At 45.3% G+C, this 288,358-nt stretch overlaps 7 protein-coding genes across 14 annotated transcripts; 2 read left to right on the plus strand and 5 right to left on the minus strand.

Moving 5' to 3' along the window:
• Window positions 1-2,474: 2,474 nt before the first annotated feature.
• On the plus strand, window positions 2,475-167,410 carry LOC147419073 (ABC transporter C family member 2-like). 8 transcript variants are annotated; one of them, XM_086506163.1, is made up of 29 exons: window positions 2,475-2,621; window positions 3,226-3,381; window positions 3,586-3,764; window positions 3,857-3,896; window positions 22,323-22,482; window positions 83,718-83,832; window positions 83,922-84,002; window positions 84,149-84,173; window positions 84,961-85,017; window positions 85,277-85,342; window positions 108,438-108,512; window positions 108,606-108,713; window positions 110,083-110,217; window positions 110,303-110,409; window positions 110,601-110,694; window positions 110,806-110,973; window positions 111,059-111,199; window positions 111,288-111,488; window positions 111,568-111,666; window positions 111,764-111,916; window positions 112,032-112,426; window positions 112,707-112,887; window positions 112,974-113,297; window positions 113,443-114,196; window positions 114,290-114,411; window positions 114,483-114,728; window positions 114,826-114,927; window positions 114,999-115,083; window positions 115,196-115,308. In XM_086506163.1, the coding sequence occupies exons 1-29, from the start codon at window positions 2,490-2,492 to the stop codon at window positions 115,294-115,296; spliced, it is 4,602 nt and encodes a 1,533-aa protein (XP_086362289.1). In that variant the 5' UTR covers window positions 2,475-2,489; the 3' UTR covers window positions 115,297-115,308. The 8 variants fall into 8 exon arrangements, 1 of the variants encoding a protein (XP_086362289.1); XR_015187176.1 differs by lacking the exon at window positions 2,475-2,621 and adding exons at window positions 166,772-167,001; window positions 167,068-167,410 and having other exon boundaries at window positions 2,672-3,381; window positions 114,999-115,308; XR_015187177.1 differs by lacking the exons at window positions 2,475-2,621; window positions 84,961-85,017 and adding exons at window positions 166,772-167,001; window positions 167,068-167,410 and having other exon boundaries at window positions 2,672-3,381; window positions 114,999-115,308.
• On the plus strand, window positions 73,338-78,369 carry LOC147419074 (uncharacterized). Its single transcript, XM_086505253.1, has 3 exons — window positions 73,338-75,621; window positions 77,578-77,648; window positions 77,698-78,369. The coding sequence occupies exons 1-3, from the start codon at window positions 74,475-74,477 to the stop codon at window positions 78,367-78,369; spliced, it is 1,890 nt and encodes a 629-aa protein (XP_086361379.1). The 5' UTR covers window positions 73,338-74,474.
• Window positions 95,491-96,084, minus strand: LOC147419075 (uncharacterized). Its single transcript, XM_086505660.1, has one exon. It carries the CDS (start codon window positions 96,082-96,084, stop codon window positions 95,491-95,493), a length of 594 nt encoding a protein of 197 aa, XP_086361786.1.
• Window positions 97,214-98,305, minus strand: LOC147419076 (uncharacterized). Its single transcript, XM_086505254.1, has 2 exons — window positions 97,709-98,305; window positions 97,214-97,474 (listed from the first exon to the last, which is right to left on the minus strand). The coding sequence occupies exons 1-2, from the start codon at window positions 98,303-98,305 to the stop codon at window positions 97,214-97,216; spliced, it is 858 nt and encodes a 285-aa protein (XP_086361380.1).
• A 29,698-nt stretch (window positions 167,411-197,108) lies between the features above and the next one.
• LOC147419077 (uncharacterized) lies at window positions 197,109-198,930 on the minus strand. The gene is made up of 2 exons (XM_086506217.1): window positions 198,537-198,930; window positions 197,109-197,839 (listed from the first exon to the last, which is right to left on the minus strand). Exons 1-2 carry the CDS (start codon window positions 198,583-198,585, stop codon window positions 197,421-197,423), a joined length of 468 nt encoding a protein of 155 aa, XP_086362343.1. The 5' UTR covers window positions 198,586-198,930; the 3' UTR covers window positions 197,109-197,420.
• A 24,206-nt stretch (window positions 198,931-223,136) lies between these two features.
• On the minus strand, window positions 223,137-226,292 carry LOC147419078 (uncharacterized). The gene is made up of 4 exons (XM_086505697.1): window positions 226,218-226,292; window positions 224,139-224,159; window positions 223,914-223,960; window positions 223,137-223,836 (listed from the first exon to the last, which is right to left on the minus strand). The coding sequence occupies exons 1-4, from the start codon at window positions 226,290-226,292 to the stop codon at window positions 223,758-223,760; spliced, it is 222 nt and encodes a 73-aa protein (XP_086361823.1). The 3' UTR covers window positions 223,137-223,757.
• A 6,593-nt stretch (window positions 226,293-232,885) lies between these two features.
• LOC147419079 (uncharacterized) lies at window positions 232,886-286,154 on the minus strand. The gene is made up of 4 exons (XM_086506382.1): window positions 284,697-286,154; window positions 246,332-246,463; window positions 233,699-233,809; window positions 232,886-233,622 (listed from the first exon to the last, which is right to left on the minus strand). The coding sequence occupies exons 1-4, from the start codon at window positions 286,110-286,112 to the stop codon at window positions 232,981-232,983; spliced, it is 2,301 nt and encodes a 766-aa protein (XP_086362508.1). The 5' UTR covers window positions 286,113-286,154; the 3' UTR covers window positions 232,886-232,980.
• Window positions 286,155-288,358: the final 2,204 nt, after the last annotated feature.

Raw genomic sequence — 288,358 nt, forward strand, 5'->3', positions numbered from 1 at the left:
TGACCCACAATCTTTGGTTGTGGCTCATAATTACGAGAAGAAGCCACAGTTCTAAGCTTCACATGTTTCTTAGGGACCATCCATGCATCTGTCTTTGTATTTTTCCCTTTATCTTTCTCTTTTGATGTAGTGGCGATCGCCGTAGATTGCTTCCCCTTCCCTTTATCTGCCGATGAAGGTGGTGTAGAAGTCACCGTTTCAAGAGATTTATGCTCTGGCGAGACAACTTTGTAAGCGGGATGGATTGCAGGGTTGGAACAATTGAAGGAGGAGATTGTAAATTTGGCCCTAGGTATTTGGAATGCATATGCCCAAACTTACCACAACAAAAGCATGAATTGACAAATTTACCCCACTTCAGTTTGAAAGGTCGTTTGCCCACCAAAGGATCCCCTGAATTTACATAAACACGAGTATGCATCGGAATATCTGTATCCCACAAGATGCAAAAAAGATTTTTTTTTGCATCTAATTTCAAGGGACAAATGACCTTTCCTAGTTGTGAGGCTAATAACGGGAGAAAATGGCTCCACGTTTGATGAAAATCCTCCACCTCAACCCACACAGGACATTTATGACGAATCAAACTCTGATAATCTCTGGTGAGGGCCCAAGGCAAAACATGAGTCATCTGGGTATTGAAAAACAAAAGGGGACATTTCAAGAAGTGTATCCCTGGCTTCAGAGTTGATCAACAAAACTTCATAGAATCCACACACTCCAAAGTAAACATCTCTGACTACTTCACGTTTCAGAAAAAATCCACCCACTATCCCACATCTTGAGCAATAGGCATCTTGTCGGGAAAGAAGAGGATCACTGCATTAAGAGCATACTGAGCGATAGGATCCATGAGATCCTATACCAGAATAATTAGTTCTCTATCAAGAGTTCGACCATCCTAGGCTTTGCGAGCATAGTCAAAATCCTCACTCAAACATTCTTCGATGATAGACATTGCATCCTCTGTTGACGTTTCCATCTCTTTTCGACGCTTGTAAGTGTAGTTGTCTACTGTCATGAGGAGGATCTAATCAAGAGGATCTGATGTCTGCACCTTGAAAACCCTAACAGGATGTTGTCCATTTGCTAAACCACTCACGTGCAAGAAATCTTCGTTGGCTATGCGAAAACCCTAACATTGAGATGACAAAACAGTAGGCAGACAGACCACTGTAGAGATGCAATAGGTCACGAGGCAATCCGCAACTGTGATGTTTTGGCATTTACTTGTGATTTTTTTTTTTGCAATTTGGAAAGATTGCAAAATTTTCCATAGTTTAATTATAATTTTAAAAAAACTTGCAAAGTCTTGAAAAAAATCCTGCAATTTTTTATAGCCCCATTTTTTCTATTTGTTTAGAAAAATGTTCTTTGGGAACATTGATACACTCTAGGAATAGATAGAGAGAAATAAATATCAAACACATTGCAAGAGGGATTGTGATGGGAGTGTTTCCTTGTGAAAAAAGCAAGGCCTATCAAGATTCCACGTAGACTTTGTGCATTACAATTACAATCTTGAAAGTGCTTGGAATCTCTTTGCAACAAATCAGAGTTGGCTCTTTGGCTAGATCTCATGCCTTCATACTCGTTAAAATCTTGTGATTAACACTCTAACCATGAATAGCACCAAAAGAGTATATGGAGTTGGTCTAATTTTGGGGGATAGAGGTCATCCTTGTTTTGGTGGGTCCAGACGTTGCCATTTCCCTTTTAAAACTAGCACGGACACTCCCCCCCCGCTTGCATTGTGCGGGTTGAACTTGCTCTAACTAAGGCCCGTGTCACATATAGACGGGTGCACAATTTCCATTCTGCTCTTGACTAGCAGTGAAGGTGTGCCATAGGGTCTTACTTGAAAACCTAGGAGTTTCCTACGTATGATTTTTGTCCAAATGGTAATCCATCCGTTTTTTAAGCTGCCCTATGAGGGTTCAAAGCCCCTTAGAGGCCTTTCGCACGTCTATTGGCAACATCGAGTTGACGACAACAACAATGACTTCGTAGGTGCATTCGCTTGGAAGAGTGGTGGGAGTAGAGAGAGCAGTTTGTAACTCTGCCAAAATCGGCATAGTTACAACTCTCCATAAGCAAGGTTTGCTAAGCTCACGAAGCAAGGGTTAACCCTCGCTCGTGCAAAAAGCCTCTTACATTTTTTCCCTCAAAAACTTTTGGAGTGTGCCACGCTTCTTGGAAAGCTGGACACTGGAGTACAACATTCCCTGTTTGCTCATTGGCCCACCACCTCAGCATGGTGCCCGAAGCGGCCTTATGCCCGCACAAGTGTGACACCCACCTATTTGTGTCCCTTTCTTCCTTGGTTATAGGAAAATGTTTTTTTTTTGGGGTGAGCGACTGCATTGTTCAATCGTTGAGCTTTGGAAAGTGGAATCTTTCAGAGGGATATTTAAGCAAGCGGTCCCAACACATGTTTTGTAATTTTGTTCGAAGCGTCTTTTCAAGACAGCGTTGAACACATTTTCTCCATGTACGTACTTCTGCGTCCACCTCTTCTGCTTTCTCGTGGGGCTCATTCCAGCTGCTTCATCCTCTTCTTTCTTCAGCAGCTTCTCCCGCTTCCTGTGGAAGACAGCAGAGAGCTGCGGAAGGAAAGGAAGGTCTCTCAAATCGTAGTTCCACATCCATCAAACATTGGTCCGTTTTGGGAGTGAGCTACTTCTTTGCAAGTAAGCAGAGCTCCAAGTTGCGCTGTCCAACGCAGTTGCAAGATAGGGGCACCAGCTCTCGTTAGCATCAACCCCGCCACTCAAGATAAACGCAATTCAGGTGTACAATCTTGGGTTTGCAATGGTCAAGGCTGTTATCAGAGGACCGGAGACTATTGTAGTGAAGGCACCACAGTTCGTGATGGTGTAAATGAGTAAAGACAGGGTTGCTCCCCCTTATGAGAAACCCCTCATCAGAAGTGCCCGGCTTTCTTGTTGATGACCACGGGGAAGCAGACTAATTTTTTTCTACATTTGTATTCTGAAGAAGCCTTTTATTGGTTGCTTCTTCTCGCCTTACATAACAATTTCTAGCCATTTTCAAGAACAATTCATGGAGTCCTTTTGCCGTCCTGTACATGGTGGTGTATGGGACACAAAATTGGAAGGTGGATTTGGGGCGTATACTCCTTGCTTTGTTGAGAGTATTATTACCGGAATATCACATTCCGCGCTTCTCTGCTTAGTTTCGTATAGATCATGGCTTTTGCTCAAGGGCCATAATACAAGGAGGTTTCAATTGAAGCAGAGGCACATGCATTATTTTATGATTGTTTTGTCAGCTGCATTAGCTATCTGGCCATTTTTCCAAATTTTCTTTGGTATCTCAACGTTGAATCTGGATGGCGAAAAAAGCTTAGCACGGTTCGAGGTAGGCAGTTTTGCTACAGTTATTGGATGCAAACACATATGCAAAACTTATCTGCAAATTCAAAGAACACAAAAGTATGTTTCAAAGTACTCATGAGAGGCTACCCTTTTGCAGTCCTCCATGCATGTTCCGCTCGACGCACAAATTATGTATTTAAAGGCAACCTTGAATAAAATCATCAACTCAATCCTTCCTTTTTTACAGGTCCTATCGCTTCTGCTTGGGAGCATCACATGGTTCTCCTTGCTTCATATGCTTCTAGTTGAAACTAGGGTGTACATATCAGACTTTAGTTGGTATACACGATTTGGGTTAATTTATGTCTTGGTTGCACAAACAACTGTGTACAGATTTATCTTTTCCTTGAGGCCTTTTTACAACAGGTAATGGTGTTTATGTTTACATTCAAGATTTGATGCCGTTGCTTCACTAAGAAATCTAAGAGATTTTGGTGCCTTTCATGCTGCCGTTGAAGGCTTGTATTTGAGATCTGCACATCTCAATTCGCATGTCAGGTATAATTCATTGTCAAATCGTCTGTCTTTCCTACAAGCATCATATTTTTTGTTTGTCGTCAGAAGTTTGCTTTGTCAATTGCATTTTATTGGAGTGGGTTAGGGTGGAAAGTGCCGTAAAGCAATTGAGCATATAGAAAGTTATGCTCTTGAAAAGAAAAGGTGTGCTTGCTAGAAGGGTTTCTGTCTGTGGGAAGGTTTTAAGAGATATCTTTGGTTTTACGATAGGTATTTGAACTGCAGCCAGTAATATGTGCCAGGCTAAATTGATATTGCGAAAGGTTTTTACAGGAGATTCTGTTAGTTAATTTTCATGACATGAAAGTCTGAAGGATCGTCATATCAAAGACCAGTCAAGCTGCTCTTGGACACTGTGTGCGCTTATGCAAGAAGCGAGCTTACCTAGCTCAGATGGAGCGAGACTTATATCAGATGTTCTTGAGTAGGGACTCAGGCGAGGCATGGCGACTCTTCCATGAGCACTCCCCTCCCCCAGTGATTACTTCACCTGATGTGGGGCCAATATGCGACATCATTATATATGGTTCCTGGACAGGAACCCCTTCCAGACCCTACCAAGCCTTGCCCAGCTACGAGCACTTTCTTTACATCTGAGATGCTTGCTAGAAGGGTTTCTGTCTATGGGAAGGTTTTAAGAGATATCTTTGGTTTTACGATAGGTATTTGAACTGCAGCCAGTAATATGTGCCAGGCTAAATTGATATTGCGAAAGGTTTTTACAGGAGATTCTGTTAGTTAATTTTCATGACATGAAAGTCTGAAGGATCGTCATATCAAAGACCAGTCAAGCTGCTCTTGGACACTGTGTGCGCTTATGCAAGAAGCTAGCTTACCTAGCTCAGATGGAGCGAGACTTATATCAGATGTTCTTGAGTAGGGACTCAGGCGAGGCATGGCGACTCTTCCATGAGCACTCCCCTCCCCCAGTGATTACTTCACCTGATGTGTGGGGCCATCATTAACTTGACACTAGAAGAGGAGCAAAGGAGACGTGTGCGGACCTTACACGTAAGGATATGTGGCCTCAGAGACCAAGATAATGTGGATGAAGAGGTGAAAGAACTCATGACTCTGGTGGGGGCTAATGAGCAGACGTATATGAGAGCTTAAAGAGTGGACAATAAGAAAAGTGGGAGCAAGGAGGAAACCTCGAAGGAAAGGGCACTCATCCTCCGTTTCCCCTCCATGGAAGCGAAGGAGGACTTCCTTGAAGAAGAGACCGACTCTAAAGAAGACATGCATCTTTCTTGGAGATGACCTCACCCTCTCGCAGATTGAGCGGTAAGGGAAAAAGGGAAGATTGCTTTTTACCGGGATGGAAGGGTGGTGATATTGGAGCGACGCTCTGCATGACGGAGCGAGACCTATGGGACCACACTAAAGATGGCAGCCTGGAATTGTATGGGTCACTCCTTGATGTAGGTGCCTTTGAGGATAGTTTCACTAGGAGAGACATCATTTTCTATTCTGAGACTCATCAAGCCCTTGGGCACAGGTGAGCGGATATAGATGGGGAGAGCTTGTAGACAAGAGACCAGATTGAAGCATCGAGGTCGGGGCTCAGGGAGAGTGGCAGCTTTATTCAGGGATGAGTTGCAACCATTGATATATATAGCGCGCAGGGATGAGCAGGCTAGGTACATGCGGGTGAGGCTAAGGGCAGAGACAGATAGATATCTCTACATGGCTATCTGTTACTTTCCTCCTAATACGTCAGTATATGCATCACCTAGAGGACAGTCCCCCTTCACTATTTTGGATAATGACATATGGGAGTTTTCCAGGGATGGTGACATTATCATACTAGGGGGCTTCAATGCTAGGTCTGCCTATCACCAGACAGTAATCTATGATACTTTCGAGGAGATGCTTAAGGAGCTGGACGTTACAGAGATGGGCCTATCCAGACTATCACAGGATGAGTAGTACACTGAGTATTGCAGATACTTGATAGATATGGGAACTGCACATAGATTGGCCATTATGAATGGCCTACAAAGATTTTCTACAGCTGGAGGTTTTACATGCTTTCCACATCGACATGGTGCTAGTACAGCGGATTATGTTATGGCCCAGCTAGGTCTCATTCCATTCTTTCAGGATTTCATGGTGGATACTAGGCCAATTGGAGTAGCAGTTGATCATGCTATCTTGTCTTTCACTCTTACGTTTCAGCTCAGCAAAGATCCATTAGGAGAGGTCCCCACACACACTCGGTACACCTTCGTGAGGGAGACGGATTCTGTGTATGTGGATGAGATATACAGGCAGCTATGCACTCAAGAGCCGGGACGGCCACTAGATGAACTCACTCAGATATTGACAGACGCTCCATGATGCAGCATCAAAGGCATACCCCCACAGCCAGCCTACACGGAGACGATCTGGGAGCATGCCCCATAAAAGTTAGTATGATGAGGAGTGTAGGGAGACGAGGATCAAATTACAGAGGGAAATGCTCATGGGTATTACCACACATAGACAATCACGGATTATCTTTCGCCGCCTAGTGCTACGAAAGAAAATGGCTTATCTATCTCAGCTAGAGCGGGATCTGTATCAGCTATTTATGAGTCAAGACTCGGGCGAAGCATGGAGGCTATTCCATGAGCATTCACCACCACCAGCCGTCACCTGCACAGAGACATGGGGGAATATGCCACATCTCTCTACACAACATCAGGGCAGCCACCTTTGCTGGACCCACTAGAGACATGCCTTGAGACATGCCTTGAGACATGTACTTTCTTTACTCCCGGGAGCGTAAGGAAAGCCATTGACAGGATGAAGACAGGGAGAGCACATGATCACGATGGTCTGGTAGTAGAGCACTTCATCCATGCTAGAGGTATGCTTGCAAGGTGCAGAGCTTCTTGCTATGATGTTTAATCGAGCCATGTATGAAGGCTTTCCTGAGACTTGGAGTATGTCTACGATTGTGTCCATTTTCAAGTCAAGAGATCCCATGATTCTCGGGAAATATCGCACCATCATGGTTGGTCTTGGCTAGGCTGTATGCATCCGTTCTTGAGTAGGAGCTGAGTAGATGGGCATAGCGAGAGGGCATACGGCAGGCAGGATTCGGGAGAGGTTTCTCCACTCTTGACCAGATTCTGACACTCAGAGCTATTATTGAGGAGGGTAGACACCATGGCAAGAGGATCTATTGTAGTTTCCTGGATTTCCGCAAAGCTTTTGACACAATGCCGAGAGCCATACTTATACGCAGACTACAGGACATGGGCGTGCCTATAGAGCTGATATGGGGTATTTTGGCTTTATACAGAACAGTGATGGGGCGGGTACGCACTATTGAGGGAACGTCTGACATGGTCCACTCCACTATTGGAGTGAAGCAGGGATGCCCCCTATCTCCGACTCTTTTTGGGATGTATGTGGATGAGTTTTCAAACTATGTAGAGCATCAGGGAGACAGAGGGGCTCAGCTAGCAGGGACATGGATTCCGTTGTTACTATCTGCTGATGATATTGTGTTGATTTCTGACTCTCCAGAGGGGATGCAACGTCATTTAGATGCTTGGCACACATTTGCTCGCAACAGTGGATTGTCTGTCAACCTTGGGAAAACCAAGGTTATGGTGTTCAACACCACATCACAGTGGGTCAGGAGGTAAGCACCCACATTTACCTATGGCCAGGAGACTGGAGTACACAGATGCATATACCTATCTTGGGGTAGTCTTCAGTGGGGGGAGAGAGGAATCAAGGCTCAAGGCTGTCGTCGTATGGCTGCCCTCTAGAGGGAGAAGGAATCCTCTGCTCTCCTATGCCTGCATTAGTGATGCACTCAGTGGCCTTTACAAGAGATTGTCCACCATAGGGATGCCCTGAGGAGAAAACGCTAGGAAGTAAGGCTTGCTGTCCATGATGTGCTGCCCAAGGAAAACGCTGGGGCTGAACTGATGTGCGGGAAAGTGTCGGTCTGATCCAAGCCAAAAACGCTGGCTGATCTGCAGCAAAACGCTGGGCTGCTCTGTAGAAGAAACGCCAGTGCTGCAGACAGAAAACGCTGGGCAGATCTGCCCCTCCTGCCCATCACCTGTGAAAGGGCTGCCCTCTAGGGGCGGCCTCCTACCCCCAGGGCAGTGCACACTGTAAAAGTGACTCCCCCCTGCTCCCTATATAGGGCCAGCCCTCAGCCCTCAGCCCTCAGCCCTCACGACCTTGCTAAATGGGGGAAAATAGGGAATAGGTGTGAAGAGGGCACTGGATGCACATAGGCTCAGGGGGAAAAAATATGCCAGGGCTAGGGAATGCTATTCCCAGCCTTCAGGATAACTAGAGACCATGGAACCAAGCCAAAACCCGAGCTAAACATGGCTAGACATGACCTGACATGAGAGAACAACCTCACACTGGCCGAGCACAGCCACAAAACAGCCCCCATTCCCTAATCTGCTCCTGGGAGATACCTGAGCTACCACCGGACAGGATTATGAACTCTAACAGGGAGAGCCAGAGGAGTAGTCATCACAACAGATCTCAGAGCCCACCCACGCTAGAGGTACGTTAATTGATCGAGCCATTGAGCTAGGCAGATCCAGACGCCCACGACCTCGAGGGGTCTCCCACCATCGATGAAGGCTTTTGCAGAAGATTCAGATCACTCTAGCTCGACACGCAAGACGCCCAATTAGAGTACTGATCATGGAGGATGTTGATGAGATTCGACAGCCAACGATGAGAGATTTCATTTGAACCCCCCCCCCCCTTCCCTCTATCTCGTTTCAGTTCTGGATCAGCTTCAGATTCATTTCCTTAGTGTTTTAGTCTTAGTTCTTTGTACTTTCTGTACTCAGACATGGTATCAAATTCACCAATTGTAACTTTTTGGTCTCATAGGTCATTTTGGCCTTTTGAAGACGTTAATATAACATTACATTTCATTTTATTTGTGTGTGTGTGTGTGTGTGTGTGTGTGTGTGCGCGTGCGCTCGAAAAAAGATGCTGAGACCCCATCATATTAATTGAAGCTCAAAACCAGGAAGATGAGATTACAAGATATATTGTATGTGAAAAAGACACTGAATCATAGTTACCCGGAACGGGAACGGGGAACGGGAACGGTAGGGTACGGAACGGGACGGGAACGGGAGGGAGGAGAGGGGCCGGAATGGGAACGGGGCCGGAACGGTAGACCAAAGAAACTATATATATTATATGTATTATAGGCTCATATGTTAGTGAAAAACTAAAAGCCATAGCTCCATGTCCAAGCTTAAAGCTTTAGCAAGGAGAGTAGCTCAGTAGAGATGTTGAGAGCTTGAGGAGGAGGTGAGACGAGCCTCCAGAGTCCAAACAGCCCCAAATCAGCCCTCTAAATAGCCCCCAAACAGCCCCAAATCAGCCCTCCAAATAGCCCCAAATCTGACCCCAAATAGCCCCAAACATGCCCCCAAGTAGCTAGTGAAAAAAGTTGACTTTTTGGTTTGACCGTTCCGGATTCCCGTTCCACCGTTCCGCCCCGCTCCCCCCCGTTCCGGGTCGCCGTTCCGGTTACACCCCGTTCCGGAACGGTGTTCCGTTCCCGACTCCGTTTCGAGAGCTAGACCCGTTCGGAACGCCGTTTCGGAACATTTAGGGTCCGTTCCGCCCGTTCCCTGTTACTATGCACTGAATGCTGCTATGAGATGCTAGAATTCAGGCAGCAAATGTTGAAATATGAAAGCATAGGAAGCATGATTACCTGAGCTACATCCCCATGAAAAAAATCCCTCTGATTTTTAACAGACAAACTTATCCACGATCTTGTGAGAGGTCCAAGACAACAACTGATCCCTACCTTGGCACAACTTCTAGCTCAGAGGTCAACACATGTCTATGACCTGATGTGGATGATCAACTGACTCCAATGGAGGAACAAAAGGATTGTGCAGAAGGAGGCCAAAGCAGCAAATTTGACATTTGCCTCGAGATTGGAAGAAGGTGCTTGCTTTCATCCAGCAGCTTGATACTGCTTCTCTGGGGGGCTACTTCAATGCAACCTCCAAAATAAGAAAAGTAGCCTCTTTACTTCAATAAAGCCTCCAAAATAAAAAAATCAGCCTCCCTTCAATGCAACCTCCAAAATAAGAAAAGTAGCCTCTTTACTTCAATAAAGCCTCCAAAATAAAAAAATCAGCCTCTTTTCTCAAGGGGAATTCACAACAATGGCAGTGGTCAGCTTTATTGCTACGTGGATAGGCACTAGAGAATTTTGTGGCATCCAAACAATTGTTTGATTCCTTGTGGTTGACACCGGCATATGAGGCATATATTTTGACTGCTTGGAACCACTTACGGATGAAGAAGAATTACACTCTACAGTCTTACAACCAAAGGTTTTAGGATACATTTTTATTAGTACCTTCCTTCAAGATGGGTCACCCTTGAAGAGCAGATCTGTTGAGGGTTAGTTTGAGAGTTTACATGCAAATCTAACCCCTATGTGCATGTGGACAAGCTGTACTACTTCTAGGGTTTAGGACAGCCTAGAAAGTGTTCTGGCACCTTTGTGAGCCTGTTTGCTAGGTGTAGGCATTGGGAAGTGATCGCATTTAGTACTTTAGTACGTGGCCAGGTAGTCATCTACATATGAAGCACCTCTTATTAGTTATAAGTGAACATTACTACTAAGTGACATTAATAATAGAAGTCGTGGGGCATACTGATTGCTCATGCTCGACCTACCCCATTTGTAACTGGCTTGGACACTCCAAGCGAGAAATTGATAGCAACACGAACAGAAACTTCAAAATCACTAAACTTTAATAGAAAGAGAGCGAGAGAGTTGACACGGCCCGACGGAGTTCCGTGCCTAGAGATATTGGCCCCAAAGACTGGCTCCCCTTTCGGTATTTCTCCATCGTAGCATGGCAATATCCGGTGTAGAGTAGTTTGCAATCATCCTTATCAATGGCAAGCAATCTGTCTCTACCACGACTGAAGCTCCAATAAAATATTTTTTATCAGACCTTAGAGAAGTAGCAACGCCCCAAAGTTCTCTCTTAACCTGTGGGTAACCTCGTTGACGAGCATTGAGCACCTTTGCTCCAAATCGAACTGCATACCTGTGTCCTTCTGCATCATCTTGACCTATAGCCCACCCAATACCTGTCGGGCTAGTGTCAACTGTTAAGATTACTGGCCTTCCGCATTTGTAATCAACCTTCCTCAAGGTAGGAGCCTCGAGAAGCATCTGCTTTAGCTTCCTGATAGCCTTCGTGTAAACTTCTTCCCAAACAAACCTCTTTCCTTTCCTTAGTAATTGATAAAGCACCTCTGCAACATGAGCAAAATGTGGCAATCAAATAAGGTAGAATACACATGCACCAAGATACCGACGAACTTCAGTAACTGAAGAGCATGTTTCCTCATCTTTTGGATAGCTTCAACTTTAGCTTGACTTGGCCTTCTGCCCCTCTGGACTGCACATATGCCCCACAATTAAAACCTCTTTAGCACCAAAATTTGATTTTTGCTCTGAAAGCGTTAAGTGAACTTCTTCAAGCCCGGATAAAATAGCATCACAGTCAGTAATATGTTGAGCAACAAACCGCCGGCACCCCCTCTGATCTTTTACCTCATCTTTGGACCCTTCTTCACATCCTTTAATAGGTAGATCATCAATGAAGGCATAGTCACGTGAGGGATAAAGTCCCTTAATACCTTATTCATGCCGTTCATCATATGAGCTATTGAATTAGTTGCAGAGAGTGCACATCCTTATCAAACCGAGAGGAGTGCGCATCGTAGTAAGATCCCTACTCTCCAAAGCTAACTGAAATTGATCGTATCGAGAGTAAAGATCACCCATGGAGTAAATAGATCTACCTGCAAAGGCCTCAACAAATTCATCCACAATTGGGCCAGTATCCACATTGCGGATTGTTACCTTGTTAACCTGCTGTATGTCCTGTATGAACCTTAAAGTACCATTTTTCTTCGGAACAGTGAACCATCGATTAGAGTATGGCGCACATGATGGCTCCAAAATTCCCATTTGTATCTTCTCATTAAGCAAATCGATAAGCTTTGGCAAGTGAGCTTTAGGAACTGGAATGGGACGTAAGCTCCATGGCATGTGAGGAACAATGAATATAACCATAGGTGAAACAACAATTGGATCCACACACCCAGATCAAAAGCAAAAGCTTTACCGTGTTTTTCGAGCATACCTTGAAAGCTTTTGATCTCCTCTTCATTAAGGAAACTATCTTCTCCAATCTTCAGCTGCTGCTACGGCTCCTTAGTGAATATATGCCCAATGTTTTTTGGATTCTTGAGCATAGGCTGTTGAGAAGCTTCTATAATCACCCCATCACTTCCTTCTGGTAGAGGTGTAGCCACTGGTCTCACTTTCTTTGCAACAGTCTTGTACTTCGTCTCTACTTGTGCTTCGACTGCTTTACCCCAAGTCATCCTCAATATGCATAAGTGCCAGCTCTTCATACATGTCCATTGAGTGCACTTTAACAACTTCAGTTCCACTTTGTAACCTGTATTGCATGATATCCTCAAGCTCTGACATAGTGTCAACATAAGAAATCTCTTTGAAGATCCCTGAAATCACATCATGTGGCTCAAGCACATCACATCCCTGCAATTCACTTTGAATACTTGAAACATGTTGTTTCTTCCTCTTAGGTAAATCATTAAATTTTCTGTAAGATACTGAATCCTCCGATGTCAATCCCAAAAATCCCGAAGAGAAGGTTTCTCTTTGCGAGAACTTCTCCTTACTTGTACCACCACAATCCCGCTTTATAGTGGCACCTCGAGAAAATCCTTTGCAAACCTATGTTCTTTGAACTCTTTGCATATCTTTGGCATTGAACGAACACGTAAACTATCCTTGTTCTTGGCATGATCAATACATACAGTCAAAAATTGAACCGCTTTCTTACCATCTCGGCTTCGAACCTTGGCATAGGCCGAGCCATCATTTAGCACCTTGGTTTTCATTCGCACTGCCGTAATGTAGGGCTGTCCCAAAATCAATGGGTAAGAGGATGCTCCTGTATAAAGAAGTTTTGCTCATCACCTACATCCCCAATAGTTACCTCGACATTTGCACATGCACCATAAAGTTCGTGTGGAAGCATGTCGGCAGCTCGTATCCGCCAAACGTTGTCCACATCAATAGGCCACTTCCCCTTATGGTGCAAGCTTTTTGCCATAAGATTGATTTCTGAACCATGGTCTATAAGTGCTAAGACCGGCTCCTCACTGTCGCCAAGCTTTACCACAATTTCAGTCGTAGCTCTTGCTCGATGAGTCCTTGTGTCACAAACTGCTGACGTGTTGACCCAGTGAAGAATGGAGCTACCGGTCGAGGAGCCTAAACCCTAGAAGAAGCAGAAGCAACAGATTTTCGCAGTTCACGCTGGCCTGCTAATGTGGCAGACTATACGGATTTCCGTGATTTATGCTAGCAGCTTTTGGGCATGGCTTTTCGACTAGATGCTTTTGAGTTTGAAGGCTTTTCATGTAAAGCTTTTGGGCCTAGGGCCTTTAAATATGAGGCCATGGGCTCGTTCTTTGGCATGCTTCCTAGAGAAGGTGCAGAGGATGGAGTACCGGCTTGTACTTCGATGATGCAATATAGAAAGGGGCGCAAAGGTTTGGGGCCAATACTCTCTGGGGTGGAATTCCGCCACTCTGTGTCGCATGTCATCTCTCTCTTTCAGTTCAATTGTTATTGAAGTGCTAAAAGTCTGTTCAGTCTGTTCTTTTCTATCGGCACGTGGTGCCCATCTTGTGACACCTTGAAAAATGACTCCTAGGTATAATTTCACTATCTCCCTCTTCATTGAAATGCACATTTCTTACCTCTAGTACAATCGGGTTTGAAACCACCACAGACCTCGACTCTTCATCTTCAAGCTCTTCAAATTCTTCTTCACAATCATTCAGAATTGCTTCAATATGTCCAATCATCTGGCTCTTAATTGATTTTGGCTCCCGCTCACTTGGTATCTGCTACTTCCTCTTGATAATGTCGATGATCTCCTCATGAAACTCGCGCTTGGTAATTCCCAGGATATCACCCAATGCGAGCTCCACTTTACTATTCAGGATGCCCTCTTCAAAAACTTTCTTTAGATTTGTAGCCAATTCGTTATCAGATTTAAGCTTATACGAGGGTCAGCATCCGAGAATGTAGGCGTGCACCCGTTAGACCGAGCGTCCCATCCCACCCGACCTCACCTCCTCGAGGTGACCTCACACACTCCTAGCCTCATGGGATAACCATTGGCACTCTGCCAGTGGGGTTCGATAACTACAAATGAGGCCTTGGCCTCCCTTTTATAAAAGTGGCCGGCCACACTGGTTGGTTCACACTACATCCGCCCGGACAATAGAGGCTCATCTCGACGGTGTCGTAGACCAGATCCCCTCTCCTGTAAGCGGGACATAACATACTTCCCCCCTTAAGAACCATTGATGTTGTAACAAACTTGGACACCTCAAGTCAAGATTCTGCCGCGACACAGTAGAGATTTACTTCAAGACAGTTCACAATTTCACAATTAGGTCGCCACGGCCCGGCGTAGCTCCGTGCCAAGAGGTATTGGCCCCAAAGACTGTCACCCCTTTCGGTATTTTGTTTTGTATTAATCCGTGCTCAAAGTCCAAGAGAGCGGGCATGTGGTCACTCTCAGACTCTGCGTCCAGATGCTCTGAGAAGTGAGGCCTTGCCCACTTATTTAAAGGTACAAGGGATGCCCAAAAGCAGAGCCCCTAAAAGCACTTAAACTCAAAAGCTTGTAGTCTTAAAAGCAATAGGCCCAAAAGCTGCTATAATCAGCCAGCGTAATTTCAGGAAAAAGCCGTACACTGCCAGGTTATCAGCTCTGCAAATCCCGCCGCAAATCCCGGAATTCCGTACGGTTGGCCAGGTCAACCTATGAGCGCATTCTGCGGGGTCCGTACTATTGCCACGTGGCATCCCTACCCTGGCCATTGTGTAAGTGTTTGGAAGCTTGCCACGTCACCAGTTTGTGACATACCCCCCTCTTGAAAGCATTGTAATCGCCCTCCATTACGCCTGCAAAACAGACAGAGGCCATAAACTGTCTTAGCAGACACTGATTGTTAGTACCGATGCACTAGGCACAACACATCTAGCACATGTACCAATCGATAGTCACATCACAAGACATCACTTGACATAACAGGACATCACATGACATAACAGGACATCACATGACAAATCACATTTAAAATCATTACAAATCTCAGACCATGATTAATCGGCAACGTATTTGGTAATCCCATCTAGATCCAGTCGGGACCTCATGGATGCCCGATTAACTAATCCTTATTGCAATCATGTCTATAGAGATTTATGAGACCGAAATGCTACAGTCATTTCGTCTTTCAGTTCCTGCACTCAAACAAGTCAAGTACAAATCAATCAATATCATATTCATTTTTGGGAATTCCAGTTCATAAAGTCATACAACAAAATAGTGTCAGCCCAACAGTATCCTTGAAATCCAAAGGGACATCAGTGACTCTATATCAAAAATCGGGGTAATTTGTTGACAAAGGAGCGGAGTGACTCCCCTCTTGTGCATGCCCGTTGCACTAGATTTAAAAGGCTTCAAGAGACTCACATGAAAAGCATTGTGAATTCGGGTAGCTTCAGTCTGAAGGAGACATCATTTATCTTTTCTTGTATTTGGAAAGGTCCATAGTACCTCATGCTAAGCTTTGGAAAAAGATGCTCCTTTTCCTTTTTCTTTCTTAGGCGTGCCTTCTCAAATCGTAAGAGCGCCCAAATCGTCTTCCTTTAATTTCAAATCGCGACGGTGTGGATCTGTTACCTTTTTGTGTCTTTCCTAAGATTTCGCTAAAGCCTGCCTGACCTTGGCAAAAGCAGTGTCCAAGTCCCTCGTGTACTGGTTAGCTTCAAAAATCTTATCTTTCGTGCTAAGGAAGGGTGAAACCTTCGTAGCACCATCAATGATCTCAAATGGCGCCTTCCCCGTCGAAGAGTGGATTGTGTATTGTAGGCAAATTCCACCAAGGGCAAAAACTTTTCCCATTGAGTCTTCTGATAAAAAATGTAAGACTTCAATAAATCTAGTACGACTAAATTTGCAATCTCAGATTGCCCATTTGTCTGCGAGTGGAAAGATGACGAGAACTGCAACCGTGTGCCAATATTCTCACAAATAGCCTTCCAAAACAAACTCGTGAATCGGGGATCTCTGTCAGAGACTATTGTCTCAGGCATGCCATGTAATTTGAATATCTGGGCAATGAACAGTCTCGTTAAATTATCTGGCTTGACACTTTTCTTCACTGGAATGAAATGAGCTTGCTTGCTAAATCTGTCAATAACAGTTTAGATAACATTGTGCCCACTTTGTGTCTTCGGGAGATAAAAAATGAAATCCATTGCAATACTTTCCCAGGGGTGGGTGGGAATGGGTAAAGGTAGTAACAATCCTAGTGCTTTATGCCTGTCAAACTTGACCTTCTGGCATACCAAGCAACTGCATACAAAATCGTCCACATCCTTCTTGAGTCTCGGCCAAAAGAAGTAACGCTCCACACCTTTCAAGGTGGTGTCAATGCCCCAGTGACCAGTAAATGGTGGACAATGGCATTCGGTTAGAACTTTTTCCCTCAACGGCTGTGTAACGCACATCGTTTTCTTCATCAAGTAGCAATCCCGAATGGAATATCGCGCTACTACCTCCCCATTTTGTATTCAACTGAATACATCTGAAAAATCTGGATCTGTGGCGTACTGATCGACCATGTCCTCGAAGCTTCTATGATGACTCGCGGAAATAGCCAAGACTAATGGCTTTCGGGACAAAGCATCTGCCACCAAGTTCTTTTGTCCCGGTACATGGACAATCTGGAAGTGAAACTGTGACAAGATGTTAGCCCACCGCATCTGCTTTTCCAAAAGCTGCTTCTGTGACAAGAAGTAGCGTAAACTCTGATGATCAGTGAAGACTGTAAAATTGGCTCCGAGTAGGTAATGTCGCCACTGAGTAAGAGCATGGATAAGCGTCAAAAGCTCTTTCTCATAAATCTGTGCTGTCAATTCCGGCTTGAAAACAATCGGCTCTCATAGGCAATGACATGGCCTTCTTGCATTAAGACCGCACCCAGACTACGACCACAAGAATCACAATATACTTCGAACGACTTTTGCAAACCCGGCAAAGTCAAAACTAGTCCCATAGTCAATTTCTCTTTCAAAGTCTGAAAGGCAGTCATTTCTGAGTCCCCACGAGAAAGGGACTCCTTTCTGTGTCAAGGTATGCAAAGGGGAAGCAACGTCTGCAACCAGTAGTAAGAACATAAGCCCAAAAAGCTTCTTACTTCATGAACATTCTTCAAATCGGGCCAATCACGTATAGTCTCAATCTTGACCGGGTCCATCTGTACTTTTGCTGTTGAGACGATGTGTCCCAAAAAGTGTATCTCCAGTAAGAAAAATTCACTCTTCTTGGCATTGATCACCAACTTGTGATCTCACAATGCCTGAAAGACCTGTAGCATATGTTGTCTATGTTCTGCCTCATCCTTGGAGAAGACTATAATGTCGTCAAAGAAAGTGCCAACAAAAGATCTGTACTTTCTGAAAATCCTGTTCCATCATTCGGTTAAAAGTCGCTGGAGCATTGGTAAGGCCAAAAGGCATAACCAAAAATTCATATAAACTGAAGCTCGTCCGAGAAACTGTCTTGTAGACATCTCGCGGCGCGATTCGGATCTGATGATATCCGCTTTTCAAATCAATCCTGCTGAAACAAGAGGATCCCTGTAGTCTATCAAAATATTATCGATCCTCGGAATCGAAAATTTGTTCTTGATGGTGATTTTATTGAGAGCTCTATAATCAATGCACATTCTCCAAGATCCGTCTTTCTTTAAAACCAACAACACCGGAGAGCAGTAGGGTGAAGTACTCGGCTGGATAAGACCCTTTTCGAAGAGGTCTTTCACTTGGTTCATAATCTCTTCATTCTGGGCTCGGCTCACTCGGTAAGGTGGCCGGTTTGGGGGTGTGCTTCCAGGTATCAGATCAATAGTATGATCCTCAGGACGAGATGGTGGCAACTTGCTTGGCAGGCCCTTAGAAAAGCAATCGGCATGAGAGTGGAGAAAATCGTGGCGTTCTTTATCAAGGTCAAAACATATTCGACCTTCAATCATCATTTAGTTCTCTCCAGAAAATCGAGTAAAGAAACTGAATTTCATAAGTACAATCTCTTTGCCCTTCATTTGTCAAAGTCGCTTTCTTAGCCCGGTAGTCAACCACGGCGTTGTTCTTGTGGTACCAAGGGATTTCAAGGAGGACGTCACAACCTTCCTAAGGGCATTACGTAGAACCCCTCGTGCCCTAAATACCCCTTACATTGCAAACGAAGTTTGCCAATGATCGGTGTAATGGAAACATCCCATCCGGGTGCCCCTAGAACTGCCTCCGCCTGTCGGGCGTAATTCCAAATCGAGTTGCCAAGAAAGAAGTTGGCCTTGGCTCCTCCATCAAAGAAAATGAGGGCTTTCTGATCTTTCATTTTGCCCTAAGTGCGGAAAAGTTTTGTACTTTCGTTCATCTGATTCGGTTCGGGCCCCACGCAATGTGGTAACAGTTCTATTTTCATCTGCCTTTTCTGCCACTTTCCTCAACTGCTCTTGAACTCTCTGGCTTCTCTTCATTCTGTTCTTGTTATGCCTTTTTAGGGCACTTCGCGGGGACGTGCCCATGTTCCCCGCATCCAAAACACTTCCCCTCTTTGATGTAGTTGGCCCTCTCTCGAAGAGTGAGCCGGGGTCGTGAATCCTTCTCTTTCTTTTCTTGGGAACTCTCTCTTTCTACTTTCATTATTAGAAGTCTGTTGGGTTCTCTCAGTCAAGATCTCATCAGTGGAGTAAGTCAGATTGCCCGAATGTATGGCAAAACCCCGTTTCGCATGACCCATCAATTCTTGAATAGAATTTGACTTTTGTTCCAAGCAGTAGTCTCAGATCTCTGTAGGAAGTTCGCAGCAAAACCGCTCAATCTGTTCTTTAAAGGAGACCTTCTTAAATGAAGAAGCTGGTAGAAAAGAGCTCCAAAATCTCTCGCAATAAGCGTCCAGAGAATCTCCCTTGGTCATCCGAAGATGATTCTAAGCAGTTTGTATATCTCGTTTGTACTCCCGAGTCAGCCAAGAAGAAATAAAAAGCCTTTTGAATTTTAACCGTTTAACAGGAGCTTCCTATCTCAGTAGAAGGGTGGACCACCATGTTCGAGCATTTCCCTTGAAGAAAGATGTAGCCCTCCGAATCTTGGAGTGCTTTGAGTAATACCAGAGAAAGCTATGTCAAACTGCTGTATGAAGGCCAAAGCCCTCGAAGCATCTTGAAATCCAAAAAAAGAGTCAAACTTAATTTGACTGTCCACCTTCTTTGAATTCTCTTATTTTCTTGCTTTTATCCTCGAGGAAGTCATATTGGTTTGGCATTATAAAAATGCTTCTTCTTTGCATAAAACATGTGATCGTCAGAGTCCGAATTGTCTGAGGATGAGTCCTCGGTAGAACTGTCAGAAACTGGGAAAAATTTAGGCTTCTTTGGCTTTTATCTTGCCCTTTCCGAAGCTTTGCTTTTTGCTTCGCTTTTTGCCTTTTCTGTCTTCTTCGCTCGAGTCAGAAGAGCTAGAAGAATTGTCAGCAGAAGAAGAAGGAGAACTTGGTAGTCCTTCAAATCGTACACGCTTCTTGTGCTTTCTCACCGATGCAAAGGAAGATTGACGACCCAAATAACCTGGGAAGTCAGTTCCTTTCTTGTGCTTTTTCTCATGCTTTTTGGATTTGTTGTTTGCGTCCAAAAGCCGGCTAATCTGTGTCTGAACCACCTCTTGTAATTCTTGCTCTGTAAACATCCTGGAGAAGGAGGTTTCTTGATGGCCGGTGTGATGGGTGGTTCTGTGGCCTTTTGCCACTGGGCGTGTACTTCAGCGAGGGATTGCTGAGTCAAAAATTTTGCAAATTTTGGATCCTTCTCAATTTTAATCATTTGCTTTGTTGCCTCGTCAACCAATTGTCGACGTTCCATCTCTTCAATCTCGAATTGAGTAGGCCGAGGTGGGCCGTACTCTTCCTTTGATTGCTCATGAGAATCTTCTCTGTGGTCTCCTCCCGCATTCGCAGATGTGAAAGAAGTCGATTGATTTTTGTTGGAATCCATAAGTGTCACGAGAAAAGGATCGGATTTCCCGGTAGAAGAGAAATTGGCCGCGCTCTGATATCGTTGTAACAAACTTGGACACCCCAAGTCAAGATTCTACCGCGACATAGCAGAGATTCACTTCAAGACAATTCACAATTTCACAATTAGGTCGACACGGCACAATGTAGTTCCGTGCCAAGAGGTATTGGCCCCAAAGACTGGCGTCCCTTTCCGTATTTCTTTTTGTATTAATCCATGTTCAAAGTACAAGAGAGCCGGCAGGTGCTCACTCTTAGACTCTGCGTCTAGATGCTCTGAGAAGTGAGGCCTTGCCCACTTATTTAAAGGTACAAGGGATGCCCAAAAGCAGAGCCCCAAAAGCACTTAAACGCAAAAGCTTGTAGTCTTAAAAGCAATAGGCCCAAAAGCTGCTATAATCAGCCAATGTAATTTCTGGAAAAAGCCGTACGCTGCCACATCGTTAGCTCTGCAAATCCCGTTGCAAAGCTCGGAATTCCGTACGGTTGGCCAAAGTCAACTTGTCAGCGCATTCTGCAAGGGTCCGTACTGTTGCCATGTGGCATCCATGCCCCAGCCACTGTGTATGTGTCTGGAAGCCTGCCGCGTCACCAGTTTGTGACAGATGTCCTCATCAATGAAGTGGGGATATTGAGGTTTAAAAGCTCTACCTGATTCCCAAGTAGCAAACCTTTCAGATTGACCCTTCCATTTAATTAAGTACTCATCATAAGCTTTTTGGCGCGAATGACGTGTACGATGATCCAGAACAACCTCTGGTTCTCGAGGAATATGCTCAGTTTGCATATGTTGCCATACATTTTCCTCAATAGGTACAACAATGTCGGGTTCGCCTAACTTTTCTTTAAGGTAGCTAACATGAAACAAACAAATGTATACTAACATCCGAAGGAAGAGCCGGTTTATAGGCAACTTGGCCAATTTTCTTTGTGATTAAAATGGACCACAAAATCTAGCTGAAAGCTTATAATGCTTTCCAGTTCGCATAGTCGTGGAATCTTTGGGTATCTTCAGATAGACCCATTGTCCCACCTCTATAGTCCTTGGAGATCTCTTTTGATTAGCATTAGGAACTCGGTCACGAGCCGTCCTTATACTATGCTTAGCCAATTCAAGCATTTCTTGCAAGAAATCTCGAGCTTGACGATCCTTGACTTTGTCTAAGACAATAGGAATAGGGGATTGAGGGAATCATCCCACCCCATGGTGTAACACTCAGCCAAGATCGCATCATATGCTAGGGCAACATCCACCTCTTTTGAATGATAATAGAGTGGTAGTCAACTACACTTGAGCGGGTGAGTATGTGCCACAACCAATGAGAAATCATTATTCAATGGACAAGAACACGCTAATATGGAAAAGGATATCATATTTGGCCAAAATTGGCAAGAAATATTCGAGCTCATGAGGTTGATGTGTTAATGATTGAAATTCATACTAATTTTGAGGCCAAAATAAGATGTAAAAAGTTGTATATTTCTATGGCGTTATGAGTGCTTACCATGTAATTATCATTTGTGTTTTTTCAAATAGAATTAGGATCACATATGTTCAAGTTCAATGGGCAAAACATACTTCAATCATACTTACACACCGGTATGCCTTTGCTACGGAAATGTAGGGAAAAAAGTATGGTCCACAATACCAATTGACCAAGCTGACTCCCAAGCCAATCAGACAGACATAGACAACCTACAAGAAGTGAAGAATAGAGTGTAACAAGCTACAAACCCCTTTGCATGAAGATGGATTTCTATAAGTACAATTTTACCAATTTAGCGATGAATATTTCATCTTTTTGGTTCATTGGATGTGCATCAATTGGATACACGTCTCCTTTGTGTGTGAGATTAGTGAGCCCAATTTGCTCACCTATTTTCAAATCAGTTGTACCTTATACTTCTAGATCAATAGATGCATGTTATGGATGTAAGTGTATCTCTTGCTTCAATAATCTAACGTTTTGTACAAAGTTATGCTATGGATGTATAATCTTGGTCTCATAGGGTACTCTGTCCTTCTCTTAACGTTGAAATTATCCTTACTCTTTCTTTCTTTTCTGAAATGTCTCTGTAAGTTTGTTGTTCAATTTTGTAGTGTTTTGTACATTCTTCTAGTTCTATAATGTTCTAACATTTATCGTGAGTTACATAAGGACTTTAATGGTTTGCATAGGTAGTGTTTGGTGTAGTTTTTGTGCTTCACCTTCCATCTGTGGTTCCTCATCCAACATATCATTTGCTGAATGACGACGATATTGAATTATCAACGGACTATGAAGCTCTTTCGGGGAAGGATCAGATCTGCCCAGAATGCCGCGCTGGTCTATTTTCAAGTGAGTGTTCATGATTTACATTTGTGCTTCTAGTTTTATTAGGTTATTTTGAAGCGATTCATGATAACTTTTTGTCTCATTTTCCCTTTCCATTTTTGCATGGCCATACATTGTGAATATGGTTTCCCTTTTTCTATGCTGCTAGAGGGTGTTGTTCTTAATGGAGCACTTTTCTTTTGTAGAATTACACCATTATTGCTTATAAGCCAAATTTTGAGATGTTCTACTCTTTGATGTTGGACCTTGGTTGTTTTAGTCTCTCTCTCTCTCTCTATGGCCCTAAACAATGGCGTCCCTTTCACTATTTCTTTATATTGCTTCAACAACGTACAATTTTTGTGGCTCTGCTTTGCATCTCCCACGGGAAGAATACCAGAGAGACCCTTGGCTACATATTTAAAGACCCTTGGCCCAAACTCAAAAGCAGTAGATGAAAAGCTGCTCTTCTAAAAACTCTGGAGCCCAAAAGCTAGGGTCCCAGCGGCTGTCTGTACAGTAGTGCCACGTGGTTGCAGTTCTGCAAATTGTGGGCCAATCAATTTAAGCTAGATAAAAAATATCCGAGGGTCAATCCGGAGGTCATTGAGTTTTCCCATTCCATATCGGAGCTCTTGATATTCTGGCGTAGAAAAATTAGCCATAACACCCAGGCCACATTGATCTTAAAAAAAGGGGTGTTGCGATGCACTAAAGTTACATACCCAGCAATCTCACCCAATTAGTGTCACGTGCACATCTAACCCTATGTGTACGTGGACAAGCTACTTCATGACATGGGTTCAGTTCAGTTAGATTAACAAGTGTTCTGGCACTTTTGTGAGTCTGTTTACAGACCGTGCATGTCCAGACACTTTGAGTAGATGCATATCCTCTGGTTGCACACAACATGACCATCAGATTACAGTCATAACCCATCAGGAGCATTTTTACAGTGCATAGACCTAATTTCCCTATTTTAGTCATTTTTCACTTATTATTTTTAAGTGACTTTTGTTGGGAAACTGGGTAGGGTAATTTTGACAAGCAAGTATATAAGAAACGTAGCGCTAGCACTTTCTGGCAGAAGAGGCAGTAGGGACGAGACATCCAGCAGTGCACCTTCTCAGCAATACCCCCCCCCCACAACAAACCTAGCGTTTTTCAGCCAAGAAGCCCAACGTTTTCAGCATTGCAGATAAGCGAGCGTTTTGCATTTGCAGATCATCTGGCGATAGCAGGACCAAGCAGAAGCATAGCGTTTTTGCAGCAGACCCCAGATCAGCCCTAGCGTTTTTGAATCAGCAAGCAACCTAGCGTTTTGCAGATTCACCGCGACAGAGTCAGCCTTTGCATCAGCGTTTTGCATTTTCAGCAGATAGACTCTGCAGTAGAACCTGCAAACCTCGCAGATCTCACCTTCCCGCAGCAGATTCTCGCCACACGGTCAGATCCACCACCGTTTGCAGATTCAGCCCGGAAAACACAAATTTCAGCATCTGCATTTTCAGCACGTCGTCGTTGCATCGTCGTCATCGCCGTCGTCATTGACATAGAGTCAGAGTTCAGCAGATAAAGATTTGCAGACTTCAGCCATTAGCGTTTTCAGTTTTCAGCCCGTCTCGTCGTCGTCCTCATCGTCGTCGACATCGTCGGCAAGTCCATTGCATTGTAGAGATTTGTGCAATCAATAGTAGACCGCTCTCGCCATAGAGAGTGGGGCCTTCGGAGGAGGGTTTGACAACATTTTGGTGTCGTATTCTTCTCTCTCTATCTCTCAGTCTCAGCACCTCATTCACAGTGTTTATCCACTTTGTTTTAAATTTTACAGGGGCACTCTGAAAGCTCAAAGCATTATGTACACCTAAGTACTCGAGGCTAGTGAGCAAGCTTTTTAGCTTAGATCAGTGACTTTATCTTCACCCAAAAAATGCCTGACAATGGTAATTTAACTCTCCATATAGCTTGAGATTGCTTGGAGTGATGGAAATGCTGGAAGAATTGTTTAGAAGCACATCCTTTATCTGCAAAAGCCTGTTGACGAGCTCGAGTTTGCCATTTGGCCAATTTCCTCTCATCATTGTGCCGTAGCATAACTCGGGCTGAAAGCAACTCAGACATTTGAGTGGTAGTAAGAGAAGAATGATTAGCCAAGTGCATTAATCTGCTACAAGCATCCTTTGCCTGATTAACTTGTTCTCTTAATCGTGACAGATAATCCCTGCCATAATCTTGGATAACACATTGAACGTGCATAACAAAGCGGAACCAAGCTATGTCCATATCAACATACCTCTGGGAGATCAAAGGTGGAATGACATCCACAATCATAGTGCGAAAAGGTTCATGCTTGAGGTAAGCATTATTGATATGCAAAAGTCTCTTTTTGGGTAGGCGGTCATTGATATCAAAAGAGCCAAAACTAAGTTTCAAGCATACGGGAAAATGATCCGAGAGACACATAGCATAATCAATCCTCATCTCGCATACAAAGTCATCATATTGTTGCATGTGAAAAAGATTCCAGCGATCCAGTCAAGCGCGATACATAGATTGAGCATTATGGTGAAAAGTGAATCCTGGATCAGTCGCATGCAAAAAGGACCACAAATCAAGCCCATTACATGTCGACATAAATTGGTCCCATTATTGCCGTTCCATATGAAGCATGTGAGAATGGCATGTAGTATTATCTGCAAGGTTTGGAGCATTATTAAAATCCCCACAGAGAAAGGCATTGGAACGCCAACAATAAGAGAAGATAGCACTCCACAACCGTGCCCTATCTGCAGATGCTGTGTATGCATATAATCCTCCAAATTCGAAAACTTCCCCATTAACAATACATTGGATGACCATCCATCTCCCAGTCGGGTCATTGAAAACCAAGGTCGGGAAGAGTTCATGTCGAACAAATATAAGCACTCCAGAATAGCCAGCTGATCTTGCATAAGCTATCCAGTAGCCCGCAAAGTAAGAAGTCTGTCCTACAAATTGATGCTGGTTATGCTCTTGAAGAACCACAATATCCGCTTTACATGTATGTACATAGTGCGAGGTAAGCCGCCACTTGTCGTGATTGCATAACCCACGCACATTATAGGAGATGCAATTCAAAGAACTATGCATTCTATATTGTATATACAATGGGCGAGGAAACAAGGAAAAGGGGAGAAATCTCTAGTACTAGTGCCCATTGACACATCCTCCCCAGCTGTAGGTACCTGAGGAGATGGGTCCAGACCTGGATCCAGATGATGAAAAATTAAGGTGCCTTACGATGAAGAGGCTTCTCCTGTAACAACTCCTTGTAAGAGCGAACCACCTTGTCGCAAGCTTCAGCCAAAGACGTGTTGTCATTACAAGGGAGTTTTTTCTGAACAACATTCTTCAAAGGGGGCACATAATTACGAGAAGATGCCGGAATACGGACCGTAGCAGCTTTAGCGGGTTTCTTGGGCCAACCAAGTTTGAGAGGTCGAAACCTGTCCTTTTTCCTTGTCTTTAGTATTTGGAGAAGCAAAAAGTGCAGACAATTGTAATTGTTTCCCTTTGCCTTTATTCGCCCCAGCTGTCAGGAAGGAGGTTGAAGCACCTTTGGTTTGAACCTCAGAAAATTTCGGAGGTGAGCGAGGTTGAGGAGCAGGGACATCCGAAGGAGGTGGTTGCAGATTTGGTTCTGGACATTCGGATTGCATATGACCAAATTTGCCACAGCAGAAGCAAGAATTTGCAAACTTGTCCCATTTAAGCTTGAATGGACGCTTTCCAACCACTGCATCCCCAGAATCGACCGAAATACCTGCTGGCGTGGGAATATCTGTGTCCCACAGAATACAAAAACGGTTAGCGTTTGCGTCCAGCTTAGGAGGGCAAATGACTTTGCCCAGCTAAGTAGCCAACAAAGGAAGAAAGTGACGCCAAGTGCGAGGAAAGTCGACCACCTCAACCCAGACGGGACACTTGTGACAAATGAGACTCTGATAGTCCTTGGTGAGAGCCCAAGGCAGCACATGAGTCATCTGGGTATTGAAAAAAAGAGGAGACATTTCAAGCAAAGCATCCCAAGCATCCATGTCAGCCAGCAAGACTTCATAGAACCCTCGTGTGCCAAAGTAAACCCCTCGAACTGCTTGCCGTTTGAGTAGGAAATCAACCCATTGGCCTACATCTTGAGCCGTAGGCATTTTACTCGGGAAAAAAAGAATCACCGCGTTAAGAGCATATTGAACAACAAGATCCATAAGCTCCTGTATAGGGATACGCACTTCCATGACTGGAGCGGATCCTTCCCAGGCTTGACGTGCATCCTGGAAGTCCTCATGCAAACATTCTTTGATAAGGCTTAAAGCATCCATATCCGAAGATTCCATGGCTTTCCGACGCTTGTATATACACTGATCAGTCGAATCCATGTGAAGATCACACACACACACACACACACACACACTCTCTTTTATTTGGGGTTTTAGATATTTGACTGCTATAGACACAGACAAACACACACGAGGTTGACTGTACAGAAACACTCACACCTCTCTCACACACAAAACGATAGGAGGATTGCGTGCAGGCGAAATCTAACTTCAACCACCGGCGCGCTGTGAAGGAACCTGCATAGAGTAGATGATGTGCAAAACAAAGTTGCGCGACAGATGAGTGGCTGAAGGATTTACCACACACCCAAATCCCCCCAGGTGCGTACACACAGACACACACATTCATACACACACAAACTTACCACACACACATACACACACCACTCACGCGCAGAACAGCTAGAGGTTGCAAGCTGCCCGAGGGCGAAGACACAGAGGCAGACAACTGCAGGGGACGCGAGGAAATCTGCCAGTGCATGCAACTCCCAACCGCTGGCACACGGGCAGACTAGTGCGCAAGTGTAGAGCTCGCGCAGGAGTACAACTTGAGCAGGTGCAGAGCTCACGCTCTCTCTCGCTGCAACCACACCACCTCCAACTCAAAACGCCCCCCCCCCCCCCCCCCCCCCCCCCCCCCCCCCCACACACACACACACACACACACACTCACACACAAAGTTCCAGCTAGTATCACCATTTTTGTATCTCTTTTTTTGTACCCAGACATGGTATCAAATTCACTAGTTCGTAACGGATTGGTCATATGGCGACGTTAGATTTTTTAATTTACTTTTGCAAGAAAAAGATCCTTCCATTAGTTAATAAAACTGCCCAACGGGCTACAAACAACCTCTGCGAAAGAGGGCTACATCAGAAACATGGGGGGACTCTCCCAGTGAGAAGACAATGTGTACAATGAGGGCTAGATCATGAGATAGGAGGAAACAACCACACTGGTGGCTGGTAGTGCCATCTAGGCACACCCTGAACCATGGTGAAGAAAGGCCTGGAGCGCCAAACACAAGTGGCAAGGGCGATGCAAGAAAACTATCTATAGGTGCAGCACATGCGGTTGGAGCTGCCATGAAGTCTCTTAAACTGACCCTTGAGTGTATGAATCAGCTCCAGCCAAATGTCACGAGCAGTCTCTGCCGAAGGGAGATTGCGAGCCTCGAAGGTGCGAAAGTAGATGAACCAAAGTGTCAGGCTGTAGATGAGCTCACAACACCACTCTCTATCACTGCACCATTCTTGGGGGATGAGCTCTGTGGCAAGTTGAAGTGTAGGTCGACCCCCCTCAATCACTATCATCCTGCTAGGAGAAGCATCTCAAAACGGAGCACTGAGTCCGTGAGTGTGGACCAAGCTGCAACCACTGTAACAGGGAACGGGGGGAACACGGCCCAAATGTTCCGAAACGGCGTTCTGGACGAGTCCCGTTCCTGAAACGGAGATGGGAACGGAACGCCGTTCTGGAACGGGGTGTAACCAGAACGGTGTCCCGGAATGGGCGGAACATGAGGCGGAACGGCGAAACGCGGGGCAGAACAGGCAAAAGTAGGCATTTGGGGAAAAAAAGTGGGCTTTTGGGGGCAGATTTAGGGCTGTTCGGGGAACATATTTTGGTGTAGTTTGAGGGCCGGCTAGGGGCAGTTTTGGGGTTGTTTAGGAGTTTATTTGAGACTAAGCTGAATGGAGGTAATTCAATCCTTATTTTAGGTGGACCGTTCCAGCCCCGTTCCCGTTCCGCCCCCCCCCCCCTCCTCCTCCCTGTTCCCCTCCCGTTCCGGACCCTCCCGTTCCCGTTCCGGGTAACTATGGCTGCAACACCCCCAGTGTACTGTCGGGCTGTGGAAAGTGCTACCATCAGCTGGAAAATCCAAAGCCAAACCTGCTGTGCTATGGGGCAGCCCCACAAACAGTGATCCTGACTCTCCAAAGGGTGGCCATAGGCTACACATGCTGCCGAGAAGCCGCTGTGTACCAACCAACTCCCAACTGCAGTAGCTTTATGCGCAACTAGCCATTGAAACATGGTAACTCTCCTCGATTGGCTGTTGTCCCATAACCGCTCCCAAAATCTTGGTAGCAACTGCTAACTACGACATCGCAAGCAAATCTCCTCGATTCACTAAGCAAACGAAGTCCAAACGAGACAAACGAGACAAAACTTAAAGGATGCATGTCTTAAATCCCCCTTTTGACCACTTGCCAAAATCGCGCTTATTATCTACGGGGCTGATATGACCTAACTGTTTCACGCCCGAAGGCACCCAAGCCTAGAGCTTAGCAAAAATGATGCCCCAACACAAGAACTCGGCTGTGAGACTCCTTGTCACAAATTGGTACGTGGCATGTCTAGGACTTTATAAAGTTGTTCCAACCTATGGCTCTTAGCCGAGGCAGAGCATAGGGGACATAAAGAAATAAAAACCAGCGAATGGGCTAGTTGTATGGACACCGCGAATCGCGTTGGCTGCTGACGTGGCAGTGCGTACGGATCTCCACGTTTCACGCTGACTGTATGGATTTTCGGAAATTGCGCAGGCAACTTTTGGGGCCTAATTGCTTTTGATTTACTGCTTTTGGGGCTCTGCTTTTAGCATCCCTTGTAACCTTTATATTGGACGCAAGGGGCTCACTCTGCAGAGCATCTGGACGCAGAGTCTGAGAGTGAGCATCCGCGGGCAGTTGTCACAAGACGGGCACCACGTGCCAATAGAAAAGAACAGACTGAACAGACTTTTACCACTTGAATAACAACTGAATTGAAAGAGAGACGACATGCGACACGGAGTGGCGGAATTCCACCCCATAGAGTATTGGCTCCAAACCTTGGCGTCCCTTTCGGTATTTCTTTATATTGCATCACAGTACAAGCACCTTCTCCAGGAAGCATGCCACAGAATGAGCCCAAACCTCATATTTAAAGGCCCTTGGCTTGAAAAGCAGTTACAATGAAAAGCCTTCAAAACTCAAAAGCTTATGGTCAAGAAGCAATGCCAAAAAACTGCCAGCGTAATTTACGAAATCCGTACAGCTGCTACATCAGCAGTCCGCGCAAAACGCGGAAATCCGTACAGCCTGCCACGTCATCAGTCAGCGTAGTTTTCGGAAATTTGCCACGTCATCAACAGCTACGCAATTTCTTGTGTGTGGGTCCTGCTTTATTTCCTTTCTCACTTGGGGCCCCATCGGACGGGGTCTCCATAAGTTGGTAGGACTTCTTCTGTTGCTTGTTCTTCTTAGGGTTTAGGCCCCTCGGCCAGCATCTGCAAGTTGGCTCCATTCTTTAGGCTTTGACACATTAGCAGTTTGTGACAGGTTGTACTTTGCTCAAAGATTAATATAAAAGAAATACCGAAAAGGGCGCTAATCTTTGGGCCTCTCTCTCTTGGCACGGAACTACGCCGGGCCGTGTCGACTCTCTTTCGTAAATTTGTGAAGTGCTTTGAAGTGAATCCCTGCTGTGTCGCAACAGAATCTTGACTTGGGGTGTCCAAGGTTGTTACAATGGTATCAGAGCGCGGCCGAGTTCTCTTCTACTGGGACATCCGATCCCTTTTTCTCGCAACACTTATGGATTCTGAAAAGAATCAATCGACCTCTTCTGCAACCGCTGAGGCGGGAGGAGGCAACGCAGAAGATTCAAATGACTTAACAAAAGATGAGTACGGGCCACCTCTGTCTACACAGTATAAACTTTTGGAGATGCAACATCGACAACAGGTTGACGAGTGTACAAAGCAGATGCTTCAGTTTGCTAAAGATCCCTAGGTTGCAAAATTTTTGACTCAGCAGTCCATGGCTGAAGTGCATACTCAGTGGCGGCAGAAAGCCACCGAACCACCAATCAAATCGGCAATCAAGAAACCTCCTACTTCGAGGATGTTTACTGAAGAAGAACTTAAAGAGGTGGTTCAGACCCATATCAATCAGCTTTTGGACACGAAGAATCAATCGAAGAAGCGCAAGAAGGGGACTGACTACCCTGGTTACCTGGGCCGTCAATCTTCTTTTGCATCTACAAGAAAGCAGAAGAAGGGTGTGCGTTTTGAAGGACTACCCAGCTCTTCCTCCTCTTCTTCTGACAGTCCTTCTAGCTCTTGCGACTCAAGTAAGGAGGACAGAAAGGGCAAGAAGCGAAGAAACTCAGATTTCGACGAGTTTCTGATAGCTCTAAAGAGGAGTCATCCTCTGACAGTTCGGACTCCGACGACCACATATTTACGCGAAGAAGCACTTTTATAGAGCCAACCAATACGACTTTCTTGAAGATAAGAGCAAAAAGACAAAGGAATTCACAGAGGGTGGACGATCAATTAAATTTAATCCTTTTCTGGATTCCGAGATGCTTCGAGGGCTTTGCCCTTCATCTAGCAATTTGACATAGCCTTCTTTGGAGGGCATTACTCAGAGCACTCCAAGATCAGGAGGGCTGCATCTTTTCTAGAAGCAAATGCTTGAACATGGTTGTCCACTCTTCTTTGGAGGAAAGAAGCCCCAGTCAAGTGGTTCAAATTCAAACAGCTCTTTATTTCTTCTTGGTTGACCTCGGAGTACAAACGAGATGTAAGAATCGCTTGGAACCATCTTTGGATGACCAAGGAAGATTCTTTGGATGCAGATTGCGAGAGGTTTTGGGTGAACAGATTAAGATAAGGAATAGATTGAGCGGTTTTCCTGCGGCAGAGATCCGAGATTATTGCCTTGAACAAAAGTCGGACTCTATTCAAGAATTAATAGGTCATGCGAAACGGGATTTCTCAATACATTCAAGGAATTTGACCTGCCCCACTGGTGAAATCTTGACTCAAAGCACCATACAGACTTCAAACAATGTACGTAGAAAGAAAAAGAGTCCCTAGGAAAAGAAAGATACACGACCCCCATTGACTCTTAGAGAAAGGGCTATCTATCTCAAAGAGGGGAAGTGTTTTGGTTACGGGGAACAAGGGCACATCTCTGCAAAGTGCCCCAAAAAGGCACAACAAGGACAGACTGAAGACAAGCCAGAGAGTTCTAGAGCAACAGAGAAACGTGGTAGAAAAGGCAAGATGAAAGCAGGACTGGTACCGGATTGCATGGGAACCGACCCAAGCCAGATAGATGCAAGTACAAAACTTTGCCTAGCTGGGGGCAAAGTGAAAGATCAGGAAGCCCTTATCTTTTTCGATGGAGGAGCCAAGGCCAACTTCATTTCACCTGAATTGGCGGCGCGGCTCGAGATTACGCCCAATAGGATGGGGCCACGAGCAGAGGCAATTGTAGCCGGACGGGATGTGGCCATTACGCGTGTCATTGGCAAACTTCGTTTGCATTGTCAGGGGTATTTAGTGCACGAGGACTTTTACATCATGCCTTTGGAAGGGTGTGACGTCCTCCTAGGAGTCCCTTGGTACCATAAGAACAATGCCATGGTCGACTATCGGACCAAGAAAGCGACTTTGACAAATGAAAAGGGTAGAAAAATTGTACTGGATGTAAAATTGAAGGGCGATTCGTCCCTATTGTATCAGCTTCGGCCATTTCAAAATTAATGAGATCCAGTCTTTGTTTACTCGATCTATTTGAAAGAGTTGAATGATGAACATCGAACGGACATGTCTCAACTAGACAAAGAACGCCAAGATTTTTTCCACACACATGCCAATTGTTTCTTCGAAGGCCTGCCAGGCGAGTTGCCCCCATCTCGTCATGAGGATCATACTATTGATTTGATTCCTGGAAGCACACCACCGAACCGGCCACCTTACCGTGTTAGCCGAGCCTAGAATGAAGAAATCATGAACCAAGTGAAGAACCTTCTTGAAAAGGGTCTTATCTAGTCGAGTACTTCACCCTACTACTCTTTGGTTTTGTTGGTATTAAAGAAAGACGGATTTTGGAGAATGTGCATCGATTATAGAGCTCTCAATAAAATCACTATCAAGAACAGATTTCCGATTCCAAGGATCGATGTTATTCTTGACCGACTTTAGGGATCCTCTTGTTTCAGCAGGATTGATTTGAAAAGCCGATATCATCAGATCATAATTGCTCCGTAAGACAACCTTTCGGACAAGCTTTAAATTTTTGGTGATGCCTTTTGGACTTACCAATGCTCCAGCGACTTTCAATCGAATGATAGATATTATTTTTAGAGAGCATCGATCTTTTGTTGGTACTTTCTTTGATGATATTATCGTTTTCTCCAAGGATGAAGCAGACATCGACACCATTTGCTACAGGTCTTTTAGGCATTGTGTGATCACAGATTAGTTATCAATGCCAAAAAGAGTGAATTTTTCTTGCCGGAGATACACTTTCTGGGACTCATCGTCTCAGCAGCAGGAGTACAGATGGACCTAGCCAAGATTGAGACTATTTGCGATTGGCTAGACTTGAAGAACGTTCATGAAGTTAGAAGCTTCTTGGGCTTGTGTTCTTACTACAGGCGGTTCATTCGGAAGTTTGCAGAGGTAGCTTCCCCTTTACACATTTTGACTCAAAAAGGTGCCCCTTTCTTGTGGGGACCGACAGAGGTGACTGCCTTTCAGACACTTAAAGAAAAACTGACTACTGGGCCAATGTTGGCTTTGCCAGACTTGCGAAAGCCATTCGAAGTATATTGTGATGCTTGTGGTCGTAGTCTCGGAGCGGTCTTAATGCAAGAAAGCCATGTGATTGCTTATGAAAGCAGATTGTTTTCAAGGCCAAAATTGACAGCACAGATTTATGAGAAATAGCTATTGGCAGTGATCCATGCTCTTACTAAGTGGCGACATTACCTACTCAGAGCCAATTTCACGGTCTTTATTGATCATCAGAGTTTACGCTACTTCTTGTCACAGAAACAACGTATGGAAAAGCAGATGCGGTGGGCTAACATCTTGTCACAGTTTCACTTCCAGATTGTCCATGTTCAGGGACAGAAAAACTTGGTGGCAGATGCATTATCTCGGAAGCCCCTAGTCTTGGCTAATATTTTCGCGATTCATCATAGAAGCTTCGAGGATATGCTCCAGATTTTTGCGATGTTTTCACTTGGATACAGAATGGGGAGATGGTGTTAGTAGATTCCATACGGGGTGGCTACTTGATGAAGAAAACGATGTTGTGTGTTACATAGCCGTTGAGGGAAAAGGTTTTGGCTGAGTGCCATTGTCCACCTTTTACGGGTCACCGTCGCATCGACACCATGTGGAGGGTTATTTCTTTTGGCTGAGACTCAAGAATGATGTGGACGACTTTGTTCGCAACTGTTTTTAGTATCCCAGAAGGTCAAGTTTGGCAGAGGGATTACTACAGCCTTTACCCATTCGCACCCGCCCCTGGGAAAGTATTGCAATGGATTTCATCTTTGATCTCCCGAAGACACAGAGTGGGCACGATGGCATTTGGACTGTCATTGAGAGATTTAGCAAGCAAGCTTACTTCGTTCCAGTGAAGAAAAGAGTCAAGCCGGACCATTTAGCGAGAGTGTTCATTACACGGATATTTCGATTACATGGCATGCCTGAGACAATAGTCTCCGACAGAGACCCCCTATTCACGAGTTTGTTTTGGAGGGCTATTTGGGAGAACATTGGCACGCGGTTGCAGCCAAGACATAGAGTGGGCACGATGGCATTTGAACTATCATTGAGAGATTTAGCAAGCAAGCCACTTCATTCCAGTGAAGAAAACAGTCAAGCCGGACCATTTAGCGAGACTGTTCATTGCACGGATATTTCGATTACATGGCATGCCTGAAACAATAGTCTCCGACAGAGATCCCCGATTCACGAGTTTGTTTTGGAGGGCTATTTGGGAGAACATTGGCACACGATTGCAGTTCTTGTCATCATTCCACCCGCAGACAGATGGGCAATTTGAGATCGCAAATTCAATTGTTATGGATTTATTGAAGTCTTACATCTCCGATTAGAAGACTCAATGGGAAAAAAAATTCCAGATTAAAATAGATAAATGATGTCTCCTTTCGACTCAAGCTGCCTGATACTTGGAAGATTCACAATGCATTCCATGTGAGTCTCTTGAACCCTTTTAAAGCTGATGTGCCAGTTGATGGGGAGCTTGATGAGCAACCGGAAGTGGAAGTAAGCGAGGAGATACTCGTTCCTGAACAGATTTTGGCACACGAGGAAAGAAAGATGGAAGGTAAAGTGATTCAACAGTTCTTGGTTAAATTCAAGAACTATCCGGCATTGGATGCGAAGTGGATGGAGGAGGAGGACCTAGCAAATACTCCTCAGATTTTGGACCCTTACCTTGAAGCATTCGGTTTAGCATAGTCTACTCCGATAGAACCCCGAACTTAGCAAGGGTGAATCTGGTGCAGCGGGTTTGCACAAGAGATGAACAAATTACCTCGATTTTGAATAAGGTCACTGATGTCCCCTTTGGGTTTCAGGGATACTAATGGGCTGACCAGTATTCTGCTGTATGACTTTATGAAACGGAATTGTTGAAATTGAAGATGATTGATTCGTACTCTCTCACTTGACTTGTTTGAGTGTAGGATTTGAAGGACGAAATGACTGCAGTATTTCAGTCTCATAAATCTCTATAGACATGATCGCAACAAGGATTAGTTAATTGGGTATCAGTGAGGTCCGGACTGGATCTGGATGCGATTACCGAATACGTTGCTGGCAGTCATGGTCTGAGATTTGGATGAATTTTTCTGGATTTGTCATGTGATGTCCTGTGATGTGATTGTCGTCTTTGTACAAGTGCTAGATGTGTCGGGTCTAGTGCGTCGGTATTGACAGTCAGTGTCTGCTAAGATAGTTTATGGCCTTTGTTTGTTTCGCAGGTGTAATCGAGGGTGATGACAATTCTTTCAAGAGGGGGGTATGTCACAAACTGATGACGTGGCATGTCCAGGACTTTATAAAGTTGTTCCAACTTATGGCTCTTAGTTGAGGTGGGGCCTAGGGGACATAAAGAAATAAAACCCAGTGAATGGGCCAGTTGTATGGACACTGCGAATCGCGCTGGGTGCTGACATGGCAGTGCGTACGGATCTCCGCGCTTCACGCTGACTATACGGATTTTTGAAAATTGCGCAGATAGATTTTGGGGCCTAATTCCTTTTGATTTACTGCTTTTGGGGCTCTGCTTTTAGCATCCCTTGTAACCTTTATATTGGACCCAAGGGGCTCACTCTGCAGAGCATCTAGACGCAGAGTCTGAGAGTTAGCACCCGCAGGTAGTTGTCCTTTGCTCAAAGATTAATATAAAAGACATACCAAAAGAGGTGCCAGTCTTTGGGGCCTATCTCTCTTGGCACGAAACTACGCCGGGCCGTGTCGACTCTCTTTCTTTAAATTTGTGAAATGTTTTGAAGTGAATCCGTGCTATGTCGCGACAGAATCTTGACTTGGGGTGTGCAAGTTTGTTACACTCCTCTTGCCAATGAGAAGTGCTACAGCTGGGCGAGCCTCGCTCCGTGCTGTTAGTACGTGTCGCCCCAATTGAGCTGTGTACTAGAAGAAAGGAGTTCATGGGTGAATCGTGATCGATTGCACTCGTATGAAAGGGCAGCTCTCCCAAGCCTAAAGCCGCTAGTATCCTGACTTAAGATTTGTCGAGTCGGGATCTATGACACAAGTCCTCCCACAAATGCCCACAACTTGGATCTTTTGAAAATAGCACTCTGCAACTTGTGGTGCCTCTTTTGAGACTCTCTTGAGACGACCCTCGCCCTGAACATGCAGGGTGTCGACTCGGAACAAGCCCTAACTGCCATGAGGACCTCCAAACGTGTGAAGGCCCCCGTCCATCTGGGAGCTGTTGCCTCGAGAGGTGTATGCCACTCAACAGGTATAGCCTCTATGATATCGTGGCACATGCTCTACACCCCCCTCATGCCTTGTAGTTGGATGCTTCGAATCTCCTCGAGAAGGCCTGAAAATTGTAGCCAGTCACCGAGAGTGCGGGTTGGACCTCTACTATGGGACCCCAAGAAACGTGAGGCCTGCTACCAACCAAGTGGCCTCGGTGTGTGCTAACCATGGGGTTCTAAACAAGAGATTGTCTCAAGCTCTCCTCCATGCATGTTGGTTGGTGCTGCTCCAGGCCACTCCGCAACTGCTCCCAAGATCTAAGAGCAGGTTTGCAGCAAAACGGTCCTCCCAACTTCTGCTCAGGCCAACACGGTGCATCTCTGTAAAAATCCACCTAAGGGACGGTCCGCTCAAATGAGGGACTCAGGCACGAACCCGATGTAGCGACAACTCCTTCCAGGGCTCCTCCCCTGGAAGAAGTCCTTTGACCACAAGCTTCCCAAGGAGGGCTCTGCTCTACTGTCTTAGGCTGCCCTGAGAACATGGTAAGGTGATGATCTACCAGGACACTTTGGCCTAGGGTGACTGGGTGTCGCGCCCCGACCACAAAAAGCTCCTGATCAACCTCTCCAGGTGGCTAATGCAAGAGCTCGAGAAGATCCAGCAAGACGTGATGTACCACATAGTAGCCAACAGCTCTATGTTGGCCACTACAACTTTGCCAGCCAAAGAAAGCCGTGCCCAGCTCCAACGAAGCTGTTTCCTCCTAATGGAGGAGGAGAGGAGCAATTTGCTGCTCTAGAGACAGATCAAAGCCAACTTGACAGCCCAAATAGCGTATGGAAGTCCTTGGGGGGATCCACCTGAAGCCCTCTCCCGGCGACCAATCATGCGTAGGAGCACTGCCAACCCAAAAAGCTACTGTCTTCCTTGAATTGATCAGTGCTCTTAATGCACAACAAAACACCTCAAGAACCTGCTTACACTTTTGTGGATTGGCCATCTGGCCCTCCAAGTACATGCTTGAGTCGTCAACAAACTCAGCGTCAAGCAACTCGTCTCCCCTAATAGGAATCTCTAAACCACGTAGACCAACCTCCTGTGAAGTCAAAAACTTGCTCATCGCCTCAGCATAAAAGAGAAAATGGAAGGGGGAAAGAGGGCAACCTTGTCTTACGGAACCCGTGAGAAAGAAGCGTTCCCCTCTTCCCCCTGCCAAGAGTACCTGATTGTGCGCACATCTGTAGAGAGCTCACACTCCTCTGATCCAAGCATATGAAAACCCCATCTTGCGTAGAGTGCCCTCCAGGTGATCCAGTCAACTCTGTCGTATGCCTTCTCAAAATCGAGGAGTATCACAAAATCCTCTCCTTGGAGACGTGCGAGGGCAGATGCCTCCCAAAAGGTAAAGATGTTGTCAAAGATACTGCGCTCCTTGACAAAGCTTGTCTGGGTCTCATGTATAATGCTCTCAAGTAATGGTTGAATTCTCAAACTTGGAGCCTTTGCTAAGATTTTCTAGACTGAGTCGAGAATGTTGATGAGCCGCCATTGCTAAATCTCATCCAAGGAGCCTCCCTCCTTGGGGATAAGGTATATCAGACCCTCACTCATGCTGGCAGGCATCTCACCAGTGTATAGAATGTGCTGATAAGTGCTACAAAGATCTGGACCAAGCAGCTTCTAGTACTCCAAGAAAAGCTGGGAGTTAGACCATCCTTCCCTGGGGAGCTACCTCGGAGGAGTGCCCTGAGGGCCTCGTGGAGCTTCGTTACGTCCCCAGACATTAGGATGGGAGCTTGCAATATGTCTGGCTAGTGTGAACCTGGCCCTTTGGTTATGAAGTCCTATAAATAGGACTTGAGTCTCATTTGTGAGACATCGTCACAAATTGGTGAAGTGGCTGCCCAGTACACACACACACAACTGCCTTGCTGGTACCGGAAATGCGGACTGAATGCTGACATGGGATTGCCGTATGGCCCTCCGGATTTTGTGGCAGAAAACGCGACGCGTTTTGCGGGCAGGCAGCCACGTGGCAGCAACGTACGGACGACAGCTTTTGGGCCTGCTTTTCTCCACGTAGGGGCTGGAAAATCCTACGCAATTTGGAGTTGCTTTATTTTACGCAAAAGCATGAGAAAGAGAGAGAGAGCTTTTGAAGCATTGCCTTATTTTTAAAAGGCTTTTGATTTTCAGCTTTTGAGGCTCTGCTTTTGGCATCCCTAACTCTTTATAAGTGCAGTTGGGCTCCCAGTTCTCAGAGCATCTGGACGCAGAGTCTGAGAGTGAGACCCAACCACTTAGTGTACTTTGTGCAATAGATTAATACAAAAAGAAATACCAAAAGGGGTGCCAGTCTTTGGGGCCGATATCTCTAGTCACGGAACTCCACCGGGCCATGTCGAATCAATTGTGAATTGTGAACTGTTTTGAAGTGAATTCTTGTCGTGTCGCGGTAGAACCTTGGCTTGGAGTATCCAAGTTTGTTACAATGGTATCAGAGCATGGCGGATTTCTCTTCTACCGGGAAATCCGATCCTTTTTATGCGGCACTTCTGGATTCAGTCAGAGATCAGTCGACTTCCTTTGCATCCGGAGATGCGAGAAGAAATCACGAAGAAGATTCACGCGAGGAGTACTGCCCGCCTCGGCCTACCCAGGCGGAGCTTGAAGAGATGGAACGTCGACGATTGATCGACAATGCAACAAAAATGATGCTAAATTTTGCGAAGGACCCGAAATTTGCAAAATTTTTGACCTAGACCTCCTTCGAGGAGGTGCATTCACAGTGGCAGCAAACCACAGAACCACCCCTCAAACCGGCACTCAAAAAACCTCCTACTCCAAGGATGTTTACCGAACAAGAATTAGAAGAGGTGGTTGATTCACGGATTTCTCAGCTTTTTGACGCGCAGAACAAAGCCAAAAAGCACGACAAAAAGTGAAAGAAAGGCGCTGACTTCTCGGGTTGTTTGGGTCGTCAGTCTACTTTTGCCTCGGCAAGAAAGCAGAGAAGCATGTGCGATTTGAAGGAGTACCCAATTCTTCTTCTTCTTCTTCTTCTTACAGTTCTTCTAGCTCCTCTGACTCGAGCGAAGAAGACAGAAAAGGGAAAAAGCGAAGCAAAAAGCAAAGCTTCGGAAAGGGCAAGAAAATGGCAAGATTTCACCCAGTTTCTGACAGTTCTACAAAGAACTCCTCTTCAGACAGTTCGGACTGAGATGATAACAGATTCTATGCAAAGAAGAAGAATTTCTATAAAGCCAACCAGTATGACTTTCTGGAGGATAAAAGCAAGAAAGTTCGAGAGTTTAAAGAAGGTGGACAGTCAATTAAATTTGACTCGTTTTCTGGATATCGAGATGCTTTGAAGGCTTTGGCCTTCATACAACAGTTTGACATAGCTCTCTCTGGAGGGCGTTACTCAGAGCACTCGAGGGCTACGTTTTACTTCAAGGGAAATGCTCGAACTTGGTGGTCCACGCTTATATTGAACCAAACAGCGCCAGTGAAATGCCTGAAATTTAAAAGGCTTTTTATTTCTTTTTGGTTGACTCGGGAGTACGAATGCGACATACGAACTGCTTGGAACCATCTTCCGGACCAAGAAGGATACATTGGACGCATATTGTGAGAGATTCTGGAGCTCTTTTCTACCAGCCTCTTCATTCAAGAAGATTTCGTTCAAAGAACAGATTGAGCGGTTTACCTTGGGACTTCCTACAGAGATCCGAGATCACTGCTGAGAGCAACAGTCAGATTCCATTTAGGAATGATGAGTCGTGCGAAACGGGGTTTTGCCATTCATTCAGGCAGTTTGACCTATCCCACAGATGAAATCATGACGCAAAGGACCGAACAGACTTTGAACAATGAAAGTAGAAAGAGGAAGAGCAACCCCGAGGATGCACGACCCAAGCTCACTCTTCGAGAGAGAGCTCTGTACATCGAAGAAGGGAAGTGCTTTGGATGCGGGGGAAACCGGGCACATCTCCACGAAGTGCCCTAAAAAGGCACTGAATGAACAGGATGAAGAAAGGCCTGAGGGTTCGAAAGCAGCTGAGGAACGTGGTAGAAAAGGCAGATGAAAGCAGAACTGGTACCATATTGCGTGGGGCCCGAACCGAATCAAATGAATGAAAGTGCAAAACTTTGCCGCTTTTAGGGTAGAGTGAAAGATCAGGAAGCCCTCTTTTTCTTGGATGAAGGAGCCAAGGCCAACTTTTTTTCACTTGAATTGGCGGCTCGATTTGGAATTATGCCTGACAGGCCTCGGCCACAGTGGCCTCGGCCACAGGCTGAGGTAGTTCTAGTGGCACTCGGACGGGATGCTGCCAATACACCGATCATTGGCAAACTTCGTTTGCAATGTCAAGGGTGTTTTGGGCATGAAGATTTTTACGTAACTCCTTGGGGAGGTTGTGACGTCCTGCTCGAAATCCCTTGGTACCACAAGAACAACGCCGTGGTTGACTATCGGGCCGAGAAAGCGACTTTGATAAATGAAGGGCACAGACATTGTACTTGACGAAATTTCAGTTTCTTTACTTTCTGGAAAGGACTAAATGATGATTGAAGGTCGAATATGTTTTGACCTCGAAAAAGAATGCCAAGATTTTCTCCACGATTGCTTTTCAGAGGGCCTGCCAGACGAGTTGCCACCAGCTCGTCCTGAGGATCATACCATTGATATGATACCTGGAAATACACCACCAAACCGGCCACCTTACCGCGTGAGCTGAGCTCAGAGATACACTTTTTGGGACACCTTGTCTTAGCAGCAGGAGTGCAGATGGACCCGGCCAAGATAGAGACTATCTGTGATTGGCCCAATTTGAAGAATGTCCATGAAGTTCGAAGCTTCTTGGGCTTATGTTCTTACTACCGGTGGTTCATCAGAAAGTTTGCAGGGGTTGCTTATCCCTTTGCCTGTGTTGACACAGAAAGGAGTCCTTTTCTCGTGGGGACCCATAGAGGTGACTGCCTTTGAGAAATTGAAACAGAATTTGACTACTGGACCAGTTTTGACTTTGCCGGATTTGCAGACGTCGTTTGAAGTATATTGTGATACTTGTGGTCGTAGTCCGGATGCGGTCTTAATGCATGAAGGCCATGCCATTGCCTATGAGAGCCGATTGTTTTCAAGGCCGAAATTGACAGTACAGATATGTGAGAAAGAGCTTTTGGCGGTTATCCATGCTCTTACTCAGTGGCGACATTACCTACTAGGAGCCAATTTTACGGTTTTCATAGAAGGTTGGAGTTTACCCTACTTCTTGACATAGAAGCAGCTATCGGAAAAGCAGATGCGGTGGGCAAACATCTTGTCACAATTTTTCTTCCGAATTGTCCATATGCAGGGACATAAGAAATTGGTAGCAGATACTTTGTCCCGGAAGCTGTTGGTTCTGGCTATTTTCGCGATACATCATAGAAGCTTCGACGATATGGTCGGTCAGTACGCCACAGATACAGATTTTTGCAGATGTATTCACTTGAATACGGAATGGGGAGATAGTAGCGATATATTCCATTCAAGATTGCTACCTGATGAGGAAAACCATGTTGTGTGTTACACAACCGGTGAGGGAAAAGGTTATGACATCCCACTGTCCACCTTTTACGGGTCACGGCGGCATAGTTACCACCTTGAAAGGTGTAGAGAGATACTTTTGTTTGGCCGAGGACGATTTTGTATGCAGTTGCTTGGTATGCCAAAAGGTCAGGTTTTGATAGGCATAAAGCATAGGGATTGTTACAGCCTTTACCCATACCCACCCGCCCTTGGAAAAGTATTGCAATGGATTTCATTTTTGATCCCCCGAAAACACAGCGTGGGCACGATTGTTTATGGCCCAGATCTTTAGATTACATGGCATGTCTGAAACGATTGTCTCTAACAAAGACCCCAGATTCACGAGTTTGTTTTGGAAGGCTATTTGGGAGAACATTGGCACGCGGTTGCAGTTCTTGTCATCGTTCCACTCGTAGACTGACGGGCAATCAAAGATTGCTAATTCAGTGGTATTGGATTTGTTGAAGTCTTCTTCGTTGCATCAGAAGACTACATGGAAAAGGTTTTCACCTTTGGTGGAATATGCCTACAGAAACACGATCAACTCTTTGATGGGGAAGGTGCCATTTGAGATTATTGAATTTGCTACGAAGGTTCCACCCTTCCTTAGCACGAAAGATAAGATTTTTCTTTGAAGCCGACCAGTTCACGAGGGACTTGGACTTGGTCCGGAAGGCTTTGGAGAAATCTTGGAAAAAGGCAGCAGATCGACATCGTCGCGATTTGCATCGAAGGAGAACGATTGGGTGCTTTTACCTTTTGAGAAGGCACGCGTGAGAAAGAAAAAAGGAAAAGGAGAGGCTTTTTCCAAAGTCTAGTATGGGATACTACGGACCTTTCCAGATGTCCGAAAAGATAAATGATGTCTCCTTTAGACTGAAGCTGCCCGATTCTTGGAGAATTCACAATGTTTTTCATGTGAGTCTCTTGAAGCCTTTTGAAGGCGATGTGCCCGAAGATGGGGAGCCTGATGAGCAACCCAAAGTGGAAGAAAAGGAGGAAATCCTTGTTCCCGAACAGATATTGGCACATAAAGACAGAAAGATTAAGGGTAAAGTGATAAGGCGGGTCTTGGTTAAATTCAAGAACTATCCTGCATTGGATGCGAAGTGGATGGAGGAGGAGGACCTAGCAGATACCCTCAGATTGTGAATCTTTACCTTGAAGCTTTTGGTTTAGCATCGTCTATTCCAAATGGAACCCCGAACTCAGCTTGCGCGGAATCTGGTGTTGCGGGTATGCACAAGAGGGGAGTTGCTCCGCTCCTTTGTCAACAGATTGCCTCGATTTTTGATATTAAAGTCCCTAATGTCTCTTTGAGTTTCAGGGATACTGTGAGCTGACAGTATTTTGGTGTATGACTTTATGAACTGGAATTCCGAATAATATGATACTGATTTGTTCTTGACTTGTTTAAGTGCTGGAATTGATAGACGGAATGACTGCAGCATTTTCATCTGAATGATCTGAATAGACATGGTTGCAATAGGGATTAGTCAATCGGGCATCTATGAGGTCCTGAGTGGATCTAGATGCGATTGCTAATTGCGTTGCCGATAAATCATGGTCTGAGATCCGAATGAATTGTGTGATTTGTCAAGTGATGTCCTGCGATGTCGTGTGATGTGACTGTCGATTGGTACATGTGCTAGATGTGTGTTCCTAGTGTGTTGGTACTAACAGTCAGTGTTTGCTAAGACAGTTTATGGCTTCTGTCTGTTTTGCAGGCATAATCGAGGGCGATTACAATGCTTTCAAGAGGGTGGTATGTCACAAACTGGTGACATGGCTGCCCAGTACACACACACAACTACCTTGTTGGTACCGGAAATGTGGATTGAATGTTGATGTGGCACTGCCGTACGGCCCTTCGGATTTTGCGGCGGAAAACGTGGCTTCTTTTGTGGGCAGGCAGCCACATAGCAACAGCGCACGGACTGCAGCTTTTGGGCCTGCTTTTCTCCACGCAAGGGCTGGAAAGTCCTACGCAATTTGGAGTTGCTTTATTTTACGCAAAAGCATGAGAAAGAGAGAGAGAGAGAGAGAGAGAGAGAGAGAGAGAGAGAGAGAGAGAGAGAGAGAGAGAGAGAGAGAGAGAGAGAGAGAGAGAGAGAGAGAGAGCTTTTGAAGCATTGCCTTATTTTTAAAAGGCCTTTGATTTTCAGCTTTTGGGGCTCTGCTTTTGCATCCCTTGTAACTCTTTATCAGTGCAGTTGGGCTCCCACTTCTCAAAGCATCTGAACAGAGTCTGAGAGTGAGACCCAACCACTCAGTGTACTTTGTGCAACAGATTAATACAAAAAGAAATACCAAAAGGGGCGCCAGTCTTTGGGGCCAATATCTCTAGGCACGGAACTCCGCTGGACCGGTCGAATCAATTGTGAACTGTGAATTGGTTTGAAGTGAATTCTTGTCGTGTCGCGGTAGAACCTTGACTTGGAGTGTCCAAGTCTGTTACAGACATCTTGTGTGATCACCATAGTTGGACTCTAGGCCCTTGGCAGCTCTGCCTGCACATCCGTATTGGTGTGGGCTTGGTGATACGGGACACCGGCCCTTGTGGCAGAGGCTAGCCCGCTTGGTTGCAGCCTCCCAGGCTCGGGGGTGAGCCCGTATCGGCCTATGGCTCGGAGGCGAGCGTGATGTCCGCTCACTACATGTGTCTAGGTGTGAGTTTGGTTTGTGCCATGTCATGTGTGTAGGATGGATCTGGCTAGGGACTATCAGAGCCCCTTCTTGCTCATATGCACAACGTGGCGATGTGTGCACAAAACCACTAGAGCTTATGGGGCTGTGATGGCCCAGCCTGACGGAGTCTCCCAACTCTCGTATAGGGTGGTATAGGATGCTACTAGCGAGAGAGGAGGGCAAGTGGGGCACATGCCAGCCGGTGGTGGGAATCTCGTGATTTCATTTCACGGATTCTTGTGTGCTGAATGTTGATTTTCTAGTGGCAGTCACATGGATGCTGGGTATGTCGTTGTCTTGCCTCAGCGTTGCCAATTATTGCATGAGGGTGTCCTTGAGAGCTCCCCCTTTGAGGACATGGCAGCCCTTCTATATGCATTTGGTGAGAGGAATTTATTGATTTAGGAATATGCTTTGCAGGGAAACAGAAAGGGATTATTCTTTTTATTATTCTTATGCTTCAGAGGCCACGTTGGACACACCGAACGAGTCGTTTGCGCGCAATGGACGTCGTGTGCCTAGTGGTTATTTTGTGCAAGCAATGGAATTATGGAATGGTGAGGGACCCACCCCCTTGTTGGTAGCGAATAGTCTTTAGCAGGCCACTTAATAGCAAGGCTGTTGCAGACACGTTTGGGACACGCTGTGAGCGGGATGAAAACACACAGAACGCCTCTATAATGACCCGACACACACTCTTGGAATGATACACACACACACTATGGGGCACCACTCGGCTTACACAATCCACCTGGCCGAGATAGGGAACACACCTATGGAGTGAGAGGAGAGAGACTATCCGTTTGCCCACTCCACACACAGAGAGAGAGAGAGAGAGAGACACACACACACACACACACACAAAAAAAAAACTCAGCTCAAAAGAGGAGAATTTCTGATGTTTAGATACAAATAAGCTTGGGCCAACACCAATGGGGCAAATAGCTCACACAATATGGGTAAAATAAGCCATATATAATCACAAACTGGAGCAGAAGCTTCGCTCATAGGAGAAACTTACCCAGCCAAAACAGCAGAAAAAGAGGGAGGAATTTGGAAAAATGGACAGCGCCATCGCGTCCGGAACGGCCCAAAACCCCACTCTACAATGTCAAAGTGCTCAAATCCGACCTCGGATGAGCAGTTTACGGCCAAAACAGGCTCCAAAAACCCCAAAAACACACCTGCGGCTGTTCCTCCTCTCTTCTCCACGTTTTTTCTGGTCTTCTCTCTTGTTTTTCAGTTCACACACTTAGCTTTATTAGTTGGGCACCCTTGGCCTTTTAGATGACATCAAACGGACCCCGAACAGGCCAAAAACTTGCCTCACAGTGCGTAGTTGTCACCTTTTTGCATCATCCGCGCACCTGGCACTCAGCTTTTTCCAATAATGCATCCGCCACCACGTGAAGTGGTCCCAAAAAGTGGTCCTCATGATGACCTTTCTGCATAATTATCACAAGAAAACACCCACGTTGCGTCCGTACTTATCCACGTGCAAATATTGACCCCATTCGGCCTCTTGACGCCACTAGATGCCATTTGACGCACCTGCTTACCTCATGTCGTCGGCCTGCGGGTAGCTTCCTCGAGAAGTTTTACGCGCTACCAACTCCTCATTATTATAGAAAAAACACACTGGTACTGGTGATAGTGAAAATCGATGCACTATGTACATGCTGCCCTACCTGTACACATGTGGGCCCACGTAACCACCTGGCTATGGAAAATGGGCAATCCTTTATTCGATGCACCATGCATGTGTATGTACATATGCGCAATCCCTTGCTCCAAAAAACGCCTGACATAATTTGCCCATCCCCTAGCCTGCTAGATCATTCATGATCAGCAGCAGCAAAAAGCGATATGAGACTCGCAACGTCACAGGTCTCCTCATCCTTCACCAACACTGCTTGATCCACAGACAACTCATCTTGCTCGACCATCATTAACCTGGCATGATACAATTTAAGACGCAATCCATTTACCCTTGACTTATGTAGAATCCCATCCAGGTTAGCCAACTGATATGTACCATTCGGGAAACACTCCACTACCTTGAAAGGGCCTTCCCACTTAATTTGAAACTTCTTTTGGAAGGTGTTGTCCAGCTTACTGTTGTAGCGCAAAACCAAGTCATGGTTCTTGATACCCTTACTTTTGACCTTTTCATTTATCTTTGCCAAAGCCCTATCCTGCATCTGCCCATAATGTTCCAATGCACTCATCTTATCCAGCTGAACCTCTTGTAACTGTAAGAGCCTCTCTTTGAATGCATCACTAGGCGGCCCAAGCAACTTTTCTAACATCTCTACTGCAGGCAACTCCTCTTCCACAGGCAACTCCTCTTCCACAGGCAATAATGCTTCCTTTCCATATACCAAATGAAATGGAGTAAACCCTGTACCCGTCTTCACTGAAGTACGGTAAGCCCATAATGCACTAGGCAATTCCAAATCCCAATTCTTTCCTTGGTGCTCTGTCACTTTCGAAAGAATTTGTACCAACTCACCATTGAATCTTTCATTTAAGCCATTACACTACGGATAATAGGGAGTGGTACGCTGGTGCCTAATCTTCATCTTCGCGCATAAAAAGTCTAGCAGTTTAGCTCTAAATCCTGGCCCCTTATCCGAAAATAGCTCCAATGGCACCCCAAACTTGCAACATATTTCATCGTACACAAATTTTGCCACATCCTTTGTAGTGATCTGTTTTACTGCTATAGCCTTTGCCTATCTAGAGAGATAGTCCACTGCAGTCAAAATATAGCTTTTGCCCCTGCTTGTGATAGGTAACGAGCCTATTGCATCAATTCCCCACTTTTCAAACACATCAAATGCCATAATGGTTTTTCGTAGCTCTGGCTTCAACACTCTCTTCCCAAATGCTTGACACCTATTGCAAGACCTACACCAATGGTGAACATCCTTGTGCAAACTAGGCCAGACATACCCCTCTTGCAAGATCTTATGCAAAGTGATCTTTAGAGCAAAATGGCCGCCACATGCGCCTTCATGATTCTCTTCCAACACTCTATAAAGCTCCTCCCGCCAAGGTACACGTCTCAACACAAGATCAGCCCCTTTCATGTACAAGACATCACCAATCAATTTGTACCTGTATGCTCTACGCACAAAGCCATACTTCTTAGACTTCTGAATCTCCTTTGGAATGATTCCTGTTAGCAAAAACTCCTCTTCTTGAGCCAAACTTTCCCGGCCATGATAAAGAGGTAAAGTGGTCCTCAACACAAATAGCTCCCCAATCATGCTTTGAGCTGCTTCATGTGCCTCTCCATTTAGAGAACGTTCAATGTGTCTGATGCTCCATGCTTCAAACTTTTTTAATAGGCCTTTAATTCTGAAGCACATTTCCTTCAATGAGGTGTTCTTGCTCTTCCACACACCCAGCACTTGCTTCACAACTAACAAGGCATCACCTTTTATGCTCAACCTTCTAACCCCATGCTTCAAACAAATGTGTAATCCAGCTTCCAATGTAGCATATTCAGCCTCATTGTTACTATGCGCATCCAACTTGAACCCTCTCTTGCATACTAGCTTCCCCTCTGGATCATAAAGTGCTATAGCCCCTGAAGCTGCATCATGGCTCTTTCTGTATGAACCATCAAAGAACAACACATGTGCATTGCTGATCTGTGGCACTTCTTCAACTACCTTTCTCACCACCTCTTCCTTAACAATAAGGGGATTCTCCTTGTAGGTCAACAAATCAGCTAGGGTAGCCCTTGTACTGTCTTCCACTAGAAAAGAGAACTCAAACTCTTGCAGCTCAATTACCCATTTCTTCACCACATTTGACATGTTAGTACCATTAATTAACTGTGGCAAAAAGGCATAACTCGTCAAGAAAACAAAAGGTCGTGGTAGCAAGTAATGACGAAATCGTCGACAAGCAAATATTACACTGGCCATCACTATCTCTACTTCCGAGAACTTTCTCTCCGCTACCAACTTCACTCGGCTTGCACAATACACTGGCCTCATATAATGGCTGCCCTTTCCCTTTTGCAATAGCATGGCTCTAATGGCATCATCCCCTACTGATGGATTTACATAAAACACTTTCTCCCAATCAGGAGCCTGCATGGCTGACAACCCCCCTAACACCTCTTTCACCTCTTGAAACACTTCTTCACACTTGTCATCCCATTGCAATGGATCATGCTTTGCCACTTGTTGTAATGGGTAAAGAAGCTGTGAAGACAATGGAATAAACTGTGCCATGTTCTTCACTTTGTGTATAAAGGTTGCCAATTGCTTCGTACTCGTAGGTGATGGAAGAAGAATAATAGACTGAACCTTATCTGGATCAGCCTCAATGCCATTTTTTGACACCATGTGGCCCAATAACTTCACCCTTGGCTGTGCTAGATGACATTTCTTTGGATTAAGTTGTCCTCCACATTCATCATATCGAGCCAATACCATCCGCAACTTCTCATGGTGTTCAGCCCTGCTGCTGTAGACACAGAAGTCATCCATAAAAGCTTTAACACAACTGCCAATGAATGGTTCCAATACCCAATTTGCTCTCTCTCTCTCTTGATAGAAAGATGGTCCATTTGACAACCCAAATGGCAATACCGTGTAGCAATAGCAACCCCATGGCGTAATGAAAGTTGTCTTTGTTCGGTCTGTAAGAGCAATTTTCAATTGAAAATAGCCTGAGAAACCATCACACACACTGTACCTCTCATAACCTGCCACTGAATCCAAGATCTGATCAATGAATGGAAGAGGATATGGGTTCTTCTTAGTGGCTGCATTTAAGGGTTTAAAATCTACCCAAATCCTCCACTTTCCATCCTTCTTTGGGCTGACTACTACTGGACTCACCCATTCTGTGGTTTCCACAAGGACTATGAACCCTGCCTTCAATAACTTGTCCACCTCTTCTTGCAAGGCTTCCATTTGCTCTTGACCCATCCTTCTTAGCCTTTGCCTCACTGGCTTAGCACCTTCTTTGAGCTCTATATGCATCTCTTCGCCCTTGAATCCTCTGATCTCTTCATATGAAGTAATGAACAAATCAGGAAAACTAGCCAACATGTGCAAATATATTTCCTTTTCCATAGCTGAGAGGTCTGCACTGATCATTTGTGTCATCAATTCCTGCTTCTTTGACAATTCAACCTTGGTTTGCATCAGCCCTTCAATCACTTCATAAGGCCCTTCACTTTCATCTTCAACCTCATTCACAAATGCAACTAAGCCAGACTCCTGGATTTCTTTGTCCATCAAAAGGAATGCAACATCAACATCCTTATCACTGCTGGTAGTACTATCACTGTCCTCATTTGTGACTGTGGAATAGTCTTCATCACTAGATTTATCCTCATCTTCATAAAGCTCATCCAATCGTTTCCTTGTGTCCATATTAAATAGCTTCTTGGCACCTGTCTTTCCATAGAGGCTAATCGTACCACGTCTCCAATCTTGAATAGCTCCCACTGCACGTAACCATGGTCTGCCGAGTATGAGAGGATATGCTCCCAGCCCCGCTGGCATCACATGAAAATCAACCACTGCCTTTGCATCATATGCTTCCACTTCTAAGCTCGTTACAACACCCATACATTTTACTTTTTGATGGTTTGTCAATCTAATCCGGAAGCCTGACACCCCAGTCACTGTAAGACCCATCTTCTCAACGCATGAGTGTGTTATGACACATATTTGGGCTCCACCATCCACATAACCTTGTCCTAGATTTTTTCTTTTGCGCCACACATCTACTATTGGGCAAATATCTGGTAGCTCATCCATCGCCAACACCTTTACTGAACCTCTCTCTGGCTCTTTCTCCATTGGGTTAACCATCCTCTTCCACTGTCGCTTTAGTTTAGGCACCATCTCTATAAGCTGCCCAAAAGTAACATCGGCTTTCTTGCTTGTCAGATCCTCCTTCAAGTCATAGCTTAATTGCCCATCCCCTAGTGGAAAATCTGACACATGAAACTTGCGACGAGCCCTTCTTTTCCTCTTGGCCTTGACATCCTCGCCTTCATGACTCTTTCCCTTCTTCTTACTAGGACCTGGGGCACATCTTCCTTCCTTTTCCTCTGTGGTCCTCTTCCCAATAGGCATCACTAATGTATCCTCTAGCTTTGATGCCTTCTCCAAGATGACTACACTTAGCACTTTTGTCTTTCCCTTTTCCTCCTGGGTTAATCCACTAGTTCCTTCATCTCCCTTAATTTCGATGCCATAATCATTGGACCTAGTTAGCACACCTGTCTTGGCAATGGATACATGTCTCCCCCCATCCTTGGTGGCTTATCACATTGCGGGCTGATGTGGCCCAACTCTCCACAATTATAACATGTGGGCGTCTGCATCCAGAACCTACCATTGCTTTGTCCAACACCATTCCTAGGTCTTTCTTCACCTCCTGGCTGATTTACAAACCTCCCTCGACCTCGATTATTTCCCACTTGCCCTAGCATGTTTAGGCTAAGATTCTTCATTAAATCTACCACTTGCCTCATGTCTTGCCTTAGTCCATCATCTTGCACTGCTGTAGTGACCACTGCTGGCATAACCTGAGGAGTAACAGAAACCACTGGCTCATGATGAACCGCTGGCATGCGACCTTGTAAAGAGTCCATAGGCTGAAATTCAGACCTCATGGGCAAAGACTCCACCCCTAACTGGCTCATTTTCCTCAGCTTCCACTCTTTGTTCCTTGTCACCTCTAGTGCATCTTCATATGTCCTAGGCTTCTTTAACTCCACTCTCCAACGTATATTCTCCCAAAGACCAGCCAAGAACCTGTCCTTCTTCATCATGTCAGGTGGGGGTACCTGTGGTGCTAAAGCCTTGCACATCCGCTCCCATGCCAATGAGAACTTACGTATGTATGCATCTACTGGCTCATCTTCCTTTTGCACCAAACCTTGTACTTCTTGCCACACTTTGTCAAGATCTTCTATCTTCACAAACTCCACTTCCAATCCATGCCTTAGATTGTCCCAACTCAATCTTACAGGTGGATCAGTCCCACGCAACTCCTCTTCAAATGCTTTGGACCAAACTCGTGCATCACTCTTCAAACAGATTTGGAGAAGACGTAACATCTGTGTCGGGTCATGAATCTGGTTGCTAATGCAGGCAACCTCTATCTTTTCCAAAAAGTCTTCCACATCTTCATCACTTCTTCCATGGAACTCCGGATAAGAGAAAGCCATGGCTACCCAAATTACGATGCTTTGAGAACCCCTTCGAACACACGTGCAAGAACCCAAAACTTTTGACTGACTCAACTCCCAGAAACTTCAATGGAGCTTAACTTTAGATAAGGACAAACACATGTACATCAAAGGAGTTTTCATAGTTGATCATTGGAATTACAACAGGTAAAGGACATTCCAGTATCTCCCTTAATCTTCTTGGCCCGAACATAAAGACTATGCGCTGCTGGAAAAAGATCTTCCTGGACACATGAACATTTATCTGGATTCTCTGAGTCAAATGAAAAGGAGTGAATTGAGGGCCATTTTGATCATCCATTAAAGCCAACCATGAAGCTCCCAAGAAAGCACACCTGTCTTATTCTCTGATTTTGCCAAAATTTCAGCAGCATAACAACATAAATGGCTCACAAGACCAAAAAACCAGCCATCATAACTTGGAAAAATTTTGACAGAGTTTCCCAAGAAGTAGAGCAGTAAGAACCCAAAATATAGACTGTATATGTATGCATAAACTGCCAACAATAGAACCCGAGCATCAAATAGGACTCACTAGTACATAGCCTATGGCGAGGTCACGAAAAGGGTGCTCCAGCTATCTGTATCACCGAAAGGATCTCCACATTTGAGAATCCCCAAGCTCAATAAAACCTCACGCTATCGACCCTCACACGAAGGCTAATGCAAATCGCGTATAGTCAAGTCTCAGAAACGACCATCTTCCAGACCAAGTCTCAGAAATGGTTGGGACTGCCAAATAAAACCAAGTATGGCTCCACAAATGCGTACAATGGCAGTTTCCACAAGTAACGTACAATCCAACAGACAATGCGCTCAAACAGGTGCCAAATGATGCATACCCACAACAACTGCAAATGACACCACTGCTAGTATATCACTGTACTCCAGCTACCTGTACCTGTGTGAATCACCTGTACCTGTAGCTGTCCCTGTAACCTGTAGTCTGCAACCTGAAATCCTGAATCTCGAAGCTTGAAGCCCGAAGCAGAAGGTACTCGAAGAAGATCCTCCGTGGGGGCACCAAAAGAATGTGAGCGGGATGAAAACACACAGAATGCCTCTATAATGACCCGACACACACTCTTGGAATGATACACAAACACACTATGGGGCACCACTCGGCTTACACAATCCACCTGGCCGAGATAGGGAACACACCTATGGAGTGAGAGGAGAGAGACTATCCGTTTGCCCACTCCACAGAGAGAGAGAGAGAGAGAGAGAGAGAGAGAGAGAGAGAGAGAGAGAGAGAGAGAGAGAGAGAGAGAGAGAGAGAGAGACATACACACAAAAAAACTCAGCTCAAAAGAGGAGAATTTTTGATGTTTAGATACAAATAAGCTTGGGCCAACACCAATGGGGCAAATAGCTCACACAATATGGGTAAAATAAGCCATATATAATCACAAACTGGAGCAGAAGCTTCGCTCATAGGAGAAACTTACACAGCCAAAACAGCAGAAAAAGAGGGAGGAATTTGGAAAAATGGACAGCGCCATCGCGTCCGGAACGGCCCAAAACCCCAGTCTACAATGTCAAAGTGCTCAAATCCGACCTCGGATTAGCAGTTTACGGCCAAAACAGGCTCCAAAAACCCCAAAAACACACCTGCGGCTGTTCCTCCTCTCTTCTCCACGTTTTTTCTGGTCTTCTCTCTTGGTTTTCAGTTCACACACTTAGCTTTATTAGTTGGGCACCCTTGGCCTTTTAGATGACCTCAAATGGACCCCGAACAGGCCAAAAACTTGCCTCACAGTGCATAGTTGTCACCTTTTTGCATCATCCGCACACCTGGCACTCAGCTTTTTCCAATAATGCATCCCGCCACCACGTGAAGTGGCCCCAAAAAGTGGTCCTCATGATGACCTTTCTGCATAATTATCACAAGAAAACACCCACGTTGCGTCCGTACTTATCTACGTGCAAATATTGACCCCATTCGGCCTCTTGACACCACTAGATGCCATTTGACGCAGCTGCTTACCTCATGTCGTCGGCCCGTGGGTAGCTTCCTCGAGAAGTTTTACGCGCTACCAACTCCTGATTATTATAGAAAAAACACACTGGTACTGGTGATAGTGAAAATCGATGTACTATGTACATGCTGCCCTACCTGTACATATGTGGGCCCCACGTAACCACCTGGCTATGGAAAATGGGCAATCCTTTATTCGATGCACCATGCATGTGTATGTACATATGCGCAATCCCTTGCTCCAAAAAACTCCTGACAACGCGTAGATGGCAAGGCCAAGGGTGCACGAGAACGCGCTGGACAGGGCGGCGTACAATTGCAACGCTCTGTAGGGCGGCTTTGCACAGGGCTGAGGATGGCTAGGCGGCAACTTGAAAGCGTTGAGGCGGTTCCGTGAAGCGCGTAAGTCGGTGAACGAAGGGCGGCGTGTGCAGTCGGTTAACAGGTGGCACTTATTCTGCATGCTAGTCCAAATCGCTTGAACTAAGGGTTTATTTTTTACCCTTTTACACTCAAGTGGCCATCCTTCTTAAGTGAGTGGCCGCCCAAGCTTTTAATAGAGTCTCAATCGCCCTTTTATTAAATTAAACACAACGCGTGGCCACTTTAGTTGTAACCCCTAACGAACCGCACACTTTCCCTAGGGCGGGTATGCCTCTCCCCTGTTCTTCTATATAAACCACCCCGGCGTGCGTGAGCATGCCATTTGTGTCACCGCAAGCTCTCTCTCGCGCGTGTACCTCTCTTCCTCTCGCCCTCCCTCTTACGCTCTGTCTATTCCCTGCTACTTACTACTACTTTCTTAATATTTAACGTGTTGGGTGCTTTTCCCAAGAGAGCTCTTGCTACATACTCCCATATTTACTTGCACATCCAAGCGTCATGGCGTCACACGACGCTTCTCTGCACGAGAATAGTGCCGCTAGCACGCATCAACCCATGGAGGAGGTGCCTCTTTCTCCTCTCGATTCCACACACACGCATAGGCTTCATCCCAAGAGTTTCTCTTTCCTGCCGATTACCTCCGACACATCTCTTGTTACTATGCTGCAACAACAGCTAGTAGAGATGCAGATGCAACTCGTGGAGCTACGCTTTGCATAGCTTCCGTTTTCGCTCGCCACCATGGGCACCTTGCCTCTGCACCTCTATCCCGACCCCTTCAAAGGGGAGATGAAAGAGTGCGAAGAGACCGCTATAGAGTCCTGGTTGGTGAAATGGACCGCCTTTTTCGATATGCATTGTTTTACGGACGCCCAACATCTTGAGCACCTTCCGTTCATGCTAAAGTGGAAGGCCTACTGTTGGTGGGTTGCGTTATGACCGCAACCCACAACTAGGGTAGAGCTCTAGCCGATCTTTCAAACTCGCTTTGTGCAGGTCGATAGGATCAAATGCTTTAAGAAGCTTTTTCGTTGCGACATGAGAAAGCGAACTTTAGACGCTTACTCACAGGCCTGTTGATGATCCTAAGGTCATCGTGCAGATGTTGTACTGTTTCGGATTGCCGCGAGCATATCAAAATGAAGTATCACACAATCCAATAACATCTATAAGCTCGCCAAGAATTATGATAATACCTTGGCGGATGGGGAGACTCCTCGTCGTGGTTCCTCCACGTCAAAATTCAAGCGCTCGAACGCTTCGGCAACCACAAGTCAGTCATCGGACCCTCCGCACAAGAAATTCAAGAATGGCGGCAAATGAAAGGCAGCTAGAAAAACTGTTGTTTCGACTGCCAGCAGACTTGCCACTTCCGCGGTGACAAGGCGTGTCCTAAGCAAAAGAGGAAGCCGTCTACCTCTGCACCGACGACTACTTCGATAAACGTTGTCGATAATCCAGGTACTTTGCCTTTTTTTGATTCAAAGATTTTTCATGTTGACGTGTTAATAAGGTTGTTTAGCCTGCACGATCTTCTCTGCGTTAAAGGAGAGATCAATGGCCACGCTGCGACAGTCTTATTCGACAACGGCTCTACTCATAATTTCATTTCTTCTCATGTGGTACATGTACTTAAGCTCAACACGTCACGCGCAGACCATCCGTATGTGGTCCATTATGCAGAACGTTGAAGCGATCAATGGACTGAAGTTATGCCACGACTCGAACGTCGAATCTAGCGTTACCACAAATTCTTGGACTTCCACATCATGGGCCTTGGGCATGTAGATGTTATTTTAGGCATGCCATGGTTTTACGATACGACAACTTCTCTGTCTATTATGCATCTCGTACAATTTTCTTTGAACTTTGGCCAAGGTTGAGGAATCTCCTTCCTCCCTGACCAAAACTAGAGTGTATATGTCATGTGGGCTCTCCATCAACCTCCTTGGCAAAACCAAGGTGATGGTAGGGTCAAGAGTTCAGCACCTATTTTTACATATGGACAAGAGATAATGGAGTACGTAAACTCTTATACATATTTTTGTGCTGTATTTAGACGACTTACTCTCTCTATTAGTGGTGCTGCAAAGGCGAGATTGACGAGGGGATATGCAGCATTAGAAGGACTAGAGAGGATATGTTCACAAGGGCAGTTTCAGGAGCCACGCACTATATGTAGAGTGCACATACACGGGCCTAGCATGGATCATCATAGTAGATCAGCGCGCACATATGATGGATGCAGATCCATGGAGAGTGCACTTGTATCCCTGATCTCTAGGCTTATCCGGGTGAAAGCCTCAGTGCCACATGAGATTATCAGAGCCAAGATGAGCGCATCACCAATTGTAGTGGAGGCTCTTGCTAGATCCATTTCTTTCGTTCATAGCACATGGGAGCTACCACGCAACAAATATGCATGACTAGCGCTTGAGTGATTGTGACAATTTTTTTCCCGAGAAAAAGATCCTTCTATTAGGTACTGAAATTGCCCATAGGGCTACAACCACCTCAACAGAGGGCTACAACAACCATGGTGGGAGACTCTCCCAATGAAAAAACTAGCATATGTACAATGGGGCTAAATCAAGAAATGGGGGGAGGGAAAAGCCACACAGGTGGTCGGTAATGCCATCAGAGTACACCCTGGACCATGGTGAAGAAAGGCCCAGGACGCCAGAGTCGAAGGAAAGCCTCTTTGTGCTCCCGCATGCGGTCGGAGCTGCCCTATAGTCCCTCGAACTGTCCTCTGAGAGTGTGGATCAGCTCTAGCCAGAAGTCACGAACAGTCTCTGCTGGTGGCACTGGGCGAGCCTCAAAGATGCGGAAGCAGCGGGCCCGCCAGATGAACCAGAGTGCCAGGCCACCGATGAACTCCCAACACTCCTCTCTCTCGTTGCACCACTCTTGTGGAGTAAGCTCTGTTAGCAGGCTGGAGTGTAGGTCGCCCCTCCTGCATCACTTTCATCCTGCTGGTGGAAGATAGCTCAAACTGAAGTGCCGGGCCTGAGAGGGTGGACCAAGCCGTTGCTCCCCAAGTGTACCCTCGAGCCGTCGAGAGAGCAGGCATGAGCCGAAGAACTCGTAGCCACACCTGCTGGGCTGAGGGATAGTCCCAAAGACAGTGACGCTGACTCTCCACAAGGTGGTCACTAGCTGCACATGCGGTCGAGAGACCACTATGCACTAGCGAGCTCCCGACTGCTGTAGCTCTGTGTGCGACCAGCCACTGAAACAAGGTGACTCGCCTCGGCTCTCTGGAGTCCCACAGCCTCTCCCAAAAAACTGCCAAGAACTCGGCTGTGAGCCCCTCCTCCTGCCAATGAGGTGCTGCAGCGGGGCGGGCCTCTCTTTGTGCTGCTAGTATATGACGTCCCAGTCGAACAGTGTACTGAAAGAATGGGACTCCTGGGTGGTCTGCAGAAGAGAGGGGATCCCTCCATAGCCACTCACCAGGATCCCACTGTACTCGTGCCAGTGGACAACACTCCCAAGCACACAGCCTCCAGTGTCCAGTCTCAAGAGCTACTGGGTCAGGGTCTATGACAACGGTCGTCCCACAGATGCCCACTACTCGGATCCTCTGAAAACAGCACTCTGCTACCTGCGGAGCCTCTACTCCAACTCGCTGAAGGCGTCCCCCACCCTGAAGCTCGAAGAAAAGAGCTGGGACAGTCTCTGAGCAGGCCAGGCCCTGACTGAGATGAGAACCTCCAGTCGTGTGAAGGCTCCCATCCACCGGGGTGCTACTGGCTCGATGAATGTGAGCCACTCAGCTGGAACTGACTCTGAGATGTCCTGGCACATGCTCTGCACCCCTCTCATGCCCTACAACTGAAGGCCCTGGACCTCCTCTGACAAACCTGTGAACTCTAGCCAGTCACCTAAAGAGCGTGCTGGACCTACTGCCATGGGGACCCAGGAAACATGAGGTTGACTACCAACCAAGTGGCCTCTCTGAGTGCTAACCATAGGGTTCCAGACGAGGGGCTGCCATAGGCGCTCCTCCGTGCACATAGGCTGTCTCTGCTCCAGGCCACGCCGCAAGTGCTCCCAAGATCGAAGCAGACTCACAGCGAAGCGGTCCTCTAGTCTTCTGCTCAGACCAACTCTGCGCATCTCTGTAAAGATCCATCTGGTCGAAGGCTGCCAAGGGGCCTCCTGCCTGAGGCACCCTAGCACGTAGCCGTTGTAGCAAGAACTCCTTCTAGGGCTCCTCACCTGGAAGAAGTCCTCTGACGATGAACTTCCCAAGAAGGGCTCTGCTCTGCTGTGGTGGATCAATGATCCCAAGCCCTCCCTATGAACAAGGAAGAGTGATGACCTGCCAAGCCACCTTGGCTCGGGCTATCTGAGTGTCACGTCCTGACCAAAGGAAGTTCCTGATCAGCCTCTCTACCTGGCTGATACAAGAACTCGAGAAGATCCAGCAAGAAGTGATGTACCACATAGTCGCCAACAACACCTGGTTGGCAACTACAACTCTGCCAGCCAAAGAAAGTCGTGCTGAGCTCCAGTGTAACAACTTTCTCCTGATAGACAGGAGAAGGGGAGGAATCTGCTGCTCGGGAGACAAGTCCAGACCAACCTGACAGCCCAAGTACCGAACTGCAGTCCTGGGGGGATCCACCTAAAACCCTCTCCTGGCATCCAATCTGGCACAAGAGCACTACCAACCGAGAAAGCCACTGTCTTTCTCCAGGTGATCAGTGCGCCCGATGCACAACAGAAGGTCTCCAGAGCCTGCTCACACCTGTGGAGGTTGGCCTCCTGGCCATCTAAGTACAAGGCTGAGTCGTCGGCAAACTCAGCGTCCAGTAGCTCATCTCCCCGAATAGGGAGTGCTAAGCCCCGTAGACCAACTTGCTGCGACACCAAAAACTTGCTCATCGCCTCCGCATAGAACAGAAAGAGGAAAGGGGCAAGAGGACAACCCTGTCTGACCGAGCATGTAAGCATGAAGCGATTACCTCTCCCTCCTGCCAAGAGTACCTGACTATGAGCCTGTCTGTACAAAGCTGACACCCCTCTGATCCAAGCATCTGAGAAGTCCATCCTGCGTAGAGTGCCCTCTAGAAAGTCCCAGTCAACTCTGTCGTATGCCTTCTCAAAATCGAGAAGGACCACGAGGTCCTCACCACGGAGCCGTGCCAGGGTAGAGGCCTCCCAAAAGGTAAAGATGTTGTGAAGGATACTGCGTTCCTTGACAAAACTTGTTTGAGTCCCATGTATCAGACTCTCCAGAAGTGGCCGAATCCTCAAACTCAGAGCCTTGGCAAGAATTTTGTAGGCTTAGTTGAGGATGGTGATGGGGCGTCACTGTCGAATCTCATCCAAGGAGCCACCCTCCTTGGAAATGAGGTAGATCAGGCCCTCACTCATGCTGTCAGGCATCACTTCTGTGTGCAAAATGTACTGAAAAGCACTACAGAGATCTGGGCCAAGCAGGTCCCAGTACTCCAAGAAAAAACTGGGAGTCAGCCCATCCTCACCTGGACAACTACCACGGGGGAGGGCCCTAAGAGCCGTGTGCAGCTCGTCAAGCCGAAGTGGCAGCTCAAGCCTCTGACGCATCTCCTCAGTCACAAGACAAGGCATCTGTGCCCAAACCTGCTCTCTGCATGTAGCCTGACGCGCTGACTGGGACTCTGCAGACAGTAACTCACGATAAAAGTCAGTAGCAATTGCACGGATATCCTCAGGCTCAGAAGCGATTGACCCATCGGGCCTCCTCAACTGACTGACCTTGGCATGCGAGTGTCGAGGTCCCATTGCCTCAAAGAAAGCACCAGTCACTCTGTCGCCCACCTGGGTCCACTGAGACGCCTGTCGGTGGAAAGCAAACTCATGTCGCCTCTTCTCTGTGCTAGCAAGCTCCTGTCGAGCCTGCATTAACTGCTCCTCCAACCAGGGGCTGTTTGGATGCTGCTCCTGCATCCTCTGTAACGAAGCAATGCCCCGTCTGAGACGCTGCTCCTCCTCTCTCGCTGCAGCCCGGCGAGCCAAAGACTCCTGGAGAAAAAAACGACTAATCTGTGCTAGGCTTGCAGCCACTCTGTCAGCAGGAGAGTCCTGCCTGTCCAAGCCCTCTGTCCAGAGAGCCTCTACCCTCTCTCTGAGTGTTGAGTCCGACAAGACCCTCTCTGGGATGCGAAGCATAGTGCTCCCACTCCTCTGCATGTCTGCCACTGTGACGATCACTGGTGCATGGTCCGAAAAGGAGGTCCCTGCTAGGATGCCCACTGTCCCTCCCAAGTCACTGAAGTGGTCACTAGTGTAGAAGCGATCTATCCGCGATAGATTCACTCCTCCCACTCTGCGGTCCGATTGAGAGAAGGCAAGGCTGTCTGGGGGCCTCACAAAACCAGAGTGCTGCCATGCATCCGAGACCCACAAAGTCATACAAAGCCTCTCCCAAGCTGCCAACTCAACTCCATGCACAGTAGCATGGCTACCACCAACCCTGTCAGAACGGTCCTCCAGCATGTTGAAGTCCTCCCCTATGCACCAATGCTCTGCCTGCGGCAGAGACTCAACTATCTGTGACCAAAACGTTGCACGAGCACTCGCCACATTGTGCGCATAGATGTTCAGGAAACCCACTAGGCCACCCTAAACCTGCATAGTAATCCACTGAGCCCTGCCTGGCACAATGATTCCTCTGCCCACTACGGCCTGCTGCAAAGAGTCCGCAATAGTCATACATACCCCACCTTGGATGCCTCGAGGTCCAAAAGCAGCTGACCAAAAAGTATCATATCGTCCACGCAAGAACTGACCACAATGTCTGATGCGGCTCTCACACATATGGTGCTCCTGAAGCATAAGGAGATCAATCTCTCCTCCCACAAGACAACGCTGAAGCTGGACGCAGTCGGCCTCGCTGGCGCTGAAACTGGGGCCCACCTAGTCCCTGCACTTTCCAAGCGACGATCCTCATGGAGAACGAGAGAGAATAGATGCTTCCGCAGCAGCTAGACGGGCTATCTTCGAGGTTGGCTTGGATGGGGAGTAATCCGCATCCGAGCGTCCTCTAGATAGGCGTGACTGCAACGAGTGCCTGGCCCAAGCCCAAGCAGAGCGAGCTGTACGTAAAGCAACCTCCTCTGTCCAGGAGTCCTCATGAATGTATACATAGCATGTCAAGCACTGTGTATCGGCAAAGAAGTAAACCACAATGTGTCTACATCCTGCTGAGTCTGGAGGTGTCATCGCAAACTTGGCCAATGGCCACAAAGTCTGGAGCAAATCTGTACCTCCTAGTTCTCCCATGTGGTGAGAGAACTCTAGTACCTGTGTGTGCAACCATCCCAACACTGAGTCGAGAGTCCACTCTGCCTGGTCTCTGCCGCAGAGGGGGAAGGAGAAGCCAACTGCTGAGTCCAAGGCCTCTGTCCCCCTAGCGGCAAGGAACAAAACATGGATCCTGAAGCAGGCTGCCTCATGGTCTGCTAAGGGGTCGCCGAGAAATCGAGTAAAGCCGTAGTCGAAGAAGTCCCATCGGCGCCGGATGTCAATGCTCGTCAGATCACGAGGGATAGCTGCAAGGGAAGATGTCTGTACCTGCAGAGGGGGCCGCAGGAAAGGCTGTCCCTCTCTCGCTAAGCGACTCGTGGCAAAGGCGTTGCCAAGAGATCTCCTAGCCGCAGGAGAAGGCCCTGCCCCCTGGGTCGAATGTGGAACTGTAGTAGGAGGGGGGGGGAGAATGAGATGGGGGGAGCGGTGGAGAAGAGGGGCGGGAGGGGGTGACAGAGGTAGAAGGGCGGGGTGAAGAGGCGGCGGGAGCAGGAGGTGGGGGGGAGGGTGAGGAGATGGAGGGAACTCTTGGGGGGGGGGAGGGGTTGTCGAGGGTGAAGCTGGGGAAGGGGCTGGGGCAGGGACCTCGTCCTGCTCAAGAGGACCAAAACGGTTCCCCGTGGGAACCCACTGCTACTGAGTAGGTGCCTGAGGACCACTCTCAGTGCCAGTCTGACGTTGTGGCCCTTGTCAACGTCTACCACGGACCTGCTCTGCCATCCCTCCTCCACTGGAGCCCCAGGCTCAGAGAGTGGCTCTGCCTGTGTGCGCTGTCTCAGGCTGTGTCTGCTGGCCAGCCCTTGCAGGCTGGGGCTGAGGCTGTGGTGTAGGTCGAGGCCTCCTCCGTGGACAGGCCTTAGCTAGATGGCCCATTTGTTGACAAATGAAGCACTGGTTCGGGAGGCCCGAATACTCCACACTCTGTCTGTACCAACCCCCACTCACCTGAGGCAGAAGGATAACCTTCGGGAGTGTGTGAGTGTCTCTGACCAAAACGCAGCCTGAGGGGATGCCAGCCGCCTTGGCAGCTACTGAGGCTGCCGTGCGAGGTGTCTCCAGGACAGTCCCAATAGTTGAGTCTATCCTGGACAGAAGTGGTAAGTACTCCCTCTACAAACCCGGAAAGCAGACAGAGAAGAGGATGTCCGCCTCCTCTACTAGAACATCCGAAGCAGGGTCGAAACCATGTCTCAACTATTGAAAGTGGGCATGTGCTGCTTTGATGATCAGTGGACTCATGGCGATGACCCTGGATGCCATCTCGGAGGTCTCAAACTCAATCTGGTAGTAACCGCGTCCGAGTATCTGTACGTCCAAGATCCTGCCCACCTCTGCAAGAAGGCAGCCCTGGAGAAGGTCACGCAGCTCTCCTCTGCTAGGTCGGGTGTCGAGGATCTTGCAGATGACAGAAGTCGCCTGCAAAGCGCTCTACCTTTGCGGCAAGGCTCGCTTGATCTGTCGGCGAAAGAGCAAGGCGAATGGTGGGCTCAGCGGGGTCGGGCGAGCGGGCTTCGGGTGAGTCCTTCTGTGGCGGAGCTCAAGCCTCCATCTGTGTCTACTGCTGAGGCGAAGAAGCGGACGGTGAAGAAAATCTGCAACCGAGTATGCCGAGCACTTGTCCGAAGAAGAAGTGCTGCAGAGCCAGGTGCAGAAGACCTTCAGGAATGACGAGGACGGGGGGGGGGGGACGGATAAAGCGGCGAGCGAGAGTTCAAGAGGCTGCGGGGGGGGGGGGGGGGGGGGGGGGGGGGGGGGGGGGGGGGGGGGAGAAGCGGCTAGGGAAGCGCGGGGCAACGGACGGGCTGGGGGGCGGCGCGGGGCGAGGGCGGGTAGCAGCGCGCAAGGGGGGCGGGCTGGGCTGGGCAGCGAGAGGGGGAGGGGGGGGAGCGTGCAGCACTAGCGAGCGTGTCCAAAAGAAACATATGCTCTCGAGTGATTGTGACAATTGGCCAGTGAGAGTAACACTTCATGTTGATTTGCACATATATCATCTTGGTTTGAGCTACATGGATTTAGTATGGACTGGCTGCCCCCTTTTCAGTGTTCAGTGGATGCACCATCCCTCACCCTCACACGTTCAAAGATTAGCATGATTATTAGATACGAACTCATTCAGTTGGATACTAGAAGGACTTGGCTGTCTCCATCACATGAGTTGGGGACGAAGATGACTTTTTATCGAGACCGTCCTTTGTGGACGATAAATGATGGGTTTATCTCACGCCCCAAGTATATGGACACCCACCTATCTCATGGCATTAGATGTGTTATTGGTCAGCTACGCACCTCATCTCACGAGTTGGAGATAGAGACTGTCCGATATAGAGGTACACCACCATAGGAGAGATTATGCTAGGTTTGCCAAAGAGAGCAAGAGACAGAGGAGCACTATATCTGCCGATGTACAACACATTACTATTATCAGAGGTGCCTAGGTCTCTTCTTGCTGGAGAACTGTAGACTGAGAGAGACTACCCTTGAGGACCTACACATAGAGGATCCATATAGAGCAAGATCACTCCCAGTCACACCCTCGTTGGGGCATTCTTCTGGATCGAGCCATCCAACTTGGTCACTCACGACTCCGGAGGATGCGAGGATCTTCACACCGTAGACAAGGTGTAACAAACTGCTGACGTGTCGACCTCGTGAAGAACGGAGCTACCAGCCGAGGGGCCTAAACCCTAAGAAGAACAAGTAACAGAAGAAGTGTCACAAAGTGATGACGTGGTTGCTCGAGAGTAGAAACCCTAACCCTAATGTCTGTCAAAAACCCTAAGTGCTGAAACCCTAATTCTGAAAACCCTAAATCTAAAACCTACAAACCCTAATTCTCCGAACCCTAACCCTATGGGCAGATTTCCGCGTTTTGCGCTGGCTGATGACGTGGTAGGCTGTACGGATTTCCGTGATTTACGCTGGCAGCTTTTGGCTTTGCTTTTGGACCAGATGCTTTTGAGTTTGAAGGCTTTTCACTGTAATTGCTTTTTGGGCCAAGGGCCTTTAATTATGAGGCTAGGGCTCATTCTCTGGCATGCTTCCTGGCGAAGGTGCAGAGTCTGGAGTACCGGCTTGTACTGTGTTGATGCAATATAAAGAAATACCGAAAGGGGCGCCAAGGTTTGGGGCCAATACTCTCTGGGGTGGAATTCCGCCACTCCATGTCGCGTGTCATCTCTCTGTTTCAGTTCAATTGTTATTCAAGTGCTAAAAGTCTATTCAATCTGTTCTTTTCTATTGGCACGTGGTGCCCGTCTTGTGACAGTGGTATCAGAGCATCAGGCGTGTGCTTTTCTGAAAGCATACCTGTCCTACAAAAGAGCAGATAGACTTTTGGAATTTATTCGAGGTATCTTCGCCCTCCAACCCGGACTTATTAGCCACTCCTACCCTTCATCGCACATCGGGCGCGCTCCCGTCTTCACGGCTCATGTCTTACATGTTATAAGCCAATTACGATTACTTGCAAGAGAAGGATCCAGATTTGTTTCAAGTCACTGTTTTTCTCAGAAGCAGTGCCATGCAGATGTTGATGTCTACAGCTACCAAGCAGCATACTCTAAGTACTTGGCAAGCTTTCAAGAAAATTTTTTGCCTGAAGTTATATGGTTTCTGACATCTTTCTTCGGAGTGCAACTTCTGGCATAGTGGGGTATCTTGAAATGCTTGCCATGGAAACCCTAGCAAATTATAACTTGAAGTTTCTCGACATCTCCCAATAGATGTCTCTTCACGAGCAGATGACCTTGGAGATCGAGTGCGATTGCTATCTTGGGACTACCATCGCCGCCAAAGAAACACTCTTTGTCCAAGAGCTAATGGACCATGCTGTGCTCGGCTACGACCTTATGGAAGAAACCTAACCCTAATGTTTGGTGCAGGTTTCAAGATGGAAAGTCAGTCGACTTGTCGAGCTCGGCTGATGTTGAGATTGCTTTTTAAGTTTGAGTTTGTTTGATCTTGTTTGGTGATCGTGTTTGGAATTTGTTTGAAATGGATGGTATCTGTTTTGAACCTGTTTTGGTGCCGATTTGAATTGTTTGACTCTGGTTTGATACTGGTTTCAATGATTGGTGATTTTACTCCCGGGTGGAGAAGTGAGAAATACTGTTTTGGTATTGTTTGAACCTTGGAACGACGCAGGCCGATGCCTGGGGAGCGTTTTGTTGTATGTTTGAAAACCTCGGAATGACGGAAGCCGATGCCTGGGGAGCGTTTTGCTGTATGCTAGAAAACCTCCGAATGACGCAGGCCGATGCCTGGGGAGCGTTTGGTTGTACAGTCCTCTGAGCTCATGGCCCGGACCTTTTTAGGTTATTTGTGGGGGGAGTGACGAGGTAGTCGTTGAGTAGCTTCATACCGCAGACCGTTTGTCTCGGGGGAGTGCTCAGCGGTGCTATTTGTTGTGTCTTGTAACATGCATATGTAAGCATTTGTGTTGCATTGTGATGTGCCAATTACTGAATATTCCTAATTGGATGAGATTGCTTGGGTATGTAATTTTAGTGCATCAAGACACCCGTGGAAGATCAGTACGGTCTCGGTGTGATGGCTAATTTTACTACGCCGGAATATCAAGAGTTCCGATCTGGAAGAAAGGAGAAGCTAACTCCTTGATCAAAAGAGCAAAAAAGAGGAGCTAACTCCTTGATCAAAACAGCTGAAAGGAGAAGCTAACTCCTTGATCAAAAGAGGAGAAAGGAGAAGCTAACTCCTTAATAAAAAGAGCAAACTGATTGTCCCTCGGAATGTCCCTCGGAAATTTTTGAGCTAACTTGAGTTGTTTTGCAGATATGCTATAATCGAGGACGATTACTCTCTTTCAAGAAGGGGAGATGTAACAAACTGTTGACGTGTCGACCTACTGAAGAACGGAGCTACCGGCCGAGGGGCCTAAACCCTAAGAAGAACAAGTAACAGAAGAAGTGTCACAAAGTGATGACGTGGTTGCCCGAGAGTAGAAACCCTAAACCTAATTTCTGCCAAAAACCCTAACTGTTGAAACCCTAATTCTGAAAACCCTAACCCTAAAACCTGCGAACCCTAATTCTGGAAACCCTATCCCTAAAACCTGCAAACCCTAATTTTGCTGCCAAAAACCCTAAAACTGTAGAAACCCTAACCCTAACCCTAACCCTAAGGGCAGATTTCCACGTTTTGCACTGGCTGATGACGTGGCAGGCTGTACGGATTTCCGTGATTTACGTTGGCAGCTTTTGGCTTTGCTTTTGGACCAGATGCTTTTGAGTTTGAAGGCTTTTCATTGTAATTTCTTTTTAGGCCAAGGGCCTTTAATTATGAGGCTAGGGTTCATTCTTTGGCATGCTTCCTGGCGAAGGTGCAGAGTCTGGAGTACGGGCTTGTACTGTGTTGATGCAATATAAAGAAGTACCGAAAGGGGCGCCAAGGTTTGGGGCCAGTACTCTCTGGAGTGGAATTCCGCCACTCTGTGTCGCGTGTCGTCTCTCTTTCAGTTCAGTTGTTATTGAAGTGCTAAAAGTCTATTCAGTCTGTTGATTTCTATTGGCACGTGGTGCTCGTCTTGTGACACGAGGTCTACATCGAAGGCTACGAAGCATCATTGAGCGACATCGAGGAGCCCCCCTCGACAGCTGACCATGGAGGGCATTGAGGCCATAGTGCAGAGACCCATGAGAGAGCTAATGGGATGATCACCATTGTCCACTTTCCCCATTGTGCAGCTCATTAGTCCTCATGTGATTGTACCCCTCCCCATGTGTTGTGAGCTGATGTATTATGTGATGAGGATGTTGATGATGATGAGGATGAGGTTAGGCTTACATACCTATCCACTCTAGGTACCCTCATTTTATTTTTATCTTTATGTTCCCCTGACACTGTACTAAAGTGACACATGGATGTAACCTTTTGGTCTTATAGGTCATTTTGGCGTTTTGAAGACATTAATATAACATTTCATTTCATTTTTGTAGCACGGATAGTGTGTCTTGCTCTCTATAGTGGGTGCTCCTCATTGCAATGTGCGTGACATCTCACTGAAAACAGAATGAAAACAAAGGAAACAATATATAACAGCTGATCAACACAGAGACACAGCAGCAGACCAAAACATATGGACTCGGCTATCTCAAAGGACTGATACAGACCCTGGCGTGGTAGCACACTCAGCTCCAGCCGAAGCTCCAGCCCAGGACTCATGGGTACAATGGGGGTGTCAAGGCTTAGATGTCCAGGGATGGTGCAGACGTGCTGCGTGTATAGACTCGCTACTCTAGACCACGACGTTGGACCATATATGAAGAGATGATGATCCTGACCCAACAGCTACTACTCACATGTACAATCATAAAGAGCCACCAACGGCTCATAAATGTCATCCATCTAAGTCTATTCCCAAACTGAGTGGTGGTGGTGACCTGGCCATGATGTCCAGTAGATCGTCCGTATCCCTGCCACGTGTCACTGCCCAGCCCAGAGAGTCCGTCGAGTGTGAACCAAACCAAACCAATTGTACTAATTGTGTCCTGTAAAAGTGACACTGTAGCCTGGTACAAATTGCCCGCCTGAAAAACTCTGAAAGAAAACCACTAGGTACCGCATCCGTACATCTTTCGTGAAGCAGGTGCTAGGCCCAACCATGACCTTACATGCCTCAAAAGTGGAGTTTAAAAATACTGCACTGCTTGCAAACGCCTTAAGTCTTTGAATAGGTAGGAACCCAGTATGATTGCATAGTCCAAGAATCCCAATTGGCAAAATAGAATGAGGCTCCACAACAAAGAGATATGCTCGGTTTGGATCCATCGCATCTTTTTCCTCCATAACCATAGTGAGAGGAAAATGACCTGGTCCATGCTTGCAGATGAATCTTGCAACACTTTCTGCAACAACATTCTTCTCAAAAAGAGCGATGACCATAAGCTCGAGTAACACCGCAAATAAGTTTTTTTTTTTTTTCCGAGAAAAAGATCCTTCTATTAGTTAATGAAATTGCCCATAGGGCTACAACCACCTCTACGAGAGAGGGCTAAAACAAACATGATGGGGAGACTCTCCCAATGAAAAAACATCAAATGTACAAAGAGGCTAAATCAAGAGATGGGAGGAGGGAAAAGCCACACAGGTGGTCGGTAGTGCCATCTGAGTACACCCTGGACCATGGTGTAAAAAGGCCCAGGACGCCAGAGTCGAAGGAAAGCCTCTCTGCGCTCCCGCATGTGGTTGGAGCTGCCTTGTAGTCTCTCGAGCTCTCCTCTGAGAGTGTGGATCAGCTCTAGCCAAAGATCGCTCTGCTGGTGGCACAGGGCGAGCCTTAAAGACGCGGAAGCAACGGGCTTGCCAGATGAACCAGAGTGTCAGGCCACTCATGAGCTCCCAACACTCCTCTCTCTCACTGCACCACTATTGTGGAGTAAGCTCTGTGGCAGGCTGGAGTGTAGGTCGCCCTCCCTGCATCACTATCATCCTGTTGGTGGAAGATAGCTCAAACTGAAGTGTCGGGCCCGTGAGGGTGGACCAAGCAGCTGCTCCCCAAGTGTACTGTCGAGCCGTGGAAAGAGCAAGCATCAGCCGAAGAACACAAAGCCACACCTGCTGTACCAAAGGACAGTTCCAAAGACGGTGACGCTGACTCTCCACAAGATGGTCACAAGCTGCACATGCGGCCGAAAGACCACTATGCACTAGCCAGCTCCCAACTGTTTAGCTCTGTATGTGACCAACCATTGAAACAAGGTGACTCGCCTCGGCTGTCTGGAGTCCCACAACCTCTCCCAAAAGGTTGCCAAGAACTCAGCTGTGAGACCCTCCTCATGCCAATGAGGTGCTGCAGCAGGGCGAGCCTCTCTCTGTGCTGCCAGTATGTGACGTCCCAGTTGAACAATGTACTGAAAGAAAGGGACGCTTGGGTGGTCTACAGAAGAGAAGGGGTCCCTCCAGAGCCACTCTCCAGGATCCCACTCTACTCGTGCCAATGGACAACACTCCCAAGCCCACAATCTCCAGTGTCCAGTTGCCAGAGCAGCTGGGTTAGGATCGATGACACAAGTGCTCCCATAGATGCCCACCACTTGGATCCTCTGAAAACAACACTCTGCCATTGCGGGGCCTCTACTGCAACTCGTTGTAAATGTCTCTCACCCTGTAGCTCGAAAAACAGGGAGGGAACAGTCTCTGAGCAAGCCCAAACAGAGATGAGAACCTCCAGTCGCGTGAAGGCTCCCATGCATCTGGGCACTGCTGACTCGAGAGGCGTGAGCCACTGAGATGGTACTGGCTCTGAGATGTCCTAGCAAATGCTCTGCACCCCTCTCATGCCCTGTAGCTGAAAGCCCTGTAGCTCCTCTGACAAGCCTGAAAACTGTAACCAGTCACCTAAAGAGCGTGCTAGACCCGCTGCCATGGAAACCCAGGAAACATGAGGCTGACTACCAACCAAGTGACCTCTCTGAGTCTAACCATCGGGTTCCAGACAAGGGGCTGTCGCTCACAGGCGCTCCTTCGTGCAAGTAGGCTGCACTGCTCCAGGCCTCGCCGCAAGTGCTCCCAAGATCGTAGCAACCCCACAGCGAAGCGATCCTCCAGTCTCCTGCTTAAACCAACTCTATGCATCTCTGTGAAGAACCATCTGGTCGAAGGCTACAAGGGGCCTTCTGCCTGAGGCACCCTAGCACGAAGCCGCTGTAACAAGAACTCCTTCCTGGGCTCCTCACCTAGAAGAAGAGCTCGGACGATGAACTTCCCAAGAAGGGCTCTGCTCTGCTGTGCTGGGTCTATGATCCCAAGCCCTCCCTGGGAACAAGGAAGAGTGATGACCTGCCAAGCCACTTTGGCCCAGGCCGTCAGAGTGTCTCGCCCTGACCAAAGGAAATTCCTGATCAACCGCTCAACCAGGTTGATACAAGAACTCGAGAAGATCCAGCAAGAAGTGATGTACCACATAGTAGCCAACAACACCTGGTTGGCCACTACAACTCTGCCAGCCAAAGAAAGTCGTGCGGAGCTCCAATGTAACAACTTCCTCTTGATAAATAGGAAACCAACCTGACAGCCCAAGTACCGAACTGCAGTCCCTGGGGGAATCCACCTGAAACCCTCGCCTGGCATCCAGTCGGGCACAGGAGCACTACCAACCGAGAAAGCCACTGTCTTCTCCAGTTGATCAGTGCGCCAGATGCACAACAGAAGGTCTCAAGAGCCTGCTCACACCTGTGAAGGTTGGCCTCCTGGCCATCCAAGTACCAGGCTGAGTCATCAGCAATTCAGCGTCCAGTAGCTCATCCCCCCGAATAGGGAGTGCTAAGCCCCGTAAACCAACCGGTTGCGACACCAAAAACCTGCTCATCGCCTCAACATAGAACAGAAAGAGGAAGGGGGCAAGAGGGCAGCCCTGTTTGACCGAACGTGTGAGCATGAAACGATCACCTCTACCTCTTGACAAAAGTACCTGACTGTGTGCACGTCTGTACAAAGCTGACACCCCTCTGATCCAAGCATCTAAGAAGCCCATCCTGCGTAGAGCGCCCTCTAGGAAGTCCCAATCAACTCTGTTGTAGGCCTTCTCAAAATCTAGAAGAAGAATCACCAGATCCTCACCACGGAGCCGCGCAAGGACAGAAGCCTCCCAAAAAGTAAAGATGTTGTCAAGGATACTGCGCTCCTTGACAAAACCTGTCTGAGTCCCATGTATAAGGCTCTCTAGAAGTGGCTGGATCCTCAAAACTCAGAGCCTTGGCAAGAATTTTGTAGGCTGGGTTGAGGATAGTGATGGGGCGCCACTGTCGAATCTCATCCAAGGAGCCACCCTCCTTGGGAATGAGGTAGATCAGACCCTCACTCATGCTGTCAGGCATCTCTCCTGTGTGCAAGATGTACTGAAAAGCACTACAGAGGTCTGGGCCAAGCAAGTCCTAGTACTCCATGAAAAAACTGGGAGTCAAGCCATCCTCACATGGACAGCTACCACGGGGGAGTGCACTAAGAGCCGTGTGCAACTCCTCAAGCTGAAGTGGTAGCTCAAGCCTCTGACGCATCTCCTCAGTCACAAGGCAAGGCATCTGTGCCCACACCTGCTCCTTGCATGCATCCTGATGCTCCGACTGAGGCTCTGCAGACAGTAACTCACGGTAAAAGCCAGTAGCAACTGCACGCATATCCTCAGGCTCAGAAGCAACTGACTTGTCGGGTCTTTTCAACTGACTAACCTTGGCATGCGTATGCCGAGGTCCCACTGCCTCGAAGAAAGCACCAGTCACTTTGTCACCCACCCGTGTCCACTGAGATGCCTGTCGATGGAAAGCAAAGTCATGGCGCCGCTCCTCTATGCTTACAAGCTCCTGGCGAGCCTGCTGAAGCTGCTCCTCCAACCAAGGACTGTCTGGGTGCTGCTCCTGCATCCTCTACAAAGAAGCAACGCTCCGTCTGAGACGTTGCTCCTCCTCTCTCGCTGCAGCCAGGCGAGCCAAAGACTCCTGGAGAAAGAAACGACTAATCTGAGCTAGTCCTAAGGCCACTCTGTCAGAAGGAGAATCCTGCATGTCCAAGCTCTCTGGATCACTGGTGCATGGTCCGAGAAGGAAGTCCCTGCCAGAATGCCAATTGTCCCACCCAAGTCACTGAAATGGTCACTAGTGTAGAAGCGATCTATCCACGATAGATTCACCCCTCCCACCCTGCGGTCCGAACGAGAGAAGGCCAGGCTGTTTGGGGGCCTCACAAAACTAGAGTGCTGCCACACATCCGAGACCCTCAGAGTCATATATAACCTCTCCCAAGCTGCCAGCTCAACTGTGCATGGCTACCACCGATCCTGTCAGAAGGGTCCTCCAAGATGTTGAAGTCACCTCCTATGCACCACTGTTCTGCCTGCGGTAGAGACTCAACAATCTATGAACAAAACTCTGCTCGTGCACTCGCCACATTGGGCACATATATGTTCAGGAAGCCCACAAGGCAACCCTGAACTTGCATAGTTATCCATGAGCCCTGCCTGGCACAATAATCCCTCTGCCTACAATGGCCTGTTGCAAAGAATCTTCAATAGTCATACATACCCCACCCTGGATGCCTCCAGGTCCAAAAGCAGCTGACCAAAAAGTATCATATCGTCCACGCAAGAGCTGACCACAACGTTGATAAATCACTTTTGGCATGTACAAAGTAGCATTTATATGCATGGTCATATGTTCAAAAAGATGTAGATACATGCATTTGGGAGCTTTGCAAAGTGGTTTCAAGTTTGAAAAAAGATGTAACGTGTACACATTGTGAATAGTCAAGTTCGCGCGCTAGCGGTCGGACACATGTACATGTCCGTATAGGGTATCGGGGCCTTGGATATGGTTTTAACTTTTAGGTGGCTTATTTTGGTTCTATAGAATGTGTTTGAGCTTTTTAGAATGTAAATAATTCAAGTGACAAGTATGGGTACTCTCATCCCGCTCGAGAAGTTTGGGACATGCAGTAACTGTCTATTTACGGTGCTTGATCTGCGGCGATGCGTGCACCGCCCTAGAAGTGGTCAAAAATGGAATGTGGGGATGTGGAAATGTGCTTTGGGTATCGAGGATGAAGCGTGCGAAATTTGGTGAATTTTGGAGTCCGTTTGGGGTTTTTCCTGCGAAAAATGCCCGCCAAGGGTCAAAACTGGCCAAAACCGGGCCAAAAAAGGTCAAAAAAGGTGTGAAATGGCTTCAAATTGCCACATCACTCACGGTGTCGTGATGGTCCAGGCTGAGGGAGGACTTTTAAAGAGAAATATCAACACTTTCACCCCTTTGTGTGTGGGAGGGAGCAGGGTTCCTACAGGTGGTCTAGTGCAGTCCCGTTGCGTTCGCGTCCTGTTTTCGAGTGTGTGGAGGAGTGAATGAGAGCTTTCTCTCTTCAATTTTGCACTTGGGAGAGTCTATGGAAGTTCTGAGGTTTCCATGGATATGTGTGTGCAAGGAGTTGAGGGAAGAAGGTGCGGCTTTCTGCAAGACTATGTGACCCTGTATCGGTGCCATTAGGGTTGGCGCTACTCCAAAGAGTCCAACAGAGTGGAGTTTGGTGAAGCTTTTGCAATGGTTTGAGAGTTGCCTTTTGTGGCTGGAGTTTTTGGTTTTTTGATGGTTTTTCTTGTATATTTTGGTCACCATCAAGCGTGATTTCAAGTGTTGATCACCTCGACTCACCTTGTAGTGTCTGCGGGCAGGCAAGGGCTTGTAGGTCGAGGCGTTTGGAGTTTGAATTGAGCTTGTGGGTAGAGTTTTCAGGGAGATTTTGAGTGGTGGTGTGTGTGGGTTGGAATTCAAGTAAATTCCTTGTGTTGTGTTGAGTTGTCTGGGTGTGTGAGTGCCCGCACGACATCTTTTGCTCCATCATCCTTTGGCGATCCCGCTGGGGAGCGAAAATTGCCGGTTGTGCACCCAGAATTTGGATTTTCAGCTGTGATGTACACAAATTTTGGATGTTGAAGGCAGTTTCATGATGGTGGTGCCATTCCATCCATCAATTTTCACAGGTTCTGAGGATGCAGACGATTGGCTTGCATCATATGAGTTCGACTTGACATGTTTATGCTGTGCAGTTCCAAGTGAGGTGCAAAAGCTTGCAGGTATCAATCTGGTGGTCAGAGGTAATGCAAGAGAATGGTTTGAGAGATTGTCACAGAATGACAAAGTGAATTGGGACAGCTTTAAGATATGCTTTTTGAAGCGGTTTAAAAAGGTGATTCCTCACCAAGATGCATGGAAACAGGTCACTAGTTTGTTTATGCAAGAGCACGAGTCTGTTGCAGATTTTTGGTCAAGATTTGATGATGCTTGGAGAGTGGAAAGATGCTCTATTGCATGTGGAAGCCATGTCTACAGAGGAATTTTATTTCGCATTTACAAATAGCCAAAGAATACAGGTATTCACGAGTTTGTTACGACCAATCCTTAAAGTGAAAGTGCAAGAGAAAGAGCTGAATTCCATGCGTGAAGCATTGAAGATAGCACTGCAAAAAGAAAGAAAGCTATGCGTTGCCACAGGCATGAAGTTCCCTTTTTCAATACGTGGTATGGATAGCGTAGATGACCTTTATGTGCATAAAGTCACAGTTGTAGGTGCTCATGCTAGCAAGGATAATAGCTTGGATACAGGTGTGGATTCCCATATGCGCAAAGTTGATGCAAATGAAATATGTGAAGCAATTTTGGAGAGCATACACATGCCAATGGTGCAAAATGGCAACGACGCAGTAGACAAATGTGAAAGTTTGAGCACTAGCACGGAAAGTGAAGATGATGAAACTAAAATTGACAAGGATGAGGCAACCTATGATGGTTACACATCTGATGTTTGTGAGAGTTGGTGCGATGATGTATGTGATGATGACATAGAGTCACTAGATCCATTGAAGGATATGGTAGCCTTGCACAAAGAGCAACGTATCTTTTGGGAAGCAGCTTTGCAGCAACATGGCATGGATGCTTGCATTGATGATGAGATGATGGGCTATGTTCAAGGAGTTTCCACATCAAGCAAAGATGACGTAGGAGATAATGATGCTATGATGGTTGATGTGACCTTGGGTCCATGTGCTTTACCAGAGCTAGGGGTTGGGCAACCCTATAGTGGTTGTGATGCAAAGACATTGGGTCATGAAGGTTATATGGATGAGTTCTATGTGTGCAAGGATTTGATGCTAGTGCCATCTCCAAGGGATGTCCATGAGAATATGCGACCTACGGTTGTTAAGTATAAACTTCTTGAGGATGGGGTAGACAAGGAGGTTAAAGTGACCTTTTGTTTGCATGATGATTTGATCGATGCATTTCACAAACTTCAAAGAGATCTCCTAGCTGCCAAGAGATCTCCTAGGAGCTGGAGATGGCCCTGCCCCCTGGGTCGACTGTGGAACTGGAGCGGGAGGGGGGGGGGGTAGGAGCAGGGGGAAGAGGGGGAGAAGAGGGGTGGGGGGGAGCGGTAGAGGTAGAGGGGAGGGGAAGAGGCGGCGTGAGCAGGAGGCCGGGGGGGGGGGGGGGGGGGGTGGGGGGGGGGGGGATGATGAGGAGGAGGGGAACTCTGAGGGAAATGGGGCTGTCGAGGGGTGAAGCTGAGGTGGGGGACTGGAGCAGGGACCTCATCCTGCTCAAGAGGGCCGAAACGGTTTCCCGTGGGAACCCACTGCTGCTGGGCAGGCGCCTGAGGACCACTCTGAGTGCCAGGCTGTCGCTGTGGCCCCTGCTGTCATCGACTACGAACCTGCTGCCATCCCTCCTCCGCTGGAGCCCGAGGCTCGGAGGGTGGCTCTGTATGTGTGCTCTGTCTCTGCCTGTGGGGCTGTTGGCTAGCCCTTGCAGGCTGGGGCTGAGTCTGTGGTGTAGGTCAAGGCCTCCTCCGTGGACAGGCCTTCGCAAGATGGCCCGTCTGTCGACTAATGAAGCACTGGTTCGGGAGGCCCGAATACTCCACGCTCTGTCTAAACCAACCCCCACTCACCCGAGGCAGAAGAATGACCTTCGAGAGAGTGTGAGTGTCCCTAACGAGAACGCGAACTGAGGAATGCCGGCCGCCTTGGTAGCTACTGAGGCTGACGTGCGAGGTGTCTCCGGGATAGTCCCAATCGCTGAGCCTATCTTGGACAAAAGTGGTAGGTACTCCCTCCGTAAACCAAGAAAGCAGACGGAGATGGGGATGTCTGCCTCCTCTACTAGAACATCTGAAGCAGGGTCAAAACCATGTCTCCACTCTCGAAAGTGGGCTCGAGCTGCTCGGATGGTCAATGGACTCATGGCGATGACCTTGGACGCCATCTCGGGGGTCTCGAACTGGATCTGGTAGTAGCCTCGTTCGAGGATTTTAACGTCCAAGATCTTGCTCACCTCTGCGAGAAGGTGGGCCTAGAGAAGATCACGCAGCTCTCCTCTGCTGGGTCTGGTACCGAGGATCTTGCAGATGACAGAAGTCGCCTGCAGCAGGCGCTCTACCTCTGCGGCTAGGCTCGCTTGCTCTCTCGGTGATAGAGCAAGTCGAATGGTAGGCTCAGCGGGGTCGGGCGAAGGGGCTTCAATGGAGTCCTTCTGGGCGGAGCTTGAGCCTCTATCTATGTCTACTGTTGTGGCGGAGAAAGAGTGGGTAAAACACCGCAAATAAGGTTAAGCTCCATCGTGATGGCAGAACGAAAAGCATTAACAGCAACGGGATGGCAACCAGGTGAATGCTTGAAAGCCACAAGGAAACAACCAAAAGGCTCTTCAGCTTGCTCGTCTGCTGTGATCGGATTACAAAAAACTTGCTCTCCCCCTTTGTGTCTTTGGCCATCTCCCGTGAACAAGGAAACAAAGCCAGAGGGCCGCTTGATTGTTAAATTACAAGAGGTCTCCGTTTCCTCACCGGAGAGAGAGAAGAGGATTTACAAAAAAAAAAATGTGTGTGTGTGTGTGTGTGTGTGAGCTTGCCCAAAAATAATAGTTCCTGCGGAAAAAGTTGGGGGCGAGGGTGAGTAGGGGCGGGGGGCGAATTGGCACTAGGTAGGGGCGAGAGCCTGGGCAGGGGGGGGGCAGGGGTGGCGAGGGGTGAGTAGGCAGGAAGGGGGCGAGGGAGCAAGTTGCGAGTTCTCAATGCAGCAGGGTTTTGCGCACAGGTCACAGACCACGCCCCTGTGGGGATGCAGCTCGCCCATCAAGGGGATGTTTTTCAGGTGCACCTAGGGGTGGGCTTGCTAAAGCCGCAAGCGGACCAGTAAGGTGGCTGGGCTCAGAGGCGTAGGGCAATAGTCTCTTGCTCTCCTTAACAATGAGCCCGCAGTAAGCTGCTATGTTAGAGCTCTTCCTTTGGTGAGGCTTGAGCTGGTTCTGCAGGGTGTGAGTTGATATGCAGCAGAGTTCTTGTTTTGGAGCATTACACAGCAGTTTTCGAGTATGGTCGCCCTGTGAGCGGGCTGTTTGGGGGGCACCCTCATTGGCTGATTCGAATAGCAGAAATTTGTCATGCCGGCTTTCCTTAAGACAGTAAACCTCAAGTACGTGAAGCTTGGCTATCATTACTTGATCCAGCATGCCATGTACTTGTTTCTGCTTCCCTTGTGTATGGCCGTGGCAGCAGAGATGGGTCGCCTTTGGCATGTCGGTATGAGAGCCATTTGGGATATGCTTCAATACAATCTGGTCAATGTCATGCTCTTCTCCACCACACTTGTCTTTGTCATTACTATCTACTTCATGGCACGGCCATACCCAGTGTATATGGTGGACTTCTCCTACTATAAGGCATCCAAAACGGACATGTGCAGTAACGAGGATTTCATGAAATACTCTACTGCCATGGGTGCCTGCAATGATAAGAGTTTGGAATTTCAGCGTAGGATTTGTGAGCGATCCGGGCTTGGTGAAGAGACATACTTGCTGCCTGCTGTGATTAGGGAGCCGCCTAATCCATGTATGGCAGAGGCACGTCTTGAAGCAGAGCGTGTGATGTTTGGCACTTTGGATGATCTCTTTGCCAAAACTGGTGTGAAACCTAAGGATGTGGGCATTCTTATTGTGTGTAGGGGCGAGGGGATAGTGGTAGATAGGGGCGAGGGAGCAGACAGCTATCATGAGCAAGACAACTATCATGAGCTTGGAATTCATCAAGCAGGACGGGCTCTGTGAAGGGAGTTCGCTAAACACAAAGGAGAGCTTTTTTCTGGTCGGAGAAGCAGACACCAATGGGGTTGATGTTGAGAGGGGATGAACTCATGTAGAGGGGATTTCTTCCTTCGTCTATGCTTCTTCATAGGCTCACCAAATTCAAAGGCTTCCACCAAGGGTGCATCGAGAGTAGCTTCTGTGACCTTCAACCTTTGAGCTGGCTCAGGTGGCTCATTAGGTTTAGTTACTGTGGAAACATTGGAAGAGGGTGTACCTTTAGGCAAAGAGTGAATAGGGACTCCATAAGAGGGCATAGATTTGGTAGCTTCCAACCACTCCAACAGATCCTCGTGATCTGTTAGGTGGAGTAGGCTGTTCCAATTCAAGGCTGGTTGCTAGGGACAAAGAACTATGTTGCACGACGGGATCCATACCTCCTTCTAGGCGAATGGGTTGCATCGGGGAGCCAGGAGTATGTATCCACATGGCGTCGTTTCCCCAATCATGAAGTGCTTTAGTGTGTCGCAGCCATGGTCTACCAATGAGCAAGGGAAATTCGCCCTCAACTTGGGGAAGACGAACCACAACAAAATCCAAGCTAAAAGTAAAGTCTTGTACCTGCAGAGGCACATTGTCCACTATGCCCATTGGGTAGACTGTCCACTGGTCGGCCAATGTAACTGTGAAGGGAGCAGGGTGAGTAGGCTGTAGACCTAGAGCTAACATAGTGAACTCGGGCATCAGGTTGATGCCAGATCCACCATCCACTATCACTCCTGAGAATTGCCGACCCAAAATGGACACTGTCCGGCGAGGGCTTCTATAATCAGTGATGGGAGCAGCGGGATTGGATATCATATAGGACTCTGATGGTCGCACTGGGAGGTGCTCGCCACTAGGACGGGCTCCGGGGTAAAGAGATTGAATAACTGCAAGGGTGTCACTTCTGAAACTCGCATCCAGCCGCAATGTCATAGAGGGACACTTGTTGGAAGGTGTTCTTCAAGATTGTCTCTGCTGTAAGCTTTTCTTTTTCTACCAATGGTTTCTCTGGTACCTTGATCTTCTCTAGATGTGAAAGTGCTTCGTTGAGGGACGGTGCTGACTGCTATCAGATTGACCTTGGGAAAGGTAAACTCATTCTGGCTTTGACTTTAGTTCGAAGCCTGGGATGCACGAAGTCTAGGGAAATCCTTACTGTAGTGATCCTTCGTTTTAGGTCAATGACGGCACGGAGGGGACCCTTTGGGCAGAGGGCATTTGCTTTGGTAATGACCATATTCCCCGCATTTGTAGCACAAAATGGGCCGATTCAAGGACGATCGAAGGGCGAGGTTGTCCTTGCTCCTGGTGCATGGAGTTGGAGGTGGAAGCATAGAAGCTTTGAGGTGATGAGGGAGCATGGGCATGATAAAAGCTCTGAGAGGGAAAAGTACTTTGCATACCTTGCATAGGAGGGGATGTCAATAAATGTGGCATGTGGTGTGGATGGCCACGGAGAAACCATGTTGGATGCAGGTGCTGGCCCTTGTTGAAGAGTAGGACCAAGACTTTGCTGTATTTGTCACAATCCCTTGAGGTAGTAGTAGTCCTTGTCCTCATGTCCAGACTTTTCACAGAAGTTGCAGTAAACCCGAAGGGGGGCATTTGTGTGGAGGGTGCCCTGGAGAGCGGCATGAGCTACACCAAACCATAGCCTTAGTCTCTTGCTGAGACTTGAGCTCTTTTAGCTCGCGCTTGATCTGTTCCAATGCCTCGTGATGTGGAGGCTTCTCCTGTCTAAGAGAGAAGGACCTCTCCTCTTGGAGAGCTCACTGTAACTTTAGGGCTTCCAGTTCCCTGCGTAAAGAAGTTAAAGGATCAGAAGGACTTTCCAAAAACATTGAGGGGGTCTCTACTTGAGGAGAGTTGGTGGACAGCTTCCTAGCTCCCTCTATCCTAGTAGTAGCCGCGACAAACTCCTCCAGAGTGGCGTCATGTCGGAGACTCTCTCGGAGCTTTTGCTGGGAAGTTTTGGGAAGAGCCTTCTCCACCCACTTCTTAACCATAAATTCCCCTGGTTGCTGAGGAAGCTTGGCGACCAGAGACTTGGTTTTAGTCATGAGTTCTGCAAAAGTTTCCTCTGGCTGGAGCTCCATGTTGGCCAACTCATCCAAAACCTTTTCCTAGAAGTCACCAGGCCTGAATGTTGCACAAAACTGTTGTCGTAAAGTGGCCCAAGTTGCAAAGTGGTTCTCTGCAAACTGATTGTACCACTTGTCTGCTAAGCCATCCAAGGAAAGAGTACCAAATAATCATCTTCCTTGTGAAGACCACGACCTCTACAGAGAGGTACAAACCTCCTTGCATGGTCGTCTGCATCTTCTGAGGAGAGTCCCTTGAAAGTAGGAAACTTGATGTTTACCTTGGCCAAAACATTGGTCAACACCTCCATGGCCTCTTGCTCAATAGCTTGCTGTAACAAAATGGGAGAGAGCTTTACTGGGGAAGGTGACCTGGAAGATGTAGAACCGGATGGACAAATGGGTGATGGACTTCTACTAGGTACCAAGGGTTCACGTCTTTTGTTGTAGTACTTCAGAGGACTCAGTAGTGCACTTTGATGCTCTAATGACCGCCTTGTATGTGTCATGCAGTGACCACAACCCCAACCAAGCTTTGGGCAAGAAGACCCTTAACTGGCTGAACACAGGTCTAGACTCTACTAGACCAGGCAAGTGGCTAGACCACCTGGTTGGACTAGGGACGAACGAGAGCTTAGTTTGGTTGGACCAGGGCGAGAGAGACCAGACCAACAACGACTAGGTCAGCTAGAGTAAGCTGTCTAGGGTGAAACTGGACCAGACCAGCAAGCTGAAAAGGCAAAGCAGGCGAGGCTAGGTAAAACCCAGCTAGCTCCTTGATTTGCACCTCAACAGAGAGTGAGACTTCAGTTGAGGTCCCACCGGGCGTGCGAAAAATGAGAGCACCTGTAGCTCGGATAGTGTGTCGTGCTCTCTACAGTGGGTGCTCCTCAGTGCAATGTGCGTGACATCTCACTCAAAACAGAATGAAAACAAAGGAAACAATATATAACAGCTGATCAACACAGAGACACAGCAGCAGACCAGAACATATGGACTTGACTATCTCAAAGGACCGATACAGGCCCTGGCGTGGCGGCACACTCAGCTCCAGCCCAGGACTCACGGGTACAATGGGGGTGTTGAGGCTCTGATGTGCAGGGATGGTGTAGACGTGCTGTGTGTATAGACTCGCTACTCTAGACCACGACATTGGACCATATATGAAGAAGATGATAATCCTGACCCAACAGCTACTACTCACATGTACAATCATAAAGAGCCACCAACGGCTCATAAATGTCATCCATCTAAGTCTATCCCCAAACTGAGTGGTGGTGGTGACCTGGCCACGATGTTCACTAGACCGTCCGTATCCCTGCCACATGTCACTGCCCAGCTCAGAGAGTCTGTCCAATGTCAACTAGGCCAGACCAACTGTACTAACTGTGTGTCCTGTGAAAGTGACATTGTAGCCTGGTACAATTTCATCTCTCTCTCTCTCTCTCTCTCTCTCTCTCTCTCTCTCTCTAGTATTCTCCTGATGCACCATCTTTGGCTCTTACACGGATGGAGATTACTAGACTCATTCGGCAGGATCTTGTCCAGCTTGATACCAGGAGGACATGGATAGAGCTATCACGGGAGTGGGTACTAAGGGGGCTTTCTATAGAGAGCATCTTCTCCAACTCACGACAGACGGATTTGTCACACGGCCCAGCTACATGGACACACATCTATCTCATGGGTTACGATGTGCCATAGGCCAGATTCGCACATCTTCACACCAGCTTGGGATTGAAACAGGTAGATTCAGAGGCATACCATTAGACAATAGGATATGTCGGTTATGCCATGCAAAGCGAGAGATTGAGTTTCACTACATATGTCACTGCACAGTCTACTATGAGATACGTGGACGCTTTCACTGTTTATTCAGAGATGGTTTTGACTCGTTAGATAGAGTCATGAGATATCAGGATCAGAGATGTCTCGGATTATTTCTACTTGAGATACAGAGACATAGAGACTCTATTGAGAGGGCATAGACAGAGACAGTCCCAGAGACGCATCTCAGATTTCTTCAGTCCGAGTACCATAGAGGCAGAGGGGACACCACCACCACAGAGCTCGGTTCCCACCCATACACACACCAGCGGTACTCTCATTGACCGAGCTATAGAGTTAGGGAGATCGAGACGACCACGACTGAGGAGGGGAGCCACGTAGCACCGATGAAGATTGCGGCAGAGGATCCACAGGATTCTAGCACGACACCCAGAGTGTCGATCAGGATAGGCTTCATGCTACTGCTATATTGTATCATGGTGACATTTATCCCCACTTTGTACCTTTGTGGCATTATACCATTGCTCAGCTTACCAGCCACCCATAGGAGTGGGTAGCACTCCTATCTCAGTTTCTAGTTTGTAGTTTTCTTTGTTTGTACCCAGACTTGGTACAAAACTCACCATTGTAATCAGTTTGGTCTCATAGGTCATTTTGGCTTTTTGTAGACGTTAATATATCATTTCATTTCATTTCATCTCTCTCTCTCTCTCTCTCTCTCTCTCTCTCTCTCTCTCTCTCTCTCTCTCTCTCTCTCTCTCTCGCGTGTTAGATTCACCACTTTGTATCTGATGGTCTCATAGGTCATTTTGGCCTTTTGAAGACGTTAAAATATCATTTCATTTTCTCTCTCTCGCGTGTTCCCTTGTCACCACACCTTCCGCTGCACTTTGACATGGTTTCAGAGCCTAGGCTTGATGACGCATAGTGGATTTGAAGCACGAAGAGTGGCTGTTCAAGGTTGCAGGTCAACTTGTGGCTTTGTTTTTGTCAGGGGAACATCATCGGGATCAGCGTTTTTGCATCAAGAGGGTGCTGATCAGTGTTTGTTGCGTTTTTGTCGGTAGACGACTGAGGAGTGTTGTTGTTTTTTGGCATGGAGTTGGACAAGATCTGGGTTACATTTTGAAGATCAGAAGGTGATTCGAGTGCTTTAGCTAATGCACTCTAAGGTGCTCAACACCCACTTTGTAGCCATGATTATGATAATGCAATAATACTCATTTTTCTTCTTTGCTTACTCTTCATTTCTCCACATTATGTCCACCATGTTTCTCTCATTTAGGGCGAATTCCTCATGATTAAGGTTGTCATTATGTTCCTACGCTTTCACATCATTTCCTTGACAAATGGGAGTGTGTTCCAGCATGTGCATCCTTCTGCTTGTATTTGCAAGTTTGTAGGCTGGTAAGTAAGAAGGACTTTGAGAGTCATGATGCCTGTTCCCTTGTGATGCAGGATTGTTCTTCACTTGGATGACTCCACTCATGAAGCATGGGTTTGAAAAACCTGTTGTGGAAGCAGACATTTGGCAACTTGATAAATGGGATCAGACAGAGGAACTTTACGAAACGTTTGTACACTTCAAGTGTTACTTGAGTTTTCTTGTGCTCTTTATACTAAAGATGAAAGTTTGGGCTGAATTTTTTTTGTGGTGCATAGTTTTGAGAAGTGTTGGGAGAGAGAATGTGCTACAAAAAAACCATCGTTATTGCGAGCTTTACACCAAAGCCTCGGAGCAAGGTTTGAAAGCTGAATTTGACCGTGTGATGATTATTTTCCATTTCATATGTTCTGGATTGGCTTTATTGCTTTCTTTCTCTGATTGGAATTCCCCTACGTTACAGCAACTGATATTTTGTACTTGTGTTTTTAATGGTGTGCAACAGATTTTGGTTTGGTGGCATTTTTAAGGTACATCTACATATCAAAGTCTTAAATTGCTTGATAAGACATCATGTGTAGAATGTGGGGTTCTAAGAACGCTTCTTAGAGTAGCTTGGCTCAAAATTGGTCAAGGGCTGGGCCTATTACATCATGAGATGGCAGGATATTGAGTTACATAACAAACTACAAGGAGCGTGCTGTTTAGTATATAAAGTTTTAGAATGCAACAACTCAAAAGCAATGATTGACTTGCAAGATTAAGGAAAGTCCTTGCTGAAATCAAGGAAAATAACATAGTAGCAAATGCCAACAAAGGTGTCGAATTTCCTGGTCAGCTTTAACAATCTGAAAAGAGCCTTTCACTTGCAATCAATGTATGTTTGTCTTGACTCAGGGAATGAAATGTCTCCCAAATGGAAACAATCATGAAGAGTCTGAAGGAGCTGAGTATGAACGTATGGGAGGGTAAAGCTGAATAACTACTGCCATGATGAAAGCTTGTGAAGATGATTGTGTGTATGATAAACAGCTGAAAGGGCCCAGAATCTCACCCAAGCAAGAAAGTAGTCGTATTCTGGTAAAAGTGCATTTAGTTGGCCAAATATCCGGAAGAGTCTTTCAAAACAGCAGAGAGGGATTTGATATTGCATCCTTTGTGTACATACATGCATGCACACACACTGTTCATGACCATAGTTGCAAAGTCTTTGTTTGAAGTTTGACTTATTGAACTTTCCTTGTAAGGAAACTTTTTCACTAGCTGTTTGTAAGCTTTTGATTATATATTTTTTTGTCTTGGGGGGTGTTTTTACAGATAGGTAATGATGCCTCACAGTTCGTCGGACCAGTTATGTTGAATTTACTTCTTCAGGTTCTAATTTCTAGTCCTTGAAGATTAAATAATTACATTAAGTCAAGGCAGTCATTGGTGGTGAGTTGGATTGAACTGACCTAGGCACAAGGATCCTCCATACTTAGGTGGTTTCTGTCGAATGGTGTAAAGGACTTATTTTCCTAAGTGTTTTGTATAGCAACACGAGGAGCATTGATAACATCAACTAACATGGTTTCAAATGCCTTGTAATTACAGCTTACAATTTTGCTTTAACTCTGATATTTTCTTTTTCCAGTCAATGCAAAGAGGGGAACCTGGACATATTGGCTATTTCTACGCTGCATTTATCTTTTTCGGCCTTGTAAGATGAATCATTCTTTTCTTTTTTCTTAAATACTGTAATGCCCAGGCTTTTTGGGTGACAAGAGCTAACATTTTCTTCTAGAAAGAGGTCTTTACTATTAAAATTCTGGGTATTTCACCAGAGATCAAGTTTGATTCCTTGTACAAGCAAGCAATCAATTGTGTGGAAGAAGTCCTAGTTTACAATGTGATAGCCAAGGAAAAGAGCCATATAAAGCTTTTTGCGTGATGTTACGAGATTTGAGAATGATGTGTCTGTTCTTGCTAGAACAGGGGCATACTGCACAGGAAATAAAACAGTATCTGCATAACGCTTAACCAAAACAAAGGGGTCTTCCATCACTCGATCAAATAAACTATCTTGACTGGTCACTGTATTTGCCAATGCTTCCATTTGATTTGGGAGAACTCGGAAAACAAGGTCATTGGTCTGATGATGGTACTGTCGTGCCTGCGGAGCTTATGAAGAAGTGAAGGTTGCAAGGTATTGCACCCCGCCAGACATGTATTAACCTGTTGTTTACAATTTCTCTCAGCTAGAAGAGGATTACACTCAAATTGAAAGTTTTAAGGTCCACATACTTTCCTGTGAAATAAATGTGCTGATTTGTTTAGAATCAAGGGTGTGAGCAGATGAGGGGGTAAGAATTTGGATGCCTCTTCAGGCCTTTGAAGCTAAGGGGTAAAGTATGACCGTTGTAAGCTGATTCAACGGGTAGCAGTCAAGATGGCCATATAATTTTCAAGTTACTACAAAACAGGGGAGCAAGCAGGGTATTTTTTACAGAAGTGGATGTTGAAGAGAATATGAGGTCTGTCCTACAGTTACATGAGCGGGTCAGATGGAAGGTATCTATTGACTAGCCTGGTGTTGTGTGATTTGCTAAAGCACTTTCTGTGTCTAAACAGTTACCTTGGGTCATCATCGTACATATGTTGTAGGGCACAGTCACAATGGGTATAGCTGGTGGGGTGTGAACAGAGCTATCCGTAGCAGCCGAGTGGCAAGCTGTGTAATCAGTGTGAAGATACGATTTGTAGCAGGATACAGTGTCACTGGCACAGGACAGGCAGTTAGTTGCAGTTGGGCTGGAGTTCACACTGGACGGACTCTTGCCTGGGCAGTGACATGTGGCAAGTGATACGGATGGTGGTCCTAGTGGACACCGTGGCTAGATCACCACCACCGCAGTTTGATAGGCTTAGCTCGATTGGGATATTTGCTAGCCGTTGGTGACTCTTTAGGAGATACATATGTGTGGTTGGTTCTAGTCGTCGAACAGTCTATCATCATCATCTACTTTGTATGGTCGAGTTTTGCGTCTTGAGTCTGGAGCTCATGCACAGCATGTCTGCACCACCCCTGCACACATTTGAGCCTCGACACCCCCATTGTACCCGTGAGTTCTGGGCTTGCTGAGTGTCCTGCCATGCTAGAGTCTGTACTGGTTCATTTGAGTTAGTCGAGTCCCATGCTGTTCAGGTTCTACTGTTAAGTCTCTGTGTTTGCTCTGTTATTCGTTGTCTACAATGTTTTTTTAATGCTGTTGAAGTGAGATTTCACGCACATTGCACTGAGGAGCACCCACTGTAGAGCGCACGACACATTATCTCTGCTGCAGGTGCTCCCATTTTTTGGCACGCCCGATGGGACCTCAACTGAAGTCTCAGTCCGTTGAGCCTATAGGTCGAGGAGCTAGCTGGTTTAAGCTTTCGCCTGTGTTGGACTGCTAGTCTCGAATGCTCTGGTCCAGCTTCCCCTAAGCTTTCGCCTGTGTTGGTCTGCTAGTCTCGACTGCACTGGTCCAACTTTCCCTCGACCAGCTTGGTCTAATCCAGCTTAGTCCTCGACCAGCTGGTCTAGTCTCTCGCCCTGATCTAGTTCTCTCTCGTCCAGCTCTAGCCAAGTGTTCTAGTCACTCGCCTTGGTCTAGTGAAGTCTGGACCAGTGTTCAGTAAGTTAAAGGTCTTTGTGCCCAAGCTTAGGTGGGCTTCTGATTACTGCATGACACATACCAGGCAATCCAAAGATTGACAAAGTCTACTACTGAGCCCTCTGAAGTGCTAACATCGGAAGCGCCAACCCTTTGTATCTACTAGAAGTCGACTAGCCCCGTCACCCCTCCCTCCTACGCAGCTACCTCCACTTCCTCAACCAGTTCTTCACCTTCGAGGTCACCTTCCCATCACGCACTGCATTACAACAACCTCTTGAGCAACAGGCTTAGAAGCAGATAGCCAAGGAGGAGATGACGAGCGTTCTGGCTAAGGTGAACATCAAATTCCCGACTTTGAAAGGTCTCTCCTGAGAGGATGTAAACGACCATGCTAGGAGATTTGTATCCCTCTGCAAGGGTCGTGGCCTCAACAGAGAGAACACCTACTTAGTACTCTTCCCATCAACCTTGGATGGCTTAGCAGATAAATGGTACAATCAGTTTTTAGAAAACCACTTTACGACATTGGTCACCTTGCGAAAGCAGTTTTGTGAAGCTTTCAAACCAGGGGACTTCCCAGAGAAGGTTCTGGATGAGTTGGCGAACCTGATGCTCCAGCCAAATGAGACTTTTGTAGAACTCATGACCAGAACAAAGCCTCTGGTCGCCAAGCTTCCCCAGCAACCAGGCGAATTTATGGTTAAGAAGTGGGTAGAGAAAGCTATACCTAAGTCTTCTCAACAAAAACTCCGAGAGAGTCTCAGATCGGTAGCCACTCTGGAGGAGTTTGTTGCGGTTGCTACTAGGATAGATGGGGCAACGAAGCTGTTCAATGACTCTCCTCAGCTAGAGACTGCCTTTGTACTCTTGGAAAGTCCATTTGACCCCTTTAATTCGAAGCTCGAAAATTACAACGAGCTCTTTAGGAGGAGATATACTTCTCTCTTAGACGGGAGAAGCTTCCACATCACGAGGCTTTGGACCAGATCAAGCGTGAGCTAGAAGAGCTCAGGTCTCAGTAGAAGACTAAGGCTATGGTCTGGTGTAGGTCATGCCGCTCTCTAAGGCACCCCCGCACCCTCCACATGAATGCCCCTTTCGGGTTTATTGCCACTTCTGTGAGAAGTCTGGACATGATTGCTACTACTTAAAGGGATTGCAACAAATAAAGCAAAGTCTTGGTCCTGCTCTTTAACAAGGTTTAGCACCTGCATCCAACACGGTTTCCCCATATGGCCATCCAAACCACATGCCTGCTTTGCTGACAAACCCTCCTATGCAAGGTATGCATAACACTTTTCCATTTGAGAGCTTTTATCATGCGAATGCTCCCTTAGCCCCTCAAAGCTTCTACACCTCCACCTCCACCTCCACTTCCATGCACCAGGAGCAAGGACCACCTCGCCCTTGGACTCACCCATCCAATCACCCCATTTTGTGCTATGAATTCGGGGAATATGGACATTACCAAAGCAAATGCCCCTTGCCAGAAGGGTCCCCTCCCTGTCGTCATTGACCTGAAGCTATGGATCACTACAGTAAGGATTGTTCCAAACTTCGCGCATCAACGTCTTCGAACCCAAGTAAAAGCCAAAATCAATTTACCTTTCCCAAGATCAATCTGATAGCAGTTAGCAACATCCCTCAATGGCCACCTTCTGCCCATGGGGTTGCCCTAGCTCCCGGTCTCAGCATTCCAACTAGTTCCACTATTACACCCACTATCCCACCAATGGATACCTCACTTCCAGCTGTCGACAAGCCATCCCTAGTGCAAAGCAAAGCTCCTCATCTATGCTCTTCGATATTGATGAAGCTTTCTTGGAAGCAGTAGCCAATCTACAACAAGTCAAGGTACCAGAGAAACAACTAGTAGCAAAAGAAAAGCTTACAGTAGAGACAATCTTGAAGAACACCTGCCAGCAAGTGTCGCTCTATGACGTTGCGGCTAGATGCGAGTTTTCGAAGTGACACCCTTGCAGTTATTCATTCACTTTACCCCGGAGCAGGTCCTAGTGGCGGGCACCTCTCAGTGCAACCATCAGAGTCCTATATGATATCCCATCCCGCTGCTCCATTCACTGATTATAGAAGCCCTCGTCTTACCTTGTCGGTCTTGGGTTGGCAATTCTTAAGAGTGATAGTGGATGGTGATCTGGCATCAATCTGATGCTTGAGTTCAATATGTTGGCTTAACGTCTACAGCCTACACGACGTGCTCCCTTCACAATGATGTTGGCCGACTAGAGGACAGTCTGCCTGTTGGGCATAGTGGACAAGGTGCCTCTGTAGGTACAAGACTTCTTTAGCTTGGATTTTGTTGTGGTTCGTCTTCCCCGGGTTGAGGGAGGATTTCCTTTGCTCATCCTTAGACCAGGCCTACGACACACAAAAGCACTACATTATTGGGGAAATGACGTAATGTGGATACATACTCCTGGCTCCCCAATGCAACCCATTCACCTTGAAGGAGGCATGGATCACGTAGTGCATCATAGTTCTTTGTCAATGGAAACCAACCTTGAATTAGAACAACCTACTCCACCTCAGAGGTCAAATGAAGATCTGTTGGAGTGGTTGGAAACTACAAGTCTATACCTTGTTATGGGGTCTTTATTCAATCTCTGCTTGATGATACATTCTCTTCCGACGTTTCTAATGTAACTCAATCTAGGAAGCCACGATATCCAGTAGAAGTGTGCCACCTCAGCTAGTAGCTTCCTCCCCCTCTCCTCGCCCCTACTCACCCCTCCTCGCCCCTACCCACCCCCTCTCTCCCTCCTCGCCTCTATCCACTCCCCCTCGCCCCTACCCACACCCTACTCGCCCCTACCCACCCCGTCCCTCTCTCCTCGCCCCTACCCACACCCCCTCGCCCCTACCCACCTTCCCTCCTTCCTCGCCCCTACTCACTCCCCCTCGCCCTACCTACCCCCTCCCTTCCCCCTCATCCCTACCCACCCTCTATTCCTACCCCGCAATGTTCACCCTCCCTCCCCCCCGCCCCTACTCACCCCCCCCTCGCCCTACCTACCCCCTCCCTTCCCCCTCATCCCTACCTACCCTCTATTCAACCCCTCACCCTTACCACTTACTCTCATCCCTACCCCGCAATGTTCAATGAAAATTGGCTTTAGTGTATTTTCTAAGGACAAAAAATTAAAAATTTCAGGACAGTTGGAGCGTCGCTTGGAAGAAATTGGCTAAATTCTAGGGGCCTTCTTCGGTTTTTGCTCTCTGTCAGCCTATGTCACTGTGGTAGGTTTCCTACTTTTTCCTCATATTCAGCAAATACATACATTTTATCATTTCTTCTCCACAGAGCTCCAGTTGGGTTAATTGCATTTTTCCTGCTAGTTTCAATATTCTCTGCTAGTTTCAGTGGTCTCTACTAGTTTCAATGTTTTCTCTAGTTTCAGTGTTTTCTCTCACTAGGACGGTGAGTGGACTTGTGGAGGACAACCTATATCAGGGCTTCAATGTCATTGGCACAGGATAGGCAGTTGGTTGTAGTTGGGTTGGAGTTCACAATGAACCGACTCTCGCCTGGGTAGTGACATGTGGCAAGTGATACGGATAGTGGCCCTAGTGGACACCGTGGCTTGATCACCACCACCGCAGTTTGGAGATAGGCTTAGCTGGATTGGGATATTTGCTAGCTGCTGGTGACTCTTTAGGAGATACATATGTGTGGTTGGTTCTAGTCGTCGAACAGTCTATCATCATCTTCATCATCTACTTTGTATGGTAGAGTTTAGTGTCTCGAGTCTGGAGTTCATGCACAACACTTCTGCACCACCCCTACGCACATTTGAGCCTCGACACCCCCATTGTACTCGTGAGTTCTGGGCTTGGAGCTAAGGGTGCTACCATGCTAGAGTCTGTATTGGGTCATTTGAGTTAGTCGAGTCCCATGCTGTTCAGGTTCTATTGTTGAGCCGTTGTGTTTGCTCTGTTATGTCAACAGTGTTTTCATGCTATTGAAGTGAGATTTCACGCACATTGCACTGAGGAGCACCCAGTGTAGAGAGCACTACACATTATCTCCATTGCAGGCGCTCTTATTTTTGGCACGCCCCGTGGGCCTGAAGTCTCACTCCGTTGAGCCTATAGGCCGAGGATCTAGCTGGTTTAAGCTTTTGCTTGTGTTGATTTGCTAGTCTCGATTCCTTTGGTCTAGCTTCCCCTAAGCTTTTGCCTATGTGGGTCTGCTAGTCTCGAATGCTCTGGTCCAGCTTCCCCTCGACCAGCTTGGTCTAGTCCAGCTTAGTCCTCGACCAGCTGGTCTAGTCCAGCTTAGTTCTCAACCAGTTGGTCTAGTCTCTCGTCGTGGTCTAGTCACTCTTCCTGGTCTAATTGTCTCTCATCCAGGTCTAGCCAAGTGTTCTAGTCTCTCGCCTTGGTCTAGTGAAGTTTGGACCAATGTTCAGTAAGTTAACGGTCTTCGTGCCCAAAGCTTAGGTGGGCTTCTGATTACTGCATGACACATACCAGGCAATCCAAAGATCGACAAAGTCTAGTAGTGAGCCCTCTAAAGTACTACCATTGGAAGCGCCAACCCTTTGTACCTAGTAGAAGTCCACCAGCCCCGTTACCCCTACCCTCCTACGCAGCTACCTCACTCCCTCAATTAGTTCTTCACCCTCAAGGTCACCTTCCCGAGTACAGTCCTCACGCACTGCATTACAACAACTTCTTGAGCAACAGACTCAGGAGCAGATAGCCAAGGAGGAGATGACAAGCGTTCTGGCTAAGGTGAACATCAAATTCCCGACTTTGAAAGGTCTCTCCTGAGAGGATGCAGATGACCATGGTAGGAGATTTGTATCCCTCTGCAAGGGTCGTGGCCTCAACAGAGAGAACGCCTACGTAGTACTTTTCCCATCAACCTTGGATGGCTTGGCACATAAATGGTACAGTAATTTGTAGAAAACCACTTTATGACTTTGGCCACCTTATGAAAGTAGATTTGTGAAGCTTTCAGACCAGGGGACTTCCAAGAGAAGGTTCTGGATGAGTTGGCCAACCTGATGCTCCAGCCAAATGAGACTTTTGCAGAACTCATGACCAGAACAAAGCCTCTAGTCGCCAAGCTTCCCCACCAGCCAGGCGAATTTATGGTTAAGAAGTGGGTAGAGAAAGCTCTACCTAAGTCTCCTCAACGAAAACTCCGAGAGAGTCTCAGACTGGAAGCCACTTTCCTCAACGACTCTCCTCAGGTAGAGACTGCCTCTTTACCTTGGAAATTCCATTTGACCCCTTGACCTCTTTACGTAGGGTATTCGAAGCTCTAAAGCTACAACGAGCTCTCTAGGAGGAGATATCCTTCTCTCTTAGACAGGAGAGCCTCCACATCACGAGGCTTTGGACCAGATCAAGCGCGAGCTAGAATAGCTCAAGTCTCAGCAGGAGACTAAGGCTATGGTCTGGTGTAGCTCATGTCGCTCTCCATGGCACCCTCCACATGAATGCCCCCTTCGGGTTTATTGCCACTTCTGTGAGAAGTCTGGACATGAGGACAAGGATTGCTACTACCGAAAGGGATTGCGGCAAATAAATCAAAGTCTTGGTTCTGCTCTTGAACAAGGATTAGCACCTGCATCCAACATGGTTTCCCCATATGGCCATCCAAACCACATGCCTCCTTTGCTGACAAACCCTCCTATGCAAGGTATGCAGAGCACTTTTCCATTTGAGAGCTTTTATCATGTGAATGCTCCCTTAGCCCCTTAAAGGTTCTATACCTACACCTCCGCTTCCATGCACCAGGAGCAAGGACCACGTCGCCCTTGGACTCGCCCATCCAATCGCCCCATTTTGTGCTACGGATGCGTGGAATACACCTACACCTCCGCTTCCATGCACTAGCAGCAAGGACCACCTCGCCCTTGGACTCACCCATCCAATTGCCCCATTTTGTGCTACGGATGCATGGAATATGGACATAACCAAAGCAAATCCCCCTTGCCAAAAGGGTCCCCTCCATGCTGTCATTGCCCTAAGGCTAAGGATCACTAGAGTAAGGATAGTCCCAAACTTCGCGCATCAACGTCCTATAACCCAAGTCAAAGCCAAAATCAATTTACCTTTCCCAAGATCAATGTGATAGCAATTAGCACCATCCCTCAGCGGGCACCTTGTGCCCATGTGGTTGCCCCTTACGATAAGCTGCGGTTGGTTGAGGAGCCCACAAGTGTCCTCACTCGGGCCTAGAGACCATGGCTGACACACTAAAGCATTGCATGATTGAGGAAATGACGCAATGTGGATACATACTCGTGGCTCCCCAATGCAATCCATTCACCTTAAGGAGGCATGGATCCCGTAGTGTAGCATAGTTCTTTGTTAATGGAAACCAACCCTGAATTAGAACAATCTACTCCACCTGACAGGTCATACGAAGATGTGTGTAGCGCAGATAATGTGTCGTGCTCTCTACAGTGTGGGTGCCCCTCAGTGCAATGTGCGTGACAATCTCACTCAACCAATGGAAACTCACTCAAACTGAATGAAACACAGGAACAATGGATAACAACAGAACAACAGAGACACAACATTGGACCAGAACATGTGGACTCGACTATCTCAAAGAACCATGTACAGACTCTGGCGTGGCAGCACACTCAGCTCCAGCCCAGGACTCACAGGTACAAATGGGGGTGTCGAGGCTCAGATGTGCAGGGATGGTGAAGTAGTGCTCTGTGCATAGACTCACTGCTCTCCCGCACGATGCTGGACCAAAGGTGAAGAAGATGATACCAATGACCAACCACTACCACTCATATGTAACACCATAAAGGGCCACTAACGGCTCATAAATGTCAACCATGTGGTGACCTGGCCACGATGTCCACTAGACCACCGTCGGTACCCTGCCACTGCCACGTGTCACTCCCAGCCCAGAGGGTCCGTCCAGTGTGAACCAGACCAAGTGTAACCAACTGTCCGACTGTCTGTCCTGTGAAGTGACAACTGTAGCCCTGCTACAGGTTGCCCGCCACAAGACCGCTCACCGTCTCGGTGAGAGGAATACTGAAAAAACTGTGAAAGAAAACCACTAGGTACTGCCTCCGTACAGTTCTTGAAGTAGGTGCTAGGCCCAACCATGACCTTACATGCCTCAAAAGTGGAGTAAAACACTGCCCTGTTTGCAACGCCTTAAGCAAACTCAAAATTACTTCTTCATGCCCTCGATCCTTCTGCTTCAGATATTCTGAGCTCACCTCAATCAAGTCACCATAAAGGTCCAATCCTGCTTCAATGCATTGACATGTCTCTCCATCCAGAGAACCTTTGAACCTTTGAACTCTGAAGTACCCTCCCCCAGACTGGCAGAGCTGTTATGTCTGCTCTGCCTTTTATAGGCTGAAGACATACTGAGGCTCCTCGCCTGGTTAGCAAGACCTGCCTTTCTTGGAAATGTAAGCTCACTTACATCTCTGCTGCTTTGAATTTCTTGTGGAAGGGCTGTTCCGGGAGGCAGACCTCTAGAGAACCGAGTGGGGGTCCGAGATGCACTTGGTGTTGCTGAGCTTTGGTCACTGTCTCTTTCGTGGCAAGGAGAGAAAGGAGGGAAATGCTCAGAACAAAAGGCACTGTGTTGCCTGTGCCTACTACACGAGAACGCTCGACCAACAGGTAGAAACTTTGCAACCTCGAGAGCAAGAAGTGCACGTAGCATTTGAAACAAAAAGAAAAGAGCCAGCACAAACTCGTAGCATGCAGAGATTAGGCCAGAAATCCTCCATGGATTTCTGCCATTCATGGGGTGTGGATATATCAATAAAATGTCACAATACAAGAAAAACCCCAACGTGGGAAATATCAGCTCAGCTCAGCGAGGGGAAAGGGGGAGGGTAGGGGCGAGGGGAGTGGGCTGAGGCGGGACAGGGTGGATAGGGGCGAGCCTTGAGGTAGGGGCGAGAGGGTTGGGCTGGGGCGAATCCTAACTGGGCTGGGGCGAGACAATTGGATAGGGGCGAATCCAGTTAGGTAGGGGCGAATCCAGGTAGATTGGATAGGGGCGAGCCAAATTGGGCTGGGGCGAGACCAGTGGATAGGGGCGAGAGGGGGTGGGCTGGGGCGAGAGGGTGATCTAGACTAGTGGCTAATTAGCATGAAAGGAAAACCAGGTTCAAACACTTGAACAGGCATTCCATCACACAACTAAAAGGACCTTGGTTTGAAGCTTCTACTTGCTAAAACATGATCAAATACTGACCAAACGATATTTGAATGTAGCTATCTGGTGTAGTGTGTATGAAGGCATGTCTTCAATTCGATTTACCGACTCCATTGCCAGCTCATGTTCAAGCTGCCCACGTGTAGCCTTCATCACTACATTGAACTCCGTGTATGAAGCACGCATGGCAAGCCACAAAGTATCCATAACTTTGAATGCCACACAATACAGCAACTCGAAGGCCATCTCGTCTTCAGCAAGAATTCTCAAGAAACAAACTGCAGCCCAAGACCTCGGCTTTCCTGACCAAAGGTCAAGCATTTGAATCAGCATAAAGGTGATGTTCACACCAGCAACTGCGAACGGATACTCCCACGTTGCTCTTCTACCTCCTTTCTTGTACAACAGCTGTTGAAATGTTTTCGGGTATCGTTTTGAGAAGAACAACAAATTCTCGAGAGAGATAAATCCTCCACCCCTGAAATCTGTGGATGGGTCGGTCCCTTGCCGCCCCATATCTTTCCATTGACTGGAAACAAAGCCATTCAAGTGTGAGTTGGGAAAAGCAGCAGACCATAAATCCTTCAATACCTCACACAAGATGAAGAGGAAAGACTTCATAGACTTCAATTGCGTGTAGAGACTGTTTTTGATAGCTGTCGTTCTGATCGCTTCCACAAAGGGAGCATCTGAGTGATCAATCTCTGTGACCTTTACACTTGCCATTGGCTGAGGTGGCTCATTGGGCTCAGCTACTGTAAGAACTTTGGAAGATGGAGGTGGGGTATTCTCAGGCAAAGAGTGAACAGATACCCCATAACAAGGCATAGATTGGGTAGCTTCCAACCACTCTAGCAGGTCTTCATCTGACCCATCCGGCGGAGTAGGCTTTTCCAGTTCGGGATTGGACTCCATGGACAGGGAACTATGATGCACCACCGGATCCATTCCACCTTCAAGGCGAATTGGTTGCATTGGGGAGCCATGGGTTCGTATCCACATTGCATCGTTTCCCCAATCATGTAGTGCTTTCGTGTGTCGTAGCCATGGTCTGCCAATGAGCAATGGGAAGCCGCCTTCTACCTGGGGAAGGCGAACCACCGCAAAATCCAAGCTGAATGTGTAATCTTGAACCTGCAGAGGCACCTTTTCTACAATGCCCAAGGGGTAGACAGTCCTCTGGTCGGCCAAAGTCATTGTGAATGGGGCAGGCCTAGTGGGCTGGAGACCCAATGCCAACATAGTGAATTCAGGCATCAGGTTGATACCCGACCCACCATCTACTATGACCCATGAGAATTCGCGGCTCATAATAGAAACGGCTAGACGCGGACTCCTGTAATTAGTAAGTGAAGCTTCGGGATAGGATATCATGTAGGATTTGGAGGGCTGCACTGGGAGGTGCCCGCCACTAGACCTTGCACCAGGGTACAGAGATTGAACGATGGGCAAGGGTGTCACTTCGAAAATTTGCATCCAGTCGAAGCATGTCATACAATGACACTTGCTGAAAGGTATTCTTCAATATAGTCTCTGCTGTAGGTTTTTCTCTTGGGATTAGTGTCTTCTCAGTTTCCTTGATCTTTTGTAAGTCAGCAACTGCTTCTAAGAAAGCCCCATCAATATCGGAGAGCATAGTAAAAGATCCTTTCTTAGCACTAGGGGATGGCATGTCAGCTGCTGGAGGAGGTGTAGGCATTGGGGAGGAAAGGGCTGTACCTACTGGAAGATTGAGGCCGAGGGCTGCCCTCTAAGCTCGTGTGAGGACACCAGCTGGCTCCTCTACCAGCTGCAACTTGTCTTGAGAGGCAATCATATGGGCAGAAAGTGGTGGCTTGGGGTTGGTACTAACTGCTATCAAATTGATCTTGGGAAAGGTGAATTCAGGTTGGCTCTGACTTTGGCTCGCAGAGATAGAGGCGCGTTGTTTTGGACAATCCTTAGTGTAGTGATCCTGAGCCTCAGGGCAAAGTTGGCACGGAGGAGAGCCTTCTGGCAGAGGGCATTTACTCTGATAATGCCCATACTCTCCACATCTGTAGCATAAAATGGGCCGATTGGAGGGACGGAACGGTGGACGAGGTGGTTGTTGCATGGAGTTTGAGGGTGACGTGTAGAAGCTCTGAGGGGTTGAGGGAGCATTAGCATGATAAAAACTGGGAGATGCGAAGTTGTTGTGCATACCTTGCATAGGAGGTGTTGTCAGCAGAGGTGGCATAGGGTGTTGATGACCATAGGGTGAAACCATGTTGGATGTAGGTGTCAACCCTTGTTGAAGGTTGCGGGCGAGGCTCTGTTGTAGTTGCCGCATTCCCTTCAGATAATAGCACTCTTTGTCATCATGGCTAGGCTTCTCGCAGAAATGGCAGTAAGCTCGAAGTGGGCAGTCCTGAGAAGGATGCCCTGGAGATCGACATGAGCTACACCATACCATAGCCTTAGTCTCCTGTTGAGACCGAAGCTCTTCTAGCTCTCTTTTAAGTTGATCATAAGCCTCTTGATGTGGGGGCTTCTCCTGTCTAAGAGAGAAGGATCTCTCTTCCTGAAGGGCCCGCTGTAACTTTAGGGCTTCCAATTCCCTGCGTAAAGAAGTCAAGGGGTCTGATGGACTGTCCACGAGTACAGGGGCAGTCTCTACCTGAGGAGAGTCAGTGAACAGCTTCCTAGCTCCCTCTATTCTAGTAGCAGCAGCAACAAAGTCCTCCAGACTGGCTTCAGGACGGAGACTTTCTCTGAGCTTTTGTTGAGAAGTCTTAGGCAGAGCCTTCTCTACCCACTTCTTCACCATAAATTCTCTTGGTTGCTGAGGCAGCTTGGCGACCAGGGACTTTGTTCTAGTCATGAGCTCGGCAAATGTCTCCTTGGGCTGGAGCAACAGGTTGGCCAACTCATCTATAATCTTTTCTTGATAATCCCCTTGTCGGAAAGCTTCACAGAACTGCTGTCTTAACATAGTCCAAGTAGCAAAGTGGTTTTTAGCAAACTGACTGTACCATTTATCTGCAAGACCATCCAAGGTGGACGGAAAGAGCACAAGGTAGGCGTCTTCTCTATTGAGGCCACGACCTCTGCAAAGAGAAACAAACCTCCGAGCATGGTCATCAGCATCCTCTGTGGAGAGACCCTTGAAATTAGGGAACTTGATGTTCACCTTGGCCAGAACACTTGTGAGCTCCTCCATGGCCTCTTGCTCACTAGCTTGCTGTAACAAAATGGGGGAGAGCCTTACCGGAGAAGGTGACCTGGAGGATGTAGAACCGGTTGAAGGAATGGAGGGAGCTGTATGTGTAGGTATGGGTGATGGTGTTAATATACTTCTACTGGGTACCAAAGGTTGGCGTCGTCTGTGGTAGTACTTCTGGGGGCTCAGTAGTGCGCTTTGACGCTCTAATGTGTCATGCAGTAACCACCACCCCAACCAAGCTTTGGGCAAGAAGACCTTCATCTGGTTGAATAGTGGACTAGACTCTACTAGACCAGGCGAGTGACTAGACCAACTGGCCTGGACCAGGACGAGAAGGACCAAACCAGGGACGAGGAGGACTAGACAAGGACGAGGACTGGGTGGACCAGGGCGAGAGAGGACTAGACGAGCAAGGTGAGAGACTAGACCAGCTAGATTAAGCTGGCTAGGGTGAAACTGGACCAGACCAGCACAGGCGAGACGAAGAAAAACCAGCTAGCTGCTTTACTTGTACTCAACAGAGAGTAAGACTTCAGTTGAGGTCCCACCGTGATCGCCAAAATGAGAGCACCTGTAGCGCGGATAATGTGTCGTGCTCTCTACAGTGTGGGTGCCCCTCAGTGCAATGTGCGTGACAATCTCACTCAACCAATGGAAACTCACTCAAACAGAATGAAACACAGAAACAATCGATAACAACAGAACAACAGAGACACAACAGTGGACTAGAACATGTGGACTCGACTATCTCAAAGAACCATGTACAGACTCTGGCGTGGCAGCACACTCAGCTCCAGCCCAGGACTCACAGGTACAAATGGGGGTGTCGAGGCTCAGATGTGCAGGGATGGTGAAGCAGTGCTCTGTGCATAGACTCGCTGCTCTCCCGCACGATGCTGGACCAAAGGTGAAGAAGATGATACCAATGGGCATATCTACGCTTCCGCATTGTACTATTCTGGTGGGGACATTTATTGGAAGGAAGAACCAATGACTTGCATAGCAGTTACAAGGTAATATTGTTTAATATCATTTCCCTGGAGGAAGCGGATTCGAGCTCGCTGCTGCTGTTGCGCTACCCACTCGCCATCGCAACCTCCCCTTGCCCCTCCCCCCCTTGCCCTCGCGCGCCACCGCTGCCCATTCCCCCCTTGCCCTTGCCGCCCGCACCTGCTGCGCGTACGCCAGCGCGCTGCCCAGCCTACCCGCAGCCCTTTGCCCGCCCTACCCACCTGCTCGCCAGCTTTCCCCCACTCCCGCCTGCCGCCCCGTTTTCTGCCTCAGCCCCCCAGCCCCACCTCCCAATCCTTCCTCACGACGGCCATCCTGCTCGTCGGGCCTCGCCAGTACCAGTGACGGGTTCGGTCCTGCATAAGCTTCGTTTTTCGACTACGTTTCTCCGCCCCTCCCCCACAGCAGCAGACACAAATGGAGGCTCCAGCTTCGCCACAGAGGGACTCTGATGAAGCCCCCTCGCCCGACCCCGCTGAGCCCACCATTCGACTTGCTCTCTCGCCTACAGAGCAAGCGAGCCTTGCCGCAGAGGTAGAGAGATTGTAGGCGACTTCGGTCATCTGCAAGGTTCTCGGCACTCGACCTAGCAGAGGAGGGCTGCGAGACCTTCTCCAGGCCCGCCTTCTCTCAGAGGTGGGCAAGATCTTGGATGTCCAGATTCTCGGACGGGGGTACTACCAGATTGAGTTCGAGACTTCGGAGATGGCTTCCAAGATCATTGCTATGAGTCCACTGGCCATCCGAGCATCACGTGCCCACTTTCGACAGTGGCGACATGGTTTTGACCCGACTTCGGATGTGCTAGTAGAGGAGGCAGACATCCCCATCTCAGTCTGCTTTCCGGGTTTACGGAGGGAGTACCTTCCACTTCTCTCCAGGATTGGCTCCGCCATCGGGACAGTCCTGGAGACACCTCGTACGGCAGCATCAGTAGCTGCCAAGGCGGCTGGCATCCCTTCAGTTCGAGTTTTGGTCAGAGATACCCACACGCTCCCGAAGGTCATCCTTTTGCCTCGGGTGAGTGGGGGTTGGTTTCGACAGAGTGTGGAGTACTCGGGTCTCCCGAACCAGTGCTTCATTTGCAGACAGATGGGCCACCTAGCGAAGGCTTGTCCACGGAGGAGACCACGACCTGCACCCCAGCCTCAGCCCCAACCTGCCAAGGCTGGGCCGCAGCCACAGCCAGCGACACAGAGTACAGATTCAGCGCCACCCTCCGAGCCTGGGGCTCCAACGGAGGAGGGGTGGCAGCAGGCCCGTGGCCGTCGACGCCAGGGGCCACAGCGTCAGCCTGGCACTCAGAGTGGCCCCCAGGTGCCTACTCAGCAGCAGTGGGTTCCCACGGGGAACCGCTTTGGGCCTCTTGAGCAGGAGGAGCCTCCTTCGCCAGCCTCCACCTCCGCTTCACCCTCGCCAGCCGCTCCGCCTTCCGATCTCCCCTCCTCCTCCTCATGCCCTCCCCCGCCCTCTGCTACCGCTCACCCCCCACCTCGCCCCCCCCATGTCTCTGCCGCCCCACCCCGCTTCTCCTCTCCCCCGCCCCCCCCCCCCAGCCCCTTCTCCCCCCCCTCCTGCTTCAGTACCTCAGTCGGCTCAGGAGACTGGACCCTCACCGGCGGCTAGGAGATCTCTTGGCAGCGCCTTTGCCACGAGCCGCCTAGCGAGAGAGGGTTAGCCCTTCATGCGGCCCCCTCTGCAGATTCAGACATCTTCTCTTGCAGCTATCCCGCGTGGTTTGACGAGCATTGACCTCCGACGCCGCTGGGATTTCTTCGATTACGGGTTTACTCGTTTTCTTGGCGACTCCGCAGCAGACCACGAGGCAGCCTGCTTCAGAGTCCACGCTTTGTTCCTCGCCGCTAGGGGGACAGAGGCCTTGGACTCAGCAGTTGGTTTCTCCTTCCCCCTCTGTGGCAGGACTGAGACAGAGTGGTCCCTCGACTCAGTGGTGGGATGGTTGCATACACAGGTTCTCGAGTTCTCTCACCACATGGGAGAACTTGGCATTACAGATTTGTTGCAGACGTTGTGGCCACTGGCCAAGTTTGCGGTGACACCCCCAGACTCAGCAGGATGTAGACACATTGTGGTGTACTTTTTTGTTGATACGCAGTGTTTGCCTTGCTATGTATTCATTCATGAGGACTCCTGGACAGAGGAGGTTGCTTTACGCACGGCTCGCTCTGCTTGGGCTTGGACCAGGCACTCACTGCAGTCTCGCCTATCTAGAGGACGCTCGGATGCAGATTACTCCCCATCCAAGCCTGCTTCGAAGATAGCTCGTCTTGCTGCTGCGGCAGCATCTGTTCTCTCTCGCTCCCCATGAGGATCGTCTCGTGGAACGTGCAGGGACTAGGTGGGCCCCAGTTTCAGCGACAGCGGGGCCGATTGCGTCAGGAGCTTCAGCGTTGCCTTGTGGGAGGAGAGATTGATCTCCTTATGCTTCAGGAGCACCATTTGTCTGAGAGCCGCATTCGGCGATGTGGTCAGATTTTGCGTGGACGCTATGATACCTTTTGGTCAGCTGCTTTTGGACCTGGAGGCATCCAGGGTGGGGTATGTATGACTATTGCGGACTCACTACAGCAGGCCATTGTGGGCAAAGGGATTATTGTACCAGGCAGGGCTCAGTGGATTACTATGCAGGTTCAGGGTAGCCTTGTGGGTTTCCTGAACATCTATGCGCCCAATGTGGCGAGTGCTCGTGCAGAGTTTTGGTCACAGATTGTTGAGTCTTTGCCACAGGTTGACCAGTGGTGTGTAGGAGGGGACTTCAACATGTTGGAGGACCCTTCCGACAGGATCGGAGGCAGCCATGCTACTGTGCATGGAGTCGAGTTAGCAGCTTGGGAGAGGTTTTGTATGACGCTGAGGGTCTCGGATACATGGCAGCATTCTGGCTTTGTGAGGCCTCCAGAGTCCTGCCTTCTCTAGATCGGACCGCAGAGTGGGAGGAGTGAATCTATCGCGCATAGATCGCTTCTACACTAGTGACCACTTCAGTGACTTGGGGGGATCAGTGGGCATCCTGGCAGGGACATCCTTCTCGGACCATGCACCAGTGATTCTCACAGTGGCAGATAGGCAGAGGAGTGGGAGCACGATGCTTCGCATCCCAGAGCGGGTCTTGTTGGACTCAGCACTCAGAGAGAGGGTCGAGGCTCTATGGACAGAGGGCATGGACAGCCAGGCTCCACCTGCAGACAGAGTGGCCTCAGGCCTAGCTCAGCTTAGCCACTTCTTTCTCCAGGAGTCTCTGGCTCGACGGGCTGCAGCGAAAGAGGAGGAGCAATGTCTTAGACGAGGCATTGCTTCACTACAGAGGATGCAGGAGCAGCATCCAGACAGTCCATGGTTGGAGGAGCAGTTACAGCAGGCTCGACAGGAGCTTGCTTGCACAGAGGAGAGGCTCCATGAGTTTGCCTTTCATCGACAGGCATCTCAGTGGACTCAGGTGGGTGACAGGGTGACAGGTGGTTTTTTTGAGACAGTGGGACCTCGGCACTCGCATGCCAAGGTCAATCAGTTGAGGAGACCCGATGGGTCAGTTGTTTGTGAGCCTGAGGATATGCGTGCAGTCGCTACTGACTTTTACCGTGAGCTACTGTCGGCTGAGCCCGAGTCAGAGAGACAGGATGTATGTAGGGAGCAGGTTTGGGCACAGATGCCCTGTCTTGTGACTCAGGAGATGCGGCAGAGGCTTGAGTTACCTCTTCAGCTTGAGGAGTTGCACACGGCTCTTAGGGCCCTCCCTCGTGGTAGCTGTCCAGGTGAGGATGGGCTGACTCCCAGCTTCTTCTTGGAGTACTGGGACCTGCTTGGCCCAGATCTTTGTAGTGCCTTTCAGTACATTCTGCCCACAGGAGTGATGCCGGATAGCATGAGTGAGGGCCTGATTTACCTCATTCCAAAGGAGGGTGGCTCCTTGGATGAGATTCGACAGTGGCGCCCCATCACCATTCTCAACTCAGCCTACAAAATTCTTGCCAAGGCTCTGAGTTTGAGGATTCAGCCACTTTTGGAGAGCCTTATACATGGGACTCAGACAGGTTTTGTCAAGGAACGCAGTATCCTTGACAACATCATCACTTTTTGGGAGGCTTCTGCCCTTGCACGGCTCCGTGGGGAGGACCTTGTAATTCTTCTTCTCGATTTTGAGAAGGCATACGACAGAGTCGACTGGGACTTTCTAGAGGGCACGCTACGCAGGATGGGCTTCTCAGAGGCTTGGATCAGAGGGGTGTCAGCTTTGTACAGACAGGCTCACAGTCAGGTGCTTTTGGCAGGAGGTAGAGGTGAGCGCTTCATGCTCACACGATCGGTCAGACAGGGTTGTCCTCTTGCCCCCTTTCTCTTTCTGCTCTATGCGGAGGCGATGAGCAGATTTTTGGTGTCACAGCAGGTTGGTTTGAGGGGCTTAGCACTCCCTCTACGGGGAGATGAGCTTCTGGACGCTGAGTTTGCCGACGACTCAGCCTTGTACTTAGAGGGCCAGGAGGCCAATTTACACAGATGTGGGCAGGCTTTGGAGACCTTCTGCTGTGCATCGGGCGCACTGATCAACTGGAGAAAGACAGTGGCTTTCTCGGTTGGTAGTGCTCCTGTGCCAGATTGGATGCCAGGAGAGGGTTTTAGGTGGATTCCTCCAGGGACTGCAGTTCGGTACTTGGGTTGTCAGGTTGGTTTGGATTTGTCCCCCGAGCAGCAGATTGCTCCTCTTCTCCTGTCCATCAGGAGAAAGCTGTTACATTGGAGCTCAGCCCGACTTTCGCTGGCTGGTAGAGTAGTAGTTGCCAACCAGGTGTTGTTGGCGACTATGTGGTACATCACTTCTTGCTGGATCTTCTCGAGTTCTTGCATCAGCCAGGTACAGAGGTTGATCAGGAACTTCCTTTGGTCAGGTCGCGACACTCAGATTGCCCGAGCCAAGGTGGCTTGGTCGGTCATCACACTTCCTTGTTCTCAAGGAGGGCTTGGGATCATTGATCCGGCACAGCAGAGCAGAGCCCTTCTTGGGAAGTTCGTCGTCAGAGGACTTCTTCCAGGCGAGGAGCCCTGGAAGGAGTTCTTGTTGCAGAGGCTTCGTGCCAGGGTGCCTCATACAGGATGCCCTTGGCAACCTTCGACCAGATGGATCTTTACAGAGTTGCGTCGAGTTGGTTTGAGCAGGAGACTGGAGGACCGATTCGCTGTGAGTCTGCTTCGTTCTTGGGAGCTATTACGGCGTGGCCTAGAGCAGAGACAGCCGACGTGCACGGAGGAGCGCCTACGGCAGCCCCTCGTCTGGAACCCCATGGTTAGCACTCAGTGAGGCCACTTGGTTGGGAGTAGGCCTCATGTTTCTTGGGGTCCCATGGCAGCAGGTCCAGCGCGCTCTCTAGGTGACTGGCTAGAGTTCACAGGTTTGTCAGAGGAGGTGCAGGTTGTCCAGCTACAGGGCATGAGAGGGGTTCAGAGCATGTGTCAGGACATCTCAGAGTTAGTTCCAGCTGACTGGCTCACGCCTCTCGAGCCAGTGGCACCCCGGTGGATGGGAGCCTTCACACGACTGGAGGTTCTCATTTCAGTCAGGGCTTGCTCAGAGACTGTCCCAGCCCTGTTCTTCGAGCTTCAGGGTGGGGGAGGACTACAGAGAGTTGCAGTAGAGGCCCCGCAGGTAGCAGAGTGTTGTTTCCAGAGGATCCGAGTTGTGGGCATCTGTGGGAGGACTTGTGTCATAGACCCTGACCCAGCAGCTCTTGAGACAAGACACTGGAGGCTATGGGCTTGGGAGTGCTGTCCACTGGCACGTGTACAGTGGGATCCTGGTGAGTGGCTATGGAGGGACCCATTCTCTTCTGCAGACTGCCTAGGAGTCCCTTTCTTTCAGTACACTGTTCGGCTTGGACGTCATATACTTGCAGCACAGAGTGAGGCCCGCCCCGCTGCAGCACGGCATTGGCAGGAGGAGGGTCTCACAGTTGAGTTCTTGGCAGCTTTTTGGCAGAGGCTGTGGGACTCCAGATAGCCGAGGCGCGTCACCTTGTTCCAGTGGTTGGTTGCACACAGAGCCACAGCAGTAGGGAGCTGGCTTGTACATAGTGGTCTCTCGGCCGCATGTACAGCCTGTGACCAGTTGGTGGAGAGTCAGCGTCACTGTCTTTGGGACTGTCCCTCGGCCGAGCAGGTGTGGCTACGAGTTCTTCGGCTGATGCCTGCCCTCTCCACGGCTCGACAGTACACTTGGGGGGCAGCGGCTTGGTCCACCCTCACGGGCCCGGCACTTCAGTTTGAGCTATCTTCCACCAGCAGGATGATAGTGATACAGGGGGGTCGACCTACACTCCAGCCTGCTACAGACCTTACTCCACAGGAGTGGAGCAGTGAGAGAGCGGAGTGTTGGGAGCTCATCAGCGGCCTAGCTCTCTGGTTCATCTGGCGGGCCCGTTGTTTCCGCATCTTTGAGGCTCGCCTTGTACCACCAGCAGAGACTGTTCGTGACTTTTGGCTAGAGCTGATCCATACTCTCAGAGGACAGCTTGAGGGACTACAGGGCAGCTCCGACCGCATGCGGGAGCGCCGCGAGGCTTTCCTTCGACTCTGGCGCCCTGGGCCGTTCTACTCCATGGTCCAGGGGGTGCTCAGATGGCACTACTGTCCACCTGTGTGGCTTTTCCTTCCTCCCATCTCTTGATTTAACCCCATTGTACATATGCTGTTTTTTCATTGGGAGAGTCTCCCCACCATGCTTGTTGTAGCCCTCTCTTGCAGAGGTGGATGTAGCCCTATGGGCAGTTTTCATTAACTAATAGAAGGATCTTTTTCTAAAAAAAAAAGATGATACCAATGACCAACCGCTACCACTCATATGTAACACCATAAAGGGCCACTAACGGCTCATAAATGTCAACCATGTGGTGACCTGGCCACGATGTCCACTAGACCACCGTCGGTACCCTGCCACTGCCACGTGTCACTCCCAGCCCAGAGTGTCCGTCCAGTGTGAACCAGACCAAGTGTAACCAACTGTCCAACTGTCTGTCTTGTGAAGTGACAACCGTAGCCCTGCTACAATGTGCTGGAGTGGTTGGAAACTACCAAGTCTATGACTTGTTATGGGGTCTTTATTGAATCTCTGTCTGAGGATACTGACGTTTCTACTGTAACTGAATCTAGGAGGCCACCTGATCCAGCAGAAAGTGTGCCACTTCAGCCAATAGCGAGTGTGAAGGTCACAAAGGTTGTGGAAGCCTTTGGACTTGGTGATAAGCCACCAGAGCCAGCACCCAGTGTGGAGGTCGCAGAGGCTTCGGAAGCCTTCGGACTTGGTGAGCCGATCCCTTATCCGTCACCACCCCTCCTCTCCCCTCGCCCCTACCCACCCTCCCTCCCCCTCTGCTTGCCCCTACTCACCCCCCTCGTCTTTACCCACCCCCTCCCTCCCCCCTCGCCTCTACCCACCCTCTAATCAACCCCTCGCCCTTACCACCTCCTCTCATCCCTTGCCCCGCAATGTTCACTGAAAACCGGCTTTAGTGTATTTTCTAAGGACAAAATTTAAAATTCAAGGCCAGTTGGAGGGTCGCCTCGAAGAAAACTGGCTAAATTTGGAGGGCCTTCTTCGGTTTTTGCTCTCTATCAGCCCATCTCAATGTGGCAAGTTGCCTACTTCCTCCTCATATTCTGCAAATACATACATTTCATGATTTCTTCTCCACAGAGCTCCAGTCGGGTTGATTGCATTTTTTCTTCTTGTTTCAATATTCTCTGCTAGTTTCAATGGTCTCTACTAGTTTCAGTGTTCTCTCTCACTGGGACGGTGAGTGGTCTTGTGGCGGGCAACCTATAGCAGGGCTACAGTGTCACTGGCACAGGATAGGCAGTTGGTTGCAGTTGGGCTGGAGTTTATAGTGGACATACTCTCGCCTGGGCAGTGACACGTGGCAAGTGATACGGATGGTGGCCCTAGTGGACACCATTGCCAGATCACCACCACCGCAGTTTGGAGATGGGCTTATCTGGATTTGGATATTTGCTAGCAGTTGCTGACTATAGGAGATACATATGTGTGGTTGGTTCTAGTCGTCGAACAGTCTATCATCATCATCATCATCATCTATATGGTCGAGTTTTGCGTCTCAAGTCTGGAGTTCATGCACAACACATCTGCACCACCCCTGTGCACACATGAGCCTCGACACCCCCATTGCACCTGTGAGTTCTGGGCTTGGAGCTTACTGTGCTGCCATGCTGGAGTCTGTACTGGCTCATTTGAGTTAGTCGAGTCCCATGATGTTCAAGTTCTACTGTTGAGTCGCTGTGCTTGCTATATTATTCATTGTCTACAGTGTTTTCATGCTGTTGGAGTGATATTTCACGCACATTGCACTGAGGAGCACCCACTGTAGATAGCATGATACATTATCTCCGCTACTGGATTTGAGGTGCACATCGAAATTAATGCCTCATGGATGCTAGATCAGTATATATCTGCTAGGTAGGTCATGGGTAAAGTAAATGATGTGCTGCTGTTTAATTGATGGGAGGAGGTGGTCTAACCTGGGTGGATGTACATGGGATCCGCTCCAGCAAGGCATGGGGGGATATTGAAGGATCTACCACTGACTGTGCTAACTAGTTCTGCACATTAGAAGCTTCAGAGTTTACATTGTTGTCATGTTCTTCTTTGATAAGATACATACACCGCCTTGCAAATTCCTGCATTTTTTTGTACCTTGCTATGACAGTGATACTCTCTTAATTCACACATGGAGCTGAGTTGAGAATGTAATTTCAGATGTTTGGCGTTCTTTGTGAAGGACAGTTTTACCAAAATGTTCTACGAGTTGGTTTTAGGACCCGTGCAACACTGGTATGGAGTTTTATTGTTTACAATTCACACATTGGCTAGATTAAATGTCTACTATTTCTCAAACTTTGGCCACCTGCTGGAGTTTTTTTCAAGGTTGCAGCCATCTTTCGTAAATCATTACGGATAACTCAGGAAGGTCGGAAAGGTTTTACATCCGGAAAAATTATGAACCTCATGACTTCAGATGCAGAGGCACTGCAAGTAATGTGACATTCCTTATATGGCTACGGCTGTTGTTTATCAAGAATTTTGGATCACATCACAGTGTTTCTTGTTTTTCTTTGGCTATCTTGGATGCGCACACACTTTATTTAAATCGATCAAGGTGATGTTATCATCTTGGTTATTTGTGTTGATGGTCTCTTGACACTATAGGGATCTGGAACTCTATGTCACAAGTTTGATTAGTCTAGTGTTTTCTGAAGGACTTCAATGTATTAAAGCATAGATTTCTGTGGTTTGTTGGTAATCAACGCATTCATTTGTAGTCATCATTACCTTCATGCGTTTGCTAAGATCAACTGAACTTGCTTTTTTTAAACTTTTACTTACATTTCCCCAAATACGTAACAGAGAAGCTTCTGAAGAAGCTCAAAAAGAACCTGGCTGCCTTCTTGCTTGAATAGTCTCTGGCCATTCATGCCAGATTGTCTGGTACCCCCAGCCTTCATTGAGTGGCACTATGCCCTCCACCGATTAATGTAGCCTATTGGTCTTGTTTTGCAATTAGTGCATCTGTTGAAGTCTTCCTTTTGGCAGCCAGCCATTCTTTAAGTAAAGAGGTTGAAGGTGCTCTATCCTCCACTGCTTAAAGGACTGGTATAGAGAGGATTCTGATTTAAGTGGTCACCTCCACTTTTAGGCTCAGCAAATGCTGAAATCAAATATTTTATCACATCTGATCTCTTATAGCCCAGGCAGGCCTGTTTTTGGGCCCATGCTTAAGCCATCTGTTTCATCTGGTAGTCAACCTGTTTAGTTGTAGGATTGTTTGAGTGGGCCGTTTGTAAAGCCTCTCGAGCAAATGCTTTGAGAAGTTGCAAACCTCTGTTATTTGAGGGCAGTCAGATCAAAGCTCAAAATAATGGAAGAACTGACAGGCTTGAATCCTCCACTGCTTAAAGGACTGGTATAGAGAGGATTCTGATTTAAGTGGTCACCTCCACTTTTAGGCTCAGCAAATGCTGAAATCAAATATTTTATCACATCTGATCTCTTATAGCCCAGGCAGGCCTGTTTTTGGGCCCATGCTTAAGCCATCTGTTTCATCTGGTAGTCAACCTGTTTAGTTGTAGGATTGTTTGAGTGGGCCGTTTGTAAAGCCTCTCGAGCAAGTGCTTTGAGAAGTTGCGAACCTCTGTAATTTGAGGGCAGTCAGATCAAAGCTCAAAATAATGGAAGAACTGACTGGCAAGACTCTTTTTCAAGCTACAATAGCTTTGTTCGCAGAATTTGGTTAACTGCAACTTGTCTGAACTCAGTAAAGACTGAACATTTTAATGTCTTTGTACATCTGCACATCAAATATTGAATGGTTGAGTATAATGTCGTTATGTGTTTATATCTTCAGCAAATTTGCGGGCAACTACATGGCTTGTGGTCTGCCCCCATACGCATTGTGGTTTGTATATATTTGTTGCACAAGCAAATTGGAAAGTCTTCTTTAGCAGGTGCTTCAGTGCTGTTGTTGTTGTTCCCCTTACAGGTATTATTTATTGTGCAAATAAATATTTTCACTACTATATTTTAGAGACTACGCTTTATTTACTGATTGTTCAATTTGGCACCAGACATTCATGATAAATAGAATGCGTAGATGCACCAGAGAAGGTCTGCAGCATGCTGACAAGCGAATCAGTCTCATGGCCGAAATACTTGCAGCTATGGATATTGTTAAGTAAGAGTTAAATTTTCCAACAATTTCACAAGCTTCATCTCTTCCCTCATGGAACTGATTCTAAGGAAGACTCAAATTTTGTTGTGCAAATGATATTAATAACATTCTGCAGCTTGATAGTTCCTCTTTATGCTATAGCTACAATAGACATGATGAGAACTAAAGACTTACCTTCTCTTGGCTGCTTACAGATGTTATGCTTGGGAGAACAGCTTCAATGGGAAAGTTTTAGACATCCGTAATGATGAGCTAGGCCGGTTTAGGAGCGCAATGACTTTTACCTCTGTATGTTCAAAGCTGATTTTCTTAATTTCATGTATGCTTGCTTGTGTTAGTTGAAACTTGAAAGGCAAGTGGCTCTTCTGCAGATAAAAAATATCCTTCTTTCTTTTACAGATCAACACTTTCCTTTTGAATAGTATTCCTGTCTTAGTGACAGTAATTGCATTTGGGATGTATAGCTTAAGTGGTGGTGATTTGACACCAGCAAAAGCTTTTACTTCCCTTTCACTTTTTGCAGTGCTTAGAGCTCCACTCAATATGCTTCCAAATTTAATCACCCAGGTAGTGCTTTGTCAAGTATGGAAATTGCAGACTGATTTTTGCTTTTTTGAGTGTCTGCAACTTTTGCCCTTTTGAATATGATCAGATTACAAATGCCAAGGTCTCGATACAACGATTACAAAGTTTTTTACTTGCTGATGACCGTATTTTGCAACCGAATCCCCCTGCTAGTAACTTCCACCCTGCCATTCTTATTCGAAATGGAAACTTTGTGTGGGACAAGAAGGTGCTCTCTTCTTACTCTAACCGTCTGCCAGACTGACGGAAAGTTAACATTCCTTCCTTATGAGGAATTACCCTGTATCTATCTTCAGGCAGAGCACAACACTCTCAGGAATGTCAATATAAAGATAGCTGCTGGAAGCTTGGTTGCAATTGTTGGAGGGACAGGGGAAGGAAAGTCTTCTCTAGTTTCAGCTATTTTGGGGGAAATGTCTTCTGTTGGCAACAGTGAGGTGGGTCTAAGAGGAAAAGTTGCTTACGTGTCTCAAGTCTCTTGGATTTTCAACGGAACTGTGAGTATTGCATGCAACATAGAAGTTTTTCAAACCTGGAGTGAAGCACATCTATGCTAAGATCTCTTTTGTTTGGTAGGTTCGCAACAATATCTTGTTTGGTTTGGCCTATGATCCTGTGCGTTATAGAAGAGCCATCCATGTTAGTTCCTTGGAGCACGATCTTGAGCTGTGGCCAGTGAGTTTTATAATTTATGCTACTTTTTAGGTTTATCATAATTATTATATTTTGAGTCAAAGGGCTTATGGTTTCGACCTGACCATTTATCTATGAGGGAGGAGACCTTGCTGAAATAGGTGAGCGAGGTGTCAATATTAGTGGTGGTCAAAAGCAACGAATTTCAATTGCACGGGCAGTTTATGCAGATGCGGATGTGTTTATTTTTGATGATCCACTCAGTGCACTGGATGCACATGTTGCAAGCCAGGTATATTTACATGATTGCAGGCTATCTTATAATGTGGTTTTTAGCTGGTCAAGAACAAGCGTATGTTGTTTATTGGATCAATAAATGTGGTAATTGGCTGTGCAACTGCGTGTAGGTTTTTGACTTGTGCATTCAGGAGGAATTGTCAAAGAAAACAAGAGTACTGGTTACTAATCAACTCCATTTTCTCTCACACGTTGACAACATATTTTTGGTCCATGGAGGTGAGATTAAAGAGCAGGGAACTTACAAAGAGCTGATTGAAACAGGCCCTGTTTTCAAACAGCTAATGGAAAATTCTGGGAAGATGGAAGAAGGTCCGAAAATAAACAGCCATCTTCAGCATTTTGAAACTTCTGCTCCTCCAAATGTAAAGCCGTACAATGAGTCTGAGGAAAGAAATAGAGTGGCCTATCCAATAGATATACTGAAGAAGAGAGAAGGAAAGTCTACATTAGTCAGATCAGAGGAGCGTGAGACGGGCATTATAAGCTGGAGTGTGTTAAACAGGTATTTCTGATAAGACTGGGTGTCTAGAATGCATCACTCCACCATTTGCAGTAGCCAAGGTGCCTTTTGTAAAGAAATAAGCACCACTTTTTGGAAAACTCGCATTGTTTCATTGTTTTTGGTTTGGAAAAACAGGTCTCTATGTAAACTAGAAGTTTAATTTGTACCAGTCTAGGCTTGTGTTGTGGTTGACAGATTCAACTCAGATGTGGCTGTCACAAGCCCATTTCAGTTCTTTCCTTCTGGAGCGTAGAGGCTTATGGTCTTTATTTAACTTCAGGTATCAAGAGGCGCTGGGCGGTTGCTGGGTGGTCTGTGTCTTTTACGTTTGCTATGTGTTGGTCGAAGCATCACGAGCTTCAAGCAGTGCATGGCTTTCTGTGTGGACCGGTCCTGCTTCTAGCAAAGTTTATGGAGCATTCTTCTATACGGGGGTTTATGCACTTTTTTCCTTACTTCAGGTGTGACTCTTTTTCCAACCAATGAGTGACGTCAGGGTATCAGAGCTTTTTGACCCGTCTTTTGAGACCTGCCTATTTTGTTGCAGATTTTTACTACGTTATCTAATTCACTCTTGATTATATCAAGAAGTTTCTTGGCTGCTCAGTGCTTGCATAACAATATGCTGTCAGCCATTCTTCGAGCTCCAATGACTTTTTTCAATTCAAACCCAATTGGGCGAATTATTAACCGTTTTGCAAAGGACACTGCAGATATTGATCGTAGCCTTGCCAGCTCGGCAAATATGTTTCTTGGCTCTATGTTTCAGTTATGCTCAACATTTGTGATGATTGGAGTAGTCAGTACAGCCTCTTTATGGGCAATCTTACCTCTGCTTATTGTGTTCTATACTATCTACTTGTACTACCAGGTGATGTGAAGTAGCAGGAGCATAATTTTTACTGGTTAATTTAATCGACAGAGCCCTTCAATAATCTGTTGGGTTTTTTCTTTGCAAAATCTATTGACATTATGAAAAGTGTTCAAGCTGCTCTAAGACTTGTCTGTTGCACCAGAGCACTGCTCGTGAGGTGAAGCGCCTTGATTCAATCTCGCGATCTCCGGTGTATGCACAGTTTGGAGAAGCTCTAAATGGTCTGGTAACTATCCGAGCATACAAAGCTCATGATAGAATGGCAAAAACCAATGGAAACACGATGAATAATAGCCTTAGATTTACTCTTGTGAATGTGAGCTCAAATAGGTGGCTTTCTATTCGTCTTGAATGTTTGGGAGGCCTGATGATTTGGATGACTGCAACTTTTGCCGTCCTGGCCAATCAGAGTGCAAATCAAGCTACTTTTGCAGCTCAAATGGGTCTTCTTTTATCGTATGCCTTGAATATAACTAGTCTCATGACAACAACATTGCGTCAAGCAAGTGTAGGAGAGAATAGTTTCAATGCTGTGGAAAGAGTTGGGAAATATATTGACATAACACCGGAAGCGCCGCTCATCATGGAGAGCAACAGGCCTCCTCCAGGCTGGCCTTCAGCAGGATATATTGAATTCAAGAATGTGGTGATGCGCTATCGTTATGATCTTCCTCCAGTTCTTAGTGGCCTTTCTGCAAGAATTCAACCAAATGAAAAAGTTGGTATAGTGGGGCGTACTGGAGCTGGAAAGTCCAGCATGTTCAACACACTTTTCCGCATTGTGGAACCAGAAAGTGGCCAGATTCTCATAGATGCTTATAATATATCAAAGCTTGGTCTTAATGATCTTCGAAGGTCTCTCAGTATTATCCCACAAATGCCTGTGCTCTTTTCAGGTAATGGGGTACTCTGCATCAGAAAGACATTACTTTGAATTTCCTAACACATCTTTTATGGACAAATTTTGACCCAGATAATCATGTCAACAGGGACAGTTCGATTTAACCTGGATCCTTTTGAAGAGCATTGTGATGTTGACCTTTGGGAGGCATTAGACAGAGCGCATTTGAAAGATGTGATTAAAAAATATGCATTAGGACTTGACACCGAGGTTACATAGCAGTATTTGTTTTATTGATTCTAGCTCTGATCTGATGTATTGATGTAGATTGATGCGTGTAGGTCACTGAGAATGGGGAGAACTTCAGTGTTGGGCAGAGACAATTAATTAGCCTTGCGAGGGCCCTAGTAAGGAGATCCAAAGTCTTGGTGTTAGATGAGGCAACTGCTTCTGTTGACGTGCAAACAGATGCTCTTATACAGAAAACAATCAGAGAGGAATTTCAATCATGCACAATGCTGATTATTGCTCATCGGCTAAACACAATAATCGATTGTGACCGGATTATGGTTTTGGATGCTGGTCAGGTAGATTGTCTCTCTGCCAAAAACGAGAATGGTGTCCTGTTATCTTTCCGTCTTCCTAAAATCATTCAGCCATTTAACTCCAAGACTTTTTGCCCAGGTCAAAGAGATAGATACACCAAAAAAGCTTCTTTTAAATAACTGCAGCTTGTTTTCCAAAATGGTGGAGAGCACAGGACCTGCTAATGCACAATATTTGAGAGTAAGAATCCCCATTCTAGACAGCATTTCTCTACTCTGTTAGTAATACTAAAGAGTTCATTGTTTGCATAGGACATTACAATGGGCGAGACAAATCTCAAGTTGGACATTGACAAACAAGCAGAAGAAAAGAGGACCTCAGAAACCTCCAAAAATCGTAGGCATAGGACTATAACTATGGCATTAATGACGTCACAACAAGATCTCCAAGCATTTGCTGCAAGGGGTATGGCTGGTGGTATTTTAACAAGGACCAGTGATGCTGCCAGGGTGTTGCAAGAGGTATTGCGAGGTCAGCATGACGATGAGATTGAAGATGAACTATTACAACAAGAACTGCCCACAGGAGGCTGGTGGTCTGCTTTGCTGAGAGCTCTGCAAGGTCTCTCTCTCTCTCTCTCTCTCTCTCTCTCTCTCTCTCTCTCTCTCTCTCACTCTCTCTCATGTCATCCCCAACCTCACCTATGGCAACAAGCAAACTCAAATATATGCTTCACTCCAAACGAATTTCCATCATTGAATTGGAAATGAAAGCATGGAGAAAAGAGATGGAAGATTGGAGGAACGCGAAGACCGTTTTCCTCCGAGAAAATGAAGAAAAGGAGAAGAGGTGGAAGGACGAGAAGGATCATCTTCTCAACAAGATCGCCACGTTGGAGAATAGCATTTTGGACCTCCACAAAGAAGTGTTGGAAACACGATCAAAAAATGGGCTTGAAGAGGGGGAATTTCAGCCCTCTTTGAGGGAAGAAATTGACAACATCAATGAGGAGAAGAAGTCATGGGCCGCGGTCATATCCGAAACGCAAAAGAAAGTAGAGGAGGCCGAAAAATGGATTGAGGTTGCCAAGAAAGGGAAAGGTAAGGAAGCTCCTTGTACACCCACTCTTATCAACATGACCCTCGAAGAGGAACAAAGAAGGAGGGTGCGGGCTCTACATGTGAGGGTAACCGGCCTCAAGGACATAAACAATGTGGAAAAAGAGGTCACAAGCCTCACATCAATGATGGGGGTGGAGAAGCCTTCACACACAAAGGCATGGAGAGTGGGCAAGAAGAGTGAGGGCCCCGGAGAATCTTCAAAGGAAAGAGCTCTCATACTACGCTTCCCTTCATTGGAAGAGAAGAAGGAATTCTTGAGGAAGAGACCTACTCTCAAGAAGACAGGTATTTTCTTAGGCGATGACCTCACTCTCTCACAACTTGCGCATATGAGAGAAGTAATGCCCGAGATTCAAGCGGCAAGGGAGAAGGGGAAGATGGCCTTTTACAGAGATGGTCGGGTGGTGATTGTAGAGCGGCGCTCTACATGACGGTGCGAGACCTATGGGACCACATTGAGGATGGCGACTTGGAATTGTAATGGGTCTATGAGGTTGGATGTTGGTGCCTTTGAGGACAGTTTCAGAGACAAGGACATTGTTTTCTTTTCAGAGACTCACCAGGCCCCTGGCCAATTGTTGCCACATGTGGTGGGATACAAATGGGAGACAGCCCACAAAACAGTCACGAGATCTGAGCATGGGAGTAGAGGTTCAGGAGGAGTAGCGGTGTTGTTTAGGGAGGAGCTACAGCTACTACTACATATTGTACGGAGAGATGATCAGGCTAGATACATGTGGGTGAGGCTGAGAGCTGACACAGGTCGATTTCTATATATTGCTATATGTTACTTCCCCCCCAGTACGTCAGTATATGTTGTATCCAGAGGGCAGTCGCCTTTCTCAATTCTAGATGATGATATATGGGAGTTTTCTAGGGATGGTGATATCATCCTCCTAGGAGACTTCAATGCTCGAACGGGCAACTGTCAGACAGTCTTCTACGACACCTCAGATGAGATGCTTAGAGAGTTGGATGTGGGTGAGCTGGGGTTTGACAGATGCTCACATGACAGAGAGCAGACTGAGTATGGGAGATACCTCACGGAGATGACGACTACACATGGGCTAGCCATACTTAATGGCTTACAGCGGTTTCCTGGAGCAGCAGGCTTCACATGCTTTCCACACAGACATGGGGCCAGTACAGTGGACTATGTTATGACACAGCCGAGCTTTATTCCTTGTATTCAGGATTTCACAGTGGGAGCCAGACCAGTGGGCGTAGCAGTGGATCATGCTCTCTTGACACTGTCCGTATCTTTTCAGTTTAGTACAGCCCAGAAATCAGGAGGCAGGTCACACACCTGTTATACATTTACACCAGAGACTGACTCGGTTTATACAGAGGCGATCTGGGATCGTCTATGCACAGTTGCTCCAGGCCTCTCAGTAGAGGAGTGCACTACTTTATTGACTGAGACACTACATGATGCAGCATCAGAGGCATACCCACACACTCACCCGGATCGGAGGCGACATTCTGGGAGCATGCCCCAGAATAGTTGGTATGATGAGGAGTGCAGAGAGATGAGAGCCCAGCTTCAGAGGGATCTTCATTTAGGAGTCATCACCTATAGACAGTCGCGGATTGCTTTCCGGCGCCTTGTGCGAAAGAAGAAACGAGCTTACCTGGCCCAGATGGAGCGAGACTTGTATCAGTTGTTCTTGAGTAGAGACTCAGGCGAGGCATGGCGACTCTTCCATGAGCACTCCCCTCCCCCAGTGATTACTTCTCCTGATGTGTGGGGCCAGTATGCGACATCGTTATATATGGTTCCTGGGCAGGATCCCCTTCCAGATCCTACAGAGCCATGTCCACCTACGAGCACCTTCTTTACCACTGAGATGGTAAAGAGAGCCATTGACAGGATGAGGACCAGGAGGGCTTACGATCATGACGGTCTAGTGGCGGAGCACTTTATACATGCTAGGGATATGCTGATGGAGGTTCTTGCAGTGTTGTTCAATCGTGCCATGTGTGAGGGATTACCTGAGACTTGGAGGTTGTCTACTATTGTGCCTATATTCAAGGCAGGTGATCCTACAGAGCCTGGAAATTACCGCACTATTATGGTTGGACACACACTGGCACGATTGTATGCATCCATTATTGAGCAGCAGTTGAGTAACTGGGCAGAGGGTGAGGGTGTACGGGCAAAGGGACAGGCAGGTTTCAGGAGGGGTTTCTCCACTCTTGACCATATTCTGACACTCAGAGCTATCATTGAGGAGGGCAGGTCACATGGGAGACGGATTTATTGTAGCTTTGTGGATTTCCGCAAAGCATTTGACATGGTACCGAGAGCTCGACTGATGCGCAGACTGCAGGAGATGGGGGTGCCCACAGTGTGGATTTGGGGGATTATGGCTTTATACAGATCAGTGATGGGACATGTACGCACCCCAGAGGGGATATCTGACTTAGTTCACTCCACTATCGGGGTGAAACAGGGTTGCCCATTGTCTCCTACTCTATTTGGTATGTATGTTGATGAGGTGTCTGATTACATTGACAGAGAGGGTGATAGAGGTGCCCAGCTGGCAGGGACGTGGATCCCATTGTTGTTATATGCTGATGATATTGTCTTGATCTCTGACTCACCAGAGGGTATGCAGCGACAGTTGGATGCATTACACAGTTTTGCAGAGGATAGTGGATTGTCTGTAAACCTTGGTAAAACCAAGGTCATGGTGTTTAACACCACACCGCAGTGGATCAGGAGATCGGCACCGACCTTCACGTATGGTCAAGAGATTGTGGAGTATACAGATGCATACACTTACCTTGGGATAGTCTTCAGTGGGCCGAGGTTTTCTTTGGGGAGAGCAGCAAAGACTAGACTGACCAGAGCTTATGCGGCCTTGGGAGGCTTGGAGAGGATGTGTTCGCAGGTTCAGTTCCAAGAACCTCGGACAAAGTTATGGCTCTTTGATACTTTAGTAGCCTCAGCTATGATGTATGGGGTACAGGTATGGGGACCTTCTGTAGGCCAGGATTGTTGGAGACGTATGGAGAGGCCCTTGGTATCTATGATCTCCCGATTGATTAGAGCCAAGGCCTCCGTACCTCACGCGATCATTCGAGCAGAGCTAGCTGCCCCCCCCATGGAGATTGAGGCGCTTACCAGATCAGTGTCCTTTGTGCACAGCCTATGGGATACTACTAGAGACAGATATGCTAGATTGGCCCTTGAGTCTTCCAGACAGTTAGCTCTACAGGGGGACACTTCATGCTGGTGGTATGCACAGATGACTTCATGGTTTCAGACGCATGGCTTCACCATGGACAGGTTGCCCCCTTTCCAGTATTCTCTTCAGGCACCCTCGCTGTCTCTTACACGGGTGGAGATCACTAGACTCATTCGTCAGGACCTGATCCAGCTCGACACCAGGAGGACATGGATAGAGCCGCCTCAGGAGTTGAGCACGAAGATGGCTTTCTATAGAGAGCATCTTCTCCACCTCACAAGAGATGGGTTTGTGATTCGACCCAGCTACATGGACACACATATGTCTCATGGTTTGCGTTGTGCCATTGGTCAGATACGCACATCCTCACATCAGCTCGAGATTGAGACTGGTAGATTCAGAGGGATACCAGCAGACAGCAGGATATGCCGATTATGCCAGAGAGAGCCAGAGACAGAGTTGCACTACATATGTCATTGCACAGTGTTCTATGAGATACGGGGGCGTTTCCACTGCTTATTCAGAGAGGGTTTTGGTCCTCTATCTAGGGTCATGAGTTATGAGGATCAGAGATGTCTTGGACTATATCTACTTGAGTTACACAGGTATAGAGACACTTTACTGGGGAGAGCTAGAGAGAGGCAGTCCCAGAGACACATTACAGATTTCTTTTCACTAGATATGGGACAGCCAGAGGAGCAGCCACCACTGCAGAGCTCGTCCCACACTCATTCGACCACTACTGGCACTCTCATCGACCGAGCATTGGAGCTACAGAGATACAGACGACCGCGACTGAGGAGAGGAGCTACACAGCATCGACGGAGACTACAACAGAAGATTCGAGCCATACTCTCTCGAAATCCAGAGTGCAGATGAGGATGGATCCTCACCATTTCTTCCATCTTTGTTTCACACACTGTTACATCCAGTTTACTGGGTACCTATTGTATCAGCTGCTACACCCACGTAGTTTTAGATTGTAGTAGTAGTAGTAGTATTTTGTTCCACTTCTAGTTCTTTTCTAGTTCTTTTGTACCCAGACATGGTATTAGATTCACTATTTTGTAACTGATTGGTCTCATAGGTCATTTTGGCCTTTTGAAGACGTTAATATAACATTTCATTTCATTTCATTTCTCTCTCGCGATGTGTCTGAGCACGGGGCTGAGCGGTGGCGAGACAGGGGACCAGGGGCGACGACGCGCAGGGTTGAGCAGGTCAGCCAGTGGCGAGGTCGCGCTGTCACAAACAGGGCAGCGCTGGGTACGACTGGGGGTCAGCAGGCGAACAACGTGAACCAGGGGGTCAGCAGGCGCTGCGTGGGTGCTGATTAGGCGCTGCGTAGGGCTGCAGTGCTCGCGGTGGCTAGGGTTCCACAGGCGTGGCTGCTGGATTCTCACGATAAGGCAGGAGAAGTCCCACGCGTAGCATGTCCCAGCAACACTACGCGTAGCAAGTCCCAACATACATTCACCTATGCGTAGGAAGTCCCAGCCTTATGTTCAAATTTAGAGAAAATTTTTAAGCCTTAAGGTAAAAAGCCTTAAGATAAAATCTTTTAAGTTTGCCCTATTCTCCCTAGTACCCTACCCCACATTTGGGGCTTGTGTGCGATGGATCCGCCTACCGAAGGGGAAGGGCCGGGTGTAGATAGCTACACCACCCCAAAAAAAACAACAGCTACGAGAAACAGAGATACTGTACTATCACCAGGATCATTACGAGTGGGGAAAACGTCCAAGATACATGATGAACTAATGATGGAGAAGGTCCAGATGATGCTCAAATCAGAGCTAAACTACATGAGAGATGACATCAGGAAGGAAATGCACGCGAGCGCTGAGAGCTACAGGAACTCCATGTATGGAGACATGATGAGAGAACTAAGGAGAGAGATCCGCGTGATACAGAATGAGGAGATTCAGAACTTGAAAACGGAATTACGAAACCTAATCAAGGCCGAAGTAAATGTAACAGAATACGTTATGCAAAAGAAACTCGATGAGGTAGTAGCAAGTTTTGAAGCATGGAGAACAAATATGGAAAAACACATGGGGGAAAAGGATGCAATAATCGCGGAGCTAAAAGGAGAACTTGTGGCTTGCAAATCTGCAACTAAGGAGAAGGGAGACGACCAACCTTCGGTGCTGAAGGAGCTGGAGGACATGAAGGATCAGATGAACGCTCTACGGGAAGGAGATGAACAAAAATCGAAAACGGCATCTTCATGGGCGGAACTTCTTGTGAAGACACAAGAAAAGGTTGATGAAGCAGAGAAATGGATTGAGGATGCGAAGAAAGGGAAGGCCCAGATGCTCGAGACCACACCTACTTCTACCATCATTAATATGACCATTGAGGAAGAGCAGAAAAGGAAGACTTGGGCTCTGCATGTGCGGGTCACAGGAGTCAAAGACAAAGAGAATGTAGATGAAGAAGTGAAGGAACTGCTACAACGCATGGGCATCACAGAGCCTACTCACACAAGTGCATGGAGAGTGGGCAAGAAAGGAATCGATGAGAAGGGAAACATAAAGGATAGGGCACTTATTCTCCGATTCCCGAATATAGAAATAAGGAAAGAATTTCTAAAAAAGAGGCCAACTCTTAAGAAAACCCGTATTTTCCTGGGAGATGACCTTACATTGGCACAAGTGGCACACATGCAAGAGTTGATGCCAGAGATCAGGGCAGCAAGAGAAAAGGGGAAAATCGCCTTTTATAGAGGAGGGAAAGTAGTGGTTCTGGAAAAGCGCTCAGCATGACGGTGCGAGACCTATGGGACGATGCTCTGGATAGCGACATGGAATTGTAATGGATCATATAGGCTAGATGTAGGTGCCTTTGAAGATAGCTTTAGGGACAGAGACAGTTTTCTACTCACAGACACACCAGATACCGGGATAGCGTATGCCACATGTGAAGGGTTATTTATGGGAAATAGCTGGTCGACCAGACAAGAGATCTCTACAGGGTAGCCAGGGTTCAGGAGGAGTAGCAGTCTTATTTAAAGAGGAGCTGAAACCACTACTACAGATTATTAGGAAAGATGAGCAAGCAAGGTATATGTGGGTGAGAATGAGAGCCGAGATAGGTAGATTTCTATATATCGCTATATGCTACTTCTCTCCAAGTACCTCAGTCTACTCCTCACCTAAAGGACAATCCCCTTTCTCCATATTGAATAATGATATATGGGAGTTCTCTAGAGATGGAGACATCGTTCTCTTAGGAGACTTTAATGCCAGAACGGCCAACTCTCAAGCAGTATTCTATGATACTTCAGAGGAAATGCTCAAAGAAGTGGATTTATCACCGAGGGGGCTTACTAGAAACTCATAGCATAAAGAACACAGTGAATATGGGAGACATCTCATGGAGATGGCAACTATACATGGTTTGGCCATATTTAATGGTCTAGAGAATTTCCCGTTATCTGGGGGATTCACATGCTTCCCGCACAGGCATGGGGCCAGTACAGTGGATTATGTCATGACTTCACCAAGCTTTATTTCTAGTATCAAGGACTTTAAGGTGGGACCCAAACCGGTTGGGATTGCAGTGGATCATGCTCTCTTGACCTTATCAATCTCCTTCCAATACAATGCCTCTCAAGTACAAAGGAAGAAGACACACACAAGATATACTTTCACGCCAGAAACTGATTCAGTCTATGTGGAAAAGATCTATAATAGGATGTGGGCAGCCGAGCCAGTATATACCGTAGAGGAGATTACTTCTCAGTTAACAGAGATACTACATGGAGCAGCACAAGAGGCATACCCACATACTCAACCTGATCAGAAGAGAGGAGTTGGGAACATGCCTCAAAACAGTTGGTATGACGAGGAATGCAGAGAGACGAGAACCTAGGTCCAGAAAGAGCTTACACTTGGGATCATCACATATAAGCAGTCTCGGATTGCTCTTTGGCGTATAGTACGTCGCAAGAAAAGGGCATTTTTAGCCAAACTGGAGAAGGATTTATATCAGCTCTTCTTGAGTCAGGACTCACATGAGGCATGGCGCTTATTTCAAGAGCACTCACCGCCTCCGTCGATTACTTCTCCTGAGATCTGGGGTCAATATGTAACATCATTATATATGGTATCTGGACAGCCTCCATTACCAGATCCGCTAGAGCCATGCCCTGCTACTAGTACTTTCTTTACTACGGAAATAGTGGAAAAAGCCATTGATAAGATGAAGACAAGAAGAGCATGTGATCATGATGGTTTAGTAGAAGAACATCTGATCCATGCCAGGGACCTACTTTCAGAAGTCCTTGCTCGTCTGTTTAATCGGGTCATGTGTGAAGGATTACCTGAATCTTGGAAATTATCTACTATCGTACCTATTTTCAAGTCAGGGGATCCTATGATACCCGGGAACTACCGTACCATTATGGTAGGTCACACTTTGACTCGACTGTACGCATCCATTCTTGAACAAAAATTGAGTAGATGGGCAGAGAATGAGGGCATAAGAGCAACAGGACAAGCTGGATTCAGAAGGGGTTATTCCACTTTAGATCATATTCTTACGCTCAGAGCCATTATTGAGGAAGGAAGAGCAAATGGGAGAAGGATGTATTGTTGCTTTGTGGATTTTCGGAAAGCTTTTGATACAGTACCAAGGGCCAGATTGATGCGCAGGATGCAAGAGTTAGGGGTCCCCAAAGAGATTATTTGGGGGATCATGGACTTATACGGGTCAGTAATTGGTTATGTACGTACTCCAGAAGGGGATTCCGACATTGTTCATTCCACCGTTGGAGTAAAGCAGGGATGCCCACTGTCCCCTACTTTATTTGGTATGTACATAGATGAGGTATCAGATTACATTGATAGAGAGGGTGACAGAGGGGCTCAACTTGTAGGGTCATGGATCCCTTTATTGTTGTATGCAGATGATATTTTATTGATAGCAAAATCACCAGATGGAATGCAGAGGTAGCTAGATGCATTACATAAATTCGCGGAGGACTGTGGACTGTCGGTAAACTTGGGTAAAACCAAAGTTATGGTGTTTAACACCACACCGCAGTGGGTTAGGAGATCGGCACCTACATTTGCATATGGCCAGGATACAGTAGAGTACACAGATGCATACACATACCTTGGGGTGGTATTTGCAGGACCGAAGTTTACTCTTAAGAAAGCAGCGGATGCTAGATTATCCAGAGCCTCTGCGGCCCTGGGAGGGTTGGAGAGGATGTGTTCACAAGTGCAGTTTCAGGAACCACGAACAAAACTTTTTCTCTTTAATACTGTGGTGGCTTCGGCTATGCTTTATGGGGTCCAGATTTGGGGACCATCTGTGGATTAGGATAATTGGAAGTCAATGGAGAGACCTTTGGTATCTATGATTTCCCGAATGATTAGAGCCAAGGCCTCCGTACCAGACGCGATTACCCGAGCGGAACTAGTTGCCCCTCTGATAGAAATTGAAGCTCTTACCAGATCAGTGTCCTTTATACATGGTTTATGGGATACAAATAATGGCCGATATACTAGACTGGCACTCGAATCCTCTCGACAATTGGCAATGAAAGGGGATACATCATGCTGGTATGCGCAACTGTCCTCGTGGTTTCAGAGACACGGGTTCATTATGGAAAGATTACCCCCCTTCCAATACTCTCTTGAGGCTCCATCACTGGCAATTACACGAACGGAGATTAATAAAATCATCCGACAGGATCTTATACAGTTGGATACTAAGAGGACATGGGTAGACCCTACACAAGAATTGGGCACGAAGATGGCCGACTACAAAGAAAACTTCCTACAACTATCTGAAGATGGATTTGTGATTCGCCCGAGTTACATGGACACCCACCTGTCTCATGGTTTGAGATGTGCTATTGGTCAGATTCGTACATCCTCACACCAGTTGGAAAGTGAATTTGGCAGATTTAGGGGAATCCCACCTGAGAGCAGAATTTGCAAGTTATGCGGAATGGAGCCGGAGACAGAATTACACTATATATGCCACTGCACAGTATACTATGAGATACGTGGGCGTTTTCATTGCCTCTTTAAAGAAGGCTTTGGACCTCTAGATAGAATCATGCAATACCAAGATCAAAGATGCTTAGGCTTGTACCTACTGGAACTACATCGGCACAGCGATAATCTAATGAGAAGACAAAGAGCACTACAGCCTCAAAGGCAGATCACAGATTTCTTCGGATCGAGAGAAGCAGGAGTGGAAGGGGAAGCAAGAGGCCAGCAGCCAACACAAAGGAGTACCCACATTCATACCAAAGGCACCCTAATTGACAGAGCGATTGAGCTTAGGAAATCGAGACGACCACGACCCAGATGCAGAAGCACACTTCAGCGGAGGAGACTACAACAAAGGATTAGAAGCATTCTAGCCAGACACCCAGAATGCTCCTAAGAAGTTTATTTATTACTTTGTATTTAGTTTTTCACATTTACTTTCACACTTTTCACTTTTCACACTTAGTACTTTAGTACTACGTGTGAAAAGTGTACCTTAGTACTAAAGTACTAAGTGTACCTTAGTACTTTAGTACTAAGGTACCCAGACATTGTAACAGATTCACCACTTTTGTATCAGTTTGGTCTCATAGGTCATTCTGGCCTTTTGAAGACGTTAATATAACATTTCATTTCTCTCTCTCTCTCTCTCTCTCTCTCTCTCTCTCTCTCTCTCTCTCTCTCTCTCTCTCTCTCTCTCTCTCTCTCTCTTTACTGACTGAGACACTACATGATGCAGCATCAGAGGCATACCCACACACTCAACCGGATCGGAGGTGACATTCTGGGAGCATGCCCCAGAATAGTTGGTATGATGAGGAGTGCAGAGAGATGAGAGCCCAGCTTCAGAGGGATCTTCATTTAGGAGTCATCACCTACAGACAGTCGCGGATTGCTTTCCGGCGCCTTGTGCGAAAGAAGAAACGAGCTTACCTGGCCCAGATGGAGCGAGACTTGTATCAGTTGTTCTTGAGTAGAGACTCAGGCGAGGCATGGCGACTCTTCCATGAGCACTCCCCTCCCCCAGTGATTACTTCTCCTGATGTGTGGGGCCAGTATGCGACATCGTTATATACGGTTCCTGGGCAGGATCCCCTTCCAGATCCTACAGAGCCATGTCCACCTACGAGCACCTTCTTTACCACTGAGATGGTAAAGAGAGCCATTGACAAGATGAGGACCAGGAGGGCTTACGATCATGACGGTCTAGTAGCGGAGCACTTTATACATGCTAGGGATATGCTGATGGAGGTTCTTGCAGTGTTGTTCAATCGTGCCATTTGTGAGGGATTACCTGAGACTTGGAGGTTGTCTACTATTGTGCCTATATTCAAGGCAGGTGATCCTACAGAGCCTGGAAATTACCGCACTATTATGGTTGGACACACACTGGCACGATTGTATGCATCCATTATTGAGCAGCAGTTGAGTAACTGGGCAGAGGGTGAGGGTGTACGGGCAAAGGGACAGGCAGGTTTCAGGAGGGGTTTCTCCACTCTTGACCATATTCTGACACTCAGAGCTATCATTGAGGAGGGCAGGTCACATGGGAGACGGATTTATTGTAGCTTTGTGGATTTCCGCAAAGCATTTGACATGGTACCGAGAGCTCGACTGATGCGCAGACTGCAGGAGATGGGGGTGCCCACAGTGTGGATTTGGGGGATTATGGCTTTATACAGATCAGTGATGGGACATGTACGCACCCCAGAGGGGATATCTGACTTAGTTCACTCCACTATCGGGGTGAAACAGGGTTGCCCATTGTCTCCTACTCTATTTGGTATGTATGTTGATGAGGTGTCTGATTACATTGACAGAGAGGGTGATAGAGGTGCCCAGCTGGCAGGGACGTGGATCCCATTGTTGTTATATGCTGATGATATTGTCTTGATCTCTGACTCACCAGAGGGTATGCAGCGACAGTTGGATGCATTACACAGTTTTGCAGAGGATAGTGGATTGTCTGTAAACCTTGGTAAAACCAAGGTCATGGTGTTTAACACCACACCGCAGTGGATCAGGAGATCGGCACCGACCTTCACGTATGGTCAAGAGATTGTGGAGTATACAGATGCATACACTTACCTTGGATAGTCTTCACTGGGCCGAGGTTTTCTTTGGGGAGAGCAGCAAAGACTAGACTGACCAGAGCTTATGCGGCCTTGGGAGGCTTGGAGAGGATGTGTTCGCAGGTTCAGTTCCAGGAACCTCGGACAAAGTTATGGCTCTTTGATACTTTAGTAGCCTCAGCTATGATGTATGGGGTACAGGTATGGGGACCTTCTGTAGGCCAGGATTGTTGGAGACGTATGGAGAGGCCCTTGGTATCTATGATCTCCCGATTGATTAGAGCCAAGGCCTCCGTACCTCACGCGATCATTCGAGCAGAGCTAGCTGCCCCCCCCATGGAGATTGAGGCGCTTACCAGATCAGTGTCCTTTGTGCACAGCCTATGGGATACTACTAGAGACAGATATGCTAGACTGGCCCTTGAGTCTTCCAGACAGTTAGCTCTACAGGGGCACACTTCATGCTGGTATGCACAGATGACTTCATGGTTTCAGACGCATGGCTTCACCATGGACAGGTTGCCCCCTTTCCAGTATTCTCTTCAGGCACCCTCGCTGTCTCTTACACGGGTGGAGATCACTAGACTCATTCGTCAGGACCTGACCCAGCTCGACACCAGGAGGACATGGATAGAGCTGCCTCAGGAGTTGAGCACGAAGATGGCTTTCTATAGAGAGCATCTTCTCCACCTCACAGGAGATGGGTTTGTGATTCGACCCAGCTACATGGACACACATATGTCTCATGGTTTGCGTTGTGCCATTGGTCAGATACGCACATCCTCACATCAGCTCGAGATTGAGACTGGTAGATTCAGAGGGATACCAGCAGACAGCAGGATATGCCGATTATGCCAGAGAGAGCCAGAGACAGAGTTGCACTACATATGTCATTGCACAGTGTTCTATGAGATACGGGGGCGTTTCCACTGCTTATTCAGAGAGGGTTTTGGTCCTCTATCTAGGGTCATGAGTTATGAGGATCAGAGATGTCTTGGACTATATCTACTTGAGTTACACAGGTATAGAGACACTTTACTGGGGAGAGCTAGAGAGAGGCAGTCCCAGAGACACATTACAGATTTCTTTTCACTAGATATGGGACAGCCAGAGGAGCAGCCACCACTGCAGAGCTCGTCCCACACTCATTCGACCACTACTGGCACTCTCATCGACCGAGCATTGGAGCTACAGAGATACAGACGACCGCGACTGAGGAGAGGAGCTACACAGCATCGACGGAGACTACAACAGAAGATTCGAGCCATACTCTCTCGACATCCAGAGTGCAGATGAGGATGGATCCTCACCATTTCTTCCATCTTTGTTTCACACACTGTTACATCCAGTTTACCGGGTACCTATTGTATCAGCTGCTACACCCACGTAGTTTTAGATTGTAGTAGTAGTAGTAGTATTTTGTTCCACTTCTAGTTCTTTTCTAGTTCTTTTGTACCCAGACATGGTATTAGATTCACTATTTTGTAACTGATTGGTCTCATAGGTCATTTTGGCCTTTTGAAGACGTTAATATAACATTTCATTTCATTTCATTTCATTTCTCTCTCTCTCTCTCTCTCTCTCTCTCTCTCTCTCTCTCTCTCTCTCTCTCTCTCGCACATGGCGGGCTGCTGAGCGCGAGGGTGAAGCGACATCTCTCTCCTGCAGCAGCGTGAGGTCTCTCTCTGGCGGGCTGCTGAGCGCGAGGGTCAGGTACGTTTCTCTCTCTCTCTCTCGCGAGGCTGAAGCAAGGCAGTGGCAGCGCGCAAGGTGCAGCTCCACCCCCTCGCAAACCCCCCCGTCCTGCTGCTGTAGTAAGCTCGCGCGCAGGTACAGCAAGGCAGTGGCGGGTCTATCTCAGCGCGAACAGGACTGCAGCGACCAGTAACACTGCCGCCCAGCACCACCAGCCCATGGGGAGGGCACACGGACTGCAGCGACCAGGCAGCGCACGTGAAGGGAAGGCAGCAGCGAGTGCGTGAAGGGCAGCGTGAGGGAAGCTCTCTCCGTGAGCAGGTCTCAGGGCAGCAGGGCAACGAGCAGGCCCTCTCTATCTCTCTGCAGCAGCGCGTGCAGGGTGAGCAGTAACGCGCAGGATCCAGAGTCATTGGACACAGCAGTTCTATTATCCAAGGTTACACAGGCAGCATAGAAGGGAATTGACAACAGCGAGCAGCAGCGCAGACCTGCAGGGATTTATTTGCAAGGAATTTGGAAACTGCAGTGCTCACAGAAATTGCAAATTGACACATACAGAAAGCAAACACATGCCATGTAGGCTGAGTGGGGAAACATATGTATGCATAATGCGGTGCGTATAGGTTGCTCTCTCCTCTCTCTCAGAAAGTGAAACAAATAAGGCAAGACAAATGGCGGCGCACTACATGGTCACAAGCAAGAGGATGACAGCCATTGAAAAGGAGTTGAAAGAATGCAAAGCCCACATGGATGAGTGGAAGAAAGAGAAGAATTTAATTCTCGAGTGGAAAAAGAGGGAGGAACAGGCGAGGGAACTAGAACGCAAGGAGTTCCGGGATGAAATTCAAGCTTTAAAAAGTAGCATCTCAGCCCTTCGGGAGGAACTCGACGAAACCAAAGAGGGAAGACGCCTTGAAGATGGGGAAATTCAGCCATCAATGATTGACGAGCTGAATAGTATACGAGCACAAGTCAAAGAAATAAAGGAGGAAGGAGAAATGAGGACCTCATGGGTGGAGGTTCTCTCCAAAACGCAAAAGAAAATGGACGAGGCTGAAAAATGGATTGAAGTTGTCAAGAAGGTAAAGGGCAAAGAAATTCCGACTACACCCGACATCATCAACAAAACACTAGAAGAGGAACAACGAAGAAGGGTACGCGCTCTACACGTGAGAGTGACCGGCCTAAAAGATTCAGATAAGGTGGACCAAGAGGTGAAGAGCCTCATGTCCATGATGGGGGTGGAGAAGCCCTCGCACACACAAGCTTGGAGAGTGGGCAAGAAGAGTGAAGGTAATGGGGAGAGTTCAAAAGGACAGGCTCTCATTTTGCGCTTTCCCTCCATGGAAGAAAAGAAAGACTTTTTAAAGAAGAGGCCAACCCTCAAGAAAACAGGTATCTTTTTAGGAGATGATCTTATGCTCTCACAGCTTGCGCATATGAGAGAGGTCATGCCAGAGATTATAGCAGCAAGGGAGAAGGGGAAGTTAGCTTTCTACAGAAATGGACGAGTAGTGATTACAGAGCACCGCTCTACATGACGGTGCGAGACCTATGGGACCGCTCTCAGGATGGCAGTTTGGAACTGTAATGGTTCGTATAGACTTGATGTGGGGGCCTTTGAGGATAGCTTCAGAGACAGAGACATTGTTTTCTACTCAGAGACCCATCAGGCTCCAGGACAGTTGATGCCGCACATATCAGGATACAGATGGGAGACAGCTTGTAGGACACGCACCAGAACTGCGCATGGGACTAGAGGATCAGGAGGTGTAGCAGTTCTTTTCAGAGAGGAGCTCCAACCACTATTGCACATAGTTCGTAGAGATGATCAGGCCAGATACTTGTGGGTGAGGCTGAGGGCAGAGACTGGACGTTTCTTGTACATCGCCATATGCTATTTTCCTCCCAGCACTTCAGTATATGCTTCACCCAGAGGACAGTCTCCTTACTCTGTACTTGATGATGATATCTGGGAGTTCTCCAGAGATGGAGACATCATACTCCTGGGGGATTTCAATGCCCGTACAGGCAGCTCACAGACAGTCTTCTATGACACATCAGAGGAGATGCTTAGAGAGCTAGAGCCAGAGGAGTTGGGACTTGAGAGATGCTCACACGACAGAGAGCATACAGAGTATGGGAGATACCTGAGAGAGATGACGACTACTCACAGTTTAGCCATACTGAATGGCTTAACGACTTTCCCATTGTCTACAGGTTTTACTTGTTTTCCACATAGACATGGGTCTAGCACTGTAGACTATGTTTTGACACATCCGAGCTTTATCTCTCACATTCAGGATTTCACAGTGGGGCCCAGGCCAGTTGGGATAGCAGTAGATCATGCACTTTTAACATTATCAGTCTCCTTTGAGTACAATACATCTCAGGCCTCACGGGGTGGTGGACATACACGCTATACTTTTACACCAGAGACTGACTCAGTCTATGTAGAGGAGATACGTAGGCTTTTATGCACATCAGAGCCAGTATACACAGTGGAGGAGATCACATCTATGCTGACAGTGACATTACATGGGGCAGCGACAGAGGCATATCCACACACTCAGCCTGGGCAGAGACGTCGCTCTGGGCACATGCCTCAGAACAACTGGTATGATGAGGAATGTCGACAGAGGAGAGCTCAGATACAGCGGGACCTTACATTGGGAGTGATCACCTATAGACAGTCTCGCATTGCTACACGACGACTAGTGCGGCGGAAGAAGCGAGCTTTCTTGGTCCAGATGGAGCAAGATTTATATCAGCTCTTCCTTAGTAGAGATTCAGGAGAGGCTTGGCGTCTATTCCATGAGAAGTCTCCCCCACCAGTGATTACTTCTACAGAGCTATGGGGCAGTATGCAACATCTTTATACACTGTACCTGGACAACCACCATTACCAGACCCACCACAGCCATGTCCGGATACGAGCACCTTCTTTACCACTGAGATGGTACAGGAGGCCATTGACAGGATGAAGACCAGACGGGCACAGGATCATGAGGGTTTGGTAGCAGAGCACATTATACATGCTGGGGATTTGTTGGCAGAGATGCTTGCACGGCTATTCAACCGTGTCATGTGTGAGGGTCTCCCTGAGTCTTGGAGATTATCTACTATTGTACCTATCTTCAAGACAGGTGACCCCACAATGCCGGGGAATTACCGTACTATCATGGTAGGACACACATTGGCACGGTTATATGCATCCATCCTCGAGCATAGGCTGAGCAGTTGGGCAGAGACTATGGGCATACGAGCACCTGGGCAGGCTGGTTTCAGAAGGGGTTTCTCCACACTAGATCATGTCTTTACACTCAGAGCTATCATTGAGGAGGGTCGAGCACATGGTAGACGGATATACTGCAGCTTTGTGGATTTTCGCAAAGCCTTTGACACAGTACCGAGGGCCAGACTGATGCACTGGCTTATGGAATTGGGGGTACCCACAGAGCTGATGTGGGGGATCATGGCATTGTACAGTTCAGTGATGGGTCATGTACGCACATCAGAGGGGATATCCGACATAGTTCACTCCACCATCGGAGTGAAACAGGGATGCCCACTGTCCTCTACTTTATTTGGTATGTATGTTGATGGGGTCTCTGATTATATTGACAGAGGAGGAGATAGAGGTGCTCAGCTTGCAGGGACATGGATCCCTCTTTTATTGTATGCTGACGATATCGTGTTGATATCAGAATCGCCAGAGGGTTTGCAGAGACATTTGGACGCATTGCATAGTTTTGCAGAGGATAGTGGATTGTTTGTCAACCTTGGTAAAACCAAGGTCATGGTATTTAATACCACGCCATAGTGGGTTAGGAGATCAGCACCTACTTTCACATATGGACAAGAGAGTATGGAGTACGGACCAAGGTTCACATTGAAAGTGGCAGCAGACACTAGATTGACTCGTGCCTATGCAGCCCTAGGTGGTTTAGAGAGGATTTGTTCGCAAGTTCAGTTCCAGGAACCTCGAACAAAGCTCTGGCTTTTCGATACTTTGGTCGCTTCAGTTATGCACTACGCGGTTCAAGTTTGGGGACCGTCTATTGACAGTGCTGGATGGACTAGTATGGAGAGACCCCTGATATCTATGATTTCTAGGCTGTTTAGAGCCAAGGCCTCAGTCCCACATGACATCATACGAGCGGAGCTGCCTGCCCCACCTATGGAGGTTGAGGCACTCACCAGATCAGTATCATTTGTACACAGCTTATGGGACACCACCAGGGACAGGTATGCCAGGCTTGCTCTCGAGTCATCCAGAAAGCTGGCATTACAGGGAGATGCATCATGTTGGTATGCACAGATGAGCTCATGGTTTCAGAGGCATGGTTTCAGCATGGACAGGCTGCCCCCTTTCCAGTATTCTCTTGATGCACCATCCTTGGCTCTTACACGGATGGAGACTACTAGACTCATTCGGCAGGATCTTATCCAGCTTGATAGCAAGAGGACATGGATAGAACCATCACGGGAGTTGGGTACGAAGAGGGCTTTCTATAGAGAACATCTTCTTCAACTCACAACAGACGGATTTGTCACACGGCCCAGTTACATGAACACACATCTATCTCATAGGTTACGATGTGCTATTGGCCAGATTCGCACATCTTCACACCAGCTTGGGATTGAGACAGGTAGATTCAGAGGCATACCAGCAGACAGTAGGATATGTCAGTTATGCCATGCAGAGCCAGAGACAGAGTTTCACTACATATGTCGCTGCACAGTCTACTATGAGATACGTGGACGCTTTCATTGTCTATTCAGAGATGGTTTTGACTCGTTAGACAGAGTCATGAGATATCAGGATCAAAGATGTCTCGGATTATTCCTACTTGAGATTCAGAGACATAGAGACGCTCTATTGAATGGGCAAAGACAGAGACAGTCCCAGAGACGCATCTCAGATTTCTTCAGTCTGAGTACCACAGAGATAGAGGGGACACCACCACCAGAGAGCTCGGGTCCCACCCATACACACATCAGCGGTACTCTCATTGATCGAGCTACAGAGTTAGGGAGATCGAGACGACCGCGACTGAGGAGGGGAGCCACGCAGCACCGGCGGAGATTGCGGCAGAGGATCCACAGGATTCTAGCACGACACCCAGAATGTCGATCGGGATAGGCTTCATTCTACTGCTATATTGTATCATGGTGACACTTATCCCCATTTTGTACCTTTATGGTGATACCATTGCTCAGCCTACCAGCCACCCATAGGAGTCGGTAGCACTCCTATCAGTTCTTTGTTTGTAGTTTTCTTGTTTGTACCCAGTTGGTCTCATAGGTCATTTTGGCCTCTTGTAGACGTTAATATATCATTTCATTTCTCTCTCTCTCTCTCTCTCTCTCTCTCTCTCTCTCTCTCTCTCTCTCTCTCTCTCTCTCTCTCTCTCTCTCTCTCTCTCTCTGTGCCCCGTCCTGACCTCCTTTCCTCTGCCGCGCCTCCCCTCGCGCTGCATTTGCAACCCGCCCCCCCACCCTCTGCCCCGTCCTGCCCTCTGCACGTTGCCGCCCCCTCCCCCCCTGCTCGCTTTGCTCTCTGCACGCTGCCTTCCCTGCTCCCCTCCCGCGACCTGCCCGACCTGCACTCCCCAGAACAGTTGGTATGATGAGGAGTGCAAAGAGACGAGGATCAAACTACAGAGGGAACTGCTCACGGGTATTACCACACATAGACAGTCACGGATTATCTTTCGCCGCCTAGTGTGACAAAAGAAAAGGGCCTATCTATCTCAGCTAGAGCGGGATCGATATCAGCTATTTATAAGTCAGGACTCGGGCAAAGCATGGAGGCTATTCCATGAGCATTCACCACCACCCGCGGTCACCTCCACTGAGACATGGGGGGAATATGCCACATCTCTCTACACAGCATTAGGGCAACCACCTCTGCCGGACCCACTAGAGACATGCCCAGAGACATGTTCTTTCTTTACTGCCGAGAGGGTAAGGAAAGCCATTGACAGGATGAAGACAAGGAGAGCGCATGATCATGATGGTCTGGTAGCAAAGCACTTCATCCATGCCAGGGATATGCTTGCAGAGCTCCTGGCTATGATGTTTAATCGAGCCATGTATGAAGGCTTCCCGGAGACCTGGAGTATGTCGATGATTGTGCCTATTTTCAAGTCAGGAGATCCCATGATTCCCGCGAATTATCGCACCATCATGGTTGGCCACAGATTAGCTAGGTTGTATGCATCCGTCCTTGAGCAGGAGCTGAGTAGATGGGCAGAGCGAGAGGGAATAAGAGCACCAGGGCAAGCAGGTTTCAGGAGAGGTTTCTCCACTCTTGACCAGATTCTGACACTCAGAGCTATTATTGAGGAGGGTAGACACCATGGCAAGAGAATCTATTGTAGCTTTGTGGATTTCCGCAAAGCTTTTGACAGAGTGGCGAGAGCGAGACTTATACGTAGACTACAGGACATGGGTGTGCCTACAAAGCTGATATGGGGTATTTTGACTCTTTACAGGACAGTGATGGGACGGGTACGCACCACTGAGGGAATGTTTGACATGGTCCACTCCACTATTGGAGTAAAGCAGGGATGCCCACTATCCCTGACTCTTTTTGAGATGTATGTGGATGAGTTTTCAGACTATGTAGAACGGCAGGGAGACAGGGAGGCTCAGCTAGCAGGGACATGGATTCCGGTGTTACTATATGCTGATGATATTGTGTTGATTTCGGACTCCTGAGAGGGGATGCAACGTCATTTGGATGCTCTGCATACATTTGCTCGTGGCAGTGGATCGTCGGTCAATCTGGGAAAAGCGAAGGTTATGGTGTGCAACACCACACCACAGTGGGTCAGGAGGTCGGCACCCACATTTATGTATGGCCAGGAGACTGGAGTACACAGATGCATATACCTATCTTGGGGTAGTATTTAGGGGACCGGTGTTTTTACTAAGGATAGCATCAGAGACTAGACTGACGAGAGTATATGCAGCTTTGGGAGGACTGGAGAGGATGTGCTCGCAGGTTCAGTTTCAAGAACCGCTAACAAAGCTATGGCTCTTTGACACTCTAGTGACTCCAGCTATGCTCTATGGAGTTCACGTATGGAGACCCTCAGTAGACCACCATGGGAGAGCTGGTAATACAGATGGATGGAGATGTATGGAGAGGCCTCTGGTCTCTATGATCGCTCGGATGATTCGGGCTAAGGCCTCAGTACCACATGAGATTATCCGAGCTGAGCTAGCCGCGCGCCCCCCCCCCCCCCCCCCCCCCCCCCCCCCCCCCCCCCCCATCCCCCCCTCGTGGTGGAGGCGCTGATGAGATCAGTTTCCTTTATGCATGGTTTATGGGATCTTCCTAGAGACAGATACGCTCGGCTTGCCCTGGAGTCATCTTGACAACTAGCTCTACAAGGCGATACAGCATGTTGGTATGGACAGATGGCATCATGGTTCGAGTCGCATGGTCTCAATATGGATAGATTACCTCCGCTTCAATACTCCTTGGATGCACCCTCCTTGTCTCTTACATGGACAGAGATCACCAGGCTCATACGTCAGGATCTGATTCAACTAAATACCAGGAGCACATGGATACAGCCGACACAGGAGTTGGGCACGAAGATGGCCTTCTACAAAGAGCATCTTCTCCAACTCACGGAGGACGGCTTTGTGACTAGGCCACCATACATGGATACACACTTATCTCATGGGATAAGATGCGATATTGGACAGATACGCACATCTTCACATCAGCTCCAGATCGAGACTGGCTGATTCCGAGGGGTGCCAGAGACAGAACTGCACTACACATGCCACTGCCCGGCATACTATGAGATACGCGGACGCTTCCACTGCTTGTTCAGAGAAGGGTTCGGACCTTTTTCTAGAGTCATGAGATACAAGGATCAGAAGTGTCTCGGATTGTTCCTGCTAGAGCTGCGCAGACTTAGGGAGATCTTGCTGAGGACATCAGGGGAAAGACAGTCTCAGAGACGAATCACAGAGTTCTTTACACCTGACAGAGGAGAGCAAACGGAGCATTCATTACATCCTACTCATACTAGAGGTACACAGCTTGACAGAGCCACTGAACTTGGCAGATCCAAACGTCCATGACCTCGGGGGGTCTCCCACTACGGACAAAGGTTGCAACAGAAGATACAGATCACTCTAGCTCGACATGCAAGACGCCCAACCAGAGTTCTGACCATGAAGGAAGTCGATGAGATCCGACAACGACCGATGAGAGATTTCATCTGAACCCACAAACCCCCCCTCCCCCCCCCCCCCTTATCCCTTTCTCCTTAGTGCGTTAGTGTTTTAGTGTTAGTTCTTTGTAACTTGGTAACTTGGTAATTTCCGTACTGAGACATGGTATCAGATTCACCAGTTGTAACTTTTTGGTCTCATAGGTCATTTTGGCCTTTTGAAGACGGTAATATAACATTTCATTTCTCTCTTCTTTTGGCCTTTTGAAGACATTAATATAACATTTCATTTCATTTCATTTCTCTCTCTCTTTCGCCGCCTAGTGGGACGAAAGAAAAGGGCCCATCTATCTCAGCTAGAGCGGGATCGATATCAGCTATTTATAAGTCAGGACTCAGGCGAAGCATGGAGGCTATTCCATGAGCATTCACCACCACCAACGGTCACCTCCACTGAGACATGGGGGGAATATGCCACATCTCTCTACACAGCATCAAGGCAACCACCTATGCCGGACCCACTAGAGACATGTTCTTTCTTTACTGCCGAGAGGGTAAGGAAACCCATTGACAGGATGAAGACAAGGAGAGCACATGATCATGATGGTCTGGTAGCAGAGCACTTCATCCATGCCAGAGATATGCTTGTAGAGCTTCTGGCTATGATCTTTGATCGAGCCATGTATGAAGGCTTCCCGGGGACTTGGAGTTTGTCTACGATTATGCCTATTTTCAAGTCGGGAGATCCCATGATTCCCGCGAATTATCGCACCATCATGGTTGGCCACAGATTAGCTAGGTTGTATGCATCCGTCCTTGAGCAGGAGCTGAGTAGATGGGCAGAGCGAGAGGGAATAAGAGCACCAGGGCAAGCAGGTTTCAGGAGAGGTTTCTCCACTCTTGACCAGATTCTGACACTCAGAGCTATTATTGAGGAGGGTAGACACCATGGCAAGAGAATCTATTGTAGCTTTGTGGATTTCCGCAAAGCTTTTGACAGAGTGGCGAGAGCCAGACTTATACGTAGACTACAGGACATGGGTGTGCCTACAGAGCAGATATGGGGTATTCTGGCTCTATACAGGACAATGATGGGGCGGGTACGCACCACTGAGGGAATGTCTGACATGGTCCACTCCACTATTGCAGTAAAGCAGGGATGCCCCCTATCCCCGACTCTTTTTGGAATGTATGTGGATGAGTTTTCGGACTATGTAGAGTGTCAGGCAGACAGGGGGGGCTTAGCTAGCAGGGACATCTTCCGCTTGTACTATATGCTAATGATATTGTGCTGATTTCTGACTCTCCAGAGGGGATGCAGCGTCATTTGGATGCTCTGCATACATTTGCTCGTGGCAGTGGATTGTCTGTCAATTTGGGGAAAACCAAGGTTATGGTGTTCAACACCACAGCACTGTGGGTAAGGAGGTCGGCACCCACATTTATGTATGGCTAGGAGATTGTGGAGTACACAGATGCATATACTTATCTTGGGGTAGTCTTCGGTGGACCGGTGTTTTCACTAAGGAGAGCATCAGAGACTAGACTGACGAGAGCATATGCAGCTTTGGGCGGACTGGAGAGGATGTGTTCGCAGGTTCAGTTTCAGGAACCGTGAACAAAGCTTTGGCTTTTTGACACTCTGGTGACTCCAGCTATGCTCTATGGAGTTCAGGTGTGGGGACCCTCAGTAGACCACCATGGGAGAGCTGGTAATACAGATGGATGGAGATGTATGGAGAGGCCTCTGGTTTAAGGCCAAGGCCAAGCCTCAGTACCACATGAGATTATCCGAGCTGAGCTAGCTGCCCCCCCCCCCCCCCCCCTCGTGGTGGAGGCACTAATGAGATCAGTTTCCTTTATGCACGGTTTATGGGATCTCCCTAGAGACAGATACGCTCGGCTTGCCTTGGAGTCATCTCGACAACTAGCTCTACAAGGCGATACAGCATGTTGGTATGGACAGATGGCATCATGGTTCGAGTCGCATGGTCTCAATATGGATAGATTACCTCCGCTTCAATACTCCTTGGATGCACCCTCCTTGTCTCTCACACGGACAAAGATCACCAGACTCATACGTTAAGATGTGATTCAGCTAAATACCAGGAGCACATGGATACAGCTGACACAGGAGTTGGGCACGAAGATGGCCTTCTACAAAGAGCATCTTTTCCAACTCACGAACGACTTTGTGACTAGGCGTGCATACATGGATACACACTTATCTCATGGGATAAGGTGCGCTATTGGATAGATACGCACATCCTCACAAGCTCCAGATCGAGACTGGCCGATTTCTAGGGGTGTCGGTAGGTGCGAGGATATGTCACCTATGTAACTTAGAGCCAGAGATAGAGCTGCACTACACATGTCACTGCCCGGTATACTATGAGATACGCGGCCGCCTCCAGTGTCTGTTCAGAGAAGGGTTCGGACCTTTTCTTAGAGTCATGAGATACAAGGATCAGAGGTGTCTCGGATCGTTCCTGGTAGAGCTACGCACACTTAGGGAGACTTTGCTGAGGACATCAGGGGAAAGACAGTGTAAGAGATGAATCACAGATTTCTTTACACTAGCTAGAGGAGAGCCAACGGAACAGTCATTACAGCAGATCTCAGAGCCTACTCATACTAGAGGTACACTGCTTGACCGAGCCACTGAGCTTGGCAGATCCAGACGTCCACGACCTCGGGGGGTCTCCTACTACCGACGAAGGCTGCAACAGAAGATACAGATCACTCTAGCTCGACATGAAAGACGCCCAACCAGAGTACTGACCATGGAGGAGGTTGATGAGATCTGACAGCGACTGATGAGAGATTTCATCTGAACCCACAACCCCCCCCCCCCCCCCCCCCCTTTCCTTTCTCCTTAGTGTTTTAGTGCTAGTTCTTTGTAACTTTATAATTTCCGTACTCAGACATAGAATCAGATTCACCAATTGTAACTTTTTTGGTCTCATAGGTCATTTTGGCCTTTTGAAGACGTTAATATAACATTTCATTTCATTTCTCTCTCTCTCTCTCTCTCTCTCTCTCTCGGGAAAAAGTCAGGGTTGTATATTACTGAGTACAATATAATCCCCAGCGGATGCCAAAATAGCCTATCACATGGGGTGTACAAGCTAAATGTAAGGAGGAGAGCCACTATAGTGACAACTCGACTAGAACAATCTCATGGTGGTCGGTGTGATGAGTGGAGGAGAAACCACCGAGGAGGGGCATAATGCCACGTAATCTGGCCACCTGTAAGTGTGAAGAAGAGTGGGGATCGAGCCCAACGTCGAGGGAAGGCAAATCGGCGTGCCTCGGCTGCTTGAGATGTACCTGAGGATGAATCCCACTGCCAAATCAGGGTATGAATGATGTCCAGCCAAATGGTAGTGAGGGTATTGTGAAGGAGCTGTGGAGCCGCACTTAGAATGTGGAGACAACGAGCTCTCCAAACATTCCATAGTGTAATACTAGTGATGACTGAAAAAACTTCATCACGTGTCTGAGAATCCCCCTGCCAAGCAATCTGTGGTAGCATAGCCAAAGTATCTCGCCGATAACTAGTCGATGTGAGCATAAAGGCTGGATCTGTGTATGAGCCCTCGTAGAAAAGATGGGGGTTGGGCATCGGCATCAACCATGAGACAGATCCCCAAGTAAGAAATCCATGCTAAACACCTGCTCTGCTAAGTAGAAAGCAAACTGCAAGCCACAGTACATGGGAAGCTAAGCATGACCAAAGACAGTGTGCAAGTGACTCAAGTAGTCGCAAAGGACAGCGAGTACATAACGGATCATGACCTATAGTAGCTAGCCAAGTCCCAACTGGAAGTCCCGCATGTGCAATCATCCACATGAAAAAAGAAATACGACGAGCCGCATGTAAATCCCAGATGGTGGACCAAAACTGCTGCAGATGGGCATGAGATAGGCCTGAATGTAACCAAAAACGCATACGAGTGGGCTGCTCTGGCTGCTGTCTCATCAGTGCTAACCGTCCAATCCTGACAGTGTACTCAAAGAAGGATACTGGTGCACCGGTGGGGTCAGAGTGAGGCCAATGCCCTCGCCTGGGTCCCAATAAAGCTGAGATAGGGCACGACCCTCCCACACCCAAAGCCTCCAAAGTGCAGCATCGGCAGAAGCGAAACGAGGGTCAACACAACGATGCTTCCCGCGGGAGCCAACTATTCTGATGGCCTCCCATCGAGCTCGGGGAAGGGCAAGGTGCGGAGAGGTGGCATCATATGTCAATCTAATCCCCTGAGACTGGTCAGTATCAAGTGTGAATAGCATGGTGTCTAAATGAGCTAATAAGAGAGTGCTCTGAGCAAAGAGGCCTTCCCAGCCACAATGGGGAGGCATCTGAACCGTGCCTCTCATGACTGCATCGCACTGTGAAGGAACGGTAGAATCAATCTTAGCAGTCTGTCTGTCACCCCGCGACCAATGTCATAATGTTCTGCCACAAAATCAGCATCCAGCATACGTGACTCATGAAACAACCGCATAGAGGAAACAGGGCCAATGTCCCAGGCAGCCCAATCAATGTGAGTCCTCTCTCCAAGCTGACGGGGTGGATCAACCGAAGAATCAAGAACTGCAGCATTCCAAATGAGAGGCTGGCGCTCAATCTCCTCACGATATGAGGGAGGTGAGCGTATGATAGCTCGTCGCATGGAAACCCAAATCTGAAGGAGCGATCGGATGAAGGGTGAGAGGGAGGCGGTGGACAAGGGGGCATTAGTAAAGAGAAAACGATACCCTATCTCCCAAGTATGACCATCTCTAGTGCCGAGTCGTGGAGTCACTGCGCAAAGAGAAGCCTGAAGAAGCATCTTCCAAGGTTCTTGTCCGGGGAAAAGACCCCGAACAATAAGCTTGGTAAGAAGGGCGCGGCTCTGTAACTCTGGATCAATAATGCCAAGGCCTCCCTCTGACCTAGGACGAATAATCGTGGACCAGCGAACTCGAGCACGGGTATCAGTAGTCCCATCTGTGCCACTCCATAAAAAGTTCCACACTAAGCGGCGGAGCGGAGCTATCACACTAGAATGTAACATCCAACAAGAAGCCGTATACCATACTGTAGCCAGAATGACCTGGTTGGCGACCAATGCACGGCCAGCCAACGACAGATGACGTGAAGACCAATGGCATAGCTTTCTGCGAATAGACTGTAGTACGGGTGCAAACTGCTGCTATGAGGTAACATCGAATCCAACCTGAAAGCCCAGATATCTGCATGTCTGACCCAGTTGCAGCCATGTGAAACCATCAGCTACCCCCCAAGTAGGTATGTCATCACTGCCAACCGGTAACCCATAGGATTTATGCCAATTAATGCGTGCGCCACTAGCAATGCAAAAAACCTCTAGGGCCTCCCGCATAGCATCAAGAGCAGCTAGCAAATAGCGTAACATGAGCATAGTGTCATCAGCAAACTCCTGGTCAATAAGATCTGGAGCTGTAGGTACTGGCATGGTCAAGCCACAAAATGCATGACTCTGAGCACGAAGAAAGTCGGACATAGTCTCTCCTACAAATAGATATAGATATGCTGCAAAAGGACATCCCTGACGGACAGATCGAGAAAGCTCAAAACTGCGACTGATGCGGCCACCAATAGTAATAGCACTGCTGGCAGTCTTGAAGAGAGCGGAAATGCCTAAGATCCATCTCGAAGGAAAACCCATCCTGGCTAAAGTTCCTTCAAGAAAGTCCCACTCAACACGATCTTATGCTTTCTCGAAGTTAAGGATGAAAAAAGCGAGAGGCTCAGAAGATGATCTAGCCCACTCTACTGCCTCATAAAAAGTGAAGATATTATCTAGAATGCATCGATCCATGACAAAGCATGTCTGAGAAGTATGAATAATATTTGGTAAGAACGGCCGCAAGCGATGGCTGATCATTAACGCTAATATCTTATAGACCGAAGGGAGTAGGGTAATAGGTCTCCACTGTCGGAGCTGAGTGGTGTCACCCTCCTTCGGAATAAGAGATATGAGACCTGAACAAAGATCCGGATGCATATATCTTGATGCAAAGATGTCCTGACAACCGCGAAGCAGTGGTATATGCAATACATCCCAATATGTCAAAAAGAAAGCTCTAGTGAGGCCATGCTCTCCTGGACAGGAGGATGGATCAAGACTCTCTATAGCAGCATGGATCTCTACAAGTGTAAAAGGAGCCAACAAGATCTCTGCCATAGTGTTTGTACAACGGTGTCTCGTGTGATGCCAGATCTGCTCACGGGCAAGTAATGCTCACGGCAAGTAAAACCTTCTGTAGTAGCATACACTCCAATAACAATGTCCAAATAATCTGCATACATAATCAAGTATAACATCAGATGCATAAGTAGTGTCCCCTGAGCATCGCACAAAGTCCGAAGGGTGTGCCAGGAGGGCGCGCTTTAATGCGTAGCGAAGAAGTCTTTATTCATTCGATCAGCTTTAGCTATCCAAATGAGATACTGAAGCATGATGAGTGAACTCAGACCTAGCATCCTGTACACGACAAATCTCCTCTGTGAGCTCTGTCTGTCTAGCAGCGAGGTATGCATCCTGAGGCCACTCCTCAAGCAAGCGCTGAGTGGAACCAAGAGGGATGTGAAGATCAGACTCCCGTACTCTCAACTGACGATGAATAATAGCGGTCTGATCACGGCAGTAAATACTAGACTAAGGAATGCAATGAGCAAGAAACTCTCCAGGGGGTCCACAATAAGAAGCATTCGAGGACCATAAGTCACGAATCTGCTGCTGCAATACTGGGGTGGTGAGAACACTGTCAGGGATGCCGTAGCCTCGTCTCTGTGCAGAGGATCTAGTGAAGGAGATAAACAATGAGATGGGTAAATGATCTGAGAGGCTGGTCCCTCTCCATATAGTAGTGAATCCGCCTAGAGCTGCTGCCCAAGGGCCAATGTAAAAACGATCAAATCGCTCTAATAATCTCCCGTGCTGTCTGTGAAACCCCCAAGAGTAATGAAGTGTAGCAGGGTGATGACCAAAACATAGTAAGTGCCAGGCGTCAACACCTTGAATAGCTAGAAGAAATCGATCCCAAGCTGGCTGCTCATCGGGAGAGATGGATGATAGAACTGGAGGTGTGATGGCTCGCCAATCAGAGTCGCTCTCAACGTTGTTTAAGTCACCTCCAACAACCCAAGAGTCTACAGCAGGTAGAACAACAGCCAAAGAGGACCAAATTGTAGCCCTCTCCCGAGGAGTAGTGGGTGCATAGACTGACATAAAACCAATGATAGTGTCCGTAGGCCCATATAGTCTTTGGATAGAGACCTCTATCTCCAAGACTGCAAGAGTCAAAAGTTAAGCCCCCACTTAGAAAGGCTGAACAAGACCCATTGTTAGAAAAAAACCAGGGTCCAATGTATTTTAACCTGCTGAAATCCTAAAATCCCGGTTAGATTGCCTTGAAAAAAACCGGCAATTTTCATAAGTTTTAGTGTAATTACCGGCAAAAGCTTCAAATTTCAATCTAAACACCAGGAATATTTCAACTTTGCACTTATTTTCTTCGTTTTGGCAATTTTCCCTACCCCAAGATAGAGGCCTTGTCAATGTCAAAATCATGCAAACCAAACGTACTAATAGGGTATCACAAAGTTTCAAACACCCCCCGCCCGCCCCCACCCCCCCCCCCCCCCCCCCCTCTCTCCCCCCCCCCCCCTTTCCCTTCTTCTCTCCATTCATGGGCCTTTCGTTCTTTTTCAAGGTTTGCCAAAAACAATTTTTCCTAACCGAAGAAAATGAGGACACGCTTAAAAACTTCTAGTGTTGGTCAAAATTGGATTTTTTTGATACTTACACTTTACTTTAAAATTTTGCTTCAAGCGTGTGCTTTTTTGAAAACATATCACTCCTACTAAAGAGAAAACGGAGCAAGATGGCGCTTACAAGTTTATAGGGTTTTATTGAAGAATCTCGTAAGAATATGTGTTCCCCCCCCACCCCGAACACTTATTAGTACCCCTCCCTTACTCACTCTCATCGCGTCGGGCACACTCCCGTCTTTATCTATCTGTCTTACAAGGCATAATCCATAAAGATCACTTGCAAGAGAAGGATCAAGGGTTTTATAGGGGTTTTATTGAAGAATCTCGTAAGAATATGTGTCCCCCGACCCCGAACTTATTAGTCACTCCCTCCCTTACCTCATCGCTATCGGGCACACTCCCGTCTTTATCTCTCTGTCTTACAAGGCATAATCCATAAAGATCACTTGCAAGAGAAGGATCAAGGGTTTTTCAAGCCACTGTTTTTCTTAGAGGCAGTGCCCGAACTTATTAGTCACTCCCACCCTTACCTCATCACGCATCGGGCACACTCCCGTCTTCATCTCTTTGCCTTACAAGGCATAAGCCATAAAGATCACTTGCAAGAGAAGGATCAAGGATTTTTCAAGCCACTGTTTTTCTCAGAGGCAGTGCCATGCAACGGTGGATGTTTATAGCTACCAAGCCGCACACTCTGTTGCGGGAGCGAATCACACCACCTATGAAGTGCATGCAACACAACCTAGATCAACATAATGTCAATCGAGGACACAGATGACACGATAGACACACGGAGGAAATCTCTTTAGCTTGTCAGGCTGAGACCATCCTACACATACAACACTCTGAAAGGCCAACTAAACCACAATCTAGAATCTCATTACTCTCAACTACACCACCTAAGCACATACACACAACGAAAGGAAACTCACTAAACCATACTAAAATCATACGAAACTTAAGGAACACCATCCCCTCACTAGGATACACCTGTCCCAAAGCCTCTACACTCAAAATCCTCGCTCTAAATCCATATGCGAAAAACGCATATAAAGACGGAACAGATTCCTGAAAGTGCCTGAAACTGAAATCTATGAGTACCTATGCGTAGCTTATGTCGCTACGATTCTAACAACTACTTGCACGCCGTAAACATACATCGTTTGATATACTTACAGCCGCAAATAGCTCATAGATGTGCGAGTGTAGATGTGCGAGCGCATATGCTCTGTTCCGTGAGGAATACTTGGCGTTGTCACGTAGCTCTTGCCGAGGCTAACACAATGGTGCAGTCGGATCTACAATGTGATGAACGAGCGGTGAGTAGCGCCATGATGAAGCTCACGCTCTCTCTCTTCCTCTCTCACACACAGTCGACGGCAGCTTAAAACTTGATTATGTACAAAAGTGACCTAGGTACCTTATATACTAAGGTCACCTTAAGTTAAACCTAAAATAGAGTTTAAAGGGTCAAATGGCTTTGTATATGAAGTGACATTGCACCCCGGCTTCTGCAACTAAACTACCTACTTATTACAAATGATGTTTATAACCATAATCTGCAACATTTCATAACTCTCAAAAAATAAGGCTTTGTTGAGTTATGTCATGCGTTGACCTAGCTGTCAACACTCCCCCCTCCGCGATCACGTCGTCCCCGACATGACTTGGTTGTTGATGTCGGTTCGGTCTTTGTTGTCGTGTTACTGATGTGAAGAAAGTATAAGCTGTAGCCTTTGCATGAGCTTGTCTTGTTCGTCCAATCCAATGTACATAGTCTTCACATGATTCAGGAAAATCATAATTGATGACGAACTTTGTCTTTCACATGCATGCTTTGAGTTGCAGCATCTGTTTCGGTCATTATAGGTTTATTTCCAGATTTAAGTTCAGAAAGAACCCAATCTTGTTCAGCTTGACTCTTATCATCATGGATAGATAAATCTCCATCCATCACTTGCTCTAGCAAATCTGTCAATTCAGAGTATTTGTGATTCTCAGAAATAACTTCCACAATCTGTAGAATTGAGTGATTGGCTTTCAGCTAAACCTTCAATTTCTTTAGACCACGTTGCACTTCAATACAAAGTCTGTCTGTCAGGTCGAATCTGGGAGATAATTTTTTTTGACTTGAGGTTCCAATCCCATGTTCAGTCTACTATTCTTCATTGGGGACTTTTTTTGTTCCTGCATCAAGGTGATCAAAGTCACATTTGCCACTGTTAACTTTTGTGTGCTATGAATCATTATACTGCTTCTACTTGATACATGACTTAATTAAAGCCTGACAAACCCCAATTAGTTGCCCAAGTTAGTAACTTGCTTCAAAAGGGCTTCATATATCATTTGTGATAGATGCCCATCAATGAGCTATCATTGTCCATCGTCCCCAAAATTCATATACATGATGTACAAGTTATGTAGATCGTATCATGGCTTCAAATTTGAAAAATTTGCATCTTTGGCTAAGGGTTAGATCCTTTTTTTTTTTTGGTGAAACCATTAGCTTGTACTCTCTATGCCCAACCTCCTGAAATGTTTGGCTTGATTTGGGCTTGTATTTGGCATACAAGCTAACTTTTTTAATCTCTTGCACTTTTAAGCTACCAAACACATGTAGAATCAATGATAAAGACCAAAATTTGGCTTGATCCCTAGTTGCTTTTGTAGACATCTATTATGATAGTTAAGTAACCTGTCCTTCATCTGGATTATGGAATTTTTCTTTTCTCAAGAAAATTCCAAAAAACGACTAAATAAAACAAAAAATAAAGTCAAAACAAAAAACAAAATCAAGTAATAGAAATCTAAACGCTACGTACATTGTACACATGTCCGCTTTTGTCCCCATACTCCTCTTGTATTTGTACTATGAGGACATATACTTTGAATTTTGTCACAAAATGCAATCACATACAAAAATTGAATACAACTTACAAAACATTGCCCTCTAGTATTTATAATATTAGGTCCTCATTTAGAATGCCTCCCCCCCCTCCTATTTGGAGTCTTCCTTGACGACAGGGTATCACCAAGGGTATGTGTTTATGCTCGGGCAATAAAAAATTGTGCATATGAAGGCCTTGTAATGTAGCCCTATTATGCATACACAGTGAATGCATGGAAAAGATTTATGCTGTGCAAGATGTGGGTATAAGCAATTTGCTTATTGGCATTTGCTGACAAGGCTTCCTATTCTAAGTAATGTGATATTCTTTGAATCTCCTGTGTCGTTTGCTTTATGGAAGATTGTGGAGCTTTTTTTGAAGGCTTACTTATCTTTATGATGCATCCTTGGAATCTAGTTTAGCCTTGTTGTTGATTGTCGTATTTGGCATTGTTCCTCAGAATGGGTTCTCTTCTAACTGTACGAGGAATTGAAAAAATTCAAGCGACGGTGCAGTGACAATAGGTTTATTGGTTCCCTTTGGGACCCATTTCTTGTTGATTATTTGCTTTTTCGTTGATGCTGCTCGTTTGGGAACCCATACTTGTCCCTGCTTCGTTTGTGTTTGAAGAGACTTTTTTGGGATCCACCTTGTCTTTGTGTGAATCTTCAACGGTCTTTACTTCAGCTCTTGTACACTTGGATTGTTGTTTTTGGGATGACTTTGATATCCACTTGATTAGAGCGTTGGTAGCTCGTTGACATGATTGTGCTCTTCTTGGCAGAGTCTTTTTTTCCTGTATAGGAGCCACGTATGAGGATGTTTGTTGCAGTTTATGTTTTCAACACGGATTTTGGAATCTACTTCAAATGCAATTTATTCTTGTAGCGGTGGCATTGGTTCCTAGGTTTTTGATCTAGACAATCATAAAACCGTGCATTAGTTGAAGTTTTGTTTTGTCACCTGCTAGGTCGTGTGGATATTTGTTGTCGATATCTTCTTGAAGCTCCAAGTGTTCTACAAAGTCGTAAAAATGTTCTTCGTCTTTGTTTTCTTGGATCACACTCACTGCAAAATAAGGAACAACATCATAGCCATCTTCATCACAAAACTTCGTTGTTGAATCGTCTTGAATAGCGCACACATCAAGAGTAGCCAAAATGTGTTCCCATTGAAGTGGCTCTAATCTTTCTCAAGAAAGGGTTCTGGGATATAATTTGTATCTTCAATTGCCCTTTCTAGGATGTCTTTCTCTCGCTTTAACGCTTCGCATTGCGAAGCTCCACACATCCATAGCTCTTTATGCTTACCCAACCATGCTGGAAGTTCTGATCTTGCTACAGTAGCGGAATCACACTCCTCCATAGGTGTTCTTGTCACATCCCTGTAACTATGGTCCTTCTTTGTTGTGGTTTCTATATTTCTCAAGTAGATATAATCATATCCCTAATCTTGGACCATTTTCAATTGTCGTACGAATGGTCTTTTTAGAATGATATCATAGTTGTTCTTCTTGTCAAAGTCAACAATAGCAAAGGTTTGCTCATATTCAATTCCATAAGAAGTAACAACTACTTTTTCTAGCAGTCCTATGGCCTTTTCATGTGTCCGTCTGCAAGTTGAAGTTTCATCCTTGTAGCCCTCACTGCTGGTCTTTCCCCATTTTTCCAGACCTCGTTTGTTGCCATGGAAACACCGGCTTCACTATCAAGGATTGCCATGGGTTTTACACCTTGGAATTCCACGAGAAGAGTGGTGTTCCCATTTTCCTCCCTCATAGTACTCGCCTACTTTGTTTAATTGCATTGGCTTATTGTTTAGCTAAGGTATTTCTAGCTCTTTTGATCCCTTTCTCGATTTGAGTCATTGATTTCTTAACACCAAATTTCTCTAGGCATTTTTCCACATTAGCCCACATGTTTGACCTTATTCTGAGAAATTCGATTAACATTATCGTATAGGTGACTGGGGTAAATAGAATATCTATCAGCCCTTTTGAATCGATGACCTTGTTGGAAGACAGTCTCTCTGATGGAACTGCAACAACCTCTGACTTGGCCTCGTATTCTCCCTTATAAAATGGTAGTGTTCTTAGTGAATGGGGTTGACTATCCACACACTGTATAGATCCTTTGTCTCCCCAATATGATTCCACATCTAAATTCATTTGAGACCCACCCTCAAATTCCTCTATTGGAGGAAGAGACACTCCTCTTCCATCACCCGATTGGTTTACTCCTCTGTTTAGCCCACTTGCTTCATTGGCCTCTCTGACTTGTTTCCGTCAAGACCATCTATTTCTTTATACCTATCAAGTATAGCTATGTGAAATCCCTCGGAAGAGTTATCCATGGTATTCAACACTATCCTTGGTTCTAATGCGGGGTCCTTGAGCTTTTGTCCGTGCTCAAGACTAGAATTTGGCTCTTTTCGTTCCTGGTTTGGTGAGATTACTGGTGTAGGTGGGACAAAGATCACACCCTCAGGTTTTCCAACTTGTGGTTCTAGTAAAGCTTAGGCTTTTTGAATCATTTTCTTGCACATTTCAAACTTATCATTTTCTAGTTCCGCATATGGATATATCGTCCATTTCTGTTCTTGGGTTTGGTTGTTTTTGAGCCGTGTTTCATAGTCTTTTAGGAGGTCATCCAAATGCTCATTAACCTTCTCGACCAACATTGATCCTCCTGAACTAGCACTTTTGGGCTCCCTTGGTTCTGTTGGAGGTTGAGATGCTCCACAAGAGATGATGCAACCATTTCCTCGTGTTGTCTTATCGTCTCTTCAGCTTGGGTAAGCTTCTCAACTATGCACTTATGCTCTCGTTCCCTACGTGCTTTCATCCTAGCCTTTCTAGCTTTCCAGTTGTTTCGTTTTCTCTTGGTCTTTTGACTAGGTGTATCAGTCTTTGGTTCACTCGTCTCTAAACTCGCATCCGTTTTCGTTTTGTCCGTCTCTGGATTCTCAACAGCTTCCTTTTGAGCTTGCGCTCTCGTAATTACATGCACTGGTACGACGTTTTCATTTTCGAGCTACTGGGTAGCTGAATAATTCCTGAGATAATTGTCGCGATCTTTCTGACTCGGTTTGGGTTTCTTGGATAGTTAGGAATCAAGTGAATGATACCACAATAAAGACAATAGGCATTCACTTGGGTGATCTTCGTTTGAGGACATTGCTTGACCAAGTGGTTGTCACGGCTTTTGTGACAATCTATCTCTGATTGAGGAGCTTCTTCTTGCATCTCCTCTTGGCTGTACGCAAGCTTTGACCTTACTAAGCCTCTATTAGCAATGAACCGCAATGTCCTTTCGTCCATCTCGTATCTTCTTTCTTCAGGTTGGAACGCAAGAGGTGGAGGTTGTACCGGCCTCACCATTCCATGTGTTTCTCTCTCATTTCTGTCGCTTTGAAGGAAAGTACCCGCTCTGGTTGTTATTATATGTTTCTATCGTCGGCGTGTATCTCATGTATACAGGTATTCCAACACCTAACAGTCGAGGTTGTTGTCCGAAGACTAAGCTGTGGTCTTGCAACTCCTATAAGGACCCGACTCATTCCTCGTAACGTATCTATGTGAAGTAGGTGCTATTGGAGCAGGTTGTACATACCTTTCCCTAGCATATTCCATGCCATAGTAACACTCTTCTCGTACGGTTCGTCCATTTTCTCTCCATTTTCTCCCATTTTCTACAAAAGAACTTGGTAGATTGGCTTTCCATCCTGATGACCTTAGCTTCCTTAATGTCAGGCCCACTCAATACTCTTAAGATAGTCCTTAATAAGCACCTTTGGTCCTTGGCTTAGTGTAACTTATCCCTTTTTGCCCTTGATCAGGTCTCAAAAGTCATGAATTTGTGACTCTTTTGGTCTCTAGAAACTAGTTGTGGGTACCCTAAAAGTTTGGAATTAGAAAACCTAGGAAAATTCAGCTCTAAAATTCAGGTTTAGGTTTGTCCTATTGCTCGCAAGCTTTTTTCCTAGCTATACTTGACTCAATTTGGAGTTGTCTATGAAAAGTTAGAGCAGATTTGGTGAACTGCACTTGAAACAACACTCAAAACAATTTCAGGATCAAGGATTTTTGTTTGTATCTTAACCAAATGTGACCCAAATTTATTGAAACTTGGTCACTAGGCTTACTTTATAGTGCTTAACACTTCTAGAAGCTCAATATGAGTTTTCACCTCCAAAATAGGGCTAGAGACATCATACGCGAATGATATCTTTTTGCTCAAAATTTGATAAAATTTGGTATGTGAGCTCCCCTTGATGTCCTCTACCCACTGGTATGCTCAGTTTGTGAATTTGACCTTTATTTTGACACTTGAGACATTATACATGTATAAAGTCTTTTGTGACAGGATGAGGTAACCTTTTTTCCACTGATCCCTTATCACTCAAGCAACTCTCAGCAAGTTTCAAACATTTTTTGAGCAAGTTGAGACTAATACAAGGTAGAATCTGCAATTTTCTGTCTTTTGCTCTTTGCAAGCCCAAATGAGCTCCAAATTCTATAAAATTTTGGCTAGGGACTTCTACGTCTACGTTGCTCTTTTACGCAGAATCTCGCCAGATCCCTTCCTCCTCCGTCCCCAAAACAGGTAAAATAGCCTGTCCCTCTCTCCTCTCTCTTCCAAAGGCCGTCACGCGACGTGCTTCGCCATCGCTGTCCTGTGAGCCTTGCCTGCACAATAGCTCCTCAGCAACATCTCCAGTGGGGTGCACCCCCCCCCCCCCCCCCCCCCCCCCCCCCCCCCAAGATCTAGCCTATGAGACATTATATGCGTATGAAGTCTTTTGGCTCAAAATTTACTAAGATTTCTACCCTATGTGGTCAAAAGTGAAATTTGACTTTCAAATCTGGTCTTGAGACTTTATACGCGTATAAAGTCTATGTGCTCAGATTTGACAAAATTTGGTATGTGAGCTTGTCTTGTGATGCTTAACACCTTGGTAAGCTCAGATTTCAATTTTGATCTCTAAAAGTGTCCTTTAGACTTCATACGCTATGAAGTCTAATTGGTCAGAATAAAGTTAATTTCATTTGTCTCTATACTGTCAACTCATAGTACGTTTCAGAATTGAATTTTGACACTTTTTGAGCAAGTTATGGCCAATACAAAGCATTCACTTGCCTAGATATGTCTTTGGTCTTTGCAAGCCCAAATGAGTTTCAAATTTGATGAAATTTGGTGTATATGCTCCCTAAATGGTATAGATCACAAGGATACACTTACATGCAACTTTTGACCTCAGATATGGCCTCTAAGACTTTATACGCGTATAAAGTCTTTTGCTTAGATTTTAGTTCTGTTTCTACCAGAGGTGCCCCTTAGTGTGTGAAACAAGAATATGTGCTTACAACAAATTTTGGATGTCAAAATTGCTCAAAATCACCAATTTTACAAGAAAATCCCCTGAAAGAGTAAAATCCCTTTAACTCCCAATCTATATGTCCAAATGATATGAGATTTGGTGTATGAACATGGATATAATGTCAAAACTTCATTTTTGCTGCTAGAATCACCCTTGAGACATCGTTCAAGTATGATGTCTACTGATCAACTTTTTGGAAAGAACTCAATCACACACATCCCCAAGTCTCTAGCACTAGCTTTCAATCACTTCTACCAATTTTCGTGCAAAAATGTGCTCAGAATCTCAAGTTTTCTTTTTTCTCTTGTTTTTAACACTCCATCTTTTGTCTTTTGGGTCAAAAGTTGGTCAAAACTCTAGTTTCAAAAGTATACATGCGATAAAACCCCCCTTCTGAACACACTGGTACATTCAAATTTCAAAATGTTGTCTCAAGATGGTGTGGGAGACTTTATACACGTACAAAGTCTACTGTCTCAGATTTCAGATTTGTTTCTATTCTAAGTTCCCCTTATCATTAGCAACATGTACATGTGTTTACAGCAAAATTTAAAGTTCAAAAGTGCTCACAAACACAAGTTTTTGCTTTTTTAGTCACAACCACTCTATCTTTTGGCTTTGGTCCCCAAATCTATGCCAAAACTTCCCACTCAAGGTATTCTTAGGATAAATAATACCTTTTGAACACACTGGATTTTTCAGATTTGGTCTAGATGCCCCTTGAGACTTTATATGCATATAAAGTTCAAGTTTACAGAATTACAGTTTTTTAGCACAGACCCTTGCACATGCCCTCTTATATACTCAACACCAATCAGCCATGCGAAAATGTCAACATAACTCTTTTTATTGCATTTTTCCCTCAAAAGAAGAGTTTTTAAAGATCATGAATGCCAACAAGCACTTTAGCAAATAAATCAATGATGAATAGCTCTAGATCAGACTCAAATCACTTACCTAAAGCTACTCCTACAAATCATATAGGGTTTTGCATCTATGAGTAGAAAAAAGCTTCAATGCCACACGAAGTAGAAACCGCTTTTATCACCTCACAAACCACTCAACCACCACAACTACTCTAATCTACAAATCCTAACTAAATTTATCTAATCGCAGACCCTCGGCAATACACAAGCTTCCTGACTATCCACTTGATCGCGGAATAACCTCTTCCGAACCACTTAAGAAAAATGCTTTCTTTAGGCGAAACTAAAGCAAGCAACCATCACACGTGTTACTAAGAATACCTACCTAAGTCCTCGTATCCCACGCAACGGCGCCAATGTTGCGGGAGCGAATCACACCACCTATAAAGTGCATCCAATACAACCTAGATCAACATAATGTCAATCGAGAACACAGATGATACAATAGACACACGGAGAAAATCTCTTTATCTTGTCAGGCTGAGACCATCCTACACATATAACACTCTGAAAGGCCAACTAAACCACAACCTAGAATCTCACTACTCTCAACTACACCACCTAGGCCACATACACACAACGAAAGGAAACTCACTAAACCATACCAGAATCATACGAAACTTAAGAAACACCATCCCCTCACTAGGATACACCTATCCCAAAGCCTCTACACTCAAAATCCTCGGTCTAAATCCATATGGGAAAGCGCGTATAAAGATAGAACGGAATTTTGAATGTGCTTGAAACTGAAATCTATACGTATCTATGCGTAGCTTATGTTGCTACGATTCTAATGACTACTTGCACGTCGAAAACATACATCATTTGATATACTTACAGCTGCAAATAGCTCGTAGATACGCGAGCATATATACTCTGTTCGGTGAGGAATGCTTGGTGTTGTCGCGTACCTCTTGCTGAGACTAGCGCAGTGGTGCAGTCGGATCTATAATGTGATGATCGAGAGGAAAATAGCGCCACGATCAAGCTCACTCTCTCTTTCTCTCTCACGCACATTCGACGGCAACTTAAAACTTGATTATGATAAAAGTTCTGTTACAAAAGTGACCTAGGTACCTTATAGACTAAGGTCACCTTGGGTTAGTTTAGAGGGTCAAATGGCTTTGTATTTACAATCTGGAAGTGCCATTGCACCCCCGGCTTCTACAACTAAACTACCTACCTATTACAAATGATGTTTATAACCATAATCCGCAGCATTTTATAACTCTCAAAAAATAAGGCTTTGTTGAGTTATGTCGTGCGTTGACGTAGCCGTCAACACACTCCAAGGAGCTTTTAAGAAAAAATTTGCCCGAAGTTATATGCCTTCAGATATCTTTCTTCCGAGTGTAGCTTCTGGCAGAGTGGGTTATCTTGAAATGCTTGCCACAGAAACCCTAGGAGATTACGACTTGGTTTTTTTTTAAAAACATCTCTCACGAGGTGTATCTTCTCAAGCTGATAACCTTCGAGATCCAAGGTGATTGCTATATCTTGGGGTACCATCTCTGTCAAAGGAACATTGCTAGTCGAGGCTTGTTTCGACTATTCAAGAGTTTATAGACCATGCTGCAATCAACTACAAACTTATGGAAGAAATCTAACCCTCGTCTTTGTGCAAGTTTCAAGATGGAAAGCCAATCGTCTTTTCTGTAACGAGGATAGTGTGTCGTGCTCTCTACAGTGGGTGTGGTGCTCCTCAGTGCAATGTAGGTGACAATCTCACTCAAACATACGGAAAACAAGGAACAAATAGACGACAACTAAACTCACAGAGACACAACAACAGACCACAACATATGACTCGACTATCTCAAAGAACTGATACAGACTCTGGCGTGGCAGCACACTCAACTCCAGGCCAAGACTCACAGGTACAATGGGGTGTCAAGGCTCAAAATGTACAGGCATGGTGAAGACGTGCTGTGTATAGACTTCCTACTCCTAACAACGACGTTGGGCCATAGAGCTAGAAGATGATCCGATTACAGCTACTACTCATATGTACAATCATAAAGAACCACCAACGACTCATAAATGTCAGCCATCTCAATCTATCCCCAAACTGAGTGACTGAGTGGTGGTGACGTGGCCACGATGTCCACTAGACCACCAAAAATGAAGCACCTGTAGCGTGGATAGTGTGTCCTCAGTGGGTGCTCCTCAGTCCAATGTGCGTGACAATCTCACTCAAAAAGACGAAAAACAAAGGAACAAATAGACAACAACTCAGCTCACAGAGACTCAACAACAGACTACAACATATGACTTGATTATCTCAAAGAACTGATACAGACTCTGGCGTGGCAGCACACTCAGCTCCAACTCGGGAATCACAGGTATAATGGGGTGTTGAGGCTCAAAATGTGTAGGGATGGTGAAGCAGTGTTGTGTGTATAGACTCGCTACTCTAGACGACGACGCTGGACCATATATCTAGAAGATGGAGACACCAACAACTGCTACTCATATGTACAATCATAAAGAGCCACCAATGGCTCGTAATGTCGGCCATCTAACTCTATCCCTAATTGAGTAGTAACTGAGTGGTGGTGACCTGGCCACGATGTCCACTAGACCACAGTCCGTATCCCTTGCCACGTGTCACTGCCCAACGAAGAGAGTTCGTGTAGCCCAGTGTGAACCAGCCTCGGCCAGCTGTACTAACTGTATATCTTGTGAAAGTGACTGTAGCCTGCTACAGGTTGCCCGCCACAAGACCGTTCACGGTCTCGGTGAGAGGTAGACTAAAAAACTGTGAAAGAAAACCACTAGATACTACGTAGGGGCGAGGGCAAGAGGGGGGTGGGTAGGGGCGAGGGGGGGCGAGGGCAAGGGAGGGGGTGGTTAGGGGCGAGGGGAAGGGAGGGGGTGGGTAGAGGCGAGGGGTAAGTAGGGGTAAGGGTGAGGGGGAAGTGGGTAGGAGCGAGGGCAAGGGACTAGGGACGAGGGTGAGTGGGCATGGGGACTAGGGGCGAGGAACAAAGGGTAGGGGAACGAGGGGGTGTGAGGGGGAGGGTAGGGTGTAGGGGATAGGGGGTAGATGGGGGCAAGAGGGTGTGAGGGGGTGGTAGATAGCAGATATCAATCTCCAATGCAAAGTATGGCTGGAAGATTTCGTATTCCATTGCAAACAAATTCCATGGTCCACTCGCTGAAAGTTGAGATGCTATAGAGCACAACAGTTGATGGAGAGCATGAGAAGGTACCATGAGCAAGACAACTATCATAAGCAGGGAATTCATAAAACTTGAAAGGAACATCCTTTTGGTTGTACCCCGTCTTGAGGAAGCTAGACATAGAGGAGAGCTTTGTCTGGTCGGAGAAGCAGACACAGGGGCTGATGGGGCTGATGGTGAAGGGGGGTGAAGTCCTGTAGAGGGGATTTTTTTCCGCTTCTATGATTCTTCAGAGGCTCATTAAATTCAAAGGCTTCCACCAAGGGTGCATCAAGAGTATCTTCTGCGACCTGCAAACCGGTTGCAACCTTTGAGCTGACTCAGGTGGCTCATTAGGTTTAGTTGTGGAAACATTGGGAGAGAGTGTACCTTTAGGCAAGGAGTGAATAGAGACTCCATAACAGGGAATAGATTTGATAGCTTCCAACCCATCCAACAGATCTTCGTCTGACCCTTCAGGTGTAGTAGGTTGTTCTTGTTCAGGGTTGGTTTCCATTGACAAAGAAACTTGCTGCAGCACGGGATCCATACCTCCTTCTAAGAGAATGGGTTGCATCGAGGAGCGAGAAGTATGTATATCCACATTGCATCGTTTCCCTAATCATGAAGTGCTTTAGTGTGTCGCAGCCATGGTCTTCCAATGAGCACGGGAAATCCGCCTTGAACAAAATCCAAGTTAAAAGTAAAGTCTTGTACTTGCAGAGGCACATTGTCCACTATGCCCACTGGGTAGACTGTCCGCGCTGGGTCGGCCGATGTAATTGTTAAGGGAGCAAGACGAGTAGGCTGTAGACCTAGAGCTAACATAGTGAACTGGGGCATCAGCTAAATGCCAAATCCACCATCCACTATCACTCCTGAGAATTGCCGACCCAAAACGGACACTGTCAATTGAGGGCTTCTGTAATAAGTGAGTGGAGCAGCGGGATTGGATATCATATAGGACTCTGATGGTCGCACTGGGAGGTGCCCGCCACTAGGACCTGCTCCACGATAAAGTGACTGAATAACTGCAAGGGTGTCACTTCTGAAACTCGCATCTAACTGCAACATGTCATAGAGGGACACTTGTTGGAAAGTGTTCTTCAAGACTATCTCTGCTGTAAGCTTTTCTTGTTCTACCAATGGTTTCTCTGGTACCTTGATCTTCTGTAGATCTGAAACTGCTTCCAAGAAAGCTTCATCAATATCGGAGAGCAAAGATTTGGATTTCTTCATGGCACTGAGGGATGGCTTGTTAAGAGCTGAAGCAAGGGTATCCACTGGTGTGAGAATGTGTAGGGAGTTGAACTTGCTGGAATGCTAAGACCGAGAGCAACTCTCTTGGCCCGCGTGAGAACGCCAAATGGCTCCTCTACCAACTGCGACAGCTTATTTTGAGGGGTAACCACGTGGTAGAAGGGAGCGGCTCAGAAACGGTGCTAACTGCTATCAAATTGAGCTTGGGAAAGGCAACCTGATTCTGGCTTTGACTTGGGTTCGAAACCGTGGACGCACGAATTTTAGGGCAATCCTTCGTTTCGGGGCAATGACGGCAAGGAGGGGACCCTTCGAGCAGAGGGCATTTGCTTTGGTAATGACCATATTCTCTACATCTGTAGCACAAAACGAGCCGATTCAATGGACGAGACGAAGGGCGAGGTGGTCCTTGCTCTTGGTGCATGGAGTTGGAGGTGGAGGCATATAAGTTTTGAGGTGACGAGGGAGCATGGGTATGATAAAAGCTCTGAGACGGAAAAGTACTTTGAATACCTTGCATAGGAGGGGATGTCAATAAAGTTGGCATATGGTGTGGATGGCCACAGGGAGAAACCATGTTGGATGCAGGTGCTGACCCTTGTTGAAGAGTAGGACCAAGACTTTGCTGTATTTGTCGCAATCCCTTGAGGTAGTAGCAATCCTTGTCCTCATGTCCAGACTTCTCACAAAAGTGGTAGTAAACCCGAAGGGGGCATTCCTGTGGAGGGTGCCCTAGAGAGCGGCATGAGCTACACCAAACCATAGCCTTAGTCTCTTGCTGAGACTTGAGCTTTTCTAGCTCGTGCTTGATCTGTTCCAATGCCTCGTGATGTGGAGGCTTCTCTTGTCTAAGAGAGAAAAACCTCTCCTCTTGAAGAGCTCTCTGTAACTTTAGGGCTTCCAGTTCCCTGCGTAAAGAAGTTAAAGGATCAAAAGGACTTTCCAAAGACACTGAGGGGGTCTCTACCTGAGGAGAGTTGGTGAACAGCTTCCTAGCTCCCTCTATCCTAGTAGCAGCCGCGACAAACTCCTCCAGAGTGGTGTCAGGTCGGAGACTCTCTCGGAGTTTTTGTTGAGAAGTTTTGGGAAGAGCCTTCTCCACCCACTTCGTAACCATAAATTCCCCTGGTTGCTAAGGAAGCTTCGTAACCAGAGACTTGGTTTTAGTCATTAGTTCTGCAAAAGTCTCCTCTGGCTGGAGCACCATATTGGCCAAACTCATCTAAAACCTTTTCCTAGTAGTCACTTGGCCTGAATGCCGCAAAAAAATGTTGTTGTAAAGCTGCCCAACTTGCAAAATGGTTCTCTGCAAACTGACTGTACCATTTATCTGCTAAGCCATCCAAGGTAGATCAAAAGAGTACCAAATAAGCATCTTCTCTATTAAGACCACGACCCCTACAAAGAGATACAAACCTCCTTGCATGGTCGTCAGCATCTTTGAAGAGAGTCCTTTGAAAATAGGGAACTTGTTTACCTTGGCCAAAACACTAACCAACGGTTCCATGGCCCCTTGCTCAGGAGCCTCTTGCTCAATAGCTTGCTGTAACAGAATAGGAGAGAGCTTTATTGGGGAAGGTGATCTGGAAGATGTGGAACCAGATAGAGGAATGGGTGATGTCGTATGTGGAGGTATGGGTGATGAGGTTGATGGACTTCTACTAGGTACCAAGGGTCGTCTTCTGTTGTAGTACTACAGAGGACTCAGTAGTGCACTTTGACGCTCGACTGACCGCCTTGTATGTGTCATATAGCGACTGCCAATCCAACCAAGTTTTGGGCAAGAAAACCTTGAAATGGTTGAAGACTGGTCTAGACTCTACTAGGCCAGGCAAGTGACTAGACCCAGGCTAGACAAGGGACGAGGAGGACTAGACCAAGGTCGAGGGAGGACTAGTCCAGGGACGAGGGCTGGTTGGACCAGGGCGAGAGAGGACTAGGGCGAGATAGGACTAGACCAATTGGACCAGGGCGAGAGGAGAACAGTGCAAGGCAAGGTAGGCGAACCTAGGTAAAACACACTAGCTTCACTGTTTGTATTCTCAACAGAGTGAGACTTCAGTTGAGGTCCCAACGTGATCGCCAAAATGAGAGCACCTGTAGCCCGGATAGTGTGTCGTGCTCTCTACAGTGGGTGCTCCTCAGTGCAATGTGCGTGACAAGACCCTTTAAATATGAGTCAAGGGCTCATTCTCTGGCATGCTCTGCGAGAGGCGCAGAGGATGGAGTACCAGTGTTCTACGGAGTTCAAGTAATATAAAGAAATACCGAAAGGGCCGCCAAGGTTTGGGGCAGTGCTCTCTTGGGGTGGAACTCCGCCACTCCCCGTCTCCAGTCGTGCATCTCTTTCAATTCCGTTGTTATTGAAGTACTAAAAGGCTGTTCAATCTATTCTTTTTTTTGTTGGCACGTGGTGCCGGTCTCGTGATAGTTGGCTGTTATTATGCGGCAAATGAGGGATGCATGTGTCCCCCAGAGCATAATAGCAGACAGAGATGCTACAATCTTTGCTTTGCGCCAAGCCTTGACAGTGAAATTTCAAATCATCGATGACCTAAAAACTCAAGTTCCAGGATTTCGAGAGATGTTATTACAGGGAGATATGGGGTTCAACAGCCCAACCAAAAGATTGCCATACCTATGTTGCTATATGGTATGGGTGGACTGATCCAGTGAGACCAATACAAACTCCTATGTATTATGGTCAACTAGGTCCTTCTACACAATTTATAGGAGGTGCTTAGTCTCAGTAGTTTGACTACTATACCTAGGGGTTTCAGTAGCCCGCACTCATGACACAGATACACCCGACATAGAGAGTTCCTTGTGAGGGATTTTTTGGCACACATCACCATGGTTGTGTCAGTCGGTGGCCTCAATACCATCCAGGGTTGGTGCTCCCATCTGCCGCTCAAAGTCATGGCAACTACTTTCATAGAGGGCGAGTTTGAAGGCAACATGGCGCAACCGCCTGTAGTCCATCAGGCTCCTACAATCGATCTTATGGCTCCACCTACGGAGGAAGACACTTCGGGTGCTGTAGTGGCGACGACACTCTCTCTGGGTTGACACGATCAGGATATGCAATCCTTTGTCAATTTTCTTAGTACATGCAATTTTCTTTCACAGTTTTTAGTGGGCAACTTGTAGTAGGGCTACAATGTCACTTGCACATGACATGCAGCTACATTTATAGTTGGTCTTGGGTTCAGACTAGATGGACTCTCGCCTGAACATTGACACGTGGCAAAGACACGGGTTGCACAGGTGGTAGTCTAATGGACATCGTGGCCAACTCTCCACCACCATAGTTCAGAGATAGATGTAGCTGGATTGCTAAGGATATTTTGCTAGCCATTGGTGGCTCTTTATGATTGTATATATGCATAGTTAATTCTAGCCTTTACATGCATCATACTTTCTATGAATCTAGAGTCTCCTGTCTTGTGTCCCACACCGCACAACTGCACTCTCCCTGCACATTGGAGCCTCAACACCCCCATTGTACTTGTAGTTGAGTGTGCTACCAGCCAAAGTCTCTACTGGTTCCATTGAGTTCTAAGCCTGTTGTTGTGTCTCTGAGGTCACAGTAAAGCGCACAACACACTTTTCTTGCTACAAAATATTGCTTCTTCTAACTCCCCCCACTCAGCCGCTATCTATCTGTACCAACTACTAAGTGCAACCCTTCTTGACAGAGGTGTTGCCCATATAAGCACGGCTTTCCCATTGGGCATAAGGGCATCTCCTTATTCTTGGCCTGCTTGTGCTCTTTGTTATCCCAACTATTTTTATTCACGTTAAAAGAGGCTCTACTATTGTCTTTTCCCTGAACTCCATGGCTCTTTGTCACATCCACCAGCCGCCTTCACCATTGTCCGCCCCTTGCTTGCTCCTGTGTTGCCCTCCATAGCTACCTGGCAGCGTCGCCTTTTCTGCACCCTTGATCATCACCTACAAAAAAAAAAAAAACGGCCGCGATCTTTACGCGAGTAGCTATTCGTGCCCATGGCAAGGAGCTATAAAAGCATCACATGCTCTCACTCAGAGGAGAGGATCAGTTTTTGCAAGAAGGAGATGCTGCTACAGAGTTCACCCGCAAAGAAGACATTTGCCAGTGATGCCCATGGCTGCCCCAAGTGTACCCGATGTTGCCAAGACCCAGTGCGCGAGTTCCCTCGCGAAGAAGTGCCTACGGAGCGTGTTTCCATCGCGACAAGCTGCTGTTTTTCTCTGTTTTCAGCCCATAAACGTCGTAGACGGGGCTGATTACGAGAAGGAACCCGATAACACACCTCTTTTGTGTGTGGGATTGGAAGAGAGGATTTTCTATGTAGAGATCTCTTCCGAGGAATTGCTTTTCGAGAACCGAGTTGCATTTCGAGTGTCGAGACTTTGAAGGTAATGATTTTCATGTTATGATCTTTGAGTATTTGATTGCAGGTGTACTTCCTCTTCGTGAGAGAGTAGGAGTAGAGGAAGGCACGAGCCTCTGAAGGAGAAAAGCACTCTAGGAACTAGAGCTAGATCAACCTCAGGGTTTGGTACCTAAGTTTGGGAAGTAGATCGGAGAGAGGTAGTCTCTCAAGTTGTGATCCGGAAGTTGGGATTCCCAAGTAAGGACTTCGTGTCCGGGAAAAGCAGAGTTGTTCTGCGGGAAGTGGACTCTGGAAACAGAGTTGGAAAAGAGAGTTGCAGGGATGTCATGCCCTCAGTCTGGAAGGTGAGACCCAGAGGCGTTCTCAAGGATTTGGAATAAGGAATATCCTCTAGCTTCGATATTAAGTGATAAATTTTATTCATCCGAGTATATTTTATATTGCTATGCGCTCCCGTTTGTGACAAAGGCGGTGTACTGAGATGGTAGGGTCATCATTGATGGCAAGACCATCGCATAGGGACTCTATGCCTATGGGACACATGAAGAGATCCACCTTGCGGTTTGGAACTGCAATGGGGATCTATGGACACACCCAGAGAGACTTGAGGAGGCGATGAGAGGACGGGTTTTGAGAGAGACACATGAGAGTCCAGAGCGGAGTCTACCAAAGATTAAGGGCTCTCAGTGGGAGTCCACCCATCAAGAGAGCACCCGCCAGCACACCCCACGAGGGTCAGGAGGGTGCCTATACTCTCAGACAAGGATTCCGAAGCAGGATACAGGTTGTTGCACGAGACCCACAAGCCCGTTAACTCTAGATCCGTTTTGAGCTATCACAGGCCAGGACTATCTATATCGCCCTCTGCTACTTCGCCCCATCAGGCTTCAGATTTGCTACCACAGAGACAGCAGGGGAGAGGGAGGAGAGACCATCCCCATACACATGCTTGTCAGATAAGATTATGGAGTACACTACACTAAGGGAAGTCTTCCTTTTCAACGCCAGGACAGGTAGGAATCGGTGTGAGATATACACCATAGAGGACTTGATGGCACTATTCGCAATACAGGAGGAGGCCACCATGAGAGATTCAATAGACACAGCTTGCACCACAGAGTACGGCCATCATTTTCTCAGATTAGGCTCCCAGCGTTGCCTCGTTATTTATAACGGGATGGCACAATGGCCTACTTTATGAGGAGTGACATGCATACCACATGGAGTCTTTCAGTAGCTTGTTGCTGTTGCATAAACACCGCAAAGGCTTGAAACATTTTCATTGTGACCGAATCAAACCGCACACCTTGTTGCTCTTGTTGCTCCATAGCTTTAGAGCTTTGAATTGAGACCTTCAACTTTTGAACCCTCACCCTAGCCTACTTTGCGTCCGGTTCACCAAAATCGTGTCAAGAAGTGTTTAGTGCGGCTAGGAAAGCGCAAGTCTCTAACTATGAGGATTCGTAGCAAAATAAAGCGAGTCGCAAAAGATTTGAAGCAAAAGAACACACTCAAAAAGACCAAAACTCCCGTCATGAAATTATCACTCTAGAAAACAACCAGGATCAACTTAAAACTCATGTGTGTGATGATTTGGTGTAGCCTCCAGTTGCACAGATATGGTGCTCTTTCGCCCTGATAAAAACCCTAAATTTACGCTTCAATTCTTCGTGGGGACCATTTCATGGAAGCTCCAGAACTTCATTAGAGAAGCCCAAGTGATTATTTGAAGAGGGGAAACCCCAACTGGTGGCCACACAACCTCGAACATGCCGTGGAAATGACACGGGACTGCACTAGTGTCGTGACTTGGAACTGCCGTGTCTCCTTTGTTAGATGTTCAAAAGAGCTCATTCTTGGCTCTATAAACTCACTCTTGAGCTTGAGCAAGGATGACATCATCATTGATGTGGCATTTTGAGCAATTTTTTACTAATTTTGGTCTATTTTTGGCTATTTTAGCCCAAAAATGGTCTTTTTTATGTTCGTTTAAAGCCCAAACAAGGTGGGAAAATCCCTAATTTTGTGGAAAAATCCCATTGGGCTCAAATTTCATGTTGAACCTCATTTTCCCACTTGGCAAGCATTTCAGACACATCTTTTACTGCCATGCATTAAACCTACTATTTTTTGCTGAGATCGCCCACATTGAACTTTCTAGACAGAAAGAATGTGCCACTTCTAAACACTTGACATTTGTACAACTCTAAAGCAAATTAGGCAACTCTAGGCATATTTTAATGCGATAAAACACGCAACAATGCCACATAGAGGGCCTCACTTGCCTCGCAAGGTATGTACACAACTGCAAATGTGGCATCCGTTTTCGCATATATCACACTATGTGCATTATAGCACTTGGTCCCACATAACAAAAGCATTCAGAGTGAGGTCAATATTTAGTTTCACATTATGCACGTGCCATCATCCATGGCACGAGAGCGGGCATTTTTGTTGCTTATTGAGAGATGGGCTTTGGCCCCTTATCCCACATGGATTACTACGATGGAGATCCGTAGACTCAGAGAGACTACCCTTAGGAGCAGAGGACGTACACATAGAGGATCCATACTGAACCATATCACTACTTTTTACACTTGGGATGGCCCACCACAGGCTACCCAGTCACATCCTCATTGGGGCATTCTTCTTGATGGAGCCATCCAGCTTGGCCGCTCATGACGCCTGAGGATGCGAGGATCTTCAAACCGTAGACGAGGTCTACATCGAGGCTATGGAGGAGATCATTGAATGACATCGATGCTGGGTTCAAGCCCTTGTCGGTATACCCGTGGGAACATATCCTCATAAGCATGCAGTTACACTTAGTGAGAGCCACTCTTTTAGTGGAGTGTGCATGGAAGACTTTTACCTTATATATATGTAAAGGCTTTGAATAAAAATTAAAAGACCACACTACATGGGCACATACATGCCACATGGCTCATGAGTGGCGATTGGTCAGCTCAGAGTATCATCACAGGAAGCGTTGCTCATACCCCCCGAGCTAAGAGGTTTTGCTAGCTTTGCGGAGAGAGGGTGATTGAAGACAAGGAGCACTTTGTCTGCAAATGTAGAGCATATAAGTGTACCAGAGAAAGTTATGAGACTCTTTTCACAGGACAGCTCACCCTATGACAGATTATGTAGTCTAGAGATCAGCTCTAGTTTGGTTGTTTTCTAGTGGAGATACATAGGCATAGAGAGACAGTGCTAGAGACATAGAGAGACACTGCTAGCACCTGAGATTTTCCTTGATGCTGGCAGAGCCAACCGTGATCATACGTGCAACCCTTACACCACACCCACCCATGTACCAGATCTTACACCCCCAGTTTGAAATAGGATGGAGCTAGTCAGCTTGATGTACTTCATGATTGCACTTCCCTGAGCATATAGATGGGCAGCCATGCCCCCTAGAGATAGAGCTCCACTGCCCCCTCATATACCATGTACCTCGTATCCTAGTCTCCCAAGGATCACCCCCTTCCCCCCATTGTTACTTTGCACTCTGTCCTTCCCCGATAGATGGATGACACACATATGTATATTTTATTTGTCTTATAGGCCGACTTTGTCCTCTAATAGACGTAAAAAGATCTTTTTTTCTTTCTTTTTCTCTCCGTCTTGCATCATCATCGCATGCTCTTCTTGTCGCAGATCACATTTTGTTTTAAGATGTCATTGTTTGCATTTGGTCTTTTTGTTAAATGCACACAATTCACAGTGGTCCTCATGCTTTTCAGCTATTGTGGCATTGGGGAATGATGCTAAAGCTAGACTTCAAACAAGAGACAACTTGGAAAATCGAGATTTTTATTGAGGGTCAAGTTATTGTCAATAATAATAGCTCCACTAGGTAGATTTGAGACACATGTAGAGTCCATGAGGCTATCCAAATGTTGCAAGTTTTAGTGTGTCAATGTGCATGCCTCAACTCGACTCTTATGTTTGACTTTTGGACTCGGTGCAATCTGCGACTGTGTTGCCAAGAAATCAAATTGTCAAAGGATGCTGTCTTCACTTTGCGCACTCGGAAATTCTTCTGTTATGTAAAAGGCATAAGAGGAGAGCTCGAGTGTGCATAATGGATTATTGTTCAAGGGATTTTTGTCTTTGCTGCAATGGCATGGACCTAATGGTTTTGTCAAGATCATAGAAGATTTGTGAAGCCATGAGAGGGTGGTAACATGAGGGTGTCTATGTAGACTGCATCAGACCAGGTATCGGACATTTTTTTTTTCACAAGTTTTTTTGCATGAAAAGGTGTTTAACCATGGATTTTTCAGCTGCAAGTGCAATTTACTGACTGGGCTTCTCAACGCTGAGTGTTCAAAGCGATAAATAGAGATTTGCTTGACTTGGTCCACAATCAGAAGAAATTTTCCAAGGTATATTCAAGTCATCCCTTCTTGAAGACTTTTGACAACTTGCAAGAAGTGTGCTTGACCAGAACTTCGCATATAATTTTTGACAATACACCAAAATATATTTGCTGTTGTATCAACATCTGACGATATTTTGCTTTTGGCAATAACGGTACTAGTTAGAGGTCAGAACTGCATGTCAACTTAAATTTTCTAGTCTTTCTTTTCACTATTCGGAATAATATTAGGCATCTGTTTTCGCTTTTGGAATTTGTCGAACACTCTTAGCACATAAATGCAATATAATTCAATGCTAATGAGTAATATTATATAGCCTAGTAGAGGGAGAAAGGAAAAATGCAAAGATGTCTATGAGCTCACCATAGATACCTAGTGGTGTCTCCTTCCTTATTACAATAAATGACGACATATCAGATGCCAAGTGCTTATTGATTGGTTGTGTAGAAAACAATTTCAAAACAAACTACCAAGTTTACGAAGCCCTGGCATGGGTCTGTTTAGTAAAACTTCAAGCGATGTTGCTAACACTGCTAATTAAAAAAAAAAGCCGCCAATTTGCCTTATTGGTTATCTTGTTTTGACATAAATTTTAATCAGAAGCTAGAACTGCATACAAGGGAATTTTATGCGTAAGCATGATGAAGTCTTTAGTCTAAGTAGTATCTTGCTAATAAATTTATGTCGGGTCTTCCCATATGCTTTAAAAAACATGTAGGTTTCATAAACAAAGCTAACATCACTTTTGGGAAGAATTTATGTATGTTCAAGAGGGTGAGCCCTAAGGATTGCTCTCAACTTTGATACTTCTGAGTATACCAATATCTTGCTTAAAAAAGTAAAAAACAAAATTTTGTTGTCGTCATCAGGAATCTCTGTTCGGCAAAACTTATTTTTGCACTTTTTTCTTTGGTGTAATTCTCTGAAATGGTATAAAGTTATGTAGTTCGAGTAGATTGTGCATTCAGAGGCCTCTTGTCACCTCCCTTTTTGTTTGTTGATAGTATTTTTTGGAGCATTTGAGTGGTTCATTCCATGTGGTTATAGGGATTGCTATCTTGGTAGGATGTTGATGCAAGAAGATTGTTTGGAGGAATCTATGTTATATATTGTAGACCGTTGTAAACATAAGGTAGACTGGCAAGAAAAGAATCGAGCTCTTCAAGGAAACTTGCAAAGAAGCCTTATTATATTGGCAAAAAATTATTGCATCCATTAACTGCTTCGAGTCATATGCTTCTCGTAGATCAATAGTATCAATGCTTGAGAAAAACCTAGGGTTAGTGTAATCCCACCTACAAATTTTGAGATTTATCTCTAAATTTTAAATTTGAAGTTGAGAAAACCTGCAAATTTGGACGAATTTAGTCTAATTAAAGCGTCGTCTTCAATAGCCAAATTTCAAGGCTCCGAATGATGGAGCCTTGATTATTGATTTTCAATCAGAGTATCCACGATTATTGGCAGCTTATTAATCTTGGTGGGTGATCTTGTAACACTTAATGTCCCATACATGGTGGACTACCATGCTCTGATGGACGACAGCCAACGCCCTCCTGTGTGGTAGCATTCAACAAAGCCATTTCCACTACCAAGGCCATATTATCAACTATTGAAGGCCCACAATTGGCGTCACATGGGCTCCTCTATAGGCCCCTAAAAAGGGCTTGAAAGTTTGAGGGCCCTTCAATTTTTCAAGGGCCCTTGAAAGAATATGATATGAATTGGGTTTTCAAACATTGGAAATAGGATGGGAGAAGGACCTTAGCAAGTTATTATACACTTTTGACCTTTTGTAACTCTCTTAAAGGGTGATCTCTAATGTGAGGGGTGGCCCTACCTAAGGCCGGCTTCAGAAGAGGTGGAGACAGAGAAAAGGAAAGGGGCGTGTGACCAATTCGGCACAGTCGTATTGCAGCAAAAGAGAATGCCACATTTTCGGGGTTGCTATTGCATGAGAACCGTTGATCCCATGCCTCCCCGGGCATGATTCTGCTCAGTGATCCACGTCACCAGGGGTTTGTTAATGGAAATTGCTGCTTTAGGGCGAGCATAACCTGGTGGCTGTTCTGTGCTGCTCTACAAAGTGAGACGACGGTTGTTAAAAGCCATGCAGAGCAAGGGAAAGAAGATCCACGAAGGGATTTCGACTCAAGGGCTCTGGCCTTGAACAAGGATCAGAGAATTCACGATGAGATTGCTGTAGAGACATTCACGACGAGATTGCTACTGATGAGGAGCTTGGCAGTCACAACACTGCCTCATCTAAACAGCAGCTTGTGCCTTTAAGGCCTCGCGTTCACATGGGTCAGGGAGTTCACGATGAGATTGCTACTGATGAGGAGATGTTGGAATGTGCGTGGCAGCATTTGTCTCCCATCCTCTGCCATACCACCACATCTACGACAGCCTGGGTGGCCCCCATTGTCTCCCATCCTCTAATATGCCACCATAACAGCATTCCCACAACTAGAGTGGAGCCGACTTCACGATTATAGATGGTATCTTGCCCACCACAACATCAACTGCGGACTACCGTGAGCCTAGAGTATGACAAGGTGAAGGTTGCGCACCAGTGTGACTGCTATGTTGGCAAGACAATGGCAACCAACAAACAGGGAATTGTGATTGCGGGAATACACGCTGTGGTAAAGGATGGCCGACTAGTATGATGAGAGACAACACACAGGCTAATGCTAGCTTAGTGTGATAACTTCTTGCTGGACTTTAAGGGTTAAGGGCTCTGTCAATTTGTCTCGAAAACATACTCTCTGCAGGACTCTCTATTGGTGGATTGACTTCTGTAGGAAAATTTGTCTCTCGCAAAGAATGAGAACTGAGCAAATGCTGGCTGATTGCCGCGTGAGTCCACTTGTGGTGAGAGTGTGTGAACTCCTCTTTCAAGTTCATAATCCTCAAGAGGGGCACACACCTAGTGTGATGGTTCGGTATCATCCTTGCCTTTGCACAGTGTAGAGAAGCCAAAGGTACTACCGAAGGTACAATTCGACACGCAACATGGGCGATAAGTTTTTCGGAATGCAATCTCATGACACCCCACAAGATTCTCTCCTTGTTGCAGCTGCCTCCTCCTACGATCTTTGAGAATATCAAGGCTGGAGACTATCCATCACAGTGCACGTTCGGACCCCCCTTAACTCCTTATGTCGGGCCTACTGCCCGCAGCAGAATGTGAATGCAACACAAAGGAAGAGCACACATGATTTAATATAAAGCTGCAGCTTCTTAAAAGAGATGCATCTGTTGACATCCAGCATGTATGTGTGAAGGTATATCCTACAATTGAGATGCAGAGTCAGAGCCAAAGCAAATAGTATATCCATTACATATGTGCATTACAAGCGGGCTGGCTTGATTGTGTTCATTGCCATGCTTCGAAAAGCAAGCAGTTCTCTCTGTATGGCACATCACTAATATTGAGTGGATTAGGATGGGGTGCATTTGACGGGCGCGAGCGAAGTCGGGGCTGTGAATCTAGAGACCCGAATTTACAAATGCAACCTGAGTACCCAAATTTACATTTTGCCTGCATTCAGAAAACCATACGTGTTTCAAGCAGCGCACATTGGGGGGTGGTTAGGACATCGGTCTGCCAAGCAAAGTGTCGGGGGATCAAGTCTAAGGTTGGGAAAGGAAGTCTTGGCCCCGAATTTACATTTTGCTTGCCCTGAATTTACCAATTTTTTTCGAATTTACAATACATGCATCCGACGGCCCGATTTCGCCCGCAGTCGCTAGATGCACCCCCATCCCCTCAATATTGTGGCGTGTCAAATACAGAGGAGGGAGGAGCAGTAGGCAACATAAAAAGCAGAGGCGGATGTAGTAGGTGATGATCAAGGGTGCAGAAAAGGCGACGCTGCCAGGTAGCTATGGAGGGCAACACAGGAGCAAGCAAGGGGCGGACAATGGTGAAGGCGGCTGGTGGATGTGACAAAGAGCCATGGAGTTCAGGGAAAAGACAATAGTAGAGCCTCTTTTAACGTGAATAAAAATAGTTGGGATAACAAAGAGCACAAGCAGGCCAAGAATAAGGAGATGCCCTTATGCCCAATGGGAAAGCCGTGCTTATATGGGCAACACCTCTGTCAAGAAGGGTTGCACTTAGTAGTTGGTACAGATAGATAGCGGCTGAGTGGGGGGAGTTAGAAGAAGCAATATTTTGTAGCAAGAAAAGTGTGTTGTGCGCTTTACTGTGACCTCAGAGACACAACAACAGGCTTAGAACTCAATGGAACCAGTAGAGACTTTGGCTGGTAGCACACTCAACTACAAGTACAATGGGGGTGTTGAGGCTCCAATGTGCAGGGAGAGTGCAGTTGTGCGGTGTGGGACACAAGACAGGAGACTCTAGATTCATAGAAAGTATGATGCATGTAAAGGCTAGAATTAACTATGCATATATACAATCATAAAGAGCCACCAATGGCTAGCAAAATATCCTTAGCAATCCAGCTACATCTATCTCTGAACTATGGTGGTGGAGAGTTGGCCACGATGTCCATTAGACTACCACCTGTGCAACCCGTGTCTTTGCCACGTGTCAATGTTCAGGCGAGAGTCCATCTAGTCTGAACCCAAGACCAACTATAAATGTAGCTGCATGTCATGTGCAAGTGACATTGTAGCCCTACTACAAGTTGCCCACTAAAAACTGTGAAAGAAAATTGCATGTACTAAGAAAATTGACAAAGGATTGCATATCCTGATCGTGTCAACCCAGAGAGAGTGTCGTCGCCACTACAGCACCCGAAGTGTCTTCCTCCGTAGGTGGAGCCATAAGATCGATTGTAGGAGCCTGATGGACTACAGGCGGTTGCGCCATGTTGCCTTCAAACTCGCCCTCTATGAAAGTAGTTGCCATGACTTTGAGCGGCAGATGGGAGCACCAACCCTGGATGGTATTGAGGCCACCGACTGACACAACCATGGTGATGTGTGCCAAAAAATCCCTCACAAGGAACTCTCTATGTCGGGTGTATCTGTGTCATGAGTGCGGGCTACTGAAACCCCTAGGTATAGTAGTCAAACTACTGAGACTAAGCACCTCCTATAAATTGTGTAGAAGGACCTAGTTGACCATAATACATAGGAGTTTGTATTGGTCTCACTGGATCAGTCCACCCATACCATATAGCAACATAGGTATGGCAATCTTTTGGTTGGGCTGTTGAACCCCATATCTCCCTGTAATAACATCTCTCGAAATCCTGGAACTTGAGTTTTTAGGTCATCGATGATTTGAAATTTCACTGTCAAGGCTTGGCGCAAAGCAAAGATTGTAGCATCTCTGTCTGCTATTATGCTCTGGGGGACACATGCATCCCTCATTTGCCGCATAATAACAGCCAACTATCACGAGACCGGCACCACGTGCCAACAAAAAAAAGAATAGATTGAACAGCCTTTTAGTACTTCAATAACAACGGAATTGAAAGAGATGCACGACTGGAGACGGGGAGTGGCGGAGTTCCACCCCAAGAGAGCACTGCCCCAAACCTTGGCGGCCCTTTCGGTATTTCTTTATATTACTTGAACTCCGTAGAACACTGGTACTCCATCCTCTGCGCCTCTCGCAGAGCATGCCAGAGAATGAGCCCTTGACTCATATTTAAAGGGTCTTGTCACGCACATTGCACTGAGGAGCACCCACTGTAGAGAGCACGACACACTATCCGGGCTACAGGTGCTCTCATTTTGGCGATCACGTTGGGACCTCAACTGAAGTCTCACTCTGTTGAGAATACAAACAGTGAAGCTAGTGTGTTTTACCTAGGTTCGCCTACCTTGCCTTGCACTGTTCTCCTCTCGCCCTGGTCCAATTGGTCTAGTCCTATCTCGCCCTAGTCCTCTCTCGCCCTGGTCCAACCAGCCCTCGTCCCTGGACTAGTCCTCCCTCGACCTTGGTCTAGTCCTCCTCGTCCCTTGTCTAGCCTGGGTCTAGTCACTTGCCTGGCCTAGTAGAGTCTAGACCAGTCTTCAACCATTTCAAGGTTTTCTTGCCCAAAACTTGGTTGGATTGGCAGTCGCTATATGACACATACAAGGCGGTCAGTCGAGCGTCAAAGTGCACTACTGAGTCCTCTGTAGTACTACAACAGAAGACGACCCTTGGTACCTAGTAGAAGTCCATCAACCTCATCACCCATACCTCCACATACGACATCACCCATTCCTCTATCTGGTTCCACATCTTCCAGATCACCTTCCCCAATAAAGCTCTCTCCTATTCTGTTACAGCAAGCTATTGAGCAAGAGGCTCCTGAGCAAGGGGCCATGGAACCGTTGGTTAGTGTTTTGGCCAAGGTAAACAAGTTCCCTATTTTCAAAGGACTCTCTTCAAAAGATGCTGACGACCATGCAAGGAGGTTTGTATCTCTTTGTAGGGGTCGTGGTCTTAATAGAGAAGATGCTTATTTGGTACTCTTTTGATCTACCTTGGATGGCTTAGCAGATAAATGGTACAGTCAGTTTGCAGAGAACCATTTTGCAAGTTGGGCAGCTTTACAACAACATTTTTTTGCGGCATTCAGGCCAAGTGACTACTAGGAAAAGGTTTTAGATGAGTTTGGCCAATATGGTGCTCCAGCCAGAGGAGACTTTTGCAGAACTAATGACTAAAACCAAGTCTCTGGTTACGAAGCTTCCTTAGCAACCAGGGGAATTTATGGTTACGAAGTGGGTGGAGAAGGCTCTTCCCAAAACTTCTCAACAAAAACTCCGAGAGAGTCTCCGACCTGACACCACTCTGGAGGAGTTTGTCGCGGCTGCTACTAGGATAGAGGGAGCTAGGAAGCTGTTCACCAACTCTCCTCAGGTAGAGACCCCCTCAGTGTCTTTGGAAAGTCCTTTTGATCCTTTAACTTCTTTACGCAGGGAACTGGAAGCCCTAAAGTTACAGAGAGCTCTTCAAGAGGAGAGGTTTTTCTCTCTTAGACAAGAGAAGCCTCCACATCACGAGGCATTGGAACAGATCAAGCACGAGCTAGAAAAGCTCAAGTCTCAGCAAGAGACTAAGGCTATGGTTTGGTGTAGCTCATGCCGCTCTCTAGGGCACCCTCCACAGGAATGCCCCCTTCGGGTTTACTACCACTTTTGTGAGAAGTCTGGACATGAGGACAAGGATTGCTACTACCTCAAGGGATTGCGACAAATACAGCAAAGTCTTGGTCCTACTCTTCAACAAGGGTCAGCACCTGCATCCAACATGGTTTCTCCCTGTGGCCATCCACACCATATGCCAACTTTATTGACATCCCCTCCTATGCAAGGTATTCAAAGTACTTTTCCGTCTCAGAGCTTTTATCATACCCATGCTCCCTCGTCACCTCAAAACTTATATGCCTCCACCTCCAACTCCATGCACCAAGAGCAAGGACCACCTCGCCCTTCGTCTCGTCCATTGAATCGGCTCGTTTTGTGCTACAGATGTAGAGAATATGGTCATTACCAAAGCAAATGCCCTCTGCTCGAAGGGTCCCCTCCTTGCCGTCATTGCCCCGAAACGAAGGATTGCCCTAAAATTCGTGCGTCCACGGTTTCGAACCCAAGTCAAAGCCAGAATCAGGTTGCCTTTCCCAAGCTCAATTTGATAGCAGTTAGCACCGTTTCTGAGCCGCTCCCTTCTACCCACGTGGTTACCCCTCAAAATAAGCTGTCGCAGTTGGTAGAGGAGCCATTTGGCGTTCTCACGCGGGCCAAGAGAGTTGCTCTCGGTCTTAGCATTCCAGCAAGTTCAACTCCCCTACACATTCTCACACCAGTGGATACCCTTGCTTCAGCTCTTAACAAGCCATCCCTCAGTGCCATGAAGAAATCCAAATCTTTGCTCTCCGATATTGATGAAGCTTTCTTGGAAGCAGTTTCAGATCTACAGAAGATCAAGGTACCAGAGAAACCATTGGTAGAACAAGAAAAGCTTACAGCAGAGATAGTCTTGAAGAACACTTTCCAACAAGTGTCCCTCTATGACATGTTGCAGTTAGATGCGAGTTTCAGAAGTGACACCCTTGCAGTTATTCAGTCACTTTATCGTGGAGCAGGTCCTAGTGGCGGGCACCTCCCAGTGCGACCATCAGAGTCCTATATGATATCCAATCCCGCTGCTCCACTCACTTATTACAGAAGCCCTCAATTGACAGTGTCCGTTTTGGGTCGGCAATTCTCAGGAGTGATAGTGGATGGTGGATTTGGCATTTAGCTGATGCCCCAGTTCACTATGTTAGCTCTAGGTCTACAGCCTACTCGTCTTGCTCCCTTAACAATTACATCGGCCGACCCAGCGCGGACAGTCTACCCAGTGGGCATAGTGGACAATGTGCCTCTGCAAGTACAAGACTTTACTTTTAACTTGGATTTTGTTCAAGGCGGATTTCCCGTGCTCATTGGAAGACCATGGCTGCGACACACTAAAGCACTTCATGATTAGGGAAACGATGCAATGTGGATACATACTTCTCGCTCCTCGATGCAACCCATTCTCTTAGAAGGAGGTATGGATCCCGTGCTGCAGCAAGTTTCTTTGTCAATGGAAACCAACCCTGAACAAGAACAACCTACTACACCTGAAGGGTCAGACGAAGATCTGTTGGATGGGTTGGAAGCTATCAAATCTATTCCCTGTTATGGAGTCTCTATTCACTCCTTGCCTAAAGGTACACTCTCTCCCAATGTTTCCACAACTAAACCTAATGAGCCACCTGAGTCAGCTCAAAGGTTGCAACCGGTTTGCAGGTCGCAGAAGATACTCTTGATGCACCCTTGGTGGAAGCCTTTGAATTTAATGAGCCTCTGAAGAATCATAGAAGCGGAAAAAAATCCCCTCTACAGGACTTCACCCCCCTTCACCATCAGCCCCATCAGCCCCTGTGTCTGCTTCTCCGACCAGACAAAGCTCTCCTCTATGTCTAGCTTCCTCAAGACGGGGTACAACCAAAAGGATGTTCCTTTCAAGTTTTATGAATTCCCTGCTTATGATAGTTGTCTTGCTCATGGTACCTTCTCATGCTCTCCATCAACTGTTGTGCTCTATAGCATCTCAACTTTCAGCGAGTGGACCATGGAATTTGTTTGCAATGGAATACGAAATCTTCCAGCCATACTTTGCATTGGAGATTGATATCTGCTATCTACCACCCCCTCACACCCTCTTGCCCCCATCTACCCCCTATCCCCTACACCCTACCCTCCCCCTCACACCCCCTCGTTCCCCTACCCTTTGTTCCCTCGCCCCTAGTCCCCATGCCCACTCACCCTCGTCCCTAGTCCCTTGCCCTCGCTCCTACCCACTTCCCCCTCACCCCTACCCCCTACTTACCCCTCGCCTCTACCCACCCCCTCCCTTCCCCTCGCCCCTAACCACCCCCTCCCTTGCCCTCGCCCCCCCTCGCCCCTACCCACCCCCCTCTTGCCCTCGCCCCTACGTAGTATCTAGTGGTTTTCTTTCACAGTTTTTTAGTCTACCTCTCACCGAGACCGTGAACGGTCTTGTGGCGGGCAACCTGTAGCAGGCTACAGTCACTTTCACAAGATATACAGTTAGTACAGCTGGCCGAGGCTGGTTCACACTGGGCTACACGAACTCTCTTCGTTGGGCAGTGACACGTGGCAAGGGATACGGACTGTGGTCTAGTGGACATCGTGGCCAGGTCACCACCACTCAGTTACTACTCAATTAGGGATAGAGTTAGATGGCCGACATTACGAGCCATTGGTGGCTCTTTATGATTGTACATATGAGTAGCAGTTGTTGGTGTCTCCATCTTCTAGATATATGGTCCAGCGTCGTCGTCTAGAGTAGCGAGTCTATACACACAACACTGCTTCACCATCCCTACACATTTTGAGCCTCAACACCCCATTATACCTGTGATTCCCGAGTTGGAGCTGAGTGTGCTGCCACGCCAGAGTCTGTATCAGTTCTTTGAGATAATCAAGTCATATGTTGTAGTCTGTTGTTGAGTCTCTGTGAGCTGAGTTGTTGTCTATTTGTTCCTTTGTTTTTCGTCTTTTTGAGTGAGATTGTCACGCACATTGGACTGAGGAGCACCCACTGAGGACACACTATCCACGCTACAGGTGCTCTCATTTTTGGTGGTCTAGTGGACATCGTGGCCACGTCACCACCACTCAGTCACTCAGTTTGGGGATAGATTGAGATGGCTGACATTTATGAGTCGTTGGTGGTTCTTTATGATTGTACATATGAGTAGTAGCTGTAATCGGATCATCTTCTAGCTCTATGGCCCAACGTCGTTGTTAGGAGTAGGAAGTCTATACACAGCACGTCTTCACCATGCCTGTACATTTTGAGCCTTGACACCCCATTGTACCTGTGAGTCTTGGCCTGGAGTTGAGTGTGCTGCCACGCCAGAGTCTGTATCAGTTCTTTGAGATAGTCGAGTCATATGTTGTGGTCTGTTGTTGTGTCTCTGTGAGTTTAGTTGTCGTCTATTTGTTCCTTGTTTTCCGTATGTTTGAGTGAGATTGTCACCTACATTGCACTGAGGAGCACCACACCCACTGTAGAGAGCACGACACACTATCCTCGTTACAGAAAAGACGATTGGCTTTCCATCTTGAAACTTGCACAAAGACGAGGGTTAGATTTCTTCCATAAGTTTGTAGTTGATTGCAGCATGGTCTATAAACTCTTGAATAGTCGAAACAAGCCTCGACTAGCAATGTTCCTTTGACAGAGATGGTACCCCCAAGATATAGCAATCACCTTGGATCTCGAAGGTTATCAGCTTGAGAAGATACACCTCGTGAGAGATGTTTTTAAAAAAAAACCAAGTCGTAATCTCCTAGGGTTTCTGTGGCAAGCATTTCAAGATAACCCACTCTGCCAGAAGCTACACTCGGAAGAAAGATATCTGAAGGCATATAACTTCGGGCAAATTTTTTCTTAAAAGCTCCTTGGAGTGTGTTGACGGCTACGTCAACGCACGACATAACTCAACAAAGCCTTATTTTTTGAGAGTTATAAAATGCTGCGGATTATGGTTATAAACATCATTTGTAATAGGTAGGTAGTTTAGTTGTAGAAGCCGGGGTGCAATGGCACTTCCAGATTGTAAATACAAAGCCATTTGACCCTCTAAACTAACCCAAGGTGACCTTAGTCTATAAGGTACCTAGGTCACTTTTGTAACAGAACTTTTATCATAATCAAGTTTTAAGTTGCCGTCGAATGTGCGTGAGAGAGAAAGAGAGAGTGAGCTTGATCGTGGCGCTATTTTCCTCTCGATCATCACATTATAGATCCGACTGCACCACTGCGCTAGTCTCAGCAAGAGGTACGCGACAACACCAAGCATTCCTCACCGAACAGAGTATATATGCTCGCGTATCTACGAGCTATTTGCAGCTGTAAGTATATCAAATGATGTATGTTTTCGACGTGCAAGTAGTCATTAGAATCGTAGCAACATAAGCTACGCATAGATACGTATAGATTTCAGTTTCAAGCACATTCAAAATTCCGTTCTATCTTTATACGCGCTTTCCCATATGGATTTAGACCGAGGATTTTGAGTGTAGAGGCTTTGGGATAGGTGTATCCTAGTGAGGGGATGGTGTTTCTTAAGTTTCGTATGATTCTGGTATGGTTTAGTGAGTTTCCTTTCGTTGTGTGTATGTGGCCTAGGTGGTGTAGTTGAGAGTAGTGAGATTCTAGGTTGTGGTTTAGTTGGCCTTTCAGAGTGTTATATGTGTAGGATGGTCTCAGCCTGACAAGATAAAGAGATTTTCTCCGTGTGTCTATTGTATCATCTGTGTTCTCGATTGACATTATGTTGATCTAGGTTGTATTGGATGCACTTTATAGGTGGTGTGATTCGCTCCCGCAACATTGGCGCCGTTGCGTGGGATACGAGGACTTAGGTAGGTATTCTTAGTAACACGTGTGATGGTTGCTTGCTTTAGTTTCGCCTAAAGAAAGCATTTTTCTTAAGTGGTTCCGGAAGAGGTTATTCCGCGATCAAGTGGATAGTCAGGAAGCTTGTGTATTGCCGAGGGTCTGCGATTAGATAAATTTAGTTAGGATTTGTAGATTAGAGTAGTTGTTGGTGGTTGAGTGGTTTGTGAGGTGATAAAAGCGGTTTCTACTTCGTGTGGCATTGAAGCTTTTTTCTACTCATAGATGCAAAACCCTATATGATTTGTAGGAGTAGCTTTAGGTAAGTGATTTGAGTCTGATCTAGAGCTATTCATCATTGATTTATTTGCTAAAGTGCTTGTTGGCATTCATGATCTTTAAAAACTCTTCTTTTGAGGGAAAAATGCAATAAAAAGAGTTATGTTGACATTTTCGCATGGCTGATTGGTGTTGAGTATATAAGAGGGCATGTGCAAGGGTCTGTGCTAAAAAACTGTAATTCTGTAAACTTGAACTTTATATGCATATAAAGTCTCAAGGGGCATCTAGACCAAATCTGAAAAATCCAGTGTGTTCAAAAGGTATTATTTATCCTAAGAATACCTTGAGTGGGAAGTTTTGGCATAGATTTGGGGACCAAAGCCAAAAGATAGAGTGGTTGTGACTAAAAAAGCAAAAACTTGTGTTTGTGAGCACTTTTGAACTTTAAATTTTGCTGTAAACACATGTACATGTTGCTAATGATAAGGGGAACTTAGAATAGAAACAAATCTGAAATCTGAGACAGTAGACTTTGTACGTGTATAAAGTCTCCCACACCATCTTGAGACAACATTTTGAAATTTGAATGTACCAGTGTGTTCAGAAGGGGGGTTTTATCGCATGTATACTTTTGAAACTAGAGTTTTGACCAACTTTTGACACCCAAAAGACAAAAGATGGAGTGTTAAAAACAAGAGAAAAAAGAAAACTTGAGATTCTGAGCACATTTTTGCACGAAAATTGGTAGAAGTGATTGAAAGCTAGTGCTAGAGACTTGGGGATGTGTGTGATTGAGTTCTTTCCAAAAAGTTGATCAGTAGACATCATACTTGAACGATGTCTCAAGGGTGATTCTAGCAGCAAAAATGAAGTTTTGACATTATATCCATGTTCATACACCAAATCTCATATCATTTGGACATATAGATTGGGAGTTAAAGGGATTTTACTCTTTCAGGGGATTTTCTTGTAAAATTGGTGATTTTGAGCAATTTTGACATCCAAAATTTGTTGTAAGCACATATTCTTGTTTCACACACTAAGGGGCACCTCTGGTAGAAACAGAACTAAAATCTAAGCAAAAGACTTTATACGCGTATAAAGTCTTAGAGGCCATATCTGAGGTCAAAAGTTGCATGTAAGTGTATCCTTGTGATCTATACCATTTAGGGAGCATATACACCAAATTTCATCAAATTTGAAACTCATTTGGGCTTGCAAAGACCAAAGACATATCTAGGCAAGTGAATGCTTTGTATTGGCCATAACTTGCTCAAAAAGTGTCAAAATTCAATTCTGAAACGTACTATGAGTTGACAGTATAGAGACAAATGAAATTAACTTTATTCTGACCAATTAGACTTCATAGCGTATGAAGTCTAAAGGACACTTTTAGAGATCAAAATTGAAATCTGAGCTTACCAAGGTGTTAAGCATCACAAGACAAGCTCACATACCAAATTTTGTCAAATCTGAGCACATAGACTTTATACGCGTATAAAGTCTCAAGACCAGATTTGAAAGTCAAATTTCACTTTTGACCACATAGGGTAGAAATCTTAGTAAATTTTGAGCCAAAAGACTTCATACGCATATAATGTCTCATAGGCTAGATCTTGGGGGGGGGGGGGGGGGGGGGGGGGGGGGGGGGGGTGCACCCCACTGGAGATGTTGCTGAGGAGCTATTGTGCAGGCAAGGCTCACAGGACAGCGATGGCGAAGCACGTCGCGTGACGGCCTTTGGGAAGAGAGAGGAGAGAGGGACAGGCTATTTTACCTGTTTTGGGGACGGAGGAGGAAGGGATCTGGCGAGATTCTGCGTAAAAGAGCAACGTAGACGTAGAAGTCCCTAGCCAAAATTTTATAGAATTTGGAGCTCATTTGGGCTTGCAAAGAGCAAAAGACAGAAAATTGCAGATTCTACCTTGTATTAGTCTCAACTTGCTCAAAAAATGTTTGAAACTTGCTGAGAGTTGCTTGAGTGATAAGGGATCAGTGGAAAAAAGGTTACCTCATCCTGTCACAAAAGACTTTATACATGTATAATGTCTCAAGTGTCAAAATAAAGGTCAAATTCACAAACTGAGCATACCAGTGGGTAGAGGACATCAAGGGGAGCTCACATACCAAATTTTATCAAATTTTGAGCAAAAAGATATCATTCGCGTATGATGTCTCTAGCCCTATTTTGGAGGTGAAAACTCATATTGAGCTTCTAGAAGTGTTAAGCACTATAAAGTAAGCCTAGTGACCAAGTTTCAATAAATTTGGGTCACATTTGGTTAAGATACAAACAAAAATCCTTGATCCTGAAATTGTTTTGAGTGTTGTTTCAAGTGCAGTTCACCAAATCTGCTCTAACTTTTCATAGACAACTCCAAATTGAGTCAAGTATAGCTAGGAAAAAAGCTTGCGAGCAATAGGACAAACCTAAACCTGAATTTTAGAGCTGAATTTTCCTAGGTTTTCTAATTCCAAACTTTTAGGGTACCCACAACTAGTTTCTAGAGACCAAAAGAGTCACAAATTCATGACTTTTGAGACCTGATCAAGGGCAAAAAGGGATAAGTTACACTAAGCCAAGGACCAAAGGTGCTTATTAAGGACTATCTTAAGAGTATTGAGTGGGCCTGACATTAAGGAAGCTAAGGTCATCAGGATGGAAAGCCAATCTACCAAGTTCTTTTGTAGAAAATGGGAGAAAATGGAGAGAAAATGGACGAACCGTACGAGAAGAGTGTTACTATGGCATGGAATATGCTAGGGAAAGGTATGTACAACCTGCTCCAATAGCACCTACTTCACATAGATACGTTACGAGGAATGAGTCGGGTCCTTATAGGAGTTGCAAGACCACAGCTTAGTCTTCGGACAACAACCTCGACTGTTAGGTGTTGGAATACCTGTATACATGAGATACACGCCGACGATAGAAACATATAATAACAACCAGAGCGGGTACTTTCCTTCAAAGCGACAGAAATGAGAGAAACACATGGAATGGTGAGGCCGGTACAACCTCCACCTCTTGCGTTCCAACCTGAAGAAAGAAGATACGAGATGGACGAAAGGACATTGCGGTTCATTGCTAATAGAGGCTTAGTAAGGTCAAAGCTTGCGTACAGCCAAGAGGAGATGCAAGAAGAAGCTCCTCAATCAGAGATAGATTGTCACAAAAGCCGTGACAACCACTTGGTCAAGCAATGTCCTCAAACGAAGATCACCCAAGTGAATGCCTATTGTCTTTATTGTGGTATCATTCACTTGATTCCTAACTATCCAAGAAACCCAAACCGAGTCAGAAAGATCGCGACAATTATCTCAGGAATTATTCAGCTACCCAGTAGCTCGAAAATGAAAACGTCGTACCAGTGCATGTAATTACGAGAGCGCAAGCTCAAAAGGAAGCTGTTGAGAATCCAGAGACGGACAAAACGAAAACGGATGCGAGTTTAGAGACGAGTGAACCAAAGACTGATACACCTAGTCAAAAGACCAAGAGAAAACGAAACAACTGGAAAGCTAGAAAGGCTAGGATGAAAGCACGTAGGGAACGAGAGCATAAGTGCATAGTTGAGAAGCTTACCCAAGCTGAAGAGACGATAAGACAACACGAGGAAATGGTTGCATCATCTCTTGTGGAGCATCTCAACCTCCAACAGAACCAAGGGAGCCCAAAAGTGCTAGTTCAGGAGGATCAATGTTGGTCGAGAAGGTTAATGAGCATTTGGATGACCTCCTAAAAGACTATGAAACACGGCTCAAAAACAACCAAACCCAAGAACAGAAATGGACGATATATCCATATGCGGAACTAGAAAATGATAAGTTTGAAATGTGCAAGAAAATGATTCAAAAAGCCTAAGCTTTACTAGAACCACAAGTTGGAAAACCTGAGGGTGTGATCTTTGTCCCACCTACACCAGTAATCTCACCAAACCAGGAACGAAAAGAGCCAAATTCTAGTCTTGAGCACGGACAAAAGCTCAAGGACCCCGCATTAGAACCAAGGATAGTGTTGAATACCATGGATAACTCTTCCGAGGGATTTCACATAGCTATACTTGATAGGTATAAAGAAATAGATGGTCTTGACGGAAACAAGTCAGAGAGGCCAATGAAGCAAGTGGGCTAAACAGAGGAGTAAACCAATCGGGTGATGGAAGAGGAGTGTCTCTTCCTCCAATAGAGGAATTTGAGGGTGGGTCTCAAATGAATTTAGATGTGGAATCATATTGGGGAGACAAAGGATCTATACAGTGTGTGGATAGTCAACCCCATTCACTAAGAACACTACCATTTTATAAGGGAGAATACGAGGCCAAGTCAGAGGTTGTTGCAGTTCCATCAGAGAGACTGTCTTCCAACAAGGTCATCGATTCAAAAGGGCTGATAGATATTCTATTTACCCCAGTCACCTATACGATAATGTTAATCGAATTTCTCAGAATAAGGTCAAACATGTGGGCTAATGTGGAAAAATGCCTAGAGAAATTTGGTGTTAAGAAATCAATGACTCAAATCGAGAAAGGGATCAAAAGAGCTAGAAATACCTTAGCTAAACAATAAGCCAATGCAATTAAACAAAGTAGGCGAGTACTATGAGGGAGAAAATGGGAACACCACTCTTCTCGTGGAATTCCAAGGTGTAAAACCCATGGCAATCCTTGATAGTGAAGCCGGTGTTTCCATGGCAACAAACGAGGTCTGGAAAAATGGGGAAAGACCAGCAGTGAGGGCTACAAGGATGAAACTTCAACTTGCAGACGGACACATGAAAAGGCCATAGGACTGCTAGAAAAAGTAGTTGTTACTTCTTATGGAATTGAATATGAGCAAACCTTTGCTATTGTTGACTTTGACAAGAAGAACAACTATGATATCATTCTAAAAAGACCATTCGTACGACAATTGAAAATGGTCCAAGATTAGGGATATGATTATATCTACTTGAGAAATATAGAAACCACAACAAAGAAGGACCATAGTTACAGGGATGTGACAAGAACACCTATGGAGGAGTGTGATTCCGCTACTGTAGCAAGATCAGAACTTCCAGCATGGTTGGGTAAGCATAAAGAGCTATGGATGTGTGGAGCTTCGCAATGCGAAGCGTAAAGCGAGAGAAAGACATCCTAGAAAGGGCAATTGAAGATACAAATTATATCCCAGAACCCTTTCTTGAGAAAGATTAGAGCCACTTCAATGGGAACACATTTTGGCTACTCTTGATGTGTGCGCTATTCAAGACGATTCAACAACGAAGTTTTGTGATGAAGATGGCTATGATGTTGTTCCTTATTTTGCAGTGAGTGTGATCCAAGAAAACAAAGACGAAGAACATTTTTACGACTTTGTAGAACACTTGGAGCTTCAAGAAGATATCGACAACAAATATCCACACGACCTAGCAGGTGACAAAACAAAACTTCAACTAATGCACGGTTTTATGATTGTCTAGATCAAAAACCTAGGAACCAATGCCACCGCTACAAGAATAAATTGCATTTGAAGTAGATTCCAAAATCCGTGTTGAAAACATAAACTGCAACAAACATCCTCATACGTGGCTCCTATACAGGAAAAAAAGACTCTGCCAAGAAGAGCACAATCATGTCAACGAGCTACCAACGCTCTAATCAAGTGGATATCAAAGTCATCCCAAAAACAACAATCCAAGTGTACAAGAGCTGAAGTAAAGACCGTTGAAGATTCACACAAAGACAAGGTGGATCCCAAAAAAGTCTCTTCAAACACAAACGAAGCAGGGACAAGTATGGGTTCCCAAACGAGCAGCATCAACGAAAAAGCAAATAATCAACAAGAAATGGGTCCCAAAGGGAACCAATAAACCTATTGTCACTGCACCGTCGCTTGAATTTTTTCAATTCCTCGTACAGTTAGAAGAGAACCCATTCTGAGGAACAATGCCAAATACGACAATCAACAACAAGGCTAAACTAGATTCCAAGGATGCATCATAAAGATAAGTAAGCCTTCAAAAAAAAGCTCCACAATCTTCCATAAAGCAAACGACACAGGAGATTCAAAGAATATCACATTACTTAGAATAGGAAGCCTTGTCAGCAAATGCCAATAAGCAAATTGCTTATACCCACATCTTGCACAGCATAAATCTTTTCCATGCATTCACTGTGTATGCATAATAGGGCTACATTACAAGGCCTTCATATGCACAATTTTTTATTGCCCGAGCATAAACACATACCCTTGGTGATACCCTGTCGTCAAGGAAGACTCCAAATAGGAGGGGGGGAGGCATTCTAAATGAGGACCTAATATTATAAATACTAGAGGGCAATGTTTTGTAAGTTGTATTCAATTTTTGTATGTGATTGCATTTTGTGACAAAATTCAAAGTATATGTCCTCATAGTACAAATACAAGAGGAGTATGGGGACAAAAGCGGACATGTGTACAATGTACGTAGCGTTTAGATTTCTATTACTTGATTTTGTTTTTTGTTTTGACTTTATTTTTTGTTTTATTTAGTCGTTTTTTGGAATTTTCTTGAGAAAAGAAAAATTCCATAATCCAGATGAAGGACAGGTTACTTAACTATCATAATAGATGTCTACAAAAGCAACTAGGGATCAAGCCAAATTTTGGTCTTTATCATTGATTCTACATGTGTTTGGTAGCTTAAAAGTGCAAGAGATTAAAAAAGTTAGCTTGTATGCCAAATACAAGCCCAAATCAAGCCAAACATTTCAGGAGGTTGGGCATAGAGAGTACAAGCTAATGGTTTCACCAAAAAAAAAAAAAGGATCTAACCCTTAGCCAAAGATGCAAATTTTTCAAATTTGAAGCCATGATACGATCTACATAACTTGTACATCATGTATATGAATTTTGGGGACGATGGACAATGATAGCTCATTGATGGGCATCTATCACAAATGATATATGAAGCCCTTTTGAAGCAAGTTACTAACTTGGGCAACTAATTGGGGTTTGTCAGGCTTTAATTAAGTCATGTATCAAGTAGAAGCAGTATAATGATTCATAGCACACAAAAGTTAACAGTGGCAAATGTGACTTTGATCACCTTGATGCAGGAACAAAAAAGTCCCCAATGAAGAATAGTAGACTGAACATGGGATTGGAACCTCAAGTCAAAAAAAATTATCTCCCAGATTCGACCTGACAGACAGACTTTGTATTGAAGTGCAACGTGGTCTAAAGAAATTGAAGGTTTAGCTGAAAGCCAATCACTCAATTCTACAGATTGTGGAAGTTATTTCTGAGAATCACAAATACTCTGAATTGACAGATTTGCTAGAGCAAGTGATGGATGGAGATTTATCTATCCATGATGATAAGAGTCAAGCTGAACAAGATTGGGTTCTTTCTGAACTTAAATCTGGAAATAAACCTATAATGACCGAAACAGATGCTGCAACTCAAAGCATGCATGTGAAAGACAAAGTTCGTCATCAATTATGATTTTCCTGAATCATGTGAAGACTATGTACATTGGATTGGACGAACAAGACAAGCTCATGCAAAGGCTACAGCTTATACTTTCTTCACATCAGTAACACGACAACAAAGACCGAACCGACATCAACAACCAAGTCATGTCGGGGACGACGTGATCGCGGAGGGGGGAGTGTTGACAGCTAGGTCAACGCATGACATAACTCAACAAAGCCTTATTTTTTGAGAGTTATGAAATGTTGCAGATTATGGTTATAAACATCATTTGTAATAAGTAGGTAGTTTAGTTGCAGAAGCCGGGGTGCAATGTCACTTCATATACAAAGCCATTTGACCCTTTAAACTCTATTTTAGGTTTAACTTAAGGTGACCTTAGTATATAAGGTACCTAGGTCACTTTTGTACATAATCAAGTTTTAAGCTGCCGTCGACTGTGTGTGAGAGAGGAAGAGAGAGAGCGTGAGCTTCATCATGGCGCTACTCACCGCTCGTTCATCACATTGTAGATCCGACTGCACCATTGTGTTAGCCTCGGCAAGAGCTACGTGACAACGCCAAGTATTCCTCACGGAACAGAGCATATGCGCTCGCACATCTACACTCGCACATCTATGAGCTATTTGCGGCTGTAAGTATATCAAACGATGTATGTTTACGGCGTGCAAGTAGTTGTTAGAATCGTAGCGACATAAGCTACGCATAGGTACTCATAGATTTCAGTTTCAGGCACTTTCAGGAATCTGTTCCGTCTTTATATGCGTTTTTCGCATATGGATTTAGAGCGAGGATTTTGAGTGTAGAGGCTTTGGGACAGGTGTATCCTAGTGAGGGGATGGTGTTCCTTAAGTTTCGTATGATTTTAGTATGGTTTAGTGAGTTTCCTTTCGTTGTGTGTATGTGCTTAGGTGGTGTAGTTGAGAGTAATGAGATTCTAGATTGTGGTTTAGTTGGCCTTTCAGAGTGTTGTATGTGTAGGATGGTCTCAGCCTGACAAGCTAAAGAGATTTCCTCCGTGTGTCTATCGTGTCATCTGTGTCCTCGATTGACATTATGTTGATCTAGGTTGTGTTGCATGCACTTCATAGGTGGTGTGATTCGCTCCCGCAACAGAGTGTGCGGCTTGGTAGCTATAAACATCCACCGTTGCATGGCACTGCCTCTGAGAAAAACAGTGGCTTGAAAAATCCTTGATCCTTCTCTTGCAAGTGATCTTTATGGCTTATGCCTTGTAAGGCAAAGAGATGAAGACGGGAGTGTGCCCGATGCGTGATGAGGTAAGGGTGGGAGTGACTAATAAGTTCGGGCACTGCCTCTAAGAAAAACAGTGGCTTGAAAAACCCTTGATCCTTCTCTTGCAAGTGATCTTTATGGATTATGCCTTGTAAGACAGAGAGATAAAGACGGGAGTGTGCCCGATACGCGATGAGGTAAGGGAGGGAGTGACTAATAAGTTCGGGGTCGGGGGACACATATTCTTACGAGATTCTTCAATAAAACCCCTATAAAACCCTTGATCCTTCTCTTGCAAGTGATCTTTATGGATTATGCCTTGTAAGACAGAGAGATAAAGACGGGAGTGTGCCCGATACGCGATGAGGTAAGGGAGGGAGTGACTAATAAGTTCGGGGTCGGGGGACACATATTCTTACGAGATTCTTCAATAAAACCCCTATAAAACTTGTAAGCGCCATCTTGCTCCGTTTTCTCTTTAGTAGGAGTGATATGTTTTCAAAAAAGCACACGCTTGAAGCAAAATTTTAAAGTAAAGTGTAAGTATCAAAAAAATCCAATTTTGACCAACACTAGAAGTTTTTAAGCGTGTCCTCATTTTCTTCGGTTAGGAAAAATTGTTTTTGGCAAACCTTGAAAAGAACGAAAGGCCCATGAATGGAGAGAAGAAGGGAAAGGGGGGGGGGGGAGAGGGGGGGGGGGGGGGAGGGGGGGGCGGGGGGTGTTTGAAACTTTGTGATACCCTATTAGTACGTTTGGTTTGCATGATTTTGACATTGACAAGGCCTCTATCTTGGGGTAGGGAAAATTGCCAAAACGAAGAAAATAAGTGCAAAGTTGAAATATTCCTGGTGTTTAGATTGAAATTTGAAGCTTTTGCCGGTAATTACACTAAAACTTATGAAAATTGCCCGGTTTTTTTCAAGGCAATCTAACCGGGATTTTAGGATTTCAGCAGGTTAAAATACATTGGACCCTGGTTTTTTTCTAACAATGGGTCCTTGTTCAGCCTTTCTAAGTGGGGGCTTAACTTTTGACTCTTGCAGTCCTTGGAGATGAGGTCTCTATCCAAAGACTATATGGGCCTACGGACATGCTTTTGCAAGTCTTTTAACATGACACACCGCACACGATTTGGGTATCTCACCTATCTATGCACTTCTTTTATGCATGCATGTTTTTAGTTTCATATGTATTAAATGCATGTAGCATTGTGTGTTAAGGGCACGCCCGCATGGGCGGCGCCTCTCATCACCTATTTTGTCTGTAGTTTTTTAACTCCAGCACACATGAAAGCGAGCTATCTTTTGAAGGGCAGAGGTAGAAGTCTAGAATTCCAACTCTGCCAATTTCGACAAAGTTGAGACTACCCGACAGCGTTTGCTTACGCAAGAGGGCAGAGGTTCAACCTTGCCCGTGCAAATCTGCCCTTATACATACAAATGTCCATTCTGTGTGTGGGTGTACACGAGAGAGAGAGAGAGAGAGAGAGAGAGAGAGAGAGAGAGAGAGAGATTGTAAGCCATTTTCTCCAAATTTCATAAAGACTCTAAAACTTCTAATTGAAGAAATCGGATTTTCTTTTTCAAAATTAGAAGTCTATGAACAATTGATCAAATCTTCTCTGAGAAATCCATTTATAGGTAAATAATAATGCTATAAAATTTTTGTGATATTCGCATAAAAACTAAGGACGATTAATACTCATCTAAGTTTATTAAATCGTTATATAACACCAAAGTTACTATTTTGGAAAGGCGTAGAAATGGCACACCTCATTGAGTCATCAAAGTTGAAAGGATTGGAACCGGGGATTGACAATTTAATCGCTTTGGAATCCACATGAACTCCTGACCTCTTTGTGGTTGAGTCAACTTCTTTGAAGTTGATCTTCACGCAACTATCCGAGATTCACTACGAGCGGGCAAAAGGAGCATTAGGGTGCAACAAACGAGCATTTGGAGATTCAAAGAAAGCAACGAGTGATATGGGCCACACAATTGGGGATAAGGATTTCCAAACATTAAAAAAAGCCTCACTCAGATCGTAAAGGTACAAAATGCATGCATAGTATAAGTCCCACCTACCCTTATCAAAAGACATCTTGTGGTGGTGGTCAATGTGTCCTTGGTGTTTGGTTTTATGGGTAGGTTGTTGTCAAAAACAGAGCTCATCAATTGACTTTCTAGCCCTGCGTTTCTCAACCATGGTGGCATCTAAACTAACATAATAAGGCGGTAGGGGTAGCCCTTTACACGTGTCGAAATCTTCGACTTGGAAGGCTAAAACTCCAAAACTGAGAGAAGCCCCTATGCACATGAGAGAGAGAGAGAGAGAGAGAGAGGCCAACGAAGGTGGCCGGCCGTACTTGGTTAATAATGTCCAGTATCGTACCAAGGGATTCTTCATGGTTCGGTTCAATAACCCTGATATAACTATTAAGATCATGTGTAAAAGCCCATTGTACCTTAATAGGTCTGCGGTTTGTATTCTACCATGGGATCCCTCCTTCGAGTCCCCCGAGTCTTTCATGTACATGTGCCCGGTGTGGGCAGAATTCGTGAACTTGACAATCTGATTGTGGGACAATCTCAAGGACAAGTCAAGTACTATGGGAACTCCTTATTTTTGCCAACAAGTAGAAAGCTCGGGAACGCTGCAATTAAAGTTTTCATTTGTGGGAATGTACACAAAACTCCTCTGGAGAGTATGATCATTAATGTTGGGGCTAATTTAAAAGTGATCCCCCTCAAGTTTGGCACTTTTTTGGAGCATGCTTTAAATGCAACGGTTTTATCTCTTTGCAAGAGATAGATATATGAACTGTACAAATGGGCCGGTGTGTGGTGTGGCAGACAAGATGAAAGTGACCTCACACACAAAACCGGCCATATCCAACATAGGGTCGAAGGTACAAAGCAAGGTGAAGGCACTTATTCTCAGAACCCGTAGAAACACTCTATAGTTGAGCATGAAGCATCTGACAACATAAAAAAGGCCACGCATAGTTTCCAATTCTCCATGTTCCCCAATTGGAAGACATCAGCAAAGCCTACCGAAAGAAGTGCCTTGCCCCCTACCCCCGAGAAAAGAGGACATGGGTGGGTAACAAGTCTTATGTGATTAAATGTAAGCTTGTCAAAACCTTGGTACGCAAAAAATTTCCATCATAAGGAGACACCTCTTGATAGTCAAGGAACCCCCATTAATTTGGGAAACTTCTTCAAAGTACTTCAAAACAAGCATCCAAAGGACTTGATCACCTCGGAGTTGTCCACTTCCTAGTTGACTGTTGCAGAGACAGTCAGTAAGTAGAAAGAAGGCACTCCTCAGTGCAACATGGAAGAGGACAACAAAAGGGAGTCTGAGACAAGTGTATCTTCAAAAGTGGAAGATTTTGTCTCACTCTCCCAATAATGGACGGTCTTGTTATTCACTCCTTGAATGTGAAGGCAAAAAAAGAGCACTCTATTTCAAGGGGAGGAGGTAATGAAAGAAGATACAAAGTGTTGGGTAGTCCAAGAATACCACGTTGACATAGCGAGTTGCAATAAGTAAGCGATAGGGAGAAAGGTGGTGTTTTACATAGATGGTCCATTGGGCTTTAGTGGGTTCATCATGGTGCTCAAAACACCGCTTCTATGCTTAATATATAGACATCCCTCCACAACAATACAAAGCCCAAAATTCATCTAATTTTTGAAATTCATGCATTATGTGATGTGTAAATACTCCCCAAACTTGATTCTATCCATGATTTGCAATTTAGCACATCTTGTAGAGACATAGCTGCTCTTGTGTCTTTTGGTGACTTTTGCCAAAGAGGTACAATGGTAAAACCCTTTCAAGAAAGTATACGTCACACACAGTGCAAGGTGATAAAAAAATGGTATTAAATAAAATCAAGGGCTAAAGGTGCATTTTCATGTCCATCTTTAAGGACAAAACTGTCAACCGATTGGAAATTTTGCTAATCGTTCTCAAAGATAAGTCATATAATTTTTGTAGGCTCAATTTTTTCCAAAAAACCTAGTTGTAGCAATGTAATAGAGTTATGGAGCTTCTGCAATGTCTCAATAAAGACTACCAGTCTTCATGCATAAAAATTTGATGATTGAGATTTCATGATTTGAACTTGATAGTTAAAAAAATTATGTTATTATTGAAACTTTTGGTCTTTTTATCACATTATGCATGTGCCATGGCACGACATTGTCTCCAATGTTTAATTTTGTGTGCTTAGTCTCTTAAAAGCCCTTATATGAAATGTGAAAGAAGTTGTTTGAGGATCCCTCCAATGCAATGCACTCTCAAATGTTTCTCAAATAGTGTAACTATATCCTTGAAAAATTGGTTCTTTGTACTTGCAACGGACAATGACTGCATCCATAACATTAACTTTGGATATACACTAGAAATCGGATTTCTATTAACCGGTCCAAAATGATATTACCATCATTTTTAAGCTAACTCCAATTTGTCTAGGGGATCCTTTGGGTAGATGCATGGTGCAACATCATGTTGGTAGGTTAAAAAATCACTCATCTAGCATGCTATAACCAAAACCCATGCACCATAGCATCTTGGATAGATCCATAAAGGCTGGATGTACTATTAGCAACCAAGTATGTGATGTCCACATTTTAGATTTTGATGTCCTTAGTTTAGAAATAATATCAATAATGATATTTCCTTTGTTTTATGATGCTTAAGACCATTCTTTCACTAGCCACTATTCACATCTAATTGTGTACAAGAACATGTCAACTATAGGAGTTCCAAGTTGACCTAAGCCTCAAGCCTCGACACAAATTTTTGGGGGCCCTAGGGAGTAGAGGAAACGTAAGTATTTCAAGACAAATAGAAGAGTTTCTGGTTGACTTGAGCCTCAAAACAAATTTTGTGGGAGTGGAGGAAACTTTAGTATTTCAAGATAACTGCACTCAATTAACCATTAATTGAATGCCAACATAAAGTATTTCGATAACAAGTAGAGAGATGAACATTGTAAGATGGTTAACTGCACAGTTAATCACTAGTTGAATGACAACCTAAAGTATTTTGACAAAATGACAAATCACAACAAGTAGAGAGATGAACATTGTAAGATGGTAAAGAGTGTATTTCATTAATCAAGTACATGAGCCCATTGGCTTAGCATATGAACTGTCTACATAAGTGTTATGTACATGGGAACTAGATCTAGGCTCTTAGGTCCTTCTCCCACCATAGTGAAGGGGTCCTCCCTTTTATTCTAATACTCCACCTTTTTGACCACTTCATCTTGCCTTTTATTTGTGACACCTTTCTTTGTTGTAACTTCACTGGGCACCTTCAACCGATTCTTAGTTGTTGAAGTTTGGTTCCACTCTTGCATGTCCATCTTGGTTTGGTTGGTTCTTGGTTTGCAACAACCACAAAGTGATTGATTATATCTCCCTAGGGCTTGAGCATTCAAATATTGCGCGCATAATAGCCATGAAATTGTGCACCTTTTGCAAATCAAACATGAACAAAAAGATGCATAGTAACAAAAGCTAAATATAATGTGATCCTCTAAAATCCATAACCAAATTCAATTGCAATATGAACATTTAACACTTTTGTCTCTTCCAAGGGCAAGCTTTTGAACATTTCTAAATTTAGGCCAATCCTTGCTTGGGATTACATAGATAGAATGCATTGGAGTCAAGTTTCCCAAGCCAAACTTACAAGCTACTCTTTTGGAGGTACTAGTACCAGTTTCCAATGTTGTTGAATACATAGAGTCATCCAAAAGAAGAGATGATTAATAAAGAATCCTATTAATTTCAGAAGGAAAAAGCTTCAATAAGTCAATTCATGAAAACAATACACTAACCACACACACTTTGCAGGAACTCACACTTACGCAAGGATCCTTTGCCAACATTGAAAATGTGTGACCCTTGATAAGACTTACACACACTCCTTGCATTCCACTTCATTGGCACCATGTAAAGTAGATCTCTACTCCACACACATTTGTAGAACCATGCATGCTTCTCACCCTAGAACTTTCAAAACGCTAGCAATAGGTACCTATATCCCAAATTCTACATGTATTAACAATCAACCAAAAGCCCCCTATTGTTGTGTTCCATCATTACCAAGATCAACAATGAAGAGAGGAAAAATTCTTCCACTTTCTCACTTCATTTATTAGGGAAGCTTCCAAAAATAGTACCATAGATCCAAAGGCTATTTGAAACAAAGATTGCTTGTCCCAAAAATTTATATTATTAGGAGCATCTAGAGATACTATAGATCCAAAGGACATTAAAAAAAGGACTGATTGTCCCGAAAATCTATATTACTAGAAGCATCCAAAGATACCAGAGATCTAAATAGTAAAGGCCATTTTAATGAAAACAAAATGGCTAAATCCCAAAAATCTAAATTACAAGACCCTCGATGAAGAAAGGAAGTAATATCACCCACAAGGTTCTAAGTATCTAAACAATCTAGTCAACCATAGTTACCATGTGCTATTCCTCTAGATAGAAACCCCAAGTTACTCAAAAATTAATGAATCCATATACTCATAATAGTAATGCTCATAGTCACCTTTCAAGCACACTTAATTAATAGACAGATCAATAGCTATGGGAAGAAGCAAAAATGACCAATATATGGTGACATTCTAAAATATACAATCAATAGCTCAAAGTTATGAGGTGTTAGTCCCCATGGAACCCACTTGTGTCCATAAATTGTTGGAAAGAGACGTGCATGTTCTACCCCTTAGTTAGTGGAATATAATACAATATGCCATTTTCTCAGTATGTTACATATATCAAAGGAATACCTAGTCCTAACAAAATAGAATGTCATCTCCAAAAGAACTTTCTAGAAACCTTTAACAAACTATAGAGATTTCTAGAAAGCCCCAAAATTTTCTAAATAGTTCTAGCCTCTTCTACACTAGTTATCAGAAAAAGACATTTGCCAAGTAGGATGCCTCCATTGCCCAATATTCCAATGGCATCTCCTTTCTAGAAACCTTTCACAAACTCTAGAGATTTCTAGAAAGCTTTAGAATCTTCTAGATTCTAGCCTCTTTTACACTAGATATGTGACTTAGCTGTGTGCCAATTAGGATACATCCGTGTCTCAATATTCCAATGGAATCTCCAAAACAACCCTTAGAAACCTCTAAGAAATTCTAGAGAGTTCTAAAGAAATAAGATTTTCTAACCTCTTAGTCTACACAAGATATTTGACGTAGATTCGCCAAGCATGATGCGTGCATGGCCCAAAGCATTGCAAATTACAAATATTATCTTATCGTTTGTGTGCCTATGAAAAGTTCACCGTGCAAGCATTGTGATAAGTTTGTTGATCAAAGATTAATACATTCATTAGGAAGAGGATGGGGTCCAAGAGGGCCTTTTTATTTTCCATGATATTATGGAGGTGATTAAAATTTTGACAAATAGGTGCGTGCCATGTGTGCAAGAATGGTGGGTATTTAAGAGTGATCAAAGGATGCACGTTCCCTCCAAAATGGAGGGAAATAGGTGCATGGCATGTGTGCAAGAATGGTGGGTATGTAAGAGTGATCAAAGGATGCACGTTCCCTCCAAAATAGAGGTGGACAATTTTACGATTTTTGGTCTTCCATAACTCCTACATATGATCTCTGATATGAGGTAAGATTATATATCTGCAATCTATGTGCCAAACTCTTTTTGTAGATATACTACATAATATGGTTTTAACTACTAGATTTTAAATTTCATTTTGGAGGGAAAATTTGATTTCAAATGGTTTGCCTGTTTGAATTCGAAGGATGTCTTTTGATTGATTTCTTAATACTAAAGGCTTGAATTCCTTAAACTACCATATAAAGAGACTCTCCTAGACCCATTCTCTTCCTAATGTGTTAGTAGTCCCATCTATTGCAATTTCATTGCTATTCTCTCTCTCTTTTTTTTTTTACCTTGTGACTCTGATTATCCCATTAGTGGTGCACATCCTAGGGATTATGCTACACATTAGGAAACCATAATAAATTATGATATAATCAACATACCTAAAATGCTATTTGATCCCATCAATAACTAGGACCCTCAAAGAGGAAAGGTAAAATATTTTTCAAGAAAAAGCATAAACATGTGTAATAGTCATCAATAGAATCCCAAAGGTAATATTTTTGAGGGGGAAAAACTCCCAAACATCTCAAGTCAGTTACTACCAGCAGGCTAGTACCAATCACTACTTCAGTCGAATATCACTTAAAAGGGCAAAAAGATCCCAAGCAGGTCCATACAAATAACAGAGTAAGGGAAAGCTTAAAGAAATCACTAAATAATTTTGAGAAGCTAGTATGAGTATGGAAATCCCATGGGTGGAAGAGCCTCGAGGTACAAGATGTGGCATGTGAAATGCATCATTTAACAAGAGGAAAATCACATAATTTTATATATAATGCATTTTACAACTAGGCCCTAGGTACACATCATACAAGTTTTGTGCCTATAATTAACCCTCAAGGCTAAAAATGTATCTGTGATGGCACTGCTTGTAGCTCCCAAAGTCTGTCTCTATGTAGGCACTTCCACTTCTTGATGTTGCTCTTTTGAATTGTAAATGCTATACTTTTTTAAGAATCTCATGATTACAAGTGGCCCTTTTTGCTGATTACAAGGCTATCGATGATTACAAGGTTGTAACTATTAAAGGCATTATTGTTCATATTATGGTAACTTCACTCCCTAGCCCGATTCAATAAAATTACTATTGGCACAAATGGAATCCATTGTTGCATACTCTATTGACCATGTCACAATATGGATTTTTAAGAAAGATGCTTGTTAACATCTTAGAATTTGTCTCTCTAAGCAAATGTGGGAGTAGGGCGGTCACTCATCAAAAGCTCCTTATAATTACATGTGTTCAAGAGATAATTAATAATACCCCTATTTACATGTTATCTTTACACTCCGCCCATATACTACATACATAAAAGTATACATTTTGGAATGTTTATAATACTCTCTAGGTAACTCACTTGATACATTCACATTTCAAAGAAGTGACCGCTTTGGGATGCAAAATTGTAAATGCTAGCACAAAATTCAAATAGTTCTAAATATTGAATGGGAAGTTTGGAATTGTAGACAATTTACAAGTTTACATCTCTTCCTTGTGAGACTAGCCTTTTGATCTATGGTAACTCTATACTCAATGGCCTCTTCTGTGCGTGCCTATAGTGCCATGGACCTAAGCACCTAAAGATCATTTCTCTTGCCTGTGTCTTCCTTATCTTCTTGTTGAAAAAATGGGACACATAAGCCATAATTTGATCATAGGACATCTTGGCCCTAGGCTCTTCAAAAGTGTACTAAGAGCCAAATGATGGCTTCATGTGTAGTCTCTTTAGAGATCAACAAGTAAAATCAGCAGACTCGAGGAGGAGAGGCAATTGGTGGGGGGAGGCATAGTCGAATCGAACAGGTGCAAGTTGTATTAGAGCCTCCCCTTCAATGAGTAAACAGCGTGCTCCCTCTACACGCAACACATCTGTTCTGACAAGACCAGGCATAAAGCCATCACAATAGAATGTGATTGCAGCTGCAGCACTACATGGGCAATTGTTTGCCACCTTCACATGAAAAATGGCTCCACCTTGTTGTATGCCTCCGTTATTTTTGTTGTCACCCTCATTATCGGCGTTTTTATTTATCATCGCTTGGTTTTTTTGTTGGCCATAGAGATAGGAAGAGGTTGATGACGATGTATTGGCTACCAATGTTTGAGTTACCTGTATTTGGTCCAAATCACATAGTAATTGAGCCAAACTTCCTGCAATTAAAAAGTTTTTTAGAAAAAGAGGTTACAATCCATGAATTTTGACAAAGAAATTTATGAAGGGGAACAGACACTCATACTTACGTAGAGGAGCAAAGAGGAGAGAAAGAAGCTTGCTAACGTTGAATTCCATGAAGGGGAATAGACACTCACACTTACGCAGAGGAGCAAAGAGGAGAGAAAGAAGCTTGCTAGCATTGAGGGAAGAATTCCAAGAGAACAACTATAGATTTTTGAGCTCGAGATCTTTTAATTTGGAGAGGAATGGGCTAACCAATCTATTACATGAGAGAGAGAGAGAGAGAGAGAGAGAGAGAAGAAGACCAGGATATTGGTATAACTTTCATCACTCAATAGCAGCAAATTGGTTATATGAGTTGCCCATGGAGTATCCTCTCTCTTACGATGTTAAAATTCTCTTCTTCTTCTTCTCTCTCTCTCTCTCTCTCTCTCACACACACACACACACGAGAGAGAGAGAGAGAGAGAGAGAGAGAGAGAGAGAGAGCTGTGTCGGTGCTAGAAAAAAACATTAATAGAGGCTATATGATAGAGCACCGACGGGCGGCCGTAAGCTACTTGTTGCAGCAGCGAGATCAAGCTCAGAGTACGTTATGCAGCGAGCTCAAGCTCTCTCTCTCACACCCACACCCAAGAACCGGACACAGAGTGGCCAAATTTAGGCGCATACCTGCAAGAATGAGAAGGCGGAGGGCCAGCAGCAGCAGAAGCGTCCTCATAAGTGTGCTGCGCAATTCCACCTTAAAATGTTCATACAAAGCCTAATGGAAAGAGAATTGCAAGACTCTGCAGGAGAAGTATCAGGCAACAAGAAAGCGAAGGCGGAGAGGAAGAGGAGGAGGGTGAGCTTTGCAAACCGAGGCAGTCAGTCTAGGAGGAGTTGGTGGACTAGCCACAAAAGGGTATTCAAATTAGTAGAGAGGGAGGGAGGCAGGGAGGAGAGAGATGTAAGCGCTTTATAATGCAGAGGATATGGATGTGTATATTACTACCACAGAGAGAGAGAGAGAGAGAGAGAGAGAGAGAGAGAGAGAGAGAGAGTGCGACACACATACAGAGTAGAAGAGAAATTCTATATGATTGTAAGCATCTTAGAGAGAGAGAGAGAGAGAGAGAGAGAGAGAGAGAGAGAGAGAGAAGAAGAAGAATAAGAATGATGGTATTTGATTTATAGAGAGTAGAAGAGAGATGCACTATGTTATTATCAGCATTATGGTTTTTGAGACATGGGATGAAACACAGACATATAGCCACAGAGGGGACAAACCCTTCCACATTATGACAACCTAGAGCATGCTTGCTTTTTTCAAGGCACGGCGCGGCACGCATCTTTTTGCGATTTTGCCTACCAAATGCAAGGTGAAATATCCACAACATAGTACCAGTGCTTGAAAAAAAAAAAACATTTTCATTTGTAAAAAAAAGGAAGCAATCTATATACCGGGAATAATACCCATGATGTCCAAATTTAAAATGTGAATTTTTAATTTTAGGCTTTTTTTTTTTAGAAGACATGAAATATATTAAAAAAAGGAAAGAGTTACAACCTAAAATGGGGCTTTTTCCACCAAAAATACACTTAAGAAATGATAAATTAATGCTATTTTTTGGTTGGTCCATTTTGGTGAGAGGGAAACCTTGTTTGTCAAAATAAAGTACAGTGCGGTAGAGCACTAGACAAGAGGGAGAGCTCAGAGAAGAATCATTTTAAGGAAGAGAATGCAAGAGACAAGCGTTCAAACAAAAAAATGGTGGCTATGGAAAACGAGAAATAACGGAATCTCAGGCTTCAAGATTGTACACTCGTCAGCTTTTTGGCAGTCAAATTTGAGCCTTCCCGTATTCCCTCCTTGGTGGTGCTAGTCAATATCCAACCTTATAAAGTGTGCCCTTGTTTCTTTCACATATATGCATTGTGCACATTGCAATGCTAGGGGACACACATACATGTGTGTGTGTGTGTGTGTGTGTGTGTGTGTGCGCACGCACGCGCATGTGTCCACACACGCACACACATCCATGTGGTCATATGCACACAAATGCATGCACATGCGACATAGTTAGAGAGTGCTCCCACATAAGCATAGTAATCCATCAGCTCAGGAGGGTCACTGGGTTACTTAAAATATATGTACCCATCACTTGGGTTCAGCCGAAGGACTTCATTAATTTTAAATATTGTCGCACTTACAAAGGGGTATCATTTAAAGAACTTCAAGGAGAAAAAATACAGATTGAATAAAAAACAAGTGTGTTATGATCATGAAAAATTCACTCATAAATATTTTTTATAGTATCTTTTGAATGCACGTGATATAGTAGTTTTACATAGAGTAAATGCCGTGAATCTATCAGGGAACGCCCTGAATCTATCAGTATAGCTAAGGCAAATAAGGCTTCAAATGTAACCAGGAAAATTAAAGCTCCCTGATGAACATGAAATGTACAATTATCTCAAATCCATTTTACTTGAAGGCTCTAAATAGCTTGTATGCTAGCTATGTAGTTGGGCATAGTTATTGGTAACACGACACAATAGAAATGAGCCAACTTAGCCGAGCATGCAATCACATAACAAGCGTAGTTGTTCGTCAAAAATTGCAACTAAGTCACGCATGACCATTGCCTCACACATACAAACACTTGTTCAACCTTATAAAGTAAGTGTCCTTCTTTCCTTCACATTTGCATTGGGCAAAGGGCAATGCTAGGAATCTCTCTCTCTCTCTCTCTCTCTCTCTCTCTCTCTCTCTCTCTCTCTCTCTCACACACACACACACACACACTATGACACACATAATCCTTTTCTTGGAGTCCTCACATTCCTCATGCTTCCCAATGCCTTTCATATTCCTGTCTTTTTTTTTGCATCTCCATCATTGCACTACCACTTTATATGCATTTTCTAAAGGGGCCCAAGAGCTTATGCCCTCTGCATCTTTTCATATTCACCACCCCAAGATCTTATGAAATGATGGTCTTTTCTCATGGTTTGAGGGAGAATGTCTTGAAAGTGACCTCCAAGATGAGGGTGTGGGCATGTGCTTGCTGTAAAAATCACGCCGCAGCAAGCACCCAAAAAAAAAAAAAAAAAACCTTGAAAGTAGAGATCTCAATGTGAAAGGAGAGTTACATTAGCTTGAAAACTTTTTTTTCCCAAACTCACAATTATGAGTGTACATTTTTTAATGATGAACATATTAGCTTGAAAACTTTATTAGCTTCCTAGAATAGAGTTTGTCAAACAATATTGGGAGCAAGAGTGGATGGCCCAAGGAAGTTTTTAACACCCTAATGGTCTCGCACGATTGGTTTCTTCCCCTAAACAAACATTGGGGCAAGAAATGGCCGGAATCAAGATGGAGGACGATCTTGAGGAACATCTAGCACCCCTAGTGGCCGCTTGGGTTGAAGGTTTTTTTGTGGAAGGTCATGTAGGGAGCCTTACCTACTCGCATGAAGATCCTAGCCAGAGTTATTGGACCAAAGAGGTGCTCGCAATGCAGATAGGCCAGTGAGGACCTCCCTCACTTATTCAAGAAGTGCCTTACTATCTGCGGACTGGCAGGGAAGTTTTGCAAGTGGGTTCAAAAGACCTGGAAGATAGGGTTCTTCAAGAACGATCTCTTCCTAGGTGGGAAGGCATTCAAGAGTCAAGCATTACTTATCGGAACACAGATTGTCAGATATTGCTACTTCAAACACGTGTGGAAGACTAGAAACTCTTGGATCTTTGAGAATGCCCTTAGATTATACAAGAAAGTAGGGAAGCGATTGTAGCTATTGGGAAACGACTAAAATTTGATGAATGGAACAAGATGATTGGTGTTGTAGCAATCAGTTAAAAAATTCTTGTCTAGGTCATGGTATGGTTAGCTAAGACTCTTTCCAAAGCCCTTCTCAGTGCCCTGGGGTGGCCCCCTATTAGCTGTTGTATCTGAGGAGACGTCGTGGCTCGTCTCGAGCATGACTAAGATTTGTAATTTATTGAATATTCTAATATAATTCACTCGCCATTGTGAGTTTTGCAATATATATATATATATATATATATATATATATATATATATATATATATATATATATATATATATATATATATAGAGAGAGAGAGAGAGAGAGAGAGAGAGAGAGAGAGAGCTAGTTTTTCCATCATTTACTCCATAGGTTAGATCCTTTTTCCAAAACTCACAATGGCGAGTGAATTATATTAGCATAACCAAAAAACTACAAAGGGATAATTACCAAAATACCGTGTAATTTATGGAAATTCCCAAAACACCCCTAAATTTCAAAAATTCCCACTAAGTGTTTCTTGCCCTTCAGCACAAACCCTTCAGGTTGCTGCTTATAAATCTTCTCATAGAAATCTCCATGTAAGAAAGTTGTAATGACATCCATTTAGCTCCAAATCTTCAGTGGCAACGAATCCAAGCAACATTCTTTTCAATTTTGCCAAAATTTCCAAAATACCCCTAATTAACCTCACAAAGATCTCTAGAATTCCTTTTTTTTACAACTTTTTATAGGAAGATTGCTTCTCCTCAATAGAAGATGATAATGATAGAACCAAAATTTTAGATGGTATTGAGGGCTGTTCTGATGAAATCGATAATCATTTTTGAACAAAGATGCATCTTTTAATTTTGTTTAAGATGCTAAAAGATAGACATAAACATTGGACTAAGCAAAAATTGGGATAAATCCATCCCAAAATGCTGCATGGGGGTATTTTGGGAAGTTTTGAAATTTGAGGGGTATTTTGGGAATTTCCAAAAATTATAAGGGTATTCTAGTAATTTTTCCAATTACAAATTTTTGGAATGCTTTGCCAAGCAATGACGTTGCTACAGACGAATGCACGATGGCCCTGCAAAATACTCATAATAACACAAGACTTACCATAAAACGATAAATCGGTATACTTGAATCGCCGCACACGCACATAATCAATGACGTACGCGAACAGAGAGATACATAGAGAGAGAGAGAGAGAGAGAGAGAGAGAGAGAGAGAGAGAGAGAGAGAGAGAGAGAGAGAGTAGAAGAAGAAGAAGAAGAAGAACACGTGCAGATGCGCCTCCTACAGCGGAGTGCCACACCGGCACGGCGAGAAAGGAGAGAGGAGAGGAGAGAAGAATACACAGACACTGGGTGCAATCTCCCCCCGTGCAAGAGTGAGCATTTCCCTCTTGCACGTATTTATTTATAGATTTCTTGAATGCCCAAAAACGAGTACAAACTGGCCGACCGGTCATAAATGGCCAAAGCTCATAAAAGAGCACTTGAATAATAAAATGTATATGATAAACATATCCATTCGCATAGGCCAAGCTGGGTCTAGCTTTTCCACCTGTCAGCTGCAATAAATAATAAAATATCAATTCTATAACATACCTCTCTGTTGGACAGTAACTGTCCACAGTTGCGAAGATAAAAATCTGCAAACAATATTTGTCAAAAACAATGATTAGAAATCTGTATCAAATAGTAAGAAATTCATAAAATTAGACAATATTGCTTATGCATGCCGTCATCCACATACTACCTATTCTAGTGTCCCATACCACTAGAATAAGCAGTATATGTCATATCTTGATGAATCAAGATATCATTGGTCACACTCATCAGAATCAATTCTCATAAAGGCAAGTCTCATCACATAAACATTGTCATTGCTACAGACGGATGCGCGATGGCCCTGCAAAATACTCATAATAACACAATACATACCATAAAACGATAAATCGATATACCTGAATCGCCGCACACGCACATAATCAATGACGTACACGAACATAGAGATATAGAGAGCGGGAGAGAGTGAAAGAACGCATGTAGACGCACCTCTTAGAGTGGAGTGCCACACCGGCACGGTGAGAAAGGAGAGAGGAGAGAGGAGAGGAGAGAAGAATACACAGACACTGGGTGCAATCTCCCCCGTGCAAGAGTGAGCATTTCCCTCTTGCACGTATTTATTTATAGATTTCTTGAATGCCCAAAAATGAGTACAAACTGGCCGGCCGGTCATAAATGGCCAAAGCTCATAAAAGAGCACTTGAATAATAAAATGTACATGATGAACATATCCATTCGCATAGGCCAAGCTGGGTCTAGTCTTTTCCACCTGTCAGCTGCAATAAATAATAAAATATCATTTCTATAACAGACGTCTCCTTGAAGAACCTATCTTCCAGGTCTTTTGGACCCATTTGCAAATCCTCCCTACTAGGCCACAGATTGTAGGGCATTCCTTGAATAAGTGAGGAGGTCCTCACAAGCCATTCTATATTGTGAGAATCTATCTAGACCAAATCCTCTAGCTAGAACCTTCACAAGAGTAGGTACAGAACCTTCACAACAGTAGGTAAAGCTCCCCATAGGACTTTCTATAGAAAAACCTTCATCCCAAGCGGCCATTGTGGGCCCCAGATATTCTTCGCGATTGTCACCCATCTTGATTTGAGGCCATTGCTTGCCCCACTACTTGTTTAGGAGAAAGAACCAATCCACCATAAGGGTGTTGTACACATCCTCGGTTTGCGATTTAAGGAAATGCATGTTTGTGGCCACTGCCATTCTTTCCACTCGAATCTAGATTCGCAAGTCGGCAACCAACATCTGTCTAGCTGCTCTACAATTCTATTGGCCAACAGTCTTTCAATCCCACAAAGGTTGAATTGGGAGGCTAGTTGGTCTGTTCCTTCCTAGATTCTAATAGTAATGTTGTCCCAAAACTGGCCCAGTCGTCATAGCTCTTTGTTGTTGATCTTTCTAGCAACTTCCCTCCAGAATGGGCTCAAAAGGACGCTTCATGCCTTAGAAATCCAAGGGGACCACTGAGTTATAGAGTTGTGAAAGTACCTAGTTATCTCTCCCCATTCTAAGGTCTATGTTGCTTTGTTGCATTTTCGAACTAGCTCATCCATAGTGTCCCCAAGCTTCAAGTAACACCACAGAGGGGAAAGCAACTTGGTGTGCATCTCAAGCCCTTTCCATTGGCGACCTTTTGAGCACATCTTGTCATTGTCTCCATTAGGACCTTTGTCATAATAGCCCATGCATGGTCTTGCTTTGTGATTGTTACCGCAAACTTGGCACACTGGGCCTCGGCATGAGAACTAGGGTTAAGGATCCCTATACTTCCCTACTATACATGTCTTGCAAGGATTCTCATCTTGCCCATTGCCAAGGCATCGAGTCTTTAGTGTTGTCTTTCCATAAGAATCTTTTCATCGATTTCAAGAACTCCTTCCAGTTACGTTTGGCTAACTTTAGTGGCGAACCATTGAAGGCTATGCAAGGGAGCATGAATAAATTGATCACTTTTACTCTGCTCAGGAAAGGAAGAAGCACATACTCCCACCTTCGCATCTTGCTTCTTACCTTATCCAAGACCCATAGGAATCTTTGTTTGTGGGTTATGCGCACCCCCAGAGGAGTCCCCCAAGTGTTGGAATATCTTCCCTTTTGATACTATCTCCCTAGTCCACATTGACGAACCGAACGAATCATTTTTTGATAGCTAAATCAATCTTGATTTTTCAATATTGCACTTTTATCCTGTTGCAACAACATGTTTGCAAAATCTCTAGAGCCTTCCTAATCACTTGAGGGCAAGCTTTGAGGAAGAGAAGGAATCATCTGCAAATAGCTTTGCAACAAGTTGGCCTTGGTACATAGGTTTAATCTTTTATGATTGTTTTCAAAATGAGACAAAATCGTTTTATACTATCTCCTTCGCGCGCACTCTTCTGCCATCTAGAATTCTAACTGGGGTAAATGGGCCAATAATGGGGTGACCCTGTAAAGAGAGTCAGACGGACCCTAAATAAATAAATGCTTTTGTTCCAGTTGATGGACAAGGAAACATGTATGGTAAGATGGTCACCAGACGCTGCTCAAGATGTTCATTAGGTAGCAAATGTGTTCAAGCCCATGTGGCACTACTGTCCATAGTATCCCCCGTGCCCGGCTAGCTACTAAAACCCTTTTTTTTATCGAAGGAAAATTTATGCTGCTGTTGTATGCATGGCCAGAGACGGCATTGCTCCTCGATCTGCACCCTATCTACATTTTGCGCCAGAGGTTGAAAATTTGCAATAGCCGAAAAATGCACCAAGCACTCTCTTAAAGGTCGTTAAACTACCCGCTTTCTCTACTCACAATAATGAGTGTATTTATTGTATTCACCCCAATAGTGCACAAAAGTACCTCTAACAAGCTTGAAACGAGTCTTGAGGGATAGCAAATTACACTGAACAGAACTCGGCTTCTTAGTGAAGCAACCACCATTCCCTCATCAAATCAGTTCTATCTCGTAAGAACGGCATTGATGGCCCTATACCATTCATCTGAAGCCTTCTTTTTATCAATGGAGACAACACTATGAAAATCTCTAATTGTTTACCACGATCTTTTATCACGTTTGTAGAGAGAAGATCCAAAATCTGTTGGAAAGAGAAGCGAGAGGTTTTTTTCATTTCAAATATGACCACAACTATTTTCGCGATTATTATCGCGAAAGTTACCTCTAATATTGTCGCTACTATTATCGTGTTTATTTTCGAAGCGCAATTGAATGCCTAAACATTCAAATTTTGGCTTAAACATTCTCCCTCCCCTCAAATTTTGGTGTTTCTCTCTTCTTAATAAAAATTAAAATTTTAAAAAAAGAAATACGAAAACATGGAACAATAGTTAGCTATGTGGAATTACGCTTGGTTATAGCTAAACTAATCACTATCACTTGATTAACATAATTTAGCATGCTTCACAAGATTAGAGAGAGGAAGAGGGGGAGAGAGAGAGATGAATGGATGAAGTCCATAATTTAAAGTATGCAAAATGTTTATGAATCATCTTCCAAAAGATTCCTACAAGAAGCATCATCCAATTCTAATCCCATGGCTCCTAAATCAATAAAGAGAGAAACAGAATTGTTGTTTGTGGATGCCTTGGTTTCATTATCTTCGAAGTCATCATCCTCCATCTCATAATCTTCATCATCATGACAATCATCCTCTCTAAGACTTGCGACTGTCGGACTTGATTCATCGACCTCCTTCTCCTCTGTCTCCCCCTCATCCAGAGTAGGAGGTGGAAGAGGGGCGAAAATGGTCTCCACTTCATTAGTGGAAAAAATGGTTCTCCCCCGAGGTGTTACAAGAATTATGAACCAAATTTTTTATTGGTGGATTGTTGGGATATAGATGACCTATAGAAGAGAAGCCCAAAGTGAGTAACATTGGTATAATTAATGTTACAAGAAAATAAGAATAAAAAAGGTAGTCACTGACCAGCTCACATGAATTGCGTGGCAAAACTAAATTGTCATACCTCCTTGTGTGATGCACACTAGAGTCCACTATGTAGAGTACTCCATTCTCATGTAGTCTAGACACATTTGCAAACCACTTGCACTTGAAGATGAAGGTATAAAAGGTTCTAAAATTAACCTTTAGTATCTTTTCAATAGTTCCACAGTACCTGGCTTCATCACCATCTGTGTCAAAGTTACCTATGATGTCCCAATCCATGGTGATTCTACGCTCGTCAATGTGGCGCATACAAAAGTGGAGACCCTTTGACCACATAGAGTTAAAGGAAAGGCACTACAAAAAAGGAAAATATCTTTTATCAATTACAAAGATAAAATCAAGAAAAAACTATATAATATGGTTTAGGTATATGAGTACTCTACCTTTGGTACGCAGCCTGTGAGGTCCCCACCCCGCCGTATCAAACGGCAGATCTGATGGTGAACCTGGTGGCCACTAAATCTATAACGGAAGCAAACAAAGTGGTTCACGGTTCAACTAGCGGACGATCTCTCATCACAAAGTGAGTCGAGTTCGAGCCTACTAGCAATGAGATCTAGCTCCACCTCGCAGGGGAGCGTACTTAACCTATCTAGCGATTCTAAGACCCACCTTCCAAGAGGAGAGAAACCCCGAGTGCCTTTTTCTCCATGTTTTAGAGGCACGTACACTTGAGACTTCGCCACTCTAGGGGCAATGAGTATTACTAGTATCGATTTAAACACTATGGGGACAGAGAGTTCCCGACCAATCGGGACCACCCTTCTCATAGGCATTGGCAACCTGAGCCAAGTCCCCACTTTCCACCCCCACACTCACACTTCCTTGTGTGTCCTAATTACTACCACAGTGGTTGTTCAACATAAACATTCCTTGATTAAATTCCGAATCACAATGTTCGTTAAGACAGCCCTTCAATCAGTATTGCAAAGCGGCACCAAGACAGTACTCTAGTAAAAATTCTACTCAAACTTATTCATTAAAATTCCAATGTTCTGGAGGTACAACATCCCCCCTCCAATGAAAGTTTACTCCTCCCGTTGTCGCCTAGTTGCCCATACAACTAGGTATGTCCACCGCATAGAAAGCACGACATGGACATTCCCACCGCTCAACCAGCAGACGTGGGTATCCACCGCTTAACCAGCAGATGTGGATTCAAGAGCCCTTAACCAGGAACTCTCCCCCCTGTGATCAGGAGGGGGTTCGGACTAGTATCAACATTGGAAGTAGAATGAACATGTCGAGCTAAATTTTCCCTAGCAGACATTCTTTCCTATTGCAAACAGTATATCCATCAATCATTTCTTTCCTACTTTAGACTTAATGTACAAATGAATTCGAATGCCGAGGTTTCTGTCGGATTTCTCCAACATGTTTGGGGGTATATTCTTTCCTAGCTAAACGTGTGCAATGTTAAATTAAACAACTTGAATAAAATTGTGACCTACCTCTTCCATTTCTTCGTCGATGGCTCGTGAGATGGCCGGTGCTTGTTCGTCCATGAGAGCTTTTCCTTTTCCATTCACATTGCTCGTTCCCGCCTCGCGGTCGTGGGCACCACCGAAGCCAGTTCTCTTAACCGGAGCCATTTTATACTCACTACTTTAAATGATAAACTTGAAGAAAAGAGCTAAGGTCCGAGAGCATCATAACAATCCAAATGACGGATTAGAATCATTGAACAATCCTCCTTATGCAAGAGGGTTAGATTTTTCCTTCGAGACATAGTAATTTTATGGGTAATACTTTACTTCTCCTATGGGAACCGGATCTAAAGTTAATCACTTGGCTTAGATGATTAAGAAATTCATAATTTTACTAATTAAATTACAAGAGAGATGAATTAAGCAAGTTCAATCACTTTCCTAGTGCAATTAGAAAGATGCAGAATTACTGAATGCTTAGGTAAGAGAAAATTCTCTTCTTAGTGGCTTAATGATGGATTAATTTTTACCTTAATCACATCTTAATGTATGAGAAAATTGAATCTTACTTAGTTACACCAATATTGTGCGGTAAAAGAATGAATTTCATCAAATCTACATCATTACCGGCTTGACAATTAATTACTATGCTGCCTAGAGAGAGAATTATCTTCTAATCATGTATTAATCTATGATTAGGAGTGATTAATGGCTGCATAATTAGCTATTGGATGATGATTATGTAATGGAATATAGATATGGAGAATTAGAGAGCAGCTATTGAGAATTATAGCTAGAATTAAGCATAGTAGATGAGGAATTAAGAGAATGATGAAGAGGTTTACAGATGAGCATAAATTAAATCATGATTATCGTGATTAGGGGCTGAAATCCTCTCGGTTTTCTGATCCAATGGAGTTCTCAAGACGAGAATCGGGCAGCACTTCCCTCCTTTGCTTCTTCTCCAAAAACTATGTGTGCCGGCAGCACCTCCCCAAGGTGTGTGTGTGTGTAGGTGTGTGTGTGTGTGTGTACTGGGTGTGTGTGTGTGTGAGCATGTGTGTGTGTGTGTGTGTGTGTGTGTGTGTGTGTGTGTGTGTGTGTGTGAGCACACCTTTAAATAGGCTCCTCAAGGCTGAAAATCGAACCTAGCTGCTATAAGCATCTGAGTGAGCACTCACTTCATGCATTGGCAAATCTAGTTACCTTCCCACCAAGTGTCCAGTTAGCTAGTCTAACTGGCTCTCACAGTCACTCTCAAGCTTGGAAACTCTCCCACAACTCCCACAAGACAAGAGGGCGCCCCCTAGCTGCTAAAGTTGGCTCAAAGTGGCCTGGAACCTGCTCCCACACAGCCTCGAGCCCCGGTGCCTCCCCTCACAACTTTAGGAAAATTTGGTTTTAGGCTAAAACGGCCCATACGAGTCGGAATTTAATGCCGTAAATTGCTATACTAAGCTCTAACTAAGGCGTACTGGTCGGAGTACCTGCCATATTTAGCAGCCCCCCGGGGTCCGAAAATGCATTTTTTCAAATTCGGGGTACGGATGCAATTTTTAGAGACGGTCAAAACTAAACGAGTCGAGTGACCAAAAACTTACTATTTTTCGAATTTTTTTTACAAAAATTATTTTAATTCACATTTCGAAGCTTTAAAACATTCTAAACATCATGGCACTGACAAAATTCGTAAAACTGCTAAAAATAGTAACTTTTTCCATTATGTTCATTTCATGGTACAAGGGTGCTCTTTTAGCTCGGGGTCAGAGACCTTACACAGCCTCGTGCATACTCCCATTCTTGTCGGTGATGTCTTCTCCGTATGCTTTTGCTATGGTCATTCTCTCATGAATTCACTCCGCACTAATTAGATCTGGGAAACATGCAAGGTGTCTAGGCACTGGGGTGCCCTCCTTCCTCCATGTACTTGTTTCCATGCTTCTCTCTCTTGAAAACGCCTTGCCTTTGTCATTGTCCAAAAGTCCACCCACTTGGTCATAACCTTTGCATTGAGAATACAAAAGTTATTGACCATCGGGATAGATTCATATCCATGATAAATAATTTTCCCTTTCCACTTGGCAAGTATGAATTCATCCTTGCATCCTCCTCGTCTGGCCACATGCGAGGCATTGAAGGATCAACTTGTGCTAAATACTCTGAGATGTATACAAATGCCTCTTGTATGATCCATCCTTTGGCCATACATGCCTCTGGTTGAGACCGTAGCCACACAAAATCTTTGAGAGTCTTTAAAAAACTCTCTGAAAAGAACATCCATTGTGCGTGCACTATTCCACATATAGCGATCTCCTCCACCACGTGAATCAAGAGGTGGATGTAACTAAGAAGGAACAATCGAGGAAAGGTATCCTCAATGGCACACACAGTTTCTATTGCAAGTGTTTGAGCAGCAGGGATAGCATCTATTTCAATTTTCTTGGAGCTCACAAATCTGCAAGAAAACACACAAGAATACACTAAGTGCTAGTTGAGGTTATTGTGTACATTAAAAAAGTGTAGTTGAGTGGAGTCTTGTGGTGTACTTTACTAGCTCTCCAAGTTTAAAAATAGCATCCATGACTTTCTTGTCGCGACATATACACATACTCACCGGAAGAATGAACTTCAATTTAAATTAGGGGAAGGGAAAGTGAGAGAAAGTCATACACAGAAACATTAACAATAGATAGAATAGAGAAAGGGACATTACTTGAAGCATATTGTGCCAATTCATGGGACTTCAACCCATATTGACGCAATGGTACCCTTCACGTTGTCTAATTCTTCTTTGGCTAGCATCCATGCACTTTAAGAAGCACAATCTTCCCATTGGAGGCACGGCGTGGAGTAGCAGAGGCGAGGAGACATTTCAAGACCCTCAAATCCTCCCTCGCCCCCAATGAGTCCTTCTTGCCAATAATGTGGTCCCACAGGGTGTGGGTTACATTCTTCAATATGTACATGGGATCCAAGAGGTGTTGTATTTTTAAGTCCTTCCAATATGGAAGCCTTAAAAATATGGAATACCTTGACATACCTTTTGGTGGAGTACTCGGAGCCGGATTGTTGTTGTAGTGCTCTTCCCAAATGGTTGCCCAATTTGCCATCATGAGCTTTAGAGACGTCTTCCCATTTGTTGGAGCCTTGAGCTTGCTATGACCTTGGGGTAAGAAATGATGGAGCTTACCTTGCGCAATACATCCGGCCTCTCTGTCACCAATGATGGCCTACAAGTACGACATGCATTGTGACCCGATGTGGTCAACCCTACATACATATCATATATTTTGAGAGAAGCTTCAAACTAAAGGGAGAGAGAATAGAGAGAGAGAGAGAGAGAGAGAGAGAAAAGGAGAAGGGAAATAGCAGAAATCTCTCCAAGCCCAGATTAGTCGTGCATAGTCCACATAAGGATTTCCCTCATAATGGCGCCTCTCCCCCCCTTTGCAAGTGAGACATCTACAACAGGGATGCCTCTCCATAACTCCAACTCCTCGATGAGGGGCTCAAGGTAGACGTCAATATTCGACACTTTGTACTTCCTTGGCACAAGCAAGGAAAGAAGTATATTGCCCTTCTTGGTTGTCTCTAATGGTGGAATATTGTAGTTGACGATCACCACAGGCCATGTGCTCCATGAAGTAGACTTAGTGCTGATGGGGTTGACACTGTCACTTGCTAAAACGTGCCCAATAAAAAAATCAGAAGTACTCATAAAAAAATCAAAAGGCTAAAAATGACATTATTGATATCTAAGGGTAGAGGGGTGTGGTTTGTACCCTCCCTCCCCCCTCTACTACCTCGGATGCATTTGTATCTGTTTGAGATGATGTTATGCGGTAATAGGTGCAACAATAGCCGCGGTAATAGCCAAGGTAATCATTAGCATCTAAAAAAGAAAGAAGGACAGAGTATGCCGCATTTTTGTGGCATACTTTTCCCTCTTCTTCTTCTCCATCACACCTGCACCAAGCCCCCCCCTCCCTACTCCACCTCACACACCCTGTATCTCTCTCTCCCTTGTCCATCTCTCCCCCCCTCACACACACACACACACACACACACATTTTTGGTTTGTTTGTGAAGGAGTCTCTAAAGGGGGCTTACCGCGATTATCATAGGACGCTCAACCTAACGGTCAACCATATGTACAAATTAAAATAATCACAAAACCTCTCTCTCTCTCTCCCCCTTCCCCCCCTCTTTCCCTATTGTATTCTACTCGTCACACACACATACAAACACGCATGCAGCACACACACACACTCTTACATACATAACGATAGAAACAATAGGAGATTAAGAAGTGCACACACTTCATTCATTTGACTGATTGATGCAATAGGGATTATCGTTAATGATTTTTTGACGTAGGTTGCTTAGTGAAGTAGATGCAATCTTCTCGCACGTCTTTTGTAAACTTGTTTGCAAATTGATGTGAGAGGTAGATTTGTTAGCAAATGGATTGTGAGAGAAATAGATAAAGAAATAGGTTCAAGTAATTAAAATAGACAAAAACTTGAGAAAGAGATGGAGAGAGAGAAAGAGAGAGAGAGAGAGAGAGAGAGAGAGAGGGAAAGAAATATATATATATATATATATATATATATATAGAGAGAGAGAGAGAGAGAGAGAGAGAGAGGGGGGGGGGGGGGGGGAAAGAGAGGGAGAGAAATAGAGTAAGGTAGAGAGAGAGAGAGAGAGAGAGAGAGAGAGAGAATAGAGAAAGAGAGGAAGATAGAGAATAGGGTAAGAGGGAAAGAAAGAGAGAGATAGAGAGGGAGATAAAAAGAGAGGGATAGAGAGAGGAAGGGAAAGAGAGAGAGAGAGAGAGAGAGAGAGATAGATAGAGAGAGAGAGAGAGAGAGAGCAAAATTGCAAGTAAGTAAAGAGAAATGATTGTAAGCGAAGCCATCATTTTGTGGGGTGCGTCATCCGAGAGTGGAGAGGCTTTTGTAGAGTGCTTTGAAAAAAAACTTTTTTACATCCCATAGATGGAGTTCAAACGCTCTTCTCTCTACCTTCTCTATCTTTCTCCCACTCTTTTTGTCTATCTCTCTCTTTCTCTCTACGGATGAGGCATTAGGTCAAAGAAGCAGCTGTTGTAAAGAGATGTTGTGCAAGAAGCAAAATAAAGAAGCTCTTCTTCAAAGCACCCTACAGAGGCAAAAGCACTCTCACACTGCGCACAACACAAAACGATGGCTACATTTACAACACTAGCTCTTTATCCTTAACCCTAAACAGTTGCTATGTGTATACTTAATTGTAGAGAGTATGTGATTGTATATACTTAAATTATAGAGGGGTCGATATGTATATATTTGTTTATGCATGTATTAAGACAATGAGTACGGGAGCATAACACCCGAAGGTTAGATGCCTCCTCTTGGGTATAGTCCTTTTTTAATCGTGGCATTGCGGTCATTGATCCACTCATGCATGGATTACCGCAACATACCCTTTGGTTTTACAACGGTTGAAACTAAGATGATATCTAAAGAGGTGCCACTTAACCTTTGGCACTACTAGCTCTACTTAGCTCTACTAGTATGTATATATATCGACATGTTTATGTGCATATATACTTGTGTACATATATATAGATGAGTGAGTCTGGGGGAGAAGTGAAATCTCATATTGTTCTCTGTAATGTAGATATCAGACGAGAGACCACCTGGTGGTGGGTAGCAGCCATTTGGCTCTTCTTTTTGTTGGGTCACATCCCAGGTGGACTCCCACCCGGGGTGGACATCGCCTCCAATGGACTCGAGTCTTGAGGCGGTGAGACCAAGCAAAGAAAGAAAGATTATTTGTGGCTAGTTAACCCTAAATCATGAGTGTTATAGGGTTATTTTTGCTAATTGCAGGCATGGCCATCCTACACCTACTCTACTCAGGTTCCTCACCGGTAGTAGATCCAGACCTCCAGCAGCTATCTCTTTACAAAACCAGTACCTCCGTTCGACGGTTGAGTAAAATATGGGGGGGAGGTGGACTTTGGTACAGCACATGGCAGGTTTTGACGCCATCTTCAGATTCTTATACATTCGACGTATAAGAATTTTTTTGTAAAATTAAGAGACCAGCTGCCCGATCATGCACGCTACATTGAGGATGCACTGCATGCTTGATTTTCAAATGCCCCCGATCAAAGTTTTTCACAACAATGGTTGGAGGGCTACATAAAAACATTTTTGAAAAACAAGCAGTCCAATGTACGGCGTGCAGCGGCCAAGCAAGTTAGAGATCCAGACAAGAGCTATCGTGGTGACAACATGACAGATGCGGAGTGGAAGTGGGCAATGCAAGAAAAGAGCGATCAAGCTGCAATGGGCTCATCCTATAGACAACAACACGAAGCTCAGGACAGACAAACTCCTATGCATTATGGCTCGGGAGACAAAGCAGCATGGAAGGACAAATTTGTAAGATTGATTAAATTACAACCTAAATCGGTGATTGTAAAGATTATAGTTGATGATTTGTTATTGTTATTGTTAACTTAGAAAAATATCACTCTTAGTCGACCAACGAGAGACATGGTCAAGTTTCAAAAGCAAAATACAAAATTTGAAACTTGGCAATGGTTATTCGAGAATAACCACATCTCTCACGAGCAATTTGACGTAGTGGTTGGATCACTACAAGCGATAAGTTTGAACAAATAATTTTGTATCAATTGTTTTGAGCTGTTGATATTTGTTTAATTTGGTTTGGGTCTATGTGGAGTCTAGGCGATCAGATGTACATGCCTGTGGACGATGATGAGGAGGAGGAGGATTAGATGGAAAAATATTTGTCCAAACTTTCATAAGTCCCAATGTGGCACAATGTATATACAACTATTTTTATTTTATTTGTAACTTTTTTAAATAGTTGATCTTCTGCACAAGTTTAAAGTAAATTCAATTTCAATTTTTTGTTCTTTCTGTATACTCTTTTAAAAAACAATTGATGTTTTATTGTTTTATGCATGTCAAAAATAAAGGTGCTCATTTGGACCACCCAATTTTGGGTGGCCCAAATGAGCACCTTTATTGTTGAATAGGGGTTTAGCGGTAATATACGCGGTAATAGCAGCAACAAAATTGGGTGGCCCAAATGAGCACCTTTATTTTTGAATAGGTGTTTAGCGATAATATATGCGGTAATAGCAGCGGCAAGTCACGCGGTAATAGTAGCGGGTATATACCCGCGACTATTACCGTGTATATTGTTGTCTAACCACTATCGCGCTTTTTGCCGTTGGTATTGCCACATACGCAATAGTTTCTCTTTCTATTTTCCTTTGTTTTTCCGCGACAATGCTAGCGGTTGTGGAATGCTCCTCTTATAGTGCAATCAGTTCCTTGCTTTTAAGCACTATCTTCGTGAAGCTCACCATAGCAAGAGAATTCTCAAACACCCTCAGGTTCTTGGCCTTCCACATTTCTTTGAAGTAGAAAACCCTAACGATTTGAGTGCACACTATGAGCGCTTGGATTTTCAACCCTTCCCCCTAAGGAACAAGTCATTCTTGTAGAAACCTATCCTCCATGTCCTTTGAACCCACTTGCACATTTTCCCTGCCATGTCACTATATAGCTGGGCGATACTTGAACAAGTGAGGGAGGTCTACACAAGCTATATTGCAGCCACTACATCTATAGGGTCCGATCCCTCATGCATGGATTTTCCATTCATGACTTCTTATCTGGACCTACTGGAGGGCATTGCAATATATATTGGGTTCACGAGTTTTATATGCACCAACTTTTCAAATGCAAAGAACATGGATCAAACCTATTACCTCAAAGTGTTAGGCTAAAAAATTATCAATTTTTTACTACAAAAGAAAAGCAAGTAAAGAAAATAATTGCTCAATTTTCAACTTGAGATATCTTTTTTCTTAAAAGTGCTCAGTTGAGCTTAAATTGCTTAAAACTCAGAAAATTACAAGGAGCCCTAGCATATCCTTTGCATAGGGTTAACCAATAAAGAATACATCAGAGGGGCAATTTGACAAGCCTTACATCTTTAACTTGCAGGACTTACTATAGAGTATTCGTCATCAACACGTTTCTAGGACAACATTTGAGTCTAGGGGCTCACACTTCCCTTGAAACAATAGCGCATTCCTAGGCTGCCAAATGACTCTCAAAAATGGTGGATCTTACTATGAAAATATCAGTTATAAGGTCCAAATCATCAATGAACCTAGATTCCATAGCAAGGCCGTACCTAAAGAAGGGAATTCCTAGATGTGTGTGCACCCTCCTGCAGATCGCGCCCGTGAAATCTCTGATTTTTAGACATCCTCAGCACAGGTGTGAAAGGGATTCCTTTGGGTGCTTGCATCTGATGCAAGTACCATCAGCAAGACCTCTAGCTTTGGCTTTGTCTCCGCTCGGGAAGATGCAAAAGAGAACTCTCCAGAGAAAGACTTTGTCCCTTTCTTCACATTTGGCCCTCCAAATTTTCCCAAGAACATAACTCCATTTGCTTGCAGCCCACTTTTTTGACCAAGTCATGTTGAGGTAATCAATCCACTTCTTCGCAAAGCATAGCTTTTCGTAGATAATCTTAGTCTTGGACGAGCTAAACAATCTCTCTCTAGGCCACTTCCAAGCTTTCCAATCAAGCGGTGCAGAGCAAGGAGGATGGGTTAGGAGTGAAACCTTTTCTAGTAGCCTCCCGACAAGGAATTCCTTCTTGAGTAAGAGATTACAACAATTCTTCAGATATGCCAAGTTTTGCCAATCCCTTTTTTTATCATTCCACGGAACATCCAAGGTGTGAAGACCCTTGTTGTTCAAGTTCCTGGCAATTTCAAGCCAATGGTTATCAAGACACAAATCTTCCACAATGGGACCCCACGAAGACCAGTGCCTAGCCGTCTTTTCCAGTATCTAATCTCTTCCTTCCACTCGAGTACCACAATTGCTTTACATCATTTTTCAATAAACTTTCCAATAAAACCACCTACTTGAGCCTTCACACCCGCGGGGGGGGGGGGGGGGGGGGGCTTTTAGAGCTTTGAAGATACCTCAACTTGAATCCATTTCAAGTTGAGATATTTTCAAAGCTCTAAAAGGTTCACCAACGTAATTGGCTACAACTTGTTATGATTGATACATACAATATTGAACACTAGATTAATGTTATAATTTGATTTATAAATAATATTTAAGCTTGGGAAAATTTTCCAACTAAGTCGCAGTCTAAGGCACCAAATGTTTTGACTTCATTTCTTTTAAGGCGTACCTTGGGAGATGTTGTGGAGGTTTAAAGAAGAAAAGGCCAGCTCTTTTGTTCTATTTTCTAGGTCTAAAGATATTTCTCTACTAAGAGGTGTGCAACCCCTACGGATGGCAAGAGAGGTATGTAGGCAATGAGTCTCTCTTTTTGTACTAAGTGTGCAGGCCCCGTAGGGGCAAGAGAGGGATTCTCACACCTCAAGTGTGCGCACATGGAGCTATAGGGGTGTGGAGGCACCCAATGAAGCAACTCTCTCTCTCTCTCTCTCTCTCTCTCTCTCTCTCTCTCTCTCTCTCTTTGGTTGTGCACACAACAAACATGCATAGTTGATGGCAAAACATCAACAAATGCACTAAATAGTCATGTGGGGGGGAGGTGGGGGGGGAGGGCACAAAGACACAATGAAGCGCATTCATTACCTACAAATGAGAGCTCAATGTTAAGATATTGAAAGAATCTTTGTAGGAAATTGAAGGGGATCGGGGAGCACCACAGACAGAGAGTGAGAGAGAGAAGGAGACACACACACGATGTGGGTGGGGAGACTGTGAAGTGGCAGCTCCCCCTATACAGTATACTCACTATAAGTATAGGGTAACAGTGGGCGGGCGCCCATAACCTGGGCGACTGGTCAAGGCACATAGGCGTTAACCCCAATGACCTGGGCGACCGGTCAAGGCACATAGGCCTTAACCCCAACAACCTCCCACTTAAAGGCCAATGTGCCTTTAAACAAGATCTACTAGTGTACAACTAATAGAAGGTGAGAGATTCTCTCGACCTATGCCCACTGACTCTCGATGAGCTAGTGCATCCGGCTCTACTGATAGACAAACATCCTGCTGCGGAAGCCACACAGAGCTAGCTCCAAGCTCTGCAAATAGTCTACAAGAGCTCATGCACTCCTGCAAGTATCGGTCCAATACCTACAAACCTCCCCTATGCTCTATGCCGAGATCAGTCATCGAACAACTAATCAACCCTGCTGCAAATGCTCCCACTGCAGCTGCTATGTCGGGCCTCGAGATCAGCATCTCGTACATGAGGACACTGAACGTTGATGCAACCCTGGCAACCTCTGCCACCTCCAACTCAGAACTCAACTCATGGTAATCCTGTCCCCTATCATAGAGACCATGGCACTCTGACTCCGAGCTCTGGAGTGACTCCTCGTGCCCACCACATATCACATGTGTACCAAGAGTATCCATCTGTCCTGAATCTGCATCAAGCTCTGGCATAAGCATATCAAGAAATGACTCCACAATAGCTGACATCTCAGCATCCATGCGAGTCATCTCTGTCATCACCTCTGATGACTCATCCTGTTGTGACTCACTAGAGCTGTCCCGCTCCACCTGTGCATCCGTAGACGCAACCTGCACAACAAATTCACTGCTCTGCACTCCATGCAAAGCATCCTGCAACCCACAAGCAAAAGAGACTCGCCTGCTCTTTCGCTCTCTACCTGGCTGCATGATCACAGAGACAACACCGTCTCTCCGGTGATCCACATGCAATGGGTAACCTGTACCACTCCTGGCACCTCTCGCAATCACTAGCGAACCCAGATGCAACGCAAAACATCGCTCAAGCAGCGATACCCGACATCCACTATCCCGTAACTGTCTGACTGAGATCAAATCCCGTCTCAGATCTGGCACATAACGCACATGACGCAGGGTAAATCTCATGCCACTGGGCAAGGACAAACATACATCTCCTGCACCCTCAATGTCATACACAACACCATCAGCCATGTGCACACAACCAAGTCTCCCACTAGAAAACGTGCTAAACCACTCACGATGCGACGTGACATGGAAAGTAGCATCTGAATCTAGTAACCACTGTGAAGACAATGTGCAATCCGATATGCAATCCGTAGACATAAGATCGTCTGAAGACAAGCTAGATGTAAATGTGACATCGCCGTCACAAGCATACTCAGTAACCACCGTACTGATCTCACTAGCATCTGTCGTGCCCAAATCTGCATCACGCATTTGTCGCCTCCGTTGTCTCAAACGCCTGAAACATCGACGCCTAATGTGCCCTCTATGTCCACAATGCCAACATGTCAAGTCTCTACGCCGTCGAGACTTGTATGTGGGATCAATCTCTCCCATGGACATAGAAGTGGGACTATACTCCCCTGTAGACATGGATGTCGCGTACATAGCATGTAAACTCTGCCATAAAGCATGAGTTGCAGTCTCGCTCGAGACCTGCCAGTAAACAGACTCAACCAGATGCAAACAAATCGTAGACATTGCTAACTCATCAAGATCCTGCCAATCATCATCACGCATAGACTTGGGCTTCGCCGATAAACCACGCAAGGGTTTATCCTGCCCCAAATCCGCCAATGCAACAAGCATATGCTCCTTCCAAGCAACAAAATCTGCACCATCAAACTGTGTCAGACCATAACGCTGGAAGTCAAATGAAAAATCAGCCATAATGCTCGCAAAAGAGCAACCAACAATGAGTAGCAAATGTCAACCAAATCAGCCCTAAACTGGCTCGAATCGCATCAACAAAAGTCTGCAAATATGGCTGTAAGATATGGCTGCAAATCAGCCCCAAAACAGCCCCAAAATTCAGCTCTTAAACAGCTGCATAAACAAGTCACAAACGTGTCCCAGATCAGCCTACAACTGAGCCATACATGGACACCTGCAAAGAGGAAACAATGGCTGAAAATTCAGCGCCCAAATAAGCCCTCAAACCTGCCTATAAACTTGTAAACCTATAGCTGAAACCTGCTGAAAAACCTAAAGCCATTAGTGCTCGAATCCGGCTACCTAGCTCATAGCCACACAAGCATACATCACAATACTCACTCTTGTGAGTGTGCCAAGATAACTGTACGCCTGTCAAACCCGTGAGCTAATCACCAAGCCCACAATGTGCGGTATCGATGCATACACATGCACAAATCTCCCACCTGTAGAGAACACCGCACGCAAATGCTGAGTGCAACCCGCAATCTCTACCTAGATCACATAAATGATACGCATAAAACTCCTAGGAAAATTTTGCCAGAGTTTTGTCAGTAAAACGGCCACAAAACCAGTAACCAAACTGACTGCACACTCAAAATCATGAGCAACCAAAGCGCATCAAACCGCACTCCAAATGCATGCACCAATCTCCACAATTTGCATACATCATTGCAAACACCTGCAAATCTAGTACACAAATATTTGCTCTACCTGTGACTGCCAAAAAACATGCTCGAGGCATACATTGCCGAGCTCAAAATGCAATCACATTAGTCTCCCTGAGCATCAAACCACATAAGGCATACATCGTATCCTCCCACCTGTGAGGAAACTTGCAGCAAATATCACTCTCACATCTGAGAGCAAACCATGTGTGGAATCCTCGACACACAATAAACAACTGCTGCTGCAGAAAATTCAGCATTCATAATTTTAAAATTCTGATATGACGAGCGCATCCGGAGCGTGCCAAAACCCCAAGGTAGACTCCTGGATCACATGTATCCGAGTCCGGGTGTGAAAGCTATGCCAAAAACCTCCGTTTCGACCCAAAAACGTAGCATAAACTACCAAAAGAGGGCTGAAAAATGCAGCTCCTCAACCGTAGCTCGAATGAAGTTTTTGATGGCTCGAATGGCTTCGAAAGGGGGGTAAAACGCCAGAACGCCTGATGGAAACGCTCTCGAAAAGCTGAATTTGCCGATGCCGAAGTCGAAACCCTGTTTGCACTCTTGAAAGTGCGCGCGTGCATGGACGCGATTTCAGGAATGAAACTGGCTCTCCGCTGTCGTCGTGACTGTGCACACACACGCTCCCTCCGCACCTACGCTCTGATACCAATTGAAGGGGATCGGGAAGCACCACAGACAGAGAGTGAGAGAGAGAAGGAGACACACACACGATGTGGGTGGGGAGACTCTGAAGTGGCAGCTCCCCGTATACAGTATACTCACTATAAGTATAGGGTAACAGTGGGCGGACGCCCCTGACCTGGATGACCGATCAAAGCACATAAGCCTTAACCCCAACAGAAATCAATTAATGAATGCAAGATAATCAATAAATATGGCAATCCAAATCCCATAAGCCTTGTTTTTTTGGTTTTAATTCATAATCAACAACCCATACCATATAGATGTTTGATATGGTCAAAAAAATCCATTCTTTTATCCGGCTACACTCCACAATTATGGCAACCTCTTGAAAAGGATGCTTTTTCTCATATTAAATATAATATCTTTCTCAATTTAATGCATATGAAAAACGTTCGACCTTAATTTAGTTGTAGAGCTATGATGATTGAAACATTGTTTGTGTGTGTGTGTGTGTGTGTGTGTGTTTTTGGGGTTTTTGTTGTGTGTGTTTTTTTGGGGGGGGGGGGGGGGGGGGGGGGGGAGGGGATGGACTAGGAAAAATTTACACTAGCATGTAAGTGCAATGGAAGAGGGTTTCAAACGGTAAATTTACTTTTAGTCTCGAGAAAGATTCTCAATAATTTTTTGTTCTAAACTTATTATAAGTAGGGTAAAAGTCTCATTTTGTGGTGGGGGGTGGGGGAGAGTAAGTATATTCTCTATATGGAATCTATTAATTACATACATCCTCATTTGAACATATATGAATAGAAATTTTGATGATTATTACCCGAATATTTATAATTCACATGTAATGTTAATTAAAATTTTATATGTACTCGTGTGTGTCCAATAAGGATTACTTCTTTATCTTTCTTATGTTGTTAGGGATATTCAAAACTTAGAAATAAAGAGAATCCCATAACGGTATATGGACATAAACTAATATTTAAAAAAATAAGAGAGTTTTACTACACAGCAGATTTAGCTTTGGTGTGTTTTCATAGAACTATACATATCTTTAAATGTAAGATAAAGGTATAATGATATTTTTACTAGAGCTCTTACGAGCATAAAAAGAGGAGTCGTAATTATCATTTGTTATTCATGAATAGGGCACTTTTCTTTGCTCTTTGTTTGTTTGCTAGCAAGTGGCATGTCCTTTTCTACAAGGAGTGGATCCTTTGGGTTGAAATATGTATATGTATTGAAAACTTGATGTTGACAAAGCATTGTAGCACGCTTGTTAGAATAGTGATTTCAACTCATAAAACTTAAATATGTATATAAGGAATTCATATAGATGTAACTATGTAATCTCATCAAGCGCTAATTTGGGATACGCATAAAACATCCTTCAAGCACAAGGTAAAGGGGATACTATCCAAATGCACTAGTAATGAAGTGGACATTGTAACTATATCTTCTTTTTTTTAATCAAACTCACAACAGTGAGTGGAGAAATATAATTATTTAAAAAAACAAAAAATTACAATGAAAGCCATGCTCCCAACGAGCCATGGCATCTTCCACCAACCATATTCCATATTGCCAGATACATCAGCTGATAAAGGGTACCACTCTAGACCTAATCATGAATAGCTTGAGATTGCCACCAAAGAGAGAGCTCTGCCACAACGATCCCCTTGCCCACCAAGCCACTGTAAGGAAGTATAATGTCAAGAGGAGAACCTGAGGGTAACCAAACCCTGGCTACAATCAATCATCCCACACAACCAGAGGTTTACTATTGTCCAGAATCTCCTCTAGGACCATGTGGATACCATTGTTCCTATGTTGGGCCGAGTATTGTTCATTCCGAAGCGACAACGGGTTAGAGCAGGCTTGGATGTAAAGTCTTACAGATTGTGGAACATGAGCAAACCCATCCCCATATATATGGATCCTTACATGGCTAGATGGGTGCCTTTTGGCAAGAGTTGACGTTTGCTTCTTTTCCCAATGCCTGTTACAAATACTGCAAAATTGGTCATTATGCTCGGAACTGCCCCGAGGTAGAGGCTGTCCCCAATCATGTGGTCAATACAACTTGGAGGCTTGCCACAGGGATGCCAAGCCGCATGAGAGTGCCAGCAAGCTAGACGATAAGGCCAACGACCTGGAAATGAATAGTGTCGATGTGGTGAAAAGAGAGTGACTCCCTGTCTGAAGAGATGCAAGAGAAACCAGAATCACCTGTCGAATCCTCCATGGAGACTCAAGTGATCTTGGAAACCCCCAAGCTTGACGTTACAATCGAAGACATGCAGGACCAGAAATTAGACCTCATTAGTCATACTATGAATGAATATTGTAACTAGATCTTCAAATTGATGTGATCATGATAGAATCTAGTACAAGAAGACATTTTTTGCTTTGTAAAGAAGAGTATAAGAAAGGATTTAAACTTCTTTAAATTACTTTTGTGCGACCTCGCAAGAACTAGCCGCCAAAGTATGCAAATGGGTATGGAAGTCTTGGAAGATTAGCTTCTTTATCGATAACCTCATTCTGGGAGGGTGGAGCTATCATAACCAGGACATTTTGTTGTGCACCTGCAAATCACCAGATTTTGCTACCTTAATCAAGTCAAAACATCAAGGAACTTGCTGGCATTTAAATACAAATTGTGAGTTTTGGGGAAAAAAAAAGAGTGTACCAACATCCAAACCTATCGGTTAACATCAAATTGTTGCATAGTTCTATCAGCTACATCCCAATGGCAATAATTAGAGTCTGTTATTGACCGTTATTACCTATATATGACATTTCAAACCCTAGAAATTTGTCTGGTCGCCGGGTTTTTTTATGGTGATGAATAGATAGGAATGAATTTATTGAAGTCGCATGTAGAAACATTCCTACAACCGAATGTTCAAAGGGTAAAAAAGGGATGTTGGAACAAGAGCTTTACTAGTTTTGTGAGGGTGATGGATGGGGCCAACCAAGTGAAGAAATTTTCTTCATCACTTTAACGTCCACAAATGCCACCTTTTTAAGACTTTGATACAAATGCGGTACACACAAAGTATATAAGTGGGAAAACAACTTTTGAGGCACATGAAGAAAAAGATACCACAAGTAAGTCAACCAACTATATCTTTGAAGAGAACACCTTTTTCTGCCACCAATATAACACTTTTAAGTTTGATTCAAAATGAGATATTTTTGACAAGATCACTACCAACTTAGGGGTTGCTCATGTTCTTACCTCTCTTTCTCTCTTTTATGGTGGCAATCTAATGCTTCACATTAGCTAGTTTTACGCGATTGCACCAACACACCTGCATGTCGCAAGGGTTGACTCGTAGTAGCAGGCATGCTACTTGTCTGTACCGCTCGTCCAACTCCCCTTGACATGTTCTTAAGTTTCTTATGGGAGCATACCAAAGAAGAAACAAAGTATATGCACTAATAACTAATTATTCTTGAAACAATGTATAACGCTAGCGCTTGCATATCTAAGGTTGTGTTAAAAAAAATCATGGAAAATGAAAAATCCTAGTTATGATTTATTTGTGCCTTAATTTTCAAGGTCGAATTTGGACATTTGAGTTATATAACTCGGTAATACCTTAGCTTGTAGCATAAAAATTCATCTCTAAGATGTCTACATACATACATACAAGGATAGCAAAGTACTTTGCATGTACCTCAAATGTGTAATCCTTTTGATGGCAATGGAAAGGTATTTGCCTTTATATTGGCTTTCAGTATTGGGTTTTGGAAAAGATGCTCTGACCAATTTTTTTCTTTTTCTTTGTGTGTGTGTGTGTGCGCACGCACGAACGATGGTGGGTTTTCTTTTTTTTTTTGGTGGGGGGGGGGGGGGGGGGGGGGGGGGGGGGGGGGGGGGGGGGGGGTGTGGGGTGTTTTGGTTTGAGACAACCATCACTGTCTAGAAGCAAAAGTCAAGATTGTTGTGCAAAGCATTACAAAAAAAACTAGTTCAAAATTTTTCATTCTTATGCAATGCCCACCAACTATAGTGGGCCAAACTTTATTTGCACTTGAAACTGTATCTCCATTGAAGATCATTATTGCACTAATTTTTTTGCACTTGAAACTCTTTCCATTGAAGGTCATTTATTGCTCAAAATTCTCTCAAAAAATTGGCACAAACTTTTAACAAGGCCACTAAGCGTGCCCAATTTTGCAAGCAGGTCTAATTAAAAGGAATCAAGCAAGATTCGTCGACTCTGGAGTGGGGCGAGAGAAAAGGCAAGGAAAGGGTGACGTGACGATGGCCAGGTGGCACGAATCGAGCATCGAGGTGCCAAATGTTGAGAGCAGCGCAGAGAGAGAGAGTGGGATATTTGCTTATGCATCAGATTCAGCCATGTCTGTCTATGTGTGCGCGTGCGTTGAGCCTAACGGCTGTTCTCTCTGTCTCATAGCGCAAGGCATGGTGTGCGCTCCGTTGGGCTATCACAGTTGCAAATCCGCGCGAGTAGCTGTCTCATAGCGCAAGGCATGGTGTGCGCTCCGTTGGGCTATCACAGCTGCAAATCCGCGCACAGCTGGGCGCATCGCGGACGGGGGTTTCGATCGAAGCTGCAGAGCAAAGGTCGCCATCGGAGCTGCAGGGCAGAGGTCGACACGAGGAAGAGAGAGGAGAGAGAGGGGCCATTTTGCGCCTTTTTTTTTGGGGGGGGAGGGGGATCTAGTGAGATTCCCGTTAATGAGAGCGTAGAGCCAGTAGGGGCGCAACAAGGCCAATAAGTGCACTAAAGTTCTAAGATAAGCTGCAAAATGAATCTAAGATAAGTTTTTTTTCCAATACTCAGTCAACGAGAGTGAGTTTGATCTATACTATTATAAAAGGGGGAGGGATTTTGCAACACCCCCCCCCCCCCCCCAAACACGTGGCGGAACGAGCTTCATCCGGCTTGTGTGCACTTGCAATTTTGGTGGTGAGACAAGGGTCTGAGAGAGAGAGAGAGAGAGAGAGAGAGAGGGAGAGAGAGAGAGAGAGAGGTCCACCGGCCACACTAGTATATATTAAAGCATAGCAAAAAAGAATGTATTGGAGATGGGTAATGATGAAATTTTAGCCTAAATGGAAAGGACTGTAGTTAACTCCATGAAAAGCATTGACTCTCTTTTGCTTTTTGGATTTGTTATGCATCCTTTTCACGAAGTGAGGAATTCTTTGTAAAGCCTCTTCTCTTACATACTTTGGTGTCAGAAAGTTGAGAGTGCATCATGAGGTGAGTGAATCCTCTACGAAAAGCATTGACTCCCTTTTTCATTTTTCATTTGTTATGTGCATCTATTTATAATGTTAGCTATTCTTGGTGGAAAAAAACTAGAGCTCTTTTGTCACACCTTTGGTGTCATAACTTGGAGCCTTACACCTTTTGTTTCAAGCTCATCATTGAACTCACAAAAGAGATTCCTTTTCAAACAGTTCATTAATTTTTTTTAAAAGAAAAACCTAGATATAAAGAAAATACCTAGAACTTAAAAGCACTAATTTAAAAAAACCCATTTTCTTGGCCATGTGTTTTAAGGGCAAAGCACTTAGAAATCTGGGATTTATGCCAAAATCTAGCATATTTTATGGGACTTTTAACTAAAAAATTCAATCTTTAAACTTGAAAATCTAGGTTCAATGGGATTAGACAGAGACTTTTCATTTTCAATAGGGATTTTTGCACTACAAATCGGGATATGTGAGCACTTACTAGAAGGGCATTAACATTAAAGGAAAATATGAAGGGGAGAATAAGTAAAAACATCATGTAGCTTCTACTTCTTTTTTTGCCATACACATTTGTGAGTGGAGAGATTTTATATTAACTTGAAAAGAATACAATCGCCCGCAGGCACTACATGTGCCTTGGGGGGGCAACGAGTCTATAAGGGGCTTGAACACAGCCACAACAGAAACCTAAACAAGGGAGCTACAAAAGACCTCTCGGGTGGTCTAGGCAACTCAGTGCATGTTGCCACTCTTTATCATTAATTGTTCTCTCTCTCTTAGCTCCAGCAACATTAATGAGCTTGGTGCTCATATGCACAATATCATCAAATGGAGCCACAACTAGTTTTGCCTTGAAGATCCAAAGGTTCCTAAATTTCTAGACTTGATTAAGGTAACAAAATTTGGTGATTTGGGTGCACACCATAATGGTCTGGCTTTGAAATTACGCCCTCCCAGTATGAGGTCATCTGTCAAGAAGAAAATCTTTTAGGTCTTCCGTACCCATTTGCAAACTTTAGCAGCCAATCCTTGTGAGGCAAGGCAACTTGCTAAGTAGACATAGGGGGTCCTCCGAAGCCAATCTGCAAACCAAGAAAATGTCAGTGTCGATCCCTCTAGCATGAAATGTAGCTTCTACTTCTTAAGGGGTGTTGCCTTCACACACTAATTGAAATCAAATATTTGCTTCTAGCTGGCCTCCTAACTTCTAGAGGATAAATATTTATGATTTCTCCTAGGCATCCAAGAAAGTTCCCTGGAAAAAAATATGGCTATTAGGTCTATCAACTTAAGAAGTGGTCAACTTCCATTGTAACCTTTTTTGTTTCTTAATTTATATCGACTCAATATTGTGAGTTTGGAAAAAAAAAATGATTGCTTGTTACTCTCGTGTGAAATACTAACAACCCATTCCTAAGATGACAGTAGCATACAAAATCATTGCCAAAGTTGTCGCCCTTAGGCTATCTCCTCTCTTGGATAAAGCTATCATCCCCCACCAACATGGCTTTATCAAAGGAAGGTCAATACATGATAACATTTTGGCATAAACGATCAGCATTGAGTATGTAAACTTCAGCGTTCAAGAATGTATCCTCTTACAGCTTGACCTAGACAAAGCGTACGCCTGGATTTTTTGGTCGTACATTGAAGATGTCATGAAAGCTTTGGCTTTGGTACTCGACTATATTAACTAATACACACCCTGAGAGCAGGTAGTCATTCAAAGTGGTTATTCAATGATATAATTTTGAGTGCCTTTGAAGTTAAAAGATCAATCAAACAAGGTTTCCCACTAGCCCCACTGTGTTTCACAATCAGTTCTTATCCCTCGTCACCATGGTGGAGACACGTATTGCAAGAGGGAAAATTCAAGGGCTAGCTCTGCTTGATAACAACCAACTCTTGGCAAAGCTATTTGCTAATGACTCACTATTGTTCTTGAAGTCTTCACTGAGGTGTTGAGGAAGGCTCTACAGATTATTTAGACGTTTAACACAGTCTCTAGATCTAAGTGCACTAGGAGAAATCAAGACTAAACCAACTCTTAGCCTTGCCACTCAAGCCATAGTCCCTGAGATATTACCTCCTGAGGAAATAAAACCAAGAACAATGCATGTCTAGGAGGTTGAACCATATTCTATAAGGAAACGATTCCTTTGACCCTTCTGAATGGTCATGTGAGATTGTCTCAAAAGGGAAGGTCTTCTACCATCATGAAGAGCCCAACTGGGGGTGAGAAATTCTCACAAACAAAGGTTTGTGGGCCATGGACAAAGTTCGAAGCAAGATGTGAAGGTGGAAATATGTGCTTCTCCCTTTCCACAGCAAGGTGAAGGTGATCAACTCGTTTATGATCCCGTATATGTCCTTCGTTGGGCCCCTTCTCAAGATAGCAAAGTGCAATTAAAAGGAATTTTATGAAACACGTGAAAAATCCTCTATGGAAAAAAAACATCAAAGATACAATACCATGGGAGAAGGCTAAATGAGAATGTGTTGTTAGACCCAAGGGGCAAAGCGGTATCAAGATCCTCAACCTGATAGTGCATGCCAAGGCCCAATGTGCTAAACTTATGGTCACAATTTCCAAACAAGACCAAGCATGTGTCATCATGACATGGAACATGATCGATAAGGCGAAGCTAATTTCCCCGGGGGGACCCATGGAAAGAGGTCGGGGTTCATGAAAAACTACTCGCAACCTCTATGGGCAAAACTAAAACTAGGCAGCAACACGAGCGACATGGTACGTAAATGCACCAAAGCCTTAGAGACATCAAAGCCAAATATTTCAAAAACTCCATGATCCATTGGTTCCCTTAGCCTTACAAAGTGGAAAGTGAAGTGTTAAACCCATTTTAAAGAGAAGTTTCCAGAAAAGTCAATAACAAAGGTCTCATCCACCTGACAAAATTTCAGGGGTGAAGCATGAGATGGAAAAAAACAGATCATTTGGCCACCCCAAATACAATCTCAACGAAATTGAATGATCACTGATCATTAGAGTTGTTGATGGTCAGCATTGTACTCATGCCCATTTGTGAGGCTAAATTTGATTGAAAAAGTTGACACTAGCTTGAGAATATAAACTTCACCAAGATCGCAAACAAAAGAAATCTACTACGAACTAGTTCTTCCTACTCAATAAACAATGGCGAAAGCATTCGCTAGAATCTAGATGGGCATCGGTTGCTACATGGGACCCTTAGTGGCCCCCAACTATGAGGATCTTCCTTTGGAAGATGCTATGGGGGCCATTCCAACCGCGATTAAGAGAAACCAGAGGGATAGGTTCTAATAATTTCTTAAGGTGCAAAGCGACTAGTGAGGATCCCCTTCACTTGCTCTAAAACTGTCCATCTACGAGGGGCCTAGATGGCAAATTATGTAAATAGATATAGAAGACCTGGAAGATCCAATTCTACAAGAACAACCTACCCTTGGGAGGCAAGATTTTGAAGACCAATCCATCCTAATCTGCACACAAATCATCTACTTTTGCTACTTTAGACAAGCTTGGAAGGCTAGAAACCAGTGTATCTTTGAAAAAGACCACTCGATGGCAAGCTTCAACAAGATTATTCAAGAAAACAAGGAATTGATCATCAACTGGAATCTAGCAATCCAAGCCCTGTCGGGTCTTGGACCTACTAGACACCAAAATGTAGCTAGCTCTCGACTATCATGTAGCCCCGTTCGTGTATTATGATCCTTCAAGGCAACTAACGTGCTTGAGGATATTTGTACATTCCTTTCTGGGTTAATATAACTTGTCCACTCACAACTATGAGTATGCCCCAAAAAAAAAGTGCATGTAAATCTCACATGCATCTTCCCATATGTTCCTAATAAGCTTGATTGTAAACAACAACAATCATACAAACCATAGTTTTCATTAAAACATTGATCATTAGAAACAATGAAAAGATCATGATCTCAAATCATCAAAATGTCAAATTTGTACCACGAAAACTGATTTTGTGTCTCAAATTCACAAGTGTCCATGTTTTCTTTGTTGAGAATCAATTTATGAATTTAGTGCAAATACATATTGTAGATCTCTTTTTTAGAGCTGATTAAAACTCACAATCTTTTAAAAATCTTTAGTGCAAACACATACTGCCAATCTCTTTTGGGTTTTCTTCTTTGAAGTAATTAAAATTGTGCTTGGAAAACAATACTTGCAATTATGTGAGGATATCCTTGCAACTCCAATTCCTAGTCGAAGTTGCTAGAGTTTTACAAACCTTTAATTGATGTGTAAAAGACTTTCAAAAGGAGCTTTTGAGGTTCTTTTCAATGTATGCATAGGATTTCATCATAACACTTTAATTTGAATGTGTTGTCAAAAGTAAGCAATTCGTACAAGAATTAATGTGAGAATGTAAAATATGGTAGGTTGAAACCGTTTGAAAAATTACAAGAGTTATAATAATATTCACATATCAGTGTTAGTGGACTAGTGATTCCCAAAACTTCACCCTCAAAAACTTTGCATTTTCTATAAATATATAAGCCACAAAATTTGCACAATGTGAAACATAAACAATAACCCGTAATATATCTTTGGTAAAAATGCAATTAGAGCATCTACATACATTGTTGTATGGGTAGAATTCTAAATTTGATAGATAATGGGGTAACAAACCTTCAAAATGGGGCTAGATTTATAAGATTTAAGTTGGAGTCCTTAAAATATCATCCACCCTCTGAAAAGAGCTTTGAAGTGCCAAAACTTTTACTTCAAGGTTTTTGGTTTAATGCACAATGGGCATGAAAACTAGGGCTAAGGGTATGATATTTATATCAAAACATCAACCTTGTACAGTGCAACATAGCTAGTTAACAAGGGTCAATAGACCAACAACCATGCTCCATACATATAGTAACTTTTGTAAGACCTTGAATGTAATGTTGAGTGGTGTTGGCAACATAATGAAGATTTACAAGGATGGCTCACCTCAACTGAAAAGGGAATTGAAATTCAACCATTAAGCAATCCCTTAACTGTCAACAATTACAAGGCAACCAAAAATCCCATCATATATTTAAGAGTGCCAAATGCATCGGGTTTAGTGGGCACCCAAGTGCAAGAGGGTGTCATGCACTTTGTGGGCTACGATTGAGGACAATAGTGAGTAATATCCTCATCTTTTTCCTTATGATATCTTTGTGCGCTTGAGTAAGGAGTTTACACGTTTAGCACTTCAATAACAACTGAACTCAGAGAGAGAGAGAGACACGACACGAAGTGGCGGAATTCCACCCCAGAGAGTATTGGTCCCAAACCTTGACGCCCCTTTCGGTATTTTTTTATATTGCATCAACTTAGTACAAGCCGGTACTCCAGACTCTACACCTTCTCCAAGAAGCATGCTAGAGAATGAGCCCTAACCTCATATTTGAAGGCACTTGGCATAAAAAGCAGTTTACAGTAAAAAGCCTTCAAACTTAAAAGCATCTGGTTCAAAAGCAAAGCCAAAAAGCTGTCAGCATAAATCACGGAACTCCGTACGGTTTGCCACGTCATCAACCAACGCAAAACACGAAATCCGTACAACCTGCCACATCATCATGTTCAGCACGATTTTCGAAATTCTGCCACATCATCAACTTCTGTGTGCTATGTATCTTTCCTACGTCGAGGAAAGGAAAGAAACATGAGCCTGATGACGAAAAAATGAAATACAAGTATAAGTTACCAGGTAGATTGGGAGAAAGAAAGTGGCGTTTTAAATGTGAGTCCCAAGGCTATATATTGTATACTTTATTTAAGGTTGAAGGTATCCATCTTAAAGCATTAAAAAAATGAGACTAGAAAGATTTATATTTCAAATCAATGAAGGTCTTTGTAAACAATCGCCTACCCAATCTTAAAACTATTTGCAAGCTTGAAGAATTTAAAGATACGCTTTGAATTCTTTGATTGCTTGCCTGCAACATGTAAAGAAGTTGCACCTGAAGAAAACTCTTCTATTACTCGTATGCCACAATCTTTTGGGCGACCTTGCAACTGTCAATTATAATACAATCAGTTCAATTTGGAATATGATGTTACAATAGAGATAATACACTAAGACCAAGTTTTCTAAGCATATAAAACAAGAGGAGGATGGCGGTTACCGCGACAGGTTTTTTTCCCAAAAACCTTAGGTTTAGTCTCCAACCTCTACCCCTTACAAACTCCACCAAAATTGACAGTGCACTTGATACATAGCACAGTAATAAGGCTGCTAGCTTAGAAAGGTTAAAATCGAGCACTGTATCCGGAGAACCTTGCATGGACAGTCCGAGGTCGTTGCCTGCTGCACCGTTCATACCTTGATCTACCAATTCTAATGCTGGGACATCACATTCTTGACTCAAGTCCAATTTTTTGTTTATGGTATCAGAGAACTGAACCAACAAACGCACAAGCCATGCGAACTCTGTACTCTCTATAGGGCGACGCATCCAATCACCTTTGTACTTCACATCCTTCCATGTGTGTTGTGGAAGAGCTTTACAAGCTTGGAATGAATGATGGGAGCTGTTCTTAACTTCTGCTACCGGTGTTGCAATGGGGAACACGGGTTCTAATTTGGTAGTAAATATAAGGCTTCCAGCTTTCTTTATTGCGTCCAAGGCCTTCTTGCAGTTGGTATGTGCTGCGTTCGAAACCGTATGTAGTTCACCTTCAGCTTGAAGTATCAACAACTGCACACAGTAATAATTACATAGGGTCAGTTCCTAAGCTTAGACCATAATAGACATTGAGACCTGCAGTACCCACCTCTAGTATTGCTTCACCTCCATTGCCATCCTTACTGAAAAGGCGGACCTTGGTCCATGATGGCCCATGAAGTCCTTCGTTTTGCCAGTTGCAATTAATGTCTTCTAATATCTGATTTCAGACCAGAAAAATCTCTCTCTCTCTCTCTCTCTCTCTCTCTCTCATGGAAGCATCGGCGAAGTGCCAACGGCTTCCCCCACGTGCAAGAAGACGCATCCCTCACCGGCCGCCCACAAAGCCTCTTTCATGCGGACAGGGAAGAGGATGTCGGCAATAGAGAAGGAAATGAGAGAATGGAGAAATGAAGTGGAAGAGTGGAGGAAGGAGAGGAGCACTATTCTTCAAAGATGGACCGAAGAAAGAGATGGCATGTGTAGGAGGATTGCTTCGCTTGAAGAGAAAGTGGTCATCCAAGATTCCATAATCCGAAATCTACAAGCAAAAAGTGGGCGGCTCGAAGAAGGCGAAATCCAGCCATCCATGATGGAAGAGTTGAATACCATGAGAGAAGAAATGCGGGTTATCAAGGAAGGTGAGGAGAAGAATTCATGGCCCGCGGTCATCTCCGCAACACAAAAGAAAGTAGAGGAGGCCGAAAAATGGATTGAGGTTGCCAAGAAAGGGAAAGGTAAGAAAGCTCCTTGTACACCCACTCTTATTAACATCCCTCGAAGAGGAACAAAGGAGGAGGATGCGAGCTCTACATGTGAGGGTAACCGGCCTCAAGGACATTAACAATGTGGAAAAAGAGGTCACAAGCCTCACACCATAATGGGGGTGGACAGGCCTTCACACACAAAGGCATGGAGAGTGGGTAAGAAGAGTAATGGCCCGGGAGAATCTTCAAAAGGGAGAGCTCTCATACTACGCTTCCCCTCCCTGGACGAGAAAAAGGAATTCTTGAGAAAGAGGCCTACTCTCAAGAAGACGGGTATTTTCCTCAGTGATGATCTCACTCTCTCACAGCTTGCGCATATGAGAGAGGTAATGCCAGAGATTACGGCAGCAAGGGAGAAGGGAAAGATGGCCTTTTCCAGAGATGGTCAGGTGGTGATTGTAGAGCGGCGCTCTACATGATGGTGTGAGACCTATGGGACCACACTAACGATGGCTACTTGAATTGTAATGGATCTACGAGGTTGGACGTTGGTGTCTTTGAGGACAGTTTCAGAGACAGGGACATTGTTTTCTTCTCAGAGACTCAACAGGCCCCTGGACAACTTATGCCACATGTGGTGGAATCCAGATGGGAGACAGTCGCGAGGTCTGAGCATGGGAGTAGAGGTTCAAGAGGAGTAGCAGTGCTATTTAGGGAGGAGTTACAGCCACTACTATATATTGTACGGAGAGATGATCATGCTAGATACATGTGGGTGAGGCTGAGAGCTAACACAAGCCGATTTCTATATATTGCCATATGTTACTTCCCTCCCAGTACGTCAGTATATGCTTCATCCAGAGGATAATCGCCTTTCTCTATACTAGATGATGATATATGGTTTTCTAAGGATGGTGATATCATCCTCCTAGGGACTTCAATGCCCGAACGGGCAACTCTCAAACAGTCTTCTATGACACTTCAGATGAGATGCTTAGAGAGCTGGATGTGGGTGAGTTGGGGCTTGACAGATGCTCACATGATAGAGAGCAGACGGAGTATGGGAGATACCTCACGGAGATGACGACTACACATGGGTTAGCCATACTTAATGGCTTACAGCGATTTCCTGGAGCAGCCGGTTTCACATGCTTTCCACACAGACACGGGGCCAGTACAGTGGACTATATTATAGCACAACCGAGCTTTATTCCTTGTATTCAAGATTTCATAGTGGGAGCCAGACCAATGGACGTAGCAGTGGATCGTGCTCTTTTGACATTGTCTATTTCATTTCAGTATAGTACAGCCCAGACATCATGAGGCAGGTCACATACACGTTATACATTTACACCAGAGACTGACTCGGTTTATACAGAGGGGATCTATAGCCGTCTATGCACAGTTGGTCCTGGCCTCTCAGTGGAGGAGTGCACCACTTTACTGCCTGAGACACTGCATGGTGTAGCATCAGAGGCATACCCACACACTTAGCCGGGTCGGAGGCGACATACTGGGAGCATGCCCCAAAATAGTTGGTATGATAGGAGTGCAGAGAGATGAGAGCCCAGCTTCAGAGGGATCTTCTTTTAGGAGTCATCACTTACAGACAATCTCGGATTGCTTCCCGGCGCCTTGTGCGACGAAAGAAACGAGCTTACTTGGCCCAAATGGAGCGAGACTTGTATCAGTTGTTCTTGAGTAGAGACTCAAGAGAGGCATGGCGATTTTTTCATGAGCACTCCCCTCCCCCAGTGGTTACTTCTCCTGATGTGTGGGGCCATTATGCCTCATCGTTATATACGGTTCTTGGACAGGATCCCCTTCCAGATCCTACAGAGCCATGCGCACCTACCAGCACCTTCTTTACCACTGAGATGGTAAAGAGAGCCATTGACAAGATAAGGACCAGCAGGGCATATGATCATGATGGTCTAGTAGCAAAGCACTTTATACATGCTAGAGATATGATAGTAGAGGTTCTTGCAGTGTTGTTCAATCGTGCCATGTGTGCGGGGTTACCTGAGACTTGGAGGTTGTCTACTATTGTGCCTATCTTCAAAGCAGGTGATCCTAAAGAGCCTGGGAATTAGTGCACTATTATGGTCGGGCAGACATTGGCACGGTTGTATGCATACATTCTTGAGCAGCAGTTGAGTAATTGAGCAGAGGGTGATGAGGGTGTACGAGCAAAGGGCCAGACCGGTTTCAGGAGGGGTTTCTCCACTCTTGATCATATTCTAACACTCAGAGCCATCATTGAGGAGGGCAAGTCACATGGGAGACGGATTTATTGTAGCTTTGTGGATTTCCTCAAACCATTTAACATGGTACCGAGAGCTCGATTTATCACGTGACACATACAACCCTATGTGTCCGTGGATAAGCTATAGCATGACCAGGGTTTAGTCAGTCAAGTCAGTATAGAATAGGAAGTGATCTGGCACTTTTGTGAGTCTGTTCGCAGATCGTGCATGACCAGTGACTTAGTGTAGATGCGTATCCTCTGGTTGCACACAGCATGATCATAAGCATTCCCATCAGAATCCTTCAGGGGGAATTTTCTAGTGCATTTAGCCTATTTTCCCTATTTCTGACATTTTTCACTTATTATTTTTAAGTGACTTTTGTTGGAAAGTAGGTAGGGATAATATATAAGCAAACCTAGGCTAGCACTAATTAGCAGAAGAGCAAGGAGAACACATGCCACAGGTAGCAGGTTCCCCCTCTCTCTCTCAGCAAGATTCCCCCCCTTGGTGGCGTTTTTCCTCCAAGCAAGAACCCTCAGCATCTAGCGTTTTCAGCCATAGCCTCATCGCCAAGACCTCCCAGCATCTGGCGTTTTTCACCCACAGCCTCATCGCCACAGTTTCCCCTTTGCTGGCGTTTTTCAACAAGATCCTCATTACCCTAGACTCCCAGACCCTAGCATTTTCAGCATCGCCACAGCCTCATGAATTCAGCCACTAAGAACCAGCCCAAGCAGCGTTTTTGGAGCACTTTCAAGGCCGCAAATCTGCGTTTTAAGGGCAGCAGAAGACATGAAGGACCTGCAACAAAACATAAAGGATTTTCAGCATCGCCACAGCCTCATGAATTCAGCCACTAAGAACCAGCCCAAGCAGCGTTTTTGGAGCACTTTCAAGGCCGCAAATCTGCGTTTTTAGGGCAGCCGAAGACATGAAGGACCTGCAACAAAACAGCGTTTTTCCTTGCATTTTTGGCAGCAGCAGATTTCAGCCATTGGCGTTTTTGGACAGCAGATGAAGTGCATCAGTTTTCAGCCCTAGAGTCGGTCTCATCATCCCCGTCGTCAACATCGACATAGCCCTAGACTTGCATCAGTTCTCATTCATCCACTTGTACCAGTTTGTGCAATCAATAGTAAACCACTCTCGCCAACGAGAGTGGGGCTTTCAGAGGAGGGTTTTACAACGTCTCTGGTGTCGTATTCTCTTCTCTCTCTATCTCTCAGTCTCATACACTTTCACGCACAGTGTCCATTCACTTTGTTGTGTTCATCGCACTCTCATTAAGAACGGAAGGCTCTCCCTTCCATAAGAATAAAAGGAACCTTGAGCACAGATCGGAGCACTCATCTTGAGCAAAGTTCAAACACTCACTGCAGCGGTTCAAACACTCACTCCGCTGCATCTTACACGATCGATGCGCAGACTGCAGGAGATGGGGCTGCCCATGGTGTTGATTTGGGGGATTATGGCTCTATACAAATCAGTGATGGGACATGTACGCACTCCGGAGGGGATATCTGATTTAGTTCACTCCACGATTGGGGTGAAACAGGGTTGCCCATTGTCTCCTACTCTATTTGGTATGTATGTTGATGAGGTGTCTTACATTGACAAAGAGGTTGATAGAGGTGCCTAGCTAGCAGGGACGTGGATCCCATTGTTGTTATATGCTGATGAGTATTGTGTTGATCTCTGACTCATCAGAGGGTATGCAACGACAATTGGATGCATTACACAGTTTTTGCAGAGGATAGTGGATTGTCTGTAAACCTTGGTAAAACCAAGGTTATGGTATTTAACACCACACCACAGTGGATCAGGAGATTGTAGAGCATACAGATGCATACACTTACCTTGGGGTTGTCTTCACTGGGCCGAGGTTTTCTTTGGGAGCAGCAGAGACTAGACTGACTAGAGCTTTTGCGGCCTTGGAAGGCTTGGAGGGCTATGTTCGCAGGTTCACTTCCAAGAACCTCGGACAAAGTTATGGCTCTTTGATCAATCAGAGCCAAGGCCTCCGTACCCCACGCTTTCGAGCAAAGCTAGCTGCCCCTCCTATGGAGATTGAGGCACTTACCAAATCAGTCTCCTTTGTGCACAGCTTGTGGGATACTAGTGGAGACAAATATGCTAGACTGGCCATTTGAGTCTTCTAGACAGTTAGCTCTTGAGGGGGACACTTCATGCCGGTATGCACAAATGACATCATGGTTTCAGACGCATGGCTTCACCATGGACAGGCTGCCCCCTTTCCAGTACTCTCTTCAGGCACCCTTGATATCTCTTACACAGGTGGAGATTACTAGACTCATTCGTTAGGACCTGATCCAGCTGGATACCAGGAGGACATGGATAGAGCCGCCATAGGAGTTGGGCATGAAGATGGCTTTCTATAGAGAGCACCTTCTCGACCTCACAGGAGATGGGTTTGTGATTCAACCTAGCTACATGGACACACACGTCTCATGGTTTGCGGTGTGCCATTGGTCAGATACGCACATCCTCACATCAACTGGAGATTGAGACTAGCAGATTCAGAGGGATACCAACAGACAACAGGATATGCCGCTTATGCCAGCTAGAGCCAGAGACAGAGCTACATTACATATGTCATTGCACAGTGTACTATGAGATACGGGGCCGTTTCCACTGCTTATTCAGAGAGGGTTTCGGTGCTTTCTTTAGGGTCATGAGTTATGAGGATCAGAGATGTCTTGGGCTATATCTACTTGAGTTACACAGATATAGAGACACTTTACTGGGGAGAGATAGAGAGAGACAGTCCCAGAGACGGATTACAGATTTCTTTTCACTAGATATGGGATAGCCAGAGGAGCAACCATCACTGCAGAGCTCGGCCCACACTCATTCGACCACTACCGGCACTCTCATCGACCGAGCACTGGAGCTACGGAGATCCAGATGGCCATGATTGAGGAGAGGGGCTACACAGCATCGACGGAGACTACAGCAAAGGATTTGAGCCATACTCTCTCGACATCCAAAGTGCAAATGAGGATGGATTCTAGTAGTAGTATCTTTGTTCTAGTTCTTTTGTACCCAGACATGGTATTAGATTCACCATTTTGTAACAGATTGGTCTCCTAGGTCAATTTAGCCTTTTAAAGACGTTAATATAACATTTCATTTCATCTCTCTCTCTCTCTCTCTCTCTCTCTCTCTCTCTCTCTCTCTCTCTCTCTCTCTCTCTCTCTCTCTCTCTCTCTCTCTCTCTCTCTCTCTCTCTCTCTCTCATACACAAAGGGGGTTGTATTCTGTGTTGAGAAGGTAAAAGAGTTTGTCCACCGATGAGGGCGTGCCAGTCGGGTGGAATAGCCTCCTCAATCTTTGCAGCAACCCGTAGGTAGCTCCAATCACCTATGTCCCAACCAAGGAAGCATCTGACCAACGGTGTAAAGAGCCTACTGGCCCATTATCCCATCTAGCCCAATCAATGTGTATCCTCTCGCCTAGCTGATGGCCTTCTGACTCTGTCACACATGCATTCCATACAATCGCTACCTCCTCAACACATTGAAGGTGGATGGCTAATCAAAGCAAGACGTAATGTCTTCTAAATCTGCAGCAAGCAGTGCATAAATGATGACAAATAAGACGGTGCATCCGTGAAGATGAATCTGATGGTCGAGCACCAAACACCTGTAGTATCTAGAGATCCAAAACGAAGAGGTATGTGACAAAGCATGGTGCAAAAATGTTTCCAAGGCAAAAGAGCAAGGGGACAATCCGCGTACAATGAGCTTCGCAAGCAATGCCTTGATAAGTCTCAAACACATAGAGATAGGCATCTCTCTTGTATGAAATATTGGTTGTAAACTGGAAAGCGTAGCGGGGCTGAGAGCATCGTAGAACTACAAAGAGAACAGTCTAGTCAACCCGTCTTTGAGTATAAGAGAAATAAGTCTCAAACACATTGTCTGGCATCTCTCTTGTATGAAATATGTGCTGTAAAAATTGGAAAGCGTAGCAGGGCTGAGAGCATCGCAGAACTGCAAAAAGAACTGTCTAATCAACCCGTCCTCTCCAAGACAAGAGGCACCATTGAGGCCAAGCTCTTCGTCATGCATCTCCTACATAGAGAGGGGGGCTAGTAACTTATGGCACATAACCTCTATAACCACAAGCTGCACATGAGATCAAACCTCTCCTCAAGCGCGCAAAATATCATCAGTAAATTGATTAGCAGTAAACAAATGCTCTAAAGCTATGTCAAGGACCTCATTGGGAACCATATGTAGCCTATCTGCATAATCACATAAGGCTCTAACGGAAGTCGTTCCCTTGGGATGTTCCCGGAAGTATGCAAAGACATCCTTGTTCATCCTATTCGCTTTGGATATCCATGTCGAGACCGAAGCATGATATGCAAATTCAAATCTCTCAGTCTAAATGTGACTAAGTGTCTCTCTGGTAACAACCTTGCGCTCTCAAGGAACTCATCTCCTAGAAACTCCTGGAGTTGCCGGCATATGCAACTCAAATGGTCATGTAACTCTCGATCCTTCCGGAAGAGGCGTTGTCGCCGCTCTGCGGTTGTCTATCTGCAAGCCTCGCAAGACACAGTGATGCATGTAACCAGATGGGACGCGGGATCAACAGAACCAATCCAAACGTCCTGAATCAACTGAGACAATGAAGCACCATGTAACACCAAGTCCGGTATGCAAGATCCTTGTCTAGGCATAGAGGAGGTCTCAAAGCTCAAATCCAAAGAAACTTGGGCATGATTAGAGAGCATTGTGCCAAGCTAAATTGTAATTGTCCCACCATGAGATGCTGCCGGCCCACATAAAATCTATCTAGTCGCTCGAGCAGACAACCGGACTGCCTCTGAAAACCCCACAAAAACTGCAATGTCTGTGGAGTGTGAGCCACAGATGAAGTATGCCAAGCATTTGTACCAAAAACTGCAAAAAAAGATATGTCCCAAGCATCTCTCTCACACGGTGCTACATATGGTAAGAATGGGGGCTGAATGGCTCGTCAGTCCTCAGTGGTCTCTACATTGTTGAAATCACCGCCAGCAGCCCACGAATCCAGAGTAGGTAATACATTTACAATCTGCTGTCAAAACTCGGCTCTCTCATGAGCGAAAGTGGGGACATAGATGCACATTACAACAACCAGGGTATCATCAATCTCCATAGTAATCCACATCACTCTACCATGTACTGAAGTATCATGGTCATGTACACAATGGAGCCAACCGGGACCCATAGAAATGCATACACCAATGCTAGAATGTTGTTGTCCAATCGCAATTTCCCCCAATAAATATACGATAACTGCCTATACATAACTTGTGCTCCTGCACAAGGAGTATATCCACATCTCAGTATACATGAGGACACAAATCTCTATGAAGCAAGCTGTGTCTGGGACCACTGATACTAGTGTGATGCAAGCCATTGACATTCCAAGTGACAATATGTAAATCCATGTGTCAACCAATGCTTAAGCTAAAACCTCATAGGCATACATCAATCGTTGTCGTGTTGTGGCATGTGCATAATGTGAAACTAGAATATCTACCTCACTCTTAATGCTTTTGTTAAATGGGATCAAGTGCTATAATGTACATAGTGTGATATATGCGAAAATGGATGCCACGTTTACAAGAGTGTACATACCTTGCCGAGCACGCGAGGCCCTGGACATGGCACTGTAGCGTGTTTTATCACATCCTTAACTTAGCCTACAATGAGCCCCGCTCTTTGTGCTCTGATCGTGTCTCCTGTCTGTAGGCTGTCTCCCATCTGTATCCACTAATGTGAGGCATAGATTGCCGCCTGATGTGTCTCAGAGTAGAAGACGATGTCTCTCCCAGTAAAACTATCCTCAAAGGCACCCACATCAAGGCGCATAGATCCATTACAATTCCAGGTAGCAACTTTGAGTGTGGTCCCATAGGTCTCGCACCATCGTGTGGAGCGTCGCTCCAATATCACCACTCTTCCATCTCGGTAAAAGTCAATCTTACCTTTTTCCCTTGCCGCTTTAATCTCCGGCATTACCTCCTGCATACGAGCGATCTACGAGAGGGTAAGGTCATCCCCGAGAAAGATGCCCGTCTTCTTAAGAGTTGGTCTCTTCTTCAAAAAGTCCTCCTTCACTTCCATGGAGAGAAAATGAAGAATGATTGCCCTTTCTTTCGAGGTTTCCCCATTGCTTCCATTTTTCTTTTAATTGCCCACTTTCCAAGCTTTTGTGTGCATCGGCTCATTGACCCCCATCAAAGCCATGAGTTCTTTTACCTCTTCGTCCACATTATCTCTTTGTCTGTAAGGCCACAAATTCTCACATGTAAAGCACGCAGACGTCTTCTTTGCTCCCCTTCTAGTGTCAGGTTAATAATGGTGGGTGTGGACGTTGTTTCCTTGCCTTTTCCCTTTCTTGGCAACGTCGATCCATTTCTCGGCCTCATCTGCCTTCTGTTGAGTTTTTGTGATAACATCCACCCAAGAAGTCGTCATTTCTTTGTGTTGCTCTTCCCCCTCTTTGATGGCCCGCACTTGCTCTTTAATCGTGTTGAGTTCTTCTATTACTAAGGGTTGAAGTTCTCCCTCTTCAAGTGTGTTTTGTGATCGTACCTTGGCGAGATCCTTCTTGAGTGACGCAATCTCTTCATCTTAGGCCGTCACACGATCTTCCACTGTAGTTATCTTGCTTTCTTGGACCAGCACTGCGTTCTTTGAGCATCTTTATTGTGCCCAAGAGGTTGCGGTTGATCTTGTTAATGGTTTCGGTCATTTCTTCTTTGCACTTTGGAACGGCATCCTCTAAAGGGCCAGTCTTGTCATTCTGCTTCTTCATGCTTGATGGCCCCCAAAAACGAGAAGGTACAGTAAAAAGAAGACCACACTATACGCAGATGTGTTTCCACATTATATATACATGTTCTCCCACATCAAGCGTACATGGTAAACATACATTCTGCGTGCCCTTCTGGAAAAATAAAAATTTTCCCCCCTGCAAGTGCTGAAATTTTTTGAATTCCTGCAGCTCTCTGATTTCTGCAATTTCTGCAGATTTCTGCAATTTTTTGGAATCTGGTCTAAAAATCTGAAAAAGTATTTCGAAAATCTTTTTCCAGAAAAGGCTGTGGGGAAACAGGTTTGGGGGAGGGGGGAGCGGGAGGCTTTGGGTCGACAAGAGAGGAGGGGGGCGGGGGGGGGGGGGGGGGGGGGGGGGGGGGGGGGGGCGGGCGCTGGCACACACGACCTGCTGGAGAGGAGAGACATGCGCGTCTTTCAGCTGCGCATGGTTCCCTACTCTGTACAATTCAACCTGCACCTATGCGCACGCAATCTGAGAGAGAGAGAGAGAGAGAGAGAGAGAGAGAGAGAGAGAGAGAGAGAGAGAGAGAGAGATATGAAATGAAATGAAATGATGCATTAACATCTTCAAAAGGCCAAAATGACCTATGAGACCAATCCGATACAGACTTGTGAATCTCGTACTGTGTCTGAGTTTTAAAAAAAAAAAGAAATACTAAAATGAATCTAGAAGTGCTACTAGTTGTGTGGGGTATGTGTGATCACTCACAATCGGTGCCCAATACAAGAGAAAGATACAATGAGAGAGAGAGAGAGAGAGAGAGAGAGAGAGAGAGAGTCTCCTGAACCAATAAACCTGGGCAATGAATAATTGAATGTGTATACAATGGAGGCAAGGGGTTGCTTATATAGCAACCTCAGAAAATTGCCCTACCCAGACTTTGACAAATCAGTAAAATAAATACCTAAAAGCCAAAATAAATAATGGGATCACATTGGGCAGTTCACTTGAGATGCCAAAACTCTTAACAATAACACCCCATACTAAATCTCTTGAATACTCGAGACAAATCCATTCACCAATATAGAATCTATCCAGCCTCTTGAGCAAGTGCCCCTCCTCTCTGCAGAATCCCCAAGAAAAACTGAGAGAGTCAACGGGTGATTATTGGATGGAATGTGCCAAGCATCCACTACATATTCAGCTAATAGGAATCTCTCCCGCGCATTCTGCTCATACGGGGCTATAGCTGAACCCGCCTGCCAATCATCTATCAACTCAATGTTGTTGAAGTCACCTCCAAGAACCCAAGTATCCAAAGTAGGCAATGCATGGGACAGCTTTGTCCAGAAAGCCCATTCTTGCAAGTGAATAGAAGCGGAGACGGGCATGAAACCAACCATAACACCTAGTATGGCAACATAAATGGCTATACCAGCAAATGAAGTACCATGGTGTCGAATAGATGCAACATATCATGGACCCACATAGATGCACACACCATAGCTGCGAGGCATGTCTCCTACAGCAGGTTCCCAAAAGGTGCAAGATCCTGCGTACATAAGATTGCCAAATGGTTTTACTATCTTATGCTCCTTCCAATCAAATGTCCACATCTCCAACTACGTATTTGTGCAAATACTTCCTGAGCAAAAGCTTCCTATAGCCCCCCACTCTGGATGATTGTAATCCATTAGTGTTCCAAGCCAGGACATGCAAATCCATGATACTCGGTTGAAGGAAGTAGAGGGCATTCTGGGAATCTTTGACACCTAGAAAAGTAAAGAACCTTTTTGTAGCTCCGCCATCCTTTGAAAGCTTTCGGGGCCGAATCAGAAGGTGATGGAGGTGCGGGATAATAATAATGATGATGCTGCCCATCAAATGGAGGAGGTGGAGGTGGTGGTGGTGAATTTGAGATGCAGAAGGCAACAGGGGTTGCACTTCAAGAGGGCAGGCTTGGTTGGCAGTGGGTCAACGCAGGAAGACTGCAGCAGGTCAGACGGACAGCAGGCTCTCTGGGAAAGGATCTAAGCATGCAATGCTTTGTTATCACATGAGGGAGAAGATCAAGGTAATGAAGAAGCCAGGTGTGCTTTACAAACAATGCTTTGTGACCCTCAAAACTGCTGGTGGCATCAGAACAAGGGTCAAGGTCAACAGCCAAATCACCATGCACAATCATTTCCATGGAACATGACTCTACAAGCTAGTCTGGCCTCCTAAATATGGCATCACCCATAGTGGCACAAAGGCAAAGAGTGGCACGATAACCATGCCGAAACGCTGGATGTTCAGCAATCATGTTCCAAGCCAACCCTCTTTGCGAAAACAAGGACTCGAGCAAGTAAAGGCTAGCATAATGCTAGGCAAAAGAGCACAGTAAGCAGCACAAGAGACAGTTTCCAAAAGAACTGTGGGCTGAAAGGTCAAGATAGATCGCAACGACTGCCTCCTCTACTCATGCACAAGCTCTATTGAACTAACTCCTGGGGGATCGAATTGTCTTGAAGCCAATGCCACCCCATCCCCTAGCACAGAAAATTTGAAAATGGTAGCTCAACAGTTAAAACAAACAGGGACTTTCACATCATGTTATTGGAGTCGCAATTGGCGCCAAAAAAATATTCAATTTGGTGGCCAAGGTCATATTGGAGTTGCAAATGGCCAAGCAAAAGAAATATTTAATTTCTGTTTATGAACCAAGAACATGATGCTTAACATCATCACCAAACAAGTCCAGGCAAACACTCCAAAGTTGTTTAGGAAAAGGACCATAAGTGGAGTAAGACAATACCCATAAAAAGTATTAAAGCATGAATTTGTGACATTTTACATCCTGACCAAGACCCTACAAGCATGGCTTGAGCAAGACAATAAACATAAAGATCTTATAGATTCCCAATCATAGACTGAACAAAGAATGTAACATATAAGCTGTGAAAAGGGTTTGATGCAACCACACACATGGAAGTATTCTCTTACCTTTAATTGATCACATATGGCCGCTACAACATTTGACTTCTTCGACATCTCAGCATTATTGTCATTCAAAAGGGAAGAAACAGATCTTACGTACTCTAAAAGTTCAGCTGAACCTGCCAAAACATTTAAAACCTATGGGTACTTCAGTTTGTGTTCCGTCCACAGATAGCCCATGATGAACAGAAGTACAAACTTGACATGAAAATTCAAAAAATTTATATGAAATGCATTACAATATTGTTCGACTTGACTAATTACTCTGCATAATTTATGATCAAGTTCTGAGCTGTCTCAAACTTGTTTAAGCTACAATAGCATTAGGCTCAAGTGATAATAAGCCCCTTAAAATAAATATTAAGCTGTGAGTTTTGACATATCATCAATGAGATTGAAGAGAAAGGTGCCCCTATAGCTATATTAGTCCAAAACAAGCCAAGATTCACCTACGAAGGAAAGTGCAAGTTATAGACTTGTGGGAGTCATCAACAACCATCAGCTCCACCATGCATAGTATTGACTAAATACTAAGTCATCTATATGTCACGAGAGCCCAATAGTGGTGTAGAATTGCGTACCAATATAAGCTCTCAACAAAACATACACCACACCCAAACACACACATCAGCATACATCAACACAAAGTTCAGTGTACTGAATTTCTGTCATGGTTCCAAAGATGCAGGGCAGAGCCAGGCATAAATAATCAGCACACAAAAATGTGACCCTGATTAATGGCACAGAGGAACCTCATTCATTGTGAAAGACAAACCAACTGCTAAAAGAATTTGAAGATAAGCTCAAGCCCTAAGGGTGACAAAATGAAATCAGAAAACAGATAAGTAGCAGCAGGAGCATAAAACTGTGAGCATATATAACCATATTAAAGACATGAATAACCAATCTGTGTCAAAAGAAAAATGAAGAAGCAAAAGGGTGGAAAGAGAGAGAAAGAAAAAGACATTAAAGGTCAGTGTGGCCTATGAGACTGTCACAAAAGAGTGCGCATAACAATATAAAATATACTTGGATAAATAGAACTTATCACTTCGTACTGAAGCCAGAGAATATGTGTGTGTGTGTGTGTGTGTGTGTGTGTGTAGAGAATAAAGGCACTTTGGCCTATTTCCAGTGTCTGACCGTGTGAACGGGGACTTCAATTAAAAAGTCAAAAGTCATCTCATGTGTATAATACTATGGCTGCCCCAAAGAATCATAATCGTGGGCTTCTAAAATTTCAACGAGCTCTCCTCCTCTCATCTCTTGCGCTGCCCTTGTGTAGCCCCATACCTATGCACACACTCTCTCTCCCACCGCTCCTTCCCTTTCTCTCTCCTTGCGCTAATAGCCTACAGCAATCGCGCTCTCTCTCCCCTCCTCCTATCGCAAGAAGATCACAGTAGGACCTCGCAATTGGTATCAGAGCTTGGCTTCATCGCAAGAAAAGCAAGAATTGTGCACTTCTACGCGTGCGTAGTAATCACAGAAGTGTGCACGCAAAAAGAGGGACATTTCAAAAGCTGCAGAGCTGAAAAGGAAATTCAGCGCGCAAATCGAGTGGACAGCAATGAATTAAAGGTCTATGACAGTGGAAAATCAGCAAATTCAGGTTTCTACACAAGTTCTCACGTTTCGGTGCCAATTCGAACTCAGAAATTGGGGCTTTTGCTGAAATTCAGAAATTCTAGAATTAATTTCAGCAAATTAAGCGAGTTTGATCCCGTCCGCATTTGGGGGTTTTGCTGAATTTTGATAATTCACGCAAAATTGGCCCTGGCAATGCATTAACAGGCAATTTTTTATGCAATTTGTGGCACATTGAACTCAAAAATTTGGGGGTTTTACATTTCGAAGCAAAATTAATGCAATTTCTTATCGTCGAATGAGAAATTGATGCTGAATTTTCAGGACTGTTTCTGAAATTGATGTATTGACACTCTGGAATTGCCAAATTGATGACGTTTTGGGTCTTTTGGCATATGTATGATCAGCTGAGGTGCTGAATTTGTGTCATTACAGGTTAATTTCAGTGTTTGTTGCTTATATTTGAGTGCTTTATTGGTCTCTCGTGGTAACACATGACCTCCAAAAGTGATAGTAGCAATCTATTGCACATCAAAAAGTTGGAAGGCGCCCATAAATTTGCTATATGGAAGAAGCAGTGTTACAATGTTCTTTTACAGAAGAGGACCGATTAAGGAAAAGAGAGTTAAACCAGCAGTCATTGATGAAGAATGGGAAGAGATGGATGAGCTTATCCGCTCCACAATTATGCTTTCCGTGTCGGATTCTCTTTTGTTCAATATCGAGAAAGAAGAGAATGCATGGAATATGTGGAAGAGGCTCGATGAGTTGTATGCTCAACAAAGTGCTGCTAGCAAAGTATATCGGATGAAAAGGCTCATGGACCTTCGTATGAAGGAAGGCACTTTAATGTCGGTGCATTTGAATGAGTTCAATTCAATTTTCAGCCAGCTGACAAATTTGAATTTCAACATCGATGATGAATTCAAAGCTACGTTTTTGCTATGCATATTGCCTGAAAGTTGGGACACTTTTAGGACAGCTTTGAGCAATTCGAATGCCACACTTGCATATGCCGATGTGGAGAGTTCCCTTCTTACGGAAGAGATGAACAGGAAGAATACTGTTGCGAATAGTCAAGAGGTAGGTCCCAATAAAGGGGAAAACCTAAAAATAGAAAGGCACGCAGTAAATCTCATTCTAAAAAGGATGTAGAGTGCCATCATTGTGGCAAGAAGGGACACTATAAGCGGGAATGCTATGAATGGAGGAAAGAGAAGAACAAGAACATTGATGACAGCAACAAGGATAAAGACAAAGGCAAAAGTAGCGTGAAGATGAGGAACTCAATGTAGTCAGCTATGACAATGACGCAAGTGAGATTCTCTATGCTTCTTCTTTTGATGCGCACTTCTTGGTTGTTGATTCCGATGTTGACATGCATACTTGGATACTTGATTCCGGTGCTTCATTTCATGTAACGCCTCACAAAGAGTGGTTCTTTGAGTATAGAGGTGGAAAACTTGGCACTATCTACCTTGGTGACAACTATGCATGTAACATTGATGAAATTGGCAGTGTGCAATTGTCCTTTACTGATGGTTCGATGTTTATGTTACATAATGTACGACATGTACCACAAATGAGGAAGAGTTTGATTAGCACAGGTCAACTAAATGAAGTGGGCTATCAAACAAGTTTTTGGTGATCGCAAATGGAAGATATGTAAGGGGTCAAGGATTGTAGCAAAAGGGTCTAAATCTGACACCTTATATCCTTTGTATGTATCTAGTTCATGTAATCATGTGGTGACCATAACAGAGCAGCCAAGTGTTTCCTTGTGGCATGGCCGGTTAGGACACATGAGTATGAAAGGAATGCAAACTCTGTCTCATTTTGGTTATGTGCCCTGTTTGAGGTTTTCAAATTTTTCTCATTGTGAACATTGTGTTTATGGGAAACATGCTCAAACACCGCACAGCAAGTCTATGTCTTGAAGTCATCACCTTTAGATTTGGTACATTCTGATGTATGTGAAATGCCACAGCTATCTTTAGGTGGTAGAAAGTATTTTGTCACTTTTATTGATGATGCATCATGTAAAGTGTGGGTGTATGCAATCCGTTGAAAAGTGAAATTTGGCATTGTTTAAAAAGTTTCCTTCATATGCTGAAAATCAGACTGGCAAGACACTTAAATGCTTACGCTCTAACAATGGTGGCGAGTACACATCAAACGCTTTTAATGCATTTTGTGACTCGAAGGGAATTAAGAGAGAGTTGATTGCTTCTGATAATCCTTCCCAAAACGGTGTTGCAAAGCACTTGAATCGCACTATTCACAAGAAAGTGCGAAGTATGCTGTCAATGCTGCATTACCCCATGGTTTTTGGGCAGAAGCTGTGCAAAGTTCAAACAGCTGTTCACCTTATTAATCGCTCACCAAATAGGGTTTTGGATGGAAAAGTGCCCGAGGAAGTGTGGTCCGGCGAGCCACCTTCATATTTGCACTTGAGAATGTTTGGTTGCGAAGCTTATGTGCACGTGCGGCGAGAAGATCACAACAAACTTGAACCAAAGTCATGTAAATGTATTTTCCTAGGATATGGTGAGGATGGTGAAATGGGTATAGGTTGTGGGATCCCGAAAAAAGACACGTTATTCGCAGCAATGATGTAATCTTCCGTGAGAATCGCATGCACAAACGACCTACTCCTGTCGAGGAAGTAAAAAGGGTTGTTTTCAGGGAAGATATACCGATAGGACAGACGAGAATGCCCGCTGAACAGCAGCCTGTTAGAGCTGAAAATGATGACCCAAATGGGGGAAATGAAGTTGCCATTGATGCACCACATGTTGAGGAACATAATGGGCAAGTAGAGCAACCTTTACAGGTGGAAAGAATGGTTGGACAGCCAGCTGTTCATGATGACTTGCAGGCTGAACAGCCTCTAGATGTTGATCATTGGGTGAGAAGGTCTACCCGGGTCACTCAACCACCTGACAGGTTTGTTCAAGGCGCGGATTATGTAATGTTAACTGATTGTGGTGAGCCTTCTTGCTATAAAGAAGCTATGCAACACGAAGATAGCAAGAAATGGCATGGCCCATGGTATCTAAGATGGATTCCTTGGACAAAAATTGCACATGGAAGTTGGTACCATTGCCACCAGGGCAAAAGGTGTTGCCATATAAATGGGTATACAAGATGAAAGTCACTTCTAATGCCTCTCCTAAGTACAAAGCACGTTTGGTTGCTAAAGGGTACAAGCAAAAGAAAGGAATTGACTTTGATGAAATCTTCTCCCCGGTTGTGAAATTGACTACGTTGCGACGACTCCTTGCTTTGGTTGCTTGTGAAGACATGGAACTCATGCAAATGGATGTAAAAACAGCATGGTGATTTGCATGTAACCATTTATATGCAACAGCCCGAGGGTTTTGTAGTAGCTGGAAAAGAGGAGATGGTATGTGAGCTTAACAAATGCTTGTATGGATTGAAACAGGCATCACGTGAGTGGTATCATAAGTTTGATGCATTTATGAGGTCTCAGGGTTTCAAGAGATGTCATGCAGATCACTGCTTATACACTAAAAAGGCTAAGGATGGGAGTCTTTTATTGTTGGCATTGTATGTCGATGATATGCTTCTTGCTGGCCGAAATGTCAATGAGCTGAATATGTTGAAGCAAAGCTTACATAAACGCTTTGAAATGAAGGACCTTGGTGATGCAAGTCACATTCTTGGTATGCGTATCATGAGAGATAGAAGTAAAGGACTTCTTTATCTATCTCAAGAGGAATGTGTATCCAGGATCTTGCAACGTTTCAATATGGAGGGTGGGAAAGCAATTAGCACACCATTGCCTCCACATGTGAAACTTAGCGCATATGACAGCCCTACATTTGATGATAAGCGGGCTGAAATGGCCAAGATTCCTTACGCATCAGCCGTTGGCAGTTTAATGTACGCTATGGTTTCCACACGTCCAGACATTGCTTTTGCGGTGGGAGTGGTAAGTAGATACATGAGTAATCCCGGCAAGACACATTGGGACGCAGTGAAATGTATTCTGAGATACCTGAAGGGCACAAAGGATTTGTGCATATGTTTTGGGGCGCACCAGACATCTGTGGTTGGTTTTACAGATGCAGATTTTGCTGGAAATCCATATTGCAAGAAGTTTATTTCTGGATATGTGTTTACTTTCACAAGAGGTGTGGTTTCTTGGATTTCTAGACTACAAAAGTGTGTTGCTTTGTCCACCACTGAGGCTGAATATGTGGCTGCCACGGAAGCATGTAAGGAAGCTTTATGACTGAAACGCTTGATGGGAGAACTTGGTATTGTTGAAGAGGTTCTTGTGCTACATTGTGATAGCCAGAGTGCTATTATGCTTGCACGGAATCCGGTCTTTCATGCCAAGACAAAGCACAACAAAGATGAAATCCATTGCAATACTTTCCTAGGGGCGGGTGGGAATGGGTAAAGGCTGTAGTAATCCCTGTGCCTTATGCCTATCAAACTTGACCTTCTGGCATACTAAACTGCGAACAAAGTCGTCCACATCTTTCTTGAGTCTCGGCCAAAAGAAATAACGCTCCACATCTTGCAAGGTGGTATCAATGCCGCGGTGACCCGTAAAAGGTGGACAATGGCACTCGGTCAAAACCTTTTCCCTCAACGGTTGTGTAACACACAACATTGTTTTCTTCATCAAGTAGACATCCCGTATGGAATACCCAGGCACTATCTCCCCATTCTGTATCCGAGTAAACACATCGCGAAAATCCGGATCACTGGCGTACTGATCAACCATATCCTCGAAGCTTCTACGATGGATCGCGGAAATAGCCAAGACGAGGGGCTTCCGAGACAATGCATCTACCACTAAGTTTTTCTATCCCTAGACATGGACAATCTGGAAATAAAACTGTGACAAGATGTTAGCCCACCGCATCTGCTTTTCCGAAGTGACAAGAAGTAGCGTAAACTCTGATGATCACTAAAGACCATTAAATCGGCTCCGAGTAGATAATGTCGCCACTGAGTAAGAGCATGGATCACTGCCAATAGCTCTTTTTCATAAATCTATGCTACCAATTCTGGCCTTGAAAACGTTCTGCTTTTATAAGCAATCACATGGCCTTCTCGCATCAAGACTGCTCCCAGACTACGACCACAAGCATCACACTAAACTTCGAATGGCTTTTGTAAGTCTGGCAAAGCCAACACTGCTCCAGTAGTCAATTTTTCCTGTAAGTGTCTGAAAGGTAGTCACCTCTGTCGGTCCCCGCGAGAAAGGGACTCTTTCTAAGTCAATAAGTGCAAAGGGGAAGCTACCTCTACAAACTTCCAAATGAACCGCCAGTAGTAAGAACACAAGCCCAAAAAGCTTCTAACTTCACAAACATTCTTCAAGTCGCAGATAGTCTCAATCTTGGTCGGGTCCATCTGTACTCTTGCTGCTGCTGAGACCATGTGTCCCAGGAAGTGTATCTCCGGCAAGAAAAACTCGCTCTTTTTGGCATTGATAACTAATCTACGATCACACAATGCCTAAAAGACCTGTAGCAGATGGTGTCAATGCTCTGCTTCATCCTTGGAGAAAACTATAATATCATCAAAGAAAGTGCCCACAAAAGATCGATGCTCTCGGAAAATTCTATCCATCATTCGGTTGAAAGTCGCTAGAGCATTGGTAAGTCCAAAAAGCATCACCAAAAATTCGTATAAACCAAAGCTTGTTCGAACGGCTGTCTTGTAGACATCTCCCGCAGGGATCAGTTAGGTCAATTTTGACACTTTGTCCGAGTACTTGGCAGTTCTCGACTTTTGGTATGGTTTTTGGTATCCAAATTCAGATTTGAAAAGACCACTAGACTCCTTGTGATGTCCTCTAGCTATGACACAAGTTTGGTATCAGTCTGTGACAAAGAAACATGGATCATGATCCATGTACCTATGTGTCAGATGGTAATGAAACTTGGCACACAGCTTCCCCTTGGTCCACTGATCCTTGCTATATGGTTTTTGTGTGATTTGGACCACTTTAGGTCAGGCAAAAAGTCAATCCCTAGGTTTGTTTTAGGGTTTTCACCTTGAGTTGTTTTTTGTACTTTTGATGAGTTTTTTGGACTTTTTTGACCAAATTTCTTTGGGGATGTTCGTTCACAATGGTCTCTACTACATGCTAAAAAAGTTTCTGTCCAAAAATTTCTCAAGGGTGCATGGATCACAACTGATCTGATGATATTCTCTTTTCAAATCAATCATGCTAAAACAAGAGGATCCTTGAAGTCGTTTAAGAATATCATCGATCCTTGGAATCAAAAATCTTTTCTTGATAGTGATTTTATCGAGAGCTCTATAGTCAATGCACATCCTCCAAGATCCGTCTTTCTTTAGTACCAATAAAACCGGAGAACAGTAGGTTGAAGTAATCGGCTGGATGAGACCCTTTTCAAGAATGTCTTTCACTTGGTTCATGATTTCTTCATTCTAGGCTCGGCTAACACGGTAAGGTGGCCAGTCTCAATGGTGTAGTTCCAGGAATCAGATCAATAGTATGGTCCTCAGGACGAGATGTGGGTAACTCGCCTGGCAGGCCTTCTGAGAAACAATCAGCACGTGTGTGCAGAAATTCTTGTCGTTCTTTGTCTAGTTCAGACATGTTCGTTCATTGTTCATCATTTAGTTCTTTCAAATAGATCGAGTAAACAAAAAGACTAGATTTCATTACTTTTGAAATGGCCGAAGTTGATACAATAGGGACGGACTCACCCTTCAATTTTACATCAAGTACAATTTTTCTGCCCTTCTCATTTGTTAATCGTTTTCTTGGCCCGATAGTTGACCACGGCGTTGTTCTTATGGTATCAAGGGATTTCTAGGAGGACGTCACACCCTTCCAAAGGCATGATGTAAAAGTCCTCGTGCCCTAAATACCCCTGACAATGCAAACGAAGTTTGCCAATGACAGGCGTAATGGCTACATCACGTCCGGGCGCCGCTAAAACTGCCTCCGCCGGTGGCCCCATCCTATCGGGCGTAATCTTGAGTTGAGCCGCCAATTCAGTGAAATGAAGTTGGCCTTGGCTCCTCCATCAAAAAAGATAAGGGCTTCTTGATCTTTCACTTTTGCAAAGTTATGTACTTTCATTCATCTGGCTTGGGTCAGTTCCCATGCAATCGAGTACCAATCTTGCTTTCATCTTGCCTTTTCTGCCACGTTCCTCCGCTGCTCTAGAACTCTCTGGCATGTCTTCAGTTTGTCCTCGTTCGGGCCTTTTTGGGGCACTTTGCGAAGATGTGCCCTTGTTCCCCGCAACCAAAACACTCCCCTCTTTGAGATATTTCTCTCTCTCTCTCTCTAAGAGTCAATCGGGGTCGTGTATCTTTCTTTTCCTGGGGATTCTTTTTCTTTCTATTTTCATTAGTCGAGGTTTGTCTGGTCCTCTGAGTCAAAATTTCATTAGTGGACTAGGTCAAATTCCCTGAATGTATCAAGAATCCCCGTTTCGCATGTCTCATTAGTTGTTGTATATACTCAAACTTTTGTTCAAGGCAGTAATATCGGATCTCTGTAGGGAGTCCGCAGCAAAACCGCTCAATCTATTCTTTACAGATGACCTGCTTAAACGAAGAGGTCGGTAGAAAAGAATCCCAAAACCTCTCGCAATATGCATTCAAAGAATCACCCTTGGTCATCCGAAGATGGTTCTAAGCGGTTCTCACGTCAAGTTCATACTCTTAAGTCAACCAAGACGAAATAAAGAGCCGTTTGAACTTCAACCACTTGCCCGGGGCTTCTTTCCTCAGAAGAAGAGTGGACCACCATGTTTGAGCATTTCCCTTTAAAAACAATGCAGCCCTCCTGATCTTGGAGTGCTCTGAGTAAAGCCCTCCAGAGAAGGCTATGTCAAACTGCTCAATGAAGGCCAAAGCCCTCCAAGCATCTCGGAATCCAGAAAAGAATTCAAATTTTATTGACTATCCACCCTCTTTAAATTCCTTTGTCTTCTTGCTCTTATCTTCGAGGAAATCATACCGGTTGGCTCTGTAAAAGTGCTTCTTCACATAAAACATGTGATAGTCGGAGCATAGTAACATGGAACGGGCAGAACGAGGGGTAATTGTCGCCGCCATCATTGTCGTTGACATCGTTGGCAAGTCCATTCCATCTAGACCATTGTACCAGATTTGTGCAATCGATAGCATAGACCTCTCTCGCCATAGAGAGTGGGACCCTTGGAGGAGGGTTTGACAACATTCTGGTGTCGTATTCTTTCTCTCTCTCTCTCTCTCACTCAGTCTCAACACCTTCATTCACAGTGTCATTCACTTTGTTTGTGATCATTTGCACTCTCTCACTAAGAGAACGGAAGGCTCTCCCTTCCGTAAGTAAAAGGAACCCTTGAGCACAGTTCGGAGCACTCATCTTGAGCAAAGTTCAACATTCACTTCCGCTGCACCTTACATTGGTATCAAAGCTTTGGCAGTATTTCTGTATCACTCAAGGAAAGAACCACAAAAAAAATTTGCTTGTTGCAGTCGCACATAACCCAAGTCACTTGGGCATGTCGATTCCTAATCGTGTTTTTGAAGAGTGACAGGTAACCCAAGAAAGAAGGGCTTATCCGGCCTCCCCTTGTGCCTCTTTTCACTCATTGAGAGCGGACCGTGCACTTAGCGGCCGGCCAATCGACGTGAGGTGGAAAAAGCAACCTTGGTGTGAGCGCAAGGCCGCCAAGGGTGCGCCCGCAGGAAAGAGTAGAGCTCGGGTAAGAGAAAAGCATTCTCTAACACAGATTGAAAGCTAAAGAAAGAACTCAAGAACCTCGAGAACTCAAGAACCTCAAGACCTCAAGACCTCAAGAACCTCAAGAACCCAAGAACCACAAGAACCCAACTTCATCGTGAACTTAAGTACTAAGAACTCAGTGTATGGTCATCACCTGAAGCGGAATGGATACTTTGCATGAAGGTGATGAGCATGGAGGTGGCGAAGAAGAATTTTCCCCACTAGGAGGTTTTTCTGACCCTCCCCCCTCCCCATCTACGCCAAGGGTTGCACCAATCCTATGGAGCCTTTGGTCAAGACGATGATGGACATGATGTTACAACAAGAAGCACAATGCGCCGCCTTGGAGTGTGAGCACGAAGAAAGAAAGGCAGCCTTGGATCGCGAGCATGAGCAAGCGCGCTTGGCAGCCGAGGAAAGAAAGGCAATCTTGGATCGCGAGCGCGAAGAAGAAAAGGCAGAATTGGATCGCGAGCGCAAAGAAAGAAAGGCAGAATTGGATCACGAGCGCGAAGAAAGACGGTTAGCCTTGGAGCGTGAGCGCGAGCAAGCACACTTGGCGGCCAAAGACAGACGAGCGGCCTTTGAGTTAGAGCATGAGGCGCAGAGAGATCAACACCTACAGGTACTCACCTCGAAGCCCGAGCCGGTAGTTCATCAAGTAGCACGAGCAAAGATTCAAACTCTAACAAACCCGTCACTGAGAAGTTGACGTTCAGTAAGTATGACGGTAATGTGGATGCTACTATTATTCACTCTTGGTTGCATCAATTTAATGCTTATTTTGCAACAACTAAGAAGACAGGAAATAGCAAGGTTTTGACAGCAGCCATGTACCTTGCCGGTGATGCCATTAATTGGTACCACGCATGGCAAGAGGCACAGTTGACCGCGCACCTAGAGGAAGCTGAAGAAGGGGTGCCCCTTTCCTTCAATTAGGCCGACTTCCAAGACAAGCTCAAGGCGCGGTTTATGTCACCACAATACCTAGCACGGTTAAAAGACGATTGGCGTAGTCTGAAGCAAAATGGTATGCCAGTTATGTCTTTCTCTAATCGTGTTTTGCAGCTCGGCACCCAATTACGCAAATCGGATGATGAGCGCAAGGAGGCATTCCTTTATGGATTGGACGAGTATATCAGGTATGATGTGGAGGTACTCGATCCAATCGATCTCAACAAGGCGGTAGCGATTGCTCTCGCACAGGAGATGAAGCACAATAAGGGAAAGCCTAAGGAGAACAAGTCATCTCAAAGTACCTCTCAGACTCCTCAGAACCCTCAGAACGGTAAGAACGGTAAGAATGGTAAGAACGGTAACTCTTCTAGCCAATCTTCCTCTAATCCTTCGGAAAAGAACTCACAAAATGAATCTAAGGGTAAAGCTAAAACACCTGCTAAAGCTAAGTTAACCCTGGATGAAAAGACCGCAAAAAAAGGAATTACAAGTGGATACATAACGACAGAAGAACAAGTCATTTATGCTCGTTGTTATCAATGTCACGTCATGGGTCACATTAAAGCAGCTTGTCCTAAGACAGCCCCACCTAAAGAACCTAAGGCACCAACAACTACCACAAGCACTTTAATGAACCAATCTGAGTCTTCACATGTTTCTGACACACACATTGATGAGTCTAACTTTAAGTGTTATGATCATGTGAAGGGTCAGCGTTTTGTCATATTGTTTGATTCAGGCAGTTTTTTGTTTTGTTTTGTTTTCGCAGTCGGGCGGGGCAAGCCCGGCCGCTCCCCTTATCCACCATAAAAGTGGACAAGAAGAACGACTAGGACTATGGCCCGAGAAACCGAAGGCAGACGCTTTTGTCACTAGTTCCTCTGGACTCGAGAGGCCAGAATTATCTACACTCTTAGGGCGATGATTGTTCCCTTGAGAGACCCATTTCGGTGGACGTGACAGCGACCAAGTACCTCTGTTCAGAGGCCCAGGTACTGCGGGACTTGCTTCGGTCTTCCCTTTGGAGTTGCCTCCTGTAGGTAACTTATCGCTCACCTCACTAAACTGCCTTTGAAACCCGACGGTTTTCCCCTAGGAAATGCCATACCCGCTTGGAAGGGCGTCGGCTCACAGGTGGCGTCTGCTGAGGCTGGTAATGTCTCCCATTATGCATTTCCCAACCCCTTTTAGGCGAAGTTGACCCCCCCGGGGGGGAATGGCAGTTGGGTGCTCTCGTAGCTCATCTGGCTTTGCTTGGGGAGAGTTACGTCATTTCCCCCGGAAGGGATCGGATTCAAATAACGGCATAGGAAGGGGAGCATTATCTCCCCATCCGCCTATGCAGAGCACCTAAATACCGGGGTACAACTTCACCGAGGAACTTCGCCACAGGCACGTGCCCTGCAGTTCCGTCCCTCGAATGCGGATCACGGCATACCCAGAAGGGCAGCCGCTTCCCATGAGCCTCCCCACCAAGGAGGATAACGGTCCTTTCTTCAGGGTCCAACGAAGGGTCGAGTGCGTTGAAGGTGGAGTTGAATCGGTCTAGCCAACGCCCCCTAGAATCATCTGCCGCCGGACACCTCACCAGCAAATGCGAAAGCGAATGACCCTCTAACTGAGAGCACAGCGTGCAAATGTTGTGTCCGCGCATATAACTATCAGCCAGTTTGAGCCCACCTACTCTCGCGAGAGCCAGCATTCTCTCCTCCTTTCTATTGACTAAAGTGCTCCTATTGTGCTGCAATAGGTATCCACGTGTTTGTTCATAGCCGGCCTCCTTATAGGGCTCCAACGCCAAGCACGAATGCCTCTCGTCCCACTTGTCCCATGCGTGGTAGCATACTGAGCTGGTCAGCCGCTGGGATATATTTATTCATCCAATTCTCGGTTCTTGTCGTCCAAGTCCACTTCTTGAACGGTTGGTTCTTAGGCTTTTTGTTTACCAAGGAGCCTATCCAAGTAGATGAAACCGAGCGGTACTTGTCAAAAGCCCGTGCTCGTTGTCCCCCACAAAAGGCAGGTACGGGTGGTATGTTAAACTCGTGATGGAGAGTTGCCGTCCCTACAGAGGTTGACCTTGCTCCCTTTCCGAGTAACATTCGCATCCCGGTGGCGACGAGGCGTTGCAGAGAGTGAAGGACACGCTGGTCGTGGGCCCCCATAATTTCCGCGCCATAACAAATCACTGGATAAACGCACCCCTTAAAAACAGTTAGTCGAGACCAGATAGGGATGGCTCGGTTCGCCAGTAGGTGTTGACATGTGAAGAGACTTTTCCTCCCCTTGTCCGCTCGCTCCTTAACGATACGTTCAATGGAGAAGGTCGAGTCAACGTCGATGCCAAGGTATCTGTATGTTTCACCTACTTCAACCATCTCACCACCCAAACGGTCCTAAAGTAAAGATCCTCATAGAGAGATCTTGCAGGTCGCCGTGGAACACCGTGACCATGCATTTGTCAATTCCAAAAGTCATGCCCCGGGTCTTTGCCCATTCACTTACCTTGTCAAGGCTCGTTTGTAGGCTTTCAGGAGAGTCAGCAAGTAAAACCAGGTCGTCGGCAAAAAGAAGTCCTTTTATTCTCTTGAGGAGGTTAGGTACTTCCAGGCCCCATGTTTCCCCATCTGCGTCTAAAATATCATTGATGTATATATTGAATAGACAGGGCGATCCCGGGCATCCTTGGCAGACTCCCCGCTGCACCGGAATCGAATCCGACTGTTGATCCATATGTCAGACTTTAACAGAGGTGGACCTGTAGAGCGCTTGGAAGAATCTAAGTGCTCAACCTTGCAAGCCAGCCGCAGCGAGCTTTAGGAACAACGCCTCGTGCGGTACTGTGTCGTATGCCTTCTTGAAATCAATGTAGGCCGCATAAGTTGGTTTCCCATCCTTGTGACGGAGTTTCACGATCTCTTTCAGACAAGCGACTTGCCCTATGCATTCCTCATTAGTACGGAAGCCTGCTTGGCCGGGATTGAAGAAATTCCTCTTTTCAAGTAGCTTAGTGATCCGCCTAATCACGACCGTAGTGAGGACTTTTATGGCAACGGAGATTAACGCGATGTGATAAGTGTCTCTCTTGTAGAGAGAGCCGGCCTAGAGGTTAGTCCCCTCGAGATGTCGGGCTTACCTCCCGGTATGGACTCTCTCATCACGCAAGAGTGCCTTGATGTGTTGTTTACAGTTCAACAAGCTGCCTTCCGTAGAAAATTTGTCGTGTCTCCTCTCTCAGGTTGTGCTATGCTTTTGGGCATTAGATGGTTTCGTTAGCAAAACCCTCTCATTGATTGGGTGCACAATACTCTCACTCTAGATGCCAAAAGTGACTCTCCCATGATCATTCAAGGTGAGGAAGGTATGCATTCTTTGCCTCTCATTTCTCATGTGCAGGCGAAGCGTGAATTACGACAAGGAGCACAAGCGGGCATTTATCTATGCCTCTCCAATTACCCACAGCATTCAGGCTCTAGACAGGTATTCAACTTTGTTTACCAAGTTTAATTTTTGCAGGATGATCTTCCACCCCGTCTCCCACCCGAGCAGCCGGAGGACAATCGCATCGAGCTTACGGAGGGGCCACAACTTGTCAGTAAGGCTCTCTACCGTTTGAACAAGCCACGGGAAGAAGAGTTAAGAGCGGCAACTCACGGAGTTGGTGGCTAGAGGATTCATACGTCCTAGTGTAAGTCCTTTTGCTGCTCCTATTTTGTTTGTCCGGAAGAAGGATGGTTTGTCTCATTTGTGTGTTGATTACAGGACATTGAACAAGATGACCGTCAAGAACAAGTTTCCGATGTCTAGCATTGAGTATATCCTCGATAGGCTCAATGGGGCAAAGGTTTTTAGTAAGGTCGATCTCAAAAGTGGATACCATCAGGTAAGTGTATTCAAAGGCAGCATCTACAAGACCGCTTTTCGCACAGAGCGAGGGCAATAGTAGTATGTGGTTATGCCTTTTGGATTGACACGTGCCGTGGATACATTTTAACCGTCTCATGATAGGCCATTTTGGCGATATGGTTGGTGTATGTGTGTTCATCTTTCTTGATGATATTCTCATTTTTTCTGCATCATGGGAACAACATGAAAAGGATGTAGAAAGGGTACTAACCCGTTTGGATGAGTGTCAGCTGTACATTGCAACTAAGAAATCTAAGTTTTTTCTCACTAAAGTTACTTATCTAAATTATATCATTTTTGCAGAAAGCGTCAAGCTAGACCCCACGAAGGTGGAACAGGTACGTAATTGGGATTTGCCCAAAACTGTGTATGATGTGCGTTCTTTTCTTGGTTTATGTCAAGCATATAGTTCGCACAGAGAATTTTGCACGCATTGCCGCACCCATGACAGATCTTTTGAAAGGGGTAAAGACTCGCCGACAGCGCGTGGATTTGCTCGAGGCAGCCATTGAGGCTTTCGCAGCTCTCAAGGTTGCGGTGACAGAAGCGCTGTCTTATCCTTGCCTCTTGGGATGACCCCTTTGAGGTATGGACAGATGCAAGCAATGTCGCCATAGGCGCTGTGCTTCAGCAACATGGCCGTCCAATTGCATCCTTTAGTCGGAAGCTCAATAGTGCAGAAAAGAACTATTCAGTTTATGATAAAGAACTTTTGTCTGTCATTCACTCTCTTCAGCATTGGAAGCATTTTCTGTACGATAGAGAGTTCACAGTTCGCACAAATCACCAAGCCCTCAAGTGGTTCCAGTCTATGCCTGTGCACATTGGAGTGATCGCCAAGCACAGTGGTCACAATTTTTTGAGCAATTTGGAGGTTTGATTGAGTATGTGCCTGGAAAAGCTAACCCTGTTGCAGATGCGTTAAGTCGCAAAGGACAGATCTTGGCTCGAGTCAAGATCCACAGTTTCTCTTCAGGGTGTGTCTTTCGACAGCATGAAGAACCAGTACACAGATTCCGAGTTTGGTAAGCAATGGTTGCAGGCTCTTGCATCCCAAGGCCTAGCAACTATCTCATTCGTGATGATTTGTTATATTTTTGTCACCGTCTATGTGTGTTGCCCTCTATCAGGACAACCGTATTGCACGATGCACATGACTCTCACGGGTGGGCACAGAGGAATGAACACTCTGGAAAAAATAGAAAGTGCGAAAGGATGTGTTTCGTTATGTCACACAGTGCACTATTTGTCAAAAAGTAAAAGCTCCTCAGGGTAAGCAGCAGCAAGGCCTCTTGCTTCTGCTGCCTATTCTCGATGGACCTTTTCAAGAAATTTCCATGGATTTTGTGACTAACCTTCCACCTAGTTTGCATTCAAGGAACACTCAATGTTTGACAATTGTTGATCGTTTCAGAAAGTTTTGCATGTTGATTCCTTGTAAGGCCACAATCACCGCACAAGATGTAGCACGGTTGTTCATTAAGCATTGGTACCCCCTCTGTGGTTTGCCAAAATCAATTGGTTCAGATAGGGATGTTAAGTTCACGTCCAATTTTTGGCGCGCACTCTTTGAAAATTTAGGCACTAGGTTGAATTTTTCATCGGCTTTTCATCCACAGTCAGATGGTCAGACAGAGATTTACAATCAGTTGGCTTTTGATGTTTTAAAGTCATATGTGCATGATCAACAGTCTCATTGGGAGCTCTATCTCCCATTGGTTCAGGCTATTTTGAATGACTCTTTTTCCTCTGCCATTGGTCGAACTCCGTATGAGGCAGCTTTTGGCTGTCCGTGCCAGTCACTTTTGACTCGCTCGGTTAGTCAAATGCCTGATGCCAATGCTGAAAGTCAGTCGTTGGATGAGATTTCTGAGAGTGTGAAGCTTCGGCTAAGCAAGGCTCATGAGTCTTACTCACGACAGGCTAACAAGCATTGTCAGGATGTTTCGATCAAGGGGATTGGGTTTATTTAAGAATCATGAAGCAACGTCTTAAGCAAGTTGGAAAGAAATGTCCTAAGTTGTCTTTCAGAATGTATGGTCCATTTCCTGTCATTAAAAAGATAAATGAGGTTTCTATAAAATTGCAATAACCTAACTCATGGTCAATGCACAACGTTTTCCATGTTTCTAACCCTATGTGCATGTGGACAAGCTACTTCAGGTCCAGGGTTCAGGTCAGCTTAGGAAGTGTTCTAGCACCTTTGTGAGCCTGTGCGCAAGCCGTGCATGTCCAGACACTTAGAGTAGTTGCATATCCTCTGGTTGCACAGAGCATGATCATCAGCATGACAGTCACTAGCCATCATGGGCATTTTACAGTGCACAGAACCCATGATGGCTACAAATTTGCAGATTTCAGTCCCTAGCGTTTTCAGATTTCATCCCGTCTCGTCGCCATCATCATTGTCGTTGACATCGTCGCAAGTCCATTGCATCTAGACCATTGTACCATATTTGTGCAATCAATAGCATAGACCTCTCTCGCCATAGAGAGTGGGGCCCTTGAAGAAGGGTTTGACAACATTCTGGTGTCGTATTCTTTTCTCTCTCTCTCTCTCAGTCTCAGCACCTTCATTCACAGTGTCATTCACTTTGTTTGTGATCATTTGCACTCTCTCACTAAAGGAACGGAAGGCTCTCCCTTCTGTAAGTAAAAGGAACCCTTGAGCACAATTCGGAGCACTCAGCTTGAGCAAAGTTCAACATTCACTTCCGCTGCACCTTACAAGGAGGCTTCTTGATTGCCGGTTTGATTGGTGGTTGGGCAGCTTTCAGCCACTGAGTATGCACTTCAGCCATCGACTGCTAGGTCAAAAATTTTGCAAATTGGGGATCTTTAGCGGGCTGAAGCATCTGCTTTGTGCACTCGTCAACCTGTCGTCGACGTTGCATCTCCAAAAGTTCATACTATGTGGGCCGAGGTGGCCCGTACTCATCTTTTACTAAGTTGCTTGAATTTGCCATAATGCCTCCTCCCGCCTCAGCGGTTGCAGAAGAGGTCGATTGATTCTTTTTGGAATCCATAGGTGTCGTGTCACAAAGTGATGACGTGGCGGATAGCAGAAACCCTAATTTCTGCCAGAAACCCTAATTTCCGGAAATCGCGGAGGCGGATTATTATAAAAAAATATTTATTTATTTTTTATTTTTTTTTGGAAAATGATGAGCGACGCAAATTTCGCTTTTTCTCTACTTAAATGAGAAAGAGAGAGAATGCTTTTGCTTTCATGTTTTGACTCTCTGTGAGAGAGAGAGAGCAATTGCTTTTGATTTGAAGCTTTTGGGGCTCTGCTTTTGGGCATCCCTTGTAACCTATAAATTAGTGGTGAGGGCCTCACTTCTCAGAGCATCTGGACGCAGAGTCTGAGAGTGAAACCCTAACCGCTCTCTTGTACTTTGATGATTGATTAATATAAAAAGAAATACCGAAAGGGGCGCCAGTCTTTGGGGCCAATATCTCTAGGCACGGAACTCCGCCGGGCCAGTGCAAATCTATTGTGATCTGTGAATTGTTTTGAAGTGGTTATTTGGTGCTGTCGCGGTTGATTCTTGACTTGGAGTGTCCAAGTCTGTTACAGTGGTATCAGAGCACGGCAGATTTCTCTTCTACGGGAAATCCGATCCCCGATATTTTTTTTTCCGCGGCACCTGTGGCTTCAGGCAATGATCAGTCGACTCCCTCTGCATCTGGAGATGCGGGCTGGGATCACAACGAAGATTCAGACAGAGAGTATGGCCCGCCTCAGCCTACTCAGGCGGAGCAAAGAGAGATGGAGCGTCGTCAATTGATTGGCGATGCAACAAAGATGATGCTCAATTTTGCCAAGGATCCAAAGATGGCAAAATATATGAACCAGACCTCTTTGAAAGAGGTACAGATGGAGTGGCAGAAAACCACAACACCACTCCCGAAACCCGCTCTTAAGAAACCTTCTACCTCCAAGAAATATACGGAGAAGGAACTGGAGAACGTGGTTGATGCACGGATTGCTCAGCTTTTTGACACGCAAAAGAAAGCCAAAAAGCACGGCAAAAAGCAGAAGAAAGGCACTGACTTCCCGGGATATTTGGGTCGTCGGTTGACATTTGACAAGGCAAAGAAACGGAAGAAGCATGTTCGATTTGAAGGAGTACCCAGTTCTTCTTCTTCTTCTTCTGACAGTTCTTCTAGCTCCTCGGATTCGAGCGAAGATGACAGAAAAGGTAAAAAGCGAAGCAAGAAGCAATGCTTTGGAAAGGGCAAGGCAAAGAAGGCTAAATCTCGCCCAGAGACTGACAGTTCTACTGAGGACTCGTCTACAAACAGCTCAGATTCCGATGACGGAAAGTTTTATGCGAACAAGAAGAATTTTTACAAAGCCAACCAGTATGACTTTCTCGAAGATAAAAGCAAGAAAGTCCGAGAGTTTAAGGAAGGTGGCCACTCGATCAAGTTTGATACTTTTCAGGATACTCAGATGCTTCGAAGGCTTTGTCTTTTATACAGCAGTTTGACATCGCTTTCGCGGGAGGACGCTATTCAGAGCACTCCAAGATTCGGAGAGCTGCCTCTTACTTTAAGGGGAATGCTCGTACTTGGTGGTCCACGCTTCTATTAAGCAAGACTGTGCCAGTTACATGGCTGAAATTCAAGAGGCTTTTTATTTCTTCTTGGTTGACTCAAGAGTTTGAGCGAGATATACGAGCTGCTTGGAACCATCTCCGGATGACCAAGAGCGATACAGTGAATTCTTATTGTGAAAGATTCTGGAGCTCTTTTCTACCCGCCTCTTCATTCAAGAAGATCTCATTCAGAGAACAGATTGAGCGGTTTACCTTGGGTCTACCTACAGAGATCCGAGATCACTGCTTGGAACAGAAGTCAGCTTCTATTCAGGAGTTGATGAGTCATGCGAAGCGGGGCTTTGCCATTCACTCTGGCAGTCTGACCTACCCCACAGATGAGGCCATGACACAACGAGCCGAACAGACTTCTGGGAATGAAAGTAGAATGAAAAAGAGCAACCCAGAGAAAAAAAAGGATGCACGACCCAAGCTTACTCCTGAGGAGAGAGCTCGCTTCATCAGAGAGGGGAAGTGCTTTGGATGCGGGAAACATGGACATATCTCCGCAGAGTGCCCTGACAAGGCACAGAAAGAACAGAATGATAAAGACGACGACAGGCCTAAGAGTTTGAGAGCAGCTGAGGAATGTGGCAAAAAAGGCAGATAGAAAAGCAGAACTGGTACCACATGGCGTGGGACCTGCACCGAATCTAATGAATGAAAGTACAAACTTTGCCGCTTTCGGGGCAAAGTGAAGGATCAGGAAGCTCTTTTGAAGGAGCCAAGGCCAACTTCTTTTCACTTGGAATTGGCGGCTCGATTTGGAACTACGCGACAGACTAACGCCACAGGCGGAGGTAGTTCAACTGGCACCCGGATGGGATGTTGCCATTACACCGAGCATTGGCAAACTTCGTTTGCAATGACAGGGGTGTTCAGGGCACGCGAGTGACGTTCTACTCGGGATCCCTTGGTACCACAAGAACTACGCCATGGTTGACTACCGGGCCGAGAAAGCGACTTTGATAAATGAAGGGCTTAGAGATTGTACTTGATGAACTTCAGTTTTCTTACTCATTCTTTTGGGAGAGCTGAACGATGGATAAAAGTTGAATATGTTTTGACCTGAAGAAAAGAACGCCAAGATTTTTTTCTCCACGCTCATGCCGATTGCTTTTGAGAGGGCCTGAAGATCGTACCATTGATCTGATATCTGGAAGCACACCACTGAATCGGCCACCTTATCGTGTGAGCCGAGTCAGAATGAAAAGATTATGAACCCAGTGAAAGACCTCTTGGAAAAGGGTCTTGTCCAGCCTAGTACTTCACCGTATTGCTCTCCAGTGTTGTTGGTTTTGAAGAAAGACGGATCTTGGAGAATGTGCATCGATTATAGCACTCTCAACGAAATCACCATCAAGAACAGATTTCCGATTCCTAGGATCGATGATATACTCGACAGGTTACAGGGATCCTCGTGCTTTAGCAGGATTGACTTGAAGAGTGGATATCATCAGATCAGGATAGCACCAGGAGATGTCTACAAGACAGCTTTTCGGACGACTTTTGGGTTATTTGAGTTTTTGGTGATGCCTTTTGGCTTAACCAATGCTCCTGCAACATTTAACCGGATGATGGACAGGATTTTTCGAGAGTACAGGCTATTTGTTGGCACTTTCTTTGACGACATCATTGTTTTCTCCAAGAATGAGGCAGAACACAGAGATCATCTGCTTCAAGTCTTTCAGGCATTACGAGATCACACATTAGTGATTAATGCTAAGAAAAGTTAATTTTTCCTACCAGAGATACACTTTTTGGGACACATTGTGTTAGCAGCAGGAGTGCAAATGGACCCGGCCAAAATAGAGACTATCCGTGATTGGCCCGATTTGAGGAATGTCCATGAAGTTAGAAGCTTCTTGGGACTGTGTTCGTACTACAGGCGGTTCATACGAAAGTTTGCAGAGGTTGCTTCCCTTTTGCATTCCTTGACACAGAAAGGAGTACCTTTTTCGTGGAGACCCACAGAGGTGACTGCCTTTCAGACATTGAAAGAGAAATTGACTACGGGACCTATTTTGACTTTGCCGGACTTGCAGAAGTCATTTGAAGTATTTTGTGATGCTTGTGGTCGTAGTCTGGGTGCGGTCTTGATGCAAGAAGGCCATGTCATAGCTTACGAGAACCGTTTGTTCTCTAGGCCGGAGATGACAGCACAGATCTATGAGAAAGAGCTTTTGGTGGTTATCCATGCTCTTACTCACTGGCGGCATTACCTACTCGGAGCGGATTTTACTGTCTTTACAGACCATCAGAGTTTGCGCTACTTCTTGTCACAGAAGCAGCTTTCGGAAAAGCAGATGCGGTGGGTGAACATCTTGTCACAGTTCCACTTCCAGATTGTCCATGTGCAGGGACAGAAGAATGTGGTGGCAGATGCTTTGTCTCGAAAACCGTTGGTTCTGGCTATTTCCGCGATACATCATAGGAGCTTCGAGGATATGGTCGATCAGTGTGCCACAGATACAGATTTTGCAGATATTTTCACACGGATACGGGATGGGGAGACAGTAGCTCGATACTCCCTTCGGGAAGGCTACTTGATGAAAAAGACTATGTTGTGCGTTACACAGCCGTTGAGGGAAAAGGTTATGACTGATTGCCACTGTCCACCTTTTACGGGTCACCGCGGCATTGCTACCACCATGAAAGGGGTAGAGAGAGATTTCTTTTGGCGGAGACTGAAGAAGGATGTGGAAGAGTTTGTGCGCAGTTGCTTGGTATGCCAGAAGGTCAAGTTTGACAGGCATAAGGCACAGGGATTGTTACAGCCTTTACCCATACCCACCCGCCCCTGGGAAAATATTGAAATCGATTTCATTTTTTTTTTATCTCCCGAGAATACAGAATGATCACGATGATTTTCCGATTACATGGCACGCCTGAGACGATTGTCTCCGACAGAGACCCCAGATTTATGAGTTTGTTTTGGAAGGCAATTTGGGAGAACATTGGCACGCGGTTGCAGTTCTCGTCATCGTTCCACTTGCAGACTGACGGGCAATCTGAGATTGCCAATTCAGTGATTTTAGATTTATTGAAGTCTTGTATCTCGCATCAGAAGACTCAATGGGAAAAGAACTTACCTTTGGTGGAATTTGCCTACAATAACACGATACACTCTTCGACGGGGAAGATGCCATGTGAGATTGTTGAAACTGCTGCGAAGGTTCCATCCTTCCTGAGCACGAAAGATTAGAAATTTGAAGCGGATGAATATTCGCGAGATTTGGATACGGCTTTTGCCAAGGTTCACGAGACTTTGCAGGAGTCTCAAGAACGACAGAAAAAGGCAGCGGATCGCCATCGTCGCGACTGGAAACTGAAGGAGGATGATTGGGTGCTCTTACTTTTGAGAAGGCACGCTTAAGAAAGAAAAAGGGAAAGGAGAGGCTTTTTCCAAAGCTTAGTATGTGATACTACGGACCTTTCCAGATTACTGACAAGATAAATGATGTCTCCTTCCGATTGAAACTGCCAGATACTTGGAGGATTCACAATGCATTGCATGTGAGTCTCTTGAAACCTGTTAAGGGTGATGTGCCTGATGATGGGGAGCCTGATGAGCAACCCAAAGTGGAAGAAAACGAGGAGATCCTTGTTCCTGAACACATTTTGGCACATAATGATACGAAGAATAAGGGTAAAGTCCGAAGGCGGTTCTTGGTTAAGTTCAAGAATTATCCTGCACTTGATGCGAAGAGGATGGAGGAGGAGGACCTAGCAGATACTCCTTGGATTGTGAAACTTTACCTCGATGTTTTGGTTTAGCATAGTCTACTCCAAACGGAACCCAGAATTCAGCTTGGCCGGAGATCTGGTGCAGTGGGATGCACAAGAGGGGAGTCACTCCACTCCTTTGTCATCAGATGCCTCGATTTTGATACTAAAGTCACTGATGTCTCTTTGAGCTTCAGGGATACTGAGAGCTGACAGTATTCTGCTGGATGACTTTATGAAATGGAATTCTTGATTATGATACTGATTTGTTCTTGACTTCTTTTGAGTGCAAGAACTGATAGCCGAAATGACTGCAGCATTTTGGTCTGATTGATCTCGAATAGACATGGTTGCAATAGGGGTTAGTCAATCAGACATCGTTGAGGTCCCGATTGGACCTAGATGTGATTGCTAGCTACATTGCTGATAAATCATGGTCTAAGATCCGAATGAATGTTGAATGTCATGTGATGTCTTGTGATGTCTTGTGATGTCCTGTGATGTCGTGTGATGTGACTGTCGATTTTGTACATGTGCTAGATGTGCGTTCCTAGTACGTAGGTACTAACAGTCAGTGTCTGCTAAGACGGTTTATGGCTTTTGTCGGTTTTGCAGACGTAATCGCGGTCGATTACAATGCTTTCAAGAGGGGGGTATGTCACAAAGTGATGACGTGGCGGACAGCAGAAACCCTAATTTCTGCCAGAAACCCTAATTTCCGGAAATCGCGGAGGCGGATTATTATTTTTAAAAATAAAAAAAAAATTTGGAAAATGATGAGCGACGCAAATTTCGCTTTTTCTCTACTTAAATGAGAAAGAGAGAGAAAATGCTTTTGCTTTCATGTTTTGACTCTCTGTGAGAGAGAGAGAGCAATTGCTTTTGATTTGAAGCTTTTGGGGCTTTGCTTTTGGGCATCCCTTGTAACCTATAAATTAGTGGTGAGGGCCTCACTTCTCAAAGCATCTAGACGCAGAGTCTGAGAGTGAAACCCTAACCGCTCTCTTGTACTTTGATGATTGATTAATATAAAAAGAAATACCGAAAGGGGCGCCAGTCTTTGGGGCCAATATCTCTAGGCACGGAACTCCGCCGGGCCAGTGCAAATCTATTGTGATCTGTGAATTGTTTTGAAGTGGTTATTTGGTGCTGTCGCGGTTGATTCTTGACTTGGAGTGTCCAAGTTTGTTACATGTCGCGAGAAAAGGGATCGGATTTCCCGGTAGAAGAGAAATCGGGCGTGCTCTGATACCACCGTATCAAACTTGGACACCCCAAGTCTAGATTCTGTCGCAACACAACAAAGATTCACTTCAAAACACTTCACAATTCAAGAGTCGACACGGCCCGGTGTAGTTCTGTGCCAAGAGAGATTGGCCCCAAAGACTGGCGCCCCTTTCAGTTTCTTTTATATTAATCTTTGAGCAAAGTACAACTTCCCGCGGGTGCTCGCTTTCAGACTCTGTATAACCGGCTCGTACAACGTAGAGGGCGGTACTATTTCAATTACCTGTTAACTTTACACAAAGCACTGTGAAGAAAAGAGAACACGGTTGCGTCTAGCGACTAGAATGCACCCTGTAGGCCCCAAAATTGGCGCCCCTCTAGGTATTTCTTTATTCAATTAACAGTTGACGATCCGTACACTTACGCCAAACTCTCACAAAGCTATCCAAACCTGGCAAGGGCTTAAAACGCAGCTTTCCGACCTCATTTCGGTAGCATAACGGCACCAAAAACCCCTGTAGGTCTAGGACGGATTCCCTCACAATTTAGAAGCTTTCTGGTAAGCTGTAACAAAATTTTAGCGTGCTGTAATTCTCTGTTTTACTGCTGTCGGGTGCCCAAAACCCTATACACGCATCCCAAGGCTCTCACAGAGCTCCCTTGGTGTTCCCTTGCAGTTTAGGTGTGAAACCCTAAACCTGCAGAGAAATACAGCAGGCTGTAATTCTATGTTTCGGATCGTTTTTAGCGGAGCGAACACGCCTACGCGCGTCGCAAGGGCTCCCGGACGCAATGGGACGGTTCCCCTGTGAATTGGACAAGTTTTCACGAGAGAAAACTCTCCAAACTCGCAATCTTTCGCGATGGAACTATGCATACTTGTGGGGGATTAGCAGTTTGCTAATCCAGTTCCTATTCAAAAGGCCTCTTGCCTTGGCAAAGCGCATAAACCGTCAGAACTATACATATTCATCTGAGTAGTCCAACTAGTGGGGCATTATGATATGTGCAAAAGGGGAGAGAGATACACGAGAGCAAATCATCACACTACATGAGACAAAGGAGAAGGCAAGCTTTCCATTAAAGCTGTCAACCTACACCCACTACTCACGCACACTGTAATTGCACTTATGAAATTCAAATCAATCCCCCAGTCTCATTTGGGTGCCTCCTCTTGCTGAGGTGTCCTGCAAGTTGCTCTCCTTCTGCCAAGTGTCCAGTTTGCCCCTTTGAGTTAATTCCCTAGTTCCCACTCACTTATGAAGTTGTGACTTTCCGAGTAGCCCAGATTTCATTTGGTGCACACAAGCTTCCATACTCATCAGAATTCAGTGCTAACTGGCCCAACCAGTCCCAGACTGACCGACCTAGAACCTATTCGGCCGCAGCCGTTTCACACTGGCCATGCAATGTCCACTTGCACCTTTTCAAGGGTTCCGAGAAAAACAAGTAAAAATAAAATACAAAAAAATATGTAATACATATTTAGAAAAGGCAACAAGAAAGATATACCTCTTGGTGACACTCTGCGTCCACTGTAACAGACTTGGATACCCCAAGTCAAGAATCAACCACGACAGCACCAAATAACCACTTCAAAACAAGTCACAGATCACAATAGATGTACACTGGCCCGACGGAGTTCCGTGCCTAGAGATATTGGCCCCAAAGACTGGCGCCCCTTTCGGTATTTCTTTTTATATTAATCAGATCAAAGTACAAGAGAGTGGCTAGGGTTTCACTCTCAGACTCTGCGTCCAGATGCTCTGAGAAGTGAAGCCCTCACCACTTATTTAAAGGTTACAAGGGATGCCCAAAAGCAAAGCCCCAAAAGCAAAGCCCCAAAAGCAGAGCCCCAAAAGCTTCAAAATCAAAAGCTCTCAAAAATAAAAGCAAAAGCTATTTTTTTCTCTCTCAAACTCCCTTGAGTTTTAAAAATAAAGCAATCCAATTCTCTCTCTCTCTCTTCTCCAATTGCGTAGCCAAAAGCTCACGCCAGAAAGCAAAAGCTGCAAAATTTAGCCAGCGCAATTTTCGGAGGCTGCCGTACTGCCACGTCAGCAGGCCAGCGCATTTTCCGGAATCATCTCCCTGCTGTCCTAGGATTAGGGTTAGGGTTTTTCAGAAATTAGGGTTTTTGGCAGATTTTAGGGTTTGCAGGAATTTTAGGATTTCAGCCAAAAAGTAGGGTTTCTGTTGTCCGCCACGTCATCACTTTGTGACATACCCCCCTCTTGAAAGCATTGTAATCGACCGCGATTACGCCTGCAAAACCGACAAAAGCCATAAACCGTCTTAGCAGACACTGACTGTTAGTACCTACGTACTAGGAACACACATCTAGCACATGTACAAAATCGACAGTCACATCACACGACATCACAGGACATCACCAGACATCACAGGACATCACATGACATTCAACATTCATTCGGATCTTAGACCATGATTTATCGGCAATGTAGCTAGCAATCCACATCTAGGTCCAATCGGGACCTCATTGATGTCCGATTGACTAACCCCTATTGCAACCATGTCTATTTGAGATCAGTAGACCAAAATGCTGTAGTCATTTAGTCTATCAGTTCCTGCACTCACAAGTAGTCAAGAACAAATCAGTATCATAATCAGGAATTTCATTTCATAAAGTCATTCAGCAGAATACTGTCAGCTCTCAGTAGCCCTGAAGCTTAAAGAGACATCAATGACTTTAATATCAAAATCAAGGCATCTGTTCACAAAGGAGCGGAGTAACTCCCCTCTTGTGCATCCCACTGCACCAGATCTTCGGCCAAGCTGAATTTCTGGGTTCCGTTTGGAGTAGACTATGCTAAACCAAAACATCGAGGTAAAGTTTCACAATCCGAGGAGTATCTGCTAGGTCCTCCTCCTCCATCAATTTCGCATCAAATGCAAAGAACCGCCTTCGGACTTTACCTTTCTTCGTATCCGTATGTGCCAAATCGGTTCAGGAACAAGGGTCTCCTCATTTTCTTCCACTGCGGGTTGCTCATCAGGCTCCCCATCATAAGGCACGTCACCTTTAAAAGGTTTCAAGAGACTCGCATGGAAAGCATTGTGAATCCTCCAAGTATCTGGCAGTTTCAATCGGAAGGAGACATCATTTATCTTTTCAGTAATCTGAAAAGGGCCGTAGTATCGCATACTAAGCTTTGGAAAAAGCCTCTCCTTTCCCTTTTTCTTTCGTAGGCGTGCCTTCTCAAAACGTAAGAGCACCCAATCATCCTCCTTCAATTTCATGTCGCGACGATGGCGATCCACTGCCTTCTTCTGTCGTTCTTGAGACTTCTGCAAAGTCTCGCAAACCTTGGCAAAAGCCGTATCCAGATCTCGTATATTCATCCGCTTCAAAGATCTTATCTTTCGTGCTCAGGAAAGGTGGAACCTTCGCAGCACCTTCAACAATCTCAAATGGCACCTTCCCCGTCGAAGAGTGTATCGTGTTATTGTAGGCAAATTCCACCAAAGGTAAATATCTTTCCCATTGAGTCTTCTGATCTGAGATATAAGACTTCAATAAATCTAGAACCACTGAATTGGCAATCTCGGATTGCCCGTCAGTCTGCGGGTGGAACGATGACGAGAACTGCAACCGCGTGCCAATGTTCTCCCAAATTGCCTTCCAAAACAAACTCGTAAATCTGGGGTCTGTGTCGGAGACAATCGTCTCAAGCATGCCATGTAATCTGAAGATCTGGGCCACAAACAATCTCGCTAAGTGATCCGGCTTGACTGTTTTCTTCAATGGAATGAAATGAGCCTGTTTGCTAAATTTGTCAATAACAGTCCAGATACCATCATGACCACTCTGTGTTCTCGGGAGATCAAAAATGAAATCCATCGCTATACTTTCCCAGGGGCGGGTGGGTATGGGTAAAGGCTGTAACAATCCCTGTGCCTTGTGCCTGTCAAACTTGACCTTCTGGCATACCAAGCAACTGCGCACAAACTCTTCCACATCTTTCTTGAGTCTCGCCCAAAAGAAATATCTCTCTACCCCTTTCATGGTGGTAGCAATGCCGCGGTGAACCGTAAAAGGTGGACAGTGGCATTCAGTCATAACCTTTTCCCTCAATGGCTGTGTAACGCACAACATAGTCTTTTTCATCAAGTAGCCTTCCCGAAGGGAGTATCCAGCTACTGTCTCCCCATTCCGTATCCGTGTGAAAATATCTGCAAAATCTGTATCTGTGGCATACTGATCGACCATATCCTCGAAGCTCCTATGATGTATCGCGGAAATAGCCAGATCCAACAGCTTCCGAGACAAAGCATCTGCCACCACATTCTTCTGTCCCTACTCATGGACAATCTGGAAGTGAAACTGTGACAAGATGTTCGCCCACCGCATCTGCTTTTCCGAAAGCTGCTTCTGTGACAAGAAGTAGCGAAAACTCTGATGGTCTGTAAAGACAGTAAAATCCGCTCCAAGTAGGTAGTGCCGCCACTGAGTAAGAGCATGGATCACTACCAAAAGCTCTTTCTCATATATGTGTTGTCATCTCCGGCCTAGAGAACAATCGGCTCTCGTAAGCAATGACATGGCCTTCTTGCATCGAGACCGCACCCAGACTACGACCACAAGCATCACAATATACTTCAAATGACTTTTGCAAGTCCGGCAAAGTCAAAATAGGTCCCGTAGTCAATTTCTCTTTCAATGTCTGAAAGGCAGTCACTTCTGTGGATCCCCACGAGAAAGGGACTCCTTTCTGTGTCAAGATATGCAAAGGGGAAGCAACCTCCGCAAACTTTCGTATGAACCGTCTGTAGTACGAGCACAATCCCAAGAAGCTTTCAACTTCATCGACATTCTTCAAATCGGGCCAATCACGGATAGTGTCTATCTTGACCGGATGCATTTGCACTCCTGTTGCTGAGACAAAGTGTCCCAAAAAAAATGTATCTCTCAAGCATACGATCTCTATGTTCTGCTTCATTCTTGGAAAAACCAATGATGTCATCAAAGAAAAGTGCCAACAAATAGCTTGTACTCTCGAAAAATCCCGTCCATCATCCGGTTAAATGTCACAGGAGCATTGGTTAAGCCAAAAGGCATCACCAAAAAAACTCAAATAATCCAAAAGTAGTCCGGAAGGCTGTCTTGTAGACGTCTCCCGTCGCGATTCGGATCTGATGATATCCACTCTTCAGATCAATCCTGCTAAAGCACGAGGATCCCTGTAACCTGTCGAGTATATCATCGATCCTAGGAATCGGAAATCTGTTCTTGATGGTGATTTTGTTGAGAGCTCTATAATCAATGCACATTCTCCAAGCTCAGTCTTTCTTCAAATCCAACAATAGTGGAGAGCAATGAAGTACTATGCTGGACAAGACCCTTTTCCAAGAGGTCTTTCAGTGGGTTCATAATCTTTTCATTTTGTACTCGGCTCACACGATAAGGTGGCCGGTTCGGTGACGTGCTTCCAGGTATCAGATCAATGGTTTGATCTTCAGGCCCTCTGAAAAGCAATCGGCATGAGTGTGGAGAAAAATCTTGGCGTTCTTTTAATCAGGTCAAAACATATTCAACCTTTAACCATCATTCAGTTCTCTCCCAAAAGAATGAGTAAAGAAACTGAAGTACAATTGTCACGTGACACATCCCAACCCTATGTGTCCGTGGACAAGCTACACCACAGCAGGGTTCAGTCAGTCCGAGTAAGTTAGATTAGCAATGATCTGGCACTTTTGTGAGTCTATTCGTAGACCGTGCATGCCCAGTCACTTAGCATAGATGCATATCCTCCGGTTGCACACAGCATGATCATCGGAATTCCCATCAGAATCCATTAGCATTAGTTAAGGGAATTTTCCAGTGCATTTAGCCTATTTTCCTATTTATTGGGATTTTCACTTATTATTTTTAAGTGACTTTCCAACAAAAGTAGGTAGGGCAATTTTGCTAAGTTAATATATAAGCAAACTAGAGCTAGCACTATTTGGCAGAAGAGGCAGCAGGAGCACCTTGATGCTTTTTCTACCGAAGCTAACCTCGTTGTAGATTCGATCAATCACCACGAATCGATCTTGGCTTTCGAGTCCAGGTCCACAGATCCCCCACAAGACGATTAGATAGATCCCGAAGAAGCGATATTGTCTCTCGAGCCTTGGTCCAAAGAACCATCACAGGAAGTATTATGTGTTCGCATGATTGATACACACGCATTGTTCAATTGTTTCATTCGTGAAGGTTTCCTGTATTTTAGTCAGCATCGTTATGTGATCCCTTTTCCTAGGCATGACATATTGTATGTTGAGCACGTTTCTCTCATGGATGAGCACGAATGTATGTGGATTTTTCATGAAAAGTTGAAAAGTTTGTATATAAGGAAGTCGCATTCCATGTCTCTTCCTTGGCATGACACAGTTTCCGAAAGATCACATGATAGTATGAGCACCAAGCATGGGCATTTCCATTGGGATTTGCCACAGTTGATTGATTTCGATCAAACAAAAAAGATTCGACCTCATTGTTTGCATGTGTTTGATGAACGGGTTGTCACTCCGTCTCTATGTTCATCTACATTGCATACACAGTCTTTAGCGAAGACAAGATTTTTTCCACTCACTTTACATGGAATAGGTATGTTCATGGTTTTGTGTTGGAAGTGGTTTCAGGAATTTTCAACCATGGAGATTCTTGAAGAAGAAAGAAGCATGACTCTCGACGAAGTTGAAGCATTGAAGGAGCCACAGAAGACTTTGTGTCACTTTCGGCGCGGCCCAAAGAAGCAAGCTTTGCAGACCTTTATGAAGTTCAAGTACCGCATGACCCACACATCAGCGTGGGCCGGCGAAGAGTCCCTTCCACGATTCCGGATGCTATTGGCGATCTCCCTCGACGCCGTACAGTTCGGTACCAGTACCTCACTTTGAAAAGGAGGGGATGTCACGTGACACATCCCAACCCTATGTGTCCGTGGACAAGCTACACCACAACAAGGTTCAATCAGTCCGAGCAAGTTAGATTAGCAATGATCTGGCACTTTTGTGAGTCTATTCGTAGACCGTGCATGCCCAGTCACTTAGCATAGATGCATATCCTCCGGTTGCACACAGCATGATCATCGGAATTCCCATCAGAATCCATTAGCATCAGTTAAGGGAATTTTCCAGTGCATTTAGCCTATTTTCCTATTTATTGGGATTTTCACTTATTATTTTTAAGTGACTTTCCAACAAAAGTAGGTAGGGCAATTTTGCTAAGTTAATATATAAGCAAACTAGAGCTAGCACTATTTGGCAGAAGAGACAGCAGGAGCACCTTGCTCAACAGGCAACTTCTCAACAAGACCAACCCCCGTGACTACTCTGGCGTTTTCTCCACAGAAGACCTAGCGTTTTTGCATCAGATCAGCCTTGGCGATTTGTGCACAGCAGCTCAGCCCCGGCATCATCACGACACAGCAGATCAGCCTAGCGTTTTTGCATTTGCAGAACCCCGGCGACAGAAGGACCAATTTCAGCCCCTTGCGTTTTTGGATTTCAGCAGCAAATTAAGACCGGCATTATTCACCTAAAGTGTAGCAGATTCAACCCGTAAAGACCATCAGTTTTCAGCCCTAGGAAACCTCATTTTTCAGCGAAGAAAACGCAGCCAAAACAGTCATTTTCAGCCACCGAAACAGTCCCAAAATTCAGCGATTAGAAGATCTCAGATTTCAGCCATCGTCGTCGTCATCGTGGTCGTCGTCATCGGCATAGTCCCATTGCATCTGTCCATTGCATTTGCATTGTACGCATTTGTGCAATCAAGTAGACCACTCTCGCCGAGGAGAGTGGGGCCTTCGGAGGAGGGTTTTACAACCTCTCGGTGTCGTATCTCTTCTCTCTCCTTCTCTCAGTCTCATTCACTTGCACGCACAATCCACTCACTTTGTTCGTGACCACAGCACTCTACAAGACGGAAAGTGTAACAAATTGTTGACGTGTCAAAGCCCTGAAGAAGGGATCCAACTTGCAGATGTCGGCCGAGGGGCCTAAACCCTAAGAAGAACAAGTAACAGAAGAAGTGATGATGTGGTTGCCCTAATTCTGAAAACCCTAACCCTAAAACCTGCAAACCCTAATTTCTGCAAAAACCCTAACTGCTGAAACCCTAATTCTGAAAACCCTAACCCTAAAACCTGCAAACCCTAATTTCTGCAAGAAACCCTAATTGCTGCGAACCCTAATTCTGAAAACCCTAACCATAAAACCTGCAACCCTAATTTCTGCCAAAAACCCTAACCCTAACCCTAAGGCAGCAGACAAATTCCAAAAATTGCGCTGACATGATGACGTGGCAGGCTGTACGGATTTCCGTAAATTGCGCTGGCAGCTTTTGGCATTGCTTTTTGGACCAGAAGTTTTTGAAAACTTTTTATGTTTTTTTTGGACGAGAAGCTTTTGAGTTTGAAAGCTTTTCATATAAACTGCTTTTCAGGCCAAGGGCCTTTTAATATGAGGCTAGGGCTCATTCTCTGGCATGCTTCAGTACGAAGGTGTAGAGTCTGGAGTACCGGCTTGTACTTTGATAATGCAATATAAAGAAATACCGAAAGGGGCGCCAAGGTTTGGGGCCAATACTCTCTGGGGTGGAATTCCGCCACTCCGTGTCGCGTGTCATCTCTCTCTTTCAGTTCAGTTGTTATTGAAGTGCTAAAAGTCTGTTCAATCTGTTCTTTTCTATTGGCACGTGGTGCCCGCCTTGTGACAGAAAGCTCTCTCTTTCCCTAAAGAACTAAAAGGAACCTTGAGCAATAAAGATCACTAATCTTGAGAAAATACAACATTCATTCCGTTGCACCTAACAACAATTCTCTGAGCCCTTCATTTATCAAAGTCGCTTTCTCGGCCCGGTAGTCAACCACGGCGTAGTTCTTGTGGTACCAAGGGATCTGAGTAGAACGTCACTCACGTGCCCTGAACACCCCTGTCATTGCAAACGAAGTTTGCCAATGCTCAAGTGTAATGGCAACATCCCATCTGGGTGCCAGTCGAACTACCTCCGCCTATGGCGTCAGTCTGTCGGGCGTAATTTCAAATCGAGCCGCCAATTCCAAGTGAAAAGAAGTTGGCCTTGGCTCCTTCAAAAGAGCTTCCTGAGCCTTCACTTTGCCCCAAAAGCGGCAAAGTTTGTACTTTCATTCATTAGATTCGGTGCAGGTCCCAGTTCTGCTTTCTATCTGCCTTTTCTACCACGTTCCTCAGCTGCTCTCGAACTCTCAGGCCTGTCGTCGTCTTTATCATTCTGTTCTTTCTGTGCCTTTTTAGGGCACTTCGCGGAGATATGTCCATGTTCCCCGCATCCAAAGCACTTCCCCTCTCTGATGAAGCGAGCTCTCTCCTTAGGAGTAAGCTTGGGTCATGCATCCTTTTTCTCTGAGTTGCTCTTTTTCTTTCTACTTTCATTCCCAGAAGTCTGTTCGGCTCGTTGTGTCATTGTCATGGCCTCATCTGTGGGGTAGGTCAGACTGCTAGAGTGAATGGCAAAGCCCCGCTTCACATGACTCATCAACTCCGAAATAGAAGTTGACTTTTGTTCCAAGCAGTGATCTCAGATCTCTGTAGGTAGACCCAAGGTAAACCGCTCAATCTGTTCTCTAAATGAGATCTCCTTGAATGAAGTGGCGGGTAGAAAAGAGCTCCAGAATCTTTCACAATAAGCATTGATTGTATCTTTCTTAGTCATCCGAAGATGGTTCCAAGCAGCTCGTATATCTCGTTCATATTCTTGTGTCAACCAAGAAGAAATAAAAAGCTTTTTAAATTTCAACCATTTAACTGGCGCAGTCTTGTTTAAAAGAAGCGTGGACCACCAAGTACGAGCATTCCCCTTAAGATAAGAGGTAGCTCTCTGAATCTTGGAGTGCTCTGAATAGCGTCCTCCCGCGACAGCGATGTCAAACTGCTATATAAAAGACAAAGCCTTCGAAGCATCTGAGTATCCTGAAAAAGTATCAAACTTGATCGAGTGGCCACCTTCCTTAAACTCTCGGACTTTCTTGCTTTTGTCTTCGAGAAAGTCATACTGGTTGGCTTTGTAAAAATTCTTCTTGTTCGCATAAAAGTTTCCATGATCAGTATCTGAGCTGTCTGTAGACGAGTCCTCAGTAGAACTGTCAGTCTCTGGGCATAATGTAGCCTTCTTTGCCTTTTTTCTTGCCCTTTCCGGACTATCACAAGAAGAAGAAGAAGAACTGGGTACTCCTTCAAATCGAATACGCTTCTTCTGTTTCTTTGCCTTATCAAAATTTGACTGACGACCCAAACATCCAAGGGAGTCAGTGCTTTTCTTCTACTTTTTGCCGTGCTTTTTGACTTTCTTCTGTGCGTCACAAAGCTGAGCAATCCGTGCATCAACCACCTCTTGTAAATCCTTCTCTGAGTGCTGTTTGTGATCAGAAGGTTTCTTGAGAGCGGGTTTTAGGGGTGGTGTAGTGGTTTTCTGCCACTGCGCATGCACTTCCTGAAAAGAAGTCTCGCTCGTATATTTTGCCAAATTCGGATCCTTCGCAAAACTGAGCATCATCTTTGTTGCATCGCCGATCAATTGACGACGCGTCATCTCTCTTTGCTGCGCCTAAGTAGGCCGAGGCGGGCTATACTCTCTGTCTGAATCTTCGTTGTGATCCCTGCCCGCATCTCCAAATGCAGAGAGAGTCGACTGATCATTGCCTAAAGCCATAGGTGCCGCGGAAAATAAAAATCGGGGATCGGATTTCCCGTAGAAGAGAAATCGTCCGTGCTCTGATACCACTGTAACAGACTTGGACACTCCAAGTCAAGAATCAACCGCGGCAACACCAAATAACCACTTCAAAACAAGTCAGATCACAATAGATATACACTAGCCCGGCGGAGTTCCGTGCCTAGAGATAGTGGCCCCAAAGACTGGTTCCCCTTTCGGTATTTCTTTTTATATTAATCAGATCAAAGTACAAGAGAGTGGCTAGGGTTTCACTCTCAGAATGTGCGTCCAAATGCTCTGAGAAGTGAAGCCCTCACCACTTATTTAAAGGTTACAAGAGATGCCCAAAAGCAGAGCCCCAAAAGCTTCAAAATCAAAAGCTCTAAAAAATAAAAGCAAAAGCTATTTTTTTCTCTTTCAAACTCCCTTGAGTTTTAAAAATAAAGCAATCCAATTCTCTCTCTCTCTCTCTTCTCCAATTGCGTAGCCAAAAACTCACACCAGAAAGCAAAAGCTGCAAAATTTAGCCAGCGCAATTTTCGGAGGCTGCCGTACTGCCACGTTAGGAGGCCAACGCATTTTCCGGAATCATCTCCCTGCTGTCCTAGGGTTAGGGTTAGGGTTAGGGTTAGGGTTTTCAGAAATTAGGGTTTCTGTAAATTAGGGTTTCTGGCAGATTTTAGGGTTTGCAGGAATTTTAGGGTTTCAGCGAGAAATTAGGGTTTCTGCTGTCCGCCACGTCATCACTTTGTGACAAGCCCCCTTGGGTCACTTATAAAGATTACAAGGGGTGCTAAAAGAAAGCCCCAAAAGCATGAAACTCAAAAGCAATTGAGTCCCAAAAGCGTTAAACTCAAAAACTGTCAGTAAAAGCATCCAGTGCAAAAAGATCCGTACAACTTTGCCACATCAGCATGTCAACGCGAATAGCCAAATTTTGTATTGCTGCCACGTGGCACTCTGCCACGTCCGCCTGTCCGTGCCCGCTTGTCAGTACAGTTCTGTCTACGTTAGCAGAGGCTGCCCACAGGGTGATGCCACGTCATTAGTTTGTGACAGCACTCTCCCCCACAGCCATCACTTCTACGGAGGTATGGGGTCAGTATAAGTCATCCCTCTACACACATCCACTAGAGCCATGTCCACACACGTGTGCTTTCCTTACCGCCGAGATGGTAAAGAAAGCCATTGACAAGATGAAGAATAGGAGAGCATATGATCATGATGGCCTGGTGACAGAGCATTTTATAAATGCCACAGATCTACTTTGCAGAGCTTCTAGCAGTGATGTTCAACTGTGCCATGTGCGAGAGCCTACCTGATACTTGGAGTTTGTCCACTATCGTACCTCTCTTCAAGTCAGGGGACCCTATGGAATACGGAAACTACCGCACTATCATGATTGGACACACATTGGCACGGTTGTACGCATGCATCCTTGAGCAGCAGTTGAGTAGATTGGTAGAGAGAGAGGGTGTATGGGCAGCAGGACATGCGGGTTTCAGGAGAGGTTTCTGACACTCAAAGCCATTATTGAGGAGGGGAGATCACATGGGAGACGGCACTATTATTGCTTTGAGATTTCCGCAAAGCCTTCGATACAGTGGCTAGAGCTAGATTGATGCACAGACTGCAAGAGATGGGGATACCCAAAGAGTTGATTTGGGGGATCATGGCCCTATACAGGTCAAAAGTGGGGCATATACACACTCCAGAGGGGATTTTTTATTTGGTTCACTCCACTATTGGGGTGAAACAGGGCTGCCCGCTATCCCCTACACTATTTGGCATGTATGTGGATGAGGTTGCTGACTACATTGAGAGGGATGGTGATAGAGGAGCACAAATGGGAGGGACATGGATCCCATTGTTGTTATATGTTGATGGTATTGTGTTGATTTTTGACTCCTCGGAGGGGATGCAGCGTAATTTAGATGCTTTGTACACATTTGCCCACGATAGCGCATGTCAACTTGAAAAAAACCAAGCTTATGGTGTTTTACACCACACCACAGTGGGTTAGGAGGTCAGCACCCACTTTTACATATGGCCAAGAGATGGAGTATACAGATGCATTGGGGTAGTCTTCAGTGGACCTGTGTTTCCATTGAGGAGAGCAGCAGAGACTAGATTGAGGAGAGGTTATGCAGCCTTGGGAGGATTGGAGAAGATGTGTTCGCAGGTCCAGTTTCAGGAACCTCGAACAAAGCTGTGGTTTTTTGACACTCTAGTGGCTTCAGGTATGCTTTATGGGGTTCAGATTTGGGGACCCTCAGTGGACCACCATGGTAGATCTGGTTGTAACGGACTTGGACACCCCAGGTTGGAAATATGGCACGACACACGAGAGAATCACTTAAAAACACTTCACAAAACTTAGTCACAATTCAATAGAGTCGACACCGCCCGGCGTAGTTCCGTGCCTAGAGGTATTGGCCCAATACCTCAAAGTCTGGCGCCCCTTTCAGTATTTATTTTTATATTAATGCTTAAGCAAAGTGCAGAGTCCAAGGGTCCTCTGCTCAGCTGCTCGTCAGCCAACTGAGTAGGAGAGTGGCCTTGGGTTCATATTTAAACTTTAAAGGCCTCTCTAGGCAAGTGATGTCAGCTTTATAGATAAAGTAACATGTCATAATGCAAGAGACCATACTATACCGTGGAGTTCAATGCAAGCATGATACTCTCACTCCTCCATTAAGCTATACGAAACTTTGAAAAACCGAAACATACTACTCCTGAAACTACGAAATGAAATTAATGGTAATCTTTGAAGTGACTAACTGGCTGAAAACAAACAAAAGACATCCCTTCTCCAACCTTGTCACAAGCCAAAACAATATGAGCACCTGTGTCATGCTGCTACTGAAATTAACACCAACTGATTACTCTACTTGCAAGAACGAAGAAAATGTCTTTAAATACCTTAGATATCATCTGCAGCATAGCCTCCAAATTGCAATGCATATACTTGAGTGCAAATTCGAGAAAATAAATGGTGAGATTTGTGTAGAACAGATAGTTTGCAGAAACAAATCCCTGCCACCTCTCAGAAAACATGTGTGCTGTTGATGCAAAATCAGAACTGAGGTTCATAGACTCATCTGCAACCCAAGGTTGTAAAAAGTCCAGCCATATATTTATGATTCTAAAAGCCTTCTCTATAGGTACCATAGCTGTCCATGTTTGGAAAGGCCGCCAAAGAAACCGATACAACGGCCTTTGTATGATCTTTGTAAGTGTGCAGCTTGCACTAGAACCAGGGGATGTCCAATTTAGTTTGTTCATATGATTGACGAACACACGCACTGCATCTGTCAATTGCAAACTAGGAGGAACATAACAAGCTGCATCAGCAGAACCCTCGTCTATAAGCCAGAACTCTGCAAAGGTCTGAAGAAGAAATTCTGTACGTGATGAAAAACACGTCAGGCCATTTCCAGATGGTCTATCATATTCCCATCGTCCAAAAGAAGGTGAAACCCTGGATGATGCAGATACACGGACATGATGTGAAAGATACAATTGTAAAAGCTGCAAGTAAGGATCCACATTGGGGCTGGCATTGCTATTCCTTTCATTTGATGGGGTATGTATAACAGCCCAATTGGGCAAAGTAGGTCTATGGTGATGGAGGCTGGCGACCCAGGTTGGGAAAGACTTTCTATGAGACTTGAGAGCAGAATTTTCCTTGTTGGGTTGCTCCTTAGTAGTGTTGCCATCGCTTTTGCAAACTGCATAGTAGGCAAACCAGAAGAAAAAATACTCAAAGGTATCGAGTTGCACCTGTGAAGCTCCACTTGGAATTGGCTTCATGCGGTCCGTGAAGAGATTTGGCACATGTAAGGAAGACTGTGCTCTCTTGGGAGAATGCGAGGAAGTGGGCATGCCCCTGAGTGCATGCTGCACCCAGCCCGGGAGTCTCTCTGTTGGAAAAAAGAAGCGCAAAGAGGAGTTTTGCTTGTCCAATTTGAGCAAAGAATTGAAGAGGACACCTGAGGGAGAGAGCAGAGAGATAAGGGCGTTGGCAGCGACATCGTTAGGTGAAGAAGAGACAACAGAGAGCCACCCTTGCGAAGAAGAGGAAGGTGCAGACGGCAAATGCGTCGAAGTTTTTGGTAACGAAGAGGGAAGGGCGCCTTCTTGCTCCTGGAAGCCGAAAATCTTCTGCAAAAGAGTTGGTAGAACAAATGCGAAAAAATTACGGGCCTGTGCAGGTGAGTGCAAGCCTTGAAGGACGGCTTCTGCTGTTCTGCAGACATCGGTAATGTGCTCTGCTGACGATGAAGAGAGAACCAGGAGAGACCGTAGCTTTGCCTCGTCACCTGTTGCAGACGCCATCGGTGAAAAACCACTTCAAAATTGTGCCATTAGCCCAAAAGATTCCAGGAGCGACACTAAAGATTTCTATTGACTATTGTGCCTTGGAGGTGGGGCCAACGACGAGACTAATTGACACTTTTCCCAGTGGATCATGAGTCCGATCGATGAGGGGAATCATTTAAGATACTACAGAATCTTTTGGGCCTTGAAGAGAAAAACGCCATGCAGGTGGAGCACCAGGGTTCGAATTCGCCACCTCGGACTTCTTGACACACTGCCTTACCACTATGCTATTCGTCGCGATTTGAAATGAGCTGCATAAATAAAATATATAAAGAAAAGCCCAGATTTTGATGTTTTTGTGAATCACACAGGGATCACAATTACACCACATGTGTAGCTCACATGGAATTCACTATGTGATTATAGCAAAATCACACCGTGATCACATCATATAATGATCACGCTGTGATCACAATTGATCACATCCGCAATCCAATGGTGTAGATAAGCACCACCGGTGCCTTTTGACATGGACCATTGATCCTCACTGGAGAGGTTCGTGTCAATTAGTTCTGGGGCATACCCGATACTATAGACTAGGCCTAATAGACCCCTGCAAATTAGAGGGCCCTTGTTTGATAGTTGAGCGTTAGATAGCGGCTCTCACGACCCCAGTCTCCAATACGGTGCAAACGGTTCTTGCCTCTTCCATGTGGAGCTGTAGACCCACGTGTAGTTGAGGTGGCAGCTCAATGCCCTGGTACAACTCTCATCTAGCAGGTGGTTTGTGCAACCCCAATCAAAATTGGAGAGACGCATCTCGATTCTTGTGAGAGCCAATCTTTTAACAAGCAGAATCATGAGGCTCCTCCATAGTTGCTTTAGTGAATCCATGGGAGAGTCCTCACATGATGCAATAACCTAAGCATGACAATTTTGAATGGAGAAGGAGAAGGAAGGAATTTTAAGATGGGGATCAACGCATCACACTCGACACTATGTTTGGATATAAGGATACCCATCACGCTCTTTGTTGGGCTCTTCAAATATATCGCTTAGTAATTCTTGCCATGTGTGCATTATTGAGCTAGTGGGAAAATCTAGTTGTACTAAAGAGAAAGGGTTGAAGAAGCAAGAATACCACATATATAAGCACCCATATTACAACTAGTGTAGCTCAACAAAACCACATGAATGAGACTTTGTACAAATTCATTTTACATATCTCTTTGTCTCTCCTTCAGTGCACACAAAAGTCGATCTATTCTCTCTCTCTCTCTCTCTCTCTCTCTCTCTCTCTCTCTCTCTCTCTCTCTCTCTCTATATATATATATATATATATATATATATATATATATATATATATATGTGTGTGTGTGTGTGTGTGTGTGTGTGTGTGTGCGTGTGTGTGTGTGTGTATGTATGTATGTGTGTGTGTGTGTGTGTTTATTTATTTATTTGTTTGTGTGTGTACATACATACATATAATTGTAATGATATTTTTTAAATTATTTTTATATATCCACAATTTCCTACTATATCTATACTATATATAAAGTGGGGAAGGATTCTGGCAGCCCCCTCCCCCACGTGTCATGGTCTCTTGTGTCTGACCTTTCAAGCTAGTGTGCATTGGGCAGCCCGGGGGGAGAGAGAGAGAGAGAGAGAGAGAGAGAGAGAGAGAGAGAGAGAGAGAGAGAGAGAAAGGTGCATGTAAAGACTAGTGGATACAAAACTGCCTTTCTTAGCATGTCCTTTAGAATAAAGAAAGCCATATAGGTCAAAATTAAGCACAAAAGGAAGCACCTAGAATTCTTACATCTCTCCTCAAATTGATTGCAAAATTGGGCTGCAAAATGTTTTGTTTTTCTTTTGGACAAGAAGTATCTGGGCAACAAAGGGAGATGACTAGAGCAAATGAGGCCTTTGTCTAAAGTTTGGTTATTTGTTTTTGGATTTCAAGCTGGTGTAAAGGACTATGTCTATATGGTGCTCTATGTGGGGGTTGTTGTCTTGAAAACATTTCAATTTTGTGGTCTAATCCTCCTCGTGAGCATGGAGGTAAGGGGGATAACCATCAACGAAGCAATCAACATACTATGAAATGAAGTCTTTGTGTGTATGTGGGAAAGGTGGTTGCTTGTGCTCAACTTTAGTAAAGAATACCGTGTATGATTTGTCATCTTTGCGAAGTGCACGTTTTGCTTGGGTGTGTGATATGAGAGGGAACATGTCAAGAGATATATCAACAGAGAAAGAAA

The sequence above is a fragment of the Adiantum capillus-veneris genome, chromosome 29 (genome assembly GCF_014529385.1).
Source record: "Adiantum capillus-veneris isolate H3 chromosome 29, ASM1452938v2, whole genome shotgun sequence".
Classification (NCBI taxonomy): domain Eukaryota; kingdom Viridiplantae; phylum Streptophyta; class Polypodiopsida; order Polypodiales; family Pteridaceae; genus Adiantum; species Adiantum capillus-veneris.

Excerpts from the sequence above, each read along its gene's own strand:
- LOC147419077 (XM_086506217.1), bottom strand. The coding sequence starts at position 198,585 with ATGAGGACGCTTCTGCTGCTGCTGGCCCTCCGCCTTCTCATTCTTGCA. Across the intron at positions 197,840-198,536 it reads CCGCCTTCTCATTCTTGCAG|GAAGTTTGGCTCAATTACTA; the intron begins GTATGCGCCTAA and ends TTTTAATTGCAG.
- LOC147419075 (XM_086505660.1), bottom strand. The coding sequence starts at position 96,084 with ATGAAGTCTTTCCTCTTCATCTTGTGTGAGGTATTGAAGGATTTATGG.
- LOC147419074 (XM_086505253.1), top strand. The coding sequence starts at position 74,475 with ATGCATGGAAACAGGTCACTAGTTTGTTTATGCAAGAGCACGAGTCTG. Across the intron at positions 75,622-77,577 it reads GAGATGGCCCTGCCCCCTGG|GGTGTGAGTTGATATGCAGC; the intron begins GTCGACTGTGGA and ends CTGGTTCTGCAG. Across the intron at positions 77,649-77,697 it reads TTTTCGAGTATGGTCGCCCT|AAATTTGTCATGCCGGCTTT; the intron begins GTGAGCGGGCTG and ends TTCGAATAGCAG.
- LOC147419078 (XM_086505697.1), bottom strand. The coding sequence starts at position 226,292 with ATGGCGACCTTTGCTCTGCAGCTTCGATCGAAACCCCCGTCCGCGATG. Across the intron at positions 224,160-226,217 it reads CTGTGCGCGGATTTGCAGCT|TTCTTGCGAGGTCGCACAAA; the intron begins GTGATAGCCCAA and ends TTTGGCGGCTAG. Across the intron at positions 223,837-223,913 it reads CTCCATGGAGGATTCGACAG|GTCGTTGGCCTTATCGTCTA; the intron begins GTGATTCTGGTT and ends ATTCATTTCCAG.
- LOC147419076 (XM_086505254.1), bottom strand. The coding sequence starts at position 98,305 with ATGACTAGAACAAAGTCCCTGGTCGCCAAGCTGCCTCAGCAACCAAGA. Across the intron at positions 97,475-97,708 it reads TGACACCTACATCCAACATG|AGTAAATGCCCTCTGCCAGA; the intron begins GTTTCACCCTAT and ends GGGCATTATCAG.
- LOC147419073 (XM_086506163.1), top strand. The coding sequence starts at position 2,490 with ATGTACGTACTTCTGCGTCCACCTCTTCTGCTTTCTCGTGGGGCTCAT. Across the intron at positions 2,622-3,225 it reads AGCTGCGGAAGGAAAGGAAG|GGCCATAATACAAGGAGGTT; the intron begins GTCTCTCAAATC and ends CTTTTGCTCAAG. Across the intron at positions 84,174-84,960 it reads GGTTTGGTGGCATTTTTAAG|ATAGGTAATGATGCCTCACA; the intron begins GTACATCTACAT and ends GTGTTTTTACAG.
- LOC147419079 (XM_086506382.1), bottom strand. The coding sequence starts at position 286,112 with ATGGCGTCTGCAACAGGTGACGAGGCAAAGCTACGGTCTCTCCTGGTT. Across the intron at positions 246,464-284,696 it reads TGCTGCAGATGATATCTAAG|GTTTTAAATGTTTTGGCAGG; the intron begins GTATTTAAAGAC and ends AAGTACCCATAG. Across the intron at positions 233,623-233,698 it reads GAGGTGAAGCAATACTAGAG|TTGTTGATACTTCAAGCTGA; the intron begins GTGGGTACTGCA and ends TACTGTGTGCAG.